General features: G+C 42.5%; 1 protein-coding gene across 2 annotated transcripts; it reads left to right on the top strand.

Moving 5' to 3' along the window:
* Positions 1-35040: 35040 nt before the first annotated feature.
* LOC126298600 (sodium channel protein Nach-like) lies at positions 35041-197631 on the top strand. Of its 2 annotated transcripts, none has more exons than XM_049990000.1 (11): positions 35041-35230; positions 64865-65035; positions 103689-103913; positions 119077-119230; positions 125065-125201; positions 147611-147701; positions 151652-151928; positions 155558-155611; positions 164148-164235; positions 188427-188521; positions 196931-197631. In XM_049990000.1, the coding sequence occupies exons 2-11, from the start codon at positions 64893-64895 to the stop codon at positions 197290-197292; spliced, it is 1626 nt and encodes a 541-aa protein (XP_049845957.1). In that variant the 5' UTR covers positions 35041-35230; positions 64865-64892; the 3' UTR covers positions 197293-197631. The 2 variants fall into 2 exon arrangements, with proteins under 2 accessions (XP_049845957.1, XP_049845956.1); XM_049989999.1 differs by lacking the exon at positions 35041-35230 and adding an exon at positions 60023-60072.
* The last annotated feature ends 90727 nt before the right edge of the window (positions 197632-288358 follow it).

Below are 288358 nucleotides of genomic sequence, written 5' to 3' on the forward strand. Positions count from 1 at the left end.
TGTTCCCTAACCGTTGCTTCAGGATGTATTCATTCTGAAATACACAGCAGCTGATTATCCAAGAAGACAGAGAGAAACACTACAGGTAACAAAAAGCAAAAAAACTGCCTCCATCAAGTATTTTGTAAAAGGAGCAGTGAGGCATGGGTCTCAAAGGATGGGGGTAGGTCTAGTCTAGAAACGGCATTTAGAAACTGGGCTACCATCAGTGGAGAAAACAGGTAATGTAAGCGAAGACCAGATTAATTGCCGCCAGTACTTGCAAAGTGATCTGAATATTACCATACTCTTGAGAATGTTCAATGAATAGGACGCACATGATCTTAAAGTAAACCAGGCTTATTTCCAACATTATTTTTGTACGAATTACAGTATATGATTTGGAAGTCCATTAACTGATGTTTGTTCCACCTGTTTGATGCTGAAAGAAAAAGTAAAATCTCTAAAAACCTAACAAAAATTAGAAGTGATGACTATTCTAAGAGTACATAAGTTACGAGCCCTAACTTTCTGTAATTTTTGGAAAAAGAAAAGATCGATAAACTCATTCTTAGTTATGACTCCTAATCAGGCAGCTTATTATTATCGGCAACGGTACTTACACAATTTCACTACTTGTGTCGGTTCATCTCATGATCCCCAAAATAAGGACAATATCACCATGTATGTTTGGCTAGAATCATGTCACCCTAACGTAACCAACGAAATCACGTCTGCACTTTATGACAGATAAACAAGCTTGATACCTCTGTCATAAAACATTTTAAGCTAATTGGACGGCTGCGCACGACAAAACAAAAACAACACAATTATTTTCATGTTTTCCTACCGGTGAGAAATGAAGCACCACAGAATATAGATAAAGTTCAGTTGGTCTTTCCAGTTTTTGGCTACTCTTTTATCCCGCCTGAACCGAGTATTCGGAAGAACTGGAAAGGACATAAAAAATGGATACAATTATCAAACCAGAAGAATATTACAATATATTCAACAACTATGGTTCCCAAAACAAATTAGGTGTGGACTTTCCAGTTTATGGCTGGAGCGGAAGCACACAAAGTGTTTTCAAGCCACCAAACACCTGGCATTTCAAAATGAAATTTTGCAAGAGAATTATTATAAAAAGGTCGAAAAATGTAGTTATAGTAAGACGTGTGCAGTACTATAGATGTGACCTGAATATATACAGAGGAATACTAAAACAGGGAAACACACTTTCTAACAAGGAAAAACGGAATTTTCCATAGATGCCTCCATCATCAAAAAAGAAAAACTGTGTGGTGTTGAGCGATTACTTTGAAAACATCTTGGATATAGCTGGAGAGAGATGCAATCCTTGGTTTATTACATGAATATAACAGATCGTGTTATGAAGAAGAGGAGCAAATTGTGCATCCAGATCCACACTGTGAACCACAGGAAGCTGAATATAATCTGAGGATATAAATACTGTGCAACTTGTTATTAACTAATGACCCTAACTGACGATACTAAGATACGCTTGTAAATATTTCTATGCCGATCAATTTGAATAAAATGAATATTCATAACTAAAATGGGACATATGGCTTTATGCTGAGTTCCAAAGCCCTACATTTTCGCTGTTGTTGGTCCAAAACAAGACATATTGTATAATAAGTTCCAAAACAAGACATCCCCATTTTTAAGGACCTTACAACTCATAAAATATGCACTTTATATTATTTTCACTTATGTAATTTATACTTAGAGTCATTTTTGATGACTATAGAACATTATTTACATTTATATGAACCCTGTTAACATTGGAACAAATTTTTTCCATTTTTGTAAAAATGATTTAGGAAGGAAATGTCGACTCTTAGAACTATGTACCTCAAATGAAAAAGTAATTAAGGAATTCAAGAAATTTGCTAAATACAGTCTGGAAAGATGTGAAGAATGTTGTAAACGAGAACTATGTACTCTTTAATTTAAGCATAGGGCACTTTGAACACTGTTTCCATTAAAAATTAACTGGCAGAAGCAGATTAAATTCATCTAAATCCTGGATTACTAATGGGCTCAGAATATGCCAAATTCTACATGTTATCAAGGGACACAGGTAATGATGGGTTTAAATCTCGTTACAAAGTGTACTGTAAAATTCTAAGCGAAGTCATCACAGCATCAAAATGTATGCACATTCAAGAAAAAATAAGCTCCTTCAGCAACACAACAAAAACTAATTGGAAAGTTAAAAAAATGTAATAGTACAACAGAAACTGATACCATTGGGAATATTTTGTGTCTTAACTAACGTTTTATGCCATCCTAATTCAAAAGTTAAAATACTAACGAAAAGTAGACACAGCAGGTTCATGGTTTTTATCTTGTCTAAATGATAGAACCCAATAGGTTTTGAGTTCATGTCAATTACATAGCGATAGGCGCTAAGAATTTGAAGTAGTCAGACAGAATCCACCCCAAAGTTCGATTTTGGGTTCTGTGTCTTTCTGATAATTTATTTCTTCTGCTTGAAGTTGCATAAGATGCTAATTTTATTATTTTTGCAGCTGGTACAAGTATAGCAATGAAAAAAGTATCAGTCCCCTTACTGAAAAGGTAAATAGTGGAATATTTGGAAATATCAACAGATGATTCGTGGAAAATCGCTTATCATTGAATTTTGACAAGACTGCACTGTAGTTCCTTTTCTAGATTGTCGCACAGATGACAAAATGGTAGATATCGAAATAGATGATCGAGGGATAGAAAAAAATTAAAATCACTCAAAGAAGAAAAGCCGCTGGACCTGATGGAATACCAGTTCGATTTTACACAGAGTACGTGAAGGAACTTGCCCCCCTTCTTGCAGCGGTGTACCGTAGCTCTCTAGAAGAGCGTAGCATTCCAAAAGATTGGGAAAAGGGCACAGGTCATCCCCGTTTTCAAGAAGGGACGTCGAAAAGATGTGCAGATCTATAGACCTATATCTCTAACGTCGATCAGTTGTAGAATTTTGGAACATTTATTATGTTCGAGTATAATGACTTTTCTGGAGACTAGAAATCTACTATGTAGGAACCAGCACGGGTTTCGAAAAAGACGATCGTGTGAAACCCAGCTCGTGCTATTCGTCCACGAAATTCAGAGAGCCATAGACACGGGTTCACAGGCAGATGCCATGTTTCATGAGGCCCGCAAGGCGTTTAATACAGTTCCCCACAGTCGTTTAATGAACAAAGTAAGATCATATGGACTATCACAAATGGAATGTGTCAATAAAGTTTCCCCTTCCTGGGACAATGAATTCACGGTGTTCTTATTTCAATTTCCAGGAGTGTATATCGATGATCAGTGTGTAGTACCAACCATCACGTGGCCCTTTGGTAGATACTGTTTCCTTCTAGGAGACCGGCCAAGCCATAAATTCTCATCTTAATGAGCAAAACGAATACCTATACGTGTATGTAAGTGTGTGTGTGTGTGTGTGTGTGTGTGTATGTGTGTGTGTGTGTGTGTGTGTGTGTGTGTGTGAGAGGCTTTTCCAGTTTTAATCCTTTTTTAATGGGATGGTGACGAACTGGTGTTCACTTGCGATAGGTCCATAGAATTGTATCATACATAATTTTCTAAACAGAATAGGTACATTTAAGCGAGCAATGTTTCGCTAAGTTGGGATTTAGTGAAGCTATTAAGACTTTGGTAAATACGTTGGACTTAAGATTTTTGTCCGTTTGAAGAAGCCCTGTAATAGCAGTGCACGCTGGCATGTAAATGATGAATTATTTCCTCCCATAGTTTTTGGTCACATGAGTGAACACGACTGTGTTATGAGACTCAGAGCTTATTATGCTTTCTGAAGTATCCATTTATCTCAAAGACCTCATACTGTTGTTAAATGTAAAGATGGTTTAATGAAACCCCGTTTCACCTTACCGGTAAGATGTGTCTATCTACTGACGGTGTGTGCTGCCCGAGGAAAAAAACCTTGGTGTTAATAAACGTCTGCTTCAAAAAATATGATTCACTTTTCCTCCTTCCTCCATACATATTGCGCCGATTTCCTATTTCTCATATGAAATCACTGACAGAAAGAGGATTGTTCTTGGAAAATGTGTAACAAACGTACACTGGTGTGCAAAACCTAAGGATGAAAGTAACTTCCTGCTAAGTAAATGTAAATGCCGTGTGTCTAGGGCCTCCTGTCGGGCAGACCGTTCGCCTGTTGCAAGTCTTTCGAGCTGACGCCACTTCGACGACTTGCGTGTCGATAGGGATGAAATGAGGATGATGAGGACAACCAGTCCCTGAGCGGAGAAAATCCCCGACCCAGCCGGGAATCGAACCCGGGCCGTTAGGTATGACATTCCGTCGCGCTGACCACTCAGCTACAAGGGGCGGACTGCTGCTAAGTAGCACAGCTCGATGAAACTTGGAACACACATAAAAAGAAAATCTACAGTATAGTACAGAAGGTAAGTGAAAGAATTACGCAATGAGACGAACAGAAATGAATTATTTATTCAAAGAAAATAATTGCACTTAAGTCCCTTCGATTCATGATGGTCTCTTGGACACTACAAAAGACGGGACATGGTTCTTGATAGTGTGTGCGACCTCCATGGACGGCAGCGCATGGTCTTCATCGTGCTCCAACGTACTTTGCGTTAACAAAACAAGACCGGTCACAGAACCCATTGGTGATAAATCGTCAGAACTTAGCGATTTTGCTAGTGGAGATATGCACGTCCGTAATATCTCGCTGTAGGTACATGAAATACACTTATCAGCGTCCTGATGATGATGTCCCCTCTGCACAGTACAAGTGCTGACTGTGGATTCGCTAGACTCAGTATGTGGATTAATGGCTGTGACATTGTAGAATGATGTGAAGTCTGACCGGAGTTAGTGGTCGAATTATAGCGCGCACATTTTTTTGAAGGGATGCAATTTTTTAATTCTAGCAATTTCCTTTAAGTTGGTTTACAAAACGTGTTTACACAATCACTTACCCATAATTTGTACCATATGCAGATTATAGCTGTGTTACACTCATGTACCTCGACAAAACAATGACAGTTACATTTAACGAACTCTAAATAGTGCCTCAGTGTGACTAATAAAGCATATTCTACGATGATCAGCGTGATCTACTCCCGACAAGCACCCAGCCACCTCCGCCGTCCCTTCCTGACTGCCTCTCTGTTACCTTCACTAGTGCTTCCTTGTGTTTTGCGCCTATCAGAGCCTTCCGTTTTGTTGCCTATGTAAATGTTGCCTTCTGGGGTGGACCAGTGGCCGTCTTCTCACATGGATGATGTTATGCCATGTCACAAGGGACGCTACGTAGCACGCTCTCTGTCCACCGCCGGCACAAGTGGCCGAACGGTTCTAGGCGCTTCAGTCTGGAACCGCGCGACCGCTACCGTCGCAGGTTCGAATCCTGCCTCAGGCATGGATGTGTGTGATGTCCTTAGGTTAGTTAGGTTTAAGTAGTTCTAACTTCTAGGGGACTGATGACCTCAGATGTTAAGTTCCATAGTGCTCAGAGCCATTTGAACCATTTCTCTGTCCACCAGTTTATTTACACTCTTTCCTCACACTCCAGCGGCAACATGTTGCCCAAAGTTGCGCAATCTTAGATACCACTCACTGAGTACCCTCTACTAAGATAATCATTATAGTTTGGCAGCTGCTGTAAGGGCGTTGGTGCATGAGGACGTCTTCAGATACATCTCCCCAATACATCTCACACGTCCTATATAGGATTTTAAGTTGAGGGAATGGGCATCCTCTCGTTCCAAAATCTCCTCCACCTGCGTTGTTCAATGCGGACGCGAGTTGTCATCCATAAAAAGGAAGTCAGAGCCGAAAGCAGCCCTGAAAATAAGCACGTGGGGAAGGAATACAGTTTCACAACAACGTTGGCCGGCGAGTGTTCCGAGTTCAAAGAGCTGGAGGTCAGCACGCATATGCAACATTATGCCTCTGTACACCCTAGCACCTGGGTCACCAAAACGATCATGTTCGACAATGTTCCAGGGTGCATTATGTGTTCTCACCTCTTGCCATATCAGGGTATGTCCAGCATTCTCAAATAATATCGTTTTGGTGATCAAATGTTATGCTGTTGGGAGGCATTATGCTGCATGGGTGTTGACCGCCAAAAATTTGAACATGGTACACTCATTTGTTAATGGTATTGTGGCACTGTACTCCTTCCCCATATGCCTCTTTTCAGGGGTGGGTTCTGCTCTGATTTAATTTTTAGGCTGAAAATGAGCGACGGCATCAAACAGCGCTGGAGGAGGAGGAGGTGATCAGTGTTTAACCACCCATCCACAACATGGTCATTAGAGACGAAGCAAAAGCTCGGATTAGGGAAGGATGGAGAAGGAAAGCGTCCATACACTTTCGAAAGAACTATCCTGGCATTTGCCTTAAGCGATTTAGGGAAATGATGTAAAACTTAAATCAAGATGGCTGGACATGGGTTTGAACCATCGAGTCCTTGCTCGATAACAGTGCAGCTGGAGAAAAACTAAGACTGGGATGATATTTGGGGAATGGACTGGCCTGCCCCATTCCCCTGACTTAAATCCTGTCGAGTATGTATGGAATGCGTTAGGGAGACGTAGTTCAACACGTCCATATACACCAAAGACCATCCAGAAGTTGTCAACGTCGCTGGTGGAAGAATAGAACGCTCTACGACATTAACGCCTTACTACCCATGTGGCCATCCGTTTGTAGTGATCACACACTGTCTGTCTGTTAAGAACCATTTTCTACATCTTTTGATGTCTAGGAAACCATCATGAATCTCAGTGGCTTCAGTGCAATTCGTGTCTTTGACTGTTGATTTCGTTGTATATTTCATTCAGTTACCATCTGTACTATACTGCAGCAATTCTTTCTATGAATGGTCCAAATCTCATACAGCTATGTTACTTGGCAATGACACATCATTCGAAAGTTACTTCGTATTTAAGTTCAGCACAGCAGTTAACAACGAAAACTGTTCTCTGTATCGCCATGTCACAACATGGGCCAATAAAATAAATTATAATTGGAACTTTTCATGAGAGCACGCAGTAGCACTGGGATATGGAAATGCCGTTTCCTCCATTTATAAGAGTCTGTGATATACGACGAAAGTGATGTCCCGAATAATGATATCCAAAATATGAATATTAATCGGAAGTAGGGGCAGCAATTTCACAAAGAAAAGGGACCGCATTTATATGGCGACGCTGCTATAGTATTAGACATCGCAGAACTTCTGTGTAGCTGGTAGATAAAGTCTGTGGTTAAATTTGTAATTTTGCATGCATGCAGGGGTCATGCAATTCAAACTTGCGTAGTAATTCACAGTGTTGAACCATAGCGTAGAACTACGGCGTTGATTGTTGTTGAAGATATTTTTTGTTATGTATACTGTTCTGGGATAAAATTTTGTGCGTCTAGAATCTTCTCAGTAACAGTGGGAAAACGAATTATTTTTGCATTTAAATTATTTTTTGTTGTTTAGCAAAATTAGGCAGATTTATTCAGCAAATTCAGTTAGGTAATTCATTTTTGTTTGGCATACGTATGACCACCCACTCAAAAGCTAAAAGTCTACCCAATAACAGACAGTTTCGAGAAAAATGTATGGAACTGGGTGCACTCACAGGCGTTTGGGGGGGGGGGATGTTTCTTCAGAATTACATAGTTTCACCGAACAGTCGACTTCGCATCTCCAGGAACAATGCGAAGCGACGTAAAAATCACTTTGCTTGCATTCGTTTTTAGCACTTTTGAAATGCTAGTTCTACAGCTGTTACAAGTACAGAGTGTGAACGTAGGAAATATAGAGAGAAAGACAGATCCGCAGAAAGTTAGAATAGATCACCAGATTGCGAGCATCAACGAGCAGAGTGCGTGTATTCAGGCGCAAAACACGAAGCTAGACGCATACAATGCAGAGAGTAAGGGCACCACGAGGGAAATTCAAAGAGAGGTGGCTGATGTTAGGTCTCGTCTGGAAACGATATACCAATGACGCGAAGAGGTGGCAAAAAGGGCTTGTGAAATGGCAGAAATAATTGGACGTAATGAAAACCTAGTCATGGCTCTACAAGGCGGTCTAGCATTGCGGAGTGATATCTGTATTGATTGCTGTTTTCACTTTACAATGACTAGGGTTCTGGTCACAACTGTCCCATCACAGTACGCGAGAGTGTGGAAGTTCAATCCTTACTACAATTCCAACAAAATTGGAGCGAAATTAATAGGTGAAACAGAGAAGTGCTGTTTGTGGTTCAACGGTTTTCGAGGCATAATACAATTACGACAAATAATGAAATGGGGAATGTGGCAATGGAAGTAAACGTATACACGCTGAGTCTGAGGAATTGCGTGACTTATAAGAATTGCTGCGCTGAGTGAACCTAGGTCCCATTAAAACTAGGCATGATGATAGAGACTTATAATAACTCAAACTACAGGAATCCAATTTTGTTCTGCAAGGAGATGATCAAAGAAAATCAGCACCTTGATGCACTCTGTGAGTGAATTAGTAAGAATTTATCTAACCGAGCGTCAACGCTGAATAACGCGAGAAATCGTTATAACGGGAAGAAATATAAAATGACACGAACACTGGCTAAAGTGTTTTATAAGAACTGTGCTGTGACCATTGTTGTCTCTGTCCCACCGCGGCAGTCACGGCGTGCAGTCAAATCCAATGGCCGTTTTCCTGTACTGGTATCTGCCCGCTGCTTGATGCTCGCTCGCCCTCCGAAACAAGACTCCAGCTCCGCTTCCTGTTCTCCGGAAGGTCCTCTCTGTGGTACAGGTGTTCCGATAGACGTGCCGTAGTGCTGCCACTGAGTTACTCGACCACCCATGCCGCACCAGTGGCGCGGATTTTAAAGGGCTGTGGTTGCGTGATGTCTTCTGAAAACTCTTTCTTCCCGCCCGAACTTCCAAGGACCAGGTGAGGTTGCATTTCTCTGTACAACTAGCACACACAATATTAAGAACACGTCCAACACCTTTGGTCACCTCTTTTACGCTTCTTTAACTTACGGAGTCCCACTTATTTCCGACCAACTAGACTTCCCAGAACAAAGCATAAAGGTGACTCTCTCATACATAAATACTAATTAATACCAAGGTAGAATTTAAACAATTAAGCAAACATCCCAGCCCCATACGGATTTTGTTTACGAATTGTAGACTCTGTAGGTACGTCTCTTTTCTGGGTCCCTCGCGATTAAGGTAACTGGAATGATGAACCTCACAATTTCAACTGGCTCCTTAAAGCTAGACAGCAACTTCTCCATAAATGTCTCGGCACCCTTGCTTACTACCACAAAGTTCTTCACAAATACTTGGTCCCCTGGCTTCAAGATGGTGAACCGTCTCTCCACATTATAGCGCTGATCGAATCTTTGGTGACTAACCTTTAAATTTTTCTTAGGCCATTTCCATTTCTCGCGAATTTGCGCAGCGTCAAGTATCTCCGGCAGTGTATCATTTAAGGCCAACAGTTCGGAGAGGGGTTGATTTGGTTTAAATGCAGACACGATTATGGCCGGAGTTTCTCTGTGCACATCGTGGAAAGCTGAACTAAAGGCATAACTCAGTCAACACAGTGATGTGTCCCACATACAGTGATCATCTTGATGGAAAGCGATGAGCGCTGCCCTCAGGTTCCTGTGAACTTTCTTAGCGAGTGATGGGTTTGGTCAGTAATGTGTAGTAGCGGTGTGTGCTATTCCCATCTCAGAACCAAAGCCTCTGAATGCCGCAGAGGTAAAGGCGGTCTATTTATCGGATAAAATAGTTACACGTGGGCCAACATTTCGTCGTCGTTGGCGCGTCGTTGGATTAACCAGAAAAAAACGCCTGCATGCGTCTACACACACCAGTGCGAACCGATTTCCCTCCTCGGATCTTGAAAAAGGATCAACATAAGCAATATAAATTTTACTCATTAGAGCCAACTACGTCCGAGGACGACAACCCGTAGCGGGAACTCACAGTCGGTTTACTAATAGCACAAGTCTTATATTCCTGAACTAATTCCTGAATCTGCTTATCCATGCCCTTCCTCATGAACCTCTCACGAATTTTCATCCTAGTCTTAAAGCTACCCAAATGTCCTCCGAAGTGTGTTTCATGGAAAAATTTAAATGCCCAATGGCAAAACGACCTTGTCGCCTTTGTGAGCTTGAGCGGCCTTTCATACGACAAGGCCTGATGGTCTCACCTTTCCTCAGACGCTCGTCGGCTGCGGTGGCCGAGCGGTTCCAGGCGCTTCAGTCCAGGACCGCACGACTGCTACGGTCGCAGGTTCGAATCCTGCCTCGGGCATGGATGTCCTTAGGTTAGTTAGGTTTGAGTAATTCTAAGTTCTAGGGGACTGATGACCGCAAATGTTAAGTGCCATAGTGCTCAGAGCCATTTGAACCATTTGAACCTCAGACGCTCCTTAATGAGTGTCAACTGGAGATCTTTAGCTTGGTGTTGGGCAATGTCGCGAAAAAGAAGGGGTAACCCGATCAAAATAGAGCATACAACTTCATCAGATTCATCACCAATGTCCTCCACTAACTCAGCAGCGCCCACGTCTCTCTTATTGTCGTCATCAAATATACGGCTTAGGCCGTCCGCAAATACATTCTCAGTTCCCCTGATATATTTAACCTTTAACTGAAAGACGGATATCCTTACCACCCACTGGGCGATATGCCCTGTGCCATGCGATCACGCAGCTGAGAGCCTGCCTATCGGTCTCTGAATGGAAGGTTCTGTGTTCCATATACAATTTAAATTTCTCTAAAACGAACAACAAAGAAAGCTTCGCATTAGCACGTCGAGTACTTAATTTCCGGTAGTGAAACACTTCGAGGGGCATAAACCATAGGCCTCCTTCCACCGGAATACTCTTGCAGCAAAGCGGCGGCCACCACAGATACCGATGGGTCCATCTGGATAATAAATTATTTTTCAAACTCGGGCATTGCCGATACTGGCGCACTTCCCAGTGCAGTCTTGAGACTTTCAAAAACTGCCTGTTGAGAGGCACCACACTCAAGTATTTTTCCCTTTTCACGCAACTCATTGAGAGGGGCCATCAGTTGTGCAAAATTAGGGATAAATTTTCTAAAAAACTATACATACCCACAAAATGGGCGACCCTTTTAACGTTATTAAGTGCAGAGCATGTTTAGACAGAATGTTCGCGTTTGATCAGTAGCAACACCCGATGCCGACTCAATGTGTCCGTAAAGGAAATTTTTAACTGTGAAAACTAGAACTTTGAGGGTTTTACAGTAAATCCTGCTTCACTTCATAGTTTTAATACTTTCCTAACATTTCCTACATGATCTTGAAAATTTTAACTAAAAATGACTAAATCATGTACGTAATGGTAGACACAATTGAACTACAAACCAGAAAAATACGTTATCCAAACTAAGCGACAGCACCTCCACCCGCGTGACCAAGGCAGATGGCACACAGCTGTACTTACACAAATTACAGTCGGTTACAAAAGCTGTAACTGGCTTGGATTCTCCGGCAAGAGGAAACTGGAAATATGCTTCGTTGACATCGGAAGTCGTATATACCGCGGTTTTCTGGAACCAGGCGAAAGAGGAATGCATTACAAAACAATTTTCTTATTAAGCACGTGGTAGTCAACCACTGATCTAACTCCGCCCTGTTGCTTTGGAACTAAGCAAATGGGTGAAGCATAGGGTGAGTGCGAAAATCTAATAACACCGTCTTTCAGCATTTCATCATCCATTCTCCTCAGTTGTTTCATGCGCCGTGGGGAGAGGCGATACAGCGACTGTCTCACTGAGATACTATCACTCAGTGCTATGTTGTATTCATCACACTTTACCAGACCTAATCTATCAGTAAGAACATCACAAAATTCTTGGAACAGCTAGACTCATTGCTCCCGTTGTTGCTTTATGATCAATTCAAAGCCCAGTTTAGTACCATCATCACTGCTGGCAATTGTCACCTGTATACTCATTTGCACCCAATTATTCCAAAATTCAAACGCCGAACTTGGCTGAGAATGAAATTTGTGGTGTCACCGCCAGACACAACACTTGCTAGGTGGTAGACTTTAAATCGGCCACGGTCCGGTAGTATACGTCGGACCCGCGTGTCGCCACTATCAATTGATTGCAGACCGAGCGCCGCCACACGGCAGGTCTAGAGACTTCCTAGCACTCGCCCCAGTTGTACAGCCGACTTAGCTAGCGATGGTTCACTGACTTCTACGCTCTCATTTGCCGAGACGATAGTTAGCATAGCCTTCAGCTACGTTATTTACTACGACCTAGCAAGGCGCCATGACCAGTTTCTATTGATATTGTAAATCATGTACCATCAAGAGCGAGTTTGTCATTAATGGATTAAAGTTAAGTATTCCACCAGCTACGTGCGTTTTTCTCAATTCTAATTCCCTTGTCATGTTCCAGACCTCACGCCAGCCTACGTGAGCTGAGACGCGTGCATTTCGGCCTCCTTCAGTAACACGGTGGGCTCTCCTGCCAACCACAACAAAATTAACACTTCTCATAACGCCAGTTCGGCACCAAGCCTATGTGACTAAGAAAATCCGCTCCCAGAAACCTATGAACATATAAATCGTCAGCTACCTTAACGTTAAAAGAGCCCTGTAAACCTTTGAATGCACGAACTTACACGCAAATCTCCCAATAACAACATTCCACTAAAATTAACTAGATTGTTCAGTTGCTTCTTCCCTGCCAATGGGCCAAATTTACAAATACCCTTATATGTGCCATAAAATTCCTTACTTATCGAGGTAGAAGAACTGCCCGTATCAAAAAGAGCACAGACAATTTCTCCATTAGTCTCGACGAACACAAAAGGCAATCGAGTTGTGGGTGCTGCAGTTATCTTATTACAGCGTCGTACTTCGCGCTGTGCCCCCTTCCTCTGGAGTCATCTATTAACTTCCCCTGCTCATTAGGACAGTTCCATGTCAAATGTCCCGAACGACTACAAGCATAACATTTCCTTTTCTCACTTTTATATGCGGCAGTCGAGATGTGTTTACCATTTTCTTATTCCACTCTTGTCTTGCTCCCTCCAGAATGTTTCGTATAACCTTCCCTGATCCCTGCAACCTGTGGTAAGAGTTGCTCCAACTGAGCGAAATTACTCAGACGTGTGCTGAACATAACTCGCATACTGTCCTCAGGACCCATGCCCCCTAAAATGTTGTCTGCAATCTGTATTTTGAGACAGAGGGAGACAAACATTGAGCACCTCTTTTTATTCTATACTCATAATCTCGCTGGACCGTTGTACTTTCAGGTACAGCTTACTCATTAACTCATGAAGCATTCTACTGGAAAGGAACCAGCTGCAGGTTAGTTGACTAAATTCAACAAACAGTAACTTTGTTTCCTCAGCTTCCCGTAAAACGTTGTCTGAACGCCCGAAACAATAGGCACCAACAACTGATAATGCTAAAAATCTTTTACACCTAGTGCATCCCTCTTGCAAAGCAAGCAGAAACTGTAAGGTATATTCAATGTCCTTACAACCCTTAAAGACAGAACGCCACGCCGGCCGGGATGGCCTCCTCACCATAATACCTTTCGTTACCACAGCCTTTTGTAATTATACCGCACTACGCTTGAACTCTATCTTGCAAACAATTTACTTGATCCCATAATGGAGCAATGGACTTATAAAACGCCGCTACTCCCTCGGCGCTACAGAAATCCTCGATCCTGTTCATATAAGGTAACACATCAGATTGAACTATAATAACCTGCAAACGAGACGGTTCCCTAACTTCAAATTTGCCTAACACCAAAGATAGCTCAGCTATAGCAGTCTGAATCGTGACGGCGGCCTCACTCACCTCTTCCAACCGCATGTGGAGTGAGGCCACAGATTTGTCTACAACCCCGCGAAGACGCTGCACCATACAAGCTGCACCAGTATCTACTTTTCTAATTAGCAGTTTTTACTGTAATTCAGCCTAGCGCAAATCCGTCACCTCGGTCACTTCTCTTGTAGCTTTTCCAAACAGATCTGTATATAAGTAGTATTTGCTGCAGCAAGACACCTACCCCGAAATACACACCTGGAAATGGAAAAAAAAAACACATTGACACCGGTGTGTCAGACCCACCATACTTACTCCGGGCACTGCGAGAGGACTGTACAAGCAATGACCACACGCACGGCACAGCGGACACACCAGGAACCGCGGTGTTGGCCGTCGAATGGCGCTAGCTGTGCAGCATTTGTGCACCGCCCCCGTCAGTGTCAGCCAGTTTGCCGTGGCATACGGAGCTCCATCGCAGTCTTTAACACTGGTAGCATGCCGCGACAGCGTGGACGTGAACCGTATGTGCAGTTGACGGACTTTGAGCGAGGGCGTATAGTGGGCATGCGGGAGGCCGGTTGGACGTACCGCCGAATTGCTCAACACGTGGGGCGTGAGGTCTCCACAGTACATCGATGTTGTCGCCAGTGGTCGGCGGAAGGTGCACGTGTCCGTCGACCTGGGACCGGACTGCAGCCACGCACGGATGCACGCCAAGACCGTAGGATCCTACGCAGTGCCGTAGGGGACTGCACCGCCACTTCCCAGCAAATTAGGGACACTGTTGCTCCTGGGGTATCGGCGAGGACCATTCGCAACCGTCTCCATGAAGCTGGGCTACGGTCCCGCACACCGTTAGGCCGTCTTCCGCTCACGCCCCAACATCGTGCAGCCCGCCTCCAGTGGTGTCGCGACAGGCGTGAATGGAGGGACGAATGGAGACGTGTCGTCTTCAGCGATGAGAGTCGCTTCTGCCTAGGTGCCAATGATGGTTGTATGCGTGTTTGGCGCCGTGCAGGTGATCGCCACAATCAGGACTGCATACGACCGAGGCACACAGGGCCAACACCCGGCATCATGGTGTGGGGAGCGATCTCCTACACTGGCCGTACACCTCTGGTGATAGTCGAGGGGACACTGAATAGTGCACGGTACAGCCAAACCGTCATCGAACCCATCGTTCTACCATTCCTAGACCGGCAAGGGAACTTGCTGTTCCAACAGGACAATGCACGTCCGCATGTATCCCGTGCCACCCAACGTGCTCTAGAAGGTGTAAGTCAACTACCCTGGCCAGCAAGATCTCCGGATCTGTCCCCCATTGAGCATGTTTGGGACTGGATGAAGCGTCGTCTCACGCGGTCTGCACGTCCAGCACGAACGCTGGTCCAACTAAGGCGCCAGGTGGAAATGGCATGGCAAGCCGTTCCACAGGACTACATCCAGCATCTCTACGATCGTCTCCATGGGAGAATAGCAGCCTGCATTGCTGCGAAAGGTGGATATACACTGTACTAGTGCCGACATTGTGCATGCTCTGTTGCCTGTGTCTATGTGCCTGTGGTTCTGTCAGTGTGATCATGTGATGTATCTGACCCCAGGAATGTGTCAATAAAGTTTCCCCTTCCTGGGACAATGAATTCACGGTGTTCTTATTTCAATTTCCAGGAGTGTATTACGAGGGGAAGTTGGAAAATAAGTTTCCCCTGTCGACTGTGGACACAGTTGTGTGATATGGGCCAAAGACGACACGGCAGTTGAACGCGCACGTGCAAGACACCGATACACCATTGGGCAGAGGTAACCGCGATCAAGCAGATGGCGCTGTCGCAGTGCCTGTGCAAAGCGGAGTCCAGCCGCTCAGTCTTTTCCCGGGGCTATGGAAAGAAGGTGCGTTTTGGAGTCGTGGTCAATGGCGGAAGTGAGAGCTATTATGCGCTATGAATGGGCGCGTGGAGTGCCAGGCACAGAAATTCATAACCGCCTTATTCAGGTGTATGGGTCAGGTTTGATGTCGAGGCAAATGATATGGAGATGGTTCCAGCAATTCAGTGATGGACGTCAGCACGTGCAGGCCACACCGAGACCTAGACGGACGCACACGGCCACTACAGAGGCAAATGTCAGGAAGGTGGATGACATGACTAAAGCCAACCGGCGTATCACCATCGATGGAGCAGCGGCAAAACTTGGAATCGGACATGATCATCCACGACATTCTTCGATACAGGAAGGTGTCAGCACGATGGGTGCCCCGACAGCTGACCCCGACACACATGGAACAACGTACGACGTTCAGCCTGGAATAGCTCGTGAGTTACCATGAATCTGGCAATGACATTCTGTTTCGGATTGTGACGGGGGATGAAACGTGGGTCCACCATTACACGCCCGAATCGAAGGCTGCATCCATGGAGTGGAAACATCCGTCATCACCTGTCCGAAAGAAGTTCTAAAACACTCCGTCTGCAGGTAAAGTGCTACTCACAGTTTTCTGGGATGCCAAAGGAGTTTTGCTGCTGGACTTTCTGGAGGATGAAACCATCAATGCTGCGCGGTACTGTTCCACTTTGTCGAAACTGAAAGAGGTGATTCGGAAAAAGCGGCCTGGCCTTCTCAGAGCTGACGTTATACTGTAGGATGACAATGCGAGACCACACACGGCGACTGCAACTCAAAACTGTATTGCAACTCTTGGTTGGGAGCGCCTACACCATCAGCCTTACAGTCCGGATCTCGAACCAAGTGACTTCCATCTGTTTCCTGCTTTGAAGAAGACCCCCTGCGGAAGGCGCTTTGGCAGCAATGCTGACGTGAAACAAGCTGTGCAACGCTTCTTCCGTATGCAACGCCCTGATTTTTTCCTGGAAGGCTTTTTGAATCTTATAAAGCGTTATGACAAAAGTCTCAATGTACTTGGAAATTATGTAGAAAATAAAGATATGTTATCTTTAATGTCCCATTCTATTTTTTTCCCTTCACACACAACTCTGACCACAGTCGACAGAGGAAACGTATTTTCCAATTCCCCACGTACAATGGTATCTAAACACTTAATTTTTACCAACTACAGCTCACCATACCCACAACCACACTCTGCTACCAATGTGTGCCGCTAGAGAAAGTGGTAGGACTGGATTCAGCTGTGAGTGGTTCTTGCCCTTTGCTAAAATTATTTTCATTTTATTTAAACCAGCTCTCAACATTTATTTTCTCATATATGCAGTACAAAGTAATGCCTCCAATCTTTTTGTGTGAAAACTGTTAAGGCTTATTAAATAAAATAAACTTTATTAACATTCTACCGGCCGTGGTGCCCGAGTGGTTCTAGACCCTTCAGTCTGGAACCGCGTGACTGCTAAGGTCGCAGGTTCGAATCCTGCCTCGGGCATGGATGTGTGTGATGCCCTTATGTTAGTTAGGTTTAAGTAGTTGTAAATTCTAGGGGACTGATGACCTCAGATGTTAAGTCCCATAGTGCTCAGAGCCATTTGAACCATTAACATTCTACAGCTTTATACTTCATGTTTACACATTTATTTTTCAACATAGTCACTCTGATGACGAACAAAAATACTCTAAAATGAGAGACCAGTTTGTTGATACCGTCAGTGTAGAATGTTTAACTTTCTTGCTGGAGCCCCAACTCTGCTATCACCGCATCGTCTCTATCAAAGTGAAATTCTCGAAGGTGTACCTAAAGTTGTGGAAACAGATGTAAATTGGATGGTGGCAATTCGGGTCTGTGTGGAGGATGACCGATGACGGTGAACCCAAGGCGACGGATTTCTGCAGCTGTCGCAGTTCTCGTGAGTCGTCTAACATTGTCATGCTGAAGTAGAGGGTGTTCCATGTGTGGACTAACTCTTCGACTCTGAAACTCGACTGCAGCGCGCTGTTTCTCACGCAACGAAATCTTGTAGTTACGCTACACACAGCCATGTCACACACTACATTTAGGATGTAAAATTTTAAAAATGTTTGTCTTACTTAAAAATCATGAAAAATTCGGAATCATTACTTCTCAGCTCGCCTCGTCATTAAATGGTAAATGAAAAACATGAAGATGATCTGAACTGTGGTTAGAAGGAAAGCTGATATTTACAAGATCTTGTCACCAGAGTGTCAACGAAGTTATGTAATGATTGAGTTGGGTTGGGTTGTTTGGGGGAATCGACCAAACAGCGAGAACATCGGTCTCATCGGATTAGAGAAGGACAAGGAAGGAAGTCGGCGGTGCCCTTTCAAAGGAACCATCCCGACATTTGCCTGGAGTGATTAAGGGAAATCACGGAAAACCTAAATCAGGACGGCCGGACGAGGGATTGAACCGTCGTCCTCCCGAATGCGAGTCCAGTGTGCTAACCACTGCGCCACCTCGCTGGGTATATGTGATGATTGTCTCTCAATACTATTTGAATACTGAAATGATCATTGTTTATGAGATAATGCATAACTTGATTTTATATGTTTACTGATTCCCTCAAATGAGGGATGGTGATACGCTGTTGTTGTATTCATTAGTTTTTTGATGTGAATTCTGTGTGTGTGTGTGTGTGTGTGTGTGTGTGTGTGAAATCTTATGGGACTTAACTGCTACGGTCATCAGTCCCTATGCTTACACACTACTTAACCTAAATTATCCTAAGGACAAACACACACACCCATGCCCGAGGGAGGACTTGAACCTCCGCCGGGACCAGCCGTACAGTCCATGACTGCAGCGCCTTAGACCGCTCGGCTAATCCGCGCGGCTGATGTGAATTGATTAGAGGTGGATTACATTTTCTTGTTTGCTTATAACTAGACCAAGGAATTTCCATGGTAAATTTTGGTTGTGGTTCTCTGGACAGAGTAGGGCTGTAGTCGGATAATATACGTGGTGCTCAAACTTTTTCTGAAGGTAATTTAACTTAATAAGTGAAGTTTGCAGAACTAACGGACTTCGAACGTGGACAGGTGATTCGATGTAACTTGTGTTATACGTCTGTACACGAGATTTCCACACTCGTGAACATCCTTAGGTCCGCTGTTTCCGATGTGATAGTAAAGAGGAAACGTGAAGGGGCACGTACAGCACATGAGTGTACAGGCCGACCTCGTCTGTAGACTGACGGAGACGGCCGACAGTTGAAGAGGGTCGTAATGTGTAATAGGCAGACATCTATCCAGACCATACACGGGGATTCTAAACTGCATCAGGATCCACTGCAAGTACTACGACAGTTAGGCGGGAGGTGAGAAAACGGATTTCATGGTCGAGCGGCTGCTCGTAAGCCACACATCATGCCGGTAAATGCCAAACGACACCTCGCTTGGTGTAAGGAGCATAATCATTGGACGATTGAACAGTGTAAAAGCATTGTGGGGAGTGACGAATCACGTTACACTGTAAGTAGGCTGTTTAGGTTTTTTTTATTGGTAACGTCACATAGCGCTCTGTATGGAAAATCAATGGCTGTGCTGTGTGCAGTCAGTGGCTGGTTGGCATTGTTGTAATACTCGCCATTGTAGTGTTGGGCAGCTGGATGTTAACAGCGCGTAGCGTTGCCCAGTTGGAGGTGAGCAACCAGCGGTGGTGGACGTGGGGAGAGAGATGGCGGAGTTTTGAAATGTGTAAGAATTGGTGTCATGAACTGATATATATATTATGACTATAAAGGTAAATACATTGTTTGTTCTCTATTAAAATCTTTCATTTGCTAACTGTGCCTATCAGTTGTTAGTGACTTCCGTAGTTTGAATCTTTTAGTTAGCTGGCAGTAGTGGCGCTCGCTGTATTGCAGTAGTTCGAGTAACGAAGATTTTTGTGAGGTAAGTGATTTGTGAAACATATAGGTTAATGTTAGTCAGGGCCATTCTCTTGTAGGGATTATTGAAAGTCATATTGCGTTGCGCTAAAAACTATTGTGTGTCAGTTTAAGCACAGTCGTGTATAATTTTTCTAAGGGGACGTTTCAACACAATGTGACGATCCGATGATAGGGTGTGGGTATGGCTTATACCCTGTGAACGTTATCTGCCAGCGTGTGTAGTGCCAACAGTAAAATTCGGAGGCAGTGATGTTGCAATGTGGTAGTGTTTTCCATGGAGGGGGCTTGCACCCATTGTTGTTTTGCGTGCACTAATACAGCACAGGCCTACATTGATGTTTGAAGCACCTTCTTCCTTCCCACTGTTGAAGAGCAATTCGGGGATGGCGATTGCATCTTTCAACACCACAGAGCACCTGTTCATAATGTACGGCCTGTGGCGGAGTGGTTACACGACAATAACATCCCTGTAATGGACTGGCTTGCACAGAGTCTTGACCTGAATCCTATAGAACACCTTTGGGATATTTTGAAACGCCGATTTCGTGCCAGTCCTCAATGACCGACATCGATACCTCTTCTCAGTGCAGCACTCCGTGAAGAATGGGCTGCCATTCCCCAAGAAACCTTCCAGCACCTGACTGAACGTATGCCTGCGAGTGTGGAAGCTCTCATCAGGGCTAAGGGTGGGATAACACCATACTGAATTCCAGCCTTACCGATGGAGGGCGCCAGGTGTCCGGATACTTTTGATCACATAGTGTATATCAAAGTTTGTGCAACATGATAACTACATCGCAACCTGTAATCGACTTAGTTGTTAAGATCACGATAAATAGGAATAGATATAAACTCTCTCCTCGTTCACAGCAGTCCTGTTAGCCACATTTATGATTATAGTATATATGTTTCACATTGTGTCAAGGACAGTTGGAAATGTGTTAATAGCTCAGTCACTGTTGTGGTGTTAAATGAACGATTGCGCTAGGAGATCAGTTGTCGTGCTTATGTTCCTTGCTACCTTTTATTGTGAAACGACTCAGTATCACTGTGTGACTTGCAAGATTGTAAAAATCGTCCGATGATGACAGGACAGATCTGTCGAAACCGGTAGTCAGTAAAAGGGTTTACAAGCGATCTTGGTGTATCTGATATTTCAGAATAATATTTGTGACTAGTTTAAACATCTACGTAAGACACGAAGGAAATAATATAAATATACAGGTAAGGATGAAAGATTCACTTAGTTTACAAGCATTGATCTTCCCTGTTTAGAGTTCAGGCTGTTCCCTCTGTTTCCACCCCAGATGCGGCCTCTCGGTCTGCAGAGTACGTTAACTGGTGCGATACAAGTGGCAGCTATTAATTGGGAACAGCGTGGTCTGGGCGCTAGACAGTAGACAGCCAGCGTCGCTGATGGCCGGAAACGGCGCCCTGTATGATGTTGCTTCTTCAAGGGCAACTCTGAACGCAGTCGTGCGTGTCTCCGCAAGGACTAACAATAGGCCAGTCGGCCCTCCTGAAACACGACTGATTCAAATATAGCGATCTCATCTGCACCTACGCGGCTCTGTACAAAAGGGACGTATGTTACTTACTGAAATTTGGCCTTTTTATTCCAAAAAACTATCTATTCATAATACCAAAAGGAAGACACTTTCCTGCTGTTTTGCAACCTTCATTTACGTAATCACAAATCGGTTTTCGGCTTGTTATGTCGTCGTCAGGTGAAATAGCAACCAAACATAAAACGCTGTGCGACTTACAGAGATATTAGCGAATCAGGAATAGAGATTTTTTACTATGATAAAGGAAATCGTTATATTGAAAAGAGACATGAGTAGTAAAGTTGATTTTATTTTTGTTGTCTAACATTCTCCTTACTGACAGGGGGAGAAGAAAATTGTGTTCTGTCAATGAAAAAAAAAATGGCCCTGAGCACTATGGGGATTAACATCTATGGTCATCAGTCCCCTAGAACTTAGAACTACTTAAACCTAACTAACCTAAGGACAACACACAACACCCAGCCATCACGAGACAGAGAAAATCCCTGACGGGAGCGGGAAGCGAGAACGCTACCGCACGACCACGAGATGCGGGCATCAATGAAAACTAAACCGACATTCTGTTTCATACATTTACTGATTTAAGTTGTGAGCTGCGACCCGCAGTGTTACCCACAGTTGAACAATTATTTGTAAAAACGACTGAGTATGTATCTATTTCAATCTTCTATTAGCTCATCTCCATCTTCCACCTCTCCGTATCCATCCCGTCCTTCTCCCTTCTCTGTCCATCTCCTCCACTCCTTCTATCTGTCCACCCCCACCCCCTCAATCTCTCTCTGTGCAATTCCTCTTCCTCCTCTCCCTGTGCATCTCCCCCTACCCCATTCTCTCTCCACGTTATCAACCCCCGCCCAATAGGAGGCAGGTTGTTGTTACTCCCGCAGTATTTCTTTCCAGATCGTAACTAATACGTGTACTATCTTTGACTGAAATCATTCCAGGGATTTAGAAGGAGCTTTTTATGGCTTTGCCCACGTACTCACATACCAAATATATTACTTATCATATTTGAGACATATTTGTACACATACTTCACCTATATTCTAACGAATTTCGTCCTGAGCTTTCATTTTCACTCAGCTCAACGTTTGTGACATCGTATCTCCCCAACTCTATGTAGTGCACTGATATAACATTGCAGGTACATCGAGTGATATATGTGGCTAGCGTTAGCTAAATGCGTTGGATGCACTGTAAAGCTATACGTATGGATCACGTATTGACGCAAACATAGTTGAAATCACTAGAAGTTTGTCGATAGAGGATAAAAGGGTCTCTGTGCACAACATCCACCTATATTCTAACGAATTTCGTCCTGAACTTTCATTTTCACTCAGCTCAATGTTTGTGACGTCGTATGTCCTCAACTATATGTAGTGCAGTGATGTAATATTGCAGGTACATCAAGCGATATATGTGGCTACCGTTAGCGAAATGCGCTGGATGCAGTGTAAAGCTATACATATACACTCCTGGAAATTGAAATAAGAACACCGTGAATTCATTGTCCCAGGAAGGGGAAACTTTATTGACACATTCCTGGGGTCAGATACATCACATGATCACACTGACAGACCCACAGGCACATAGACACAGGCAACAGAGCATGCACAATGTCGGCACTAGTACAGTGTATATCCACCTTTCGCAGCAATGCAGGCTGCTATTCTCCCATGGAGACGATCGTGGAGATGCTGGATGTAGTCCTGTGGAACGGCTTGCCATGCCATTTCCACCTGGCGCCTCAGTTGGACCAGCGTTCGTGCTGGACGTGCAGACCACGTGAGACGACGCTTCATCCAGTCCCAAACATGCTCAATGGGGGACAGATCCGGAGATCTTGCTGGGCAAGGTAGTTGACTTACACCTTCTAGAGCACGTTGGGTGGCACGGGATACATGCGGACGTGCATTGTCCTGTTGGAACATCAAGTTCCCTTGCCGGTCTAGGAATGGTAGAACGATGGGTTCGATGACGGTTTGGATGTACCGTGCACTATTCAGTGTCCCCTCGACGATCACTAGAGGTGTACGGCCAGTGTAGGAGATCGCTCCCCACACCATGATGCCGGGTGTTGGCCCTGTGTGCCTCGGTCGTATGCAGTCCTGATTGTGGCGCTCACCTGCACGGCGCCAAACACGCATACGACCATCATTGGCACCAAGGCAGAAGCGACTCTCATCGCTGAAGACGACACGTCTCCATTCGTCCCTCCATTCACGCCTGTCGCGACACCACTGGAGGCGGGCTGCACGATGTTGGGGCGTGAGCTGAAGACGGCCGAACGGTGTGCGGGACCGTAGCCCAGCTTCATGCAGACGGTTGCGAATGGTCCTCGCCGATACCCCAGGAGCAACAGTGTCCCTAATTTGCTGGGAAGTGGCGGTGCGGTCCCGTACGGCACTGCGTAGGATCCTACGGTTTTGGCGTGCATCCGTGCGTCGCTGCGGTCCGGTCCCAGGTCGACGGGCACGTGCACCTTCCGCCGACCACTGGCGACAACATCGATGTACTGTGGAGACTTCACGCCCCACGTGTTGAGCAATTCGGCGGTACGTCCACCCGGCCTCCCGCATGCTCACTATACGCCCTCGCTCAAAGTCCGTCAACTGCACATACGATTCACGTCCACGCTGTCGCGGCATGCTACCAGTGTTAAAGACTGCGATGGAGCTCCGTATGCCACGGCAAACTGGCTGACACTGACGGCGGCGGTGCACAAATGCTGCGCAGCTAGCGCCATTCGACGGCCAACACCGCGATTCCTGGTTTGTCCGCTGTGCCGTGCGTGTGATCATTGCTTGTACAGCCCTCTTGCAGTGTCCGGAGCAAGTATGGTGGGTCTGACACACCGGTGTCAATGTGTTCTTTTTTCCATTTCCAGGAATGTAGATCACGTATTGACGCAAATATAGATGAAATCACTAGAAGTTTGTCGATAGAGGATAAAAGGTTCTCTGTGCACAACACGCATAGCATTTTTTTGTCATCTACATGACTCATATTAACACCTAATACTACGGTTCGTCGTTTGTCTAGTTTTTAAACTGTTTATACTACATTTAACCATTCTTCTTTTTTTAGATTTTCTCTCCAACAGTGTCACTTGTCGGAAATTTACTGCTTTCGACATATATACAACTGAGTCTTTTGGAGGAGATTGAACGTACAGTGGAGAGAGAGAGATAGAGAGATAGTGCAATTTATAGTCAGTGCAGATACTGTTTCATATCTCATCACCAGTCTCGGAGCACTAGGTACGTCTCAGATGAGTCGTCTGGATCGTTTGATAGTTCCATTTATCATCCTGAGATCTCCTATCTCCATGTTCTCGCTAACATTTTCAGTCATACATTACTATTGTTATTGATAGTTAAATAAACACTTAATCCTTTGCTGGAAAGTGGTGTGGGTGTCGTTAAAGTAAATATCCACCACTGGTATCGTTTTGCGTAGTGTCACACATACAGAAAAAAAATGACATCCGCTTGCCCCTGGTCTTGGGGTATTCTTGTTACAGAACACACGTAGAAGAGTGTAAGTACATCCGTACTTAGAGGGTATGGCCAAAAGAGCTGTCTTCGTGAGTGCATGTTACTTGTTGTTGGTGAATCCATGTCCCGTCTATTGGTCCTGGGGTATCCGTGTCACAGCACACACACACACACACACACACACACACACACACACACACACACACACGAACACTGTATTTTGATTGCAAGTCCATTCACATTTACAAGTTATGACCAGCGGATCTCATTACTGGTAGAGTTGTCATGATCTTTATACATTTTTTTTTTCTACTAGGGTGAATAACCATCATTAGTAAAAAGCATTTTCTGTTGGTGCTCATACTGCCATGCTAAGATGCATTCCAGAGTCTGGCCTACACTTTCACGGATACAAAGGAAGACTGACATGGGGTCTAAACCGGCATCTTCTGGTGAATTAAACTATTGTTGACTTCCATGGCCATGCTTGCACTCCATCTAATCAGGACCGATAACTGGTTATAAATCTATGCTCTGTGTATCTATAGTTTTAATTATTCATTAATCAATTACTCTAACTCATGCTGCTGTGCTGCTATAAAATGATGTATTCTGAGACTTTTACTACTATTATAAAGAAAATATAAGCGCAGGACTGAGGACCTAAGTCTAGATTATGCTTATTATTTTATCAAAATACGAGGGCATTTCAAGCATGTGTGTCAATTTGTACCTCTCTATCTACATTATTCCGTGATTTATTTAGTTTTCAAATTTATACTGAGTTTTTGATCACCTGGCATTATGACGACATCCCATGAAAGGGTAGTGTTATCACATTCTTCCACATGGTTGTCAGGCTTGGGAGCGACATCTCAAATTTTTATAGGCATTTGGTGTGCAGATTAGCATCATGCATGTTGCATGACGTGGCTGGAACTACGCCCCTCCCTCACCCCCCACCCCCATTTCCCTGGGTATCCTTGTCGCAGCACAAACAAAGTATTATAATTGGATTGCATATGCAATCACATTTAGAAAGAATAACCAGAAGATCACGGGACTGGAAGTCTTGTCATCATGGCCTTTATCCGAAGGTTTTTGTTACCAGAGTGAGTGATCATCAGTAATAAAGTGAATTTTTTGTAGGTGGTCATATCGCTATGCTACGACACATTCCTGTGTTTATCATATACACTCCTGGAAATTGAAATAAGAACACCGTGAATTCATTTTCCCAGGAAGGGGAAACTTTATTGACACATTCCTGGGGTCAGATACATCACATGATCACACTGACAGAACCACAGGCACATTGACACAGGCAACAGAGCATGCACAATGTCGGCACTAGTACAGTGTATATCCACCTTTCGCAGCAATGCAGGCTGCTATTCTCCCATGGAGACGATCGTAGAGATGCTGGATGTAGTCCTGTGGAACGGCTTGCCATGCCATTTCCACCTGGCGCCTCAGTTGGACCAGCGTTCGTGCTGGACGTGCAGACTGCGTGAGACGACGCTTCATCCAGTCCCAAACATGCTCAATGGGGGACAGATCCGGAGATCTTGCTGGCCAGGGTAGTTGATTTACACCTTCTAGAGGACGTTGGGTGGCACGGGATACATGCGGACGTGCATTGTCCTGTTGGAACAGCAAGTTCCCTTGCCGGTCTAGGAATGGTAGAACGATGGGTTCGATGACGGTTTGGATGTACCGTGCACTATTCAGTGTCCCCTCGACGATCACCAGAGGTGTACGGCCAGTGTAGGAGATCGCTCCCCACACCATGATGCCGGGTGTTGGCCCTGTGTGCCTCGGTCGTATGCAGTCCTGATTGTGGCGCTCACCTGCACGGTGCCAAACACGCATACGACCATCATTGGCACCAAGGCAGAAGCGACTCTCATCGCTGAAGACGACACGTCTCCATTCGTCCCTCCATTCACGCCTGTCGCGACACCACTGGAGGCGGGCTGCACGATGTTGGGGCGTGAGCGGAAAATGGCCTAACGGTATGCGGGACCGTAGCCCAGCTTCATGGAGACGGTTGCGAATGGTCCTCGCCGATACCCCAGGAGCAACAGTGTCCCTAATTTGCTAGGAAGTGGCGGTGCGGTCCCTTACGGCACTGCGTAGTGTCCTACGGTCTTGGCGTGCATCCGTGCGGCGCTGCGGTCCGGTCCCAGGTCGACGGGCACGTGCACCTTCCGCCGACCACTGGCGACAACATCGATGTACTGTGGAGACCTCACGCCCCACGTGTTGAGCAATTCGGCGGTACGTCCACCCGGCCTCCCGCATGCCCACTATACGCCCTCGCTCAAAGTCCGTCAACTGCACATACGGTTCACGTCCACGCTGTCGCGGCATGCTACCAGTGTTAAAGACTGCGATGGAGCTTCGTATGCCGCGGCAAACTGGCTAACACTGACGACGGCGGTGCACAAATGCTGCGCAGCTAGCACCATTCGACGGCCAACACCGCGGTTCCTGGTGTGACCGCTGTGCAGTGTGTGTGATCATTGCTTGTACAGCCCTCTCGCAGTGTCCGGAGCAAGTATGGTGGGTCTGACACACCGGTGTCAATGTGTTCTTTTTTCCATTTCCAGGAGTGTACATTTACAATTACTAAGATAGACTGATGTGGGGTCCAACCCAGCATCTTCCTGAGCATTAAAATAAATACTGTTGACTTGCATGGATGTGCATAAATTCCATTTAACTGGGACCGATAAATTATACATATATAAATTCAAGTCGCCACCTGGTGTCCGTTGTATGTACAGGCTAATCTCAAAAACTCCTGTAGGGATTTTGCTCTGGTTTACACTAATAGATACACTGATTCGTGAGGAAGAATTTTGTATGTACTTTGTAAATATTTCTTACAAATTTTCTGAATTATGAATAGCATAGTCAAAATGTGAAAACGATGCCATTGTCACCTAGAGTACAGCCGCCATAACTCGAGAGAGCAGCAGTGCCTTGAGGCTGCAGAAGGCGTGATCAAATTCGCATCTGATGTGCTGGTCTAGTTGTCAGTCCTCCTTGAGCAGCGACAACAGTCGGATGTGTTTACTCCTTAGTTCCACTGTGGTGCTTCGAGTGCAGCAGTTAGCTCTTTCCCCCATGTGTTTTCATTTGTGAATGTACATGAGTCATAGAATCGACCTTGTCTGTCATTTTGTGGTGTCTTCATTTAGTGGCGGATTCGTATGTTTATTCGTGTCCATGATGTCCAGGATGATTATGTGTGAAGATACAGTCAGTTTTGAGTTTTATAAGTCTACTCCTGATGTGCAGCCAAGTTCCTTTAAACTTCATGATTGGTTAGCGGGAAATATTGGTGCTTCTGCATATCTCATTCAGAACACATATTTTGACACTCAGCTTTATGTCTCCTCTGTAAAATTCATAAACTCCATCCAAGTAGACGGGTTGTTACTTAAACACGACAGTCGGGTTTCTTTTCACCATAGCGATGGGTCAATTAGTGTTGTCCTCCTTGCTAATGTTGATGTTGAATTTATCAATGTATAGGTTTTCCGCTTACCATCACAAGTAGATCATCAGTATCTTAACGATATCTTCTTTGAATTTGGTTATGCTAAGGGCATTCGCTGGGAACGGTAGTCGAGTCAGCATCACCTTGCTACAGTGGTATACACTGAAATGACAAAGGTAATGGGATAGCGATATGCACATACAAAGATGGCGGTAGTATCACGTAACAAGGTACTGTATAAAATTGCAGTGGATTTCCGGAGCTGTCATCTGTACTCAGATGATTCATGTGATAAGGTTTCCGACGTGATTATGGCTGCACGACGGCAGTTGAGAGACAATGAACGCGGAGTGGTAGTTGGTGTTAGATTTAACGACCGAGAGCAGTGGCGTTTGCGTAGCGTTCCAGTGCTACCGAACAAGTGACACTGCGTGAAATAACCGCAGAAATGAACGTGGAACTTACGACGAACTTACCTGTGAGAACAAAGTGGCGAAATTTTGCGTTAATGGGCTATGACAGGAGACGACCAACTTGAGTGCCTTTCTAACAGTACGACATCGTCTGCAACGCCTGTCCTGAGCTCCTGACCATATCGATTGGACCCAAGACGATTGGAAGACAGTGGCCTGGTCAGATGAGCCCCGGTTTCAGTTGGTAAGAGCTGATGGTAGCGGTCAGGTCAAGAGCAAATCCCTCGAATCGATTGTCTCAAATTGTCAACAAGGCACTATACAGACTGCAAGCTGGTGGTCGCTCCATAATTGGTGCGGGCTATGTTTACATTGAATGGACTGGATCTTCTGGTCCCACTCAGTCGATAATGATCAATATGTTGAGCTACCTGGAGACCATTTGCACCCATTCACTAACTTCACGTTGCCAAACAGTGGTGTAATTTTCGTGAACGGCAATGCGCCATGTCACCAGGCCACAATTGTTCGCTAATGGTTTGAAGAATATTCTGGACAACTCGCGCGATTGATATGGCCATCCAAGTCGCCCGACATGGAACATAATCGAGAGGTCAGTTCGTGCACATAATCCTGCACCGGATACACTTTCGCAGTTATGCACGGTCGTAGAGGTAGCATGGCTGAATATTTCTGCAGGGGACTCTCAACGACTCGTGGAGTCCGTGCATTAGCTGGGCAAAAAGAATGTCCGACACAATATTAGAAGGCATCCCATGACTTTTATCACCTCAGTGTACTTTAAACAGGACATCCCGTCATCTTCAAATTAGTGGTTATCAAGTCCATGTTGTTTAAAGTGGTCAGGTGGGAACAAGCTTCTTATGTAATGAGACTGGTCACCAACGTCTCAATTGTCAGAAGCGGGTTTTTGTTGTCTTCTTTTGAACAGAGATAGGAATTGACGATCTCGTTCCGCCTGGTGCGAATTCTAGCAGAAATCGACAGTCGAATTTGAGTTCAGCCGCGGGCAAAGTTCCCCTGTTAAAATCGAACACAGATTCTGCATCTTCTCTCCAAGCTGATGCACAGGTGCAGCAACGAAACTGATGTCGTACCCAGGATGCAGATGTTTCACATGTGGAATTCCCCTTGTTATTTCCTCCTGCATGAAGTGTCTCTTTTGGTGATATAAACTGCGTAATAACCTCTAGTATTCCTGTGGAGGCTTTGGGGGCGGCAGATTTAGGCGTTCGTTTGGCCTTTAGTGTGAATCATACGGAGTCGTGTCAGGGATCGAATGTGTCTGACCTACCCCCTTCGAACCCCCTCCCTTCCGGAACCGATGTTTGTGATGTCCTTAGGTTAGTTGGGTTTAAGTAGTTCTAAGTCTAAGGGACTGATGACCTCAGATGTTAAGTCGCATAGTGCTTAGAGCCATTTGAACCATTTGAACCTCTCTCCACCCACCCCCCCCCCCCCCCCCCAGCCCCCTAGATATCGCAGTCTGGCGACCAGTGACGCCACCCCGTCACTGCGAAGGCCATCTTGTAGCGCAGGAGTTGCCTCAGGTTCTACTAGTTTTGTCGCCTGCTGAACCTTTTATCCTGTCGCTGTCTGTAATGACAGCGCAGCAGGTAACTTTACTTAGTCCAGTGCTGGCAGATTCAGGTCTTGCGCTTCATCCCCCTACTGCTGAGGCTCAGGGGATTTTGCCTGAGCGCTATCATACACAGCGTGACAAACCAGGTCGTGCTGTTCCTGCAAGAGCGCGGCATTAGTCCCCCTCGCGCTGACTCTTCTATCGACTGATGCTCGTAATATGGCACAGATGGATTCCACATACGTCCCACTTTCGTAGGTGACTCAGGCTTACACCCTTGTTACCTTGAATGTCAATAGCACTGAATCTACATCTACATGACTACTCTGCAATTCACATTTAAGTGCTAGGCAGGGGGTTCATCGAACCACAATCATACTGTCTCTCTACCATTCCACTCCCGAACACCGCGCGGGGAAAACGAACACCTAAACCTTTCTGTTCGAGCTCTGATTTCTCTTATTTTATTTTGATGATCATTCCTACCTATGTAGGTTGGGCTCAACAAAATATTTTCGCATTCGGAAGAGAAAGTTGGTGACTGAAATTTCGTAAAAAGGTCTCGCCGCGACGAAAAACGTCTATGCTGTAATGACTTCCATCCCAACTCGTGTATCATATCTGCCACACTCTCTCCCCTATAACGCGATAATACAAAACGAGCTGCCCTTTTTTGCACCCTTTCGATGTCCTCCGTTAATCCCACCTGGTAAGGATCCCACATCGCGCAGCAATATTCTAACAGAGGGCGAACGAGTGTAGTGTAAGCTGTCTCTTTAGTGGACTTGTTGCTACTTCTAAGTATCCTGCCAATGAAACGCAACCTTTGGCTCGCTTTCCCCACAATATTATGGTTCAAATGGCTCTGAGTACTATGGGACTCAACTGCCGTGGTCATCAGTCCCCTAGAACTTAGAACTACTTAAACCTAACTAACCTAAGGACATCACACACATCCATGCCCGAGGCAGGATTCGAACCTGCGACCGTAGCAGTCGCACGGTTCCGGACTGCGCGCCTAGAACCGCGAGACCACCGCGGCCGGCACACAATATTATCTATGTGGTCTTTCCAACTGAAGTTGTTCGTGATTTTAACACCCAGGTACTTAGTTGAATTTACAGCCTTGAGAATTATACTATTTATCGAGTAATCGAATTCCAACGGATTTCTTTTGGAACTCATGTGGATCACCTCACACTTTTCGTTATTTAGCGTCAACTGCCACCTGCCACACAATACAGCAATCTTTTCTAAATCGCTTTGCAACTGACACTGGTCTTTGGATGACCTTACTAGACGGTAAATGACAGCATCATCTGCGAACAACCCAAGAGAACTACTCAGATTGTCATCCAGGTCATTTACATAGATCAGGAACAGCAGAGGTCCAAGGACGCTTCTCTGGGGAACACCTGATATCACTTCAGTTTTACTCGATGATTTGCCGTCTATTACTACGAACTGCGACCTTTTCTTTCTATGTGTAGTTCACTCATATTCCGCTACACACACATGTAACAGAAGAAAGCATTTCTTATTTCGCATCCACACGGCCCGTCCGCATGTTTATTTAAAGTAGGAGTTAATTTTCTGGTAAACCTACTTTAGCATTTGCACGTATTTTGAGCCTGTACAATGTTTAAATCAGGTCTTGGCGATCCTAAACTTTTCAGTTACATCTTTTCTCAAAAGTGAGATACTGACTATCAAGAGTTAAAATAGTGTGTCACAATATACACCATTCATTCTAAACAGGAAAACAGCACTTCACTTAGACACTAGGTTATACTTGCAAAGAACCCGATGCGGCCGGCTGCTGCGGCCGAGCGGTTCTAGGCGCATCAGTATGGAACCGCGTGACCGCTACGGTGGAAGCTTCGAACCCTGCCTCGGGCATATATGTGTGTGATGTCCTTAGGTTGGTTAGGTTTAAGTAGTTCTAAGTTCTAGGGGACTGATGACCTCAGAAGTTAAGTCCCATTTGAATTTGAATCCGATGCGAAACAACACTATTGATGCTGTGCAAAAGAAATGCTTCACTTGTCCTCCCTACTCATGTACTTTGCCCGCTTCGCAGAGACGCCGTCCTAACCAACCCTAACACAACGCACTGCCCACACCCAACTACCAGGGCCCCCACTATTCCACACGTGTCCACTGCTTGCCTTTAAATTAGAGGGACGCTTCGCTGAGAGCCGACGGTCGACCCATTCTTAAAGCGCTTATACGAGCTGGTAGTATAGGAAAATCAAACCAGTCGATTTGTGATTCACGGTTCGCATATAATACAACTTCTCCCGTGACATACTCCTCAAAAAATAGGTGTGCACCACACACACAGTTGGCTACTTGGGTAACTTCCTCTGATGCGTAGTGCATACCTGACCTATTTAGGGGGACTCTACAACTCTCAATCCACTGGCGCCAATATAGGAAGTCACAGCCTAGCTTGTCACAGAACCCTCCGAGTCTCTGGTTAAAGCCTTCCACTCGACTAAGAACCAGGGGGCTACAATCTGTTCTGTGGACAATGCTGCAGAGTGTGATCTTGTTGAAACTCCGTGAGTAAGGCTCTTATTCTCAACCCTCTCTGCTAGTCGCTGGAATGACCGAAGTATGACCTCGGAGCCCAGACGGCAGGCATCGTTTTACGCAACGTGCGCCACAATCTGTAGTTGGACGCAACCTGTTCCCTCAGTGGGTGCCGAATAGCCTTTTGAACATGGAGAATGAGGCCTCCAGGCATATATATTGAGTATACCTAATATTCTTTACCATCTCTTGCTGCCTTTTTCCTGCTATTATTCGCCGTATGTTGGAGCTGCCGACGACCCCTATCCTTTTGTGTTTGCCTCCTCTTGACACAAGTCAAAGCAGGTTTCCCCAAAACAGATGAAGTGAGTTCCACTCACTCAGTTTCAGTTTCATTGAAATACAACGCCCGAATTTGTTTGTTAGAGGGATCGGTATAACGCTTTCAGTTCAATTTCGTCCTTGTCTACGCTGTTCAGAACGCCTAGACTCTCCATTGACACAATCAAGTGGACCACTAATGATGGGGCTTGTATTCCCTGTAGGACAGACAGTATCCACAGGAGAGGATAGTACTTAAGGTACTTTTGGTACCAGTAGGGGCCAACTCTTCGCGACCGTCCCACCACATCCTTTCGCTGCAGCTTCCAAATTGACCGTAGTCAGAGCACTTCCAGCTACTTACGAACAGCAACAAAACTCATCTCTAGCCTGAGAACAGCAAACACAGTGGGTCTGCATTATGACTGGCACAATATTTTACAGGGCAAGTAGAGAGTCGTGCTTCTGTGAGAGTATCTATATGCGAAGCATACAACAGCTACCACCTTAGCAAAAGATCTGGAGGAGAACCCGAGAAAATTCTGTTCGTATGTAGAATCGCTAAGCGGGCTTAAGGCTTCTATTCAGTCCCTTGTTGACTAATTTGTTGTGGCAGTTGAAGATAGCAAAGCAAAAGCTGAAGTTTTAAGTTTGACGTTCAAGAAATCGTTCACACAAGAGATTCGCACAAACATACCGGTATTTGACCATCGGACGGACTCCCGTATGGATGACATAGTAATAAGTATACCTGGCGTAGAAAAACAACTGGAGTATTTGAAAGCAAATAAATCACCAGATCCGGATGGAATCCCAGTTAGATTTTACATAGGGTACTCTATAGCATTGGCCCCTTACCTAGCTTGCATTTGACGTAAATCTCTCGCCCAGCGCAAAGTTCCAAGCGACTGGAAAAAGCGCACGTGACTCCAGTATACAAGAAAGGTAAAAGGACGGGTCCGCAAGATTACAGATGAATACCCCTAACTTCTGTTTGCTGTAGAATCCTTGAACATATTCTCAATTCGTATATAATAAACTTTCTTGAGACTGAGAAGATTATGTCCACGAATCAATATGGTTTTAGAAAGAATTGCTCTTGCGAAACTATTTTGTAGCTAAATGATAAGGGATCTATCTTTCTATGTATTCGCAGCACATTACACTTGTCTACATTGAGATTCAATTTCCATTCCATGCACCATGCGTCAATTCGCTGTAGATCCTCCTGCATTTCAGTACAATTTTCCATTGTTACAACCTCTCGATATACCACAGCATCATCCGCAAAAAGCCTCAGTGAACTTCCGATGTCATTCACAAGTTCATTTATGTATATTGTGAATCACAACGGTCCTACGACACGATATTTGACTGCTGGGGTCCCAGAGACACAAATCTTTTCGTCACATCATGTCAAGTACAAACATGCCACTTCTAGCTACTGGTGACCAGTGGAGGATACAGAAAAACCTCAAAGAGGGGCCGCTAAAGATATCTTGAGCTACCTTTACTTTTACCATAACAAAATAATAATCAATTCACATGCACATCGAGATCATTAGAATGGCCGCAACTTTTCTTGTAGGTATGTGTTAGCTATCTATGTGCCCGACAGAAACGTGTAAAATACGATGACGTGGACGCGCGTGCTACATAGGAAAGTACAACTACTCGATAACTCGATTCAGTCGAGTCGACTGACGAGAGAAACGAACGAATAGCGTGCTGGCTGACTGGCGGGGGCGGTGCGGGTGACAATGGGTGCGGCCCAGCAATGCGCAATTGGGGGGGGGGGGGGGGAGGGGGAGGTGAGGGGAGGCGCACGCCCTGCGCGCCCCCCATATGTAACCGCCACTGCTGGTGGCAGAGAATTTAACAGTTAGCGTTTCTTCGTGTGTAGTCAACGACGGTATGTGCTAGATTCGATTCCCAGTCATCGCTGTATTCTTCGTCTCGTCATTACTAGTTGAAACAGGCGTACCTCTCACTACCGGCGAAAGAAACGTATTGTTAATGTCTATTAGTGGCTAGAATAGAATGGCAACAGGTGCCGGCTTCGACTCTCGGAAAAGCAGAAATTATTGAATTGTCTCATCATTGCAGTTTCAGTCATCTCGCTACAGGTGAGAAATTCGATATTTGATTTTCTTACGTAATAATCGGATTAGGTGCAGTGTTCTAATCGCCGTTCAACACATACATAACGTCATTTCAAGTTTTTTATTTGAGAATGAAACCATATTTAACTTTCATGGTTAGTTAACAGGAGTCCCAGTCCAGTACAAAAATTTTCGTTGTGTATTTTCGAGTTAAGATTTACTAACTGATGCCGACTAAAAATGTGATATATCAAGTCTGTAAATCGTTACTCAGCTATGACGATAAGCGCTGTAATTTAGTCTCGCTCATACTGTGCTTACCTTAGTTAGTATTATGTTTTCGTTCATATCGAGGAAAAAAACTGTTCATCATGTCATTAAAAGTTCGAACATATACACAACTAGCTGCTCACTGATAACTTTCATCTTTAACCTCACTTTTTGTTAGATGTTGTTGTTGTTGTGTTCTTCAGTCCAGAGACTGGTTTGATGCAGCTCCCCATGCTACTCTATCCTCTGCAAGCATCTTCATCTCCCAGTACCTACTGCAACCTACATCCATCTGAATCTGCTTAGTGTATTCATCTCTTGGTCTCCCTCTACGATTTTTACCCTCCACGCTGCCCTCCAGTACTAAATTAGTGATCCCTTGATGCCTCAGAATGTGTCCTACCAACCGCTCCCTTCTTCTAGTCAAGTTGTGCCACAAATTTATCTTCTCCCCAATTCTATTCAATACCTCCTCATTAGTTTCGTGATCTACCCATCTAATCTTCAGCATTCTTCTGTAGCACCACATATGGAAAGCTTCTATTCTCTTCTTGTCTAAACTACACTCCTGGAAATTGAAATAAGAACACCGTGAATTCATTGTCCCAGGAAGGGGAAACTTTATTGACACATTCCTGGGGTCAGATACATCACATGATCACACTGACAGAACCACAGGCACATAGACACAGGCAACAGAGCATGCACAATATCGGCACTAGTACAGTGTATATCCACCTTTCGCAGCAATGCAGGCTGCTATTCTCCCATGGAGACGATCGTAGAGATGCTGGATGTAGTCCTGTGGAACGGCTTGCCATGCCATTTCCACCTGGCGCCTCAGTTGGACCAGCGTTCGTGCTGGACGTGCAGACCGCGTGAGACGACGCTTCATCCAGTCCCAAACATGCTCAATGGGGGACAGATCCGGAGATCTTGCTGGCCAGGGTAGTTGACTTACACCTTCTAGAGCACGTTGGGTGGCACGGGATACATGCGGACATGCATTGTCCTGTTGGAACAGCAAGTTCCCTTGCCGGTCTAGGAATGCTAGAACGATGGGTTCGATGACGGTTTGGATGTACCGTGCACTATTCAGTGTCCCCTCGACGATCACCAGAGGTGTACGGCCAGTGTAGGAGATCGCACCCCACACCATGATGCCGGGTGATGGCCCTGTGTGCCTCGGTCGTATGCAGTCCTGATTGTGGCGCTCACCTGCACGGGGCCAAACACGCATACGACCATCATTGGCACCAAGGCAGAAGCGACTCTCATCCCTAAAGACGACACGTCTCCATTCGTCCCTCCATTCACACCTGTCGCGACACCACTGGAGGCGGGCTGCACGATGTTGGGGCGTGAGCGGAAGACGGCCTAACGGTGTGCGGGACCGTAGCCCAGCTTCATGGAGACGGTTGCGAATGGTCCTCGCCGATACCCCAGGAGCAACAGTGTCCCTAATTTGCTGGGAAGTGGCGGTGCGGTCCCCTACGGCACTGCGTAGGATCCTACAGTCTTGGCGTGCATCCGTGCGTCGCTGCTGTCCGGTCCCAGGTCGACGGGCACGTGCACCTTCCGCCGACCACTGGCGACAACATCGATGTACTGTGGAGACCTCACGCCCCACGTGTTGAGCAATTCGGCGGTACGTCCACCCGGCCTCCCGCATGCCCACTATACGCCCTCGCTCAAAGTCCATCAACTGCACATACGGTTCACGTCCACGCTGTCGCGGCATGCTACCAGTGTTAAAGACTGCGATGGAGCTCCGTATGCCACGGCAAACTGGCTGACACTGCCGGCAGCGGTGCACAAATGCTGCGCAGCTAGCGCCATTCGACGGCCAACACCGCGGTTCCTGGTGTGTCCGCTGTGCCGTGCGTGTGATCATTGTTTGTACAGCCCTCTCGCATTGTCCGGAGCAAGTATGGTGGGTCTGACACACCGGTGTCAATGTGTCCTTTTTTCCATTTCCAGGAGTGTATTTATTACCCATGTTTCATTTCCACTCCACTCAAATACTTTCAGAAACGACTTCCTGACATTTAAATCTATATTCGATGATAACACATTTCTCGTCTTCGGAAACGCTTTCCTTGCCATTCCCAGTCTACATTTTATATCCTCTCTACTTCGACCATCATCAGTTATTTTGCTCCCCAAATAGCAAATCTCCTTTACTACTTTAAGTGGCTCATTTCCTAATCTAATCTCCTCAGCATCACCTGACTTAATTCGACAACATTGCATTATCCTCCTTTCGCCTTTGTTGATGTTCATCTTATATCCTCCTTTCAAGACACTGTCCATTCCGTTCAACTGCTCTTCCAGATCCTTTGCTATATCTGACAGAATTACAATGTCATTGGCGAACCTCAAAGTTTTTATTTCTTCTCCATGGATTTTAATACCTACTCCGAATTTTTCTTTTCTTTTGTTTCCTTTACTGCTTGCTCAATACACAGATTGAATAACGTCGAGGATAGGCTACAACCCTGTCTCACTCCCTTCCCAACCACTGCTTCCCTTTCGTAACCCTCGACTCATAAATGCCATCTGGATTCTGTACAAATTGTAAGTAGCCTTTCTCTACCTGTGTTTTACCCCTGCCATGCCGTCCGGAGTGGCCATGCGGTTCTAGGCGCTACAGTCTGGAGCCGCGTGACCGCTACGGTCGTAGGTTCGAATCCTACCTCAGGCATGGATGTGTGTGATGTCCTTAGGTTAGTTAGATTTAAGTAGTTCTAAGTCCTAGGGGACTGATGACCACAGCAGCTAAGTCCCATAACGCTCAGAGCCATTTTGAGCCCCTGCCACCTTCAGAATTTGAAAGAGAGCACTCCAGACAACATTGTCAAAAGCTATCTCTAAGTCTACAAATGCCAGAAATGTAGGTTTGCCTTTCCTTAATCTATCTTCTAAGATAAGTCGTAGCGTCAGTATTGCCTCACGTGTTCCAACATCTCTACGGAATCCAAACTGATCTTCCCCGAGGTCAGTTGATACCAGTTTCGTCTGTAAAGAATTCGTGTTGGTATTTTGCAGTCGTGACTTATTAAACTGATAGTTCGGTAATTTTAACATCTGTCAACACCTGCTTTCTTTGGGATTGGAATTATTATACTCTTCTTGAAGTCTGAGGGTATTTCGCCTGTCTCATACATGTTGTTCACCAGATGGTAGAGTTTTGTCAGTGCTGTCTCTCCGAAGGGCATCAGTAGTTCTAATGGAATGTTGTCTACTCTCGGGGCCTTGTTTCGATTTAGATCTTTCAGTGCTCTGTCATACTCTTCACACAGTATCATATCTCCTATTTCATCTTCATCTACAAGTTCTTCCATTTCCATAATATTGTTCTCAAGTACATTGTCCTTGTGTAGCCCTCTATATACTCCTTCCACCTTTCTGCTTTCCTTTCTTTGCTTACAACTGCATTTCCATCTGAGCTCTTGATATTCATGCAAGTGGTTCTCTTTCCTCCGAAGGTCTCTTTAACTTTCCTGTAGGCAGTATTTATCTTACCCGTAGTGGTATATGCTTCTACATCCTTACATTTGTCCTCTAGTCATCCCTGCTTAGCCATTTTCCACTTCCTGTCGATCTCATTTTTGAGACGTTCGTGTACCTTATTGCTTGCTTCATTTACGGCATATTTATATTTTCTCCTTTCATGAATTAAATTCAATATTTCTTCTGTTACCCAAGGAGTTCTACTAGCCCTCGTCTTGTTACCTACTTGGTCCTCTGCTGTCTTCGCTATTTCATCTCTCAAAGCTACCCATTATTCTTCTACTGTGTTTCTTTCCCCCATTCTTTTCAATCGTTCCCTAATGCTCTCCCTGAAACTCTCTACAACCTCTGGTTCTGTCAGTTTAACCAGGTCTCATCTCCTTAAATTCCCACATTTTTGCAGTTTCTTTAGTTTTAATCTACAGTTCATAACCAATAGATTGTGGTGAGAGTCCACATCTGCCTCTGGGAATGTCTTACAATTTAAAACTTGGTTCCTGAATCTCTGTCTTACCATTATATAATCTATCTGAAACCTTCCAGTATCTCCAGGCCTCTTCCATGTATACAACCTTCTTTCATGATTCTTGAACCAAGTGTTAGCTATGATTAAGTTATGCTGTGTGCAAAATTATACCAGGCGGCTTCCTCTTTCATTCCTTACCCCTATTCCATATTCACCTACTACGTTTCCTTCTCTTCCTTTTCCTACTATTAAATTCCAGTCGTCGGCCGCGATAGCCGAGCGGTTCTAGGCGCTCCAGTCCGGAACCGCGCTGCTGCTACGGTCGCAGGTTCGAATCCTGCCTCGGGCATGGATGTGTGTGATGTCCTTAGGTTTAAGTAGTTCTAAGTCTAGGGGACTGATGACATCAGATGTTGAGTCCCATAGTGCTCAGAACCATTTAAACCATTTCTGAAATTCCAGTCAGCCATGACTATTAAATTTTCGTCTCCCTTCATTATCTGAATAATTTCTTTTGTCTCATCATACATTTCATCAATGTCTTCGTCATCTGCGGTGCTATGTGGCATGTAAACTTGTACTATTGTGGTAGGCGTGGGCTTCGTGTCTATCTAGGCCACAATAATGCGTTCACTATGCTGTTTGTAGAAGCGTACCCTCGTTCCTATTTTGTGTGTGTGTGAGTGAAATCTTATGGGACTTAACTGCTAAGGTCATCAGTCCCTAAGCGTACACACGACTTAACCTAAATTATCCTAAGGACAAACACCCACACCGAGGGAGGACTCGAACCTTCGCCGGTATCAGCCGCACAGTCCATGAGTGTAGCGCCTGAGACCGCTCGGCTAATCCCGCGCGGCCCTCTTTTTTATTCGTTATTAAACCTACTCCTGCATCACCCCTATTTGATTTTGTATTTATAACCCTGTAGTTACTTGATGAGAAGTCTTGTTCCTCCTGCCACGGAACTTCAGTAATTCCCACTACATCTAACTTTAACCTATCCATTTCCCTTTTTAAATTTTCTAACCTACTTACCCGATTAAGGGATCAGACATTCCACGCTCCGATCCCTAGAACGCCAGTTTCCTTTCTCCTAATAACAACGTCCTCCTGAGTAGTCCCCGCCCGGAGATACGAACGCGGGACTATTTTACCTTTAGAAATTTTTTTCCAAGAGGACGCTATCATCATTTAACCATACGGTAAAGCTGCTTGCCCTTGGGAAAAATTATGGCTGTAGTTTCCCATTGCTTTCAGCCGTTCGCAGTGCCAGCACAGCAAGGCCGTTTTGGTTAGTGTTACAAGGCCAGATCAGCCAATCATCTATATCGTTGCCCCTGTAGCTACTGAAAAGGCTGCTGCCCCTCTTCAGGAACCACTGGTTTGTCTGGCCTCTCAATAGATACCCCTGCGTTGTGGTTGCACCTACGGTACGGCTATCTGTATCGCTGCGGCACGCAAGCCTCCATGGTTCATGGGGGAGTTGTGTTAGATAACAAGTACGATAGGTCGTTTTGGAATAGCTCGTAGAGTAACGTGCCATCATGATAAGTGAAATTACTAGTGCTACGTTGTTGATGGTGGGATTTCGACTGAGCTCTTGACGCTGTTAATAATGGTTCGTCTAAGAGGTTAGTTAGTTCATTAATCAGTTTATTCAAAACCACTTGCTTAGTGAATGACGTTTACTAGGTAGTTGGAAAACCTTTTAGACAGAAGTAATACTTCGAATTATCATAGGGATTTGAGAGACCAGATATTCTTGAAAATCTGTTGTTGTTTTGCGTCACTTATTGTAATAAATTTGAGTTTACAAGCGTTATGGACTGTCTCAGGTGTGCCTTGATATTTGTTGTATCGAGGTTTTAATTTACATCTGAAGTTACTGCCATTCAGAGCAGTGTTTTCTATTGGTCCCTCGCGCTTAGCATTTTGTATAGTGAAGCTACTGCACCGAAACCAGATTAGAGGACCTGCAAGATATGGTCTGCGTGTAAATCAGGCGCTACGTAATTCAGAACGTTTTGATACTTTCGAGCATCTACACACTTATGTTGAGAAAATGTGGGTGAATTCACCGATTCACAGCACACAGAAAGCTAATAAAGTTGCGAAGAAGGCGTTTAATTTCTGATGTATGAGAAGAAATGGTAAAGTGAATTCGAAAATATTTTCCTTCGGATCTGACCTCATGTGTTCGCCGTCATTCCTGCTTCGTCGTGAAGTAAGGACCAATACGATCTGCTGCTGCTTTCCGAACGTTACACACGCCATTCCTTTATAATTAATTCATTTCACGTGTCGTGCGCCGCTACCTTTCTGTTGTTACACACTTACTTTAACTTTTACAGTGTTGCTTACAAAAAAAAATTTGTGTTTACTATTCTTACAATGTTGTCCTTTATACCAGTGTTTCTGCAGAAACTGTAGTTTCTAAAACTTCAGCACGTCTCACACAAAAGTGACTGGTGTCACTGCATTATTATGATTTCGAAAAAAGTATTTTACCTACCGATTTTAAATCAAAGTGTCCTGAAACTCAAGTAAGAAACAGGGTGTCTTTGTGAAATGTTACCTACACTGAGTGAGACTTTGTTTCTCACACATACGCGCTCTTTTTTCGTTTATGTACTGTCTCCAGCTCACAGAGATGACTTATGCAGTATCTGTATCTGACATGCAAATATGGTGCTAGCTGGCTTCTCTTATAGTGGATTGCAACACCACTTCTGTATAATGTCAATAAAACACTTAATATTCGTATAATTTTCTAGTATTTTCAGAAATTGTTGTTGTTTGCATGATTTTACTCCGCTCTCCAGAAACTTGCGTACATAACCAGGAATATTAGTCCAGGTATACAGGTATGTAACTGACTGTAGTTGCAACGGTCGGAGGAAGTGTACGAGCAGCAGTGATGATTTTTGATGAGGTCTTACGGTTTCTTCTGTAGCTCTCTCTAAACTTCTCACAGAGAGATAGTGTAGAAGATAAGGTTAATTTCGGCAGGTTAATAGTCTTTGAGATCTTCGTGGCTACAACGTGCCATTTACAAATGAACGGAAAGCGCAGTTTACCTTAAGGTGCAAAGAAACATATCCTCTGTTACGCATTCGACAACATTATTGAGAGACGTCCAGGTGTTATTCGATTTATAAATGTAGAAGGTAGCGTTTATGTGTTTTGATCCGATGCTCGTTTCCTGCTGTACACTAGGATTCCTAATAATCAGTATTTGACTACTGGTACAGTTATTCATTGGTCGTTGGTGCACATTCTGACCTCCTAATATACAGCACGTTTGCTTTTTGGCACACCAGAATTTGTATTGACGATAAACACAGAGATATTTAGAATAGTGTTCGAAATGAACATGATTTCACGATATACCAGGCATATCTAAAAATTAAGATGAATTTTTTAATGTTGCGTTTATATTAGTCCCAGGTTTTCGCTGTTCTACTGGTAAACATGTCTCAAACGTATCTGTATAATGTTAGGCACAGTGAATATTTATTCTGCTGTTAGCTGCAAAAACGTTACATCTGTTCTGGTAGTATTGGTGATTACTTATTTTTATAAAATGAATCAGAGAATTTGTATTCAGATTTTCTTATAAGAATGTAATAAAGTGCAGCAAACATTTAGAAACGTTAGATGTCGCTTTTGGTGAGTCTGCTATGAGCAAAACATTGGTTTACGAGCTCTACAATGAGATGACAAAAGTCATGGGATACCTCCTAACCATCATCATGTCGGACTTCCTTTTGCTCGGCGTAGTGCAGCAAATCGACGTGACATGGACTCAACAAGTCGTTGAAAGTCCCCTGCAGGAATATCGAGCCATGCTACTACCTCTGTAGTCGTCCATAATTGTGAAAGAGTTGCCGCTGCAGAATTTGTGCACGAAATGGCCTCTCGATTACGTCTCATAAATTCGCGATAAGATTCGTGTCGGGCGACCTGGGTGGCAAAACCATTCGCTCAAATTGCTCAGAATGTTCTTCAAAACAGTCATGAACAACTGGGCACAGTGTCAGTCGCTCACAAAGATTCCATCGTTGTGTGGCAACATGAAGTCCATGAATGGTTGCAAATGGTCTCCAACTAGGCGAACTTAATTGTTTCCAGTCAATGATCTGTTCAATTGGACCAGAGGACCCAATCTATACTATGTAAACACAGCCCACACCATTATGGAGTCATCATCAGCCTGCAGAGCGCCTTGTTGACAACTTGGGTCCATGGCTTTGTGGGGTCTGCGCCACACTCCAATCTTACCATCTGCTCTTACCAACTGAAATCGAGACTCATTTGAACATGAGGCGGTTTTCGAGTCGTCTAGGGTCCAATCGATATGGTCACGAGGCCAAGAGGACGCTCCTATTAGCAAAGGCACTCGCGTCGGTCGTCTGCGGCCATAGTCCGTTAACGCCAAATTTTACCGCACTCTCCTAACGGATACGTTCATCGTACGTCCCACATTGATTTCTGTGGTTGTTTCATGTAGTGCTGCTTATCTGTTACTACTGAAAACTCTACGCAAACGCCGGTGCACTCGGTCGTTAAGAGAAAGCCATCGGTCACTAGGATAATCTTGGTGAGAGTAATGTCTGAAATTTGGTATTCTTGGCACACTCTTGGGACTGTGGATCTCGGAATATTGAATTCCATAACGATTTCCCACATGGAATGCCCCATGCGTCTACCTCCAACTACCATTCCGCGTTCAAAGACTATTACACTCCTGGAAATTGAAATAAGAACACCGTGAATTCATTGTCCCAGGAAGGGGAAACTTTATTGACACATTCCTGGGGTCAGATACATCACATGATCACACTGACAGAACCACAGGCACATAGACACAGGCAACAGAGCATGCACAATGTCGGTACTAGTACAGTGTATATCCACCTTTCGCAGCAATGCAGGCTGCTATTCTCCCATGGAGACGATCGTAGAGATGCTGGATATAGTCCTGTGGAACGGCTTGCCATGCCATTTCCACCTGGCGCCTCAGTTGGACCAGCGTTCGTGCTGGACGTGCAGACCGCGTGAGACGACGCTTCATCCAGTCCCAAACATGCTCAATGGGGGACAGATCCGGAGATCTTTCCGGCCAGGGTAGTTGACTTACACCTTCTAGAGCACGTTGGATGGCACGGGATACATGCGGACGTGCATTGTCCTGTTGGAACAGCAAGTTCCCTTGCCGGTCTAGGAATGCTAGAACGATGGGTTCGATGACGGTTTGGATGTACCATGCACTATGCAGTGTCCCTGCGACGATCACCAGAGGTGTACGGCCAGTGTAGGAAATCGCACCCCACACCATGATGCCGGGTGTTGGCCCTGTGTGCCTCGGTCGTATGCAGTCCTGATTGTGGCGCTCACCTGCACGGCGCCCAAAACGCATACGACCATCATTGGCACCAAGGCAGAAGCGCCTCTCATCACTGAAGACGACACGTCTCCATTCGTCCCTCCATTCACGCCTGTCGCGACACCACTGGAGGCAGGCTGCACGATGTTGGGGCGTGAGCGGAAGACGGCCTAACGGTGTGCGGGACCGTAGCCCAGCTTCATGCAGACGGTTGCGAATGGTCCTCGCCGATACCCCAGGAGCAACAGTGTCCCTAATTTGCTGGGAAGTGGCGGTGCGGTCCCCTACGGCACTGCGTAGGATCCTACGGTCTTGGCGTGCATCTGTGCGTCGCTGCGGTCCGGTCCCAGGTCGACGGGCACGTGCACCTTCCGCCGACCACTGGCGACAACATCGATATACTGTGGAGACCTCACGCCCCACGTGTTGAGCAATTCGGCTGTACGTCCACCTGGCCTCCCGCATGCCCACTATATGCCCTCGCTCAAAGTCCGTCAACTGCACATACGGTTCACGTCCACGCTGTCGCGGCATGCTACCAGTGTTAAAGACTGCGATGGAGCTCCGTATGCCACGGCAAACTGGCTGACACTGACGGCGGCGGTGCACAAATGCTGCGCAGCTAGCGCCATTCGACGGCCAACACCGCGGTTCCTGGTGTGTCCGCTGTGCTGTGCGTGTGATCATTGCTTGTACAGCCCTCTCGCAGTGTCCGGAGCAAGTATGGTGGGTCTGACACACCGGTGTCAATGTGTTCTTTTTTCCATTTCCAGGAATGTATTTCCCGTCATGGGGCCACAGTCACGCCAGGAACCATTTCACATGGACCAGTTGAGTATAAATGACAACTACACCAATACACTGCCCTTTTATACCTTGTGTACGCGAAACTACCGCCATGTGTTTATGTGAGTGATGCTAGCACACGACTTTTGTTACTTCAGTGCATAAGCATTTCTAAGAATGATGTGAAAACGGTGATAATGACAGGCGCTCCAACACATCATCAGCCGATGAAATACTGAAAAGAGTGAAAGAAAGAAATACGAAATATCGACGAGTCACAATGAGAGAAGTCGCTGATGAGGCTGACTCATACCATGAAATGATTTCTGATGTTTTAGGTACGAAACGTGTGACAGTAAAATTTGTTCCAAAATTTTGTATTTCGCACAAATTTTGCAGCAAATGCTAGTTGCTCAGGAGTCGCTAGATGAAGTCAGTGACGATATAGAACTACTGAAAAGTGTCATAACAGGTGATGAAACATGGTTTTACGGATATATCGTCGAAGCTAAGGTTCAGTCACACAAGTGAAGACATTCTGGATCGCCAAACCCTAAAAAAGACTTGACAAGTACGATCGAGTTGGAAGGTTATGCACATATTGTTCTTCGATTTTAAAGGCGTAGTGCACCTGAAATTCTTGCCACAATATCAAAAAATCATAAAGAGAATTATTTACAAGTTCAATGGCGTTTGCATGACACAATACGAGAAAAACCGCCCCGATTTGTGGCGAAACAGTTCATGTCTATCACACCACGATAATGCGTTTCACACAGACGCCTAGTCGAAGAACTGACCAACCAGCCTCCGTGGTTTCAGATTATTCGGCGTTGCCCTGTCAATTACAGTACAGGGATTAATGTAGGTTTTAAAAAATATCGTTTCTGCCGAAGCCCTGTGTATATCTTGCAATATAATTTATTATCTACACTGGCCTTCAATTATATGTTAATTACGAGGTAAGAATGATAAAGATAAGGAAATCATTTAACATAACGAAAAACAATTATATTTATTTAAAATAATTGTACAAATTTCAAGGCGGATGGTCGAAATAACCAAAGAAAAATTTAAAACTACAACTTTATGCATAAAAATATTTTCTTATGACCTCATTGTCATAAGTCACATCATATTATTCCGCTCATCGAGGAGACAAAACTGATATATCAGCATTATGTCAGCAATCTTTAGCTCAGTGCCTCATCATTATGCGTCACTTGGATTTCTAAGAACAGAAAATAAAAATCCAGAGTATAATAAAGCCCATGTGAGGAGAGTGGAACTGTATTAAATATCCTATGCATACTTTTTCAAGTTTTTACTATCGGCCGTTGTACATCTGAAAGTTTTTACGTATATTTACTCCATACGTATTTTGATTTTTATTTCCAGATGTGTAATCAGTGGTGATTATTTCTAAATTCCTACGCTTACACTACTGACATTTCGTGTATGATTTCTACTCTTTTGTAATACTGTCTGGTCGCTGTATCCTCCCAGAGCACAGTAGCAGAATTTCGGTACTACAGTGCACTGTCTAAACAGTGTAACACAAAATTGTGACATTCATATTTCCCTGTAAACTCACTCACTCACTGACACACATACACACACACACACACACACACACACACACACACACACACACACACAACACTAACTGCATGTTCACAACAGATGATGGAACTAACCCAGCGATTTATTGAGCACGTAACTGTTTAACCATCAACTGATTAACATATATAGAATTATGTTTCATTTATGCGCTACCACTCATAAACTTTGAATCAAATGTAAATCACAGCATACAACTAAAAAGCTATTTCTACACACTGTTACTTTAACAGCGAATCAAAGTTATTATTGTGTGGCAGAAGTTTATTTCAGTCACCTGCATCATCCTTGGTACTGTAAGTTTCAGAAATGTTGGGTAGCATTTCATCTTGTGATTGAAGCTCGCTTTTTGTCCATGGTTCCTTCCATACTTAATTATGGAAACAGGGTTCAGCACTGACCAATCACAATTTTCTTTCTTCTCGGAGATATGATACAACAACACAGCTAAATGAAAGGCTGTTTCTTTTGTGCCATATGCGTTTTCGATTATTTTTATTTATGAAATATATTCTGTGACCTGTAGTACGTGTTTGTTTTATGTATATGAGTGCACTGCATGGCTATTCCAGATGAGTTACTACTGTATATAAGAGTTTTCTGTTATTCTCTTATTATACAATAAGAAAAAATCTTTCTTGAGCGCAAGTTTAGTAAGGTTAAATAACTGTTTGGTTTTTGAGCTTATTATACCATATGTGTCGACCTGTAGTTGTACTTAGTTGGTTTCCGTACATGAAGACGACCGATTTTCGGCTTTTTCGAACACGTTTCAGTTGACCACCTCACTTTCAATAGGCACCGGATGTGTGTGTTTACTGTACACAGATCAAAAATATCTGGACACCAATACATAATGCAGACTTCGCCAGAAGATGTCACAACAGATTTCAATGAATTGGGGATTCTTTGATCTCTTGCGTAAAATGACATGCAGATTACTAATTATATTGCCCCACGTTGGGTGCCAAAAATGTTCTGAACTCTTCAAAATTCTCTGTGGTATCACACTGCATGCAAATTACTGACGGGATTACCCCATCTGGGAGCCAATAATTAAGCGACAGCAATAATTAAGTGAACTCAAACAGCAAAAGGTTATGCGAGGAAGGGATTGATGTAAGAATGGAAAAGATTGATAATATGGTTAAAACATGAAATGAGTGCATTTATTTAAGTACCTTTTACAAAAAAATACTAATCTCGGGGCCGATGTGACTGGGCGTGACTATGACTCAGTTATTAAGGGGAATGAGGGAGAAATGAATCAACTCACTGTTCTTCGTGGTCATTTGTCGTGTACTGATGTCGGCGGGGAACGCTGAGTTGATAAGGTACGTACGTCGCCTCGTAGCGGCAGCGGCGAATCGACAGCTGTCATCGGAAACCCGTGGCTTTACGGCGCGGCCCGGGTACGGTCTGTGCGTTGTCGCCGTATGTTGCCGTAGCCGAAGTAGCGAAGGAATTGCAATGCTCAGTCAAGTGTTTCGTTCCGAAGCACTGGACCACAAGGATTCGTCCAATGAACATGGAACAAGAAAAGAATCACAAAGTGACGATTAACGTGAGAACTGTAGTCAGGATCAGATTCAAAGTCAGTAGACTAAGTCGGCTCTCTCTTCACTTCTAATCACTCTGCTCAGCTCACTGACAGCTCGAATTTTTCGTCCCTTCAGCATTGTCATTGGCGGAATAAATTTGCAATATCACCCAATGACTGACCGCCGTTTCGTGACTACGCCTCTCAGTGCAGGATGGAGTTTTTCTATCTTGTGTAGACTCGTGTGTGACTCGAGAACTGACGTCTTTCTCATGTTTCCACTGACAATGTTGTTATAGCGTTGGTCGCTCATTGTTGCGATGGTTTCCGGCATTCCTTAGTTACTGTGAAAGCAGCCACTCAACACTTCTTTGTAACGACTATTTCTGTGCGAGGATAGACAGTCGCATGTTTGTGCTTCATCTAAGAATCTGCTAGCGTTTATGATTTACAAGCAATCTCCTTGCTGTCCATAAAAGAATTTTCCACAGTTCCTTAGTTTCAAATGCCTCCCTGTGCGAATTCTTCAGTGCGAATTCTTTCTCCCTACGCTCCATCCCAATGCTTGCAGGGGTCCATTAGTTCTCGGCAGGCGTTTCGCTTTTTAAGTCAGACGAAAACACGCTTCCAGGTGTGCAGTCCTGTCGCTTTTCTGTCTACGCTCTATCGTAGTGCCTGCAGAAGCCCACGGTCATTTGTACGCTTCTCATTGCTTGCCAGGCTCCTCGCAAAGTGTCCATTCTTAAGCGAGGCGAGGATATTCGCTACACTGTCTCTTACGTGGCTGCAGAAAGCTCCCATATCCACGTCTCTCCCGAACACTGAAAGGGATCCGACTTCCCCCTCGTCCTGGGTTGCAGGTGCTGGAGGCTGACGAAAGTGACAACTGGCGGAGGTATCACTAGGTGGATCCAGGCTGTCAGTAGAGAAGCAGTTTGGATCAGTCAGGCGAGCTCAGTGACTTCGAATGTGGGCTAGTCACTGGATGTCGCCTGAGTAACAAATACATCGGGGGCATTTCAACACTTCTAAAGCTGTCCATGTTGGTAATATGATTGTGATGAGGAAACGCGAACAAACAACCAAAGTTAAATCGAGAGCAGGCAGACCTCACACACTGCCGGACAGGGACTGTCGAGCATTATGGAGTGGGTGGTTGTAAAAGATCTTATGCAGTCAGTAGAAAAATCATTCGTGCATACCAACGTGTTACCAGCCATCCAGCTAGCACAATGTTTGTACGTAGCTAGTTAAAGAGAATAATGGCCGAGCAGTTCCACATAAGCCACTTGTCTCTATTGTTAATGCGAAGCGACGTTTGAGGTGGTGTAAATAGCGAAGCCACTGCGCAGTGGACGGCTGGAAAGGAGTGATATGGGCTAGTGAATTACTGGACACTCAGTAGCAATTTTATGGAAGTGTTTTGGTTTGGTGAATGCCTGGAGAATATTATCTGCCATCAGTTGTAGTGACAACAGTTAAGTGCGGTGGAAGGGACGTCAGGGTACTGGTATGTTTTTCGTGGTTATGGTGTGATTCGCTTCATGCGCTGAAGAAAACGTTTAATACGAAAGGATATGAAGACATTGTATTCTGCGTACAGTGGAGGCACATTTCGGAGACAATGGTTGTTTGTATCAATATCTACATCTACATACATACTCTGAAATCCACCATACGGTGCGTGGCGGAGGGTACCTCGTACCACAACTAGCATATTTTCTCCCTGTTCCACTCCCAAACAGAACGAGGGAAAAATGTCTGCCTACATGCCTCTGTAAGAGCCCTAATCTCTCTTATCTCATCTTTGTCGTCTTTCCGCGAAATATAAGTTGGCGGCAGTAAAATTGTACTGTAGTCAGCCTCAAATGCCGGTTCTCTAAATTTCCTCTCTAGCGATTCACGAAAAGAACGTCTCCTTTCCACCAGAGACACCCACCCGAGTTCTTGAAGCATTTCCGTAACATTCGCGTGATGTACCAGTAACAAATCTAGCAGCCCGCCTCTGAATTGCTTCTATGTCCTCCCTCAATCCGACCTAATAAGGATCCCAAACACTCGAGCAGTATTCAAGAATAGGTCGTATTAGTGTTTTATAAGCGGTCTCCTTTACAGATGAACCACATCTTCCCAAAATTCTACCAATGAACCGAAGACGACTATCCGCCTTCCCCACAACTGCCATTAGATGCTTGTCCCACTTCATATCGCTCTGCAATATTACGCCCAAATATTGGTTCAAATGGCTCTGAGCACTATGGGACTTAACATCTATGGTCATCAGTCCCCTAGAACTTAGAACTACGTAAACCTAACTAACCTAAGGACAACACACAACACCCAGCCATCACGAGGCAGAGAAAATCCCTGACCCCCGCCGGGAATCGAACCCGGGAACCTATGCGCGGGAAGCAGGAACGCTTCCGCACGACCACAAGATGCGGGCCCCAAACATTGAATCGACGTGACTGTGTCAAGCGCTACACTACTAATGGAGTATTCAAACATTACGGGATACTTTTTCATATTCATCTGCATTAATTTACATTTATCTATATTTAGAGTTAGCTACCATTCTTTACACCAATCACAAATCCTGTCCAAGTCATCTTGAATCCTCCTACAGTCACTCAACGACGACATCTTTCCGTACACCACAGCATCATCAGCAAACAGACGCACATTGCTATCCACCCTATCAAAAAGATCATTTATGTAGATAGAAAACAACAGCGGACGTACCACACTTCCTGGGGCACTCCAGATGATACCCTCACCTCCGATGGCAATGCTTCCTCTAATACAGCAATATCTGTTAAGCAATGGTGTTTTGACGACAATATTCTTGAAATGGATTGACCTGCCCTGAGCTCTGACCTGAGCCCAATGAAACATCTTTGGGATGAGTTAGAACACTGACTGCGCTTCAGACGGCAGCGACTTCCTTCATTGCCTTCTGTGCTTTCTGCCCTTGAGAAAGAGTGGGCTACAATTTCTCTACAGACATTCAGACACGTCATTGAATGTGTCCCGAGCAGAGTTGAAGCTATCATAAAGGCGAAGGTGGAAAAACCCCAAATCAATGACGACTAATAGGTGTCCGGATACTTTTGCTCATGTTATGCTCCTCAATACAGAGACTGGATTAATGTAGCTCTTCACATTAGTAAATCCTGTGTAAGTCTGTTCATCTCTGCATAACTACTGCAACCTACATCCATTCGAACTTGCTTACTGTATTCAACTTTTGGTCTCCCTCTGTAACTTTTATTCCTCACATTTCCCTCCAGTACCAAACAGCCGTTTCCTTGATGCTTCAGGAAGTGTCTTGTAGACCGATTCCTTTGGTTAGTCAAGTTGTGCCACAGATTTCATTTTTCCCCAATTTGATTCAACAAGTCCTCATAAGTCATTCGATATACTCACCTAATTTTCCGCATCCTTCTGTAACACCACATTTCGAAAACTTCTATTCTCTTCTTGTACGAACTGCTTACCGTCTGCGTTTCCTTTAGCGAAAACTTCCTAACATTATAATTTATATTCGACGTTAACAAAGCTCCCTTTCTCAGAAATTATTTTTTCGCTACTGCCAGTCTGTATTTTATATCCTTTCTACTTCGGTCATCGTCAGTTATTTTGCTGCCTAAACAGCAAAACTCATCGACTAGTTTTAGTGTCTCATTTCTTAATCTAATTCTCTTATCACTTGATAGAATTAACTTTGTTTTGCTTCTGTTGATTTTCATCTTATGACCTCTTTTCAAGACAATCTACTTCACTAAACTGCTGTTTCAAGTCCTTTACCGCCTGTGACAGAACTACACTGTGGTCGGCAAACGGCAAAGTTTGTATTTCTTCTCCCCGACCTTTGATTTCCTTTCCAAATCCTCCTTTGCTTCCTTTAATGCTTACGTAATGTGCAGATTGACTAACACTTGGAAGGGGCTACAGCCCTGCCTAACTCCCTTCAGAACTACTGTTTCCGTTTCGTACCATTTGACTCATAACTGCAATCTGATTTCTATATAAGTAGTAAGTAACTATTTCCTTCCTGTATTTTACCTCAGCTATCTTTAGAATTACAAAAAGTGTATTCCAGCAAGTACTGCGAAACATTTTATTAACGCCTAAACGTAGGATTGCCTTTCTTCGACTTGTCTTCTAAGACAGGTCTAGGGTCCGTATGGCCTCGTGGGTTCCTACATTTCACCAGAACCCAAACTGGTCTCCTCTGGGATTGTCTTGTATCAGTTTTCCATTCTTTTTTTATAAAATTCATCTCAGTATTTCACAACTATGACATATTAAACTGCTGGTTCAATGATATACACACCTGTCGAGTGCCTACCTTCTTTGGAGTATGAATCATTACATTATTCTTGATGTCTGAATGTGAATCATTACGTTATTCTTGATGTCTGAATGTATGGGACTGTCTCATATATTTTGCATAGAATGTGGAGTAGTTTTGTCATTACTGTCTCTCACAAGGATCTCAATAATTCTGAGGGAATGACATATACCGTAGGACACCTTTTTCGGGTTCAGTGCTTCAGGGCTTTGTTTGTCAAATTCTTCTCGTAGTTTCATATCTCCCAGTTCGTCTTCACCTACTTCCTCTTCTTTTTCTATAATATTATGTTCAGATTTGTTTCCTTAAATAGGTCTTCTACCTATTTCTTCAACCTCTCTTCTTTGCTTAATATTCTCTTGCCGCCTGAGTTCTTAATACACACCTGTTCAGAAAAAAAAAGAAAATAGAGCACCTTAAACGACCAGACATATGACGTCCATATTCCCAGGACATGTATATTATTATGCTCTGCATAAGTGATGAGAATTCCAGTCACCTTAGTTCAGCACGTGTCTCGCTGCGTAGTAGGCACAGGGTGCGCCTTGAGTCCTGGTAACTTGTTCCTTGCGTGATGGCATCGACACGTATAAGACGCGAATGGCGTCCTGTGATATAGCCATCGCTGCTGCATTCACCTGGTGCTAAAGTTCATCTGTGGTGGTTGGCGTTGGGCCACACAACTGCACCAGCTGCTTCACCACATCCAACACATTTTCGATTCGTGACAAGTCTGGTGAACTGGTGGGCCACTGTGTGCAGTCACTGCGATGCCACACACCCTGTCTGCGGATAACCAAAAGGTGACCATCATTTTCAAACAAACAGAACCTGGATTCGTCCGAAAACACTGTCTTATGCCATTCCTGAACCCAGTGACGCCGTTCCATATACCACTGCCGTCTAGTACGCTTCTGCACATTCGTCGAAGGTAGGCGGAGAAGTGGGCGACGCGCACGTAACGCATGCCGTAATAAACGGTTACAGACTGTCGCCCCTGATAGAGTACGATGTGTTACATTGTTCCACTATGTTCCAGAGCCGATTAGGGCGCAGATCTGTTCCGAAACGCCATTAGGATGAGGTGTCGATCTTCTCAGGGGGGTCGGCCAGAGTGGCGGAGCGGTTCTAGGCGCTACAGTCTGGAACAACGCGACCGCTACGGTCGCAGGTTCGAATCCTGCTTCGGGCATGGATGTGTGTGATGTCCTTAGGTTAGTTAGGTTTAAGTAGTTCTAAGTTATACGGGACTGATGACCTCAGTAGTTATGTCCCACAGTGCTCAGAGCAATTTGAACCATTTTTGCCAGGGGGTGGTGTCGATGGTACGACTTGACCCATGTCGTCCTGTTCTACGGCCTTCTGTGAGCAATTCTGCACACACCCGTTGCACTGCCGAAACACTTGTCCCATACGAGCAGCATTTTCTTGGATGGGTGCCTCTCGTTCTCTCATGACAACAATGCGCCCACTTTCAAATTCACCGATTTGACGGTAATGTTTGGGCATACGTCTCCAAGGCATCCTACACGTCTGGTCAAGTCACACTGATTCATTACCTTCGGTTTATACCGTCAATGGTAGCCTCAGGCATATTTTACCGGTAGGTGGTGTTGTGCTGCGATATCGATGTTGACCTTGAACCCGCGGGCCGACGTAATTCAAATGCTAATCATCTCTGCAGAACATAGTAATGTACTGTACATCTCCTGTGAATATGAACGTTCTATCTTTAGTCGTTCAGGTTGTTCGGTTATTTATGAACGTCAGTGTATTTATCCAGATGCTTCTCTTTTCTCTAAAGGTCTCTTTAATTTTCCTATACGTTCTATCTGTCTTTTCAATAGTCATTCTCGCTTCTAAATCCTTGCATTTCTGGCCTAGCCATACCTGTTCTGCCTCTTTCCACTTTCTGTCAATCTTGTTTTTTACACGTCTTATTCCTTTTGCCTGTTTCATTTGCTGCAGTTTTACATTTTCTTCTCTCACCAGTTAAGAGTCAATTTGTCGTGCATTATCCAAGGATTTCTACTCTGCCTTGTCTTTTCGCCTATTTGATGATCTGATGCCTACACTATTTCATCTCTCAAGACTATCCATTCGTCTCCTACTGTCTTTTTAACGCCGGCCAGTGTGGCCGAGAGGTTCTAGGCGCTTCAGTCTAGAACCGCGCGACCGCTACGGTCTCAAGTTCGAATCCTGCCTCGGGCATGGGTGTGTGTTGATGTCCTTAGGTTAGCTAGATTTAAGTAGTTCTACGTTCTAGGCACTGACGACCTCAGATGTTAAGTCCCATAGTGCTGAGAGCCTTTTTTTTGTCTTTTTAACCCCTGTTTAAGTCAGTCGTTGCCTAATGCTCCCTTTGAGGCTGTCCCACAGCAGCTGTCAACTTGTGTATGTCATATCTCCTTAATTTCCTGCCATTTCTTCAGTTCTAAGTTGTAGTTCATAACGAATAAATTACGGACGCGATCCACATGCGGCCCTGGAAACGTTCTGAAGTTTAAAATCTGGCTTAGAAATCTCTGTCTTACCCTTACGTAAACTATTTGAAATCTTCCGGTGTCTCCAGGTCTCTTCCATGTATACGACCTTCACCTTCTTTCATCGAGAATGAATTTTTGCCCTGATTTGAAACTTTGGTTCAAATGGCTCTGAGCACTATGGGACTCAACTGATGTCGTCATCAGTTCCCTAGAACTTAGAACTACTTAAACCTAACTAACCTAAGGACATCACGCACGTCCATGCCCGAGGGAGGATTCGAACCTGCGACCGTAGCAGTCGCACGGTTCCGGACTGCGCGCCTAGAACCGCGAGACCACCGCGGCCGGCTGATTTGAAACTTCCTGGAAGATTAAAACTGTGTGCTAGACCGCGCCTCGAACCCAGCACCTTTGCTTTTTTTAGGCAATTGCTCCATCTACATAGATATCGAAACACGACTCACGACCCACCCTCACAGCTCCACTTCCGCTAGTGCCTCCTTTCGTCCAGGGGTTCTAGTCCCACAGGGGCTGCAGAAGAATTTCTGTGAAGTTTGGAAGCCAGGAGATGAGGTACTGACGGAAGTACAGCTGTGGGTGCGGATCGCGGGGTCGTGCATTGATAGCTCAATCATTAGTTCTAATCTGACAGGGAGATTCAAGTTTCATGCTCGATTTTTAAACCAAGTTTTAATGATTAAATTGTTATCAGTGCAAAATTTTACTACACGACTACCTGTCTCATTCTTCTCTCCCAGTCCATGTTCTACGACTACTTTCCTTCTCGTCAGTTTCCTAATATCAAATTCCAGTCCCCAATCACAATTAAATGTTGGTCTCCCTTGACTAACTGAATAATTTATGTTCTCTCATCGTATATTCCCTCAGTCTCTTCGTCATCTGTGTAACTAGTAGGCATATAATCTTGTACTACTCTTTTGGCTGTTGGATTTGTGTCTGTCTTGCTTATTATGGTAGGATCAGTATTCTGTTCATTTCTGTTTTTGTATGCACTGTTAGACCTATTCCGGCGGCCGCTGTGGCCGAGCGGTTCTAGACGCTTCAGTCGGGAACCGCGCTGCTGCTGCGGTCGCAGGTTCGAATCCTGCCTCGGGCGTGGATGTGTGTAATGTCCTTAGGTTAGTTAGGTTTAAGTAGTTCTAAGTCTAAGGGATTGATGACCTCAGATGTTAGGTCCCATAGTGCTTAGAGCCATTTGAACCATTTGAACCTTCTGCTGCATCACCCCTGTTTCATTTTGAGTTGATAACCCCGTACTCACCTGACCAGGAGTCCCGTTCTTCCTGTCATCGCACTCCACTAATTCCCAGTGCATCTAACTTCAACCAGTCAACTCCCTTTCATAATTTTTCTAGCCTACGTCTGTGATTTTCGCCGTGATGATCTAGCGGCTCCCGCCTCGGAGATCCAGAGTTCAGTCCCGGACAGGTGGTGGTGGGTGAATATTTCTTTGTGCCAGTTCCATCAGTAGAGACCCTGGTCAACTCAGCCTGCTGTCAAATGAGTACTGGTGGCACCGTTCGCGGGGGTAAAAGGCGATCGGGGCGATGGATCCTCCACAATCCTCCTCCTGGTGTGCAACTGGGAAGAAAGGCTGCGCTCTACCTTTAGTCAGGCCAATAGTCCGGTCATGAGCTTGCGCCTCCGACTTTATTTACCTTTACCTACCCGCGAAAGGGATTAACATTCCACGCACAGACTCGTAGAAAGCGAGATTCGTGTCTCCTGATATTCTCCGGAGTAATTCACATCCAGAGATCTAAATGTGGTATACTTTATCTCCGGAATATTTTACCCACAAAGATGTAATCATCATTAAGCCATACAGTACAGCTTCATGAGCCTGGAAAAAATAAACCTATAGTTTCCTCTTGCTTTCAGTCGTTCGTAGTCCCAACATAGCAAGGAATTTGTCAGTTAATGTTACAAGGCCATGCCACCAAATCATCCGGACCATCGCCCCTGCAACTGGAAAGGCTGTTGCCCCTCTCCAGAAATCATATGTTTGTCTGGCCTCTCCGTACGTACCCTTCAGATGTGGTTGCACTACAGTACGGTTGTATGTATCGTAGAAGCGCGCAAAACACCGTATCATCAGAAGGTCCGTGGCTCATGGGGGTCATATCTGTTTAAAATCATCCACATTGTATTTGTTTTGCTTTCGGAGCGACTATAGAAAGCAAGTGGGTCCCCTGCTCTTGGGGTCGGTCTGGTTGCCTGCTTCTGTTGTAAGCGCATGCGAACAATAGTTGTGAATCTAATCTACATCTGAACGAGTAAAGTGTAACATTTTCGTATTGGAGAGGGATACTCTCGACAACTTGAATTAGCTTTTATGTAGTTTCCCAAAGTAGCCCTTTGAAAAGTGCATGACCAATAACCGTCCACATCTTTATCAAATCCCAAGGTCTGCTTTGGCTCTTATGAGTTCATAGGTGGCATCACACTTCCTTCACTGGTATTTGAACTGTCATATGTGGATAACTGACGGGAGTAAAGATAGTGTTATTAACCCCATGAGATCGTATTTAAATAACCTACAGGTTGCTGTGGAATCGTATGTAATACAGATCAACTTGTATGATTGCTGCGTATGGTAGAATTGAAAACAGTCTTCTAAACGAAGAGCAACATCACACTCTTTGCACTAACATGAACTTTCGCTTCTTTTTCCTCTTGAGTAGCACACAAAACAGGTTTTTGAGACTTTTTCCCATCTTAGTTAGGGGTATGTTCATAAACAAATGAGACAATGTTTTCGCTTGAAGACTCTTAGAGGTGATATCAGCTGATGACCGCATGTGCATGTTATTTTCTCTGTTTTGACTTACAGAGCCTCTAGTATCTACAAAGACGTTATAGACGTCATTATCTTCAGTTAAGAACTATGTTCAGTCTGGACTACTGTACGCGGTACTTCAGAATCTGAATCACCGAAAGGCAAATGACTTCTGTCATTATCACTGCTGAAAACACTGTCAACAAGCTTCTGTAAGCCCTCCTCATCATCACCACGAATAGCTGATTTCGCCATGTTGGTTGTTTATGAGATCGGCTACTACGTGACACACATGGCCTTTGCCTTGTTTTAGAATACATTTAAAAGCTATGTATTAGCTAGAAATTCAACTCCCATTGTCTATGTAACATTTGGGATCTGAACTCGTCATAGAATTTAATTGCCATATCAAATTCATGCGACTTCAGCTCGTCATTTGACGGTACTGGGCTATAATTTTTAACGAAATTAAGAGACATACAGGGTGAGTCAGGTGGAAAGGTACATGCTTTGAGGAGTAATAGTGCTGGTGATTCTAAACAAAAATCTTCAAATGAACATATTCCCTTTCTTTCGCCGAATCCGATATACAACTGTTTGAAAATCGCGTGCGTCAATCGCATATCCTTCTTCACCAGCGCTCACATGTAAATATATTTTACTCTATTAGATTACTGTTTGTGAGGTATGCTTAAGAGATAAGTATACAAGCACAGAGCATACACAAAGGAGGAATTTCTCGCTCGTATTTTACATGGTATGTTCAAGTAAAGGACAGTAGGAGTGAGCTCAGATCAGCAACACAGCAGCTGTCTACAAGAGCTGCGAAATGAGTTGCAGTTGACAGTGGGATTTTTGAACTTCTCTTGTGAGGAAACGTACACAATTCAACAAAACATTAGATCACAGTGTTTCATTTACTATCACCTGAAGTTGTCCTGCTCCGCGTTGTTCTCATTTCTTTACCAGGAAACTGTTGAGAGTAGTACATTTGTTCACTCACCCTGTATAACTGTAAACCCGAATTTCAGTACCGTCCGTTTACCTGTAGACCATAACAGAGGTCAAACACTTCACTATGCAGTCATAGTACGAGGCTTTCAGAAGAACAAGTAAACTGCAAAAAATTACTGCTTCACCAATAAATGGACCTTAAACTGAAATAAAGGGACAGAGAGTATGACCAATCTCCTATCATGAAACTCAGCTATTCCTCAGATGTCGGAGTTAATCCACATGCGAAGGAAAAGGACGTGTCAGTGAATAAAACAATTTGTATCGAACGTAATTTAATTTTAATGCTAGATTTATAAGAACAACAGGCTCATTAGAAAAAAATTGGACTATATTACAAAAACTTTTAAAGGAGAATTATATAGTGTACTGCAGTCAGAGAATACATGTGTTTCGACAAACATTGGCATCGCACGTGCAAATGAGCAGTTTTTGAAGCACGAATGGCGTGTCGTAAGGGACAAGCCTGCGTCTCCGGCCGGCCAGCACAATCATAATGTTTATGTTGCGTCACGGCAACTATCACGCAGCCATCGCAGGTATTGGCGCAGCACGCACACACGTGGCTACTCACCGCTGCGCCGTGCTTAGTCGCGTGCTGTGTAGCCGGCAGCGATTGCGGCTTCTGGTAAGTTCCGCTTCCGCACCTCTGCCGGAGCCCGCTATTTCTAGATTAGTAAAATGAAAAATTTGTGCAAACCTCGCCGTAAATCAGTCTCACACTTTTTTCAAGTCCTTACGAAGACAGTTTGAAATGTTTCCAGAACGGATCATGCTCCCTGCAACGGGTTGTGCGCTCTGTCCAAACTTCCTGACAAATTAAAAATGTGTGCCGCACCGGAATTGGAACACAGAACCCTGCCTTTCGCAGGTAATATCCTGGCCAACTCAGCTATCCAAGTACGACTCACAATGTAACCTTGCAGAGTAAAAGATTGGGGTCGAAACAATCCCCTAGGTGTATGAATGCAGAGTTTCGAAGCGATAACATTGAATAAAATTTTCTCGGGTTTCCAAACGCGTCAATTGCTTAAAACAACACAAGCTTTCGGCGAAGCACTCCTTGGCCATTGTCAAGTGGTATGACTGCCAGTGGGCTGTTGGTGTGCCCTTATATACGCTAGCTCCCGGCTGTGACGTCACTGGTGCCCCTGACATTGCCACATATGGGCATGTTTTGAGTCGGCGTTCGATGTGCCCTCTTCAATCTCGCGATCGCTGGATTCCATGCAGCGCTGAGCTGCAAGCCACCGTCTCTATTCAGGGTGTTTGCGGTAACTTTTATTTCAATAGCTTCTTTTATTAAACTGTACCAGAAGCTGTTAGTGCGAGTCACGACAGAGGTATAGTCAAATATAATGCGGTGACCGTTTTCTAACGCATACTCAGCTAACGCAGATTTCTCTGGATAGCGTAGGCGATAATACCTCTCAAGTTCTTTCCTGCGTTGTTCCATAGTGCGCACTGTTTGTCCGATGTACTTCTGGCCACAATCACGAGGTATTTCGTAGACTCCAGGTGTTCTGAGACCTACTGCGTCTTTAACTGGTCTCAGTAATTGACGGATTTTCGTTGGAGGCCTGAAGATTGATTTGATCTTATGTCTTATCAACAGGCGGCTTATGTTGCCCGACACAGAGCCACCAAATGGCAGAAAAGAAAGTTTCTTTTCCTGCTCTTCGTCGGTGGTCTTATTCTGATATTTCCCAGAAATCACTTCTTTCACTTGATGGGCGCTGTAGCCGTTATTCCTGAAATGCTTGGGTAGGTGGCTCAGTTCATGGGGCAGGTTATCGTCGTCTGGTATTACTCTTGCACGATGCACCAATGTTTGTAATACTGTGCGCTTCTGTGCTGGATGATGATGGCTGGTGGCATGCGGGTACAGGTCTTTGCTGGTGGGTTTTCTGTCGACGCTGTGGCCAAGGCATTGCCCTTGTCAGCAGGAAGTACCACCATGCTTTCATCATTACGTAGTGCTCGAAGGCGGTTGCGCTCAGCCCTGGTGATGTTGGATGCTGGTAACTTCACCTTTGTCAGAATACGGCTGGTTTCTCGCCGTATTTCGTCCGCTGTTTCATGTGGGAGCTTGTGGACTGCCTGTTCAACACCGCTTATTATTTCACAGACAGAATGTCCCGCGGTGAAGGTGCGAAATTAAGTCCTTTCTTAAGTGCCGACATTGCACCCGCGTCTATATCTCTCGCCGTCAAGTTGATGACGGTGCGTTCTGAATATCTGTGGTCCGCACCATGTTGTTGTTGTGAAAGGCGGCCGAGCTTTCCTTTCTGCTTCTCTGAAGTTCCTTTCTGTGCTGACGTCTCTTGAGAAACCTTAGCAGCGTCGACCGATTCCCAGTCCAAAGCTGTGAGTGTTCTTGATAACTGCAGGTCCAAGGCCATAAGATCACGTCCATTTGCATCCAGCTGTTGCCTTGTGTTGTGAATCCTTTCTCGTAATAATGCAAAGATGGCATTGCCCGCAAAAGGCAATGTACGTAGTTCGAGTCCCAGACCGGAACACGGTTTTAATCTGTCGAGAAGTTTCGGTCTGAAGTGTTCTTCGAGGAACAACGCCGACAACTTTGCCTCCTGAGAGGCGATTTCACCCGTTTCAAAAGCATCAAAATCACAACGTTTGACAATTCCCAGAGAACAGATGAACACCCAATCGGTTTCGAAGGTCAACTGAAACGAGGGAAACGATGTGGTTCTCATACAGTAGAAGATCCAATGGGTATTGTGCCCATTTGACCGGGCTACATTTGTGTGGCCATATTGTCATTAGCTGCTTTATAAGTATTGAAGATATTTTAAATCCGTTTCTGAAACTATAAAAAAATGTATACGTTTGTCACCAAATATGTTTCGTTTTATTGTAGTAAAACTTCGTCAGTGGCGATATTTTATGCCTGGTTGTCGTTCGCTTCGGGAAACGTCGTCTGTTTGCACGTTTTTAAGGTATTCCTTCGTTTGGCACTGTTAATTCTAGCCTAATGCGAAACTGCCTTGCAGCGCTACGTATTTCTTGGCTGAAATGCAACATAAAGCAGCACCACTACTCATGGTTTGGATCTTTCAAAAATGTAAAAGCGTTCAAAGATACAAACACAGAGTCTGCGATACAATGGATCAGATACTAAACATTGCATCATTTGAACATAATCTCCCTTTCTAGAACAACCGCACTATTTCCCTGGTCCACAGGTAAAATAACAATATTCAGCTCCATTTCAATTAGTTATTTTACGACTGGCGTTCAATAAGTAACAGGTTGGTTCTGTTCAGGATTCCAGTACTCCATACGTGTTATTCCCCACTCTTTTTGCTACAAACCCCTGTATAATCTCCGTTAAATGCGACGGCCTTACGCTACCTTACTGGGACGGCGTAAATGCCCGCAAGATACCATTCTGCTGGTCGACGTCAGAGCCAATGCTTTGTTCCATCAATAACATCTCCATCATCCACGTAGTGTTTCTCATAGAGTGAATGCTTCATTGGGCCAAACAGATGGGATTCGAAATGGGCTACATCCGGGCTGTAGGGTGGATGAGGGAGAACAGTCCAGTAAAGTTTTGTGAGCTCCTCTCGGGTGCGTAGACTTATTGTCATGAAGAAGACTTATTGTCAAGGAGAAGGAGAGGTTTCTTTGCATTTTTGTGACGACGAACATACTCAATCCTTTCTTCAGTTTAGCACAATACACTCCAGAGTTGATCATTACATCATGAGGGAGGACATCAAACAGAATAACACCTTCAGAGTTCCAGAAGACTGTCGCCGTGAATCACCGGCCGAGGGTGCGGCTTTGAACTTCTTCTTCAGAGGAGAGGTATTGTGGCGTCACCCCATAGATTGCCGTTTTGTTTCCAGTCCGAAGTGACGAACCCATATTTCATCGCTTGTGACGATGCTTGACAAAAATTTGTCGCTTTCAGCCTTGAACCGAATAAGCAATTCCGCACGGATGATCCAGCGCTGCTCTTTATGATCTTGTTATGGCGGCATAGAGCCCGGGGAGCACACATTTTGGATATACCAGCTGGTGGATAAGTGTGTCATCTCTACTAACAGAGATTTCCAGTTGTGCAGCGAAGTCTTTGATCAGTCAGTCACCTCGAGTGAGAGTGTCCGCACGTTCCAGCACTGCAGGAGTCACAACTGTGTGCGGACGGCCGCCACACGAGAGATCGGACAGGTTTGTGCGATTTTTTTCAGATGATGACAGATGCCTCCCCCAACGGCTGACTCACCGTGCTTTCGTTCACTGCCAGGTCTCCGCAGACATTCTGCAAGCTCCAATGACCGAGCGAGGTGGCGCAGTGGTTAGCAGACTGGAATCGCATTCGGGAGGGCGACGGTTCAATCCCGCGTCCGTCCATCCTGATTAGGTTTTCCGTGATTTCCCTAAATCGCTCCTGGCAAATGCCGGGATGGTTCCTTTGAAAATGCACGGCCGACTTCCTTCCCTTATCCTATGAAACCGATGACCTCCTCCCACAAAACAACCCAACAACCCAAGCTCCAATGAATATCTTTGATGCGGTGGTTTTCCGCCAAAAGAAACTCAATGACAGCTCTCTGCCTGCATCACGCTTCCGTTACTGACGCCATTTTGAAGGCAACGTATAGCTCCGCCACCTATTGGAACTTCATGAAACTACAGGAGGTGAAGCGGAAATATTCTATGATGTCCCATAACAAATTCTGCACGAACGCGACATGCAAACACGTACAATACTCGTACACGCAATAATGTTTACTCGCTTCATAGACAGACGAAGACTTGATTCTCCTCCCAAACGGTAACTGACGGCTGTATTGACGAGGAGGTCATCCAGACACAGAATAAAAACAAAAGTAGCTTAGAAGTATTGAGCCACTGCCTATGATTATCGACTATGCCACAGGGGGGGGGGGGGGGGGGGGACAAATACTAATGAAAAAGAAAGAAATTACAACTTATTACAAAATTTTACACAGCGAGCAAAAAATAAATAAATAAAAAGTTACATCTCTTCTGTGAAGACGCAAAGAATCAATGCACACAAGAAAACATACAAACAAATCTACACGCTTCACAATGTGAAAACCAAAAGAGAATTTAAGAACGTTCGGTTCTCGTTGTGTAAGTAAGAGTGTTCAGAACATCTTCCGTCGGATCCAGTGATGTTATAAAGTTCTCAGCTGACTTACAAACAGCATTTAAATATCCCTGAAATCTGCAGTGAATACAATTAGAAATAAGAAAACTGATGTTGCCAGATGTGTCACTACACTGGCTAAGGAAATGAACTTAACAGCAAGTTACTCTTCTCAGATTCCAACTCTCAGCTCCGTCATTTTTCGTTTTACAATAGTTTAATATGTGATTGCAGCATCTGTTCAGTATGTCAACATAGAACACTGTGTTTGTAGGCGCGGAGACGACACTCAGCATTTCATTATGGAAATAGCTACAAAGCCAAGAAGAAGTACCTACGATCTTCTCAAGACGAGCTGGACGTACCAAACACGACAGTTCTTCGATAAAAGCACTCTTCATGGGGTACGTTACATTAACGAAGAAGGACGACCTTTCTGTGAAAGGTAAGTACCTCACCCAATTTTCGCAGTTTCGCCTTCACTTCATGTCTATAAACATTGTACGCATGCTTTATCTATTTAAAATCGCTTCAGAAGTCATAAGACTGACTCTAACTTACTACACTAGCTCTTTTTCTCGAAAATGGTAGTCTTTTCTTTTTCAGATAAAATGTGTTTAAAGCAAACGATTATAGACGGAAAGAATTATGGCTCTGCAGCTGAGTGTGTACTAATATGAAACTTCCGAGCAGATTAAAACTCTACGCCAGACAGGGCCTCGAACTTGCAAAGTAGTCCCCAGACTGTGGTTAAGCCATATCCTTTCTTGCAGAAGTGATGGTTCAGCAAGTTTCGTAGGAAAATTTCTGTGAATTTTGGACGACAGGAGACGAGGGAATAGCAGAAGTAAAACTGTGAGAAAGGGCTGTGAGTCGTGTTCGGGTAGCTGAGTTGGTCTATCACTTGGTCGTGAAAGGCAAAGGTCCTGGGTTCGAGTCGTGGTCCGACACACAGTTTTAATCAGCCAGGACGTTTCATTATCACGGACTTAGCGGTGAACCTCTAATAGGATTGAATTTTCTGTAAACTGGGCTGCAGAGCGTCAGTTTCTGAAATTTAGAAAAGAAAATTGAACTAAATTCGTAAGGTTGAATACTTCTCTAAAAATAAAAACTTTTTGCCTAGAACGTTTTTGATATTTGACTCGATTCGATCATACAATCAAAACAATACTGAAACTTTGAATGAACGCAAGGAGCGAAACTGAAGTGTTGTTGCATAATGGACGTGCTTAAAAATTTCCTGTTTTCTGTTGAGGAAAGGACTTCCTGTTTCAAATAAATACTTTGACTTTTGCTGTCTACGCAGTTCAAATTAGTATCGAATACTAAAGATTTTCTGTAGGGAGCACATTGTGCTCACGTGGGAGCGATCTAGATGCTTGTAAAACAATAAACTGGTAGCCAAGATCGCAGGAATTCTTTTTATTCCATGATTACCGGTTTCGGCGAAACTAAAGCCGCCATCAACGAATCTTAGAACACATACAGGTTACACCATCAAGGTAAACAATGGTGATATTAATAGTTGCCTATAACACGCAGGCCTTACAAAATTGATGTAAGTAGCACATAGGTGTCCAAGAGAGATGAGATTATGAATGTTAAGTGTCTCCATCACATACAGGCGGACGAAGTAGTAGTACCTAGCTTGCACTTGTATGTGATGGAGACACTTAACATACATAATCTTCTGCAACAGAGCGGGACTGTACTTTGTAGGGACTTCCAATGTTAAGAAGAAGTAAGAGCCATTCAGGGAAATATGAGACAGATCGGCAAAGAACACCACATGTTTGCTGGAGGGCGTCGTACAAAATATGAAGGAGACTTCTGGCGACTACTGAAGGCCAGCTGCAAAACACCAAGCGATGGGGCGAAGTGATGGGACAGCGAACTCTTGATCGGTGTAACGGCAGTTCAGATACCAGTCTAGCCACCCAGATTTAGATTTCCCGGGGTTTCCTTAAAATCTTAACTGCAAATGCCGGGATAATTCCTGTGACAAGAACACGGCCAATTTCCTGCCCCATCCTTCTCCTACGAGATTGTGCTTCCTCTCTAACGGCCTCGATGTCTACGAAACGTTAAACCCTAATCTTTCCTTCTTCAGCAGAATGCAGGTCGTGAAGATGACTTCCTTCTCTTGTGACCACAGTCACGATTTGCAGCGCCGTACCCAAACACCGACAGCGGATTCTGGTTTAGAACTGAGTGAAAAACATTCATGAGAGGTTCCAACGCCACTCTGACGTTCTCAGACCTGCGTTATCGAGTGTACAATTACAGGGTCCCCTCTCAATAGAACAGTCACGCATGACATTCCAGAAGATGTATTACGGCAGCAGTGTACGTGTGACGTACACACGACGGGTTCGAGGTTAGAAAAAGCTGTTTGCAGGACCTATCATCGGTTAGGTGTAATATCCCCAAATACCAAGAACGGGTTACTTGTATGGGTCATACAAAACGCTCAGATTAAGGTTCAAGAATTACTGTCACATGTTAACAGTAGTACTCTGCGCTTACTAAGAGAAGTAGAGTGTTTGTTGAAACGTTGGAACTACATAGGCCCACCTTGGTTCAATAACTATGTTGAAAAGTTGCTGAAAATTCAGGGAGAACTGATTAGAACATTCAAAAGATATCGATTCTGACTTAAGAACAAACCAATCATAAGCACAACTGTGCGAGAAACATTCAATGAATTCGGAGATTAGGTCGTATCTTATTAGCTGTCAATAATGCTAAATTCTGTCTCCAAATTGCTTCGCCAAAGAAGTCCGCAATGCAGTTCCTACCTTCTGTCGTTGCACACATGCAGAAATGAGAAATATATAGACGAGTGACAGCGGAATTAAAAAGCAACTGACTGTTTTTATTAGAAGAAAGGCACTTGACCTTGTGATATACCTGTCAGATAAATTGTCAAACTTCCAGATCGTGGGTATCTTTTCGAAACAAGTCGACTCAAGGCCTTCGTCGTTAGCAATATCTTCTCCTTCTCCTTAACCTCTTCCCTTGTGCTATCCTATCGATCATCGAACGAATCTTTTAAAGTCCCTGCAGCCTGTCTCCTTCTACCTTGTAGAGCTACTACACTACTTTCCATTAAAATTGATACACCAAGAAGAAATGCAGATGATAAACGGGTATTCATTGGGCAAATATATTATATTAGAACTGATATGTGATTACATTTTCACGCAATTTGTGTGCATAGATCCTGAGAAATCAGTACCCAGAACAACCACCTCTGGCCGTAATAACGGCCTTGATACGCCTGGGCATTGAGTCAAACAGAGCTTGGATGGCGAAAACAGGTACAGCTTCAACACAATACCACAGTTCATCAAGAGTAGTGACTGGCGTATAGTGACGAGCCAGTTGCTCGGCTACCATTGACCAGACGCTTTCAATTGGTGAGAGATCTGGCCAGGGCAGCAGTCGAACATTTTCTGTATCCAGAAAGGCCCGTACAGGACCTGTAACATGCGGTCTTGCATTATCCTGCTGAAATGTAGGGTTTCGCAGGGATCGAATGAAGGGTAGAGCCACGGGTCGTAACACATCTGAAATGTAACGTCCACTGTTCAAAGTGCCATGCGGCGCTCCTGTCTGTGATGCAGCGTCAAGGGTAACTGCAGCCATGGTCTCCGAGCTGATAGTCCATGCTGCTGCAAACATCGTCGAACTGTTCGTGCAGACGGTTGTCGTCTTGCAAACGTCCCCATCTGTTGACACAGGGATCGAGACGTGGCTGCACGATCCGTTACAGCCATGCGGATAAGATGCCAGTCATCTCGACTGCTGGTGATACGAAGCCGTTGGGATCCAGCACGGCGTTCCGTATAGCAATGTCGCGATACGATAAACCGCAATCGCGATAGGCTACAATCCGACCTTTATCAAAGTCGGAAACGTGATGGTACGTATTTCTTCTCCTTGCAAGAGGCATCACAACAACGCTTCACCAGGCAACGCCGGTCAAGTGCTGTTTGTGTATGAGAAATCGGTTGGAAACTTTCCTCATGTCAGCACGTTGTAGGTGTCACTACCGGCGCCAACCTTGTGTGAATGTTCTGAAAAGCCAATCATTTTCATACCACAGCATCTTGTTCCTGTCGGTTAAATTTCGTGTCTGTAGCACGTCATCTTCCTGGTGTAGCAATTTTAATGGCCAGTAGTGTATTTCCTGTATCCACCATACTCTGTTTAAAGATCCACGTTTCTGTGAGGTAGCTTTTGGCAGTCGTGTGGGGCTCTACAAATGACGAAAGTTGTTGACGTGTGTGGCGCTAGAGTTTGAACTGTTGCCACGTTGTGTGCCCAGTCGATGTATCAGCACACCTTGGGAGACTGCGAAGCACCTTTCAGAGCTGCCTTCCATGTATGTTAAGGCTCGAGTTCTCCCGCATTACAATTTGCTTGTCGTCTGTATTTACGATAGTGCACAGTCACGTCCTTATGACGTCTTCTCCCAGATCACTCCAAAAGCAAGTGTGAAAATAGTAGATACTTTTTACTTTTTTGCACTAGACTCTTCGCTCTGCGGTAAAATTACGAAACTTCTTGTTTTATGTAATGTGTAACGTTCCTAGCAATTTAGTCACGTGTATAATATTAATTACAGAAATTCGCGAAGTAGGATAACTTTATCACGTTTTCATCATCAGTTAGTAGTCACACGCGGTGCAGAATTCACAGAAATTAATGTACATAAAATACTAAAATAGGAAAGGCAGGTCTGACTTTACCTTTACGTCGGAGTCATTAGAAGTGACAAAATAGCGTAAATCGAAACAACTGGATGTAAGAGTCCGCTGTGGCCTTTCCTAGTAATCATCTCGACGTCCACCTCAACCGAGTCGCAAAAAGTTATTCAGAATGACCTGACGGTAACCTGAACCCATCTCTTCTCGAATAAATCTCATGTGGTGTTCTCTGTTCAAATTGTAGTCACAGTGCACAGAGAAAAAATTGGAGGAGGAGGAGATTAGTTTTTAACGACCCGTCGACAACGAGGTCATTAGAGACAGAGCACAAGCTCTGATTAGGGAAGGATGGGGAAGGAAATCCCCGTGCCCTTTCAAAGGAACCATCCCGGCATTTGCCTGAAACGATTTAGGGAAATCACGGAAATCCTAAATCGGGATGGCCGGACACGGGTTTGAACCGTCGTCCTCCCGAATACGAGTCCAGAGAAATAATTGTTCACATTCTCTGTCACTTTCAGATTTTCCTCTTGCTCTGTTGTTGTGGATGGAGTTATATCATGTTTCATATAAGACTGTGTGTAATGTATGCGTATGTGGTTTATTTTCCGTAAGTGAAACTTAGTTTCCACAGAACAAGTAAATAATTTTAATGAATATTTCGATTATCGTTCCTACTCTTGTTAAATGTCAGGTGTACTCTCTTATGGACAGCAAAGAAAATTATTTGCCCTCTATAGCGTAGTCAACGAAGCCAAAAGAGGTCCATTTGGGGAAAAACGGCGTAGTCCCAAATTTTTGTACAGTGCTAGAAGCGAGTGTCAAAAACAACATACTAAAAATCTTGACCGACGGGGTGTGACCGTTGAGGCGGGAGTGAGTTTAAAGATCTGTTTCTTATATTTTTCTGGAATAATTCGAAAACCATGGCTTCTAGCGACAATGTTTCCCAGTTGGTTGGTTGGCTTAGGGCAGGGGGCCAAAGAGCGAGGTCATTGGTCCCATCGAAAGAGGTAAAGTTGGGAAAGGAAACCGGCCGTGCCCTTTCAAAGGAACCATCCTGGCATTTGCCTGGAGTGATTTAGGGAAAGCGCGGAAAACCTAAATCAGGAGGCCGGAAAGGGATTTGAAACGTCGTCCTCCCGAATTCGAGCCCAGTGTGCTAACCACTGCGACGCCTTGCTTGGTAATATTTCCGAGTATAAAACTAAAGCTGGCCGTTGTGACCGAGCGGTTCTGGGCGCTTCAGTCCGGAACCGCAAGACCATTACGGTCGCAGGTTCGAATCCTGCCTGGGGCATGGATGTGTGTGATGTCCTTAGGTCAGTTACGTTTAAGTGGTTCTAAGTTTTAGGGGACTGATGACCTCATTAGTTAAGTCCCATAGTAGTCAGAGCCATTTGAAACATAAAACTAAACTATAGATGTAAAAATTGCAGATAATTAAAAATAATATACTGACGGTATAAAATTAATGTCTATCTTTAAATGTAGTGGGTAAAAATGTAATATTAAACGTTTGTACCACATTGAAGTGCAGCACAGCTTTATTAAGGGATAAATTGTGCGTCGAGGCTGTAAAAGGGTGAAGGGGGATATGTGGGGTAGAAGCGCGAGGGAACGTAGGTCGCTGGATTGTGTTCATGCACTTGCCTCCTTCATAGGTCTGTATGTAATAGGTCAATCAGGTGATTCCACTCTCTATCTATCCCACTACGTTACAAGAAGTAACTACGGGGTGTTTCACTAAGATACCAGGGTGATCCACAGCACGCCTTCCGAACACAGGTGACGCAGTGCGCAGACAAGCCAGGGGAGTGTCTTTTTTTTTTTTTTTTTTTTTTTTGCACAAAATGCATTAACACAAAATGGAATGCAGAGATGACTTAATAACAACACTAACGCAATTTGTACATATGGATAGAATCAACGTAAATCTCTACACAATGTTCTACGCTGCTAGAGGAGAAATTGATTCATAGACACCCCTTAAGGCAGTTGTATTCTTTCGAGAACCGCAACTTTTCCCACCATGAGATTCTCGCTTTTTAGCTTACAGACAGACTGTATGCCTACCCAGTATTTCCTGTCAAATTTTCTTATCCGAATAAACAAAATGACTTCACTAAGATCGCGATTATAAAGGGAGTTATTTTCAGTTTATTATGTAAGTACTTATTTACAGTTGTTAAAGTGATCTCTTATGTAAAACACATTCCAGTAAAAAATGGTTGAAATGTGCTTAATTTGTATGTGTGATGTTGTCAGTGACCTATGTAGTGTAGGTGAGAAAGAGATTGGATTATTAAATGTGGCACCTGTCTATCGTTGACTGCATATGGGTTCAAATGGCTCTAAGCACTATGGGACTTAACATCTGAGGTCATCAGTCACCTAGACTTAGAACTGCTTAAACCTAACTAACCTAAGGACATCACACACATCCATGCCCGAGGAAGGATTCGAACCTGCGACCGTAGCAGCAGCGCGGTTCCGGACTGAAGTGCCTAGAACCGCTCGGCCACAGCGGCCGGCGACTGCGTATTGTAAAACCGTGTAATTGTCTAATTGGAACAGTACTACAGAAATGCTCACTAGGTCACTTAATAAAACGTCATCAGCTGGTGAAGGAATAACTTTAATAACCGTGATTGGGGATAACTCATCATCAGATAGCAGATATATCAAGCTGTAGCGATGTACTGAGCTTATTATACGTACATAACTTCAGTTCATCTCTATAACTCCATGTATCTGATATCTGATGATGGGTTATCCCGAAAAGCATAGTTATTCATACACCAGCTGGAGACGTTTTAAGTGACCTAGTCAGCATTTGTGCAGTACTGTTCCATGGTCGCATGCCGCGTACTTGTGTTTAGTCACTTTGTGGTGAATTAACGATTGACCTAAAAACTGCTGCACCTCTCTCACCATTAATAGTGTTACTGATAGTGTGCATTCTAATCAGGAATTCCTGACACTTGTAGAGTGTGTTGTACTGGGTGGAGCCACTTACCGCACATCCACAGTTATCTTCCAACATGATTGTGAGTATCTCTGACGGAACGGACTGATCATATTCAAGTCTTGAACAGTAATCTGCTGTAACACATTGTCTGAAATATCTGAAGTTCTACAAAATCTAGGTGACCTATATGTACTTCAGATTGAGACAATTTAAGTTTCTGGGCCTGTTTGGATTTTGGGAGAGGTGAGGCTAGAGCATGTGGTACTCCTTACGCTGTGAAAAGTGTTCAAATGGCTCTGAGCACTATAGGACTTAACTATTGAGGTCATCAGTCCCCTAGAACTTAGAACTACTTCACCTAACTAACCTAAGGACATCACACACATCCATGCCAGAGGGAGGATTCGAACCTGCGACGTAGTGTTGTCGCGCGGTTCCAGACTGTAGCGCCTAGAACCGCGAAAAGTGTTCCAGACAGTAATAGTGGAGACAATGAATTCGACATTGCCGATTACATACTGGCAGCATGTTACACATGGAAAAGACTCTTCATTTTCGTAGATGGTTGAGCTTTTTTTACGTAATAGCTCACTTAACAACTGCAAGAAAGTACACAATTAACCGTACATTGCTAAACCCTCATAAAATTTACCATTGTAGCACGATATAAAACAGGACACTTTGTACTTAATTTGGTATGTAACACGCCACTGGAGATCTAATAATTGTAATTAACTAATGGATAACCTATAAATTATGATTTCCTCTACATAATATTTGGAGTAGTAACCCACACGATTGTTTAGTAGCAATGTAACATTTCCCTCACTTTAGTATCTAGGGTTAATAAACTGCAAATAACTCTGTTATACAGGGTGAAAATTATTTAAACCGACAAACGCGGGTGGTTGACGGAACACAAAAACAAACATTTGTCTCTAATGTCATAGTTACCTGTGAGCATTTTTTAATTCCGTAGAGGGCGTAATCGCTCTCAGTACTTTTACAGTTACGCGTAACAGCACACTGGACTCTCATTCGGGAGGACGACAGTTCAAACCCGAGTCCGACCATTCTGATTTAGGTTTTCCGTGATTTCCCTAAATCGCTTCAGGCGAATGCCAGGATGGTTCCTCTGAAAAGGCTCGGCTGACGTCCTCCCACACCCTTCCTTAACCGATGGGACCGATGACCTCGCAGTTTGGTCCCCTTCCCCAAACCAACGCATAACATGGGGACGAATCAGACGAATGAAAGAAACTTCACACATGAGCAATTGTTATAATCCAATTGACTTACAGCGTGTGCACAACATAGAACCAGATGATTATCCACTGAGAGCACAGTTTTTACAATGGTACCTGGAACAGTGTCAAATGCATCCTACACTTCCGTGCCTTGTGCTGTTTACAGATGAAGCAACGTTCGGGTGTGATGGAGATCTTCAACACCCACAGTTCGCATGTTTTGAGTGAGTTTAATCCACATGCTACATTTATTCACGTTGATCATGTGCGGTTCAACGTCAATATAGGGACAGGTGTTGTTGGTGACTGATTGAGCCATATCTTCTACCTAGGCCAGAGCATTGCAGAGTTGCTGGGCGACCTGCCACTCGCTGCAAGACAGAGCATATGGTTCCAGCCTGATCTACATCTACATGGTTACTCTGCAATTCACACTTAATTGCCTGGCAGAGGGTTCATCGAACCATTTTCATACTATTATTTTTATCATTCCCCTCTCGAATGGCGGGTGGGAAAAAGGAACACCTAAATCTTTCCGTTCGAGCTCTGATTTCCCTTATTTTATTGCGATGATCATTTCTCCCTACGTAGGTGGGTGTCAACAAAATATTTTCGTATTCGGAAGAGAAAGTTTGTGATTGAAATTTCGTAACTAGATCTCGCCGCAAAGAAAACCGCCTTTGTTTCAGTGACTGCCACCCGAACTCGCGTATCATCAGTGACACACTCACGCAATGCGCAGACATGTCCGGGTAGTATCTATTTTGCCAAAATTCGTTAACACTAAATGAAATGCAGATGCGAGTTACTAATAACATAAACGCATGAATATGGAAAGAATATAGGTAAATCTCTGCACACAGTTCTACACTGCTTGAGGAAAAATTGATTCATACTTATTCGGTACTGCAGCTGTAGTATTCTTCCGTAGAGGGAAACCTCCCGCACCACGAGCGCTGCTCCCTTGTCAGTATACATACACTACTGGCCATTAAAATTGATGCACCACGAAGATGACGTGCTACAGACGCGAAATTTAATCGACAGGAAGAAGATGCTGTGATATGCAAATGATTAGCTTTTCAGAGCATTCACATTCATTTAGTGGCGACACCTAAAACGTGCTGACATGAGGATAGTTTCCAACCGATTTCTCATACACAAACAGCAGTTGACCGGCGTTGCCGGATGAACGTTGTTGTTATGCCTCGTGTAAGGAGGAGAAATGCGTACCATCACGTTTCCGACTTTGATAAAGGGCGGATTGTAGCCTATCGCGAATGCGGTTTATCGCATCGCGACATTGCTGTTCGCGTTGGCCGAGATCCAATGACTGTCAGCAGAATATGGAATCGGTGAGTTCAGGAGGCTAATACTGATCACCGTGCTGAATCCAAACAGCATCGTATCACTATCAGTCGAGATGACTGGCATCTAATCCGCATGGCTGCAACGGATCGTGCATCCACGTCTCGATCCTTAAATCAACAGATGGGACGTTTGCAAGAAAAGAACCATCTGCACGAACAGTTCGGCGACATTTGCAGCAGCATGGACTATCAGCTCGGAGACCATGGCTGTGGTTACCCTTGACGCTGAATCACAGACAGGAGCGCCTGCGATGGTGTACTCAACGACGAACCTGGGTGCATGAATGGCAAAACGTCACTTTTTCGGATGAATCCAGGTTTTGTTTACAGCATCATGATGGTCGCATCCGTGTTTGGCGACATCGCGGTGAACGCACATTGGAAGCATGTATTCGTCATCGCCATACTGGCCTATCACCCGGCGTGATGGTGTGGGGCGCCATTGGTTACACGTCTCGGTCACCTCTTGTTCCCATTGACGGCACTTTGAACAGTGGACGTTAAATTTCAGATACGTTACGACCCGTGGCTTTACCCTTCATTCGATCACTGCAACACCCTACAATTCAGTAGGATAATGCACGACCGCGTGTTGCAGGTCCTGTACGGACCTTACTGGAGACAGAAAATGTTCGACTGCTGCCCTGGCTAGCATATTCTCCAGATCTCTCACCAATTTAAAAGTCTGGTCAATGGGGCCGAGCAACTGGCTCGTTACAATATTCCAGTCACTACTCATGATGAACTGTGGTATCGTTTTGAAGCTGCATGGCCAGCTGTACCTGTACATGCCATCCAAGCTCTGTTTGACTCAATGCCCACGCGTATCAAGGCTGTTATTACGGCTAGAGGTGGTTATTCTGGGTACTGATTTTTCAGGATCGATGCACCTAAATTGAGTGGAAATGTAATCACATGTCAGTTCTAGTATAATACACTCCTGGAAATGGAAAAAAGAACACATTGACACCGGTGTGTCAGACCCACCATACTTGCTCCGGACACTGCGAGAGGGCTGTACAAGCAATGATCACACGCACGGCACCGCGGACACACCAGGAACCGCGGTGTTGGCCGTCGAATGGCGCTAGCTGCGCAGCATTTGTGCACCGCCGCCGTCAGTGTCAGCCAGTTTGCCGTGGCATACGGAGCTCCATCGTAGTCTGTAACACTGGTAGCATGCCGCGACAGCGTGGACGTGAACCGTATGTGCAGCTGACGGACTTTGAGCGAGGGCGTATAGTGGGCATGCGGGAGGCCGGGTGGACGTACCGCCGAATTGCTCAACACGTGGGGCGTGAGGTCTCCACAGTATATCGATGTTGTCGCCAGTGGTCGGCGGAAGGTGCACGTGCCCGTCGACCTGGGACCGGACCGCAGCGACGCACGGATGCACGCCAAGACCGTAGGATCCTACGCAGTGCCGTAGGGGACGGCACCGCCACTTCCCAGCAAATTAGGGACACTGTTGCTCCTGGGGTACGGCGAGGACCATTCGCAACCGTCTCCATGAAGCTGGACTACGGTCCCGCACACCGTTAGGCCGTCTTCCGCTCACCCCCCAACATCGTGCAGCCCGCCTCCAGTGGTGTCGCGACAGGCGTGAATGGAGGGACGAATGGAGATGTGTAGTCTTCAGCGATGAGAGTCGCTTCTGCCTTGGTGCCAATGATGGTAGTATGCGTGTTTGGCGCCGTGCAGGTGAGCGCCACAATCAGGACTGCATACGACCGAGGCACACAGGGCCAACAGCCGGCATCATGGTGTGGGGAGCGATCTCCTACACTGGCCGTACACCTCTGGTGATCGTCGAGGGGACACTGAATAGTGCACGGTACATCCAAACCGTCATCGAACCCATCGTTCTACCATTCCTAGACCGGCAAGGGAACTTGCTGTTCCAACAGGACAATGCACGTCCGCGTGTATCTCGTGCCACCCAACGTGCTCTAGAATGTGTAAGTCAACTACCCTGGCCAGCAAGATCTCCGGATCTGTCCCCCAATGAGCATGTTTGGGACTGGATGAAGCGTCGTCTCACGCGGTCTGCACGTCCAGCACGAACGCTGGTCCAACTGAGGCGCCAGGTGGAAGTGGCATGGCAAGCCGTTCCACAGGACTACGTCCAGCATCTCTACGATCGTCTCCATGGGAGAATAGCAGCCTGCATTGCTGCGAAATGTGGATATACACTGTACTAGTGCCGACATTGTGCATGCTCTGTTGCCTCTGTCTATGTGCCTGTGGTTCTGTCAGTGTGATCATGTGATGTATCTGACCCCAGGAATGTGTCAATAAAGTTTCCCCTTCCTGGGACAATGAATTCACGGTGTTCTTATTTCAATTTCCAGGAGTGTATAGTTGACCAATGAATACCCGTTTATCATCTGCATTTCTTCTTGGTGTAGCAATTTTAAGGTCCAGTAGTATACAATGTTGTGGCTGGCAGGAGAGCCAACTCGTATAACTAAAGGAGGCCGAAATGCACGCGTTTTAGCTCACGCAGGTTGGCGTGAGGTCTGGAACATGACAAGGGAATTAGAATTGAGAAAAAACGGACGTAGCTGGTGGAATACTTATCTTTAATCAATTAATGGAGAACGTCGCTCTTTATGGTACATTATTCACAATATCAATAGTACGGATACTGGCGCCTTGCTAGGTCGTAGCAAATAACGTAGCTGAAGTCTATGCTAACTATCGTCTCGGCAAATGAGAGCGTAGAAGTCAGTGAACCATCGCTAGCAAAGTCGGCTGTACAACTGGGGCGAGTGCTAGGAAGTCTCTCTAGACCTGACGTGTAGCGGAGCTCCGTCTGCAATCACTGATAGTGGCGACACGCGGCCGATTTAAAGGTTACCACCTAGCAAGTGTGGTGTCCGGCGGTGACACCACATACAATACCTCCCCCAGCATTTCCTGTCCAGTTCTCTTATGTGAGTAATCAAAATAACATCACTGAGCTGGTGTTTATGCAGGGCGAAAATTATTTAAACCGACAAACTCTGGGAAGTTGTACGGGACACAAAAACAAATATTTTTCTCGGATGTTATAATTTCCTATGAGGATTTTATAAACCAGTAGAGTGAGGTTTCTCTAGATGAAAATTAATTAAGCTAACAAACTCTGTGATGCTGCATGGGGCAATGAAAACACATTTTCTAATGTGTGACACAAACAAGTTTTAATTCTTTAATAACAAGAAACAACGACATTAACACAACATATCACTTCAGTTACAGTAGAGGTTCAAAAATGCCTCCACTGGCCTGTAAACAGAGGCTGCACCGGTGGGTCATGCTGTGTCTAACAAGGTCAAATGATGCAGGAACGTCCTTAATTCGTACTGCTGCTGCTACTTTCTGGGAAACCAGACCCTTTTCTAATTCAACATGGGTTTTATAAACAAAGATACACATCTGTTCATTTAATACTATTACCGATGGCTTTAGTGAGTGCTTTCTTGTGCACTTTATGGAAGGTGTAAATGGACACTAACGTGACGGTATGTCCAATGTGGTGTTCACGGGTACTACGCTCTGAGTAGCTGTTCATTTGATACTATTACCGATTACTTTAGTGAGTGCTTTCTTGTGCACTTTATGGAAGGTGTGAATGGGCACTAGCGTGACGGTATGTCCAATGTGGTGCTCACGGGTACTAAGCTCAGAGTAGCTGTTCATTTAATACTATTACCGATGGCTTTAGTGAGTGCATTCTTGTGCACTTTATCGAAGGTGTAAATGGGCACTAACGTGACGGTATGTCCAATGTGGTGCTCACGGGTACTACGTTCTGAATAGCTGTTCATTTAATACTATTAGAGATGTCTTTAGTGAGTGCTTTCTTGTGCACTTTATGGAAGGTGTAAATGGACACTAACGTGACGGTATGTCCAATGTGGTGCTCACGGGTACTACGCTCTGAGTAGCTGTTCATTTAATACTATTACCGATGGCTTTAGTGAGTGCTTTCTTGTGCACTTTATGGAAGGTGTAAATGGACACTAACGTGACGGTATGTCCAATGTGGTGCTCACAGGTACTACGCTCTGAGCAGCTGTTCATTTAATACTATTACCGATGGCTTTAGTGAGTGCTTTCTTGTGCACTTTATGGAAGGTGTAAATGGGCACTAATGTGATGGTATGTCCAATGTGGTGCTCACGGGTACTACGCTCTGAGTAGCTGTTCATTTAATACTATTACCAATGGCTTTAGTGAGTGCTTTCTTGTGCACTTTATGGAAGGTGTAAATGGGCACTAACGTGATGGTATGTTTAATGTGGTGCTCACGGGGACTACGCTCTGAGTAGCTGAAGTAGCTGTTTATTTAATAATATAACCGATGGCTTTAGTGAGTGCTTCCTTGTGCACTTCATGGAAGGTGTAAATGGGCACTAACGTGAAGGTATGTCAATGTGGTGCTCATGGCTACTATGCTCAGAGTAGGTGTTCATTTAATACTATTGCCGATGGCTTTAGTGAGTGCTTTCTTGTGCACTTTATGGAAGGTGTAAATGGGCACTAACGTGACGGTATGTCCAATGTGGTGCACACGGGTACTACGCTCTGAGTTGGTGTTCATTTAATACTATTACCGATGGATTTAGTGAGTGCTTTCTTGTGCACTTTATGGAAGGTGTAAATGGGCACTAACGTGACGGTATGTCCAATGTGGTGCTCACGGGTACTACGTTCTGAGTAGCTGTTAATTTAATACAATTACCGACGGCTTTAGTGAGTGCTTCCTTGTGCACTTTATGGAAGGTGTAAATGGGCACTAACGTGACGGTATGTCCAATGTGGTGCTCACGGGTACTACGCTCTGAGTAGCTGTTCATTTAATACTATTACCGATGGCTTTAGTGAGTGCTTTCTTGTGCACTTTATGGAAGGTGTAAATGGACACTAACGTGACGGTATGTCCAATGTGGTGTTCACGGGTACTACGCTCTGAGTAGCTGTTCATTTGATACTATTCCCGATGACTTTAGTGAGTGCTTTCTTGTGCACTTTATGGAAGGTGTAAATTGGCACTAGCGTGACGGTATGTCCAATGTGGTGCTCACGGGTACTAAGCTCTGAGTAGCTGTTCATTTAATACTATTACCGATGGCTTTAGTGAGTGCTTTCTTGTGCACTTTATCGAAGGTGTAAATGGGAACTAACGTTACGGTATGTCCAATGTAGTGCTCACGGGTACTACGTTCTGAATAGCTGCTCATTTAATACTATTAGAGATGGCTTTAGTGTGTGCTTTCTTGTGCACTTTATGGAAGGTGTAAATGGACACTAACGTGACGGTATGTCCAATGTGGTGCTCACGGGTACTACGCTCTGAGTAGCTGTTCATTTAATACTATTACCGATGGCTTTAGTGAGTGCTTTCTTGTGCACTTTATGGAAGGTGTAAATGGACACTAACGTGACGGTATGTCCGATGTGGTGCTCACGGGTACTATGCTCTGAGTAGCTGTTCATTTAATACTATTACCGATGGATTGAAAGTGTGCTTTCTTGTGCACTTTATGGAAGGTGTAAATTGGGCACTAACGTGACGGTATGTCCAATGTGGTGCTCACGGGTACTACGGTCCGAGTAGCTGTTCATTTAATACTATTACCGATGGCTTTAGTGAGTGCTTACTTGTGCACTTTATGGAATGTGTAAATGGGCACTAACGTGATGGTATGTAAAATGTGGTGCTCTCGGGTACTACGATCTGAGTAGCTGTTCATTTAATAATATTACCGATGGCTTTAGTGAGTGCTTTTTGTGCATTTTATGGAAGGTGTAAATGGACACTAACGTGACGGTATGTCCAATGTGGTGCTCACGGGTACTACACTCTGAGTAGCTGTTCGTTTAAAACTATTACCGATGGCTTTAGTGAGTGATTTCTTGTGCACTTCATGGAAGGTGTAAATGGGCACTAACGTGAAGGTATGTCAATGTGGTGCTCACAGCTTCTATGCTCAGAGCAGGTTTTCATTTAATACTATTGCCAATGGCTTTAGTGAGTGCTTTCTTGTGCACTTTATGGAAGGTGTAAATGGGCACTAACGTGACGGTATGTCCAATGTGGTGCTCACGGGTACTACGCTCTGAGTAGCTGTTCATTTAATACTATTACCGATGGCTTTAGTGAGTGCTTTCTTGTGCACTTTATGGAAGGTGTAAATGGGCACTAACGTTACGGTATGTCCAATGTGGTGCTCATTGGTACTACACTCTGAGTAGCTGTTCATTTAATACTATTACCGATGGCTTTAGTGAGTGCTTTCTTGTGCACTTTATGGAAGGTGTAAATGGGCACTAACGTGACGGTATGTCCAATGTGGTGCTCACGGGTACTACGCTCTGAGTAGCTGTTCATTTAATAATATTACCAATGGCTTTAGTGAGTGCTTTTTGTGCATTTTATGGAAGGTGTAAATGGGCACTAACATGACGGTATGTCCAATTTGGTTCTCATGGGTACTACGCTCTGAGTAGCTGTTCATTTAATACTATTACCGATGGCTTTAGAGAGTGCTTTCTTGTGCACTTTATGGAAGGTGTAAATGGGCACTAACGTGACGGTATGTCCAATGTGGTGCTCACGGGTACTACGCTCTGACTAGCTGTTCATTTAATACTATTACCGATGGCTTTAGTGAGTGCTTTCTTGTGCACTTTATGGAAGGTGTAAATGAGTACTAACGTGACGGTATGTCTAATGTGGTGCTTACGGGTACTACGCTCTGAATAGCTGTTCATTTAATACTATTATCAATGGCTTTAGTGAGTGCTTTCTTGTGCACTTTATGGAAGGTGTAAATTGGCACTAACGTGACGGTATGTCCAATGGGTGCTCACGGGTACTACGCTTTGTGTAGCTGTTCATTTAATACTATTACCGATGGCTTTAGTGAGTGCTTTCTTGTGCACTTTATGGAAGGTGTAAATGAGTACTAACGTGACGGTATGTCTAATGTGGTGCTTACGGGTACTACGCTCTGAGTAGCTGCTCATTTAATATTACTACCGATGGCTTTAGTTAGTGCTATCTTCTGCACTTTATGGAAGGTGTAAATTGGCACTAACGTGACGGTATGTCCAATGGGTGCTCACGGGTACTACGCTCTGAATAGCTGTTCATTTAATACTATTATCAATGGCTTTAGTGAGTGCTTTCTTGTGCACTTTATGGAAGGTGTAAATTGGCACTAACGTGACGGTATGTCCAATGGGTGCTCACGGGTACTACGCTTTGAGTAGCTGTTCATTTAATACTATTACCAATGGCTTTAGTGAGTGCTTTCTTGTGCACTTTATGGAAGGTGTAAATGGGCACTAACGTGACGGTATGTCCAATGTGGTGCTCACGGTTACTACGCTCTGAGTAGCTGTTCATTTAATACTATTACCGATGGCTTTAGTGAGTGCTTTCTTGTACACTTTATGAAGGGTTTAAATGGGCACTAACGTGATGGTATGTCCAATGTGGTGCTCACAGATACTACGCTCTGAGTAGCTGTTCATTTAATACTATTACCGATGGCTTTAGTGAGTGCTTCCTTGTGCACTTTATGGAAGGTGTAAATGGGCACTAACGTGACGGTATGTCCAATGTGGTGGTCACGGGTACTACACTCTGAGTAGCTGTTCATTTAACACTATTACCGATGGCTTTAGTGAGTGCTTTCTTGTGCACTTTATGGAAGGTGTAAATGGGCACTAACGTGACGGTATGTCCAATGTGGTGCTCACGGGCACTACACTCTGAGTAGCTGTTCATTTAGTACTATTACCTATGGCTTTAGTGAGTGCTTTCTTCTGCACTTTATAGAAGGTGTAAATGGGCACTACTGTGACAGTATGTCCAATGTGGTGCTCACGGGTAGTATGCTCTGAGTAGCTGTTCATTTAATATTATTACCGATAGCTTTAGTGAGTGCTTTCTTGTGCACTTTATGGAAGGTGTAAATGGGTACTAACGTGACGGTATGTCCAATGTGGTGCTAACTGGTACTACGCTCTGAGTAGCTGTTCATTTAATACTATTACCGATGGTTTTAGTGAGTACTATCTTGTGCACTTTATGGAAGGTGTAAATGGACACTAACGTGACGGTATGTCCAATATGGTGCTCACGGGTACTACGCTCTGAGTAGCTGTTCATTTAATACTATTACCGATGGCTTTAGTGAGTGCTTTCTTGTGCACTTTATGGAAGGTGTAAATGGACACTAACGTGACGGTATGTCCAATGTGGTGCTCACGGGTACTACGCTCTGAGTAGCTGTTCATTTAATACTATTACCGATGGCTTGAAAGTGTGCTTTCTTATGCACTTTATGGAAGGTGTAAATTGGGCACTAACGTGACGGTATGTCCAATGTGGTGCTCACGGGTACTACGATCTGAGTAGCTGTTCATTTAATAAAATTACCGATGGCTTTAGTGAGTGCTTTCTTGTGCACTTTATGGATGGTGCAAATGGGCACTAGCGTGACGGTATGTCCAATGTGGTGCTCACGGGTACTACACTCTGAGTAGCTGTTCGTTTAATACTATTACCGATGGCTTTAGTGAGTGATTTCTTGTGCACTTCATGGAAGGTGTAAATGGGCACTAACGTGAAGGTATGTCAATGTGGTGCTCACAGCTTCTATGCTCAGAGTAGGTTTTCATTTAATACTATTGCCGATGGCTTTAGTGAGTGCTTTCTTGTGCACTTTATGGAAGGTGTAAATGGGCACTAACGTGATGGTATATCCAATGTGGTGCTCACGGGTACTACGCTCTGAGTAGCTGTTCATTTAATACTATTACCGATGGCTTTAGTGAGTGCTTTCTTATTCACTTTATGGAAGGTGTAAATGGGCACTAACGTTACGGTATGTCCAATGTGGTGCTCATTGGTACTACACTCTGAGTAGCTGTTCATTTAATACTATTACCGATGGCTTTAGTGAGTGCTTTCTTGTGCACTTTATGGAAGGTGTAAATGGGCACTAACGTGACGGTATGTCCAATGTGGTGCTGACGGGTACTACGCTCTGAGTAGCTGTTCATTTAATACTATTACCGATGGCTTTAGTGAGTGCTTTCTTGTGCATTTTATGGCAGGTGTAAATGGGCACTAACGTGACGGTATGTCCAATGTGGTGCTCACGGGTACTACACTCTGAGTAGCTGTTCATTTAATACTATTACCAATGCCTTTAGTGAGTGCTTTCTTGTGCACTTTATGGAAGGTGTAAATGGGCACTAACGTGACGGTATGTCCAATGTGGTGCTCACGGGTACTACGCTCTGAGAAGCTGTTCATTAAATACTATTACCGATGGCTTTAGTGAGTGCTTTCTTGTGCACTTTATGGAAGGTGTAAATAGGCAATAACGTGACGGTATGTCCAATGTGGTGCTCACGGGTACTACGCTCTGAGTAACTGTTGATTTAATACTATTACCGATGGCTTTAGTGAGTGATTTCTTGTGCACTTTATGGAAGGTGTAAATGAGCACTAACATGACGGTATGTCCAATGTGGTGCTCACGGGGATACGCTCTGAGTAGCTGTTCATTTAATACTATTACCGATGGCTTTAGTGAGTGCTATCTTGTGCACTTTATGGAAGGTGTAAATTGGCACTAACGTGACGGTGTGTCCAATGTGGTGCTCACAGGTACTACGCTCTGCGTAGCTGTTCATTTAATGCTATTACCAATGGCTTTAGTGAGTGCTTTCTTGTACACTTTGTGGAAGGTGTAAATGGGTACTAACGTGACAGTATGTTCAATGTGGTGCTCACGGGTACTACACTCTGAGTAGCTGTTCATTTAATACTATTACCTATGGCTTTAGTGAGTGCTTTCTTCTGCACTTTATAGAAGGTGTAAATGGGCACTAATGTGACAGTATGTCCAATGTGGTGCTCACAGGTAGTATGCTCTGAGTAGCTGTTCATTTAATATTATTACCGATGGCTTTAGTGAGTGCTTTCTTGTGCACTTTATGGAAGGTGTAAATGGGTACTAACGTGACGGTATGTCCAATGTGGTGCTAACTGGTACTATGCTCTGAGTAGCTGTTCATTTAATACTATTACCGATGGTTTTAGTGAGTACTATCTTGTGCACTTTATGGAAGGTATAAATGGGCACTAACGTGACAGTATGTCCAATGTGGTGCTCACGGGTACTACACTCTGAGTAGCTGTTCATTTAATACTATTAACGATGGCTTTAGTGAGTGCTTTCTTGTGCATTTTATGGCAGGTGTAAATGGGCACTAACGTCACGGTATGTCCAATGTGGTGCGCACGGGTACTACACTCTGAGTAGCTGTTCATTTAATACTATTACCAATGCCTTTAGTGGGTGCTTTCTTGTGCACTTTATGGAAGGTGTAAATGGGCACTAACGTGACGGTATGTCCAATGTGGTGCTCACGGGTACTACGCTCTGAGTAGCTGTTCATTAAATACTATTACCGATGGCTTTAGTGAGTGCTTTCTTGTGCACTTTATGGAAGGTGTAAGTGGGCACTAACGTGACGGTATGTGCAATGTGGTGCTCGTGGGTACTACGCCCTGAATAGCTGTTCATTTAATATTATTACCGATAACTTTAGTGAGTGCTTTCTTGTGCACTTTATGGATGGTGTAAATGGGCATTAACGTGCCGGTATGTCCAATGTGGTGCTCACGGGGACTACGCTCAGAGTAGCTGTTCATTTAATACTATTACCAATGGCTTTAGTGAGAGCTTTCTTGTGCACTTGATGGAAGGTGTAAATGGGCACTAATGTAACGGTATGTCCAATGTGGTGCTCACGGGTACTACGCTCTGAGTAGCTGTTCATTTAATACTATTACCAATGGCTTTAGTGAGTGCTTTTTGTGCATTTTATGGAAGGTGTAAATGGGCACTAACATGACGGTATGTCCAATGTGGTTCTCACGAGTACTACGCTCTGAGTAGCTGTTCATGTAATACTATTTCCGATGGCTTTAGTGAGTGCTTTCTTGTGCACTTTATGGAAGGTGTAAATGGGCACTAACGTGAAGGTATGTCAATGTGGTGCTCACAGCTTCTATGCTCAGAGTAGGTTTTCATTTAATACTATTGCCGATGGCTTTAGTGAGTGCTTTCTTGTACACTTTATGGAAGGTGTAAATGGGCACTAACGTGACGGTATGTCCAATGTGGTGCTCACTGGTACTACGCTCTGAGTAGCTGTTCATTTAATACTATTACCGATGGCTTTAGTGAGTGCTTTCTTGTGCACTTTATGGAAGGTGTAAATGGGCACTAACGTTACGGTATGTCCAATGTGGTGCTCATTGGTACTACACTCTGAGTAGCTGTTCATTTAATACTATTGCCGATGGCTTTAGTGAGTGCTTACTTGTGCACTTTATGGAAGGTGTAAATGGGCACTAACGTGACGGTATGTCCAATGTGGTGCTCACGGGTACTACGCTCTGAGTAGCTGTTCATTTAATACTATTACCGATGGCTTTAGTGAGTGCTTTCTTGTGCATTTTATGGCAGGTGTAAATGGGTACTAACGTGGCGGTATGTCCAATGTGGTGCTCACGGGTACTACACTCTCAGTAGCTGTTCATTTAATACTATTACCAATGCCTTTAGTGAGTGCTTTCTTGTGCACTTTATGGAAGGTGTAAATGGGCACTAATGTGACGGTATGTCCAATGTGGTGCTCACGGGTACTACGCTCTGAGTAGCTGTTCACTAAATACTATTACCGATGGCTTTAGTGAGTGCTTTCTTGTGCACTTTATGGAAGGTGTAAATAGGCAATAACGTGACGGTATGTCCAATGTGGTGCTCACGGGTACTACGCTCTGAGTAACTGTTGATTTAATACTATTACCGATGGCTTTAGTGAGTGATTTCTTGTGCACTTTATGGAAGGTGTAAATGAGCACTAACATGACGGTATGTCCAATGCGGTGCTCACGGGGATACGCTCTGAGTAGCTGTTCATTTAATACTATTACCGATGGCTTTAGTGAGTGCTATCTTGTGCACTTTATGGAAGGTGTAAATTGGCACTAACGTGACGGTATGTCCAATGTGGTGCTCACAGGTACTACGCTCTGCGTAGCTGTTCATTTAATGCTATTACCGATGGCTTTAGTGAGTGCTTTCTTGTGCACTTTGTGGAAGGTGTAAATGGGTACTAACGTGACGGTATGTCCAATGTGGTGCTCATGGGTACTACACTCTGAGTAGCTGTTCATTTAATACTATTACCTATGGCTTTAGTGAGTGCTTTCTTCTGCACTTTATTGAAGGTGTAAATGGGCACTAATGTGACAGTATGTCCAATGTGGTGCTCACGGGTAGTATGCTCTGAGTAGCTGTTCATTTAATATTATTACCAATGGCTTTAGTGAGTGCTTCCTTGTGCACTTTATGGAAGGTGTAAATGGGTACTAACGTGACGGTATGTGCAATGTGGTGCTCGTGGGTACTACGCTCTGAATAGCTGTTCATTTAATATTATTACCGATGGCTTTAGTGAGTGCTTTCTTGTGCACTTTATGGATGGTGTAAATGGGCATTAACGTGCCGGTATGTCCAATGTGGTGCTCACGGGTCCTACGCTCAGAGTAGCTGTTCATTTAATACTATTACCAATGGCTTTAGTTAGAGCTTTCTTGTGCACTTGATGGAAGGTGTAAATGGGCACTAATGTAACGGTATGTCCAATGTGGTGCTCACGGGTACTACGCTCTGAGTAGCTGTTCATTTAATACTATTACTAATGGCTTTAGTGAGTGCTTTTGGTGCATTTTATGGAAGCTGTAAATGGGCACTAACATGACGGTATGTCCAAGGTGGTTCTCACGAGTACTACGCTCTGAGTAGCTGTTCATGTAATACTATTTCCGATGGCTTTAGTGAGTGCTTTTTTGTGCACTTTATGGAAGGTGTAAATGGGCACTAACGTGACGGTATGTCCAATGTGGTGCTCACGGGTACTACGCTCTGAGTAGCTGTTCATTTAATACTATTACCGATGGCTTTAGTGAGTGCTTTCTTGTGCACTTTACGAGAGGTGTAAATGGGCACTAACGTGAAAGTATGTCCAATGTGGTGCTCTTGGGTACTACGGTCTGAGTAGCTGTTCATTTGATACTATTACCGATGGCTTTAGTGAGTGCTTTCTTGTGCACTTTATGGAAGGTGTAACTGGGCACTAACGTGACGGTATGTCCAATGTGGTGCTCACGGGTACTACGCTCTGAGTAGCTGTTCATTTAATACTATTACCGATGGCTTTAGTGAGTGGTTTCTTGTGCACTTTATGGAAGGTGTAAATGGGCACTAACATGACGGTATGTCCAATGTGGTGCTCACGGGTACTACGCTCTGAGTAGCTGTTCATTTACTACTCTTACCGATGGCTTTAGTGAGTGCTTTCTTGTGCACCTTATGGAAGGTGTAAATGAGTACTAACGTGACGGTATGTCTAATGTGGTGCTTACGGGTACTATGCTCTGAATAGCTGTTCATTTAATACTATTACCGATGGCTTTAGTGAGTGCTTTCTTGTGCACTTTATGGAAGGTGTAACTGGGCACTAACGTGACGGTATGTCCAATGTGGTGCTCACGGGGACTACGCTCTGAGTAGCTGTTGATTTAATACTATTACCGATGGCTTTAGTGAGTGCTTTCTTGTGCACTTTATGGAAGGTGAAAATGGGCACTAACGTGACGGTATGTCCAATGTGGTGCTCACGGGTATTACGCTTTGAGCAGCTCTTCATTTAATACTATTACCGATGGCTTTAGTGAGTGCTTTATTGTGCACTTTATGGAAGGTGTAAATGGGCACTAACGTGACGGTATGTCCAATGTGGTGCTCACGGGTACTACGCTTTGAGTAGCTGTTCATTTAATACCTTTACCAATGGCTTTAGTGAGTGCTTTCTTGTGCACTTTATGGAAGGTGTAAATGGGTACTAACGTGACGGTATGTCCAATGTGGTGCTCACGGGTACTACGCTCTGAGTAGCTGTTCATTTAATACTATTACCGATGCCTTTAGTTAGTGCTATCTTGTGCACTTTATGGAAGGTGTAAATGGGCACTAACGTGACGGTATGTCTACTGTGGTTCTCACAGGTAGTACGCTCTAAGTAGCTGTTCATTTAATACTATTACCGTTGGCTTTAGTGAGTGCTTTCTTGTGCACTTTATGGAAGGAGTAAATGGGCACTAACGTGACGTTATGTCCAATGTGGTGCTCACGGGTACTACGCTCTGAGTAACTGTTCATTTAATACTATTACCGTTGGCTTTAGTGAGTGCTTTCTTGTGCACTTTATGGAAGGTGTAAATGGGCACTAACGTGACGGTATGTCCAATGTGGTGCTCACGGGGACTACGCTCTGAGTAGCTGTTCATTTAATACTATTACCGATGGCTTTAGTGAGTGCTTTCTTGTGCACTTTATGGAAGGTGTAAATGGGCACTAATGTAACGGTATGTCCAATGTGGTGCTCACAGGTACTACGCTCTGAGTAGCTGTTCATTTAATACTATTACCAATGGCTTTAGTGAGTGCTTTTTGTGCACTTTATGGAAGGTGTAAATAGGCAATAACGTGACGGTATGTCCAATGTGGTTCTCACGAGTACTACGCTCTGAGTGCCTGTTCATTTAATACTATTACCGATGGCTTCAGTGAGTGCTTTCTTGGGCACTTTATGGAAGGTGTAAATGGGCGCCAACGTGACGGTATGTCCAATGTGGTGCTCACGGGTACTACGCTCTGAGTAGCTCTTCATTTAATACTATTACCGTTGGCTTTAGTCAGTGATTTCTTGTGCACTTTATGGAAGGTGTAAATGGGCACTAACGTGACGGTATGTCCACTGTGGTTCTCACAGGTACTACGCTCTGAGTAGCTGCTCATTTAATACTATTACAGATGGCTTTAGTGAGTGCTTTCTTGTGCACTATATGGAAGGAGTAAATGGGCACTAACGTGACGGTATGTCCAATGTGGTGCTCACGGGTACTACGCTCTGAGTAGCTCTTCATTTAATACTATTACCGTTGGCTTTAGTCAGTGATTTCTTGTGCACTTTATGGAAGGTGTAAATGGGCACTAACGTGACGGTATGTCCAATGTGGTGCTCACGGGTACTACGCTCTTAGTAGCTGTTCATTTAATACTATTACCGATGGCTTTAGTGAGTGCTTTCTTGTGCACTTTATGGAAGGTGTAAATGGGCACTAAGGTGATGGTATGTGCAATGTGGCGCTCACGGGTACTACGCTCTGAGTAGCTGTTCATTTAATACTATTACCGAAGGCTTTAAAGTTTGCTTTCTTGTGCACCTTATGGAAGGTGTAAATGGGCACTAACGTGACGGTATGTCCACTGTGGTGCTCACGGGTACTACGGTCTGAGTAGCTGTTCATTTGATACTATTACCGATGGCTTTAGTGAGTGCTTTCTTGTGCACTTTATGGAAGGTGTAAATGGGCACTAACGTTACGGTATGTCCAATGTGGTGCTCACAGGTACTACGCTTTGAATAGCTGTTCATTTAATGCTATTACCGATGGCTTTAGTGAGTGCTTTCTTGTGCACTTTATGGAAGGTGTAAATGGGCACTAACATGACGTTATGTCCAATGTGGTGCTCACAGGTACTACGCACTGAGTAGCTGTTCATTTAATACTATTATCGATGGCTTTAGTGAGTGCTTTCTTGTGCACTTTATGGAAGGTGTAACTGGGCACTAACGTGACGGTATGTCCAATGTGGTGCTCACAGGGACTACGCTCTGAGTAGCTGTTCATTTAATACTATTACCGATGGCTTTAGTGAGTGCTTTCTTGTGCACTTTATTGCAGGTGTAAATGGGCACTAACGTGACGGTATGTCCAATGTGGTGCTCACGGGTACTACGCTTTGAGTAGCTGTTCATTTAATACTATTACCAATGGCTTTAGTGAGTGCTTTCTTGTGCACTTTATGGAAGGTGTAAATGGGTACTAACGTGACGGTATGTCCAATGTGGTGCTCACGGGTACTACGCTTTGAGTAGCTGTTCATTTAATACTATTACCGATGGCTTTAGTAAGTGCTTTCTTGTGCACTTTATGGAAGGTGTAAATGGGTACTAACGTGACGGTATGTCCAATGTGGTGCTCACGGGTACTACGCTCTGAATTGCTGTTCATTTAATACTATTACCGATGGCTTTAGTGAGTTCTTTCTTGTGCACTTGATGGAAGGAGTAAATGGGCACTAACGTGACGGTATGTCCAATGTGCTGCTCACGGGTACTACGCTCTGAGTAAGTGTTCATTTAATACTATTACCGTTGGCTTTAGTGAGTGCTTTCTTGTGCACTTTATGGAAGGTGTAAATGGGCACTAACGTGACGGTATGTCCAATGTGGTGCTCACGGGTACTACGCTCTGAGTAGCTGTTCATTTAATACTCTTACCGATGGCTTTAGTGAGTGCTTTCTTGTGCACTTTATGGAGGGTTTAAATGGGCACTAACGTGATGGTATGTCCAATGTGGTGCTCACAGATACTACGCTCTGAGTAGCTGTTAATTTAATACAATTACCGACGGCTTTAGTGAGTGCTTCCTTGTGCACTTTATGGAAGGTGTAAATGGGCACTAACGTGACGGTATGTCCAATGTGGTGCTCACGGGTACTACGCTCTGAGTAGCTGTTCATTTAATACTATTACCGATGGCTTTAGTGAGTGCTTTCTTGTGCACTTTATGGAAGGTGTAAATGGGCACTAACGTGACGGTATGTCTAATGTGGTGCTCACGGGTACTACGCTCAGAGTAGCTGTTCACTTAATACTACACTCCTGGAAATGGAAAAAAGAACTCATTGACACCTGTGTGTCAGACCCACCATACTTGCTCCGGACACTGCGAGAGGGCTGTACAAGCAATGATCACACGCACGGCACCGCGGACACACCAGGAACCGCGGTGTTGGCCGTCGAATGGCGCTAGCTGCGCAGCATTTGTGCACCGCCGCCGTCAGTGTCGGCCAGTTTGCCGTGGCATACGGAGCTCCATCGCATTCCTTAACTCTGGTAGCATGGCGCGACGGCGTGGATGTGAATCGTATGTGCAGTTGACGGACTTTGAGCGAGGGCGTATAGTGTGCATGTGGAAGGCCGGGTGGACGTACCGCCGAAATGCTCAACACGTGGGGCGTGAGGTCTCCACAGTACATCGATGTTGTCGCCAGTGGTCGGCGGAAGGTGCACGTGCCCGTCGACCTGGGACCGGACCGCAGCGACGCACGGATGCACGCCAAGACCGTAGGATCCTACGCAGTTCCGTAGGGGACGGCACCGCCACTTCCCAGCAAATTAGGGACACTGTTGCTCCTGGGGTATCGGCGAGGACCATTCGCAACCGTCTCCATGAAGCTGGACTACGGTCCCGCACACCGTTAGGCCGTCTTCCGCTCACGCCCCAACATCGTGCAGCCCGCCTCCAGTGGTGTCGCGACAGGCGTGAATGGAGGGACGAATGGAGACGTGTCGTCTTCAATGATGAGAGTCGCTTCTGCCTTGGTGCCAATGATGGTCGTATGCGTGTTTGGCGCCGTGCAGGTGAGCGCCACAATCAGGACTGCATACGACCGAGGCACACACGGCCAACAGCCGGCATCATGGTGTGGGGAGCGATCTCCTACACTGGCCTTACACCTCTGGTGATCGTCGAGGGGACACTGAATAGTGCACGGTACATCCAAACCGTCATCGAACCCATCGTTCTACCATTCCTAGACCGGCAAGGGAACTTGCTGTTCCAACAGGACAATGCAAGTCCGCATGTATCCCGTGCCACCCTACGTGCTCTAGAAGGTGTAAGTCAACTACCCTGGCCAGCAAGATCTCCGGATCTGTCCCCCATTGAGCATGTTTGGGACTGGATGAAGCGTCGTCTCACGCGGTCTGCACGTCCAGCACGAACGCTGGTCCAATTGAGGCGCCAGGTGGAAATGGCATGGCAAGCCGTTCCACAGGACTACATCCAGCATCTCTACGATCGTCTCCATGGGAGAATAGCAGCCTGCATTTCTGCGAAAGATGGATATACACTGTACTAGTGCCGACATTGTGCATGCTCTGTTGCCTGTGTCTATGTGCCTGTGGTTCTGTCAGTGTGATCATGTGCTGTATCTGACCCCAGGAATGTGTCAATAAAGTTTCCCCTTCCTGGGACAATGAATTCACGGTGTTCTTAATTCAATTTCCAGGAGTGTATTACCGATGCCTTTAGTGAGTGCTTTCTTGTGCACTTTATGGATGTGTAAATGGGCACTAATGTGACGGTATGTCCAATGTGGTGCTCACAGGTACTACGGTCTGAGTAGCTGTTCATTTGATACTATTCCCGATGGCTTTATTGAGTGCTTTCTTGTGCACTTTATGGAAGGTGTAAATGGGCACTAACGTTACGGTATGTCCAATGTGGTGCTCACAGGTACTACGCTTTGAATAGCTGTTCATTTAATACTATTACCGATGGCTTTAGTGAGTGCTTTCTTGTGCACTTTATGGAAGGTGTAAATGGGCACTAACATGACGTTATGTCCAATGTGGTGCTCACAGGTACTACGCACTGAGTAGCTGTTCATTTAATACTATTATCGATGGCTTTAGTGAGTGCTTTCTTGTGCACTTTATGGAAGGTGTAACTGGGCACTAACGTGACGGTATGTCCAATGTGGTGCTCACAGGGACTACGCTCTGAGTAGCTGTTCATTTAATACTATTACCGATGGCTTTAGTGAGTGCTTTCTTGTGCACTTTATTGCAGGTGTAAATGGGCACTAACGTGACGGTATGTCCAATGTGGTGCTCACGGGTACTACGCTTTGAGTAGCTGTTCATTTAATACTATTACCAATGGCTTTAGTGAGTGCTTTCTTGTGCACTTTATGGAAGGTGTAAATGGGTACTAACGTGACGGTATGTCCAATGTGGTGCTCACGGGTACTACGCTTTGAGTAGCTGTTCATTTAATACTATTACCGATGGCTTTAGTAAGTGCTTTCTTGTGCACTTTATGGAAGGTGTAAATGGGTACTAACGTGACGGTATGTCCAATGTGGTGCTCACGGGTACTACGCTCTGAATTGCTGTTCATTTAATACTATTACCGATGGCTTTAGTGAGTTCTTTCTTGTGCACTTTATGGAAGGAGTAAATGGGCACTAACGTGACGGTATGTCCAATGTGCTGCTCACGGGTACTACGCTCTGAGTAAGTGTTCATTTAATACTATTACCGTTGGCTTTAGTGAGTGCTTTCTTGTGCACTTTATGGAAGGTGTAAATGGGCACTAACGTGACGGTATGTCCAATGTGGTGCTCACGGGTACTACGCTCTGAGTAGCTGTTCATTTAATACTCTTACCGATGGCTTTATTGAGTGCTTTCTTGTGCACTTTATGGAGGGTTTAAATGGGCACTAACGTGATGGTATGTCCAATGTGGTGCTCACAGATACTACGCTCTGAGTTGCTGTTCATTTAATACTATTACCGATGGCTTTAGTGAGTTCTTTCTTGTGCACTTTATGGAAGGAGTAAATGGGCACTAACGTGACGGTATGTCCAATGTGCTGCTCACGGGTACTACGCTCTGAGTAAGTGTTCATTTAATACTATTACTGATGGCTTTAGTGAGTGCTTTCTTGTGCACTTTATGGAAGGTGTAAATGGGCACTAACGTGACAGTATGTCCAATGTGGTACTCATGGGTACTACGCTCTGAGTTGGTGTTCATTTAATACTATTACCGATGGATTTAGTGAGTGCTTTCTTGTGCACTTTATGGAAGGTGTAAATGGGCACTAACGTGACGGTATGTCCAATGTGGTGCTCACGGGTACTACGTTCTGAGTAGCTGTTAATTTAATACAATTACCGACGGCTTTAGTGAGTGCTTCCTTGTGCACTTTATGGAAGGTGTAAATGGGCACTAACGTGACGGTATGTCCAATGTGGTGCTCACGGGTACTACGCTCTGAGTAGCTGTTCATTTAATACTATTACCGATGGCTTTAGTGAGTGCTTTCTTGTGCACTTTATGGAAGGTGTAAATGGGCACTAACGTGACGGTATGTCTAATGTGGTGCTCACGGGTACTACGCTCAGAGTAGCTGTTCACTTAATACTACACTCCTGGAAATGGAAAAAAGAACTCATTGACACCTGTGTGTCAGACCCACCATACTTGCTCCGGACACTGCGAGAGGGCTGTACAAGCAATGATCACACGCACGGCACCGTGGACACACCAGGAACCGCGGTGTTGGCCGTCGAATGGCGCTAGCTGCGCAGCATTTGTGCACCGCCGCCGTCAGTGTCGGCCAGTTTGCCGTGGCATACGGAGCTCCATCGCATTCTTTAACTCTGGTAGCATGGCGCGACGGCGTGGATGTGAACCGTATGTGCAGTTGACGGACTTTGAGCGAGGGCGTATAGTGTGCATGCGGAAGGCCGGGTGGACGTACCGCCGAAATGCTCAACACGTGGGGCGTGAGGTCTCCACAGTACATCGATGTTGTCGCCAGTGGTCGGCGGAAGGTGCACGTGCCCGTCGACCTGGGACCGGACCGCAGCGACGCACGGATGCACGCCAAGACCGTAGGATCCTACGCAGTTCCGTAGGGGACCGCACCGCCACTTCCCAGCAAATTAGGGACACTGTTGCTCCTGGGGTATCGGCGAGGACCATTCGCAACCGTCTCCATGAAGCTGGACTACGGTCCCGCACACCGTTAGGCCGTCTTCCGCTCACGCCCCAACATCGTGCAGCCCGCCTCCAGTGGTGTCGCGACAGGCGTGAATGGAGGGCCGAATGGAGACGTGTCGTCTTCAGCGATGAGAGTCGCTTCTGCCTTGGTGCCAATGATGGTCGTATGCGTGTTTGGCGCCGTGCAGGTGAGCGCCACAATCAGGACTGCATACGACCGAGGCACACACGGCCAACAGCCGGCATCATGGTGTGGGGAGCGATCTCCTACACTGGCCGTACACCTCTGGTGATCGTCGAGGGGACACTGAATAGTGCACGGTACATCCAAACCGTCATCGAACCCATCGTTCTACCATTCCTAGACCGGCATGGGAACTTGCTGTTCCAACAGGACAATGCAAGTCCGCATGTATCCCATGCCACCCTACGTGCTCTAGAAGGTGTAAGTCAACTACCCTGGCCAGCAAGATCTCCGGATCTGTCCCCCATTGAGCATGTTTGGGACTGGATGAAGCGTCGTCTCACGCGGTCTGCACGTCCAGCACGAACGCTGGTCCAATTGAGGCGCCAGGTGGAAATGGCATGGCAAGCCGTTCCACAGGACTACATCCAGCATCTCTACGATCGTCTCCATGGGAGAATAGCAGCCTGCATTGCTGCGAAAGATGGATATACACTGTACTAGTGCCGACATTGTGCATGCTCTGTTGCCTGTGTCTATGTGCCTGTGGTTCTGTCAGTGTGATCATGTGCTGTATCTGACCCCAGGAATGTGTCAATAAAGTTTCCCCTTCCTGGGACAATGAATTCACGGTGTTCTTAATTCAATTTCCAGGAGTGTATTACCGATGCCTTTAGTGAGTGCTTTCTTGTGCACTTTATGGAAGGTGTAAATGGGCACTAATGTGACGGTATGTCCAATGTGGTGCTCACGGGTACTACGGTCTGAGTAGCTGTTCATTTGATACTATTCCCGATGGCTTTATTGAGTGCTTTCTTGTGCACTTTATGGAAGGTGTAAATGGGCACTAACGTTACGGTATGTCCAATGTGGTGCTCACGGGTACTACGCACTGAGTAGCTGTTCATTTAATACTATTACCGATGGCTTTAGTGAGTGCTTTCTTGTGCACTTTATGGAAGGTGTAACTGGGCACTAACGTGACGGTATGTCCAATGTGGTGCTCACAGGGACTACGCTCTGAGTATCTGTTCATTTAATACTATTACCGATGGCTTTAGTGAGTGCTTTCTTGTGCACTTTATGGAAGGTGTACATGGGCAATAACGTGACGGTATGTCCAATGTGGTGCTCACGGGTACTACGCCCTGAATTGCTGTTCATTTAATACTATTACCGATGGCTTTAGTGAGTGCTTTCTTGTGCACTTTATGGAAGGAGTAAATGGGCACTAACGTGACGGTATGTCCAATGTGGTGCTCACGGGTGCTACGCTCTGAGTAACTGTTCATTTAATACTATTACCGTTGGCTTTAGTGAGTGCTTTCTTGTGCACTTTGTGGAAGGTGTAAATGGGCACTAACGTGACGGTATGTCCAATGTGGTGCTCACGGGTACTACGCTCTGAGTAGCTGTTCATTTAATACTATTACCGATGGCTTTATTGAGTGCTTTCTTGTGCACTTTATGGAGGGTTTAAATGGGCACTAACGTGATGGTATGTCCAATGTGGTGCTCACAGATACTACGCTCTGAGTTGCTGTTCATTTAATACTATTACTGATGGCTTTAGTGAGTGCTTTCTTGTGCACTTTATGGAAGGTGTAAATGGGCACTAACGTGACGGTATGTCCAATGTGGTACTCACGGGTACTACGCTCTGAGTTGCTGTTCATTTAATACTATTACCGATGGCTTTAGTGAGTGCTTTCTTGTGCACTTTAAGGAAGGTGTAAATGGGCACTAACGTGACGGTATGTCCAATGTGGTGCTCACGGGTACTACGCTCTGAGTAGCTGTTCGTTTAATACTATTACCGACGGCTTTAGTGAGTGCTTCCTTGGGCACTAACGTGACGGTATGTCCAATGTGGTGCTCACGGGTACTACGCTCTGAGTAGCTGTTCATTTAATACTATTACCGATGGCTTTAGTGAGTGCTTTCTTGTGCACTTTATGGAAGGTGTAAATGGGCACTAACGTGACAGTATGTCTAATGTGGTGCTCACGGGTACTACGCTCAGAGTAGCTGTTCACTTAATACTACACTCCTGGAAATGGAAAAAAGAACTCATTGACACCTGTGTGTCAGACCCACCATACTTGCTCCGGACACTGCGAGAGGGCTGTACAAGCAATGATCACACGCACGGCACCGCGGACACACCAGGAACCGCGGTGTTGGCCGTCGAATGGCGCTAGCTGCGCAGCATTTGTGCACCGCCGCCGTCAGTGTCGGCCAGTTTGCCGTGGCATACGGAGCTCCATCGCATTCCTTAACTCTGGTAGCATGGCGCGACGGCGTGGATGTGAACCGTATGTGCAGTTGACGGACTTTGAGCGAGGGCGTATAGTGTGCATGTGGAAGGCCGGGTGGACGTACCGCCGAAATGCTCAACACGTGGGGCGTGAGGTCTCCACAGTACATCGATGTTGTCGCCAGTGGTCGGCGGAAGGTGCACGTGCCCGTCGACCTGGGACCGGACCGCAGCGACGCACGGATGCACGCCAAGACCGTAGGATCCTACGCAGTTCCGTAGGGGACCGCACCGCCACTTCCCAGCAAATTAGGGACACTGTTGCTCCTGGGGTATCGGCGAGGACCATTCGCAACCGTCTCCATGAAGCTGGACTACGGTCCCGCACACCGTTAGACCGTCTTCCGCTCACGCCCCAACATCGTGCAGCCCGCCTCCAGTGGTGTCGCGACAGGCGTGAATGGAGGGCCGAATGGAGACGTGTCGTCTTCAGCGATGAGAGTCGCTTCTGCCTTGGTGCCAATGATGGTCGTATGCGTGTTTGGCGCCGTGCAGGTGAGCGCCACAATCAGGACTGCATACGACCGAGGCACACACGGCCAACAGCCGGCATCATGGTGTGGGGAGCGATCTCCTACACTGGCCGTACACCTCTGGTGATCGTCGAGGGGACACTGAATAGTGCACGGTACATCCAAACCGTCATCGAACCCATCGTTCTACCATTCCTAGACCGGCAAGGGAACTTGCTGTTCCAACAGGACAATGCAAGTCCGCATGTATCCCGTGCCACCCTACGTGCTCTAGAAGGTGTAAGTCAACTACCCTGGCCAGCAAGATCTCCGGATATGTCCCCCATTGAGCATGTTTGGGACTGGATGAAGCGTCGTCTCACGCGGTCTGCACGTCCAGCACGAACGCTGGTCCAATTGAGACGCCAGGTGGAAATGGCATGGCAAGCCGTTCCACAGGACTACATCCAGCATCTCTACGATCGTCTCCATGGGAGAATAGCAGCCTGCATTGCTGCGAAAGATGGATATACACTGTACTAGTGCCGACATTGTGCATGCTCTGTTGCCTGTGTCTATGTGCCTGTGGTTCTGTCAGTGTGATCATGTGCTGTATCTGACCCCAGGAATGTGTCAATAAAGTTTCCCCTTCCTGGGACAATGAATTCACGGTGTTCTTATTTCAATTTCCAGGAGTGTATTACCGATGCCTTTAGTGAGTGCTTTCTTGTGCACTTTATGGAAGGTGTAAATGGGCACTAATGTGACGGTATGTCCAATGTGGTGCTCACGGGTACTACGCTCTGAGTAGCTGTTCATTTAATACTATTACCAGTGGCTTTAGTGAGTGCTTTCTTGTGCACTTTATGGAAGGTGTAAATGGGCACTAACGTAACGGTATGTCCAATGTGGTGCTCACGGGGACTACGCTCTGAGTAGCTGTTCATTTAATACTATTACCGATGGCTTTAGTGATTGCTTTCTTGTGCACTTTATGGAAGGTGTAAATGGGCACTAACGTGACGGTATGTCCAATGTGGTGCTCACGGGTACTACGCTCTGAGTAGCGGTTCGTTTAATACAGAGGCTGAGAGCATATCCCTTAAGGGGGTCCAGTGAACTTACAGCCTTGTGGGCTATTTCAAAAGATGATTACTGCGCTACTCGCTCCTCGCGACGTTCATCAACATAAACGGCTTTTCTGGTGCAAGAGGACTTCCTGCATGTCTCAGAAAACACAGTCACACCTCGTCTTAAAGCTTTTATATCTGTGAAACTGATAGTGACTTGTTCTGTGCAACAAGGGAAACGTCATAATTCGTCTTCTGTTACAAGAAGCCCATATATTTTGTAAGGATTCTTCTCACAAGTATCCACAATAACTTCCCATTGAACGTCTTTCTACAGTTTCCGCAGACATCATATACAAAGCTCCTTATAGGTTAACCTTTCTGGGGCAGTTCTTTCAAAGGATCGTCGTTTTCCTGTACTGCACTTGTGGCAATTACGAATGAGATCACAGAACTCAATTTCAGGTTAGTGCTTACAATTATGGTTCAAATGGCTTTGAGCTCTATGGGACTTAACATCTTAGGTCATCAGTCCCCTAGAACTTAGAACTACTTAAACCTAACTAACCTAAATACATCACACAACACCCAGCCATCACGAGGCAGAGAAAATCTCTGACCCCGCCGGGAATCGAACCCGGGAACCCGGGCGTGGGATGCGAGAACGCTTCCGCATGACCACGAGATGCAGGCTCTCACAATTATGATATGGCGAAGACCGTCCCTTGAATTTGAAAGTCTTAGATGGCCGGTCCAATGGTTTCTAGGTAGAGCTACTTTATCAACAACAAACATACACGGCTGCTTCATGTCAAGCAATTCAAAAGCAAAGGTGAACCAGTTTTCGTAGAACGTGGGTCCACAGTCGCGACAAATTCGTTATGTGATTCCATCACTCCTGCAACTGTTAGTTTTACTCATTTGCAGTATATTTTCATCATTAGGCCACTTTCAAGTATCCTGATAAAAAGAATCGATGAGAATTCAGAGCATAAGAAATCCGTTAAAATTTAAACTCAGTGATAAACCACAGTGCGATGCTATTTAGTAAATTAACATAATTTTAAATTTATGACTTGCACACATAAAATAATCAGCCAGAACATTACGACCACCTACCTAACGGCCAGTATGTCCACGTTTGGCACGGATAACAGCGGCGACGCGCTGTGACACTGAAGCAGCCAGGCCTTGGTACGTCACTGGAGTGAGTTGGCACTACATTTTCACGCACTAGTCATCTAACTCCCGTGAATTTCAGGGAGGGGGCGATGAGCCCTGACGCCACGTTCAATAACATCGCAGATGAGTTCGATCTGGTTCAGATCTCGCGAGTTGTGGGGCCAGCACATCAACTGGAACTCACCGCTACGTTCCTCGAACCACTCCATCACACTCCTGGCCTTGTGACATAGTGTATTACCTTGTTGAAAGTGCCACTGGCGTCGAGTAACATGCTCGTCATGAAGGGTGTACGTGATCTGCTACCAGAGTACGATACTTCTTGGTAGTCATGATGCCTTGCACTGGACCAACGGATGCCCACGTGACTGTTATCCAGAGCATAATGAAGTCGCTGCGAGCTTGTCTCCGTCCCGTAGTATGGGTGTCAAGGCTCTGTTGCCCTGGAGGACGACGGATTCTCGCCCTCCAGTCGGCATGATGAAGAAAACATCGAATTCATCAGACCATGCAACGCTCTGCCACTGCACCAACGTCCAGTGCTGATGGTCACGTGTCCATTTCAGTCGTGTTTCCCGATGTCATGGTGTTAACATTGGTACTGGCATAGCATCGGCTGCGGAGGCCCATCATTAGCAGTATTCGGTACACTGTGTGTTCAGACACACTTGTACTCTGCCCAGCATCAAAGTCTGATGTTAGTTCCGCCACAATTCACCACCTGTCCTATTTTACCAGTCTGCCCAGCCTACGACGTCCGACATCTGTACTCATGGGTGGCCGCCGAACCCCACGACATCTGGGCGTTGTTTCACTTTGGTTTCGCCACATGCTGAAGACACTCACCACAGCACTCCTCGAGCACCCGAAAAGTCGTTCAGTTTCCCCTAACGCTCGTACCAAGCCTCCAGACCATCACAATGTGCCCTAGGTCAAACTCAGATAGATCGCGTGCCTTCCCCATTCCACATACGAACAGCACGCTCACTAATACTACATGCACCCTGCGTGTGTCTGACCAGCAGTCATTCCTTGCCAGGTGACGCTGCAATCGCCTGTACGGGTTTATATCGATAGTAGGTCGGTGATCATAACATTCTGGCTGACCAGTGCATTAATGGTGCTAATGTTACAAGTTTTTGTTACTACTACGACATTTTCACTCACAAGAAGAGTGCCTGTGGACACCGCCTTGATACTAGACTAGTATAACATAGTGTGACATCGCAGATTTTTTAATAAATCTGTTGTCTATTAGTTTCCAGAAATTTCTTATGAATCTTACCATAGTTTATAAGTTGGTTTGTCACTGTGTTTAATGTGTAACTGATTTATGATGCAGTGAGTTCTTATCTGCTCTTTGATGGTGATGCTTGAAAATAATACAGAAACACAACAAATAAAGTAAAACTCGCAGTTGTAATCATTTAAATAATTCAGTAGAGCTGTAATTTTTGAAGCAGTTTCTTCCAAATCATAAGAAACCATTAATGTGACATTAAACATTGTTATTTCAAGAAAATTAAAACTATAACCACCATTAGTGAGAAATTTTATGACACATGAGAGGCAGAAACGACTGCTAGTAACAGTCATGTGGCATGAGAAATTTGTTACAGATACAGAGTTAACGGTATGCTCCTCACTTACCATTTATGTAGCTCTAGATGAAAACGGGAATCACTGGAAACGGAAAGAGTAAGACATGTAAACACTTCTACAAATATTATATAGGTACATAAGTTGGTAGCGTTTATTCATAAGTTTAATAAACACAACAGATACACATAACAGAGTTTAGTCGTCAATAACATACTCTCCTTTGAAATTTACAAGAGTCTGCCAACCTTCGAGTAACAATTTGACTGCACGACTGTAGAAATGACGTGATTTTGAGGTGAAGAACTCGTCCAGGCATGTTCGGAGCGCATTTTCCCCCGGATTCGTCGAAAGTTGTTCGATAGAGAGAGGAAAGAAAATCTGAGGGCACAGCGTCAGGTAAGCAAGGTGGTTGTGGAATAACTTCCCAACGTAACGCCTCTACGGTGCTTCTGGCTATCTAGCAAAATATGGGCAGGCGTACACACCCATGCCCGAGGGAGGACTCGAACCTCCGGCCGGAGAGGCCGCGCAATCCGTGGCATCGCGCCTCAAACAGTGCGGCCACTCCGCGCGGCCAACCGCTGATTTTTGCGTTTTTACCTTAGAGCATGCGGCACCCATACATCTACTCTTGAACATTCCCCACTGCATGCAAATGTCGCACGACGTTGGAATGATAACAGTTCATCACATCTGCCCATTCTCGAGTAAACTGACGAGGGTCATTGTGGATTAATGCGTTAAATGATCTTCGTCAGACCCCGTAGGTCTTCCTGAACGTAGAGAGTCACTAATGTCAAAACGACCCTCCTTAAAGCGAGAAAATAATTTTCTTGCCGTGCTCTGTTCAGTGACATTGTCCCCATACACTGCGAAAGTGTTTCTGGCTGCCTGCACTGCTGTCACTCTTCTACTAAACTCAAACAGAAGAATATATTAGAAATGTTCCGATTTCTCTACTAGGTACTCCATTTTCTAGCGCCCACAGCTCCACTAACTATATTCCGATGACAAAATGACAATACATAAATTCAAATAACAACATTGAACTAAAAGTAAAAAATGTGACAATCGGTAAACAAACCCAAAGCAATTGGAATACCAACATGCAAACAAAAACGCTATACCAACCCAATAATACAAAAGTTGTCCACAATTTCAGCTTATGTCTTAACTTTTTTTTATATCACAGGTTTATGTGGTTTTGCTTCACATCTATTGGAGCCATAGCAACGCTCATTATCATCGTGTCGTTGTGGGAGAAGTTCCAGACGAATCCAACCATCACAGGCTTGGACACTGATTTTCACAATTGGAAAGTGCCGTTTCCAGCAATATCTGTTTGTTCAGAAAACCCTGTTAACCGACAAGCCGTTGAGAAGTATGTAGCAAAAATTGGTCAGACGTTCACCAGCACGTGAGTAATCTTAGCTTAGCCCATCATTTATAGTTTCTTTTTGTATTAATAAGTACGCCAGATATTCCTCTCTGTTTTCCAACACATCACTACCTGAACGTGGGTTGAAGGGCACAGGACTTTCATGGTATTTATGTAGTCAATAACAGAGGAATATTAGGTGGTTAGATTCGCAGTTAACTTTTAACATTTGTATAGAACCACAAAATAAAACTTGATCAAATGTATTATATTATAGTCCCTGTAACTCCATGTATTCGAAGATGACACAATAAATTTAAAATATTCGCAAAGTCTTCCTTAGGGTGAAATTGGTTTTAACTATATAAAGTTACGTATCTCTTACCATCAAAATGTTCGTAGATGTACAGAAAGTAAATATCCTACGCTGAATTAACTATTCCAGTGTTCTCAACGTTCGTATAATTTGATAAGAGTAGGAACATTATATCAGCAGATAAATGTTACTTCTCTTGTTACAGCTGTCTCAGTGTCTAGGATTCTTGTTTATGCTTTCTAATTAATAGGTCGAAGGTTTCTTGTTACAGTAAAAGTCGCTCGAATATTATTGCTTTTGACATCATCAGTATTTATCCATAAATTCTTGCGCTTTCTACAACGCCACTCGTTAAGTAAGTACGTTATGTAATATTTCAACCAAACTCAAGGAACTTTGTGGTTACAATGACCAATCTCCACAACAATTGAAACTATTATGGCTCGTTTGGAACCTAAAATTTCTATAAGTATTACCAACATAGTTTCCAGATCCTTCTAGAACAAGATGTATTTCAAAATAATTAATACTGTCTTAATTGAAATTACTTTTCAGATATAATTTACATAATTATTTATATAAAGATTTATGCATCTAATAATTAATAATGATGGTTGCAAATTTTGACAGTATAAAAACTAACAGCTTTTTGTCTTTATATAACTGTCGGCTGGATTATTGATAGTGAAATTAGAAAAATTAAAAATGTAAATAGAAGTTATGTTTACATGAAATCTAAATCATAATAATATTAGCGTCACTGTAAAGTGGTTTTTGACTAATTTAAGTTCACAATCGTGAGTATTAGTTTTTGTAGTTCGAGATCGATATTGCTAAATGGATCCTTACAAAATAAAATTATATTATCAGAAAAATAGTGTTTTGGTGATCAAATATATGCAAAATTATCTTTAAATATGGAATATATAATTTAAGTATAAATAATTCAAGCCACGCTGAAATTTATATAGGATAGAACACTTCAATTTAAGTAAGAAAGTTCTGCAGAGGCAAGATTTATTACAGCTGATTACCATAGAGTAGAGTAATTCATGTGAGAAGCAGATGATTTTTTAAAAATAAATCATTTCACATCGCATTATGTAACATCATATTATTTGGATTTTTTCATGACAATGGAGACAGCACTTTAGTTAGTACCATACTGTTGGTCAGCAACAGGTCGTTTTTCAAAAGTTCACCCTAGAAATTAATGCTCCATTTCGTATCAATAGGCAAATAAATAAAATGTTATTTACTTTATAGTGAAGCCGATGAACTGACTATATATTTGCTGCGAACTATGCTTTTTAGTTTTTTAGTTTAAACCGACTTTATAATTCCAGACTCTGACTGTTAATTGTTCCTTGCTTACAGAGTTAGGTTACCACTGTTGAGAAGGTTTTGCACAGTATATCTTACCAGTCGAAGAGTGTGTTCCATACACATGCTGAACGATGCTTGGACCAGTCTTATCATCTGCGGCCTATTTCTAAACATTTCTAGATCTAAAATGAAAAATGCGGAGGCCACGTGCTGCAATGACACCCATCTTGCCACATTTTTTGTAATCTGAGTTTCTTACCGTGTTGCCAGCAATATCATAGTTTCAGTATATGTGATCAAGGGGGAGTTTGCTCATTTCGGCATCTAGTGCACTATCCTCTTGATGTACGCTCCAATGAAGATCTTTCGTATGCCACCAGTCTAGATTAGTACACTAAGAAAGATGACGCAGTCAGTAGGGCAAATGACTCGCGTTCACGAGTAGCGACTTTGGTTGCCCAGACTCGGCTTCCCTGAAGCAAAAGCTCAGACCCCTAAATTCAAAGCCACCCTTGTCCAGTTCTGTCTAACTCTCCGTTTCTAAATACCCGAATGCCAATGGAATCTTACATTTTAATTGTCTCTCCTTCTGTACTAGTAGAGCACTGCCATGGGGCAAGGATAAATAGAGTAATAAAGGTATTCAAGTCCTGATGAAGAGTCGCCTAAACAAACGAGCTCTTCATCTGAACAAACTGTGCTGAAAAACGACCTTTGATCATTTAGAATACGGAAGGTCACACACTTCCTGTGACAATGTTGTCAACTGGGACAATTGGAGCTGCACACAGGCCAATGGGCGTGGTACACCATGATAATTTTTCCGAGTGATAGTAAGCATGTGGCGTACACATTGGTAATCTGGCTTAATCATCACACTGAGAGAGTTGGCGCTGTGGTTAGACACTCGAATCGTATTTTGAAAGAAGTACTTCAAATCCTCTTCCCGCCGACCAGGTTTAGGTTTTCCCTGTGTAATGAGGCAATTTTTCGTTGAAACTGTCCAGTAACATATTTCAGAAGTTAATATGCAAATTCAACTAGTCGTTCAGAACACTGCTCTGTGATTTCTGATTTAGATTAAAACTGCCAGTGACTCTTTTTCGCTTCACTTCTTCATTTCTTATGTAACTGGTGGTGGTTCCGAAGACTGGAAAACTCACAAGATGGATGCACAAGATTAGAGAGTCTGTCAAGGCAATTTGCCTCAATAAAACTGGAGAGGGTTGGGTTGAGTTGTTTGGGGGAAGAGACCAAACTGCGAGGTCATCGGTCTCATCGGATTAGGGAAGGATGGGGAAGGAAGTCGGCCGTGCCCTTTCAAAGGAACCATCCCGGCATTTGCCTGGAGCGATTTAGGGAAATCACGGAAAACCTAAATCAGGATGGCCGGACGCGGGATTGAACCGTCGTCCTCCCGAATGCGAGTCCAGTGTGCTAACCACTGCGCCACCTCGCTCGGTAAAACTGGAGAATTTAAGGCAGTGGCCCGTCGGCTTGTAGCAAGCCTGGCGTTCTCATCCCCCCGGCACGCTCAGCACAAGCGATGAGGAACACACATCCCTTTGTCGAAGGAAACAATGAATTCCTCGCAGAAGCCTTTTTAGCTAGATAAGAGATCTTTAAGCAGACGTAGATTCTGGCAAGGCGTGCAAATGTTCATTACTATGCTTCGGAATAATGTCCAGTTTAATTCAGAATACCGTCTCTTAATTGCCTCACACTATCATTTTCGGGAGTACTCAGGGTTTTGTGCTCTGCTTACCTGCAGAGCTTTTTTTTTTTTTTTGTCTATCTCAGAATCACGTCATGGGGTGGGAGGAATTTCTTGGCTCTGGCTGCCTACCTCTGAGCTACTGGCTGAGGTATAATATGACTGAAAAGAGTAGGAGATTGTTTAACACTGTACAGGGAGTCCAGTTCCAGATTCCTACAGCCTTCAGGAGAGAGCCAGGAGGGTTGCAGTGGTGAGGACCTAGTGACGCTCGAGAGCGCCAAGAAAACACCATCAACAATAACACATTTATTACGCAGTAATATAGGAATGTCTTCTCAATTTCCACGCTACTTCCGGGTTGGCAGAACAATGCCTCATCAGCAGCGGAAGTTCGGCATGCACTCGATTTGGAGTACCTCCAGTACAGCAAAGAGTTGGGTGCTGGCTGTTGTGTCACAGGGTGGCCATCAACCAATGGACTCAGGTAGCCTGCAGCTCTCTCTCCAGAGTGCACTCGTTGACGTCGGAGATTTGCATTCAGGAGTCAAACTCCAGGTCCACCTGAAGTATTCGTTGCCTTGCAGGGGTCGGTTCTGAGTCCCCTTTAGGAAACAGTAGTCAGCGCATTGGTATCTCCCACAGGAATGGAATAAGCAGCTGCAGTCTGAAAGACGTCACTCATTCATATAACTGAGTCGCCTCAATGGACAATAAATCCATCACCTTCGGTGCGAATGGGCAGTCACTTTTGACCTGTGAGAATCTCAAAGTAGCGAGCATGGATGACATGGGCGGGGACTATGGATAGGTGGCGCTATATGGGAGTGTAAATCGTCTGGGGCGCGTGCCAAGATAGTCCCCACAACTGTGCTAAATGTTATGTCTGGGTGGTGCAATGGTTAACGCAACTGTCTAGTAAGCAGGAGATCCTGTCCGGCACACATTTTCATTTGGCATCACTGACTCCGCATAATGTGTTGAGTCTCAGAAAACCAGGGGGATTCGGTGGTGAGGACCTAGTTTCGCTCAAGAACGCCAAGAAAACATCATCAACAATAACACAGTTATTAGGCAGTAATACGAGGTGCATTCAAGTTCTAAGGCCTCCGATTTTTCTTCTCCAGACTGGAAAGAGATAGAAACATGCGCATTGTTTTAAAATGAGGCCGTGTTCATTGTCAATACGTCCCAGATATGACAGCACTGTACGGCAGATGGAATTTTACCGCCAGCGGCGAGAATGAGAACTGTTTTAAATGCTTAAAATGGCGACGTTTTCCTTACTTGAACAGCGTGCAATCATACGTTTTCTGAATTTGCATGGTGTGAAACCAATAGAAATTCATCGACAGTTGAAGGAGACATGCGGTGATGGAGTTATGGATGTGTCGAAAGTGCGTTCGTGGGTGCGACAGTTTAATGAAGGCAGAACATCGTGTGACAACAGACCGAAACAACCTCGAGCTCGCACAAGCCGATCTGACGACATGATCGAGAAAGTGAAGAGAACTGTTTTGGGGGATCGCCGGATGACTGTTGAACAGATCGCCTCCACAGTTGGTATTTCTGTGGGTTCTGTGCACACAATCCTGCATGACGACCTGAAAATGCGAAAAGTGTCATCCAGGTGGGTGCCACGAATGCTGACGGACGACCACATGGCTGTTCGTGTGGCATGTTGTCAAGCAATGTTGACGCGCAACGACAGCATGAATGGGACTTTCTTTTCGTCGGTTGTGACAATGGATGAGACGTGGATGCCATTTTTCAATCCAGAAACAAAGCGCCAGTCAGCTCAATGGAAGCACACAGATTCACTGCCACCAAAAAGATTTCGGGTAACCGCCAGTGCTGAAAAAATGATGGTGTCCATGTTCTGGGACAGCGAGGGCGTAATCCTTACCCATTGCGTTCCAAAGGGCACTGCGGTAACAGGTGCATCCTACGAAAATGTTTTGAAGAACAAATTCCTTTCTGCACTGCAACAAAAACGTCCGGGAAGGGCTGCGCGTGTGTTGTTTCACCAAGACAACTCACCCGCACATCGAGCTAACGTCACGCAACAGTTTCTTCGTGATAACAACTTTGAAGTGATTCCTCATGCTCCCTACTCACGTGACCTGGCTCCTAGTGACTTTTGGCTTTTTCCAACAATGAAAGACACTCTTCGTGGCCCCACATTCTCCAGCCGTGCTGCTATTGCCTCAGCGATTTTCCAGTGGTCAAAACAGACTCCTAAAGAAGCCTTCGCCGCTGCCATGGAATTATGGCGTCAGCGTTGTGAAAAATGTGTACGTCTGCAGGGCGATTACGTCGAGAAGTAACGTCAGTTTCATCGATTTCGGGTGAGTAGTTAATTAGAAAAAAAATCGGAGGCCTTAGAACTTGAATGCACCTCATACAGGACTGCCTTCCAAATTGCGGCGCCACCGTCAGGCTGTCATAGCAGTGCCTCGTCAGCAGCAAAAGGCTGACATGCGCTCGATTTGCAATACTTCCAGTGCACCAAAGCGTCAGGTGCAGCTGTACGTCACAGAGCAGCCGTCGAACCATGGGCTCCTGTGCCCTCCAGCTCCATATATTGATCTCCAAAGCGCATCCATTGACGTCGAAGATTTTCACTCAGGAGTCAGGCCCCATGACTAGCTGCAGTACTCGCTGGCTTGCAGGGGTCGGCTTTCTGGCTCCTTTAGGAGACAGGAACCCGCAGGATTGTTGTCTGCCACAGGAATGGCGTGATAACAGTGGCCTCTCTCTCAAAGGCAGATGACAGACAGCATCCATGCAGGTCAGGCATCCAGCAGAATGCAGGGTGATGGCAGCGTCTGCACTCCACCAGCTTTGCCCGTGAAGTTGACGGTGCAGCTGGAAGCATCAGCGTCCTTCCAGCAGGACTCGTAGTTCCACGTACGATGAAAGACAGCTATGCGTGCTGAGGGTCGACCTCCACAGCCTCCCATCACACTGGATAGGTGCACTGGCACAAGGGCTGAGACTACACACTGGGCAGTGTGTAGTCAGCTCTCAGCAATCCGACATTTGTCATGAAGTGGGGGCTATTTATGTTGGCGCCTCCCGAGCGCACTGTGGCGGTGAGGAAGGCTATGAAATCATGTGTTCCCTTGCTGTCAGCTCTCCTAGTGGCTTCAGACTTTCACAATTTCACCTTTCAGAGGCTGTTTTCTGCTGACTCGGCACCTGGATACTTATTGTTGCTCACGACACTCTGCTTTGTCACTAATATGACGGTATCTCTGGTTCTCAAGATGTCATTATGTTTCGCTTGCAGAGTTGGGCGCTCTGTCGTTCCCCCGTGCTGCGATAGCTTCCGTGTTTGCCGAAATTCGCTCAGCATTTACCTCTAGCTGGCAGTCTACTGGTCATCCACAAAGGCTCGGCTTCTGGGAGCTGTCAAGGTATAACTCGGACGAAATTTTAATTTCCAGTGGGGATGCTATCCTGGACGTTTTTATTCGTATCTCAGGATCTCCGCGCCCAATGGGGAGCGATTTCCAGTTCTAGTAGCAAGACAGACGAGTTTCACACGGCTCTTCGAGAAAACACTTCGCTTTAGGTCTTCGTTCAGTAGTGACTTTGCTTTAGGCTTTGGGCAAGAGAGACGAGCCTTGATACCGCTGCGAAGACGTCTGTATTTCAGCTCTAAGTACCCAAAGGAGGGCTGAAATCATATATTCTAGCCATTGTTGCCGCCAGCCTGTTTATGTACTCACGGACCTACTAGTAAGATGGCACATCATCGCGCCCGCCGAAACAGGTTAGAAACGAATCTAACTCGCTCTGTCCAGGAGAGAGGATCTTAAAGTCACGCATCCAGCTTGTTGCTCTCAGTGCGCATTTTTGGCAGTCTAATTTCGTTCGCTCTATATCTAATTAACAATTTACGCAATCACTGGCCGTGTCCGTGAAGTACTAAAGTAACTATGTTACATCCTCCCTACCCACCTGTGCCAAGTTCATACTTCGCGTTGCATCCCGTTAACCGATTATTAATGGTTTATTTTAAGATGTCAGTGGGTAACTTTCATGTTCAAAATCAATAAATCTATTTTTTATAGTCTCCATTTCTTTCTATTCATAGTGAGAAGATCTCTCCTCTCATTAATACGTCTACATGAGTGTGGTACCGATTTGTTTCATTCTTAACTGGACCATAACTCTTCATATTCATTTAAATAAGACGTTTTCTGTTGTGCGCCAGAATCCTTGTTTTCAAGTAATTTGCATGATCATTTCGGGTGGTTACTCATTCTGCTGGACACCAAATTTGTTTTGTGCATCCTAGGGCTATGCTCCGATCACAACCGATACCTCACACATGATTCCACTAAATCGCTTAAGACAAACGCCGGGAAAGTTTCTGTGAAATTGCACGGCCGACTGTCTTCCCCATACTGAACTTGTGCTCTGTTTATAACTATTTTATCGATGATGAGACGCTAAACTCTAATCTTCCTTCCTTAATTACGAGGTATGTCCACAAATGAAGTTCAGTTTGGTTATATAAAACAAACATGTACAGATAGAGAAAAAAATATTTATTGTACAAAAATCTACAACTGTTAAACTACTTTTCTACATAGTTTCCGAAATTTTGTAGGAACTTGTCATAGCGTAGCACAAGTTTTTGTTTGCCTTCTTCATAGAAGGTTTCCGCCTGTGTATTCAACCATGTGGTAACATGTTCTTTCAGCTCGTCATCATCGTTGAAGTGTTGACCACCAAGGACAGATTTTAGGTGTAAGAAGAGTTGAAAGTCGCTAGGAGCGAGGTCCCAGTGAATTTCCCGGGAGATTTGTTGGTCACATTCGCGCGTGTGAGGTCGGGCATTATCCTGGAGAAAAACAACACCTTTTGATAGTAATCCTCGGCGCTTGTTCTGTATTGCGCGGCGCAATTTCTTAATGGTCTCACGGTAACTATGTGCATTGATTCTTTCGCCTCGTGGTAAGAAATCAATCAGCAAAATGCCTTTTCTGTCCCAAAAAGCGGGGCACATGACTTTTCGAGGTGTCAAGATTTGCTTAGGCTTAACCTTCGTTGGGGATGAAGTGTACCTTTATTCCATTGTTTGCCGTTTTGTTTCAGGGGTGTCGTACGATACCCAAGAATCATTCCCCGTGACTATCCGAGAAAGAAAACCATCGTCTTCTTCACTGTATCGTGACAGAAACTGAAGTGCACTGCCCATCCGTTGTTTTTTGTGTTGTTCAGTAAGAATTTTTGGTACCCAACGTGAGCAAAGTTTTCGAAATTTCAGCTTTTCAGTAACAATTTCACGAATTAGTGATCGTGAGATTTGCGGAACTTCGATAGCAAGGGCACTAAGTGTAAACTTACGGTTGTACTTAATCTTCTCTTCAATTGTGTGAACCAGTTCATCAGTAACCACAGAGGGGCGCCCACTTCGTTCTTCATCGCGTACTTGATCACGTCCTTCATTGAACATTCTGACCCATCTTCTAACCATTGAATCACTCATAGCATTTTTTCCGTAAACCTCGCGGCGGCATTTTCAATTACAGCTGGCACTATAAAGATGCACTACAAGGTTCACGTCGGCAGCAGCTATCTCAAAATGGCGTACATGTCTTCTCCTTGGGTCAGAGTAACTGCCGCGCATGCTCCAGATTGCCATCGTAGTGCTGCCGCGGATAGAAATAGAAACGGAACGTACTTTGTGGATGCCCCTGTATCACTGCAGTTTAGGCACAGGGAGAGCATGTACTCCGCCTGTAGTCACGAGACGAAGAACGCTCACTAATAGCTGTACTGACTCTACTCATCACTAGACAGGTCTTACACGAAAATACCACCATTTTGTGCACCCAAAATACAAATGGTGCATTGCTGCACTAAAGTCTTCTTTAGATTCTTAATTAATTTCCGCCCATCTTCTTTCTTTTCTTTTCAGTCGCCCTCCACTCGGTTTTGTATCTGAATTATAGCAATGTTTCTTTTCTTTTTTCCATTTATTCAACCTAATTAGAAGAGGACTTTCAGGCTATCTCTTTCACTGGACCAGGGCTTTCACAAGCAATTATTTTTACATCATAGTTTATTTAAATAATTATAATAACCTTAGTAGGGGAAAGTGTTGTACTCTGAAACACTTTTCAGACTTTCGCGTCTAGCTGGCCTTTTAACAAATGTTTAATATATTTCCTGACTCCATTTTGAAATGATAGCATTCACTATATGTGTGCTACAGTATTTTTCTGAAATTGCAAGAAATACGTAAGTAAGGTCTTTCCAAATGTAAAAAAAAAAATTGTTCTAAGGTGCATGCTCATGTACCAAGGAACAAGCATTCTATTCAAATTTAAAAGCGTTGCAGTAGACAAAATATTGTTAATACCGTGTTTAATAGTCCATGAATTACATTACTTGGTTAGTTAGTTTCATGTACCATGGATCATTTTCACGATAAATCGTAATGAAGTGGAACGAGTCATTTTATATTCACATCAAAAATTATTTTGTAAATGTGCAATTTTTTTTAATGAAACTACGAATGAGAGTTACTAATTCCTACCCACGACCTTTCACACAGTGCAATGCTTGAAATTCTTCTATAGAATAGAAGGAGTTGTCCATGAAAAACCTCAATTTGTTTCAAAATCTTACCTTGCTAACTGTCAGAAGCCTCGCAGTAAATCACTGGGGAAGTGATCAAAAATTTTGAATGCAACATTGTGGACCCTTTTTTTGTGCAAAAACAACCTTAATGTCGGAAAAAATAAGCCGTTTTTTCAGTTGGTATTGTAATTATACACACCATTTTTCCTTCTGAACTGCAGTGGATTATTTACAACAAACTTCCTGGGGGAACAAATATACTGTGAAGCAGTGTCTATAGCATTCAACTCCTAAAACAGACGTCCACAAGACGATCGTGGGCGAGCACTACACATCATTCCCACAGCATGCTTCCAAGCAATGAAGACCTTCCTTCTCAAAGATGAGCTACTAGAGACCACTAACCCACAAGACACTATCGAATGAAAATAAGCGATATACGTCCATTTTACTGATTTCTCCCGCCTCAAGATCTACAAAGATTCTAAGTGCAAATGCGGCTGAACTAAGCTGTTTTAGGGGTTCCAACATGTTCTTTTTCCATTTCAGATACTCATCAATACAAATACCTAAGAATTTTTAACTTCATCTTTCTTTTTGTTCTTCCTTAGCAATTGTCCTGCCTGATGGCGGGGTCCAGTGACCGAATTCGCTATCTCCATGTTGTCTGATCGTGGGGCATGTCTGGATGAAGATTTACAGCCTTCAAGTCGTTGTGCAGAATGTCAGCCCTTTGTTGCCTTGGTCGTCCCTTTGGTCGCGTTCACATGACTTCCACTGCGCAGGCTTTCTTTCCTATAGTATCGTCCTCTGCGCACAGCACGTGTCTCAATCATTGCAGACGGCAGTCTCGCATTTCCTTCTGGATGATTGCGACCTTAAAACGTTTCCTGACAGTATCGTTCTAAACGTGATCCAGTAGAGTGATGGCACGTGTCCATGTAAGCACCTTTGCCTCCATAACCTCCAGTCGTCGTACTGCCTCTTTTGTAGCTACCCAGCAGAGCCGTAGAGAGCGGTGGGGCAAATGACAGTCCTCTAGATCTTTGACTTCAGATGATCCATCAACCGACGATCGCAGATGACTCCTATTGTCATTCACCACTTCATCTAGGTTACCTACATCCTTGCTTTGACCTCGTCTGTAAGTTTGTTATCGCTAGATACTGTAGAACAGAGATATTTAAATTCTGAAGTTTCCGCCCTGTTTATCATTTCCTCACCATGTGTTGTACTTATCATTGCTGTAGTGCCTCTAACTGTCCAGATACGTCCTTTTAAAATTCGCAGAAAACGAGCAGTCAATGGTATTTTTGAAGAACATTGTTTATCATTTCTTCTGCTGCTGTATGCATACGGGGACTGATTGCAATTCTAGCGCCATCCGCAAAAAAAAAAAAAAAACTAATTTTGCTTGTTGTATGTTATACAGAAGATCGTTTACGTATACACTGAAGAGCCAAAGAAAGTGGTACATGTGCCTAATATCGTGTAGGACCCCCGCGATCACGCAGAAGTACCGCAACACGACGTGGCATTTACTCGACTAATGTCTGAAGTAGTGCTGGAGGGAATTCAAACCATGAATCCTGCACGACTGTCCATAAATCCGTAAAATACGAGGGGGTGGAGATCTCTTCTGAACAGTACGTTGCAAGGCATCCCAGCTATGATCAATAATGTTCATATCTGGAGAGTTTGGTGACCATCGGAAGTGTTTAAACCCAGAAGAGTGACCCTGGAGCAGTGTGTAGCAGTTCTGGACGTGTGAGGTATCGCATTCTTCTGCTGGAATTGCGAAGTCTGCACAATAGATAAAAATGCACAATAGATAAAAATGCATGCAGGTGATCAGACAGCATGCTTACGTACGTGGCACCTGTCAGAGTCGTATCTAGACGTATCAGGGGTCCCATATCAATCAAGATATACACGTCCCACACCATTAAACAGCCTCCACTAGCTCGTACAGTCCCCTGCTGACATTCAGGGTCCATGGATTCATGAGGTTCTCTCCACAGCTGTGCACTACCATCCGCTGGATATAATTTGAAACTAGACTCGTCCGACCAGGCAATATTTTTCCTGTCACGAAAAGTCCAATGTCGCTGTTGTCGGGACCCAGGTGAGGCGTAAAGCTTTGTGTCGTGCAGTCATCAAGGTTACGAGAGCGGGCCTTCGGCTCCGAAAGCCCATATCGATGATGTTTCGTTGACTGGTTTGTATGCTGACACTTGTTGATGGCCCAGCATTGAAATCTGCAGCAATTTGCGGAAGGGTTTCACTTCTGTCACGTTGAATGATTCTCTTCAGTCGTCGTTGGTCCCGTTCTTGCAGCATGTTTTTCCGACCTACACTCGTGATATGGCCGTACGGGAAAATCCCAACATCATCGCTATCCCACCATCACGCTTTATGTACCCTACACTGCTAGTGCGCCACCTGGCGCTGTGAGTGCTTACTGCACGTTGACGTTGAAAGTAGGTGGCGGTCCCATTAATGTAGGTTGACTTTGTACTCGTATTTATTCAGCTGACTCTGGAATTTTGTTCCTCAATGTTAACTTTGAAGACGCTGCATTGATAGAGGACATGGAGAATAGCTAAAGAAGAGTGACTCGTTTCGTCATGGATACAGCCTCCACGTTCTCATTGCTGCTAGCATTGGACGTCATATAACAGTACCCTTTCCCAAAAACGACGAGTAACATCACAAAAAAACTGGAAGGCAACGTTCACCGCCTAGTGCCTGCTGCTAGGTACGTTGATGGGAAGGCTATCGTATCCTTACAACTGACATGTTTTGCGTACATCAGTTTACACCAGAAGTCCTTGATTAGTCTTTATGTTTGTCTGTGCTCAGATCCACCATATTTATTTCCGCTTACTTCCAGAAATAATAGCAAGCGCCGTCATGTCAAGTTCCGATCTAAACAGCCTGAAAAACGTTTTTCGGCGCTCTCATGACTTTTGTAGTACATCTCTTTCTCAATACCCTTTTGCTCTTTCGACCACAGGAAATCGCTGTGTATAGATAACTGCATAACGAAGATCAAAATAAAGCTAAATGGCAATCGCAGTTCAGTAGAGAGCACTGTGTCTTGCGTACGTTGTCCAGGCTGCCAATATGGCTAACAGGCCACTTCCACCTCGGAACATACTGTATCACATCCGGCTGTCGTACATTTTCCGTGGTTTCCCTGAATCACACTGAAGTGCCAAAGAAACTGGTTTAGGCATGCGTATTCAAATACAGAGCTATGTTAACAGGCAGAATACGGCGCTGCTATCGGCATCGCCTATATAAGACAACAAGTATCCGGCGCAGTTGTCAGATCGGTTACTACTGCTATAACGGCAGCTTATCAAGATGTAAGTGAGTTTGAACGTGGTGTTATAGTCGGCGCAACAGCGATGGGACACAGCATCTCAGAGGTAGCGATGAAGTGGGTATTTTCCCTTATGACCATTTCACGAGTGTACCGTGAATATCAGGAATCCAGTAAAACATCAAAGCTCCGAGATCGCTGCGGCCGGAGAAAAATTCTGCAAGAACGTGACTAACGACGACTGAAGAGAATCGTTCATCGTGACAGAAATGCAACCATTCCGCAAATTGCTGCAGATTTCAATGCTGGGACATCAACGAGTGTCAGCGTGCGAACCATTCAACGAAACATCATCGATGTGGGCTTTCGGAGCTGAAGGCCCACTCGTGTACCCTTGATGACTGCACGACAATAAGCTTTACGCCTCGCCTGGTCCCGTAAACACCGACATTGGACTGTTGATGACTAGAAATATGTTGCCCAGTCGGACGAGTCTCGTTTCAAATCGTATCGAGCGGATTGACGTGTACGGGTATGGAGAAAACCTCATGAATCCATGGAGCCTGCATGTCAGCAGGGGACTGAACAAGCTAGTTGAGGCTCTGTAATGGAGTGGGGCGTGTATATTTAGATTGATATGGGACCCCTAATACGTCTAGATACGACTCTGACAGGTGACACGTACGTAAGCATGCTGTCTGATCACCTGCATCCACTCATATCCATTGTGCATTCCGACAGACTTGGGCAATTGCAGGAGGACAATGCGACACCCCAAACGTCCATAATTGCTACAGACTGGCTCCAGGGTCACTCTTCTGAGTCTAAACACTTCCGCTAGTCACCAAACTCTCCAGATATGAACATTATTGATCATATCTGCGATGCCTTGCAACGTACTGTTCAGAAGAGATCTCCACCCCTTCGCACTCTTACGGATTTATGGACAGCCGTGCAGGATTCATGGTGAGAATTCCCTCCAGCACTACTTCAGACATCAGTCGAGTCCATGCTACGTCGTGTTACGGCACTTCTGCGTGCTCGCGGCAGGTGTGGCAAGTTCTTTTGCTCTTCAGTGTATGTCAGACTATCTTACGATTGTAGAGGGAAATTTGAAACCTGTGCAGTATCGGGCCATTTTCCTCAAATCTATTGTCAGCTCTGCAGTCAACATTTCAGCAATGACCTCGTCTTGAACGCGGCGTCGCACGAGCATACCGCGACCATCTCGCGAGCTCCTCCCACCAGGAAGCAGGAAACAAACTGAACGGGATGGCCAACAGTATGTTTTGACATGAGCCAGGTTGAGCATTGGTAGGACCATTTGCAACTAACACTGCATCGTCATAGGAACCGTCAAATGCCCCCAACCATCCAGATTTAGCTTTTTATGAGTATCCGAAAATTGTTAAAGCGAATGGCGGAATGGTTCCTTTAAAAGAACACGGTCGATTTCTTGCCCGTCCTTACTCAGATCAAGTTTGCATGCAGCCTCTAACGGCCTCGTCACCGACAGGAGATTAGAACCTAACCGTCCTCCTTTTCCTTTCTGTTGCCAAATCGTTCACCCCACAATATTTTTCCATATCTCGTGAAAGTTGGAAATGGAAACTTCAGTGCTAGTGGGTTTGTAAATAAACTTCAGCACCAAATACTTCATTTTATTTACCGTGTTTCATAATGTACTCGGTGGATGGAACACAAAAGTGCCTCATATTTACGTGTTATACAGTAAATTCTCTTTTAATAGAATGCAGTTTTCTTGAAGGAACTTCAGAAAATTTTTGTGAGTTATAATGTAATATGAAATCAAAATATAATGAAAAAAATCACACTACACACATCCAATATTAAGGTCGATATATTTACTCTTCTAACAAATTGCTCTTTTCCTTTTATTTGTGTTTCTTGTTTTCAGGTGTAACGAAGAAACTCAGAATTGTACACAAGTTCACACCGAATATTTCACACAGATAGCGAACTTATCGTACAATAATCTATATATTATAGATGAACTTCTCTCACAACAACGAATAAACCTATCAGAGTCCATAAAAGATACACAGAAACAGGTTAGAAAATTAATTGGCTTCTATTTTTAGTATACATTCTAGTGAATACTCAATCTCTTGTTATCAGCTACGGCTCAAAAGTTTTCTGTGATCTGTTTACATTCTATGTATTGTGTTAAGAATTAGCAGATAGAAAGAATTTAGTTTTGTTTCAGAAAATAGATTATTCAGCATTACATAAATTTTGTCCTTCAGAGCCTACGACTGAATTAGTCTTAACTCCATCACATTTTGTGTAAGAAGTCTCTTTCTGAGGCAAACCATCCTATTCTGACCGCAATAATACGCTTTATACAAGTTCAGTGTATGTGTCTGCTGTATTACTAGTTCACTAACGATGGGATCAGATGGTGTTCCATTCGTAAAAGCGCGGGGTAGCCGTGAGGTCTCAGGCGTCTTGCCACAGTTCGCGCGGCTCCCCCCATCAGAGGTTCGAGTCCTCCCTCGGGCATGGGTGGGTGTGTTGTCCTTAGCGTAAGTTCGTTTAAGTTAGATTAAGTAGTGCGTAAGCCTAGGGACCGATGACCTCAGCAATTTGGTTCCTTAGTCCTCACCACAAATTTCCAGATTTCCATTGGTAAAAGGGACGGTAACAACAACAAAATTACTAGTAACTGGAACTTTCTAGTTCCGGCATGTCTATGCTTAGTACTAAAAAAGATTCATCTACGTGTGGATTTCTTGAATCTGTATAATTTGTAGTGAATCTCTTTATCCAAAGCCCCTTAACATATTGTCAAAACTTGCAAACGTTCTACCAAATAGTTTAACTCCTACAGGGTCTTCTTCTGTAAGACTTGATTACGTTCTTCCTGTTTTGTATAATGCGTGATCTGTCCTTTGTTTCATCGAGAATTGTGGTGATCTCTTTAACGATCTTATTCTTCAGATGCTGATTATATTGTTAGTAATCCTGACATTCTGTAATGATAGTTCGATGTATTTTATGTCCTAGTGCCTGATTATGACGGTTCTGCGTGCAAACTACGAGATATGCAGAAAATAGATGCATATCAGTGGGTAAAGTATCTCTCCAAGTTCTTAACTCGAATTACAGGTGCTTAATACGTGCACCTTTTGTGATGTGGCAAACGTCAGTACAAGCGTGCAATGACACGAATTGGCCAGGAAGGCGTGACAGCATTCTGCTTTGGAAATCTGTTCTGTTATGTTACCTATCTGCCGGCACGAACTAATTTAATGTGTCAACACGGATAAGATGATTGTCTACGTCATGTTCAGTCACTGATGGCAAAACTTCACTGTGCACGCTTACCATCCAAGGCTCGGTCTGTCTTCTCGGCTCTGTTCGATCCTTCTCGGAACTCCTCGGTGCAGTGCAACATTTCATGTAGCAGTGCGATGTGAGACTGCTGCTTCCGGCATTTGGTGGGGCATTTTGTGGTTGTCACGAGTTTCTTCTATTCTATAGAATGGTGGTGTCAGAATTGTTTATCCTTCGCTATTTATCCTTGGTACAAGGGAAGTTCATAGGTCCAGCGGTTGTTTGCACTAAAAGAGAGAGTCTAGCGATCCACTGTTCCAAGCTTAAACAACGAACGGGAATCACAAAAGGGAAGGATGAGAATTCTCAATATCTATTATGCAGTCACATTATCGACAGGTACCGAAAATTTGCAATGGAACGGTATTTCAACACCATACAGAAAGAATTTAAAGATTTAGTTGATGAAAGATCGTACAGCTACAACGATCGACGAACGATTTGTATGGGATTCATTGTCGTGTACATCAAGAAGCACTTTGTGATAAATTAGCAGGCGTTTAGCACGATGAAATTGTTGACACGAACAGTAAATTTTCTGAAGTCTCAAGCATTATTGCGTCGGCAGTTGCAGCAAGTTTTGATGGAACTGATAGACGAGTATGGAGACGTTATATATTACTACAAAGAACGTTGATTAAGTCAAGAGATATGCCTGCAAATTATTTTTCGATTTAAGACAAGTTATTGTTGGCTTGGTGATGTAAAAAGGAAAGCAGTAACGAAAATTAGAACATCCTGAATGGATTGCAGATCTTTCTTTTTAAGTGGACTTCATTTCACACTACCCACAGTAAGACGCTGCAAGGTTAAAAACAACTTACTTCTGGTTTAGTGCAGATGCATTTAAAAACAAAATCGCTTTGTGGAAGAGACAACTTCTGAGCTCACAGAACTTAAAGAAAATCCTAATTTTGAAGAATTTATTGTGGCATTGAAAGAATTTCAGAAATAGTTTCCACATCTCCGTAATGAGGTTGCAAACGTGATAGAATGCTTCCATCAACATATGTGTGTGAAGGGCTTTTATCTGTTATGAACCTAAGTTAGGATAATGTGGCAATTGTTCCAGATATAAATTTATATCTTTAGTGCGCCAAAAGTAATTAAATATTGATTGTCTTCGTTTGTGATCTCTATCGCTATGAAATATGAAATCAGACCACATGCAAGGAGTTAATTATTCCTTGAGCAATTACATTGCCTCTAAATACAGAGAATTTGCAGTTCCTCTCTCTTTCCGTTCAGAGAGGATGAAATGTTAGTGTGGGAAGGGTGCAGCCAGGTGACAGAAGTTAGCACGCGAACGGTAGCACTGCACCCATGGAGATTTCGTAGCCGATCCTGGTCTACATGTTCTGACATGCCAGCCCGTTAGCGTAACTACTCCACGGCGTGTATTACGATTCTAGACTTCGAGAGATACTCTATCCACTTACACGTGTCATTTTCCTGTATGTCTCGTAGCTCTCGCACAGCCATCCTTTTAAACTCATACAGAACAACGCTGCAGAACTGAATGAATCCGCAGCGGTCCCCCACATTACTGCTGCCTACTCCGTTATTTTTCAGAGCACCAACATGTGCAGGACGAATCAGAGGTTTCCCAGAAACAATCATGAAGGATTCAGCATCGCATAGAGTTGTTTCTATACATGCTGGCACCTTGTTAGCTGAGTGTCCAATATGACTAAAGTAACCAGCATTTGTGCTCCATTGTTATAGGTATCAATGAAAGTGGACAGATTGTAGGTTGGCCGGGATATTCCACTTGATGAGAATAGGTTGGCTTTTGTCTCTGTTGAACTCCAGGAGCACTTCAACGACTGGTCAGAGCAGCTGGTTTTAAGTCTATAACACGTTGGTATTTTATCTGCGTGAACAGCAATGTGTTATGTACAGAGTGCCCATAATGAAAGCTCCATTTTTTCAAAGAGTTGTAGAAAGAGAACCACTGCTCAGAATGACGTCAAATTTGAACAGCATATTATTGATGCAGGCGAAAACCTAATGTAACAAGAAAAATCAACAAAAATTTTACCAATAGATGGAGCTGTAAGCGTCTTAACGTGGTTGACTACAAATGACAGATGAAACGCAATACGACAGCTATGGTTTGAGTTGCACATTGCACCATCCGTACTGTTCAATGTGCATGACTGCGGAAATTCGACAGTCAAGAGTTGTGGCACTGCTAGTTAGCTAAGCCCATCCACCACGGCAATGACGTACCATATCGAATGGAAAAATCACTTTTTAATTGACCTGAGGCCAAAAACCGCATAAAAAGCAAAATGACCTCGGTTTCTAATTTTCGTGAGACTCACACAAGACATGGTCAGTATTCTGTTCACCGTTTTCTGCCGAAAGTTGAAATCGAGTAACACCATGCTCCACATATGAGCGGATTGTCTTGGGGATAACGTTCAGAATGAGCTGCCCAATGCACCCCTACAATTGAGCTACGATCGTAACTGGAGCGCTGAACACAACACCTTTCAGATAACCCCACAGCCAAAAGTCACATGGATTAAGATCAAGTAAAATGTAAATGTCGTGTGACTAGGGCCTCCCGTCGGGTAGACCGTTCGCCGGGCGCAAGTCTTTCTATTTATCGCCACTTCGGTGACTTGCGTGTCAATGGGGATGAAATGATGATAATTAGGACAATACAACACTCAGGATTGACATTCTGTCGAGCTGACCACTCAGCTGCCGGGGGCGGACATTGGTATCAGATGATCTCGACTTCAAGTTGTAGGAGAGTGCTGATAGTTCTAGCACCCACACGTGCACGCTGTTATAGGGTTGGAATGACGTTGGTACGCAAAAGATTCTCATACTTAATAACTCTTTCATAGTGCGGGGCCACAGTCATAATATATTTTTTTAAGTCAGTACCGCCATTAGACTGTTGTTTATTTACAGCGTTACATTTACACTTACACAATCGTGATTTCGGTTTCTAAGTGCCATTATCAAGTGTTTTAAGTGTTATTCAGTGCCTAAGATGGCATACTGTCGTATTTAAAATACACTATTAGACACATTGTCTAATTGTCACGACAGTATGCCATCTTAGGCACTGTATAACACTTAAAACACTTGATAATGACACTTTGAAGCCGAAATCATGATTGTGTAAGTGTAAATGTAATACTGTAAATAAACAACACTCTAATGGCGGTACTAACTTTAAAGAGATTCTCATACTGTTTACCGGTTACGGCACAGGTAACAGGATCTGCAGGAGTCAACTCCTCGTAAAAATACGGCACTAGGATAAAAGATGCAGTCTACCCGCACTACACCTTTGCAGAACGAAGTGGTACCGGTTGATAAGTGTGCGGATTTTCCGTTGCCCATATTCTGCAATTCTGCATATTGACATGTTCTTGGAGACGAAAATGTGCTTCGACAGTCTACAGAATGTTCCATGGCCATTTATTGTCCACTTCCAAGGAAGCTAGGAATTCCGGAGCCAATGTTTGTCTTGCTGACAGGTCAACAGGAAGCAACTTCTGAATATGGGTATTTCTACAGGGATAGCAATGCAAAATGATTCTCAGGATTTTATGCACCGTGCACTGCATATCTGCACACCACGCCTCGACACCTCCTGCACGGCCGTGGCCACCCCATACCCCTGAGTGTTCAGAACTTCCGCAGGGCTACTGGCGCACAATCACCGATCTTGTAAAAGAGCTCTACCAGCAGTGCGCGATCATTCATGAAGACAGTCATGTGGGTCGTCTCGGACACAAACTGAGGAACAGCCTCGGCCCGCGCGTCTTCTGGTGTGCATATTCTGACGCTTACAGAACCACCTATTGGTCAAATTGTCTGTTTTCTTTCAAAAAATGGCTCTGAGCACTATGGGACTTAACATCTATGGTCATCAGTCCCCTAGAACTTAGAACTACTTAAACCTAACTAACCTAAGGACATCACACTACACCCAGCCATCACGAGGCAGAGAAAATCCCTGACCCCGCCGGGAATCGAACCCGGAAACCCGGGCGTGGGAAGCGAGAACGCTACCGCACGACCACGAGATACGAGCTGTTTTTTTTCATGACGTTGCCCTCTACATCAATAATATTCAGTTCCAATTTGACATCATTTTGAATAATGCTTCAAATGGTTCTGAGCACTATGGGACTTAACATCTGAGGTCATCAGTCCCCTAGACTTAGAACTACTTAAACCTAACTAACCTAAGGACAACACACACATCCATGCCCGAGGTAGGATTCGAACCTGCGGCCGTAGCAGCAGCGCGGTTCCAGACTGAAGTGCCTAGAACCGCTCAGCCACAACGGCCGGCCCTCATTTTGAGCAGTGGTTCTTTTTCTACAACGTTTTGGAATTGTAACTTTAATTAGGGGTTCCCTATAGTTGAGCGGTTCGATCCCTGATTTTGCGTGTTAAGAGCAGTACAATAAAACAGTCTATAGTTGTAACTTCCATAAGTAACTTTACTTCACTTCTAAATACACTTTGAAACTGATAAGAAAACTACTAAGTTATTTACTTCGTTTTTTTTCAGCTGGTGAAGAGATGTAAGGATCTACTGCAAAACTGTACATTCAAGTTGTCGCAGAAGTTCGACTGTTGCGAACGATTTTTTCCCCTCTACACTGAAGTTGGTTTCTGCTTTTCTTTCAACTCACGTCATGCAACACCGTAAGTAATATTGTTTCATTCAGTTACTGTAACATTTATGGAATATTTACCTTTGTATTATAATGATCGAATCATGTCAGACTGCCAGAAAAAAAAGAAAAGCTCATCCAAGTATGACTATCGCTATAAGTCTTGTAACTTAGGTAAAGGCGCACAATGGAAGCCGCTTTTTTCTGTCTATTAACAGGACATACGCACTAAGAAACCGCTGATCTGACACACACAGAATCGGAGGTAAAATGCGACGCAATCACGTTCAATTTGTAAGCCAACGCCATCAGACACCGTATATAGAGGCCCTCAAACGCCAAGCAAAGTAGAGTTCAAGAATTCGGCATAGTTCGAGAGTCCTGGTGAACGACGACACCTTCGGATGGACGAGCCTACAGCAAATACTATTCGTATGTCAGACTCAGTTAACCTCGCGCACAAAGAAGAAATTGAAAAAGCTTGCCTTTACGTACATCTGGGCTAGGGTTATTAGTTTCCATCGTACATTTGTCTACATGGAGCCTTGTCTTTATGTCCGTTCCTTAGCAACGAGTGCTAGAACCTAAAGATTCAATTAAAGCAACATACGATATCACAATTCCTGGTCTATAGTACCATACACTGCAGTATATACCCGAATCTTAAGAAAGTTATAAGCTGGGATGGTAATTTGCTCTGATAACTGACTGCAAAATCTAGTAAGCCTCATCTAAGATTTAAGAAACTGGCGGCTGTGCTCTTCTGCATGTTCATTGCTAACATGCGACGAAGCAAGAAAAGTAAGACAAGTAAGTAAACACAGAGCCTCACTTTTCCTATGTTCTCCATGCCTACCTCCTTTGCCTCTCATCCAAGTCATTCTGTACTATCTACAACCACAAAGACCTGAAAATTCTCAGCTTGACCCCGTCGCTGTTTCACTCATGCACACAGCCGGACGCGTACCGAGAAACGAATGACCAAAAATCCCGCTTCACGTGTGATCTGAGCGTGAGCTTTTGAAGTAAGTATGTCGCAACCCACGTCGGGCTACTATATATACAACTCATGCCAGGTGTGAGGTCCAGGTTTCGATTCCTGGCTGAGTACTTTCACTAAGAAATAAGGTGCCCCAGAGTACTTATGATAGAGTTTCCTCTTGCGAAAACTAGCAAGCTCCGTCTGAGGACGAATAGGCTTGAGCTTTAGAGGTATTTCAGCTATGGTGCAGAGGCAAAACAGTCCTTCATAGTGTACAGCACGAGCGAGGCAAGAAGAAGAACGCGTGAAGAAGTCCCGCCCCGTGACGAAGAATTCTGAGAGCGCAGCGAGCAGTTCGCAACAGTGAACAACAGGGTCCCCTTCGGTGCAGTTACGACAACGGAGGTCGGGGACACCGATACTTGAATCAGAGACACGTGTATGCTAATCGCACCGAATTCCTACCTTTTGCCTGCATGGGACGACAACAAAGCGCAACGCCTCACGGTGAGTGGATAACAACATAGTATGGAAACGGGGTCTACGCTGCGAAAAGGGACGAAAAACCATCTAATATAAAACTGGTAGTGACGTCCCCGTTGAACATGTAGATTTTTCTGACTCATTTAAGTTAATAGCGAGAGCTTTTGACGAAATGAAGAGTAACTTACAGAGTTCGTAAACAACTGTGACGCAGCATTCGAATTAACGCCCAGCCATAGTCATAATACACTATTAATATTTTCTAAAACTATGACTGTGGGCGCAGCTCAGAGCAGATTACTTGTACGCGGTTTGACAGCAACTTGGGCAGATGTGAAAGGAATTTTATTGGAGAACTATGAGACAATACGGACTTACACTCAGTCGTAAAAGTATTCGGACAGCACGTAACGGCGCATAATTTTGCAGTTTGTCGCATGAACAAATACAGAAATTGCACTTTGTAATGTATTTGGGACTCTGGGTGCGATGTCGCAACGTGAAACACGCGTCAAATACGAAGAATTGTTGTTGGATATGTGTCTGTTACGTAATATTTCCTGAAAACGGCATGGGAAGGTGCAACAAAAGTATTCGGACAAAGGCGGACAACGTGAGAGATTACTTCATTCCGAGACGCACAGAGGGTGAAGCGACTGCAGTACGTCCGACATTTCCGCGAGACGATAGCGATGATTAGTAAATACTTATCGAGAGTCTGTGCAGGTCGATGATGGGACGCAGAGGGAAGTGTTCTACGTTCGAGCAAAGGCACTTTGTCGTTTATAATCACGCGAAGGCGAAAACCTGCGAGGAAATTGCCGCAATAGTGAACATGAAGAAAAGTACAGTTCACGACATTATTAAACGCTTCGAGAAAGAAGACCGATTGGAATTCCGTTGCAGTACAGGACGGCCACGGACATTTTCACAGAGAGATGAACGTGTGATTGTGCGAAAGGTACAACAGAATCCGAAAATACCTGCCACACGAATTGCAAGTGAGGTTGGTATAAAAGTTCATCCTGAAACCGTGCGGATAATACTACGACGATCGCAGTACCATGGTCGAGTGGCACGGCGAAAGCCATTCATAAATGCAGTGAACCAGAAGAAAGTATGCAGTTTACGAGGGAATACGCCGAATACGATCAGGCTTGGTGGAATCGGGTGATATTTTGCGACGAATGTAAATTTACATTATGGCAAAGCGATGGAAAGGCAAACGTGTGGCGAAAGACCAATGAAGAGCTGAATCCCAGGAAGCTCAAACCAACAGTAAAGTTTGGAGGTGGGAGCATCATGGTGTGGGGATGCATGCCCGGCAGTGGTGTGGGTGATTTAGTGTTCATTGATGAACAAGGAAGCATATTTGAATATACTGCGAGGACATTTGAAGCAGAGTGCACGACATCTAGGTATTGCGAACAACTTTCATTTTTATCAGGATAATGATCCCAAGCATACCGCGCATATTCTACAAATGTGGTTGCTCTTCAATTGCCCGAAAGTATTGCACCCTCTCCCCAATCACCAGACCTTAACCCAATCGAACATTTGTGGGATAAATTGAAACGGACCCTCTGCACGGACAACATCTATACGGAGGAGACCTTGAAAGAGAAACTGCGCCAAGAATGGGCAAATATAGGCCCAGATTTCACGAAAAAACTTGTGGAAAGTATGCCTAGTAGATTGGAGGAGATATTGCAAATGAAAAGTGGACCCACAAGATATTGACATTTTCGTCGTACAACTTATGAACATTTATTGGACAGTGTCCGAATACTTTTGTAGCAGCAGGGTGTGCAGGATGTTTCATTTTTGTTGTTAATTTTTCTGTTATTTATGTTTTGGAAACGAAATAATACAATAAATCTTCTGTAATTAATGTTGTTACACATATATATTGCTAATAAATATGTTTGGGTGTCATAGTCAGTGTTTCTCGAGTACTCATTGTGAAACTTCCCACTGACCGAAAACTTTTGCGACTGAGTGTAGGTTACCTGCCGTACGTGGTTATTATTCTCTAGTAGGCAGAAAAGGGCCGAAAGTATGGCCAAGTGAGCGAATCGTATTGACCAGTTTCGAGAATGCGTCCAGGGAGTGATGTGGGAACGAGAAGCTCCGCGAAGCCATGCTGCATGTAATTGGGAAATTGGCGTGACCAGTGTTCATACATGTAATCGAAGATGAAGAGACTAGAACAGACGTGAGAGCACGAGGAGAGGATTTAACGCTAACACAAGCAGTAGATCTAGCAGTAACAGAAGAAGCACAGGGAATAGAATACCTTCGAGTTATCAGAGTCGATGTCGGCAACAAGAAGTTTCCACTACACCTTAGAGAGGAGAATGGATACAGGGCCCTCCGAATAACAGAAAAAGATGTGTTCCTGACCGACACATAAGAGTACTTAGCACAGTACTCCTAGTAGAGAGCCAAGCTGTCAATTTATACATGGTACTCTCACTACCCGTAAAGAGAAAGGAGGACAGGCACGTAAATTTGGCTTCATATATGGAGTATCTTTTAATAGACGATGCCGAACAACAGCCTGCTGCGTTATAACAGGATCAGCTAGATTGCAGAGCAATATTATAAGCCCAAACGATATGCAAACACACATTTACGATTAAAACAACACGAGAGCACAAGCCTTGTGAATCAAATCTGTTGGAGGAGCCGAAAGCGCTCCCAGATACTGTATCAAGTAAACAGTATCGGTCACCCATGGAATCGAATGAATGGACCTACATAGCGCTCAAAGACGAAAGGTTAACAGTGTTATGTGGTGGTCGCGAACCAATAGACTGTGGAAGAATTGGGTAAACTGATATTCTTAGGAAAGTGTATGGGGTATAGTGAGCAAAGTATACTACATACCCAGTAGACAATATGAACTGTGAGAGTCCTCTGCAACATGCTACCCCATGTTAACATATTTTCGAAGGAGGTCCCACCTGATACAAAAATACAGACAGAGAATTGCACTTCCTTGCTCTTACGCACATACGTCACTTGCAGGACTTAAAAGGGAAAAGACAGGAGATGCATTAATTAGAAAATAAGTCAGGGGAGGGAAGAGGAGTGGAGGTGAGGAGAGGGGAAGGGAGGGGGAGCGGAGGGGGGAGTAGAAGGGAATGGAGTGGAGTGCCGGGGAAGGGAGGGGAGAGGAATGGAGTGGAGGTGAGGGGAAGTGGAGGGAGGAGACGAGGAGGAAGGGAGAAGTGCAGATGGGAGAGGAAGGGAGGTGTTGGGAGAGGAGAGGATGGGTGGGGAGGGATGGGGAAGGGAGGATAGCGGTGGGGATTCAGGTGAGGAAGGGAGGGGAGGGAAGGGAACGGAAGGAAAGGGAAGGGGATCTCAGAAGGACAGATTATCCACAGGGGGTCATAAACCACTTAGCAGAACAATAGGTTAAGGACATTAATCAATCACAATTTAATTAATTTGCATATCAGTTTGATATCAAAGAGTATTGGAAATCCTGTTATGTCACTGCTCACGACGCCTGAACATGGTTTCACCTTGGTTTCTTTACATGTTGAAGGAACTCACCACAGCCTCCTCGAACATCTGGCTAGTCGTGCAGTTTCGGAAATGCTCGTGCTGAGGCTCCGGGCAATCAGAATCTCCCCTCAGTCAAAATCAGGTAGATCGCTCTCCTTCCCCATTTTACACACGTACAGCACGCTCATTGATACTACATGCAACGTGCGTGCGTCTGACTAGTCAGGTGACGCTGCTATCGCCTGGACGGGCTTATATCGATAGTAGGTCGGTGGCCATAATGTTCTGGCTGATAAATGTACATCTTAAAAGACAGTGATAGTGAAGAATTCATAGGGTACTTCTACACAAAGGAATTACAGGAAATTTCTGAACCGAACGTGTTCCTTGTAGAGCGTGTCATAGGACATGGATGGAACAGGATGGGTGGGGAGGGATGGGGAAGGGAGGATAGCGGTGGGGATTGGGGTGGGGAAGGAAGGGGAGGGAAGGGAACGGAAGGAAAGGAAAGGGAAGGGAAGGGAAGGGAAGGGAAGGGAAGGGAAGGGAAGGGAAGGGAAGGGAAGGGAAGGGAAGGGAAGGGAAGGGAAGGGAAGGGAAGGGAAGGGAAGGGAAGGGAAGGGAAGGGAAGGGAAGGGAAGGGAAGGGAAGGGGATCTCAGAAGGACAGATTATCCCAAGGGGGGTGAAATGACTTGGCTTCTCATTTAAGCACAACATTTGGGTGAATGCTAGCAGTTTTCTGTGTAATAGGAAACGCAAACCTCAAAACACGCAGTAGCGTGACATGAGTGCTAGGAAACGTGCCAACAGAGTTATGGCTGCATTCTCGAGAATCTACCATTCCAACTCCATATGCCAGGATTCCGTTTTTGTAGACCTAGAACGAAATTGAGAGAGCATCGAGACCATGGCAACAAGGGAATCAATTTACTAAACAACGCACTAAAAGTGCAAGACACTGCTTACGCTACACATAAAGATCGTCGCATTGCAGACCAAATATTAGCTGATAAGGCCAGACAGATATATCAACGAAAGGATATTGGTATCAGGTGATGTATTGTTGCATTCGTGGTTGACAAGGCAGTGCGTGCCAGTCTTAAATTGGGTGCTGGAATAATCTTCAAAAATAGCATCAATCAGCGCTGACAGCGGCGGAAGGTGCCTTGAGGCAGAAAAGTGGAAGGAAAAGACGCGTTAAAATTCCTAGCGTCCTGCCAGTATAGAAGATATATGGCGGAATAATTCCGTTTCTAATCCCTGGATTTGCAAGGCTATCAGCCATTGGTTCGTTAGCTGGGGGAACTGCTGCCATAACTCAAGTAGTAAAAATGCCCGAAACGCTGAGAAGCAATTAAAAGACGCTCAAAGGCAGAATATGGGCGAGGAGGCCATCGCTATCTTTAAAGTCCTATATTTAAAACCATACAAGAAAGGGCTTGGGTTGAAGTAACAAAAGTCCATAGCGATACTACCGGGCAGACCGATTACAAACACAGATCTCCTTAATTCGACAAATAACAAAATCTCGAGTTTCGCAGCGTGTTTATGCGGGATGCATTACCCGATGCAATGTGGAATCTAAAGAATGTGGGATCGTCAATTTAGATGCCGTGGGAGGATATTGAACTCACTGGCTTGTGTAAGTTGAAAAAACGGAATACCATATACTTATTTGACTCATTTCACGATTTTAGACCGCCTGAAGAAATGTGTCGTTACTTCACCGACGGGAGGCAGGTGTTGTACAATGATATTCATATCGTATCTCCAGCCGGAACATAACGTCATCTTGACACAATATATTGGAGGTACAGCTGGTTGCTATCTTCTCGTGATTAAGCCGTCTCACTAACTTGTTGGAACTGAAATCAATCCATTGCGGCGGCTCCTTCATACATCGCCTGTAGGACCACGGCGCGAACAGAACTGCCCTCTAACACAACGCACGACAGCGCACCGGAGGTGAAAACCCACTGAAGGATAAACCGATATCCAACAATGTTGACACCTTTTAATGATCTAAACAAGGAGCGTTGTTTTTTAATGTCAAACAAAACAGGTTTCCAACTTTTGCTTAAGAGTTACCGCTTATCTCTGATTTTCTTTGCCTCGTGATGACTGGGTGTTGTGTGATGTCCTCAGGTTAGTTAGGTTTACGTAGTTCTAAGTTCTAGGGTACTGATGACCACAGATGTTAAGTCCCATAGTGCTCAGAGCCATTTGAACCATTTTGAGCCCTTATCTCTGTTTATAATACTGTCAGATAGCCGGACTTCAATAGCTTCTTTCACTACATATTCCCAACAACGTGATGCAGGAGTAACCTCTTGTGTCTCATCATACAACATTTTATGTCCTTCAGTAAAACAGTATGCCGCAACCGCAGACTTTTTTGGCTGAAATAAAAGCGAGTGGCGATGATGCTCCACGCATCGAGCCTGAACCGTACATATCATTAGTCTCCGCAATGGCTGGGAATTTTGTAGACACCGGGCTTTACTCAAACCTGAATCATCCTTCACTGAGCCAAGCAGAGCTCACTTTAGCTGGCACACGGAATACACTTTTAATATCAAATCTCTCAAATTCTTCCTATTTTTGAAGATATGCTTACCCCGAAAGGTAGGACCGCAACCGGTTTGCTTGTATCTTCTGCCGGTTATCGCGAAGCTCCATTCTGTAGAGGGCGACGGATCTGATTGACAGTATTACCATTCTGCTTGAACACTGCCTTTAGATGATCCAGTTCTTCTGACAAACTATCTGCATCTGAGACCGCATAAGCTCTTTGTACCAATGTACGCAGGACTCTTTTGCGTCGGAACGATGGATGACAACTTGATGCATCAAGATATCGGTCCATATGCGTTGGCTTACGATAGACACTGTGTCCTAATGACCCATCATCCCTGCTGTAGACATCTAAAAACGAAAGTTTTCCATCCTTTTCAAATGCCATCGTGAGCGTAATATTGCGGTGCAAACAATTAAAATGATCTAGGAAACGATCTAGAACAACCGTCCCATGTGGCAATACCATAAATCTATCGTCGATGTATTTCCAAAAACAAGTTGGCTTTATGATTGCCGTATTAAGAGTCGTATTTTCAAAATCCATAAAGAAATTGGTGACTATGATCATTCGAATTCAAGATGCGATGCCGTACACTTTAACTCTAAAAGAACGTTCGTCTGAATTAAAAGAAAACTACTTTCCCCCAACAGATCTGATCAGGGGGAGCTGAGTATAGCACTGATCAGTTTTTAAACACACAACAACGTACTTAATGTCACTGAAGTAAATAATAAAGTGCATTTAGGGAGTGGGGAACCTATGGTAATATATCCTGCCTGCTATGACACTGGCGATTGAAATGCGTATATCAAATGATTAGTAAAAGAATTTGAGCTACTAGCAGCCAGCCGCTGTGGCCGAGTGGTTCTAGGCGCTTCAGTCTGGAACCGCGCGAGCGTTACGGTCGCAAGTTCGAATCCTGCCTCGGGAATGGATGTGTGAGATGTCCTTAGCTTAGTTAGGTTTAAGTACTTCTAAGTTCTAGGGGACTGATGACCTTAGATGTTAAGTCCCATAGTGCTCGGAGCCATTTTTTGAGCTACTAGCAAACGTTAATACGTTTAAAACAAAGACAAAAATATCAGAAGATACAGAGGGCTTTAGTCATAAAGGTTCAGTAAGATCGGTACTATATTTCTCGGGAGGACAAGTGCTGGAGCATAATACTGATAAAATTTATGAGTAGAACCAGCCAGTGGACGTACCAAAAGCCAGTACGATTCGTGTAAAGTGTAATATCACTACGAATTCGCACCTTAACGACAGACTAGTCCATACTATATACACAGTCTTTCCCAGTCGTCCCATATACACTATGTGATCAAAAGTATCCGGACACTTAAAAAACATACGTTTTTCATATTAGGTGCATTGTGCTGCCACCTATTGCCAGGTACTCCATATCAGCGACCTCTGTAGTCACTAGACATCATGAGAGAGCGGAATGGGGCCCTCCGCGGAACTCACGGATTTCAAACGTGGTCAGGTGATTGGGTGTTACTTGTGTCATACGTCTGTACGCGAGATTTCTACACACCTTAACATCCCTAGGTCCACTGTTTACGATGTGATAGTGAAGTGGAAACGTGAAGAGAAAGTACAGCCGAGTGGTTCTAGGCGCTTCAGTCTAGAACCGCGCGGCCGCTACGGTCGCAGGTTCGAATCCTGCCTTGGGCATGGATGTGTGTTATGTCCTTAGGTTAGTTAGGTTTAAGTAGTTCTAAGTTAAGTTCTATGTTAAGTTCCATAGTGCTCAGGGCCATTTGAACCATTTGAGAAAGTACAGCACAAAAACCTACAGGCCGTCCTCTTCTGTTGGCTGACTGAGACAGCAGACAGTTGAAGAGGGTCGTAATGTGTAATAGGCAGACATCTATTCAGACCATCACACAGGAATTCCGAAATGCATCAAGATCTACTGTAAGTACTATGACAGGCGGGAGGTGAGAAACATGGATTTCATGGTCGAGCGGCAGCTCATAAGCCACACATCACACCGGTAAATGCCAAACGACGCCTTGCATGATGTAAGGGGCGTAAACATTGGGCGATTGAACAGTAGCAAAACGTAGTGTGGAATGGAGAATCACGGTACACAATGTGGCGATCCGGTGGCAGGGCGTGGGTATGTCGAATGCCCGGTGAAACTCATCTGCAAGCGTGTGTAGTGCCAACAGTAAGATTCGGAGGCGGTGGTGTTATGGTGTGGTCGTGTTTTTCATGGAGGGCGTTTTAACCCCTTGTTGTTTTGCGTGGCACTATCACAGCACCGGCCTTCTTTGATGCTTTAAGCACCTTCTTGCTTCCCACTGTTGAAGAGCAATTCGGGGATGGCGATTGCATCTTTCAACACGATCGAGCACCTGTTCATGATGCACGGCCTGTTGCGGAGCTGTTGCCATGGCGACTGTGACTTAGGCAAACCTGAAAATGTCTGTGGTGGAGCGCATTGCTTCTCCACGCATGCGCGGCACTGTCACGTCATCTGTTCAATGTGAGCGTTTATGCCCTGCCAAGAACAGCGCCGTCGCGCTATTTTTTAGTGTGAACAATTCCCCAATGTCCTTGGTGGAGCAATCGCACCACATCCTTTTGCAACATTTTGGGAATAAGCACACGCCATTGTCCACTGTCATTTTGAACTAGAATCACACCTTGTTGTACCGAAAACGTGCCGACGTGCAAAATATCGGCGTACAGCTGAGTTCTGGATACTGTTCAATGAACAAGGCCAAAACTTGTGAAAGTAATGCAACAGAATCTTGAGATCTGGCTCTGCTTCCGAGGCCTGCACAATTTTTCTGTAATGCAAGGGTAAAGATTCTAGCAATTTAGAGTCCTACCCATCGATTTTGCAACAAGGTTTGGCAGATACACCAAATTCAGAGTCTGCGCCTATCACAAGGCGAGATGGGTGCCTGTATTACCATGCTTTGCGTAGGTCTGTACACAGTTTCATACTGGTACTGCGAAAGCAACATAGCCCAGCGTTGCAATTTTTGAGCAGTGCGTGTACGAACCGGCTTTGACGGATGAAGCAAGAACTACAAAGACTTGCGATCTGTCACTAAGTAAGTCCGCCCCCGGTAGCTGAGTGGTCAGCGCGACAGATTGTCAATCCCAAGGGCCCGGTTTCGATTCCCGGCTGGGTCGGAGATTTTCTCCGCTCAGGGACTGGGTGTTGTGTTGTCCTAATCATCATCATTTCATCCCCATCGACAGGCAAGTCGCCGAAGTGACGTCAAATCGAAAGACTTGCACCAGGCGAACGGTCTACCCGACGGGAGGCCCTCGCCACACGACATTTCATTTTCACTAAATAGAACTTGCGACCATACAAATAGTGATGGAACTTTGCCGCACCATACACAATAGCAAGAGCTTCTTTTTCAATTTGAGAATAATTGTACTGAGTTGGAATTAACAATTTTGAGGCAAAAGTAATAGGTCTGTCTCGTGCGCCTATTCTGTGCGAAAGCACGCCGCCGATTCCGTAGAAAGAAGCGTCGACTTGCAAAACTACTGGATTGGTATGATCAAAATGCACTAAACATCTGTCACTAAGCAAAGCATATTTGAGTTTCTGAAATGCTTCTTGACAATCTGCAGTGGAGCCGCGATCTTGGCTGCATTCGGTAATGTGGTAAACGAATGTGGCACGTCATTTTGCCTAACACTGACTGCAGTTCAGACACGTTGCGAGGAATATACGGGTCACGGATCGCAAGCAAATGAGACTGGAAAGGGTGCACACCCTGACTGTTTATCACATGGCCTAAGTACTGTAACTCAGTTTGAAATAGTCACCTTTCGAGACGACACTTGAGTCCTGCTTCTGACAACGCTCGAAAAAGAGTACGCAAATTATCAATATGTTCCTGTGGTGTATGACTTGAGACGACAATATCGTCTAGGTAGTTTGAACAAAATGGCACTTTTGCCGTCAGCTGTTCCAAGTAAGCTTGAAAAATGGCGGGTGCGGAAGCACTGCCGAAGGGCAAACGCAAATACCTGAACAGTAGTACGCGTGTTTTTACAACAAACACTTTCTGCGATTCTTCGTCAATGGAATTTGCAAGTAGGCATCACTCAAATCTGTCTTAGAAAAGTTATGTTCTGCACAAAGCCTGTCCATGAGTTCTTCTGGGCGAGGTAACGGTTAAGTGTCAACTATTGTTTGTGGGTTGACTGTAGACGTCAAGTCAACACAAATGCGTATGTGGCTAGAAGGCTTAGGCAACAAAACGAGAGGGCTTGCCCACTGGCTAGCTTGAATGGGAGCAATTACACCATTACCTTGCAATTCTTCCAGTTCACTGCTACTTTATCTCTTAAAGCAATTGGAACGGGGCGTGCCCAGAAAAACTTAGGCTGAGCATTTTCTTTGAGTGTAACATGCGCTGAAAAGTTGGCTGTTCCCATTCCTTCTGAAAAGACTTCAGGAAATTCTTTTTGCAAGCTAGCGACCCTGTCTTTTAGTGCAAAATCTGATATGGAAAGTACATTGTCTTGGATGCTAGGGCCAAACAGATCAAAGACATTTAAACCGAATATGCCCCACTGTCTCTGAATTTCAGTACAGTAAAATTCACTGTACTGGTGTGAGATTTGTAAGTGGCAGGCAAATTACACTGTCCAAGCACTGTAATTTCCTGTCCGTTGTAAGCAGTGAGGCGCTTGCTAGATTTAGAAAGGCGTGGCGAACCTGATTGTTCGTACTTGGCACGATTAAGCGAAGTTACTTAGGCACCTGTGTCTAACTGAAAGTTCACACGATGGCCAGCAATTCGTAATGAGACAAATAGTTTGTTAGCCGCGCGGGATTAGCCGAGCGGTCTATGGCGCTGCAGTCATGGACTCCCTTGGACATGGGTGTGTTTGTTCGTCCTTAGGACAATTTACGTTAAGTAGTATGTAAGCTTAAGGACTGATGACCTTAGCAGTTAAGTCCCATAAGATTTCACACACATTTAAAAAAATAGTTTGTTAGAACGTCGTTGCGCAGCACTAGGACGAGAATGAGGCACTACCTTAATCTTACTTTTGTCAGAACCTATTGTAGGTTTTGAAAACACAGCGTTCACTGCATATGCACAAGCCTGTTTTTTTTCTGGGAACGGGCAAAATTGGCGTTTTTGTGCCGCTGCAAACAAACTGCTTGGACATGGACTTTTTTCCCACACGTGTAACACGTTCTGTTAAGTAACGTGCAGTCCTATCTTTTAGGGCGAGCAAAACATCTAGGGCAAGAGTCCACTAACTAACCGGCCGGTGTGGCCGTGCGGTTCTAGGCGCTTCAGTCTGTACTTGCGTGACCGCTACGGTCGCAGGTTCGAATCCTGCCTCGGGCATGTATGTGTGTGATGTCCTTAGGTTAGTTAGGTTTAAGTAGTTCTAAGTTCTAGGGGACTGATGACCACAGATGTTAAGTCTCATAGTGCTCAGAGCCATTTGAACCATTTGAAGCCCACTACATTTGTAGGCCTGTTTACATGTCTAAGTGGCTGTCCGTGCGACTGTGTACGCGCTCGTTGTGGTTGCTTGGGGCGGTCGCGTTTTTTATGTGCAGCCGACGCAGCTTGTGCAGCCAGTATTTGTTGTATCGTCGTCAGCAAGGCAGCAATTTGTTGGTACTGAAACTGAATATCTTGTGTTAGATCCATCAAATTAGCAGTCTGCGGCTGATGAGCGGCTCAGGGGTAGAGGGGGTGGGGTAGCCATGGTTCACACAAATACGTTATACCAAAAGGCATGCAAATCCTCTGAAAAGAGAAATTTGATTAGTTATGTGGCTCGCCTCCTGGAATACATGCAAGAACATACAACAGATTAGCAAAATGGTCACTCCTGCAAGCTAAAACACAAGAGAAGTAAGCAAAATCATGGGCCAAGCTGATTAACTTTAATCTGCACTGAATTACGCTTGTCGCCACTTTGGTGTCGTCATTGCCAATGTAGAGTCTTGTACCAGGGGAAGCAAGGAAGAGGACATTATCTGGTGGCCAGTAGCCTCTTTCTACAACACAACTCTTCACATGTATTAACAGGGTGCGCCAGCCGCTGTGGCCGAGCGGTTCTAGCCGCTTCAGTCTGGAACAGCTACGGTTGCAGGTTCGAATCTTGCCTCGGGCATGGACGTGTGTGATATCCTTAGGTTAGTTAGGTTTAAGTAGTTATAAGTCCTAGGGGATTGATGATCTCAGATATTAAGGCCCATAGTGCTCAGAGCCATTTGAACCATTTTATTAACAGGGTTCTTTATTTACAAGAACAAGAAGCTACTTATGCTTAAGCTTTCATGTGTTGTGGTACAAGCTCTTCTGTAATAGTCCACGCTAGCCTCACTACTGGTGGAGTACACGTCCCACTATAAATACTACACTCTTGCAGCCAGTAATGTGAACTGACAGACACCAACTAGAACAGTGACTGAGACTCTGACTGTCTGACTGGGACTGCGACAGACGGCGACTGACTGGGCGATTCAGGTCCGCAGCGGCGATCTAAATACTTGCGGTCGAAAGAACTTTCAGAAGATCTCTACGTATTAAGCCTAACACCTACTATTTCATAAAGCTGTACCTAATATATATGCTGTGGATGGCAGGAGGGCCAACACCGTGTTACTAGAGGAGGCCGAAAGGCACGTGATTTAGCTCACGCAGGCTGGCGTGAGGTCTGGAACAGGACAAGGAAATTAGAATTTAGGAACAACGGACGTAGCTGGTGGAATACTTAACTTTAATCCATTAATGACGAACGTTGCTCGTGACGGTACATGATTCTCAATATCAATAGTAACTGATAATGTCGCTTTGCTAGGTCGTAGCAAATGACGTAACTGAATGCTATGCTAAATTATCCTTTCGGCAATTGAGAACGTAAGTATGCAGTGAACCATCGCTGGCAAAGTCGGCTGTACAACTGGGGCGAGTGCTAGGAAGTCTCTCTAGGCCTGCCGTGTGGCGGCGCTCGGTCTGCATCACTGATAGTGGCGACACGCGGGGCCGACGTATACTACCGGACCGCGGCCTATTTAAAGGCTACCACCTAGCAAGTGTGGTGTCTGGCGGTGACACCACAACATACAAACACACAATGAATGAAAAATTCTTCAAAACATTTACAACTGCTGCCTCAGTTTGCAGTTGTCATGAAATACACAACCTCTTCACCTTCGCTGCGCAGTGCCGCTAATTGAACGCAGTTTTCCGAAATTCCTTCACCAGGGAAGACGAATGGAATATCCCAGAATTTTAAACACGAGCAGCTGCTAGCATGAGTTTCTTAGAAGTTGATACCTTAAGGGTTGCGAAGCAACTCAAATCGCTTGATACGGGCAAGTCTTCAGGTCCAGATTGTATACCGATTAGATCATGGGCCAAGCTGATTAATTTTAATCTGCACTGAATTACTCTCGTCGCCACTTTGGTGTCGTCATTGCCACTGTAGAGTCTTGTACCAGGGGAAGCAAGGAAGAGGACATTATCTGGTGGCCAGTATCCTCTTTCCACAACACAACTGTTCACATGTATTAACGGGGTGCGCCGGCCGCTGTGGCCAAGCGGTTCTAGGCGCTTCAGTCTGGAACCGCGCGACCGCTACGGTCGCAGGTTCGAATCCTGCCTCGGGCATGGATGTGTGTGATGTCTTTAGGTTAGTTAGGTTTAAGTAGTTCTAAGTTCTAGGTGACTGATGACCTGAGATGTTAAGTCCCATAGTGCTTAGAGCTATTTTGAACCGATAGAACTGTACCTACAGATTTGAAAATTGCGCACGTCGCACCAGTGTTTAAGAAGGGTAGTAGCAGTAGTCCATCGAACTACAGACCTATATCATTGTCGTCGGTTTGCAGTAGGGTTTTGGAGCATATACTGTATTCAAACATTATGAATCACCTCGAAGGGAACGATCTATTGATACGTAATCAGCATGGTTTCAGAAAACACCGTTCTTGTGCAACGCAGCTAGCTCTTTATTCGCACGAAGTAATGGCCGCTATCGACAGGGGATCTCAAGTTGATTCCGTATTTCTAGATTTCCAGAAAGCTTTTGACACCGTTCCTCACAAGCGACTTCTAATCAAGCTGCGGGTCTATGGGGTATCGTACTTCCATCCGTTTTCTTTTTCCCCAGTATTCCTCAAAGAAAGTCTGTTTAAAGCTTTCCATGTTGCCATACTTGTCTACAGCTATATTTCCCCAAACACGAGCTTCTTCCATAAGATACCACAAATCCTATTTCATGTTTGTCATTTCATGACCTAGGCAACACATCCTCAAAATCCCTCCAAAACTCTTTGGGATGCACACTCTTACTGGGACCAAATCTCAAAAACTGTCTGTGGTTAACATAGGCAATTTCAGATGGTTCTGAAACACTATTTATTATTTCATGAGCACTACTGTTATGGTCTTGTAGGTTACCATTTACTGTTGTACTAAATTCTGACAAGTTATTTTCTAAAGCAGTTATTTGCTCACACTTGCCCTCCAAACAGTTTACATTTGTCACTTTCATCCTTAATTTTATTACCCAGAATTTTATGATCCTCATTACACTGTTTTTCAATATGATCTACTTTGGCCTGTACTTTAGTCAAATCAGGACTAGCTGTGTACTATCTTCATCAGCTTGCTTAATATGGGTAGTCAGTTCTCCTATTACTGTTCCAGTATTATTCTTACATTCTTGTTTCACGTGGCAAATTTGCCCTTTCACGCCTTCGTTAAGCTGTGGTATCTCATTTTTTACCGTATCATTTAAGCCTGAAATTCTGTGATCGATTGCCCTCTGAAAATGAACTGAAAAATTTTAAAGAGTTAATTCAAACTGTTCTGACTGTACTATTAACCCCTGAATAATTTCAGGAACTAATTTATTTTATTATCCTCATCAGACCAACGTTCATTTATTTTTGTATTCCTATTACTCATATCCATAACCAACTCACTTATTTTACCATTCATCTCATTCATAGTAATGCTAATACCTTCCATTTGCATCATAACCTTTAGGAACATGGTTGTAATGCTACATTTCTCCTCACCAGCCTCCAATGCTGTCTCTACTTTCGCTTCAGTGGCAGTAAATTGTACTAATTTAACATTAGGACCAGGTGTTTGTTCCCTTATTATTTCTTGAGTAGGAGTACTTATATTGTTTTCCTCAACTTCAGAACTTGACTCCCTTTTTATTTCCTTCACAAAATCTGGTGCGAACTTAACATCAGCTTCTACTATGTCTGGCCCATAAATTGACCCTTATGTTTCAGATACTGATTTTGGATAATTACTGTCATTAATTTAACACACATCAAAACTAAAATTTCCTCCCATATTATCATTTGCAAGTACTGAATCATCAAAATCTACACCTTCCTTCATTTCACTTATTACCGGCACATCACTTTTCTCCGTGTTGGCAAGTTTCTTTCCACGCTCATAAGCCAAATGAAGCAAAACACTACTTACCCTTTTCTCCACGTTGTGAGCAGGCCATGAAGCTACTGCGGATTCGTCCGCCAAAGGCTGCAAGCTCCGGTCCAATTCCTGGGACCCTACAGCACCGCCCAGGACTGCCAACTGCTCCTGCTGCCGATCTGTTACGGACGCTGCAGACAGCTGCTTCCGTCGGCGTTCCTGTATTTCGCTATCCTCTGTGTTTGCTGTATCCTGTCTCTCCGTTAGTATGGCTCACAGTATCTACACTGTGTTTAAGCCCATCCTCTATCGCTTCACTTCAAAAGTTTATCTGCACATGCGTGGGTCTTTCTACCGCGGGTTTTACACCGCTGCTTTTGAAAGTTCGTTCGACACTGAACTTTACTTTTCCCGGCCGCTAAATGCACCAAATGAGGCAGGGTGGCTTGCGCTCTCACTATCAATTAAACAATATGTCTATCTACCTGGATAGTTTTCAGGGTGTTCGCCCTTTCACTCTGCGATGGTAGATACTGGTTTACCCTACAAAAGCAGCCTTGACGAAAATTCGACGAAATACCTACCACGCAAAAGGCCCATAATTCCGTCTACCTAAAAGTTATTTAAACTTTCGAATGTTCGGGATTCTTGCATGAGTCGTTCGAAAAAAATGTCAAAAAGTTCCTTTTAGTTGGTTTATTGTCTTTAAAACAAGTAAACTAACTACCGAGTCCGTATCTCGTAACCCGAGATCAATTACGCAATGTCACTGACTGTCTCTGAAACACCCAATATCAGCCAGAAGATATTTAGTAAGACCTGATATTTTAAACGTCGTAAACAGCCACTGACCCACGACTATTTGCGAATTAACACGTTCAGTCGTTCAGGCTTCTTGCAAAGAAGTGCTCGCCATGTCTTGCAATCTGTACGAAACACGCCAAGCGGAGTTTATATACTAGAAGAAAGGTTCACACTCAAATATCTCATAAAATAAACCACTCATAATGCTCAAACGTCCACAAAATGCACAACACTGTAGTCGCTTTTCGGCAAGGACACGATAACCACTCAGACTCGTGAATTTCTTCATTTTCGTACAAATTTTATCAACGCGGTTTAACATAGGTGTTTACCACAAGACGGCTTCCGAGCGACTCTCTCAACTCATAGATTTAAGGCACAAAGCCCTAGCCAAATGCGCGGGAAAATATGAATTCCTATTGGCTAGTATGTTAAGCAGCCAATCAGATCATCTCGAGCACTTCTACACTCGCGGTATTTCTTATGTCAGCCAATCAGATCACCACAAGTAATTTAAACTATAAATCTCGAAATTATGAAATTAAATAAAGTATAATGAAAATAAAATACGATTCTTTTACACACAAAAATTACTAATAAATTTAATGCTGATCTCCCTTTCTGGTTGTCGTTTACAAAATCGAGCTCACTCGGACATCCGTCACAAATGCCCCTACTGCACAGCAACATTCTCATGCCTACATTTACATAGTTTTAATGTAATATCACATTCTCACTTTACATATGTCCTCCATCCACTCTCTCAGTCTCTCCAAAACACTCATACAACCAAAACAAGACGAAATAATAACTTTCAAAACTACTTTTAATTATGTCAAAAATCTGTAGTAATTAAACTAAAGAAAATTCCAGGAAATAGGATTATATCAACTTATAGTATCAATTGATACTATAGATGAAGAGATTACAGTACCTAACTCCGTTTCACAATGCCACCACGGTTATTACGTGTTTTAGGCAAAAATGTGTATCTCCGAAAGTACTGAAGTTATTGATTTGAAATTTTAGCAGTATGTTTGTGTTATCCATAGAAATTGGTACACTAAGTATGAAAAAGATCAATTAATATTTAATAGTACTTCTTCAGATTTATAGAGAGTATGTGTAACGTATTGCACGCTGCATTAAGCATGTATATGACTCGCGCTGCTCGGTAGCCAGCGTCAGCTGTGCCAGCGTGACAACCAAATGTGCTTTCCTGGCTGCACGGCAAGCTTCACTTCCAATGCAAGATGACAGCTCGTGATTTATTGTCCATCAAATGTACTCTCATTTCTTGATTATGCTTAGCTGGTGCACTGGTGCACATAGATGAATTTATTACAAGTAAGAAATGGTGCTATTAGGGCGTTTACACCACAAATTCAACTGTTGACATACCTCAGGACCAAGCTGTTCTATCCTTATCATTCGGCCTAAGTCACTGTCTGTTCTTCTTCAGCAAAGTGGCTTGGCTAAAAGTGCTAGAACGCACCATGCACTGCAGCAGTACATCTACATCTTCATCTACGTGATTACTCTGCTATTCACAATAAAGTGCCTCTCAGAGGGTTCAATGAACCACCTTCAAGCTGTCTCTCTACCGCTCCACTCTCGAACGGCACGCGGGAAAAACGAGCACTTAAATTTTTCTGTGAGAGCCCTGATTTCTCTTATTTTATCGTTATGACCATTTCTCCATATGTAGGTGGGTGCCAACAGAATGTTTTCGCAATCGGAGGAGAAAACTGGTGATTGAAATTTCATGAGAAGATCCCGTCGCAACTAAAAACGCCTTTGTTTTAATGACTGCCCCTCCAATTCACGTATCAAATCTATGACACTATCTCCACTATTTCGAGATAATACAAAACGAGCTGCCCTTCTCTGTGAATTTTCGATGTCATCCGTCAGTCCCACCTGATGCGGATCCCACATCGCACAGCAATACTCCAGAATAGGGCGGACAAGCGTGGTGTAAGCAGTCTCTTTAGTAGACCTGTTGCACCTTCTAAGTGTTCTCCCAATGAATGGCAGTCTTTGGTTTGCTCTACCCACAATACTATCTATGTGATCGTTCCAATTTAGGTTATTTGTAATTATAATTCCTAAGTATTTAGTTGAATTTACAGCCTTCACATTTGTGTGCCTTATCGCTTAATCGAAATTTACCTGATTTCTTTTAGTACTCTTGTTAATAACTTCACACTTTTCCTTATTCAGGGTCAGGTGCCACTTTTCGCACCATACAGATATCTAATCTAAATCATTTTGCAAGTCGTTTTGATTATCTAATGATGTTACAAGATGGTAAATAACAGCATCTTCTGCAAACAATCTTAGACGGCTACTCAGATTGTCTCCTATGACGTTAATATAGATCAGGAACAATAGAGGGCCTATAACACTTCCTTGGGGAACGCCGGATATTACTTTTGTATTACTCGATGACTTTCCGTCTATTACTACGAACTGTGCCCTTTCCGACAGGAAATCACGAATCCAGTCGCACAACTGAGGCGATACTCCGTAGGCATGCAGTTTGGTTAGAAGACGCTTGTGAGGAACGGTGTCGAAAGCCTTCTGGAAATCTAAAAATATGGAATCAATTTGACATCCCCTGTCGATAGCACTTCATGAGTATATATAGCTAGTTGTGATTCACAATAACGATATTTTCTGAAACCCTGCTGACTGTGTGCCGATAAATCGTTTTCTTCGAGATACTTCATAAAGTTCGAATTCAGTATATGTCCCAAAACCCTACTGCAAATCGACGTTAGTGATATAGGCCTGTAATTCTTCCCTTTTTTGGTATTGATGTGACTTGAGTAATTTTCCAGTCTTTAGGTGCGGATCTTCCTGTGAGCGAGTGGTTGTATATAACTGCTAAATATGGAGCTATTTTTTTTATCAGCATACTCTGAGAGGAAGCTGACGGGTATACAATCTGGACCGGAGGCCTTGCCATTATTAAGTGATTTAAGCTGATTCGTTGCTCCGAGAATATCTACTTCTATGTTTCTCATCTTGGCAGTTGTTCTTCATTGGAATTCAGGAATATGTTCTTCGTCTTCTTTGGTAAAGGAGTTTCGGGAAACCGTGTTTAATAACTCAGCTTTAGAGGTACTGTCATCAGTGACTTCACCGTTGTTATCGCGCAGTGGAGGTATTGATTGCGTCTTGCCACTGGTGTGCTTTATGTATTACCAGAATCTCTTTGGGTTTTCTGGGAGAATTTCGTTGTGGATATTATTAAAAGCGTCTGGCATCGAAGTACGCGCCATATTTCGAACTTCTGTAAAACATTGCCGATACTGAGGATTTTGCGTTCTTTTAAATTTGGCATGCTTTTTTTCGGTGCTTCTGCAACAACGACCTGATCCGTTTTGTGTACCATGGGGGATCAGTAACATCACTTATTAATTTATGTGGTATATATCTCTCAATTTCTGTCGATACTATCTCTTTGAAAACATTCCACAACTTTTCTACAGTACATGTGTGGAAACAGCTGATATAGCAGTCAGTAAGCAAAGAAAGGCACAAGCTTTCCACACCGGCAGTTTCTGCAGTGTCTAGAACGCATGCAACAAGACACAACAAAGCCCAAGCAAGAGCAGCAATTTTGTACTAAGGTCACTTGTGTTAGTATCGTATCTCTACTACCACCGTTCTGTGTCGCTTGGGGCACCATCCGGAACGCTGTTCGTGGACCACAGTTCAGTTCTGTGACAGGGCAGTCCGTCTTGAGACCACTGGAGTTAACGCCATGACCACATCGAGCCAGCAGGGTCTAAGATGCAGTTTGCTTTCCATCAACGCTGGGCAGTGGCTCACTGCCGTCTTGTGACCTGCTGGACAGCGCCGGCAGCTAGAGTCGTGCCGCCGAACTTGCAGCCGTAGTTGCCGGAGCCACCAAGACTAGAGTCGTCACTGCCAGAGGCGGTTGTGTCGTGTGCCGATACTGGGGTCAGTGTTACTGGATGAGGTCGGAGCCTCAGCACTGTTTCACAGTGGGGACCTGCAGTGAAGCAATCTGGAGATTTGCGGCTGTTTGCCTGGCTCTGCACAGCGTCCCCTCTGCACCCCAATTCGTCACCACTCTTCTTCATATCATACCACACTCCATGAGTATAAGCCTATCAAGATACAAAAGGAACGCCGCGCGGGATTAGCCGAGCGGTCTAAGGCGCTGCAGTCATGGACTGTGCAGCTGGTCCCGGCGGAGGCTGGAGTCGTCCCTCGGGCATGGGTGTGTGTGTTTGTCCTTAGGATAATTTAGGTTAAGTAGTAAGTAAGCTTAGGGACTGATGACCTTAGCAGTTAAGTCCCATAAGATTTCACACCCATTTCAACACCCATACAAAAGGAACTGTCATTCTAATCTCCATAGATTGATGAAGGAATAATGAAATCTGCGCATATTAATTATGAAAAAGAAACTTGAACCACAATTTTTACTCTGATTTGAATTACTTCGAAAGAAGTAGTCTGTGACACAAATAACACGTATGATGCTACTTATATTCTGCATATCGTTACGCTCTATTATCCTGTCTTTAAAATTCACTGTACCTTTTTTATCAGTACTGTATTTTAAGAAATATACTCATAACCTATATGCTTCATATTATTTGTTCCTCTTTGCAGAGGCAGTTTTGAAGTTGAAACTATCAGAGAAACAGATGAAAAATGGACCCTCGACTTTGCAATCAGCGCTGATGAAGGAGAATTAGTGAAGGTGAGCCATGTCTCCATTACTACGATTTCGTACCGTATCACGACGGTAACGACCAGATTAGCAGCGCTATTTCAGCTTGGTGTTGCTGGTGATTTCTTTGGTATATATGATGCTACTGATATCGAATAAGGAAATCCAAAAACAGATGAATTTACTTTTGGCCGCATCTCCTTAGGAATTGCAGTTCTCATCGCCAGCAGTTTCCTCAGTAAGAAGTGCTACCAAAAAAATTTTCAGTTACAATATTGCGGCCCTTGTAGAAACATTTTGCAATTAGATCTTTCATGACTCTGGAAGCCTGATTTACTTCGCTCTGTTTGCCGGGTTGTTTTCTCAGGTAAATCTGTCCATTCGATGAATTTCTAGAATCGCGAGCCTACAGTATTTAGCAGACTTGTTTTTCATGTTGTGTCGAAATGGACATTTCCTTCTAAACCTAAAAAGATGTTCATCAACAGTTACTTCAAAACATGGAATTCATGTGGAAGAATGCCTTGCAATGAACATTTCCCAAACTTCTCAAAATGCAACCAATTTATCATGAATCCTATGAGCTGCCCTTGTTTCCTTACTGTCAACTCCAAGAAAACGTGTGATAGCCTTATCTTATTCCTCGTTCCGCTGTTCACTCACGTCCTCCTTCCCTGATCTATTGGCTCCAGATGATATAAGCAAATCAATATAGACCTTTAATTCTTCCCCTGCTAGTTACTTCCACACCTTATGTATACTATTAGGACAATACTCATTCCACTGTACACACGCCTAGCCTCTCTGTTGGGTTCCCTTTCCACGACGGATATTATTTCTGGGGTACTTAAGAGCCTTTAGGCCTATTTTATTGAACTTCTGGGTGCCGCTTTTGAACCTGGTTCAAAAAATGGTTCAGATGGCTCTGAGCACTATGGGACTCAACTGCCGTGGTCATTAGTCCCCTAGAACTTAGGACTACTTAAACCTAACTGACCTAAGGACATCACACACATCCATGCCCGAGGCAGGATTCGAACCTGCGACCGTAGCAGTCGCACGGTTCCGGACTGCGCGCTTAGAACCGCGAGACCACCGCGGCAGGCCTTGAACCTGGTATATCCCGAATTATGAGATGGAGTTTGGCACTTAGTTGGAGGCTCTTCCTACCAAATCATTCCCTTTTTTCCGATGAAATAGTATTTCATAGTGTTCTCATTACTAACTATTACATCATGACTATGATCTTCCTCTTTCATTACTTCATTGCCTTTCTCCTCCTCGCTGTCTGTGGGCAAGTATTCATCATCATTCAGGTAAAAAATATTTCTGTTACCGACATGAGCGTCATGTCTTATCAGCCTCTTCAGGCCGAACAATCCTAAACAAAAAACTAATCCTATATTTAAACTCTAACCTAAGTTATTAGACAATAGTTTTCCCTGCGATTACAAAAATTTTCATAATTCACGACTTACTTAAATCATTTCTTTTTTTGTGTGAATAGTGTCACACATATATGAAAAACTGTACGGTCTGAAAACAAGTACTGAGCTTCCTATCATCTGCATTTCTCACATCACAATGCTGTCTAAAGCTCAGCAAATGAGAAACCTTCATTGTTAATAAATTCTGTCAACTTCAGCCATTTGCTGTCAACTTTGAGTCAGTTAAACCGGCTTATGTCCTTAAATACCCCAACTGCCCACTTTCGTTTATTCAGAAAGTGAGTCATCATAAATTAAAGAAATAGTTAATTAATGGCATTTTTTGCATAGTGGCCATTTAGATGATTGCTACAAAAGAGATATCAAGGACCATGAGCATTGCAGGATCAGTAGGTAATGAAATTCATAAAGTAGACGTGTTATCGGTCTCAAAAAACCCACGTGCCCAGTGGAGGATTTACCTGATCTATTATAATTCAAATATGTACATTCTTAAGACACTAATGTAGTTGTCTAATGTTTGCTTCAAATAAATTGCATATTGGTGTGTAAACCGAAAAAAAATGGTTCAAATGGCTCTGAGTACTATGGGACTTAACATCTGAGGTCATCAGAACCTAGAACTACTTAAACCTAACTAACCTAAGGACATCACACATGCCCTAAGCAGGATTCAAACCTGCGACCGTAGCGGTCGCTCGGTTCCGGACTGAAGCGCCTAGAACCGCTCAGTTACATCGGCCGGCCAGTAAAATGATTTCTGCTCTTTTGTCACAAGGTAAAATCCGTTCCCTTCTAACGCTGCTCATAGAAACCTATGCATCATAATCACCGCAGTTTTTCTCGCTAGAAAAGTCACTTGCTAAAGCACTCAGACCGAACCGAGTGGGGTAACGCAATAGTTACTCACTAGACTAGGCTTTGGAAGGGGCAGTGTTAAAATTCCGTCGACTATCCAGATTAAGTTTGTTATGGTTTCTATAAACTGCGTTAGGTTGACTGTTTCGTAAAAAGGCTGCGGCAGACCTTCTGCTCAGTTGAAGCTTTTCCTCCAATTCTGATGACTTTAACACACAGTCTACGTTAACGTTAATCTCTCTCTCTCTCTGTCTACTTCCGCGTTCATTTAGGAAAGTTCATCAATTTAGACAACATTGTCTATGGAGTGAGCAATCTGGTGCTATACTTAGGTTAAAACCAACAGTCAAGATCGCAGTAACATTTGTTTATTGACCGGTTTCGACTTACGGTTTAACATAAGCCGAGACCGATATTTCTGCACCCCCTGTATATAGATGGAGCTGTTGAAAGATTTGTCGAGTGATAGGCTCAGAAAATCTGCTTGGCAGTTAGAATAATTTGCTGTCTTTCAATGATAAAGTTTGACCGTCAGGTTAAACTTAAAACTTTACGAGAGGCTTTCAGCACCTGCGAAGACTTGGAAATATTTTTGCTGCTTTCAGTACCAGACTAGGGTGTAGTTTCAGTACATTAACATTTCGCGAGTAGGCTATAAGATACCGTTATGAAATTCTGAATTGTTGGACTTTAGTGAAGCTAAAGCGCTTCGAGACTGTTCATTTAAGCAATGTTTAGACAGACGGTTGTTTAAGGGGATCCGCTAGCATTTGTTGGCCTAAGAGCAAGATTTACTGCACTTGTATTATTTCGTACTTTGAGACAGCATTCCACTTGAATCCGATCTTTGGAACAAGGTTAGACCACTACTCATAATTTTTATACTATGAATGAAAATAAATAACTGCCTTTAATTTTACAGCTACATTTTTGTTAACTATCGATCATTAACCTTCCTGCATCAGAGTGATTTTATTATTATTTAATTTGCAAACTTCCGTGATGTAAAATGGATTCGACCGTATCATCACGAGTAAAACTTATATTTCCATAGAGAACAACGGTGAGGCACGAAGGTAAGAATGTGCCACCCACTCTTAAGACGAAGAATGAAGAGATACTGTAATTCTAAGTCACTCATCTGTCCAATCCGCCTCAGCTGATTGCTACATGCTGCTGTTGGCAAGAGTCATCCAGACAAGTGGCAAGTAGATTAATGGAGATTTCACAATGTCTGAGATGTGGCTGATCGACAACTTGTTGCTCAACACGCTCCAGCACCCACTGATGATACTTTGTGGGCTTGCATAGAGATCACGGGAAGTTGGATTCCCTAGGAATATTAGTAACATACCCAGGGCACTTTACATTGCTCGTCGAAAGTTTAGGTACTCAATTTGCAAGTGTTGGCCTCTCACACCAAACTGGACTGTCGAAGTCAGTGATCGTGTACAGTTCTGTAATTCTCATGATTTGTGTAATGGCATGGTACCTATCATGTGGAATGAAGTTCGATTCGGCCGTGTCTCGCCTTCTTGATGATGCAGTTTTGATAAATGTTAGTGTAGTAACAATATCTCACTTATAGATGTATGGAATGTACTAGCGTAGGTGTGTGCAGACATAAAATTTAAGTTTAACAAGGATTGTGTGGTATGGTGGTCTGTCCCACAGCTGTACATCCACAGCAACGACGAGATCCCGGTGCTGGACGTAAGCCCGCAGCACGAGTGGACGCATAAGATCAGCATGATAGCGTTCTCGGCCAAGGAGACGTACACGACAGAGGACGCGCGCCAGTTGTCCATCCGCCAGCGCCGCTGCGTCTTCGCCGACGAGATCAAGCTCGAGACGGACTCCATGTACACGTACAGCGCGTGCACCAGCCAGTGCCGCATGCGGCTCGCGTTCACCCTCTGCAACTGCGTACCCACCTTCTACCGGCCCAACAGTCAGTATGACAACCTTCTGTTGGTACACAACCTGCACAGCACTTCGTCCTACATCCTATTAAGGGGGTAGGACGTCAAACAGGCCGACTTGGAGAAGGAGAGCCATCACAGGGCATTTTAATTTCTAGTGTCTATACTTTTACAAATAAATTCATCAAACTTTGTCAGCATCATCAGGAAGGATTCAGGAATCACACCCATTGCAGTGGGAGTTCTAAAACATTACAAAATAATTTTTTTTACTTGCGAAGTTTCGTCATTTATTCACTTACTAATGGCTGCATTTGTTGCTATAGGTACACTTTTCTTCACTTCGATGAATTTTGCACAGCATACATTCCATACTCACAGGTGTATGAAACTCTAGAATTTATTTAATGTCTGAAAAAACGAATTAACCGTTATATTTTAAACTTCATGTTTAGAAAAAACACAAATTTTATAGTTAATTGCCTCAATTTTTACCACAGTTTTTAATAGATTTGGAAAATTCTAGAGTTTCATACACCTTCAAGTATGATTTGTATGCTGTGCAAAATTCATCAAACAATCTCTCTTACTTATGAAGAAAAGTGTACCCACAGCAACAAATGACGCCATTAGTAAGTGAAAAAAATGAAAAATTTCACATGTAAAAAAATAATTAATTCGTATGTTTTAGAACTTACACTGCTAAGAGTATGAATTCTGAATCCTTCCTGGTCATGCTGACAAAGTTTTATGAATTTATTTGTAAAAGTATAGACAGTGGAAATTAAAATGTTCAGTGGTGCCTCTCCTGCTCCAAATCGGCCCGTTTGACGTCCTACCCCCCATAAGTTCACCGGACAAAATATTAGTCGCTCCCTTAAAAGAGCACACTGGTCGATTTGAAGTGCTACAGTTGGTGCTGAACTGGTGCCAGGCGGCCATGTCACTCTTCCTCGCTAACATAAGCCATGACAGTGACGTGATATTTATGTCAGTGGTACGGTGGAATCAGCGTAGTGACGCGCTTGGAAGTGTCCATGAGCAAATGAAGTTGTCCGAATGTGCGGTATATCAGCTTGGTGTATCCAATGTATCTACAGCGGATGGTGTACCACTCGGAGTTACGTAACGCTGCGCAAGAACTATGTTCGTAAAAAGGTCCTTACTGACAGAGACCGGACGCGACTGTCACGCTTTGTCAAAGTCAATCGGTTCAAAACACAACTTAATTTGGATCTGTCAGTCGATGCTGGTCAGACTCAACCAGTTTCCGAGCGAGTGCTGCGAAGGAAACAGCGTGCCAGGTCATTTGGATTCCAGAATCTCACAAAAGACCATTTCTCACAGGGTCACATAAAGCTGCACGTCATCAGTGGATCGTACAATACAAAAACTGGAGCCATATAGCGTGGTCAGACGAGTCGCGATTTTGTCTCTTTTCAATCGATGCAAAGCGTCGAGTGCACCGACAGTCCTCGAGGCTTTTACGCTACTGGCCATTAAAATTGCTACACCAAGAAGAAATGCAGATGATGAACGGGTATTCATTGTCAAATATATTATACTAGAAATGACATGTGATTACATTTTCACGCAATTTGTGTGCATAGATCCTGAGAAATCAGTACCCAGAACAACCACCTCTGGCCGTAATAACGGCCTTGATACGCCTGGACATTGAGTCAAACAGAGCTTGGAAGGCGTGTACAGGCACAGCTGCCCATCCAGCTTCAACACGATACCACAGTTCACTGGTCTATTGTGACGAGCCAGTTGCTCGGCCACCATTGACCAGACGTTTTCAATTGGTGAGAGATCTGGAGAATGTGCTGGCCAGGGCAGCAGTCGAACATTTTCTGTATCCAGAAAGGCCCGTACAGGACCTGCAACATGCAGTCGTGCATTATTCTGCTGAAATGTAGGGTTTCGCAAGGATCGAATTAAGGGTACAGCAACGGCTGCACGATCCGTTACAGCCATGCGGATAACATGCCTGTCATCTCGACTGTTAGTGATACGAGGCCGTTGGGATCGAGCACGGCGTTCCGTATTACCCTCCTGAATCCACCGATTCCATATTCTGCTAGCAGTCATTGGATATCGATCAACGCGAGCAGCAATGTTGCGATACGATAAACCGGAATCGCGATAGGCTACAATCCGACCTTTATCAAAGTCGAAAACGTGATGGTACGCATTTCTCCTCCTTGCACGAGGCATCACAACAACGTTTCACCAGGCAACGCCGGTAAACCGCTGTTTGTGTTTGAGAAATCGGTTGGATCTTTCCTCATGTCAGCACGTTGTAGGTGTCACCACCGGCGCCAACCTTCTGTGAATGCTCTGAAAAAATAATCATTTGCCTACACAGCATCTTCTTCCTGTCGGTTAAATTTAGCGTCTGTTGCACGTCATCTTCATGGTGTAGCAATTGTAATGGCCAGTAGTGTAATTCGCAGTATGTGAAGGTTGTAATTCAGGCCCGAGGTGGTTATGTGGTGTTTTGACTTTCGCCCGCTCGCTCATGAAACCGAGAGCATGAAAGAAGAAAGAGCAACATTTGGTCAACAAGAATGCTGAAAAAAAAATTCTCGTTCATGTTAACAGTAACCTGAACGAGGATATTTACTTCAAGCAAGTGTTGCCCTTTCTTCTACATTTTCATGAGATACCGTGTGCACTTCCATCTTCCATGAAGTCAACAGCTGATTCACACGGCTGCACGGATGCGTCCCTGAATTTGCGAGTATTCAGGCACCCTATCACATCACGACTGATCAGCTGATCTTAATCGCATAAAAATGTCTAGGATTATTTGCAACAACGTGTGAAACATAGTACTTTACATCTCCGTAGCCTTCTACGACTTTATCGTCAATGATATGCTTCTTGTGGATATGGCATAACTGAATATACTTGTGCACTCTTCGTTGTCGCCGAAATGTGGCAATTTCCTGCCTATAGACGGTATTTGCAAGATGTCTCCTGGAGGGAGGAATGTTTTGTCCGATGTGCTTATCTTACGCAAGCTCTTTCATATGTTTCGAAACGGTTGACCAGCACACTACATACGCAAATGACTGGACGGCGGTTCAAATCCCAGTCCAGTCATCGAAATACGTTTCCGTAGTTTCCTCAAATCTCTTAAGGTAAATGTCGTTATAATTCCTCTGAAAAGGACACGTCCGATTTCATTGCCCTTCCATCCCCAGAAACTAAAATTTGCCTCATACTACCTGCGACAGAAGGTTAATATTTCAACTTCAGGCACTTTCGACACACGGCAACGGTGCTGTTGAGAACTGGTGGACTTTTTTTGGGTGGTGGTGTTCGGATGTGGGGGGGGGGGGGGGGGGGAGGGGGGCGATATATGTTACGGTACGACTGTCGTATAATCGTCTTTCTGGTACCATGGCTCATATAACTGGTCGCTGGCAACCAAATCTATACCAAGTGGATACATTTGTTTCAAGTGTCTGAAGATGAAACGTTGATCTTCCGAAACCGGCAGCCTTTAATCCAAGAATGTGTGACAGAGGCAAATTTTTTACTGGAATTAATCATCTCCACGGACCTGGCTTCTAATCTGTTATTATTTATATAACATTAACTTTCATTAGGCTTGTGAGTTTAGCTTTTAATAAACTTTCTGTTTCAGAGCCGTACAAACCCTGTGACGCGGACGGACTTAAATGTTTAGCTCGTCATTACAGTGAGTATGAAATATTGAACATATTAGACTCATATTTCGTTAAATAGCGAGGAAACGTCATTTAATAGCAGGAAGTTTGTTATAAATTTTTTACAAAGATACTTACAGAAATGATTTTCAGTTTATTCAGCTGACATATTCCTCTTGCTACGCCATTTATATGGTCCGCCTGTCTACAAGCTTAATTAAATGTCTTCCAGGAAAAATGAAAACTTTAATGTATCTCACAGGGAAGTGAAGTGTGTACTGGTTTGAAACTTTCTGGCAGAGAAAATTTTGTATAGGACCTAGAACTTTGTGTTTCACCAGCAATACTATTACCGGCTGAGCTGTCCTGGTATGACTTACAATCCGCCCACAATACCCCACTTTTGTTGGAAAGTAGGAGATAGGTACCGGCGCAAGGAAGTTTGTTAGGAGGTGTCGTGAGTCATGTGTGGGTAGCTCAGTCGTGAAGCTAATAGCCCCGGAATGCTGTATAGTTCAGTGTTCGCGTTCCGCGTTGGTACACTATTTTAATCTTCAGGGAAATTTCGAAAATGAATCTTAAGTGTCATCACAGCGCTCCTATGTCTTGATCCTCATATACCAGCTTCTGATCCGGCAGATTTTCTTTCAGAGGATGTGAATAATCAGGGCTGTATGTATGGGAGTCCATATAAATTTAACCAAGAGGAGGGAAAATGCCACTATTTTCGTTCAACGGTCGAACAGTACTTCCTTCTTATGATTAAATCCATAGTATTGGACGAGCTATTACAAAAAATTTGTTTGTTCATGAACCAGTAATGTTAGATTACCACCGAAAATTAAAAATAGCTAACAGAAAAAATCTTGAATGAAATTTTCACTCTGCAGCGGAGTGTGCGCTGATATGAAAGTTCCTGGCAGATTAAAACTGTGTGCCGGACCGAGACTCGAACTCGGGACCTTTTGCCTATCGCGGGCAAGTGTTCCACCGACTGAGGTACCCAAGCACGATTCACGCCCTGTTCTTACAGCTTTACTCCTACAGCTTTACTCCGTCCTTACAGCTTAGTGCTACCTTCCAAACTTTACAGAAGCTCTCCTGCGAACCTTGCAGAACTAGCACTCCTGAAAGAAAGGATATTGCGGAGACATGGCTTAGCCATTTTTGGTGGTAATGGACAAAAATAATCAGGGGAAAATATCAAATTATTACTCTCCAAAGCGTAGGAACGGAATTACGCTATAAAAATCACAATTGTGTTTTCCTAGTCCGGAACCGTGCGACTGCTACGGTCGCAGGTTTGAATCCTGCCTCGGGCATGGATGTGTGTGATGTCCTTAGGTTAGTTAGGTTTAAGTAGTTCTAAGTTCTAGGGGACTGATGACCACAGCAGTTGAGTCCCATAGTGCTCAGAGCCATTTGAACCATTTTTGTGTTTTCCTAAATTGTTGAAACAGAATTGAACTTTAAAAATAACATTAATTCCCATCGTACTCGGCAATACTAAACCTGCGATTTAGCAGAACTGCAGGCAAGCATTGTTAGAGATGTCTATACCCTCAGATTCCAGATGGGGGCAAGTGCTACCTCTCCTGCCCGCTCTCCCCCCCCCCCCCCCCCCTCCCAACCTTGCGGACGCCAATGGCTGTGTGTTGGATGTATCAACACGCTAGTTTCAGATCAAGTATTGTTACCTTTCTAGGGGCAGCCGAGTGAGGAAGAACGTGGACATGGGGCAGCAGTGTATGATTATAGAGAAGTTCCTAGTGTTGCACTTGCATGACAGAATGAATCAGTCACAGTTTGACACTTCTTGTGGAAGTGTGAAACGTTCAAAGCTGACTCGTTTCATGTAGATCATTTTCGACCACCGTCTAAGATTATTTCCGCAAACAGTTCGATGTAACATTCGGTTATAGCAGAAATAATTGTGATATAGCAAATAGATAGCACCCTCATCCCGCCCTTTTCTGTATAGTTTGATGTACAGCTTAATATGGTGATCTAGAAGCAATAATGATTTCACTAATGTAATAAAAGTTATGCCATGTAGCGACGATAGGGTCTGCATGCATTCCTTTGTCGATTACTTGCGAAGTCTCCTGGAGAGTGGAAGCCCTGGAGTGGACCTCCGGCTCAAACCACTCGAAGGCAGCGGCGCTGTGTCTCGCTTTTGTAAGCTACGTGCGAAAATTTCTGGACAAAAGCGTCTTTGTAAAGGGGTATCGCCTCCCACGCATTTAGAGGCGACTGTACGGTGTCCTACCTTGACATTACGTGTCTGAGGTACGCTCCCAGGCAATGGCTCTGCGACAAATTGGTGCCTTGCATAGGCGTTGCACATTTGCCTCGCCAGCTAGTTCAAATTTTCACTAGAGCGGGGGGTACTCGTTACCGTAGCCTCCGCTCGTTCTTCAGTGGAGCACTGGCCGTGGACTTTGATAAACCGATGACAGTTTGGGTGCGCTGTTTTCACAGGCACGCCACAATAGAATAGGGTTTGGAAACGGTAATTTTCTCCAATGTGATAGAATGACTATCAGTCGCGAGTTTTTATTGGACGATAACTGCTTTGTCGCTCTCCGCTTATTCCATAAGAACGCCAGAAATCGGAAGAAAGGATTTTTCTACTCACTCTTTTGCGAGCTGTTCAGGGAGACACTGCTGCAACGCTCTGTTCTGCGGACACTGCTGCGACACTCTGGGTTCAGACTTGAACCGGGACAGTACATGGATCTCTGGTTGCGACTCTGGCGCTGCATAGCTCGGCAAGTTCTGCTTCGCTCCGGTGTGTCTAGGATGGAGTCGGTCAAGTATTGGTTCTTTTTTACGATCGTCGGGCTAACGTTTTACTTCACTTAGTACCATTTTTCATTATGTTCTTATTCATTTACCGGATGTTTGTAAATTAGTTGTGCTCGAGTGTCTTCCATCTGAGTAATGGATGAGCCTGGTGTTTCAGATCGACAAGCATCGTGTGTCGATTGGCGACCAGCACCGAACTTGTTTTAATTATATATCCATATCAGAGTCGAGCTGAAAAGGGTAAATAGCTTACAGAATTGTTTGATACATTACTGAATGCAACATATATTCAAGGTTTTGTTCCACAATTTTGTGCTTCCACATTTTGTTCATTACAGCGCGAAGTGCCCGTTTTTAGGTTCTTGTATATCTGATTAGTACCCCTCCTTGTAGCGTGGATAAGGCGGTTATCTCTGTCATATCGGTGCAAGTTGGTCCCAGCGTAATCCCTGGAGGTAATACTTTTCCCTCCAATTTCCCTTATTCCTCTTGAACCATAAAGTATGAATTACATTGTTTACTGCTTTCACGTGTGTATTGACAGTTTTTTAGAACGTATCTTCCCTGGAGATGCGATTTGCCCTACTTGTGTACATATGATTGTAGAATAAACAGTGTAGTTGACTCAACTTCCTTTTGCTCGGAGCTACAGTCCGGAACCGCGCGACCATTACGGTCGCAGGTTGGAATCCTGCCTCGGGCATGGATGTGTGTGATGTCCTTAGGTTAGTTAGGTTTAAGTAGTTCTAAGTTCTAGGGGACTGATGACCTGAGATGTTAAGTCCCATAGTGCTCAGAGCCATTTGAACCAGTTGCTCGGCCACCATTCACTAGACGTTTTCAGTTGGTGAGAGATCTGGAGAATGTGCTGGCTAGGGCAGCAGTCGAACATTTTCTGTATCCAGAAAGGCCCGTACAGGACCTGCAACATGCGGTCGTGCATTATCCTATTGAAACGTAGGGTTTCGCAGGGATCGAATGACGGGTAAAGCCACGGGTCGTAACACATCTGAAATGTAACGTCCACTGTTCAAAGTGCTGTCAATGGGAACAAGAGGTGACCGAGACGTGTAACCAATGGCACCCCATACCATCACGCCAGGTGATACGCCAGTATCAGGGAGACAAATACACGCTTACAATGTGCATTCACCGCGATGTCACCAAACACGATGCGACCATCATGATGCTGTAAACAGAACCTGGATTCATCCGAAAAAACGACATTTTGCCATTCGTGCACCCAGGTTCGCCGTTTAGTACACCATCGCAGGCGCTCCTGTCTGTGATGCAGCGTCAAGGGTAACTGCAGCCATGGTCTCCGAGCAGATAGTCCATGCTGCTGCAAACGTCGTCGAACTGTTCGTGCAGATGGTTGTTGTCTTGAAAACGTCCCCATCTGTTAACACACGGATCGAGACGTGGCTGCACGATCCGTTACAGCCACGCGGATAAAATGCCTGTCCTCTCGACTGCTAGTGATACGAGGCCGTTGGGATCCAGCACGGCGTTCCGTATTACCCTCCTGAACCCACCGATTCCATATTCTGCTAACAGTCATTGGATCTCGACCAACGCGAGCAGCAATGTCGCGATACTATAAACCACAATCGTGATAGGCTACAATCCGACCTTTATCAAAGTCGGAAACGCGATGGTACGCATTTCTCCTCCTTACACGAGACATCACAACAACGTTTCACCAGGCAACGCCAGTCAACTGGTGTTTGTGTATGAGAAATCGGTTGTAAACTCTCCTCATGTCAGCACGTTTTAGGTGTTGCCACTGGGGCCAAGCTTGTGTGAATGCTCGGAAAAGCTAATCATTTGCATATCACAGCATCTTCTTCCTATCGGTTAAATTTCGCGTCAGTAGCACGTCATCTTCGTGGTGTTGCAATTTTAATGGCCAGTAGTGTACAACGAGTTTCGTGCTGGTCGCCATTCTACACACGATGCTGGTCGATCTGAAACACCAGGCTCAACCATTACTCAAATGGAAGACACTCGAGCACCTGGCCCATAGTTCTGATCTCTCCTGAGCTATTATCATGTCGTGGTCCCTTAAAAAACGCCTCGAAGAGTCGACGATTCCTTTTAGACGAGGATGTGCAGCAGGCAGCTACGGACTTCTTCATGTAGCAGGACACGGTGTTTTATAAACCCGGTATCTCCAACCTGGTGCGTTGATGGGTTGATTGCCTCGCTGCACACCATGATTTTGCCCGATTGCATACCTATTCTGGATTGTACAGCTGATGAACGGAAAGTTTTTATTTGCCCCTTATATTACACTGAAGCGTCAAGGAACTGGTATACGCATGATAATTCAAATACAGAGAAATGTAAACATGCAGGACACGGTACTGCGGTCGACAACACCTATATAAGATAACAACTGTGTGGCGCAGTTGTTAGGTCGGTCACTGCCGCTATAATGGCAGGTTATCAAAATTTAAGTGAATTTAAACGTGGTGTTATATTTGGCGCACGAGCAATGGGACAGCATATCCGAGGTAGCGATTAAGTGGGGAACTTCCCAGACGACCATTTCACGAGTGTGCCGTGACTATCAGGAATCCAGCAAAACATCATATCTCCGACATCGCTGCGGTCATAAAAAGATCCTGCAAGAACGTGACCAACGAGGTAGCAATTAAGTGGGGAATTTCCCAGACGACCATTTCACGAGTGTGCCGTCACTATCAGGAATCCAGTAAAACATCAAATCTCCGACATCGCTGCGGTCATAAAAAGATCCTGCAAGAACGTGACCAACGAGGACTGAAGAGAATCATTAAAGGTGACAGAAGTGCAGACCTTACGCAAATTTCTGCAGATTTCAATGTTGGGTCATCAACAAGTGTCAACGTGCGAACCATTCAACGTAACATCATTGATATGGGCTTTCTAAGCCGAAGGCAAACTCGTCTTCAATTGCTAACTGCACGACACAAAACTTTACCCCTCGCCTGGGTCCGTCAACACTGACATTGGACTGGTGATGATTGGAAACATGTTGCCTGCTTGGCCGAGTGTTGTTTCAAATTGTACCGCGTGGATGGGCGTGGATGGGTATGAGACAGCCTCATGAACACATGGACCCTGCATGTGAGCAGGGGACTGTTCAAGCTGGTGGAGGCTCTGTAATGGTGTGAGGCGCGTGCAGTTGGTGTGATACGGGACCCCTGATACGCTTTGACAGGTGACACGCACGTAAGCATCCTGTCTCATAAACTGCATCCATCCATATCCATTGTGCGTTCCGACGGACGTGGGCAATTACAACTGGGCAATGCGACAACCCGCACGTCCAGAATTGCTACAGAGTGGATCCAGGAACACTCTTCGGAGTTTAAACACTTCCTCTGACGAACAGACTCTCCAGAATGAACATTACTGAGAATACCTGGAGTGTCTTCGAACGTGCTGTTCAGAAGAGATCTCCAGCCCCTCGTACTCTCTCGTATGTATGCAAATCCCAGTAGGATTCATGGTGTCAATTTCCTCCAGAACTACTTCAGACATTAGTCGAATCCATGCCACGTCGTGTTGCGGCACTTCTGCGTGCTCGTCGGGGACCTACACGGTATTAGGCAGGTGTACTAGTTTCTTTGGCTCTTCAGTGTATTTCTCTAGCTAGGTAATGTCTCCCACTGTTGATTAGTGATTATGCCAGATGAATCAGCCATTGTTCATGTACGGGGATCATTCTTCTTCAGTTCCATTCCACGATTCTTAATTCACGTATGTCAACAGTGGAGAATGCCGTGATTTCCGAAAAGTCCAGCCAGCATCGGACGTTAACAGACAGTCATGCCGAAGCTCACGATCGACACCTCGCAATTGCAGCAGTATAGTACCACCTAACCCAACAGAAAAATAACATTTTCAGCCGGCCGGAGTGGCCGAGCGGTTGTAGGCGCTGCAGTCTGGAACCGCGCGACAGCTACGGTCGCAGGTTCGAATGCTGCCTGGGGCATGGATGTGTGTGATGTCCTTAGATTAGTTAGGTTGAAGTAGTTCTAAGTTCTAGGGGACTGATGACCTCAGAACTTAAGTCCCATAGGACTCAGAGGCAATTAACATTTTCCTAATTGACGCCTGCATCATGAATGTTTTCTCATCGGAGACTATGCGTTGTCGTTTATTCTCTGGTTGCTAAGGATTTACCCATCTCCCGTCACAGTTCGATGGAAAATAACCGTCAACTTCCCGCGCAAAACCGCTGAAGTGCTCCTGAAGTATTCTCTGTTGCGCACATAAGTGATCAACAGACGGCCATCTTCGTACCCTTCAGCGACAAAGTTTTCTATACCCAAGGGAATCGTAGATGATACTATGTGTAACCAGATCCTGTTGAATTCTACGGTAATTTGAACACCAGTGACGGATTATGCGGTGAGTATGTGTTTTCACTGTCTCAGTTGGCACACGATCAGGTGTTCTACGACGCTGTTCGTCGCATCAACTCTGTACCCCGTACGCCACCATACTGTGTGTCGAAATTTACTTAGGGTGCTACTATCATTTCCCCTCATTCCAGCGACTAGTGCACTATCCCCTTTCTTTAAATTTTTCTGAATACTGGATCTCCGTTCTATTAAAGATTATAGAGGGTCTCCATCTGACCACAAAAAGACACTGACACCTCATTCAGACACGATGTACATACATCGACGATGTAGCGGTCATATTGTTCAAACTCCACAAGTGCATACTTGTCGAACACAATACCCATAAGGGGAATTGTTAAGGAAATGCTACTGGTCGCATATTATAATATTCTGTCGTTTGAACCTCAGCATTAGTTAGGTTCAAAATCCAGGTAATGAACAATTCAGCATCATAATAAGCGTAATCAGGCAATGACAAAACTAGAGACTATCACTTTAAAGAATTACCTGGTGACAATAACATCCCTCCAAATCTCACAGGTCGTTGATTTTAAATAGTTAACATATATTTTAAATAACCGTATCAGATATGGACCGTCTTCTGATGTAGGCGTTTTCACTCTGAATTATTACACAGCTGTGCATGAAAGGCAGTCATGAAAACATCGTGTAGTGGAGATTAGGAAAGTTTCCTGTATTCATTCACCCAGTGATTTTGATGCTAAAGCAGAGAGACGGGATCACAGTTAGATGGACGATCACTTCAAGAAACACCGTGGTACATTCATGTAAGTTGCGTGAAGTACCATTCGCTGTAACAGGTATTTCATGACCTAACTAATTAGGAAATGAAACTTATTTAGTCGCAGTAATTTCGGTATTAAAAAGAACAGGACTAGTTAATTAGTTAAGGAATTGGTTACTGATTTCCGAGTTCCGTAGCTCAAATTTGCGGCAACTCGCTATGATGTGGAGCATGTCTGTAGGTTTTTTGATAAGATTTTTTTTTCTTTCTGAGATCTTACTATACGCTTTTCATTAAGGTAACAGTATTTTTGCTCTACTCTTAATCTTCATTAAAATTTGATAAATTTAACCGAACCACACCCAGAAATGATCTCTTCAGAAGATCATCTATGAATAAGGAACTATCAACTACAAATGATTTCAATCTAGTGTTAAGACCTTATTTTAAATAGTAAGCAGCTTTACCACCACTGAGAAAAAGGTGCTAATGTGAGTTCAAGTAATTAGTCTGTTGCAACGTACAGTGGTATCCGTTTTAAGTTGAATCTGCATGGTAAATATCAGTTCATTAACTCAGTCCAGAACAACATATAGTTTCAGTGTTCTTTAATTGCAGAAAAGTTCCTGGACAAGAATAGACACTGCCACTGCGAACTGGGCTGCATGAACACCGTCTATGAAGTAGAAAAACTTCAGGACCAAACGTAAGTATCGTACAAGTTGCCTTTATATTTCTCATTGTGACGTAGTTATACGAAGAAAACCAAAATATAAAATCAAGTTTTGTAATAACTCTTTACTGAACAAAGATAAATGAGAAATGGAACTAAAGTCTTTCTCCACACAAACACTTCTTCTGCGTTACCCATAATGTTTTAGTAGGTTCAGAAAAAATTTTATAATCACCTTCGCGCAGGAAACGTGTACCTTATCGCCATTTTCCTATCCTTCTTTAAGCTTCAGTGTTTCGTGAACGTAATGTGATTTTGATGATGAGATACCCACTGCTGTGTGCTCTCACTTCTCTATCTTTCTACCATGTTTTTACGAGGTCATCAACGGTGATGTGTTCGTTTCCTCGCCAATTGGGTCATCCGTTTTGCAGAGATAGTGTCTGTGCAGATTTTTAGCGTTTTGTTGAATTAGTTTGATTATACCTCCTGTTGTGGTTACTGACATGAATTATAATTCCTGTCACCCACTTCTTCAGAGGAACTGAATAGTAATGAGGAATAGAACTGCAGTGGCCCATAGGGAATTTTTAAATCATTGTCATAGATGTTTACTTACTGAACTACTAGTTCAGGGTTGAATCTTTCTCTATGAAAAACTCAGTTATCTTCAAGATTTTATTAAATTAGTTGCTCATGTGTTATCCCTACTTGTCATGGTGAAATAGTGGCAAACATACAGCTGACTGGACTCATAAACGCCGTGATACAGTTGTGCTGTCATGAACTGACTGAGTGTGGAACAGTTGTCTATATAACAGACAAACAGCCAAGATTTTGCAGTCAGTAATATCTTAATTTGTTTGCTTTATACTCAATTTATAGATGCGCTTATGTAATTAAATATTTTGTCATGTGCCCGGAATCGGCACGCAACTCATCTCACAAACGTATGCTCAACTCGCAGCTTTTCTTTACTGTAAGAACATATAACACTAGGAAGACAAAAGTGTTTAGTAAAATATGTTTAGTAACGACCATAATGAAAATACTTAGACGTTGAAATTTACATTTTCATTTTATAATCGAAAAATTGCTTTCTCACATTCAAAATATCAATCTGTATACATAAGCTTCTATCCATGGCCGATTTTACAGTACAATACAATAGAAAAGTTATTTATCACATGTAACCAAGGTCGGTCACATAGGAATGTCTGCACCCTAGCACAACTAAAAGAAAATAGAAACCACGTAAACTCGCTATGCGCTGTCGGGAGGACAAATCAGACGAGAGTCGCAAATAGTTTAAATCAGGCAGAGACAAGAAAACTGAGTCTGTATCTCTGTACTTGCGTCATATTACTCATTGTCTTTGGTTGCTACTATACATAGTTTATTCATATCAATGTTCGGGGAGAAGAGGATTGCCACATTTTTTATTTTTTTTGTAGACACGTTAAAAAATAATGTACACTATTTGCAAAATCTTCGCTGTTCGTCAGTTATATAGTCAACTGTTTCTCACTGAGTCAGTTCACGACAGCAAAACTGTATCACCGCGATTATGAGTTCAGTCAACTGTACGTTTCCCACTAATTCATCATGACAAGTAGGGGTAACACATGAGCAGCTAATTTAATAAAACCGTGAAGATAAGTGAGTTTTTCATAGAGAAATATTCAACCCTGAACTAGTAGTTCAGTCAGTAAACATCTAGACAATGATTTAAAAATTCCCTATGGGCCACTGCAGCAGAAGAAACGTTTAAAATAAATATATTCATTACAGCTTAGTTTCAAAATTTTTACGATAAATGTTACGAGAATTGTTAGTTCTGAAATGCTCTGAGATTTACACGGTGTTTAAAGCCAGTTCGCTGAGCCAACATTTATGTTCATTAGAGTTCGTTCATTTCCGTTTTTTCCGTCATAAGCGCTCTAGAATTAATTGCCTTTCAGATTAGAAGTGGTACAGGCACATCTCGGCATTCATCCGTTGTCTCGAAAAAAACATACTTAAACTTCGAGTGTGAGATTTTTCATTGGCTCATTGCTTGTTATGTTACACAGGGCGATTTTGTGGACCACAGGATGGATTGGTAAGCCAACGGATATTTGGTTTCAAAGACGCAGTCCGCATACAGCAGGCTGAGAGTAAGTGGAGTCTCCAAAATGAGGTAGACTCAAGGAAATGAAAGAGTTCAAAACCAGATGTTACGACAAGCACTAGCAAAAAAAGCACACTGCTTTTCCTGCAAGAGTATGTAATTAGTACAGATTTATAACTGAGGGCCTGGTATGGACAAAGGTACTGCGTGGAACAAAATATGCGAGAAGAGGTGACACAATTCAAACAAATACAACTGTGCCCTTGCGATTTTCAGTCGTGATTCTCGTGATAGTCCTGTAGTTCAAGCGTGAAATTTAATCACAAGAATTCACAGAGCTAGAAGTTGAGTCCAGTGCCCCTCAATCGATGAGTGTACACAGTTTTGAAATTGTATCATTATTCAGTTCATCCACCTATCAGTTCACAACAATTTCAATTTCACCTTGGGTGCAACTCTTGGAGGTGTGGTTGTGACTCTGCATCTTCGTTCGTTTGTCATAAAAGACCGATGAGAGCGTGGAAACAGTGGAGGCATCCAGTGGCAGTAACGCGAAGTCCACGCAGTCACATGAGACGTCACAAGATGACTGTCATCCCCATGTCACGGCTAAGTCATGGCAACATTATACCCAGCCAGCAGATGGGTCGGGTGACACCACTCATCCACTCGTCTCTTGATATCTACGTTATCCACCCCCGTCTCACGATATCAACAGAATTCACTAAGGGTGGCACCCTGAGACCAGCAGCGCCGCGTATCTGGCGGGTCGACTGACGTACAACTACCAGTCAACAATCTACTCACTCGATTTGCTACACAGTTAAGTGGTATAGTTCCGTTTTTAGGCTTTTTTCATCGTAGATCACACTTGCTCTGTGGACCAACGTGTTTAGCACTCCTGTCCCAGAGGCGTGAAGATAATGGTCGCTGTGCGGTTTCTTCCAATAGATGTGTCCCGGTGATCCATCCGGTTTTCTCCATACCAGAACATTCAAGAATGGCAGCTGACAGTTTGTTTCACCTTCACTTGAAGTGAATTTGGTGTGAATAGAGTTCGGTGTTGCAAGAAAACTTGAAGCTCATCTTTCCCCTGAGGTCAGGTGACAAATGTATTGTCATCATATCTGTAAAAGACTGTCAGTTTTAATGGTGCTGAGTCTAGTGCCTTATCCTCAAAGTCTTCCAGGTACATAGCGGCCACCACAGGGTCAGAGCACTAACCATAGGCACGCCATAAGTCTATTCACAGTAATGTCTGCCAAAAACAAAATATGTGGACATGACCTCGACACTCAAAAGTTTGATGAAGGAGGTCCCAAATTTCTTTTTCAATGAGTTCCAGCGACTCTTTGAGCAAGGGTCTTGATGTGGTGCTCACATTTGCCAACCTACGGAATCAAAACTAATGTAAAGTGTTATTGTTACACAACCTGGAACGTTGGCACTCATATTGTACTAACTATTGGTCTCAGAGGTGTGACGTCTTTCTGTACCTCTGGAAGCCCATAGAGGTTTGGTTGTGCAGCAACATATGGCTGAATTTATTTGCTGTCTCTTCTGTAAAAGCACGTCAGAGAAGTTAATTCGTCTTGTCTGCATTCGGTTGGTTGGATCCATCGTCATCATCTTAGAAGCTACATCATCTAAGGGTTTGTACATTTGTTCTTTGTATATTGTGACTGCTAGTTAGATGTCCTTACCTGTGAGGAGGACGACAACGTCTGGATCGTCATGCAGAGAACGCAGAGCGGCTCTTTCCAATCGGGAGACGTTATGCCTCGGTCTCGCAGACCTGGCGAGAATACAGCACGTTTCTTGCCGTATCTCCTTCGCCGTTTTGGGTGGTAGAGTGTAGGCAATATGCCACATTCCGCTTATGACTTCTGCTGCAGGTAGTGCTGCTGGTGTTGGGGCAATGTTAAGCATTTCTCAAGAACATACAACTCAGTATCATTAATGGTTTTCTCCTTAAGACTCATGACAATTCACCTAGTCTCTTTTTCTGGCTGTTCCGGCGCTAGTTGGTTGAATTTTGAAGAGTGGTTCATAGATGTATTTCATTGTGCCATGTCTGATTGCGCCCAGGTTCTACATCTACATCCATACTCCGCAAGCCACTTGACGGTGTGTTGCGGAGGGTACTTTGAGTAGCTCTATCGGTTCTCCCTTGAATTCCAGTCTCGTATTGTTCGTGGAAAGAAAGATTATCGGCATGTCTCTGTGTAGGCTCTAATCTCTCTGATTTCATCCTCATGGTCTCTTGGTGAGATATACATAGGAGGGAGCAGTATACTGCTTGACTACTCGGTGAAGGTATGTTCTTGATACTTCAACAAAAGCCCGTACCGTGCTACTGAGCGTCTCTCTTGCAGAGTCTTCCACTGGAGTTTATCTATCATCTCCGTAACGCTTTCGCAATTACTAAATGGTCCTGTAACGAAGCGCGCTGCTGTGTTACGAATCCCACACCGGTAAGCAGTATTCAAGCAGTGGGCGAACAAGTGTACTGTAACCTACTTCCTTTGTCTTCGGATTGCATTTTCTTAGGATTCTTCCAATGAATCTCAGTCTGGCATCTGCTTTACCGGCGATTAATTTTATATGGTCATTCCATTTTAAATCACTCCTAATGGCTACTCCCAGATAATTTATGGAATTAACTGCTTCCAGTTGCTGACCTACTATATTGTAGCTAAATGATAAAGGATCTTTCTTTCTATGTATTCGCTTCACTTTACACTTGTCTACATTGAGATTCAATTGCCATTCCCTGCACCTGCGTCAAATCGTTGCCCATACTCCTGCATTTCAGTACAATTTACTATTGTTACAACCTCTCGATATACTACAGCATCATTCTCAAAAAGCCTCAGTGAACTTCCGATGTCATCCACAAGGTCATTTATGTATATTTTGAATAGCAACGGTCCTACGACACTCCCCTGCGGCACACCTGAAATCGCTCTTACTTCGGAAGACTTCTCTCCATTGATAATGACATGCTGCGTTCCGTTATCTAGGAATTCTTCAATTTAATCACACAATTGGTCTGATAGTCCATATTCTCTTACTTTGTTCATTAAACGACTGTGGGGAACTGTATCAAACGCCTTGCGGAAGTCAAGACACACGGCATCTACCTGAGAACCCGTGTCTATGGCTCTCGGAATCTCGTGTACGAATAGCACGAGCTGGGTTTCACACGATCGTCTTTTCCGAAACCCATGCTGATTCCTACAGAGTAGATTTCTAGTCTCCAGAAAAGTCATTATACTCGAACATAATACGTGTTCCAAAATTCTGCAACTGATCGACGTTAGACATATAGGTTTATAGTTCTGCACATCTGTTCGACGTCCCGTTTTGAAAACGGGGGTGATCTGTGCTCTATTCCAATCTTTTGGAACGCTACGCTCTTCTAGAGACCTACGGTACACCGCTGCAAGAAGGGGGGAGGCACGTTCCTTCGCGTAATCTGTGTAAAATCGAACTGGTATCCCATCAGGTCCAGCGGCCTTTCCTCTTTCGAGTGATTTTAATTGTTTTCTATCGCTCTGTCATCTATTTCGATATCTACCATTTTGTCATCTGTGTGACAATCTAGAGAAGGAACTACAGTGCAGTCTTCCTCTGTGAAACAGCTTTGGAAAAAGAGATTTAGTATTTCGGCCTTTAGTCTGTCATTCTGTTTCAGTACGATTTTGGTCACAGAGTGTTTGGACATTTTGTTTTGAGCCACCTACCGCCTTGACATAAGACCAAAATTTCTTAGGATTTCCTGTCAAGTCAGTACATAGAACTTTACTTTCGAATTCATTGAACATTCAACCCATTCCCATTAAAGGGGTCGAACAATGACACTAATTCTGGATGCAGTTCAAATTTTCAACGTCCTATAGAGCCCAGCTAGCGGCGTGTGTCTCTGATGATGGCATGTTACACCATCAAAAATTTGTTCTACAACGATTAGTTAATACAGTTGCGTGCCCAAGAGGCTTTTGAGTAACACATTCGCCAGGAAAACCAAGAAAAACACGCAAGTACAGCTTGCGAAACTTTTTTTCTGCCAATACACTATTCAACTAGGGATCTTTGGTATTTGTTTTCTGTTACTCCAAGCATAAGTTTGCATGGTACACTATTATTAGATACATGACGCAGGCTATTCATAGCTTCCTCAAAATTGGACACATATGGAAATCACGAACTATGTCTACTATAACAATAAATTCCGATTAATCTTCTGCATTTACAAACGATCTGTGCAGCGCGATTTGTTTCTGGTTGGTATTTTGAAATTAGCACAGGACTAATGTCTTCTCTTTACGTACTTCCATTGCCTGGTAAAATGGATCTGTGTTTACTGACATTGGGTATAATATCATTCAATACACGTTTGATAATGATCTCCATTGTAGTTGAACGAGTACCATACATCCTTATGCATCATAAAGAAGTACTTAATACCTGTTATACTTTGCGGCAAAGATCGCAGACGTCAATGTAGTGCCTTGGTCAGTGTAATAGGGTGTAACTCTCCTGTCATGAAGATATTCTGCGCCTTAGTGTTCTGACACATGAGACACATGCACAAAGGCTTTTTTACTGTCATTCAGATCTTTGGAAAGTGATAACACTCTCCCGGTTTCTTTACACATTTTACCACACTGAACTGTCTGTAAGTGAGTTTATGAGATCAAAATTCTTCAACCATAGCTGGAATGCAGACACAATACGTACCTAATAAATACCGTGTGATTAGGGCCTCCCGTCGGGTAGACCGTTCGTCGGGTGCAAGTCTTTCGATTTGACGCCACTTCGGCGACTTGCGCGTCGATGGGGATGAAATGATGATGATTAGGACAACACAACACCCAGTCCCTGAGCGGAGAAAATCTCCGACCCAGCCGGGAATCGAACCTGGACCCTTAGAATAGACATTCTGTCGCGCTGACCTCTCAGCTACCGGCGGCGGACATCACGTACCTGATCCTGGGTGATTCTGATGTTGCAAGAATAATACGCCACTGTATCTGACAGAGTGCTGTCAGGGCTTCTATCGGCATTGTGTAGCAATGGTCCTTCATTCCCTGCCAATGTTCGTTAGCGTCTTGCATATCTGCTATATTCTAGCACAAGTTCAGGAAATACCGCTGGTTAATGTCGACTTTCATAAGGTATATATATACACTCCTGGAAATGGAAAAAAGAACACATTGACACCGGTGTGTCAGACCCACCATACTTGCTCCGGACACTGCAAGAGGGCTGTACAAGCAATGATCACACGCACGGCACAGCGGACACACCAGGAACCGAGCTGTTGGCCGTCGAATGGCGCTAGCTGCGCAGCATTTGTGCACCGCCGCCGTCAGTGTCAGCCAGTTTGTCGTGGCATACGGAGCTCCATCACAGTCTTTAACACTGGTAGCATGCCGCGACAGCGTGGACGTGAACCGTATGTGCAGTTGACGGACTTTGAGCGAGGGCGTATAGTGGGCATGCGGGAGGCCGGGTGGACGTACCGCCGAATTGCTCAACACGTGGGGCGTGAGGTCTCCACAGTACATCGATGTTGTCGCCAGGGGTCGGCGGAAGGTGCACGTGCCCGTCGACCTGGGACCGGACCGCAGCGACGCACGGATGCACGCCAAGACTGTAGGATCCTACGCAGTGCCGTAGGGGACCGCACCGCCACTTCCCAGCAAATTAGGGACACTGTTGCTCCTGGGGTATCGGCGAAGACCATTCGCAACCGTCTCCATGAAGCTGGGCTACGGTCCCGCACACCGTTAGGCCGTCTTCCGCTCACGCCCCAACATCGTGCAGCCCGCCTCCAGTGGTGTCGCGACAGGCGTGAATGGAGGGACGAATGGAGACGTGTCGTCTTCAGCGATGAGAGTCGCTTCTGCCTTGGTGCCAATGATGGTCGTATGCGTGTTTGGCGCCGTGCAGGTGAGCGCCACAATCAGGACTGCATACGACCGAGGCACACAGGGCCAACACACGGCATCATGGTGTGGGGAGCGATCTCCTACACTGGCCGTACACCTCTGGTGATCGTCGAGGGGACACTGAATAGTGCACGGTACATCCAAACCGTCATCGAACCCATCGTTCTACCATTCCTAGACCGGCAAGGGAACTTGCTGTTCAAACAGGACAATGCACGTCCGCATGTATCCCGTGCCACCCAACGTGCTCTAGAAGGTGTAAGTCAACTACCCTGGCCAGCGAGATCTCCGGATTTGTCCCCCATTGAGCATGTTTGGGACTGGATGAAGCGTCGTCTCACGCGGTCTGCACGTCCAGCACGAACGCTGGTCCAACTGAGGCGCTAGGTGGAAATGGCATGGCAAGCCGTTCCACAGGACTACATCCAGCATCTCTACGATCGTCTCCATGGGAGAATAGCAGCCTGCATTGCTGCGAAAGGTGGATATACACTGTACTAGTGCCAACATTGTGCATGCTCTGTTGCCTGTGTCTATGTGCCTGTGGTTCTGTCAGTGTGATCATGTGATGTATCTGACCCCAGGAATGTGTCAATAAAGTTTCCCCTTCCTGGGACAATGAATTCACGGTGTTCTTATTTCAATTTCCAGGAGCGTATATATATATAACTAGGACCTTGCCTGATATGTAAAAGATAGTGAAGTTGTATCCCTGTAACACAGATGACCAACGTTCTAAACATGCATAGAGTACTTTAGTGTTTAACAGTAGGATTAAGGCTTGGTGCTTACAGTATACAGTTGAATGATGCCCATACAGTTAACAGTGTAACCTCTTAAAGGTCCACACAATGGCAAGTACTTCAAACTCACAGACGTAATACGACCACTACCAGTTGGTTACTAAGCGACTGACGAAACCTATGATATGTATCACTGGTCTGCTTCAGTGTTACGAATCTGCGACAAAGACGCATCACAGCCAAGATCTGACACATCTGTCGACAGAAAGAAGTCTCTGTTCATGCCAGGATAACCAAAAGTGTTTCAGCTACACGAAGTTTGCTTTATGCAGTCAAAGTCATTCTGACAATCATTTCACCAGCACCATTGTGCATGCAAACTCGACAGAACTGCACTACTGAGTATATGATTCGGCAAAAATCTCCAACAGAAGGATACAAGACCGAAAAATGACTTAAAGTGTTTCATTGTGTTGCCAACAAGAATGCTCTTAACAGCAGTCAGTTTACCTTGGTCAGGTTGTATAACCTTCGGTGAAATAATATATTTCAAATAGTTGATGTTGCATGTAGCCAATTTTGGCTTCTGAAGATTGACTGTAATTCCAGAGTCGTTGAATCATAGTAAAACCTTACACAATAATGCGAGATGTTCCCATCACATAGCCATTGCAATAAGTATATCACCTATAAAGACTCTGATTTGATCTTGTAAGTCAGGGCGAATAACAGTGCTGTAAACACACTAATAATAACATTTAACCAAAACAGCAGCGCCTTGAATTGGTAAATGTGGTCAGCAAATAAGAAAGCAATATATTTGTGACTCCTTTTTCAAGGAAATCTGCCAGTATGATGATAGCACGTCAAGTCTGGTTAATAATTTGACACCATAGAAGCTCTCAATCTTTTCTTTGATGTTTCCTGGGTGGGTCCATACAGGAACAAGAAGTTTCTTTATTGCTGTGCCACAAGTCTGACAATTCCGCCAGGTTTCAAAACTATTTATACTGAACTAGAGTATGGGTTCTGTGAGAGATCCTAAACTTCCCAAGATAGCATCTTCTAGATCTTCTTAGTAACAGCCAGCCACTTGGTGCAGGGGACGCTATACAAAACCTGAAAATATACTTTTGGAGGACAGACATGCAGTTCAGATTCATATCTGCACAAGACTCCTCGTGGTTCTTCAAATACTACTTCATATTCTTCCAAAACATTTATGAACTCACTTCTCTGAGTGTCAGATTCATTAGCTTTCTACAAAATGGCTTGATTCATTGGCAAGTGGTTTCAATCCATTCATCAGTTTATCGTAAGTGAGCTTGCCAATGTATTGTAGTTCTACTGTTTGGCAAACAGGCCCATGGCTCACAACACTATGATTCAAATTGGTGATGATGTGGTCATAACCTACTCTCAAACTTAGGTGGCCAGCACAGAGGTCGACCCTAGAATCTTTCTGGTCTAATTCCTACGAAACATTTTTGCTGTCAAACTATGTAATACCAGGAACGAATGCTCTAACTTCAATTCCCGTTTCTCAATTTCTATCAGCGCCTGCGACTTCACTTGCTTACATCTGGGGCTGGCATCCATTCACCAGGAATGTTGATACGTTTGGTGTTCACAATTCGTCTAAGGAAACCCGCCAACAGGGCATTTAATTGAGTGTGTCCATGGCTGCAATTACAGGTATTCTTGCAACCATGGCATATACAGCAGATTGTACTTCAGATTCATAAATCTTTTTACAGTTGTTGTCTTGGACAAACAATTTATCATGCTGATCTGAACCATGATCATACTGTATTAAATTGACTATTGAGTCAGTCATGCCTCTGTCATTGTCTATGACCTGTCTGGAAAGGCTAGATCCACTAACAACTAGTTTTCGTATCTGGTATCGGTTCACAATGCAGTTCTACTATTCCCATGCCCTGATTCAGTCATTTGATCGATGTTAGTTCTCATTTACTTTTCTGATGATTTTGATAAGCAGGTGAGTAATGACTATTATATCTCTTTCTCCATGGATTATATGGTGATCTAGGAATACAGTTAACATCTTGCTGGTTGGCAACAGTGTTGTTGAAACGCAACTCACTGGTGTGGGCTACTAGAGAATGAACAGGAGCCTATGTTTTGAGAATTCCCCTCATGGCAGTGGTTATCTTTGGATAAGTTACAGTGCGCACGGTGCTGTAATGCAATTCGTTATGGTAACCAGAATTATGATTGAGCTGTGGGTGAACACTTGCCATGGTGTGTGTATCTTCCTAAATTAGATCAATATTAACGATGACAGACAAAAAGTTATCTGTATCATCTTCTAGTGCATCACAAAGTTTTCCTCCAATATGCATGGGAAGTTTAGCCTTGAGTATTCTTATGATATTTTTGTCAGATATTGCCTCATCACAGTATTTCCTTTGTATTTACTTTCCAAAATAGTTAGGCAACCTTGTCTCTCGCTATATGTCTCAGGATTGAAAATTTCTTTTCTTAGCCATTCTTAAATGCCTCACGACTAGTACTTCGCCAAGAAAGCTCATTCGAATTCGTCTAAGTAAGGCATTGTTATATAGCTTCTGTGCTCCATAACGCCACACTTGCCTGGATATGTCTGCTGACAAAAAAGATGAATTTTTTTGTCCATTCCAGGATCCTGAGAGTGTGTCACGAAAAGCGCTTACGAAAATAACAGGATGAACCAATTATTTGTCAGCTAGGAATGCATTAAATTGCCTACTCTACAGAATGTTCTCCACCAATAACTTACGTACTAGTAAGGTCTGTGTATCGAGAGTGTACGCCACATTATTGGTGGGGGCAAGAGCATTTTCTCTCCGTCTACTTGGTCTAGCCTGCAGTATTGTTGCTCAGCTTGGGCCATTAACTGATGCTGAATCAATTGATGATGTGTCATCACTGATTTTATGTACTTCCTGCTGAAGTGCGGTAATTTTTGTGCTGCCGAGCATGCCAAGTCTCTGTCTCTTTCTTTATGGGTTTCTGTAGTCAGATAATTTATGTTCTACGTGCTTAGTAAAGTCGTTATGTTATTTCATTTCAAAACTTGGATTTTGTTGTTCACCATCTCTCCAATAGATCTATCTATGTATCCTTGGAAAGAAGTGAATTTATCTTCTCTGTCTTGAGGATTTTAGATTCTTTTTCATAAGCTATCCACTACAGATTTTCGGTAAATGCGTTGTATTTTGCTGTTATTTGAGTGATGGGCTGTTGCTGTTGATCTGCTACGTGTTTAATTCTTTCAGACAGTTCCTTATGGGAAGCTGTTTCTCCTTTCGAAATCTGCTTTAAAGTAATTTGTGTTTCACACAGAGCTGCTGTAATAGACATAACTGAGGAATGCAATTTGGTACGACTGGCAGGAAGCTTTTCTTGAGCGGAAAACAATTTGGTCCTACTGGCAGAAATCTTTCCTTGATTTTTGACAACGTGTTAAACCATTGTTTTAGTTTTAGTATTGGAGTTTTCGATTTCTGTCATATTGAGCGTTAGATACTGCAATGTTTACAACAACAAATCTTTTTTATTAATCAGATTAGCAGCTGCTGTATTTTCAGAAGAACACGAAGTAGGTTGCTCTTTGATATTTCGTACTGTTCAGTTTCACTGTCAGAATTTCGATCACTGTTTGCGCTGACGTCATCAGCAAGCTGATAATTTTCAACTTCAGTGAGCTCTGTATCCACATCCATAGCATTTCTCTCTGCAGGAGAGCGAATATTAACTGGCATTTTTAAGGTAATAATGCCTTAATCCACACACTCAGAAAGATATCGTATAACGATATAACAATTTTGTGACAGTAAGTTAATGGTTATGTAAAGTCCAAGCAGTCTACAACAATGAGAATAAGATACACATAAGATAAACTCGCATCTACTGACGATATGTGTCATGTCAGTAAAGAAAGCAATAATAAATCTAGTTACTTTAATTATCCGCAAATTTGTTCGCGGAAGTGGCGAGAAAAAATTTTGAATGAAAAAGCATTTCTGTTTTCTTGACTGTAAAGAGTGCTCAAAATTGCATACGTATGAATTTGCACGAGGAACAGACTCTCTTTTCTGCTGAGGTCTCTCACCAGGAGTCACCTTAATCTTGGTTATTCGGCGTCTGGCTTGTGATTTCCTTGTGGTATTCCTCATTTTATTTGAGCGTACCAAACAGGAAAACAATAAATCATTATCTTGTGAAAATTACAATAATACAATATTTCTAGATATACAAGAACTATTTTCTAGAACAATTAAACAAGCTCTTTGGCTCGATTACCATTCTATTACATCTCTATGTACATCATCTTGACTACTCTGCAATTCATACTTAAGTGACTGATAGCTGCTTCATCTAACAACTTTCGTAATGTTTCTTAACCCGTCTCTTTTGTACTCAATTTATAGATACTTTTATGTTATGAAATACACTCCTGGAAATTCAAATAAGAACACCGTGAATTCATTGTCCCAGGAAGGGGAAACTTTATTGACACATTCCTGGGGTCAGATACATCACATGATCACACTGACAGAACCACAGGCACATAGACACAGGCAACAGAGCATGCACAATGTCGGCACTAGTACAGTGTATATCCACCTTTCGCAGCAATGCAGGCTGCTATTCTCCCATGGAGACGATCGTAGAGATGCTGGATGTAGTCCTGTGGAACGGCTTGCCATGCCATTTCCACATGGCGCCTCAGTTGGACCGGCGTTCGTGCTGGACGTGCAGACCGCGTGAGACGACGCTTCATCCAGTCCCAAACATGCTCATCGGGGGACAGATCCGGAGATCTTGCTGGCCAGGGTAGTTGACTTACACCTTCTAGAGCACGTTGGGTGGCACGGGATACATGCGGACGTGCATTGTCCTGTTGAAACAGCAAGTTCCCTTGCCGGTCTAGGAATGGTAGAACGATAGGTTCGATGACGGTTTGGATGTACCGTGCACTATTCAGTGTCCCCTCGACGATCACCAGAGATGTACGGCCAGTGTAGGAGATCGCTCCCCACACCATGATGCCGTGTGTTGGCCCTGTGTGCCTCGGTCGTATGCAGTCCTGATTGTGGCGCTCACCTGCACGGCGCCAAACACGCATACGACCATCATTGGCACCAAGGCAGAAGCGACTCTCATCGCTGAAGACGACACGTCTCCATTCGTCCCTCCATTCACGCCTGTCGCGACACCACTGGAGGCGGGCTGCACGATGTTGGGGCGTGAGCGGAAGACGGCCTAACGGTGTGCGGGACCGTAGCCCAGCTTCATGGAGACGGTTGCCAATGGTCCTGCCGATACCCCAGGAGCAACAGTGTCCCTAATTTGCTGGGAAGTGGCGGTGCGGTCCCCTACGGCACTGCGTAGGATCCTACGGTCTTGGCGTGCATCTGTGCGTCGCTGCGGTCCGGTCCCAGGTCGACGGGCACGTGCACCTTCCGCCGACCACTGGCGACAACATCGATGTACTGTGGAGACCTCACGCCCCACGTGTTGAGCAATTCGGCGGTACGTCCACCCGGCCTCCCGCATGCCCACTATACGCCCTCGCTTAAAGTCCGTCAACTGCACATACGGTTCACGTCCACGCTGTGCGATGGAGCTCCGTATGCCACGGCAAACTGGCTGACACTGACGGCGGTGGTGCACAAATGCTGCGCAGCTAGCGCCATTCGACGGCCAACACCGCGGTTCCTGGTGTGTCCACTGTGCGGTGCGTGTGATCATTGCTTGTACAGCCCTCTCGCAGTGTCCGGAGCAAGTATGGTGGGTCTGACACACCGGTGTCAATGTGTTCTTTTTTCCATTTCCAGGAGTGTATTTTACAGTGTGCCCGCAATTGGCAGAGACCCCATTTCACAAATGCAGGTGCACCTCATGGATTTTCCTAAATACAGGAAAATACTAAAACAAGGAATACAAAAGTGTTTAGTAAATCATGTTCAATAACGAGCATAATTCAAATACTTCAGGAAACAACTGACTAGTGTCTGTAAGAGACACTAGTTCTTATGTAAACACATGTTATAAGCTGAGATACAATCGACATGAAGAAAAATTGGTGCGCCAAACTCTTTTTTTATCGTTGCAAATTACGCTTTACACAGTGGACAGCAACAAACATTACAAAAAATTAAACTGCACGGTGTTACAAGTAATGCAAGTCATTTGATTATGACGTTTGTGCAGTCGTGACATTGGTTAATAACTGACTGAACACTAGTGACTTATGTTGTGCAACAAACGTGTTGCATATTGTAAGTTACAGTTTATGCAATACACAATATTAAAGACAGTACACGATTAAAATACACAATATTACAGTATTACAAATTACATTGTTATCATGTTTAAGTTTGTGAGGTAAGCACGGTAAGGAATGTGAAACTGTATTGTGTTTTTATTTTTGTGTAGCAGTATTTATCATTGTGACAGTTTGTGTGAATGTGACTGTTTGTGTGCATCATGTGAAACTTAAAAGTAGGGATGTGCTCAGCTGTATTTGGTCATTTAGAATCAGCCGGGAATTTTTAGCTGAATTTCTATTTATCTCAAGTTCTTCTAACAAGCTTAGTTTTCTTCCTTTGTTGAGTATATGTAGCACTTCTGTTTGGACTTGATATCTGTGTTCTTCATTCAACATATGTTTGTAAAAGGTGAATCTGACTTACGTAATTTCCATCTGTGTTTATATTCAATCAGTCTAGTTGTTACAGCCCTGCCCGTTTGACCAATATACAGTTAGTTGCCGTCATTTCAAGTTATTTTATATGCATCACTGTTACATAATAAATCTGTTTCGTCCTTTCTGTGGAATAAAATACGAGCAGTAGCCCCCCTTACATAAAATGAAATTTCATAACAGCAGGATTTGATAGTTTGGGGTTATTTGTCCGATAGATTTTCTAAACACAGGATAGTACACCAGTTTCTTTTATATATGAACGTTGCTGTATACATATAGTGCAAAATTGTTCTTCTTTGTTTCTTGTGTAGAATGTTCTAAGTTAAGTCAGGGATATAGCCATTGTTTGATGCAATACATTTAATGGTGTCTAATTCTGTCTGAAAATTCGGTATGACATTGGTACGGACGTAAGACGATGTACCTATGTAATCATGGAATGGAAGGCAGCATTTCTTTGTGTTATTGGGTGTTTTGAACTTGAGGGTATTACCACATCTGTTTTTCTGGGTTTTCTGTAAATTTTGAAACTATACAACAACAGATATGGTAATACCCTCATGTTCACAACATCCAGTAACACAACAACATGCTAGCTTCCGTTTCATGGTGCATCGTCTTACAATGTCAAAACAGATTTTTCAAACAGAATCGTACACCACAATACGTATTGCATCTAACAATGGATACATACCTGACTTATTTGACAACATGGTACACAAAGAACAAAGAAGGAAAATGTTGCCCTGCATGTATGCCCCATCTGCAGCAACAGTCATATCTATAACAGACTGGTGTACTATCCCATATTTAGGAAATCTGTACAACAAATTAGATAAAACTTTCAAATCCTGCAGTTATAAAATATCATGTTATGTTAGAGGGACTACAGCTCATATCTTATTCAACAGCAAGGACAAAATGGATTTATTAAGAACAGTGGTGCATATAAAATAACTTCAATGACTGTGACAAACTGTATATTGGCCAAACAGCCAGGGCTATAACAACTAAACTAACTGTAAATAAACATAGCTGGAGATTACATAAGTCAGACTCCGCCTTTGTCAGACATGTCTTCAAGAAAGGACACAAATAGTAAGTCAATACGGAAGTGCAATATATAGCCAATAAAGGACGAAACCTAAGATTGATAGAATGACTTGAGATAAACAAAAATTTAGCTAATAATCTCCAGCTGGCTATAAATGATCAATTACAGCTGAGAGCATCCCCACTTGTAAGTTTCACGTTATGCAGTCAACCAGCCACATACCCACAGCCTGTCACACTGACACATACTGCTACACAGGAATAAAAACACAATAGAATTTCATATTTCTTAGCTAGCTTACCTCACAAACTACAACAGGATAACAATATAGTTTGTAATACTGTAATATTGTGTATTTTAATCAAGTACTCTATTTAATATTGATCATTGTGTAAACTGTAATTTACGATGTAAAGCATATTTGTTGCACAACGTAAGTGAGTAGTGCTAAGTTAGACAGTTCTCAACTAAGGTCAGGACCTAAAAAATAACAGCATTTCCACCATATAACTGGAGATACTGTAATATTGTACATTTTAGCCATTTATTGTGTTCAGTACTGTCCATTGGGTTTAGCAAAATTTACAGTGCTAAAAACATTTTTGGTGCATAACATAAACGAATAGTGCTCAATTTGACAGTTTTGCAACCAATATCTCGACCTCACAAATTTTACCATAATAACCATATAGCATGCAATACTCTAATAATGTGCAGTTTAATTACTTATTGCGTTTATTACTCTCCATTGCGTAAAGTGTAATTTACAACCATAGAAAACAAGTTTGGTGCACATCATTTTTTGCAAGTGGATTGTATCTTTGCTTACAATATTTGCTCACCTAAGAACTATTGTTCCTTAAGGAAGCTAGTTAGTTGTTTCCTAAAGATGGCCCAATAAACCGAAAACTAGTTAGAAATAAACAAAAACAGTTCACTCATTACTGAGACTTATAGAATAGATTACTTAACACACATAACCAAGGTTGACTATGTAGGCATGTCAATACCCGAGCACAGCTCAAACAGGAGAGAGAAATCACATGAACTCACTGTACGCTGCCGAGAGAGATTAGACGAGAGTCGAAAAGAACTGAAATCAGACAGGGATAAGAAACTGAGCCTGTATCTTTCTACTTGCGTCATATTACTTATTGGCTTTGGGTGCTACTACATATAGCTTATTCAAATCTATTATTAGGGCGAAGAGCGTACTACGGTAGGTATCAATACACCAGTTATTTCAATAAAAATAACTTTTTTCATAAACATAAACCGCTTTTTTATAAGCATTTTAACATCTAATAATAACTGTGAACCGGTGTATGCAATTAAATACTAAAAGAACACAGGACATGTTCAAATATCGGAGATATAGGTATAGGTGAAGAGTTAAAGCGAAACCACCTATAAGGAAATATAGGGCAAGTCCAACTAACGGCATAAACAACTGTAAAGTACATATCGTATACCTCTCGTTACAATAGCATAAAAAATCTTTTAAAGAGTATAAGGAACAATTCTGAAAAGAACTGAAATTCATATGAACTGCACACACATTTTTAGAGATATATATGTATAAAATCAGGTAGTTACTTAATTTTATTAAATGGGTACGTGATGGTATTTACACTGGCGAGGTACGATATGAGAAAGACCCATCACAAACAGCTGTGCTAACGAACAAATCCAAATGTGGTTTATATTAATTATTGAAGTGTGGGAATGGGCCTCGTCAGTATAAACATGAGCACGTCCTAAGGAACCTTCTACTAATAAATTGTTTCTGCGTTTCCTCCCAGTAGATTCATTTATGGTAATTTATTTTGGTTTAAAGGTATGACAAGCATGCCAAACGTCACATGACATAACTCATTTCAAAGAGGTATCTTTTTAGTTAAGAGCAGTAATCCTCGATTCTGTATTTAACAAAAACTGCCTGAACGCTTACTAGTTCGTAATTCTAGAGAGATAACCTGCAACCTGCAAGACAAATGACACCTCTCTTACAAATGAAAACTGGTATACAGCCTAATTATGCCATATTAATCGTTCATGTGACAGCATTGCGACTGGCTTCATTTCTCGTCTAGTATCTGCTTTCTTCACTATAATTCCTGTATTCCTTTAACTGTTGATCGATATTAAAAGATGTTTTAAGGGTTTTGCATCTCTTCCATCGAGTATAATTTGCTTATTGTTGTCATCGGGTAATTAAAATGATAATTGTTATGTTTCAAAGTTTTGATACTTTGCCCACAGTATTTCGTAATCTTATATCTAACAAAGAAGATGTAGCAGTTGACGTCATGACCTAAACACCATTTGTCACGTTAGATTTATTGATGATCTGCTTTCCCCTAAAACAAGGCGTTTACAAAATCATGACTAGCATGTTCCGTAATCTTATTGACCACTGAGGTATAGAAAACAAATTTGTTTTTCAAAACAAATTAAGCTTTTTTGCCACGAGCACATCAAAGTAAATAAAATATCTATTGTTTATATATGATTAAAATTATGCCATAAAACTGCATTTACTGTTAAGTTTTCTTTTTTTGCGTCTATCCCTTTCTCGACGATAAAATAGCTATAGGAGTTACTTGAAAAGTTGTGAACTGCTCTTCACAAGATTTGATGAAGTGCAGTGGGGCTTGTGTGTACGTAGATCATGTCGGTTTGTAGATAATGCAGTATATTGTTCGGTTGTTAGTACAAGATATTTCATTCCTGAATAATTATTAATCCGTATATCATTCAGTTTTACAACAATTTTACCCAACGAAGGATTTGTTTACAAGGTACTAAATCATGTATATGTAAACTGAACATACCGTGAACTGTAGAACTAGATGAAACATGGTCTTAAAGAAAATGCTGTCATTTTCCCCCCAGCTGCGTCAATACTGTCAAAAAGTTTCGACGTACTGCAAATTTTGCCCCCTTAAAAACGAGTACAAAGTTCTCAGCCTTCAACGTCCGGGCAATCGCAGAGGGTGGGCTTACTGGTAGTTGGGAGCTCCAATGTTAGGCGCGTAATGGGGCCCCTTAGGGATACGGCGGCTAAGGAGGGGAAGAAATCCAGTGTGCACTCCGTGTGCATTCCGGGAGGAGTCATTCCTGATGTGGAAAGGGTCCTTCCGGATGCCATGAAGAGCACAGGGTGCAGCCAGCTGCAGGTGGTGGCACATGTCGGCACTAATGACGTGTGTCGCTTTGGATCTGAGGAAATTCTCTCTGGATTCCAGCGGCTATCAGATTTGGTGAAGGCTGCCGGTCTTGCTTACGAGATGAAGGCAGAGCTCACCTTCTGCAGCATCGTTGACAGAACCGACTGCGGACCTTTGGTGCAGAGCCGGGTGGAGGGTCTGAATCAGAGGCTCAGACGGTTTTGCGACCGTATTGGCTGCAGATTCCTTGACTTGCGCCATAGGGTGGTGGGGTTTCGGGTTCCGCTGAATAGGTCAGGAGTTCACTACACTCAGCTGGCGACTACACGGGTAGCGGAGGCTGTGTGGCGTGGACTGGGCGGTTTGTTAGGTTAGAAGGCCTCGGGAAAGTGCGGGATGGGCTGCAATGTCAAAGGGTGCTTGGCAATTACAGGACGTGCTTGGATCAAGGAACAGTCGGAATTTTAGTTGTAAATTGTTGTAGTTGCGCTGGAAAAGTCCCTGAGCTTCAAGCGCTAATAGAAAGCACAGAAGCTGATTTCGTTATAGGTACAGAAAGCTGGCTAAAGCCTGAAATAAGTTCTGCAGAAATTTTTACGAAGTCTCAGACGGTGTTCAGGAAAGATAGATTAGGCAGAATTGGTGGTGGAGTGTTTGTATCTGTCAGTAGTGGTTTATCTTGTAGTGAAGTCGAAGTAGATACTCCGTGCGAATTGGTGTGGGTGGAGGTTATACTTAACAGCCGAATTAAGTTAATAATTGGCTCCTTCTACCGACCCCCAGACTCCGATGATACAGTTGCGGAACAGTTCAGAGAAAGTTTGAGTCTCATAACAAATAAATACCCCACTCATACGGTTATAGTTGGTGGGGACTTCAACTTACCCTCGGTATGTTGGCAAAAATACTCGTTCAAAACCGGTGGTAGGCAGAAAACGTTTTCCGAGATTGTCCTAAATGCATTCTCCGAAAATTATTTCGAGCAGTTAGTCCACGAACCCACGCGAATTGTAAATGGTTGCGAAAACACACTTGACCTCTTGGCCACAAACAATCCAGAGCTGATAGAGAGCATCATGACTGATACAGGGATTAGTGATCACAAGGTCATTGTAGCTAGGCTCAATACCATTTCTTCCAAATCCATCAGAAACAAACGCAAAATAATTTTATTTAAAAAAGCGGATAAAGTGCCACTAGAAGCCTTCCTAAAAGACAATTTCCATTCCTTCCGAACTGACTATGCGAATGTAGACGAGATGTGGCTCAAATTCAAAGATATAGTAGCAACAGCAATTGAGATATTCATACCTCATAAATTGGTAAGAGATGGAACGGATCCCCCGTGGTACACAAAAAAGGTCCGAACGCTGTTGCAGAGGCAACGGAAAAAGCATGCGAAGTTCAGAAGAACGCGAAATCCTGAAGATGGGCTAAAATTTACAGAAGCGCGAAATTTGGCACGTACTTCGATGCGAGATGCTTTTAATAGGTTCCACAACGAAACATTGTCTCGAAATTTGGTAGAAAATCCGAAGAAATTCTGGTCGTATGTAAAGTACACAAGCGGCAAGACGCAGTCAATACCTTCGCTACGCAGTGCCGATGGTACTGTTATCGACGACTGTGCCGCTAAAGCGGAGTTATTGAACGCAGTTTACCGAAATTCCTTCACCAGGGAAGACGAATGGAATATTCCAGAATTTGAAACACGAACATCTGCTAGCATGAGTTTCTTAGAAGTAGATACCTAAGGGGTTGCGAAGCAACTCTAATCGCTTGATACGGGCAAGTCTTCAGGTCCAGATTGTATACCGATTAGGTTCCTTTCAGATTACGCTGATACTATAGCTCCCTACTTAGCACTCATATACAACCGCTCGCTCACCGATAGATCTGTACCTACAGATTGGAAAATTGCGCAGGTCGCACCAGTGTTCAAGAAGGGTAGTAGGAGTAATCCATTTAACTGCAGACCTATATCATTGACGTCGGTTTGCAGTAGGGTTTTGGAGCATATACTGTATTCAAACATTATGAATCACCTCGAAGGGAACGATCTATTGACACGTAATCAGCATGGCTTCAGAAAACATCGCTCTTGTGCAACGCAGCTAGCTCTTTATTCGCACGAAGTAATGGCCGCTATCGACAGGGGATCTCAAGTTGATTCCGTATTTCTGGATTTCCGGAAAGCTTTTGACACCGTTCCTCACAAGCGACTTCTAATCAAGCTGCGGAGCTATGGGGTATCGTCTCAGTTGTGCGACTGGATTCGTGATTTCCTGTCAGGAAGGTCGCAGTTCGTAGTAATAGACGGCAAATCATCGAGTAAAACTGAAGTGATATCAGGTGTTCCCCAGGGAAGCGTCCTGGGACCTCTACTGTTCCTGATCTATATAAATGACCTGGGTGACAATCTGAGCAGTTCTCTTAGACTGTTCGCGGATGATGCTGTAATTTACCGTCTAGTAAGGTCATCCGAAGACCAGTATCAGCTGCAAAGCGATTTAGAAAAGATTGCTGTATGGTGTGTCAGGTGGCAGTTGACGCTAAATAACGAAAAGTGTGAGATGATCCACATGAGTTCCAAAAGAAATCCGTTCGAATTCGATTACTCAATAAATGGTACAATTCTCAAGGCTGTCAATTCAACTAAGTACCTGGGTGTTAAAATTACGAACAACTTCAGTTGGAAGGACCACATAGATAATATTGTCGGGAAGGCGAGCCAAAGGTTGCGTTTCATTGGCAGGATACTTAGAAGATGCAAGAAGTCCACTAAAGAGACAGCTTACACTACACTCGTTCGTCCTTTGTTAGAATATTGCTGCGCGGTGTGGGATCCTTACCAGGTGGGATTGACGAGGGACATCGAGAGGGTGCAAAGAGGGGCAGCTCGTTTTGTATTATCGCGTTATAGGGGAGAGAGTGTGGCAGATATGATACACGAGTTGGGATGGAAGTCATTACAGCATAGACGTTTTTCGTCGCGGCGAGACCTTTTTACGAAATTTCAGTCACCAACTTTCTCTTCCGAATGCGAAAATATTTTGTTGAGCCCAACCTACATAGGTAGGAATGATCATCAAAATAAAATAAGAGATATCAGAGCTCGAACAGAAAGGTTTAGGTGTTCGTTTTTCCCGCTCGCTGTTCGGAAGTGGAATAGTAGAGAGATAGTATGATTGTGGTTCGATGAACCCTCTGCCAAGCACTTAAATGTGAATTGCAGAGTAGTCATGTAGATGTAGATGTAGATGTATAATTCCAATGACGTAGCAGAAGTAACTATTCTTGCCACACAATCCTCACCGCAGTTCTCTTTAAATCAAAGTGACTTACTCCTTCCCCACCCTAAGCAGACCTGTTGTACCAACACACTGAATTATTCAGAATGTCAAACCAAAACTCATTAAGAATTTCCTCCTTCAGTTAAGCATTTCATAGTGGAGAGTGGCATTAGTTTACACGTCGCTAGAATAATTTCTTAAATCTAAATTTTAAATGCATATTTTCTCCATAATTTCATCTCAAACCTCCAGACTATTGCATTTTTGTCATTCAGAACTGCTAATCAGAAGCCAAGAGACAACTGAGTTTGAAAAACTATGATGTCTTTGGTCTAACTTAATTTCATCCATGAGTTGTCATGTTGCTTCCTTGACTGTATAACTTTCTTAAAATAAAAAAACAAACAACCTTTCTTTACAAATTGTGATCTTTATTTCAATCACGAAGCAGTTTCGAGCCCTGGGTGATCATCTTCAGTTGCTTCATCAGTCAACATCTTGTTTCAGTTTTAGCTTAATTCTGGTCCTGTTATGATTACGTAAATATGTTACAAAGTGGTACATTGTGAAATCAAGTTCTATGATACTACAACATTGAAAAAATGGTTGCTATTTCCAGTAGTGGTTACATGTAAGTAACCAATACCAGTACAGCATTAGTAATATATGTCTACAAATAATTCAACTTATCTTGTGCTTCAAAACTGCGTAACCACTACTGGGACCAGTGAGTAATTTTTCAATGTCGTCTTAGTTTCGTAAAACACGTATTCATGGTGTGCCACTTTGTAACATACTTATTTTATCTTAAGAAGCCCGGTATTAACCTAAAATTGGAAACTGATGCAGAATGATCAAGCACCTGGAGATGAACCCACAGGCCTCGAAATGCGTCCTGTACAGAAAAAAACAACGATTTGTGACTGAAGTCTGTTTTTCTTTATTTGTGAGTAATGATACAATATTTATGAAACCTTTGAGATAATTTGCGTAAATGAAAACAAATTCCCACCAGAGGTAAGAGGTCAAAATGATTTTAAGGTATACTGTATAAGTATGATATAACCTTGAAGTTGCGTTTCACCATCTAACATCACTAATTATACAGCAGGACTAACATGTCAGATGGGTCAACCACAGTAATTATATAATTACGAACTTTTGTTTTCATTTTTGCAGTGGAGCTGCACCAGGGCATATAGACATAGGATTTGTGTCGTGGCCAATGGTGAGATATAAGAGGGAAGTGCTCTTCGGGTGGGTGGATCTTCTAGGTAAGTTTCTATGGTAGCAACATGTGAGATTATCTTAGTTGTGAACAGATATTGTTCTCCCACTATTATGTTTTTGAAATTTATGTAAAATAGTACTATGTATTCATTCTCTCATACTTCATATACTTAACACAGTTTCTTCTTCTTTTTATTATTGTTCACCCCGCCCTGCCATTCCCGGGATCATTTCGTACAGGTGCCGTGACGCACATTTAGACCAGCTGCTAACTAAATTTCTTTTGAACTGTTTCAGTGCCAGAATGACAATACTTCTGCACCTAATGTTTACTCTTCTCTCTTTTTTATCAGAAGAATTATGGCATTGTTAATACCTTCTTGCACATGGTTACTTTTCCTCGAGACGTTTGGAAATATTTTCAACAGTAGACAGCACAAATCATGTTGTTTGCGTTCTAAGTTTATTTTGTACATTAATACAGGGAGGCTAGGAGAGGCCATTCGAAATATGTCCATAACAAGTACGTATATCGAGATTCGGTTTCGCTAAGTTTCAATGCACAAAATGGAGAATTTCCTAAGGTAACCTAGCTATTTTCAGCGGTCATAGTTGCCGGATTATGACATCGACTTTTTTAAATTTAAAACGATCTTTTCTTCGTACTTGGAAACAGCCTTCGAAGATTATTGAGTACGTAACATATGTGGAACTTGATCAAACAATCAACAAGATAACAGGGCCAAAAAACAAATGTCCTGCCTTCAAATGAAGTGACCGCATAAACGCCTGCCCTACTGCACAAAATGTGAGCAAATAGGTAACTCAGGTACGGTCCTGTTTTTATAAATATGATTGTCATATCAAGTTCTCAAAAGTGGATCGTACTGACCTTGAGTCCCACCAATAAAACACCACAATTGCGAGTCTTGAAAAGTCCTCACCGCATCACTTCACGGTTTTTTTAAAGTTGAGTCAGATAAGTATATTCGATTCCTGAAATTCATGGGCCGGCCGCGGTGGTCTCGCGGTTAGGCGCTCAGTCCGGGACCGCGCGACTGCTACGGTCGCAGGTTCAAATCCTGCCTCGGGCGTGGATGTGTCTGATATCCTTAGGTTAGTTAGGTTTAAGTAGTTCTAAGTTCTAGGGGACTGATGACCACAGAGCCATTTGAACCATTTGAAAGTCATGGCTGTCGATGGACTGAAATCTGGGAAAGATGAAATATGTTGAAATTTAATAGTCGCCGATCACTCCTTTGACGAATTCGACTCGTAAATCCTAGCTGACTTCAAGGGGCATGTGGGTTCTGTGTTACCGTTACTAAAAATGTTAGCTGCGTTTCTCTAACCAGTTTCCGTTCCTTTCCCTTGCGTGTTTTATTCTTCACAAGTCCAGTTTTTTTTTTATTTTGAGATGTTTGTAAATAGAGGTTACAAGGGTTTGATATGGTCAGGATACCTTCCAGCATGCAATCTTACTGCTACACTAACAGTACAGCGATATTGTAGACAGAATAAAACAATTTTCACTTTTGGGCTGTCGTATACGTTGTGCAAGCCTAAATAGCTTCACAAACAGGTTTCCCTATCACTACAACAGCAGAGCAATGATTGAGAGTCTACAAGCGTACTGATAAACACACCAACTGTACACTTCATGCAAACAGAGGAAGTCACACGCATGCGCAGGACGGGAAATGCACGGAAGGTGAAGAGGTATTGCAGTGCAGTGTATGATCAAAGAGGATAGAGGCGGCACTGTTGACGGCTTTATTTTACAAGCATACCAATGTAAAATATTCTTTTTGGTCATAAATAATAGCTTCACTGTTAAGAAGACGTTCAAGATCTTGAGAATAATAGCAGACACAACTGCATATTACAAGTAATACAGTTCATCGCTTGACATGATACTACGGATCTTTCACGATCACAATTTCCATGCACAAAACACGTGTAGATAAAGCTCCACCTTACGATTCGTTTTCAGTGCCTGCATATGTTTCATTTCAAGTGGCAATGTCAGCTGATTCACTTTCATCTTCACTTGCGGGATTAGTATTTCTTCCGTCATTATGACTATCACTTTACGAGTCTCTACCACTTCCCAAAAAATGGCTCTGAGCACTATGGGTCTCAACTGCTGTGGTCATTAGTCCCCTACAACTTATAACTACTTAAACCTAACTAACCTAAGGACATCACACACATCCATGCCCGAGGCAGGATTCGAACCTGCGACCGTAGCAGTCGCACGGTTCCGGACTGCGCGCCTAGAACCGCGAGACCACCGCGGCCTACCACTTCCCATTTTCTTGGTCATCTCCAGCGCTTGGCCCAGTAAACCTTCACTTGAAATATACTACCATTTTATTTACGAGCTGACAGTATTTCTGTTGTGGTTGGCAGGAGAGCCAACCCGTATAACTAAAGGAGGCCCAAATGCACGCGTTTTAGCTCACGCAGGTTGACGTGAGGTCTGGAACATGGGAATTGGAATTGAGAAAAACGGACGTAGCTGGTGGAATACTGAACTTTAATCCATTAATGACGAACGTCGCTCTTGACACTACATGATTTACAATATCAATAGGAACTGATCATGGCGCCTTGCTAGGTCGTAGCAAATGACGTAGCTGAAGCCTATGCTAACTATCGTCTCGGCAAATGAGAGCGTAGAAGTCAGTGAACCATCGCTAGCAAAATCGGCTGTGCAACTGGGACGAGTGCTAGGAAGTCTCTCTAGACCTGCCGTGTGGCGGCACTCTGTCTGCAATCACTGATAGTGGCGACACGCGGTTCCGGCGTATACTACCGGACCGCGGCCGATTTAAAGGCTACTACCTAGCAAGTGTGGTGTCTGGCTGTGACACCACAATTTCTTCTGGTCTTCTTTTGCTATGAGGAAGAAACTTGTTTATCTATAAGTGTTAGTAAAGTATCCATTCTGAACGTCATAATTACGTTCAGAAACGTTCTTCTTGGCTCTTGCCCATATCAGCTCTATATGATTCAGTTCTGGGTGGTATGGAGGAAGTCTTGACACAGTATGCCCATTCTCGGCTAAAATACCGTCTATTTTATATGTGATGTAGCCTGGTTTATTCATTTTGATGAGTGAATACTACTGGGGCCTCAGCATATTCTTGTGGAAAGGAGTTTTCATTGATGTAACCACGAGATCACTTCTCCCCTTGTGGAGTTGGATTTTGGAGCACGAGGTAGTTGCTAATTGTGGTAAGCGGCGTTATTTGTAACGAGGACAGCATAAGGTAATAGATTAGGTATTAATCTTTCCCTGAGCCGCTTTTCACAATTTGAGAAGACCATGTTGTGATAAACCCCACTTTTCTGGCCATATTAAAACCTTTCGTAAGCATTCGGCACAAAACCGTCCTCCTCGTCAGCATGAGTGGTGATAATTCTGCTTCATTTCGAAACAGGTTCCAACATATCTTTCCGTGAATTGTCACGTCATCCATACCCTGGTGTGTGACAAGTCTTAATATGTGTTTCATCCATATAGACAACTGGGCGGCATTCGCGTATGTACTGTAAGATACTTTTAAGTAGGCAATTCCTTTTGCCCTGATATTAATTTGTTCCTGGAGAACTTATTGGTCATCTTCTTCCACCACAATCCTAGAGTGCGAAGTATTTTACGAAGTGTGTTCGCATGTCACTTAAAATTTGTTAAACTCTGTAACTTTTTATGAATTTCCTCTAAATTGTGTCTTCTTTTATATGTAACGTGACTTGCTCATTAAAATCGTCTAAACTGGCCTTCCAAGATATTCTGTGCCTTTCCTTATGAGGTGTTGAAAATACAGAGGATTCACGTGACTGCAGTCTTTCCAGTTCTCTCTTAATACGCCGAACGAAAGTAAACGATACACCAGTTACTTCGGCCACTCATTTCACCGTAGCAGAGTTTCAGTGGAACACCTACTACAGCTTCTTTCTGCGTAAAGTGGTAGACATTTGCAGCCACGTCACGTGAGTGACTGTGAAGAACTTTGCCCATTAACTTGCTTTGTTCTGGTCGTATCTTCAGCTTTGAAAGTGTTCTTCCTCTACTCGTTAGTGGAGCGTCCCGCCTGACTCTATGACAACACGTCCGGCACTGCCGATCGACTGAACGGGGCTACTGCGCATCTTGTTTGCGGTGTTCACGACTGTTTGGATCAACTGTACTTGACTTGGATATTTACGCATATTAGGCAGCGAGCGAGGTGGCACAGTCGTTAACTCAATGGACTCTCACACGGGAGTACGACGGTTCAAATCCGCGTCCGGTCATGCTGATTTAGATTTCCCGTGACTTTTCTAAATCGCTTCAGAAAATTCCGGAATTATTCCTTTTAAAGGGCACGACCGACTACCTTCCTCATCCTTCCTTTATCCGATGGGACCGATGACCTCACTCTTTGGTTCTAGGCGCTACAGTCTGAAACCGCGCGACCGCTACGGTCACAGGTTCGAATCCTGCCTCGGGCATAGGTGTGTGTGATGTCCTTAGGTTATTTAGGTTTAAGTAGTTCTACGTTCTAGGGGACTGATGACCTCAGATGTTTAGTCCCATAGTGCTCAGAGTTATTTTGAACCAACCAACCAATCTTACTTTCGGTACAACAGGGCAGACATTTGCCGGACTTCTTCTCGTGACGGTGATACTGTGGTTTACGACACTGTTGTGGTCGTCAGTCCGAGGACTGATCAGATACAGCTCTCCACACTATGCTGTTTCACGCAAGCCTTTTCATCTGCGCATAATTCACCCACTTGAATCAGCTTACTGCACTTAACCCTTGGTCACCCTCCACTGTTTTTACTTCCTACACTCATTCCTATTACCAAAGTCACGATTCTTTGAACCTCAGCATGTGTACTGTCAACCACTCATGCCTTTTAGTCAAGTTGTGCCACAAACTTTTTCTCATCCTGTTTTGATTCAGCACTTCCTTATTAGTTATTCCATCTACGCACCAAATCATCATCATTATTGTGTAGCATCACATTTCAAAATATTCTGTTCCCTACTGAGTGAAATGTTAGTAGTCCACTTTTCGCTTTCGTACAAGGCTACCTTCCAGATTAACACCTTTGGAAAGGTCTTAGTAACACTAACATTTTTATTGGACGTTAACATATTTCCATTATATTCACACCTGTCAGCAACTGCCTTCTTTGGAATAGGAATTATTACATTCTTCATTATGTCTGAGGTTATTTTTCCTGTTTCATGTATCTTGCAGGAGGATTAGTTTTTGTCATGGTTGGCCTTCACAAGGGTCTCACTCATTCTGAAAGAATGTCATTGACTCCAGGAGCCTTTTCTTCACATAGGCTTTTCACTGTTCTGTCAGAGTCATCAGGAAGTATGTCTCCCATATCATCGTCGTCTACCTACGCTTCTTTCTATTTAACATAGTAATTATCTTGAAGTTCTTTTCCCTTCCACAAACCTTCTATATATTCCTTCCACCCTTCAACCTCGCCTTCTTTTCTTACTGCTGACTGGCCACCTTAGTTCTTAATATTTATCTGGCTGTTCCTCTGTTCTCCAGATGTATCATCCTCAGCACACATACGTCACTAGATGCGGATATGGAGAGGTATATGGTCAGCACACCACTCTCCTGGCCGTTTTGTCAGTTTACGATTCCGGAGCCGCTACTTGGTAATCAAGTGGCTCCTCAGTTTGCGTCACAAGGGCTGAGTATACGGTGCTTGCCATCAGCGCTCGGCAGACCGGATAGTTACCCATCCTAGTACTAGCCCAGCCCTACAGCGCTGAACTTTGGTGATCTGACGGGGACAGGTGTTCCCACTGCGGCAAGGCCGTTGGCTCTAGTCATTCCTCCGTCACCATTTTGCACTCTCTCTCGATCGCATGTTTTAGACATCTGTATGACCTTTTATCTTTTTATGAATTTATATATTTGCTCCTTTTCTTAGTTAATTTAAATTCTCGTGTTATCCAACCGGGCTTTGTCTCTATGCCTGCTTCATAGTTTGCTGACTTCATATTTTCGTCTCTCACACCCATTCACTTTCTATTATATTCCTTCCCACAGCTTCAGTTGCTCATTGTCTAATGTTCCATTCAAAACCCTCATCCATTCCAGGTTCTTTCAATTTATTCAGATCACATTTCCTTAAACTCCTATCTTTCTTGCAATTTGTTCATTTCCAACCTGTAGTTCATAACGAAGAAATATGCTTAGTGTTCGTAAATGTGCCTTTTGTTCTAATGGCTCTGAGCACTATGAGACTTAACGTCTGAGGTCATCAGTCCCTAGAACTTGGAAACACTTATACCTAACTAAACTAAGGACATCACTCACATCCATCCCTGAGGCAGGATTCGAACCTGCACCCGCAGTAGCAGCACGGTTACGGACTGAAGCGCCTAGAACCGCTCGGTCACAACGGCCGGCGTGCCTTTTGTATCTATCTTGGCTAAAACAATATAGAGAATGGACAAAAATGTGGAAACAACAGAACACTAGACATTACGTAGCCTAATAAGGTGTAGGAAAAACGCCGTCATGCAAAAGAGTTTCCAGCCGTCTCGGACCGGATAAACACAGGTCCTGTATGGTTTTCATACTATGCTTCCTGAAAAATAGTGCAAAGTTCAGGTAAAAAATACTCCACAAAAACGCAATAATATTAAGATCTACCGACTATGGTTGCTTGTGGAGATGCGACACTTCATCGTCGTGCACATAAAACCAGTCCTGGACAATGCGAGCTGTGTGAACAGGGGTCCTATCATTTTGTAAGATACCATGAGCTTTGGGGAACAAACACTGTACCATGAGATAGACCTGATCAGCCAAAATGGTCACATAATCCTTGGCAGTAAAGCAACATTTCAGAGTAATTATTGGGCCCATGGAATACTACAGTACAGCTGCCCAAATCATCAATGCCATATTTCACATTTTGGAACCTAAAGTCGACCAGAAGGTGGAAACAGTGTGAAGCAAGACTCATCCTACCAAATGACGTTCTTCCATTGCCCCATAGTCCAGGTTTTATGGGATCGGCACCACGTTTTCATCTTACTGTCAATTGCATCACTGATGAGCAGACTTCGAATTCTAGTTCGCCCTGCAGTTCCCTGCTTATGGAGCTCCCTTGGTGTTTTTTTAGTACTTACAGGGTTCGCGAGTGCGACATTCAGTTCTACAGAGACTTTTGAAACTGTCGTCCCCAGTATTTTTTATCACAATCCTCCGTCACAATCACTCAACACGCACATTCGTCTCCGTTGTGGTTCAGTGAATTATGTTTTCTCGCTTGCCCTGCATCTGGTACACATCTTCGACACGGCGCCTCTTGAAACACCAAATACTTGGGCTACGTGACGTTGTCTGCTAAAAAGTGAAATCCGCACCTCAATATATTAACTCGTTGTTGATGTATTTGTCGTGCGTTGTCTTAACTGCCTCATCCTTTATGTCCATACACATACAGTATTGTATATAAACAAAATGAACAAAAACTGCAGTCAAATAAACCAATAATAACGAAAGAAATCATTGTGTTTTGGCTGCTAACCATCAATACAACTGAACAAATCTACAGCAAAGTACAGTCCAGAAAATGTGTGTTTCATTCTGAGACTACTTTCAACACTTCAGAAAGAAACGCGATTGAACAGAAATAACGCCAAATGCCCTTTCCTCTAGCATAATCAGGAAATACCTAAATTTTTCGTATACATTTCAGTACTAATATCAGTTTTGACACCGAGTGAGATGGCGCACTGCTAAGACATTCGGGAGAAAAGCGGTTCAAATCCCCTTCCGGCCATCCAGATTGAAATTTTCCGCTATTCCGCAGATAAATTAAGGAAACTGACCTTATGGCTCTGTCTAAAAGCGTACAACCCATTTCATTTCTAACCCGCTCCTATCTAAACTTATACTCCTTTTACTTAGACGCGACGACTAACGCTGATTTCCCTATCATATCAATTTTAATTGCTCCTCCAGGTGTTAAATTAAATTATATAATGAAAATCTAAGTAGTCTTGTCTTTTTTCCGTGTAGGAAAAACTCGGATAAAAAGTACAGAAAGTAAAGTTTAATTGGGAACTATATTAACTTGTCTCTATTTCTTAAGTTAATCTCTAATGTTAGAAATAGTTTGGCTCAAAACTGAATTTATGTTGTAAGTATCGCCTTTGCCACTGCTAGATCATACGCTCGAAGTCTAATCGTGATGTCTGATTTAGGCTTTTAGGTCCAGTAGTTGAAAATATGGGATAAACACTTTTCTTACCTGTAACACGAATGCATTATTCTAATAACAAAATCAGTTGCATAATGCCATATTTGTCACTAATTTTATTTTTTTATTGAGCTGTTTGCCACTAGTAAATAAGAAGTGGCACTTAATTCAATTATAAAAATTATGTAATGTTTCTCCAATTACAGTGTCGTTCGGAGGTATTGCCGGTCTGTTTCTGGGATTCAGTCTGCTTTCTGGAGTGGAGATGATCTACTATTTCACCATGAGAGCCTGCTGCATGGTACTACGGAATGAGAGTGAACTCTTGGAACTCCAGCGAGAGTATGAAAAGGAGAAGCACGCGGCGGTTGACCTCAGTCTTACGCCTTATTTCATGAAGACGAATCAAAATGGAACCAGCGGTATCACAAAAATATCTCCGGCGAACCAGACGTCTCAAACTGGAAGCACTGGCATCACAAAAGTTCCTCTGGCCAACCGCAGCTATCCGGACAAGGGAGCTCACGCTGTTCTGCAGAGGATTTATGTCATAGAATTCCTCCCTTAAACAGCATTTCTCACTCTATATAAAGTTATTTCATTTAGTTGTTTCGATGTAACAAGCGTTAAGCGTGAAGTCCTCTTCACAGGGATACATTTTGTATGAAAGTTTTAGTGCAGCTGAAATAGCAGGTCACTCATGGAGACATGATTTTAAGTTACCAAGTCTTTCCTCTGTATGTTACACTGCGGGTTGCAACAACAGTACTGATTTTCATAACACATTCTGCTGTGATAGAACGTCTGTGAAACTCTACTGCTCTTCAGGATATGACAAATATGCAGTCGACAGTTAATGGAATGAAAGAAAAAGTGTTCAGTAAGTAAATGAATATTTCCAGTTTAACACTTCATGTCCATTGGACGTTACGCTTCTTACTCTACTGAAAAGCCCATTTCTCAAAGTTGCCCACTTCATGGGTGAGAATCAGTGAGCCAGGTCTCTTTTTGTACATTGGAGAGCACTAGTTTTTCTTGAGGCAGAATCTTTGTCAATGATGTTCCGAATGAGTAAGAAATATTAATTACTCTTGACAGTTACGTGTCAGTTTTAAAATTTTTGTGTATTATCCAGTTCCAAAATTTGTTTAATTTTCAGCTGTAGAAGACCTAGAAGAGACAACGCTGTAATTTTTCTCACCTTCTGAAACGTAATGTTCAGTTGTTATTTCCGTAGACACTTCCTCACTTTCGTTGACTCGCATGTAATTAGCTGCAAAACTCATTGTGGCTTGTCCTCGGGTGTCTATCCTCCTTTTGCTAAATGTCACGTTCTTAGAGCTTTGCCTTCTGCTGATTATGATTATCCGAAAACAGATTTTCAGATAACTTGTTCGTCAATTCATTCATTAGTTTTCATTGATTTCTATGGACATTATTGTAACTATTGAAACTAAAGCATTGCATTACGTAAACCACTACCATAATATCATCAGAAAACATCAGATTAATTCCTAATGTTTATCGCAACAACTGAGCCCTTGTTGGACGATAATTGCATCTCTTGGACTTAAAGAGTTCCGACACTAACTTCATACTACTTACGTTCAACACAGTCAGCAACGTAGAACATACCACAGTGTCCAATTATACATAAGTCGGGCAGCACCCTCCTGACTGAGCATTCAACAACACGAATAAAACACTAGAGTTTTGATTAGGTAAGTAGGACTGTATCTACGTATGTAGATAAAAGAATTGTAAGATGAAGTAAATTGTCCCTCATAATAAAATACTCCAACATAAAATGTAAAATATTTGCACTGATGTACGCCGAGAATGTAAATATTGAGATCGGTATGACCAACAGAAGGGCCAACATTATAGTCTGCATAATGTAAAAACATTATAAATGCTTAAATTTGTCGATGAAAACTGTAATAGGGTTATACATAATAAAACAAGTCTGCAACGCCACAGAAAAAATGTAGTTACTGTGATCGCATTTCAATTTACAGATTTAAAAAATTATTTCTGTTTCACCAATTACCTATACTCGCAAATCTGAGACAGAATACAGGCAGTTCTTAGAACCCCATGAATGAGCGTGAAACATATACTTCACTCTTCGAGAAATCAAGTGTATGCACTGGTTTCTGATAATGTAGGATTACATTGATGCTAAGGTCATCAAAAAGACAAAATAGTGAAAGAAATTAGTAGTTTTGTATCCTATTCAACTTTATTTCAAGTCTGACATCTTAGCTGGAGGACGTAGACGCGCTGTAGAATTCCCACAACCCGAACGGAGCAAGCTCCTAAACTGTCATTTTATTCAACTCGTTCATAATCCAGTGAGCAGAGATGGAACTGGTGTCAGTGCGTTCGTAGAGACTTTTACACTTAGACTTTAATGTTATGTATTGAAACAAAGTTCATCCAGCTACATGAAAGGTTTACGAAAATGGATTGGAAAATTTTGGAAATTTGTGGTAAGTCCCCACGGGACCAAACTGCTGAGATCACCGGATCCTAGGCTTACACACTACTTAATCTAACTTAAACTCCCGCTAAGGACAACACACACACCCGTACCCGAGGGAGGACTCGAACCTCCGACGGGGATAGCTTCGCGAACCGTGGTAAGGCGCCACAGACAGCGCTTCTACCCTGCGCGGCTGAAAATGGATTGCCTATTGAAATTACCGAATTTCAGTATACTAGAAACATTACAGTTTGTTTTTGTGTAAACACAATATGCAAATTTAATCTTAAGAATAAGCCATTTTCAACCCACAATTTCATCAGATATTTATAATACAAAATAATTAGTTACGTGTTAACTCATTCACGTACTACTGTGTACTCTAATATTTTCCAGAACTTCTCTAGGACTAGCTGGTTGCCAGTATTTTGTTGCTCTTCTAGCACCATCCAGGAGCCATGTACAGGGTAATGCATTTTATACTGTCTAGAGGCAAAGTGCTATATAGAAACTTCTGCAAGTCGCCCAAGGCTAAAAATTGGCAATCTAATCCCTGAAATGTTCAGTAACCAATGTTTCCAAGTACTAATAGGTAACAAGATGAGTTCACAGATTGAGCTAAAGAATCTATCCAGGGTCCTCTGGGGCTCGGTTTGTACAATCGGTGACAGAATTCGCGAGACACCTAGCCTTATAGTCATTGTGAACTGCACGGCTCTACTGTCTACTACACAGAATAACATGCAAGGTGACAAAGTGCTACGAATACATTGTCTACAGACGTGAAGTCGAAAAACTATCGGAGCATTGTCAGACTATTTCAGATAATAAGTGGGACTACATTATTGCTGATCGATTTATCTGTTATGTTGATCCGTTTTGTTCAATAAACTAAGGAAAAACGCTACCTCTTGTGCAGTGTACTATTAAAAATGAATTACAACTTATCAAGATAACATGAAAAATTCTTTCATAATGAAATAAAGTATCCCAAACTGTCACGAATTAGCAGGATAATACACACTTCCGGCTTCAGAACGGTCTGTGTCTATATTGGGCACAAAGTCATATTACGGGAAGGACTCCAATGAAAGTATTCAAATGTGGCAGTAGGAGTAGATACATAATGAAATCCAGTTAACAAACCATCCAGTGCACGATTAAGTCTATACAACTGGACAGAAGCAGAAAAGCAGGCCTTAACAAGTGTGCAATTCTGCAGATTTTTACCTTCAGATCTGCAGAAGGAAGGGAGCTAGAAAACTGACGGAGGACAAGTTGATTTAATATTTCTTTACTGATCGACGATCTGTCTACTAGTGACTCTTCCACAGAAGAGGTAAAAATCTTGTCTCCAGCGAGATTAGAACCGAAAACTAACATCGACTTCTCCTTGAAGTTCGAACGCTCCATCGCTGAGCCTAGCATACAACTATAGCAGACAGTGATCACTTGTTGTCACAGTGATCGCTACGACCGAGAATTTGCAACGTAACTGACGAAGTAAGCAGTAGTTTTTGTTGGAGAGAGCTTTCTGAATTCAAAACCATGCATTTACTTCCTCTGTGTCATCTCTTATACACTCCTGGAAATTGAAATAAGAACACCGTGAATTCATTGTCCCAGGAAGGGGAAACTTTATGCTGGATGTAGTCCTGTGGAACGGCTTGCCGTGCCATTTCCACCTGGCACCTCAGTTGGACCAGCGTTCGTGCTGGACGTGCAGACCGCGTGAGACGACGCTTCATCCAGTCCCAAACATGCTCCATGGGGGACAGATCCGGAGATCTTGCTGGCCAGGGTAGTTGACTTACACCTTCTAGAGCACGTTGGGTGGCACGGGATACATGCGGACGTGCATTGTCCTGTTGGAACAGCAAGTTCCCTTGCCGGTCTAGGAATGGTAGAACGATGGGTTCGATGACGGTTTGGATGTACCGTGCACTATTCAGTGTCCCCTCGACGATCACCAGAGGTGTACGGCCAGTGTAGAAGATCGCTCCCCACACCATGATGCCGGGTGTTGGCCCTGTGTGCCTCGGTCGTATGCAGTCCTGATTGTGGCGCTCACCTGCACGGCGCCAAACACGCATACGACCATCATTGGCACCAAGGCAGAAGCGACTCTCATCGCTGAAGACGACACGTCTCCATTCGTCCCTCCATTCACGCCTGTCGCGACACCACTGGAGGCGGGCTGCACGATGTTGGGGCGTGAGCGGAAGACGGCCTAACGGTGTGCGGGACCGTAGCCCAGCTTCATGGAGACGGTTGCCAATGGTCCTCGCCGATACCCCAGGAGCAACAGTGTCCCTAATTTGCTGGGAAGTGGCGGTGCGGTCCCCTACGGCACTGCGTAGGATCCTACGGTCTTGGCGTGCATCCGTGCGTCGCTGCGGTCCGGTCCCAGGTCGACGGGCACGTGCACCTTCCGCCGACCCCTGGCGACAACATCGATGTACCATGGATACCTCACGCCCCACGTGTTGAGCAATTCGGCGGTACGTCCACCCGGCCTCCCGCATGCCCACTATACGCCCTCGCTCAAAGTCCGTCAACTGCACATACGGTTCACGTCCACGCTGTCGCGGCATGCTACCAGTGTTAAAGACTGCGATGGAGCTCCGTATGCCACGGCAAACTGGCTGACACTGACGGCGGCGGTGCACAAATGCTGCGCAGCTAGCGCCATTCGACGGCCAACACCGCGATTCCTGGTGTGTCCACTGTGCGGTGCGTGTGATCATGGCTTGTACAGCCCTCTCGCAGTGTCCGGAGCAAGTATGATGTATCTGACCACAGGAATGTGTCAATAGAGTTTCCCCTTCCTGGGACAATGAATTCACGGTGTTCTTATTTCAATTTCCAGGAGTGTACATACACCGTCACCAATTCAGTAATCATTAATGAAGAGCATGGGAAATTATTTGGGCGACTCTCCTCTTCCGTAGTTGCTTAGATATTTCTGCTTTTGGCTGGCCAGTGTGGCCACGCGGTTATAGGCGCTTCAGTCTGGAACCGCGCGACCACTACGGTCGCAGGTTCGAATCCTGCCTCGGGCATGGATGTGTGTGATGTCCTTAGGTTAGTTAGGTTTAAGTAGTTTTAAGTTCTAGGGGACTGATGACCTCAGATGTTAAGTCCCATAGTGCTCAGAGCCATTTTAGCCATTTCTGCTTTTCTCCTTTAAACGAAAAAAAACCTCATTCACTGGAAGTGGTTCAAATGGTTCAAATGGCTCAGAGCACTATGGGACTTAACTGCTGAGGTCATCAGTCCTCTAGAACTTAGAACTACTTAAACCTAACTAAACTAAGGACATCACACATATCCATGCTCGAGGCAGGATTCGAACCTGCGACCGTAGCGGTCGCGCGTTTCCGGACTGTAGCGCCTAGAACCCCTCGGCCACTCCTGCCGGCAGAAGTGGTTCACTTCCACTGAATAACATTACAGTAAGTAACATTCATTTTAATATTACACACTTAAAAGAGCTTCCTTTGTGAATGTTTTCATTTGCACCTCCTCCACCGTATAATAACAACGAAGGGGGTCGTCTTAAATGAAATGTTCTGATTACATGGTAGAGCTTGTGTGGTCATGCTGCTTGTACTGCAGCAAGCAAAGCATAAATGTTCTATCATTTAATCTGGCCAGTGATGTGAAGGATAACAAACGTATCCTAGATTACAATTATCGTACCTAACCAGTAAAGCTGTAAGACAAGTTAAGGCTATTATAATAGTAATTCGGTCTGCAGTTGTGGATAAAAAAACGCTTGAGAGACATTCACAACATCACTTTAGTCAGTTCTAGCATTCCTATATTTACTTCTGGAGGAGGTCGAGTGGATATTTCAACACACAAAAAATATTAGATCACTTTATTGAACTTTGATCAGTGTAAAATATTTAACTTGGAAATAATCCGTGTCCACAAGGAGGTCTGTATATTTGTTACTGTCGCTGTACTCCATAACTTATCACTTGGCACAGTACTGAATGTCAGTTTCATCTTGTAATGTACAGTTGACTATAAATTTTGATACAGTTGTGAATACACAACTCTCACTGCCGGTTCTGAAGTAAGACGAAGCTGAAGTGCTGTGCTCTGACGGAAGTAATCTGCCAGCAGTGGTGCCATATGGAACCTCTTGAGGATACCTGTTCTTATGTTTCTCAATCGCTGCAGCATCAAGCAGCGACTGTCGTTACTTGTGGTCTCATTGTCCGGTACCAACATTCTTGGGACAACACGACATACGACAACTCCCCACTCATTTTCACGTAGTGTTACGTCGCGTGAAGATGGCAAGGCGGAGGCCCGAATGCCAGACGTAGATGAGGATACAGGGAGGGTAATGGAGGTTGTTGGAGCTCCTGTCCGCACCCTGGAATCCACATTCCGAGTGACTGGGAGCACCAGCCGCAAACCCAGCCATAGGATACACGTCCTCATCGCAGACTCTGTGGTCAGCTGAAGAACTCCGGCGGTATCGTGATGGCTGCCCCTGGGGCGTCGCCTCCACAGACATAGGCTCAGACTGTAGAGCTGTCGACTGTGTCGCCACCACTCTGCGATGGGCGGACAGGTGGAGATGACCGCTGCTGAGGACACCAGTAGGGTGTTGAATCTGGGCAAAAATTCTGTGCCAGAGTCACTGACATAAGAGCGCCGCCCCTGGTTCTGGTAACGTCGGTGCAACCCAGAGGAACGTTCAAGCATGTAAGACGAACAACCCAAGACTTGTGTCATGACACAGTGCTCCAACGCCGTTTCTTGCCAAAAACTTTAAAGGAAACTATATCCTACGTCTGAAACGTTATCGGAGCCGACGGAACGAACTATATGCTAGACGGCCGCAGAACATGCAACGGGATGCGGCTACGACGACCGTGTAATAATTCTGCAAGCGATTTCCCGTCACAGGACAAGGAGTTATTGGATGACAGAAAAATGTTAATGGTATGTTCCCGTGTGTGGGAGGAACAGAGTTTCTCCATGTGACTTTTAAGAGTATGAACGAATCGTTCAGCTTCACTGTTTGACTGAGGGTGAGAAGGAGCGGTAGTTACGGTGTATGTCGTTGTCGGCACGAATCTGTTGAAAATCGGCTGACATGAAAAGCTGTTCATTGTGCCAGACTGGAGTGGCTGTGCGGTTCTAGGCGCTACAGTCTGGAACCGCGAGACCGCTACGGTCGCAGGTTCGAATCCTGCCTCGGGTATGGGTGTGTGTGCTGTCCTTAGATTAGTTAGGTTTAAGTAGTTCTAGGGGACTGATTACCTCAGAAGTTGAGTCCCATAGTTCTCAGAGCCATTTGAACCATTTTGTGGCAGACAAAGACCGCACTAAGACCTTCAGAACAAAAAGTAGAAAATAAAACAGATACAGTGCTGCCAGTAGTGGCGGATTTCATGGCGGCCGCAAAAGGAAATCTACTTTATGCGTCAATCACCAACAACCGTCACGTGCTCCAGAACGAACCTGCGAAATCAGTGTGTTTAGACGGCCACGGGCTTGACGGACATGGCCACTGAAAAAAGCGTTGTGGCAGAGCGGATTGATGCTCCGCTCAAACATCGTAATGAGACTTCATTTGCTGAATCTGGGCGTCCATGACCTGCCAAGTACAGTGACGTCAGGTAAGTTGCTTTGTGGGAACTACGCCCCATTGAATTTCATGCAACAAAGACATAACTTTAGCATTCTCAACATTTCGCGGCCCTGTCAGCAACTCTATAAATATCAATTTTAAATCAACAACAACCTCAGTTGCAATGTTTACATAGATATACCTAGGTTTCAGTTGGGATAGCCCAACCTTCTTCTGAATAAAAGGAACTAAGATTTGTCCATAATGGCCAACGTCAAAAACTAAAAACTATAATATAGTAATACATCGTCATATTGCAATAACTTATCTTGGTATCGTGCATTGCATTGCGAAGTGTAGGGTGCGAGGTTGGATATTTTGGAAGAAATGCAAATTTTTAAACACGTACTATATGACAAAAATAACCGTCTTAACGACCAGCTGCAGCTGCAAAACAAAAACTTTCTTGAAGGTTTTCTACCTTTATTCCATCCGACATAATTTTAGGGAGTACTCATTATACCCTTACCAATACGTTTTTAGCACTCCCGTTTGCTGAATAGCTGGGATTATCTGATTTTCAAACCCGTATTTATCCTCATGCGGTGAAGTTCGATGATTAGTCTGAACATTCTAGGTTGGCTTAAAACAGTAAACGCATCGCTTCCTTCACTTTTGACATCCAACAAATTATTACAAATTTTAGGACAGTCGATATATCTTTGTTCCTTACAGGATAACGTATACGCCAATTCCGTTAGCCGCACCAGGTTATTCATAAAATTTTAAGTTTAGGAGTACATGTAGGTACCAGTGTTAACAAGTACACATGACACACTAGCGCGCATGCGCTACGAGGCTATAGCCAGTTCCAGTAAAACATCCGTTGCTGCCGTACTGCGATCGCGATGTGGGGCCGAGGCTGTTTCCCAGATAAGTTACTGCAATATGAAGATGTATTACTATGTTACAGTTTTTAGTTTTTATTTGTCCATTATGGACAAATCGTAGTTACTTTTTTCTGAAGAAGGTTGGGTCATCCCAACTGAAACCTAGGTATATCTAGGTAAACATTGCAACATTTTAAATTAAAGACATAACTTCCCACTGAAAGGAATGAGGAAGCACAACACGTGTATCGTCAATCTCTGTACGCAGCAACAGAGCACCTGACAACAAATATGGCGCGTGACAATGTGAAAAATAATGACGCGCCACTGGGTGGCTAATTCCTTTCAAACTACCTGGCCACTCATGGCGCATGTATTGCAAAATTACCTGAAGAGGTAGGTCAAAGTGGTTACTCCAGCTATACGCCAAAAGTCAAGAGGAAACGGTTGATGATTTTCAAAATCCTGAGTATGGATTTGTTACCATGATTCCTCAGACGAAGCAAATACTCTGTCGGTACCAGCCGTAACCGAGACAAGCCAGTATTCGAATATTGTGCAGTGGGCCTGTAGCACAACTAGTAGGTTGATTGGTTGATCTGGGGGAGGGGCCCAAACAGCGAGGTCATTGGTCCCATCGGATTAGGGAAAGATGGGGAAGAAAGTCGGCCGTGTTCTTTGAAAGGAACCATTTGTCATTTGCCTGAAGTGATTTGGGGAAATCACAGAAAACCTAAATGAGGATTACAGGACGCGGGTTCGAACCATCGTCCTCCTGAATGCGAATCCAGTGTGCTAACCACTTCGCCATCTCGCTCGGTCAGTACAACTACACTGAAACGCCAAAGAAACTGCCAACTGGTATAGGTATGGGTATTCAAATACAGAGGTATGTTAACAGGCAGAATACGGCGCTACCATCGGCAACACCTATATAAGACAAGTGTCTGGCGCAGTTGTTGGATCAGTTACTGCTGCTACAATGGCAGGTTATCAAGATTTAAACGAGTTTGAACGTAGTGTTATAGACGGCGCACGAGCGATGGAACACAGCGTCTCCGAGGTAGCGATGAAGTGGGGATTTTCCCGTAAGACCATTTCACGATAGAACTGTGAATATCAGAAATCGGGTAAAACATCAGATCTCCGACTTCGCTGCGGCCGAACAAAGATCCTGCAAGAACGGATCAGCGATGACTTAAGAGAATAGTTCAACGTGACAGAAGTGCAAACCTTCCGTAAATTGCTGCTCATTTTAACGCTGGGTCATCAATAAGTGTCAGCGTGCGAACCATTCACGGAAACATCACCGATATGGGATTTCGGATCCAAAGGCCCACTCTTATACCGTTGATGACTTCACGACACAAAGCCTTACGCCTCGCCCTGGGAACATGTTGCATGGTCGGAAGAGTCTCGTTTCAAATTATATTGAGCGGATGGACGTGTGCGGTTATGGAGACAACCTCATGAACCCATGGACCCTGCATGTCAACAGGGGACTGTTCAAGCTAGTGGAGGCCCTGTAATGGTGTGGGGCGTTTGCAGCTGGAGTGATATTGGACCCCTGATAATTCTAGGTACGACTCTGACAGGAGATACGTACGTAAGCATCCTACGGACTTGGGCAATTCCAGCAGGACAATGCGACGTCCCACACATCGTAATTTGCTACAGAGAGTTTAAACACTTCCTCTGGCCAGTAAACTCCCCAGACAAGAACATTATTGAACATATTTGGGATGCGTTGCAACGTGCTTTTCAGAAGAACCTTCAACATTGCAGCGCGTCAGCAATCGTTCGTTAATATATTAAAAAACTAGAAACTCGCCTCGACTGCGAAAAAAGCACCTAGTATTTACCTAGGTTTCGGCGTTGATAACTGCAACTTCTTCAGAACAATAAAACCCACAAGTGCCTAAGAAGACCTTTGTCAATGATTAAAAGAAAACCATTGCTGTACGTTTATAAACGAAAAAAGGGAAACATAAACAGTGCATATGTACAAAGTCTAAAACGTTACTTAACTTAGTGGTGTAACCTCCACCTCACACCAGCCAATGTTCAATGTTTATGGCGGGTCATTCGCTCCAGCACTACATCAGACATTAGTCGAGTCCACGCCATGTCGTGTTGCGGCACTGCTGCGTGATCGCTTGGGCCCTAGACGATATTAGGCAGGTGTTCCAGTTTCTTTGGCTCTTCAGTGTAGTATTGATAATTAGACTACAAAAAGAGCCCAACGTTGCAATTTTTGCGCTGTCTATGGTGGGACAGGCTACGAAGGATTGAACAAGGCTGTTAAAGGCCAATGATCCGTAATCAAATAGCGTACAAATACTGGTGGATCTTAGTAACACCATAGATAAAAGCGAGCGCCTCTTTTTCTAGTAGACTATCGCACTGCGCATTGGTTAAAGTTTTCGATGTAAATGCGATGAGCCTATCAGGAAAAAACCAATTCTATGGGAGACCACAGCTTCATCCCTGTAAGAAACTGCATCCTCAGCTAACATAACACCCTTAGGTGGATCAAAATGAATCAGACAATAACGACTTCGCAATAAGTCTTACAACTGCTGAAAGGCGTCCAAACATTCGTGAAACCGCACAAAGGGAATACCATTCCAGTGCAGCCTGTGTAATGTAACAGCGTTTGCAATAAACGTATTGTAATATGTGAGCTTGCCCGTTACGGCCTGCAGTTCCTCGACGACACGGAGAGCCAGCAGATCTGTAATTACCGACAACTGCGAATAAGCAGGATGAATACACGGGACGTTCATGACGTCCTAAATATTCGAGTTCTTCGTGGAAGAACGAGTACTTGTTAAACTTTAAGCCAGTCACAACAAGAACTTTAAACAAATATTCTAAATTATTCAAATGTTCAGCAGGGGTATGACCCGCAACAAAAATATTGCACAGATAGTACATGAAGGGACTTTGGCTGTTAATTGCTCCAAGAAGCGTTAAAAAATAACAGGGGCTGAAGCACATCTGAACGGTAGTCTTTGCTACTGGAACAAACTCAGGTGAGTGTTAATCACAAAGTATTGCTTGGGTTACTAGTCTTGCGGTAATAGTTTGTATGACTCATGTAAATCAATCTTGGAAGAGAACCTGCCATGTGCCACTCTGTTCATTTATTACTCCGGCCGTGTGAGAGAAAATAATACATGACAGTTTGTGGGTCAACTGTTGCTTTGAAATCAACACAGAGACATAAACCCCCTAAAACCTTTTTAATATGACCAAGAGTGATGCCTACTGATTTACAGAAATGGGTTGCACACCCCATTGTTTTTCCATTGTTGCAGTTCCTAAGCAGCCTGCTCTTGTGTTACATGGGAGACAGACCGAGCACGATAAAATCGTGGTTCGGCATTGTCTTTTAACAGTAATGTGAGTCTAAAAATCTCTAATCTTTCTTAATCCTGATTCAAAGGTTCAATGTACTTATTGCATAATTTTTGTATGCAAAGGCTGCAAAATTCAAACAAGTATAAATCAAAGATGTTTGTACTGTTTCTAGAACTGTGTACATGAAATGAAACACTGTTTATAATGTCACGAAAAGTTACGGGCAATCTGCACCTTCCAAGCACTGGAATTTAATGTCCGTTATACGCAAACAAAACAAAAGTATGCTTTTGTAACCGTAGACTACAGATCATTTCTTAGGTGTCCTTATTGATAAGGGAAAAATATGCACCTGTGTCTGACTGAAATGTAATTTTCTGTTGAGCCACTCTTAATTAGACAAGAAGTTTGTTCTTCTGTCTGCGAGCTACAGAAGAAGATTTCCACGAAGCAGAAAAGCGAGCTTTCGGTGGTGCAGCCTCTAATGTTTGTGTCAACACGATATTCATTCCCTGAAAGTTATGCTGTAGCCGCACTCGCGAGTTGTGGCTGCCCTAGCTACTTTGTAAGAAGGATGTCTGGATATGACCTTGTTTACCATACTGGAAACGCTTTGCATCACGAAAGGACAAGCTTTTCTATCATGATTTTAAAAATACCGAGCACAAGACTTCTTCACCTTATTTTGAAATACATCTCATGTACCACATGACTGAAAGATCTTGTCTTTAAGTTTATTGTTAATCTGAGTCCTGTTTTTATTCACTGTAACATTATCATGAACTGGAGACTAAGTGTCTTCTGCACTATGAACGAGAGAAACAGACGTAGCCACAAATTCAACTTCAGTTGCGTCCACCATACTTTGAGATTCTACAACTGACGAAACTGTTTTCAGATGCAGGTCAGGCAATTTTAGAACAACAGCAAGAATGCACGTGTCTGACACATTTTGCGTGATTCCATCATGTAACATAACATCACTATAACTTTGTCCATAACAAAATTTGAAATCAAAATGTCTAGTTAGCCCTCTAAGTTCAGCAGTCTACTGTTTTAATGACTGTTCAAGCTGGTGCTTTAGAAAAAGAGTTAAATCTCGCCAGAGCGACATGAAACTGTGATTTATAACGTTCGCTGTGATTGCAAACGAGTTCCTTATATGTAGGCAGACCAGTCTGGGCGACAGTCAGGACACAGTTTAAGAGTCTGTAAACGTCGACTCCGACAGTTGACAAAACATATCAATGTGTGCCATACCTGTAATGTTGTATACAGTGATCGGAAGTTGGGAGCAGCAACAGGTTGGGAAGTTGCATGCTGCAACAGCAGAGTTGTCATAAGTTACACGCAGAGCAGCAGTCGATCAACCTGCTGCTCCTGAAACCGAACAGCTTCGTTCAGAGACATTTCCCGTGCTGGTTGAAAGATACTTACACTCATTATAGTAGACATAAAAATATAGTAATATGAATTTGGCTTTTGTGACTAGCGAAATTTAAAATATTCACAGGACGGACCAGAGAAAATTCAATACTCTGGAATACGGCTGCAACCATCCTTGTCACCACTATAAAGTCGGACGGGAAAACACTTGAGACATTCGTGATTGCACGGTGGGTTCCAGCAAGCCTTGATTTACTTCTGGAGGAAGTCGAGTGGGTACTACAAAACACGCAAAATATTGGCTCACTTCATCAAACTTTGAACAACGTAAACTACACCAATATCTATGTATTTTATACTGTGGCTGTACTCCATAACTTATCACTTGATACAATACTGAATGATAGTATCATCTCTTAATGTAGAACGGACTATAGACTTCGATACAGTTGTAACTCTTAATACAACTCTCGCATCTGGATCTGAAGTAAGACGATGCAGCGACGCTGTGCTCTGACGTAAGTAACCTACCAGCAGCGGTGCCGTATGGAACGTCTTAAGCGTGTGTCTATGGCAACGTTTCTCACTCGTTGCTGCATCAGGCAGCGACTGTCCGCCCCTGGTAGCTGAGTGGTGAGCGCGACGGAATGTCATACCTAACTGCCCGGATCCGATTCCCGGCTGGGTCGGAGGTTTTCTCCGCCCAGGGACTGGGTATTGTGTTGTCCTTATCATCATCATTTCATCCCCATCGACACGCAAGTCGCCAAAGTGGCGTCAACTCGAAAGAGTTGCACCAGGCGAACGGTCTACCCGACGGGAGGTCCTAGCCACACGGCATTTCCATTTCCATCAGGCAGCGACTGTTCTAGCTTGCAGATCCGTCGTGAGGTACCACCTTCGACGTGGGACCTCGTTCTTCGGAAGACATGACAAGATCCGCTTTTGACAAAATTTTTGTTTATTCTAAAGAGTAATAAGCTATTTGCCTTTAACCGAATTTTTAATTTGTTTCTTTAAATGAAACATGAGTACATCACAAGAAATTAACTTTTAGCAGAAACTTATATGTGCAACGATGATCGCAACAGAGGTAAACAATGAAATGAAGCCAATTCAATTTTGAATTAGGTTAACACATTGGTTGAGATTAAGGCTGTGAGAGGAACACTGTGGAAGGAAGACTGCTTGGGAGCTATATGACAAAGATAATCTTATCTGTGCAGCTGGTTGATACAAGATTAAAGAACCTAAATTCAAGATAGAGTTAACTCAGCAACGTGGGTTGCACATCCAAAATATATGAGAAGACAGTTGCTCAGACTGCGGAACGCGCTACCGTTAATTTCAAAAACCTATCTCTATTCCAAGTCAACAGAGTGGTGCAAAACAGCCACAGATGGCCAGTCGCTCTCACCTCTGGCGATCAGCGCCCACGTCACTTGACAGTGTTTTCACGACTCTGCTGACAAATTCCTTCCTCCTGCCCAACTTCTAACGTCTCAAAAATCACAGGTGGAGTTGTATCTCTATGCTACTGCCAACATGGCAGATGATAAATACCACAAAATTGTCGAGAAATCGGGGAAAAGACAACAAACTTCGGCATCTTTGCGTATACGAAGCATATTTAACCTTCATGAAGTTGGTACTGGATTTAAACCAAATTATTGTCGATTGGCCGGTTCGTCGCTGTCTAATGCTAGTGAACTGAAGACAAGTCTTTGGCTCAATTAAGACTTCGGAGTGGTCCTCAAAATGCATGCACATAGAAACGTGATTACTGAAGTCACTAATCTCCAGGGAGAGGCGGGGCAGACAACGGCCGCTGCCCCTTGGGGCCGCTCGGCAACACACAAGAAGGCGATGGTGCGAGACTTTCAGACTGATGCCAAGCTTCTGCCACATACCATGAGAGCGTGGTTCACGCAGTGAGATTTAACGACTGCTCTCTGTTGCTACAATAGGACCCTCAGCCGAATTCGAAGCTTTTCTTCCAACATTCAGTCCACAAACCAATAATGACAAAGGAGAAATATCCTGGCCCTGAAACGAATACGTATTGCATAGAAATGTGTGACAGTATCATCATGGCACAAATGAAAAGACAACATAACACTGATTACAAATTGCGAACATACACAAAGAAATTTCATAAGCTATAAATAACACAGTTTGATATCGGAAAAGCAAACTGTGATAGGAAACCTTTCGTAATGAGCGAAAAATGAGAAACAAAAACTGAGAATAAAATTAACTAGTGAATGACTGTAGTGTAAGTTCGATTCCAGCTCTGATTACGTGAAAGGAGAAGCACTTGTGATGAGAAAGTGAAACTAGCAGGAAGAAGAGCCGACAGTAACGCCTCGAATAAATCATTCTTAAGCAAGAATGTCATTCGTTTTATAAAAATCAAAGGGACGGAAAGTATGGTTACTTGTAACTATCGCAATATACACTCATCAGCCAGAACATTATGACCACAGACCTACTATCGACATGAATCTATCCAAGGGATAACAGCGTCACCTAGGGAGGAATGACTGCTTGTCAGACGCACGCACGGTGCATGTACGAGTAGTATCTGTGAGCGGGCTGTCCGTATGTAGAATGGGGAAGGCTTGCGATGTATCTCAGTCTGACCAGTGGAAGCCCAGTTCGGCACAATCATTTCGGAAACTGCACGACTTGTCGGGTGTTCGATGAGTGCTAGGTGAGTGTCTTCAACACGTGACGAAACTAAGGTGAAACCACGTCGAGACGTCGTGGGCATTACAAATGTTAGACATCGTAGGCTGGGCAGACTAGTAAAACTGGACAGGCGGCAAACTGTGGTGGAACTGACATCAGACTTCAATGGTGGGCAGAGTTCAAGTGTGTCTCAACACACAGATCACCAAACACTCCTAACAACGGGCCTCCTCAGCCGTCGATTCATGCATGTGTCAGTGTTAACACTACGACATCGGCAACTACGCCTGAATTGGGCAGACGCTGTCGCAGTGGCAGAGCGTTGCACGGTCTGATTAATCGCGATACCTTCTTCATCATGCCTATGGGAAGGCGCAAATCTTCCTCTTCCGGGGGAACATCTCCTTGACACCTATACTACGAGATGGTTCCATTATGCTCTGGGTAACATTCACGTGAGCGTCGATGGGTCCAGTGGAGCTCCTGCAAGGCACCATGACGGCCAAGGAGTATAGTACACTGGTTGCAGGCCACGTACATCCCTTCATGTCTCCCGACGGCAGTGGCATTTTTTAACAACATAATGGGCCATATCACAAGGCCAGGAGGCCAGGAGTGTGATGAAGAGATTCGAGGAACACAGTGACGAGTTCCAATTTATGTGCTGGCCACCCAACCCGACAGACCTGAACGCAATCGAATACATCTGAGATGTGACTGAACGTGGCGTCAGAGCTCATCGCCTCTTCCCACCTCCAGAATTTATGGGAATTAGGTGACCTGTGTGTGCAGATGTGGTGCCAACTCCCTCCAACGACCTACCAAGGCTTCACTGCTTCCATGCCACGACGCATCGCCACTGTTATCCGTGCTAAAGGTGGATATACCGGCCATTAGGCAGGTGGTCATAATGTTCTGGCTGATCAGTGTATCTGATTGTGATACTTTCCCAATAAAAGCGAAAAGCTCCTGATAAATCAGCTTTCTAATTTTCAGACAACTTAAGACGGAGAGAAACCAAAGAAATAACAAGACGTTCCCTTAGATGAGAGGGCTTGGAATTTTTATGCAGTACTTCTCAGCTGGCGCATTTTGCTCGCAGTTTACTAACCTGTTCTTTCACACTAATAACTTCCCTAAGCTACCGCAACATCCATAAGAGAATTATCGAAGTATAATTCTTAAAACAGGGTTCTATGTTAAATTTTACGGTGCTTGTGGCTACCTGTAATTTCGTTTCTTCTGCTAGACTCTTAGAAAGTCTTAGTAATGCTTTAAAGATAGATCCTGTGCTCGTCGACTTGACTTCTGATACAACTGATCATCGGCTCGCTCTTGCATACATAAAAAGATGAGGCTCGCCATAACTAGGGCAAAACCAGAAGGACAGATACACATGGAGACTAGACATCTCACTCTTTACATAACAATGGAAAAATTTGAAAAATTTGTAGCGGTGGTAAGAAGATGAACGTAGATGAATTGAGATTAATTAAATAAATTAAACATTTTGTGATGAAACCTAAATCAGTTCTTCCTTAAATATTACCATTTGTACTACACAGCTAACAATCGCCAGATACAAGTCACTGATGTTGCCTTCAAGGAATTTTAAACACTTTGATAAATCAAAGTAAGGAGTGCGCATCCCCTGATACTATAGGCATACAGTCCTGGTGCAATGCAAACCCTAACTGGAATCTGCAATTTAGTCAGAAAGATCAGCAATGACATAGTTTCTGGAACAGAGTAAAAGTAGAGATTTAAAAAAAACATGCAGCTCCCAAGAGATGAAACATGATAGCTCCCAAGGTGTCAATACAGCTTAATCCTACTTTAAAAAGCCTCATATAATCTTAGTAGTCACGAGTGGTGGAGAACGTGGTGATTAATTTCGATAGTGTGCTAATTTGTCGGTGGCCACTCTGACCGAGCAGTTCTACCTGCTTCAATATGGAACTGCGCGACTACTACGGTCGCAGGTTCGAATACTGCCTGGGGCATGGATGTGTGTAATGTCCTTAGGTTAGTTAGATTTTAGTACTTCTAAGTTCTACGGGGACTGATGACCTCAGATGTTAAGTCCCATAGTGCTCAGAGCCATTTCAACCATTTGAACTAATTTGTCAAGAGATATAAACCATAGGGATTGGCCGATGTTTCTGGTGTGGAAATGCTGCAAGTAAGTAAATTAATTAAAATGTGTTAGTAAACAAAGTACATCATTTTAAAAACATCACATTGTGAATGCAGGTAATTAGTTAAAATGTATTAGTTAACAAAGTACATTATTTTAAAAAATCACATTGTGAAGATAAGTAAATTATTTTAAAATGTATTAGCTAACAAAAGAAAATTATATTAAAATTTTCAGTTTTTCTTTTTCCTGTCCTTAACCCTTTCCACCATGAACACCTTTTTTTGAAAAGGGTGAATAAAAGTTGACTTCTCTGTACACTTGGGCATAGTAGACACTGGGAAAAATAATAAAAAACTCTTCCATAAAAAAATGTTGCGGGAAAACAACTAGCACAATCGTGAGGGTCAGGTTTTATTTCACCAAAATTATTCTCTGACTTCCTGCCTCTTGTTTGATATTGTAAGTTACCTGAGGAACAGTTATGAATAAAAAAATATTCTTCCATTACTTTTATTTGTTAGTTATTATAAAAAGTGTTACATAGATTGCAAATCATGTTCTGTGGCAAAAAAATTAATAATAATTTTTTATTTATTTTCTAACACAATGTCATGGTTCAGACTGCTTTACTTTTAGTGAAATAATTTGAGACAATCCTTTACTTTTGCAAGACATAAGTACTGATTCCATTTTATGCACTATGTCTTTGTTCTGGAACTGCAGCGCTCATACTGACATGTTCATGGTGACAAAATATCTTCCACTGTCAGCCAGTGATCATACTCATCATATCGTTTGTCCAAACCTGCTTTCGGATGGGGTTTCTAAGCTTTTGCCTTTGTGGAGGTACTTAACGTATCAGCTAATGGTGTTTCAAACTCTTCAGCTCTCCTCTTTCCATCTGGATATGACAGAACAACCTCAGCTAAAAACATTCTAAATTTCAACAGATCCATAATGTTCTTTTTGCAGTCTGCTTTCTGGTTTCTGTGACAATGCGTGAACTCCTGCGCTCTTCAGGAACTTCAGGAACTTCTTCAGCACTCAAATCATCATCAGAAGAGTCGTCTGCCTGCTGAATATTTGAAGGAGAAGGAAAAAACTCGTCGTCTTCATCTGACCAAATGCCACTCAAATCCGAATCCTCTAATAGAGGACGGATTTGATTGTCTGATAAACCTGCATTCAATAACGTGAATGTGCATAAAAACTTTCCCATTCAAAACTGTATGAGAATCAGTAATATAGGGAGGCCAATGACACAATCAACAACACCCATTCGAGGATGAAGTTACACAGTCAACACCTAACCCGCACAATTGTACTAGTACAAATTTAACGCACAATTACTGTCCAAAGACATGAAGTTACTAATAATTATCAATATCACAACGTTGTACACACTATTACAAATAACCAGATCCAGCAAATCGCCGAAACAATTCAGTTTAACTTAATTATGAGCTACTAATCAGGCGCCGGCATAATGTTCACTTCTCGATCAAATTAAACAATATGTCCAGCAATCTGTTGGCGCCGAATGACAACATAAACATGAGAAACGCGTAGGGCACAACCTGAACGATCGTTGCAGATCTGTTGGAAGCAAGGCAAGAGATTCAGTTTGCCATAAAAAAAAACTTAACCCGCGCGTTTGTGTGGGTTCGGGTTGAAATGGTTAAAATGTTTCAGATATTTATATAAGCATGAAGTTAACATTTTTTACGTTTTTCATTCATTTATATAGAAGCAACCATTAATAATTAATAATTAATAACAAAACTTTTCAGTGAGTAGTCTATGTTGTGCATCATATGTGAGATTCTTTTTACCATACATAATTATATAAGCAAGTGTATCATTTGGAATTTTATCATTAAAATTTGCACCAAGTTTCATATATGTTTTTTGTGTAGTTATAACATTCTTTCTATGTGTCATATTGATTATATAAATTGGATAACCAGTTATAAAACAAAATGGATTAATATCAATATCTGATTTCTGTAAAGTAATACTTTTAAAATCTAGAAATGCATCATATGATTTTAGAAAATTATTTGGTGGATTAATATTCCACATTTCATGAGGAAAAATTCATTTTTACTATTTTTTAAATATATTCTGTAGTTTAACATGATCAAATAATGATGCATCAACTAATTTATTATTTTTTACAATTTGTCTGAAATAAGACAAGAACAATATATGGCATATCAAATTCTGTAGAGTTATAGTAATTTGTTATATCTGGTTCAAAATTGTTTTTACCAGATAATCCAGCAACTTCTTCTGTTTGAAGTTCATAGAAAGAAATAGGAATTTTAGGGTTTTTAAAATATATTCATGTTGTTCTAGTTCATAATCTGGTTCATTTAACAACTGGTACATGTATTTCTATAGATTCTATAACTACTTTACCTTATTTAGGAAGTGGATCTTTTATATCAACACCAACATGATTTTTATCAAACCAACAGAAAATTGCATCTCCACAAAATGAACTACAAGTAAAAACTACAGTTAAGTTTACTTCAAACATAATTTCATTACAATCTTTAAACAATCCACCAAGCATTGACAATGGATAAAGTACTTCATCTTTTTTACTATTAATTTTTCCTGTATTAAGAATATGTCCTTCTAAACTCATTTTGTCAGTAACAGATGAAGTTAGATGTAGTAAAACTGTTGATGAAATAAAAGGATGTTCAATTCTAGATAATACGAGAGCTATCCACAAAGTATATTACATTTTGAAATTAAAAATAAATAAAGGCGCAGGCGGCCGAATTTTACGACGAAGGAATTTACAAGCTAGTCCATCGCTACGATAAGTGCCTTAATTTAAACGGCAACTATGTAGAAAAGTAGTATTTAAGTGTGGCTTTCATCAGTATATATTTTAAAAAAATTCCAATACTTTATTTATTTTTAATTCCAAAACGTAATGTACTTTGTGGATAGCCCTTGTATATTATTTCATTTTTTATTTTCATAAATTCAAAAAATTTAGTTACATAATTATCAATTGATTTTTCATCATAAATTGGATAATCTGTATTACCATTTCCAATAATACTAAAATTAATGTATAATTGTGCATGATTTGGATGAATCCAACCATCACCAATATTTATATCAATTTCTGTATCTTTGTTAGGAACATTTAAATTATTTTTTGTTTTTTCATTTAGAGGAAATGAACAAAACTGATAACTTAGAATTTTATTCATGATGCAGTCTAAGAAAGTTTTGCTGTCACTGCATGTTTCAGCAATAACTTATTTATTATGGAAAAATGTATTATGATATCAGGAAATAGATGGTTTAGATGTAGAGACGATGTGTGATGCATCAGCAACTGATTTTATGAAGTATTTGTTGTGTATTTTTAGATTTGTACCTCCCAAGTTACGTAACAGATACCAGGGTTTTCTACTCGAATGTCTGAAGTCACGTTTTTCAACAGTGTCCGTCCATTTATAGCAACATGTGACGTGAAGAGCACGCAGTAGTTCGTCTGCTATTTCTTGTTCTCCAGTTGAGAGGAAGTCTTTATACACTTTCTTGATGATCTCATATTATTCAGCCATGCACTCCGATCGATAACCTCTGGGAATAAAATTTCTTTCTGTGCTTAATACTGTACCCACAAATCTTCCATAGTTGCTGCTCATGGAAGAAATCCATCCAGCGATCTTGTCACGGTTTTTCATTCTGGCAGTTCCAGAGTGGCCGGGGAATAGAATCCTGCGGGATCTGCAAGCCTGCTTCCAGTATTAATGGGTGATGCTGATTGTGTAGAAAGGCAGACAGAACTATTCATGTGACTCCTATTGACTGGAGGCTACTGTCTGAAGATATCAAACTTTGATCAGGACTGTATTCCTGCTGCATGCATATAATCTAAATGTATATCAGTCCTTAGCATTAAAAATTAGATGGAGATTGTTTTGTTCTGCCTATAAAATTAAAGCTTCTCCATTGGACTCACTGGAGTTATACTTTCATTTCTTTTGGTGGCTGTTGAAGTCACCGATGTAAATATTTAGATGGGGGTGCATGTTCGGTCGCAACACTCGGCCGAGTCATTGGGGAGTGCTGCCCTGTTTCGATTTATTTGCACCTGAGGGGTACTGGCCTGGACGCTATCCCACCAAGGGCGAGAGGGAGAGACAGTTGTACATGGCCACTCGACCGGGCGGCTGTCTTAGTTCGGGGCCCGCGCGCCTCGTATACTAAAAGGCGAATATGTATATTTCCCTTGTGTGTGATTGTTGTCAATAATAAATGCTTTTCTACATGTGTTGTCATCCATTGCAATCTGAATGGATCCGAACCATTACATAGTCCTTTAAATTCCTGGTCCTCTGGTATAACTGACGATTCAAATTTACGTCTGTGGACGCTAACATTTTGCTTCGTCCGAGCCGGATTGTGATGGATTCGACGAAGAAGCGTGCAGCGGCAGCCATCCATGGATGCAACGCTAGCAGCAAGCTTCAACGGAGCAGCACAGGGACGCAGTCCATGGTATCGACACAGCGCATCTAGAAGCTAAGTTCCTGGTCTGGTTATCCTGCTTCCTTTAAATTTTCCACTCATCTTAACAGCTGCTTCTGCTCTTGCATGCCACTGGTAATCTTTCATTATGGATGAAATGTTAAGAAAAAAACTTCTTACTACACACTTGGTGGAGAAATCAGGCCTCGTGCAGTCGTTAACGTTTGCAAAAAAAATTTGACGTAACAGAGAAATCGGACACTTTGGATATTTCTGTGAGACTAGAACAGTTGCCTAAGTATGAAGACGCCCAGTCACAGCTCGAATTGTTTTAATTGTTTCTTAATTGGAAATCTATTTGTTGTTGTCCTTGACGAAAACGACACCACAAGCTAATACAAGCAGAAATACAACACACACAAGCAAAATGGCAAACATTTGTCAAGCACATCGAGTTATCTCTCATTGGCAGTCAGTCCTGACAACTGAGTGCCGCTTACGACAGAGAGAATAAGGTAATAAGATAGCAGTGGCAAAAGGAATCTTGTCATGCTCTCTTGGATTCTGGGTCAAAGACATGTTTTATATCGGCAGCATGATCGCAACGCCTCAAACTTCGAAGATGGCACAGCAGACTACCAATTCAAGGAGTAGGCGCATCCTTCTCAGGAACAAAACACTGTGTCTCTATTCAAGTCGGCTCCTGTATAAACAACTTCATGTTGTCTGCCAAAGATAACTGATTTCCTGCCGGAACAAACAACTGATCCCAGTACATGGCACTTGTGAAGTAGCCAACTCGCTAATTTAGAATTTCGGTCAGTAGTAGTAGGCGGATCCAAGATGTGGCAACGTCGCAGTGACTTCATGGCGGAAAGTCCAAATTTTGGCGAGAAAATAGGTAAACTGGGCTACCTCCACTAATCTAGCCCCACCGCCTTTCCTCCCCTCCCGCCTCCCCTTCCCGCCCCTCACCCATCTGGAAATTGGTGGGAAAAGGCCTCAATCTGTGCTGGGCTGCTGGAGAGGATGGATGTAAGTCTTTACTATTATGCATTGTTTATTTACATAATTTGAGTTGTCATAGACAGTAGCTCCATCCAGTGTGTTCACCTTGAGACCTTCGCCGTTGAACATGAACTGCTTTAGGAGTTATTAAATCTGGTGTTTAAGCAATATGCGGAATATTGTCACATAAATAACTTTAAGATGTCACAGGAACAAAATGTACCACTGAACAAAGAGAGAGAGTGAGAGAGAGCTTTTCAGATGACACAAGAACATTTAAACAATTTTCGATGTAATTACACATTTTATTCCGAGGAATACCACCACCACACTTGAACACGGACTATAAAAGAAGATCGCGACACACTTGTGAAACCATCCCTGAGTCGCTTCGCGCGCTTTTGTGAGAAATACCCTTGTCTTTGAGCACAAGATGTTTCAGAAGTTACTAAATCCAGTTGAATATGTCTCTAAATACACTTTCAAAAAGATCACTGCACAATAGTTTGCTTCAATTTTGCAATGTATACCACCTCACTTGAACACTGATTCTAACAAAAAGATTGCGGCACTTTTGTGGAACCTCTCAATCTTCCTCCACTAATCTGGAATATTTATGTGCATAAAAAAACTTTGCTAAACTATATAATGCCTCAATACGTTTCCAAATATTGCTCTAAACAATTTGTTCCAAATACACTCGCACCCACAACACTGCACTGTCTTCCTAGGTGCACGTGGAACAGAAATACATTACGCCAAATACACTCGAAAATACATCGCATGGGAATATTGTTTACACATTGAAACTACAGTAAGTGAGCGCAGATACACCACGCCGAAACTCTGAAGACGATCCTATACCACGTATAAAAATATTGCTAAATACACTATCTCAGTAATTTGCTACACGAGGCACGCTTTAACTCGGGACCCGCAAAGCGGCAGCGCGTCCGTCAGCGGCCCCAACTCACCACAGAGTGAAGCAGAGACCGAAAGGAGAGTTTTCTTGCCGGATCCACGAGCGCGTGGGGTAGAATGCTGCACTACTACTGGCTCCTGTAACTTTAGTATCCCTCACAGCACTTGTTTAGGTCATAGTCGGTAGATGCATACCTAAGTACTACCAAGCTTTTAAACGGCTCGTTATTGTAATTTCTAGTGTGTGTGACGAATTTATTTATTCCGTAGGTGGTATTTCAGTCCTTTTTTTCTTGTCATAGTAGCCTCCATTCCTGAGAAGTTGGCTGATCTGCATCGTCAACTGGAGGGTGAAAGACTACAGCAGCAACAGCCTCCAGCAATAATAACAGAGTCGGAGCAGCAAGAACGTAAGTGCATTTATTTTTATTATTTTTATATGGCTCTCAGAGAAAATATTTGTTTTGTTCACGTAATGTGTTGTGGTTCTAATTATGAGGACTGGGGAATGTATATACATTTATTTTTGGTAACGTGATGCATTCAGTTGTCTCAGACAAAAGTAAATGACTCCGAGCAGTGTGGGACTTAACTTCCAAGGTCATCAGTTCCCTAGAGCTTAGAACTACTTAAACCTAACTAACCTAAGGACATCACACACATCCATGCCCGAGGCAGGATTCGAACTTACGACTGTAGCGGTCACGCGGTTCCAGACTGCAGCGCCTAGAACCGCTTGACCAAACCGGCCAGCTGTCTCAGACATATTCTTTGCTCTTTTGTAGGTGTTCTATGGATGAGTAAGGAGACGTAGGGACATGTGTTGAAGCCGAGAGCCAGGAGTAATCGATTCAGTCGTGTAAGTAGCAGATAATGATTTTAAAATTCAGTGTGTTTCGTATATAAGTAATTTCAGTGAACTAAAGAATACGATTTTCTGTTTATATTTCAATGAGTTAATCAAAGCGATTTTAAGTACAATTTTCTGTGTGTATGTCTCTAAAATTTGCAAGAAATTATTACATTCAATATCTTATTGTTATAGGTAGCGTCTGTAAGCAAGATAAACGGCAGCAAGGCGGCAGTGAAACACCAGAGTGGGTACATGAGATGGCGGCTGCAGAGGAAGCTGAAAGGCACCATCTCGTCCTTTTGGGGAAGGATGAGGAAATACTGGGTTGGATTGGAGAGCGACTGGAAAACCCAACTGAAAAGCTCAATCCCTGGACCCAGAGTGGAAAAGGTGATCATAATGCAACCGTCGTCGTTACAGCATATATTTATTACTATTCTGAAATGTTGTTTGTTTACAGCATTTTTTTAAATCTTGAGCTTTGTACTTAATTTTTTTCGTTATTCATATGTTATAGGGGCACCACAGTCACCACCAGCATCACAACAGCTAGCTGTGGCAACAGTGGAAAGAGCAATGGTTATTGTGGCAGGAATGAAACATGCACCTGAACGGCATGCACCACTGGTGGTTGTATGAGAGGCGGCAGCAACAGCTGTAGCCAGTGCAGTGCCTGCCAACATCGCATAGCCCCTGGCGACCATGGGTGGTTCATTCAGAAGAAGAATAGCAACGATCTCGCACTCCCCGGGCTGCTGGTGATGAAGGCTCCAGCATGCAGAAACAGCAGCATCGCTGGACACTGTTGCTGCAACCAGGATGTTCCCAATGGCCCTCAGTGGCGCCACCTCATCATACTCCACCTCTGTCTGGCCACCCTTGTCGTCAACAGAAGGTAAGTATGCCTCAATGCACACCCCTTTGTACTCCATCATCGATAGGATGGACATCATGATCCTGTAGTAGTAGTATTACTAGTAATAGAGGTGATCCTGTGGCTAGCAGCAGTTACCTCTCCCGTCCTTTCAGTGAAGGACATAGGGTGAGTGACACCATACTGCACGTAGAATACTCGGTGATTACAGACGCCTTTGAGGAGCGAATATCGTTTACAAGGATCGAGAATCCAGCAGGAAGGAACCGCGACCCTGTTCTGTTCCTAATGGCGTGCCTTCCTGTCATGAAAACGCAGCTCCTCAAAGTAGTCAGTGATCGACGGTTTCCCGCCATTAAATGCCGTGCGGTGCTCTGCGTTGAACTATTGCACCCTCCCCAAATTTGCTTCTGGGATTGAAACGAGAAGTCTTCATTATCTTTGGGGGGGGGGGGGGGGGGGAACTGTCTTGATAACATGGAGCATGTCAACCGCCGAGTAATTTCGTAAACCCACCTTGAATGCTATACTGGCCTGTTTTTCCAAGATGGAAGTGAGTGTCAGCTACAGCACTCAGCTGAATACTACATTTGGTCATCCACACACATGTCTGTAACCCAGTAAAGGGAGGATATAGCTATACTTTATGTGTGTGTGTGTGTGTGTGTGTGTGTGTGTGTGTGTGTGTGTGTGAAAGGATCAGGTTTGTTTTGCATGGTCAATAACATTGATGGTCCCGAGTTCCCCGTCAAGATCCAGGATATACCTAAATTTGAGGCGCAGAATACCAGAATATTGATTCATGTTTATGGCTTGAAGAAGAAAAGCAAGTCAGATGAGCAGGACAAGCATATAGTCTTTGGTTCCCCCCCCCTCCCCCACCATTTCTCAAAATTTGTCAGTGAGTGTGAGATGCATGTAATAATGCTACCCTTTCCTGAAGGTGATAATTATCGTTATGTTTGGATCAAAGACATGTCTCGATACTCTTCTCCAACTGAATAACTACACGTGTAAAAAGCATATTTGTATAAGGTGCGTGAATTGTTTTTACTTGGACAAGTTATTAGCAGAGCATCTAGTAGATTGTGCCTCCAAGAACCCAGTATGTATTATTATGCCTATTGAGGAAGACAAATTCATAAAGATTAAAAACGCTCACCACCAAGAGCGACGCCCCTTTGTAGTGTATGCCCCCTTTGAATGCCTCCTCGCTCCTGTGACCTGTTGTGAAGGTGACCCCACGACCTTACATACGACCTTCACAGGAAAACATGTACCATACGTGGCATCATACCAATCTGCATCATCCTATGATTCGAATCTTAACTCATACAACTCTTCTGATGGAGATAATCCTGCTGTTTGGCTACTCACTGATCTCGACAAACGTTCGTGGTAGGTTGATAAGCTTTACAGCAACAATGTTCATACGAGCAAATCGAAGGAGAATGAACATGTGTACACTTGACTGTCATATTTGTGGCCTGCCATTAGATAGAAAAGCGGAAACTCTTTGTAGGTACAGCTGCCATCTTATGTGGAAGTCCTGTGACACAGCTCACAATACATGCAATTTGAAATACCAGCTACCAAGGCACATCCCATTTCCTTCCATAATTTAAGTGGATATGTCGCTCACTTTCTAGTTAAGCACTTGACTGATTTCTAGTGGGAGAATCACATTGTAAATGTAAGTAAATAAATAAAATAAATTAGTTAACAAAGTTAAATTATTTTAAAATTTTCAGTTTTTTCTGTCTTTCTTAAAATGTTTCAGAAATATATATAAGCATGAAGTCAACAATTTTAAAATGTTTTTAAGTTTTTCATTCATTTATATAGAAGCAAACAGTAATCATTAAAAATTTTCAGTAAGTAATCTATGTTGTGCATAATATGTAAGATTCTTTTTACCATACATAATTATATAAGCAAGTGTATCATTTGGAATTTCATCATTAAAAGTTGCTCAAAGTTTTATATTTGTTTTTTGTGTAGTTATAACATTTTTTCTATGTGTCATATTGATTACATAAGTTGGATAATTAGTTATAAAACTAAATTGATTAATATCAATATCTGATTTTACTAAAGTAATTCTTTTAATTTCTAGAAATGCATCTTATCCTGTTAGAAAATTATTTATGGATTAATATTACACATTTCTTGAGAAAAAAATTCAACTACAGTATGTATTCTGTAGTCTAGCATGATCAAATAATGATGAATCAACTAATTGATTATTTTTTCAATTTGTCTGAAATACAATAAAAATAAAATATCTCATTCCAAATTCTGTAGATACAGAAATTTGTTATATCTAGTTCATAACTATTTTTACTAGACAAACCAGCAAATTCGTCTTTTCATAAAAAGAAATAGGAATTTCAGGATTTTTAAAAATATTTTCACATAGTTCAAGTTTATAATTTGGTTCAAATGTAACAACTGGTACACGAATTTCCATAGATTCCTTAATAATTTTATCTTCTTTAGGATGAGTATCTTTTATTTCAACAACAGCATCATTACAATCTGTCCAACAAAGAACTGCATCTACAGATGATGAACTACATGTAAAAACTACAGTTAAGTTTCCTTCTAACATAATTTCTTTATAATCTTTAAAAAATCCACAAAGCATTTACAAAGGATAGAATACCTCATTTTTTCCATTTATTTTAACAGTATTAAGAATATGTTCTTCTAAACTTATTTGTCAGTAACAGATGAAGATAAATGTGGTAAAACCGTTGATGAAATAAATGGATGTTCAATTCTAGATAATATAATATTTCCTTTTTATTGTTATAAAGTCAAACAATTTAGTTACATAATTATCAATTAATTTTTTATTTGATTTTCCATCATAAGTTGGATAATCTGTACCATCATTTCTAATAATACTAAAATTCATGAATAATGATGCATGATTTGGATGTAGAAAATCATCAGCAATATTTATTTCAATTTCTCTTTCTTTGTTAGGAAAATTTAAATTATTTTTAGTATTTCCATTAACAGGAAATGAACAAAACTGAAAACTTCCAATTTCATTTATGATTTATTAAGGACAACATTTATTAAGATATTTTTAAAATAATTGTTACAGTAGTACCATTGAAGTCAATTAAATTATCGTTTTCATCAGTTATAGTAACTTCTACATCTTGAAATGTATTAAAAATAAGAACATATACAGAATAATTTGGTTCATAAATTATTGGCACACCAAATTCTGCATTATATTTAAATGAATCAATAATATTGGTTTCTGTATGAAAATGATCATTATGTTTTACATACATTCCATCAGCAAGATTTATATTTATTAATTCAAGAGAAATTATTTTAGGAACACCTTTAGCTACAGATTTTTCATTAGCTCTAACAAATTGATTATTAAAACCAAGTAAACTTCCAATACTATTTTCTATATCCATATACAATTTTACATAACTTTCAATAACAATTCTGTTTAAAATTTTATCTGTTTTAATGTGTATATTGGGTTTCTTCAAATATAGAAATCTTTTTTAATTGTTTAATCTATATAATCTATGTAGTTAGAAAAAATTTAAATATTTTAAAATATTTTTGTAGAAGATGATACAAATTTCAATCGTCTTTTTCTCGAATTTGTTGGTGGAGCTTTAAAGTTTAGTAATTTTAAACAAATGTGTAGTAAATGTTAGAATGCAGAATTTGGTTTCTTAACAAGAGATATGTATAGAAAATCAAGTGAAGGTAATTTTAGTAATAAAATACAACATTTCCTAACAACATAAACATTAAACAAAAACATTAAACATTAACATTAAGTTTTAACATTAACATTACTTTCATATTAAAGATTAACATAAACACAAACAATAACATAAATATTAACAGAAAACATAAACATCATTATTGTTTTTTTTCATTCAAAAATCTTTGCAAAGTATGATGAAAACATTGATAAAGAAACTGAACAAAATATAAATAAAGTTGAAGAACTAAAAGAAAAATTTAAACTTTGGGAAAAGCAACGAAGAACAGAATATGAGATATATAAAAAGGAAGATCAACTTGTTATTGATGCTATTGAAAAAGTAGAACAAGGTATTGAAGGTTTAGGTGATCATTTCTTAAAAGCAATTGAACAAAATATAGAAGTTGAAAAACAAATGATTCCATATCATCATATTATAGAAGATTTTGAAGATTTGTCACCAATTAAAAAATTAATAGATTGGTCTGAGGGTGTTCCTGAAAAATGGAATTATACATCTAGTGAATCAGAAATTAAAGATCTATTTAGGAAGAATGTATAACAAAAACAATGAAGTATACATAAAAATAAAAAAAATAAAAGAAACTAAAAAGTTAAAGCTTAAAGTATATTAATCATAGTGAAGATAAAGTACTCGTTTCAAAACCTGTTGGTATTTTTAAATATTTTGCTAATTTACCTGTAGAATTTAATGGTGATTAATTAAAAATTGGTGAAAAATTATATGAAGGTATAGATAAATTACTTAGACTTTTAACTGAAAAACTAATTACTATAGATGATTTACATGAAAACTTTTATAGTGAAGATTTATCAAATTGTGCAGATATATTATTAAAGTCAGGAGCATTATATTCTGATAATAATCCAAATAAAATAAGATCAAGTAAAACTAATAAACATTAAATTTAATAAAACCAGTTGTTGATGATTATTTTCCAACATTAAGAAGACAAAATAAAGATGATTCTTGAGATATTAGTTCTCCCGAAAAATAAATATAGGTGAAGGCTTAGATAAAATATATTCAGATAAATCAATTGAATTGGTTAAATGATGTTACACAATTAAGTGATACATTAACAGTTATTTATGGTGAAGAACTAGCTGGAAATAAAAATTATCATATTGAAAAATTTTGTATTGCACAAATGTTAACAAATAAATTTAGTGATTTTATAGTTGATAATAATAAAGGAATTAAATATTGAATTAGATTTTTAAATAATCTTCCACATACGTTTTGTAAAAGTGATAAATAAGGAAAACCATTAATAAATACTTTAATTAACAAATTACGATCTGAAATGCATATTCCAGGTTATAATTATTGTGGTCCTGGTAAAAAATTAGAAGGAAGATTAGCTAAAAGTGATGAAGGTATAAATCCATTAGATCAGGGGCGGACAAACATTGTTCGTAGCTCATGAGCACACAGCGCTGCATGTGTGCTGCTCACGTGCAACCGTCGAATGGGGCAGTGGCGACAGCCGGCAGGTTGCGGCAGTGTAGTGCCAGGCTAAGCTGCAGACGTTGATGCGAAGCGACCACTACATAGTGAACGTAGTATTTCAAGAACCGGAAAATGCAGAGTGAATCAAGGAAATGGAAAAGTGGAGATTTGCTGTCTTTTAAAAAGGAATGGGAGAATCATTTTTTCTTTGTGCAAAAGTATGAAAATTCGAACTGTTTAATATGTGGCTGTATTCTTGCTGGTCAGCGGAAGTTTATTATTGAACGCCATTATAATAAATTTTATAAGTACGAGTACAATTAATTGTCGGATTCTGAGCGGATGGGGAAACTGCCTGAGCTTAAGAAGAGCGATCTCACGATACTAGATGAATCTGACGTAAGTTGCTGTTGTCACGAGAGATCTGTGACTTTCTTTCGTCATGTCTCTCATCCAGCTGATTTAACATATTATGGAGCACTGTTTTCAATTATTCAAGACGACAGCAATGATAGCCCAATGGTACGTGCAAGTTATAAGATTGTGCTTAATGTATCGAGAGCTGGAAAACCATTTGCTGAAGGTGAGTTTATAAAGGAGTGCATCAATTACGCAAGTGATTTATTTGCCCACTGAATGCAAATCAGTTTCGAGATATCTCTCTTTCTCGGCGGACTGGAAGTCGTCGTATAAGTGCCATGGCAGATGACGTTTACCGTCAATTAAGGAGTGCAGTGCAGGAGGATTTTATTGCATTTTCCATCGCACATGATGATTCCACATATATTTCAGATACTGCGCAATTAGTCATTTATGTTCGTGGAACATAACAGAGGATTTATTTCGATATGATATCTTTAAGAAGCACGACCAGTAGCGCGGACATCCTAAAAGCCGTTGGTGAAGCTGTGGAATCAGCAGGCTTAGACTGGGAACGTTTGGTGCCAATGACAACAGACGGAGCACCTGCAATGAAAGGTGAACAAATGGGGTTTGTTGGATTACTAAGAAAAAAGCTACAGCATACAGAAGAATCAATGTACAGCATCCACTGCATTTTGCACCAAGAAGTACTCTGTCTAAAAGCAGCAAAACTGGGGGACATCATACAAATAATTATTCGAACAGTTAATTATTTCAGATCGCATGGGCTTACTCATAAACAGTTTCACACATATTTAACTGAAATTTCGGAATAATGCGGTGACGTAACATACCACAGTCAAGGCCGCTGGCTTAGCAGCGGTAATGTACTCAAAAGATTTTTTGAGCTGAGAATACCAATAAATCAGTTTTAAAGGACAAAGGAAGGTACGATCCCAAGTTAGAAGATCCAGAGTTGGTTGCCGACCTCGCATTTTTAGTGGACATCACAGGACACATGAATGCATGGAACACAAGTTTGCAAGGAGAAAGCAGCTAATTTGTGAAATGGTGAAAAGATGCAAGTTTTCACTAGCAAGCTTGAGCTGTGGGAACGACAGCTATCGTCAGGGAACGCAGTGCATTTCCCTACTCGGTCTACTGTGTGAGAATTGCAAAGAATATGTTTCTGTACTTAGTGCAATAAAAGACGAATTTCTCAAGCGATTTAGGGATATATCATATCCATCCCAACCTTTTGAATGGTTCTTGAGATCATTTACGGTTTCTGTAGATGATATTCATCCCAATTTGCAAATGGAATTAATGGATCTGCAGTGTATTTATCGTCTGATAGATAAGTTCCTTCTGGCAAGACATGTAATACTTTTATCACAACTTTCCACAGCAATACTTTCCTCATCTCCATCGCGAATCCCTGAAGATAATGTCAACGTTTGACTCGACATAGGTTTGTGAAAAAATTTTCTGTTATGAAAATTAATTAGTCTCAGTTAAGAACAAACATCAGTGATGAAAATAAACGTAACTATTTGCGTTTGTGTTTAGAAATTTTGTTCCAGACATTAAACTATTGTAAACTCCACCTGTGATAAAAATAAGACATATCGTAGGTAATAGGTACTCTTTCATACCATGATTTCTTTCAAGCACTCCTACTAACCTTATTCCTTCATTCAATAAAGCAAGTTAGGAAACAAAACGAATTACAGAGAAAGGAGTGGAGAGAGGGTATGGTGGGGAGGGGAGAGAAGCGGGTGGCCAGTTTGACCCTGTGTGCACGCAGAACACCTGTTAACTGCACGCGTGCAAGTGCACCGCAAATGTGCAAGTGCACCGCACAAGTGCTGGATTCCTGCCCGCCCCTGCATTAGATGAACCTTGTAAAAAACATGATATTGCTTATGGAGTTAATAAAGATGTATAAAAAAGACATATAGCAGTTAAAGAACTTCAGTCAGCTGCAAAACAAGAATGTAACCAACTGATGCTTCATTTTTAGAAAAAGTTGCAGCAATAGCTGTTAGAGGAATAATGTATGGAAAACGAATATTAGGTACTGGAATTAATAGTGATGTTGATGAAAATGGTAGGGGATTGAAAAAATTGGGTAGCACCATTACATTGGTACTAAAAATATTAATTTTTATTAAACTTTTTAATGAATATAAATGAACAATTTTACTATTGCTTATACTTGGCTACCTAGTGGCAAAACTAAAGAAAAATCAATTAAACTAAAGTTGAATAATGAACAATTAAAAGGAATTGAACCATTTTTAACAGATGTTCAAAAGAGAAACAAAGAAAAGAAAATTGATGGAAATTTACTTGTTACATTAGTTATTCCTGATGTGAGAAAATAATTGAATATTTAACAAAAAAGAAAGATGGTAAAGGACTAACTCAACATGAAGGTGTGTTTTTACCATTATTATTAGCTGCATTACCATAATTAACAAAAATTGGTTCATTAGTTGGAGGATCTGCAGCAATCGCAAATGCTGTATTAAACAAAAAGATAAATGATAAGGAATTAGAAATACAAGAAAGACATAACTTTGAAATGTAAAAAAAGTTGGAAATGGAATAAAAATAACAATAACAATTTCAAAAAGTAATTCATAAATATCCTAATGCATTAAGTAATTTTGATATAGAAAAACTAACCAAACAATTAAATTTAAAAACTTTTGTTGTATAATCATGATTGATGAACTAATAAGTAAACCATTAAAATTGAATGTGGTAGAGTAAATTTAGTTACATCTGATGATCCTGATACTCATTGGATTTGTTACTACAAAAATAAGGATAAAAAATTGTTTCTGATGCATTTGGTGGTAACATAGCAAAGGAATTAGTTAAATATTTACGAAAAAATGAACTATACTACAATACAGAAAGAATACAAAATTATGATGAAGTAATATGCGGTAATTTGTGTCTATTTGTTATAAAATAGGTATGTGAGAATTATAATTTTAATTATATTTAAGATTTAATAAATTGACATTTTGGAAATAACATACTGCTAACTGAACAAAGTGAACAAATACTTAATACACCTATAATCAATTTAGAAAAAATTGCAAATATTATTAAACAACTTCAATCACAATTGATCCAAAGATAACTAATGCAATCAAACAATTTCAAAAAGATTTTAATACCATTTTTAAAGTAACTTAAGGTTATATTGGTTTTAAAGGTAGACTTGCTAATGTAAATGATCCAATTGAAGCAAACGGTGCTGTTACCAATTAATATTTAGAAATGAATATGTTACAAAACTTGAATACAAAATCATTCTAACACAATTGAATAACTATGTCACCAACACAGACTTTAATAAAAAAAATTTCAAATTCGTCAAGATAATAACAACACTATAAAACATTTCTTTACAATTAAGGAAGTAGAAAAAGTTTCTGAAGATTATTTTTAAAATGAGATTTAATGCCATAACTAAGTCAAATAAGTGATGTCCAGAAAAGAATGGCTGACAAACATAGAGTGAAATTTGACTTTAATACTGGTACAGAAATATTTAAGTACACATTTGAGTATGATGTAAAAATCAAGAGAAATATTTTATTTGGAGCCTATGTGAATTGTGATTTGTCATATACTGATTTTAAAAAAAGATAAAAAAGATTTAACGTTGATGAACCGCAAATTCTATTTCCAACACAGTTCAATAATCCATCACTTGAAATGAAAATGTAAGATTAAATACTTATATCTCTAAATGAATTTGTTAAGAATGTCCCTGTTTCAGGTGAATTAATCATGTTTGGTGAACTACCTTTAGAATATTAAGTGATGACAGTGGCAGCTAAAATTATATTATTATATTTTTAATCTATTTAAATTTATTATATATGTAAATGGAAAATCATAGTTCACACTTAGTTCTTAAAGATGATCACTTTTATAGTTTAAAGTGTAAAAATTTACTGAAACACATAATCCACATAGAGTAACAACTAAAAATGGAACACAAAGAATTGAAGGTATTTGTAGAATTTGTAAACCTAAAAAAAATTGTTAAAAAAATTTGTAGATGAAGGCAGTTCTACGACTACTGAAGCAGTCGCTCGTGAAAGTTTAAATAATATTCTTGAAAATATAATTAATGAATTACATAAATCGATTAGATAGGATTTTAAGAATTTTCATGTGGTATAGATGATTTATGGCAAGCTCACCCTTTAGAAATGGATTCTTGTAATTTTAAAAGAAATTACAAAAATAAATAAAGGTTATAAGTATTTACTAACAATAACTGATGTTTTTGCAAAATTCGAATTTGGTGTTCCTGTTAACGATAAAACAGCTAAATATATAGTTGATGCTTTTCAAAAATGTTAATTATTAGAGAGCCAAGTAATTTACAAACAGATAATGGTAAAGAATTCTATAACAAAGAATTTGAAGAATTAATGAAGAAATATAAGGCATCTGTTGATCGATTTAACAGAACACTTAAAGAAAAAACGTGGAAAAATTTGCTTAACAAGGAAATTATAAATGGTTAAATTTAGTTAAAGTTCTAATTGATGAATACAATAACACAAAACACTCTACAAAAAGAATGTAACCAATAGAAGTTACTGAAAATAATGAAAAAATAAGTAACAGTGTATCTAATGAAAAAGCTAAATTTAATAAAGGTGATAAGTGAGAACTGGTAAACTTAAGGGTCTTTTTGAAAAAGGATATACAGCTAATTGGTCAACAGAAATATTTGAAATTGAAGATGTCACTCATTCTATTCCAATTACATATAATGTGAAAGATGTAAAAGGAAATTTTTATGAACAAGAGCTACAGATAACGAAATATCCAGATTTATACTTAGTGGAAAAAGTTTTATGGAAGATAGAAGATAATTTTTATGTTAAATGGTTAGATTTTGATTGTTCACACAATAGTTGGGTAAAAAGAGACAATGTCATTTTATATTAGTTCAGTCTGACGACACAGATTTATTGAATTAGAATTATAATTCAATGTTAACATTTCTTCACTATTTGGAAGTCTATCTTCCATTTTATATAGATGTATCTGTAAATTTTTTCATTGTGTCCTAATGACAGAAGTCATATTCACATTCATCATCAAATAATTTTAAAACAATGAATGTTGGTCTTAATTTTTCATTAATTGTTTGTAAACTAAATGTGGTAATAAATGATTTATTTCTTCATTTCTTTTATTCTATTATTTCTGAAGCAGCATTAACTGTTTCTCTCAAAAACTGTATATGATCACCTATCATATTAATTCTATCATCTATTATTTGAATTATTTTTGTGTTAAATTTATTCAATTCTTGTAGTTAATGTATACAATAGTCTTTGTGTTTTATTTATTCTTTGTAAAAGGTTTTAATTTTATATTCTCCATGTTTTCTAATTGATGGAAAAACATCATCAGTAACATATCTCTGAAATAGATTAGCTTCTTCTTTTTTTCTTTTAAAATTAAGGAATATAATCAACATGCAGTGATGAAAATAGTTTGTTTATCAATTACTGATGAGGGCTAACAGAACTCGACCCCAAAAAAAATTTAAAAAATTTGCTTTATATTTTCAATAACCATCTTCAATTTTTGTTTTTGTATTCTAAAATCTCAGTGTTATTTTTTGCTTTAAACCATGGATTATTTTCTTCATCAAAAATCATTAAATCTTGCTTATTATTGTAAGTAAGCTGTTGTTGATAAGATCTATAATTGGCTCCATTTAAGAGACAATTTTGTTTGTTTGCAAAAATAAACAGTAGCTGAAATTTTTAGTGTCTATTTCTTTATGGTAATGATAAAATTAAATTGTAAATGAAAATAACTTTATAGATTATATTATTTTAATTCTATTTAAATGAAGATACGTCTATTATTAATGTTTGTGAAAATAGCAGTAGCTGCACAATGCACGACAAAAGAACAAGGTAGCTAAATATTTAATTGATTTTGGTTACTTAGATACTTCATCAAAAACTGAAATAACGCCAGTTAGTGATGCATTATTGAGAGAATCATTAATGTATCTTCAAATAACACTCAATTTTCAGATTACTGGTGAATTAAAATAAGAAACATTTATGAGCAAACCTAGATGTGGTGTAAAAGATTCATTAGATTGTTATAGAAGTAGTATGTATAAGTGGAATGAAAAGAATATAACATGTTATTATAAAGGAGAAATTAAAAGAGTATTGGAATTAACAGATGCAGCTTTTAGTTTATGGCACAAATATAGTGGTATTCAGTTTATTCATAACACAATGATTCCAATATTCTAATTACTGGTAAAAGATGAATACATTTAAATGAATTTAATGGTAAACGATGTCCAAAGGAGTTAGATGGAAAAGGAAATGTTAGGTCATACTTATTTTCCAAATAGATAAAGGTCCATTAGAAATACATATGGATATAGATGAAACCTGGTACTCGGAAATTGATAAAAATACACCAAAATATCAAACAATCTATTTGAAGTTTTAGTACATGAAATTGGTCATGCATTAGGTCTAGAACATTCAGATGCATCCATTCTATATGGATAATATTTAGAATTATCTCAAGATGACATTGGTGCTATTTAAGTTTATATGGAACACAAACAACAACTATGACCAGTACTACTGCTACTACTACTACTGCTACTACTACTACTACTACTACCAAGTCATGTACATCAACTGAACCAATTGCACCATTATAAGAATGTAAGAAATTTGATCACCTTCTATCTGCAAATGGAATTTGGTATATTTTTCATAATAAGTGGCGATTCGTTAAATGAAAATAAACCACAATTAATAACTAATTGGTTTACATTCATACCATAAGATTTACAAAAAATAGATGGAATATTTCAAAGACAAAGTGGTGAAATTGTAGTATTTGTTGACAATATGTTTTATATGGGAAGTTTAAGCACATCACAATTAATTTTGGGATATCCAAAATCAATAACAACTGTAGGATTAATAAAAAAATTATTGAATGTATAGTAAACACTTATTCAGGTAGAACCTTTTTATTCGTTAACAAATATTTCTATATAGAATTAGATCCATGCAACATAACATACAAATCATGAGGAACTATAACCAGAGAATTTCCAGGATTACTTCCAAAAATGAATTTTTGGTTTAATTACACTGTTCGTTTGTAGTTTTTTCTACGAATATAGTGAATTTACAAAAAAAAGTAGTTACAGCTGTGATAACTGATATATCACTATTTAGTATTGATTCTCATAAAAAATCTAGACTAGTATTAAATTTTTTTCTGTATAAAAGGAGAGCATACAGCAATATTCGGATGACATCAAATCTAAGTTATGTAAATATTGTAATAGAGAGAAATCAATTGATAATTTTACCCAACAGAAATACACAAACGATGGTTATAGATCTATGTGTAGAATATGTATAAATAAATATCATGTAAAAAACTACAATAAAAATGTAATTCCTTGTGTATGTGGAAAAAGTGTTGCTAAATATTAGTTCAAGGAACATGTACGAGGAAATCCAAGTGAAGAACATTCAAATATGTTATTATCGATGAATAATAATGAAGAACCCATTGATTCATCTGCAAAGAAATGTTAAAGTTGTCAAGAGATTAAAGATTTAAATTGTTTTACATAAATCCTTCACATAAAGATAAACATAATATCGTACATTCGATTATATTAAGAATAAAAAACTTATATAAGAGTAAGTATCTTGAATTTTATGATTTATTATCTATAAATAAAAATCCTTTTTTATTAATTAACTCTTAAATAATTATCCTCATTCATCTATTAAATAATTATTCTTATTCATCTATCAAATAATTATCATTTTGTTACAATATATTTAATTTAAATCTAACGAATTGTTTTTGGAATAAATAGAAGAGCAAAATGGAAAGATATATTGCTGTTCAACTAGAGCAATTCACTGTTGATATACCTCATGAAATTTGAAAAATAAATAATTTTCAAGGATATTAAGATTTACATAAAGCAGATTTAATGATATTTATTATTAGAAATAATAAAACTATTGTTAGAAATTCTACACCTGCAGTAAGTGACAATATTTGGAACAGTTACAATGTTATAATGATGACGATGTTTTCCTAACTACAGGAGATAAACCATTTTCTACAGATATATTTACAAAAGCAAAAACTAGAACGATTAAAAATTATTATTTCCTTTTTATAATGATTTATTTGAGAAACCAAAAACTAGGACCATTAATGAAGAATTAGTCCTTTTTACAATGACTTATTTGAGAAACTAAGAGATAGAAATACAATTAAACATTACTCAGTTGCAAAAGCATTTGGAGGCAGATTACAAGCTATAGATTTAGAAAATAATACTGATACACTTGATCCCGATCATTTCGTAACCACAGTAAAGCAGAAAATTTGGAAAATTGTGAAAGGTCTATTTGAAAGTACATCATGGTTTAAAGATAAATTTTAATTTATTTTATGAATATGAACTAGAAATAAATGACAGGAACATTCAAGAATTTGGACAACAACCACAAAACTATACTATTTTGAAAGAAAAATATTTTAGTAAAATATTTCAACACAGTAAAAGATATATTTTAACCAAAAATCTATCTTTCATGCACAAGAATCAAGACGAACATTAAATAGAATTATTGGTTTACAGCTAGCAATTAACAAATAAGTTATTTTAAGAGGATCGTCTTAAACTGAACTACCAAATAAAATTAAAAATATGAAAGCGTTAGCTAATGTGAAAAATAATGATCAAAAGTGTTTTCTGTGGTGTATAAAATCAGCTTTGTATCCTGCAGATAAAAATTCTGAAAGAGTAACAAAATGGAAAGATGTTGGTCTTGATCTTGCTAAAAAAACTTCAAAATATTGAATTTCCAGTATTAGTTGATCATATTCCAAAAATAGAAAATATAATTAATGTATCTATTAATCATTATTTATTTGATGATGGAAAATATCAAGTGTATCCATTAAAAATTACATAATCTAAAAAGGAATTACATGTAAAAGTACTCCATTTCAAAAAAAAATAATAATTCACCTTATTGTCATAATAACTTTATCTAGACTTATATCAAGTCTCATGACCAAACATAGGTAACTAAAATTTACTTGTGATTGGTGTTAACGCATTTCAATAGGAAAGAAAAATTAGATAATCATACAACAAACTGTTTAACTAAAAAAACCATTAAAAGTTGAAATTCCAAGTGAAGGAAAAACTGTATAACATACAAATTATCAATATACACAAAAAGTTCCATTTGTTATTTATGTTGATTCTCAAACTTTACTTTTAAATATGGACAATTGTGAACAAAATCCAGAATCACCATTTATAACAAAATATCAAAAACATGAACCAAGTGGATTTTGCTAGTACATCAGACACGTAAATGGCCATTACAATGATACTGTTTTCTATATAGGATCAAATTGCTATAAAAATTTATATAATGCATGAAGCAAGAAGTTGAGGAAATTAGAGCAATTTATTCTGAAATGGAAGAATCGAGACCACTTACACCTGAAGAATACAGAATATGTAATAAATCTAAAGTTTGTACACTATGTACATATCATTACACAAAAAGTAATAAAAACGTTTGTCATCATGATCATCTAACAGGAAATTATATTTCTCCATTCTGCAATAATTATAACTTAAAACTACAACAGCCTGATTTTGTACCTATTTATTTACATTATTTATCTGGTTATGATTCTCATCTTTTTGGAAAATAACTTGGTTATGATAATAAAGAAATAGAACTAATACCAAAAAATGAAAACAAATACATCAGTTTCACTAAATTTACAAAAAAATGTAAATTGAGAATTATTGATCAATTTAGATTCATGGCTTCGTAACTTGACTAACTTTCATTAAATTTGAAGGAATACCAATTAAATAATATTAAGAAGTTTTTCAAGACAGAATTATTCGATCTAATAATTAGGAAAGGAGTTTGTCCATATGATTACATGGATTCTTGTAAGAAATTTGAAGAAACACAATTACCAACAACGGCAAAGTTTTACAATAAATTGAATGATTGTGACATAAGTGATAAATTTATGAACATGCAAAATTAGTTTGTGAAATATTCAATATTAAAAATCTTGGTGAATATCATGATTTCTATCTTAAAACTGATGTATATTTCATATGTGATGTTTCCGAAAATTTTAGAAAAACTTGTATACAAAAATATAATATAGAACATTCTTGGTACTATGCAGCTCCAGGTTTCTCTTGGGATGCAATGTTAAAAATTACTGAACAATAGCTTGAATTATTGTATGAGTATGGTATGCTTTTAATGGTTGAAAGCGGAACAAGAGAGCAATTTCACAATGTTGTAAAATTTCTGTAAAGGCAAATAATAAATATTTAGAAGATTTTAACAACCAAATTGCATCCAAGACACTTTTTAGCCAATACAGATCTTGGTAATAAAGAAATATCAAATTATATAACATATTTAGATGCAAATCATTTATATGGTTATGCTATGAATCCAATATTTACTATATGGTGGATTTCAATGGGATGAAAAAAATAATTTTAATTGTACAATAATAAATGAAATTTCAAACAATTGTAAAAATGGTTATATATTTGAAGTAGATTTGGAAAATCCAAAAGAATTAGATTATTTACACAAAGATTTACCACTAGCTCCTAAATATAGAAAGTGAAATTATGTAGTACATTATAGAAATCTTAAACAATATCTAACTCTTGGATTGATACTCAAAAAATACTTAAAGTTTTAAAATTTAAACAATATGTTTTGTTAAATAAGTACTTAGATCTAAACACACAGTTAAAACTGAATCTAGAAATGATTCTGAAAAACATTTCTATAAATTAATGAATAATTCTGACTTTGGTAGAGACAATGGAGAATATAAGAAACAGACAAGATGTAAGATTAGATACAGATGCTAAAATGTGTGATAAAATTGTAGCTAAAACAAACTTTAAGTCTAGAGTTTTATTTAATGATATTTTTGCTGCAATCCATATGAATAAAACTAAAATTACATTTAATAAACCTTTTTATGTTGGTATGAATATACTTGATATATCTAAAGACTTAATATATGATTTGCACTATAGAGTTATGAAACCTAAATATGGAGAAAATATTGAATTATGTTATCAAGATACAGATAATTTACAATATTAAAACTGTAGTTTCCTATGAAGATATGAAGTCGATGATTATTTGGTGCAAGTGAGTATTCAACAGATAACATTTATGGTATTTCACAAGTAAACAAGAAAATTGTTGGAAAAGTGAAAGATAAATGAAATTGAAAAATAATGGTCGAATTTTGCGGTTTAAGGGCAAAAATGTATGCTTATAAAGTTGGTGACAAGACAGAGAAAAAAGCTAAAGGAGTTAAGAAATGTGTTGCTAAAAACAGAAAAAGTTCAGAAAATTACAAAGATTGTTTGTTTAACAATATAGAAAAATTAATTTAATTAGAAGTAAAAACATGAAATCTATACAATTCAGGTAAACAAAAAAGCACTAATTTCATATGATAATGACAGGTATGTCTTAGAAAATTAATTCGTTGTGACAATGACAAGTATGTCTTAAAAATAGTATAGATACATTAACATATGGTCATTACTCATTATTAAAAATCTAATAAAAATTATATATATATATATATATATATATATATATATATCTAATAAAGTTTTTCTATATAAATGGACACTCTAATCAAGAAGCTCAATGATGTTAGTGTTTCATACTAGGTTAAAAAATATCTGAGTTAGAGATTAATGTTACACTCCTGGAAATTCAAATAAGAACACCGTGAATTCATTGTCCCAGGAAGGGGAAACTTTATTGACATATTCCTGGGGTCAGATACATCACATGATCACACTGACAGAACCACAGGCACATAGACACAGGCAACAGAGCATGCACAATGTCGGCACTAGTACAGTGTATATCCACCTTTCGCAGCAATGCAGGCTGCTATTCTCCCTTGGAGACGATCGTAGAGATACTGGATGTAGTCCTGTGGAACGGCTTGCCATGCCATTTCCACCTGGCTCCTCAGTTGGACCAGCGTTTGTGCTGGACGTGCAGACCGCGTGAGACGACGTTTCATCCAGTCCCAAACATGCTCAATGGGGGACAGATCCGGAGATCTTGCTGGCCAGGGTAGTTGACTTACACCTTCTAGAGCACGTTGGGTGGCACGGGATACATGCGGACGTGCATTGTCCTGTTGGAACAGCAAGTTCCCTTGCCGGTCTAGGAATGGTAGAACGATGGGTTCGATGACGGTTTGGATGTACCGTGCACTATTCAGTGTCCCCTCGACGATCACCAGAGGTGTACGGCCAGTGTAGGAATCGCTCCCCACACCATCATGCCGGGTGTTGGCCCTGTGTGCCTCGGTTGTATGCAGTCCTGATTGTGGCGCTCACCTGCACGGCGCCAAACACGCATACGACCATCATTGGCACCAAGGCAGAAGCGACTCTCATCGCTGAAGACGACACGTCTCCATTCGTCCCTCCATTCACGCCTGTCGCGACACCACTGGAGGCGGGCTGCACGATGTTGGGGCGTGAGCGGAAGACGGCCTAATGGTGTGCGGGACCGTAGCCCAGCTTCATGGAGACGGTTGCGAATGGTCCTCCCCGATACCCCAGGAGCAACAGTGTCCCTAATTTGCTGGGAAGTGGTGGTGCAGTCCCCTACGGCACTGCGTTGGATCCTACGGTCTTGACGTACATCCGTGGCTCGCTGCGGTCCGGTCCCAGGTCGACGGGCACGTGCACCTTTCGCCGACCACTGGTGACAACATCGATGTACTGTGGAGACCTCACGCCCCACGTGTTGAGCAATTCGGCGGTATGTCCACCCGGCCTCCCGCATGCCCACTATACGCCCTCGCTCAAAGTCCGTCAACTGCACATACGGTTCACGTCCACGCTGTCGCGGCATGCTACCAGTGTTAAAGACTGCGATGGAGCTCCGTATGCCACGGCAAACTGGCTGACACTGACGGCGGCGGTGCACAAATGCTGCGCAGCTAGCGCCATTCGACGGCCAACACCGCGGTTCCTGGTGTGTCCGCTGTGCCGTGCGTGTGATCATTGCTTGTACAGCCCTCTCGCAGTGTCCGGAGCAAGTATGGTGGGTCTGACACACTGGTGTCAATGTGTTCTTTTTTCCATTTCCAGGAGTGTATATATAATGTTACAGACTGTGAATATTCAAATACTGGATTTAGAGAAAAAACTTGTATGAAGCTTAATAACGATTTTACAGTTATTTTAACAGATGGATATTACAAATTGATTGCTCATTGAGATTTTGAAATTACTAGAAAAGGGCAAATAAAAGTGAAATATAAAGGAATAAAGAAACTTAAAAATAGAAATAATGAATTTCATGACTTAGAATTCACTATACGAAATTCTTTTAAAAATATACTTTTCTCATTAATTTTACATTCTTTAAATGGACTGCAGTAAGCCACAGTTAAGACAGTGTAGTGAATGTATGATTAAAAAAACTACTGAGGAATTTCATAAAGATAAATATCGAACAGGTGGACATCGATATGAATGTAAAGAATGCTCCAAAGTTTATCAGAAAATTTAAGTTATTTGTGAATGAAGTAGAACTGTGGATAAGTCTTGTCTCAAAAAACATTTACAAACAAAAAATAATAATAATCTAAAGGCTTCTGAAACAGAAAGTAAATAATTTTACACATTCGCTTTATAATTTCTTACACTCACTTAAGTTAATGAGTTATTAACATTTTAATTTATTTTATACACTTAATTTGTTATATATTATGTGACAATAATTATAATAATCTTATATATTATACATATTTCTTATATATGTTTTATACACTTAGGTTATTACAGTCACTTATGGGAAATGTATGTAAAATTAGTGATTTTTTAGTACTTTAATAAAGTTATTCTACTTATTAAAGTACTTGGTAAAGGTTCTACTTAGTAAATAAAGTAGAATGGCTAATTAGATTAATTTTATAGAAAATAACAAAAAATTGTGAGTGTTCATGTGCAATTTTTTTATTTTCTATAAAATTGAGCTAGTGAGCCAGAACATACACAATTATTCTAACTTTGTTAATGTGTCCATAGGTATGTGAAGGCAAATAATCCACTGGGTGACCAGTTCAACCCATCTCTTGATTTGAGTTACTTGGATGTAAATAACTTATACGGGCATGCCATGCTACAATCACAGCCAGTTGGTGACTTTCGATGAGTGTACAAATATGAATGCATGGTATTAGGTAGAAAAATCATGTGGAATATGGCAACTGACTCTGATGTGGGGTATATGGTGGAGGCAGAACTCACATACCTTATTTGTTTTCATATCACACACGCCGATTTGCCACTGTGTCCAGAGCAACTGTTTCCATGAGGAGGCTCCACCCCAAAACTGATGACAATGCTGAGAAATAAGTGGAGATACTGTAAGTAGGCTGTTTATGTTTTTATGTTGGTAACGCTACGTAGCGCTCTGTATGAAAATCACTGACTGGGCTGTGTAAAGTCTGTGGCTGGTTTGCATTGTTGGAATATTTATTATTGTAGTGGTGGACAGTTGGATGTGAACAGTGCGTAGCATTGCACAGTTGGAGGTGAGCCGTGGTGGATGTGGGAAGAGAGATGACAGAATCTTGAGAGCAGACGATCTGGACGTGTGTCCATCAGAAAGGGTAAATTTGTAATATTGGGTATAATGAACTGATATATACATGGTGACTTTGGAACATTATTAACGTAAATACATTGTTTGTTCTCTATTAAAATCTTTCATTTACTGACTATGCCTATCAGTAGTTAGTGCCTTCAGTAGTTAGAACCTCTTATTTAGTTGGCAGTAGTGACGCTCGCTGAATTGCAGTAGTTGGAGTAACGACGATTTGTGAGGTAAGTGATTCATGAAAGGTATAGGTTATTGTTAGTCAAGGCCATTCTTTTGTAGGGATTTTGGAAAGTCAGATTGCGTTGCGCTAAAAATACTGTGTGTCAGTTTAGTGTTGATCAAAATAGATAAAGAGCGAAACGTCTGAGTACGTTCAGTTCTGCTCAGCTGTTTGAAAATCAAATAATGTAAGAGGTTTATCAGCACAGTCATTCATAAATTTTTCTAAGGGGACATTTCATATGTCGACCCTTAGCAGAGGATACCTCACTGGAATCTTCTGATTTTTTCTTGTAGTTTGTGTAATTAGTGTAGCTATTGTTTACTGCTAGCGTGTAATTATAGGGAGAATTTCCTTTGTAGTTCTAGTTTTTCATTGTTGTACAGTAAAACAGTTGTGGCATGCATGTAGATTTGCACCAAGTACTTCGCAGCTGCGCTTGCAATTAACGAGATACTATTTTCAGTGCTATCTTAATGTGTTTTCTTATTTTTGCTCTTCAAATTGTGCTTCTCTTGTTATCGTGTCAAATACGTGATAATTGTGACGTATGAAAAACGTAACACTAGGCTCCAAAGTAAATTGAGAAATGATAGTGATGACGAGCGTAGCTTATCAGCACCACCATGTAATAAATTAACGGACATTCAAAGTAGTAATTTGGTAATTGTGCATACAGAAATGGAGCGGGCGGCAAATAATTGTGTAGACAGTGAAACAGTTAGTGAACAAGGAAGCATTATCGATCGATCGGTCGGCAACAGCTAGCCTCAGAAATCCGAAATGACAGGACACAATCTTGTAAAAACTGTAGATTCAGGTTTTGCGTTCTCACCGTTTTCTCAAATAAGTCAAGACACAATTTCTGCTTTTCAAAATGCGAATATTGCCAGTTCAAATGCACTGCAAAATAGCACTGAGGAACATGTTTCAGACACCAGTGCTTTGTTATTACAATTAATGCAACAAATGGGACAAAAGCTTCAAACATTAGACACGATGGAACAAAATTAGAGACCAACACAGCAACAGCTTGAAAAGTTACACTCAATGGAACAAATGCTTGAACAAACACTCGAAGGTTTAACTGTTGAGTTACTTAAAATGGAATCGAATCGAAATGTCAGAAAGTCTGTAATGATGTAAAAACATAAACTTGTGAGCATTTTCAACCTATTTTTTCGCGTCATGAAAATGCTTTACAGAATCACGAAGCAGTCATAAAAGAACTGCAAACTACAGTTCATGAAAATCACGACACCTTGCAAGCTAAAATTGACATTCACGATTGTGACAGTGAAGGAGAATTTATTGTTCTCAAGCTACTCAAGGCCAAGTAAAACATAGTATCATAATGATGAAACATTTCGAACAGTCTGAATTTTCCAGTCTTGTCAAATATTTCGAGCACATGTGACATAAGAATCAACATCTTTCAAACCCATACAGTCCCTCATTTGCTTAATCAAATTGCCTGAACATTTATGACATATTATTTTAGCAGGACGTTGCAAAGACGACATTGAAGCATTTCAGGGACTGTTACAAGAATTGAAAATTGACACTGACAATCGCGGTACGCGAAAACAAAAACACAACAATTACAGGTCACATCCGTCACTATTCCACGATGAAAGAAGTAATAACTGGACACGACAAGGCTAGTCTTACAACGCAAATCGTGACCAAAACAGACACCACCCGTATGACAACCGTAGGCAGAAAGATAGTTACAGAGAAAGATCGCATTTCCGTAGTAATGAATATGACAGAGACAACGAGAGAAACAGACAATATGGGAGCCAAATTAATTATTATCAAGAGAGACAGAATAACGTCAGACGCAACAGTTCAGCGCGCAGTTACGATTGAGGGCGAAATTCTCCACCACATGACCGACAAGAAAGTAACTATGGAATCTACCGACATGACGACAGACGATGTAATCTAACGACAGACCTGACTTTCATCAGAACTGGCGAGATTCAAACAGGGCAGGGCCCTCTCGACAGGATGAATATGTAGAAGTTAGATCTCCAAATCCCAATAACGACGCGCGTCAACAAAGAGACAGACAATGACTCGTACTGCAGGCAGCCACGTGCTCCGGCTAGCTCAGAGAAAAATAACATAGACGCTAACCTTGAGAAAAATTTTAGCATTTCTTACCGATGAAACTCTGCGTACTAGGAAGAGTATCGGATTGCACCACATTTTACACGTAAAACCGTTAATTGAGTGATAATCTGTTTTTTAACTTTGTCTTTGCCATAAAGCTTTTCACTTCACGTTACTAGTATGCTTTGCCACACTTAGAAACTGTTAGCATGCAACTATGTTTTAATGTTAACTATCCAGTCAAGAACCTAGGGCACTTATTTAGACAAGTAATTACAAATGCATTGTCATAGTGAAGAGAGGACACAGTGTTATTGTGTGTGTACATTCTTGTTTGTTACTTGCACGCTTACGTAACGACTGTAAGGCTTACATACTTATAAAATATACTGCTAATGAGATTTTAATGAAACATTTTGGTTTACGTGAAAAGACATTCTTTATTTGAAGTACTTTCTGTGAAATTAAAGATGACTTAGTATTTGGTTTCTTTGACAGCTACACGATTATATTACGACGCTACTAATGTGTGACACAGTTTACATTGTTGCTTTTGTGACAGCACAGAGTTTCTGAAATCCTCTGGAAAGCAAAATATTTTTTATTAGTAACTTTTGTGGTATAGCTACAATGAGACAGCCTTTTCCGCAGCACAACAATACATTACAGTACAGTACATACTTCATCACGATATCTATATGCATAGCATTTAATTTTTGTTTATGATGAGGTAAGTACATTGACTTCTGAAGAACTTAGCTTACGGAGGACGATAACTACGACACTTGCACAGAATTATCTTACAGCAAGGTGCACATTTAGCGCTAAAGGGCAAGTATTTGAGTGATTAATTTTGTACTTAAAACATTTATTTTTAAAAAATTTTTAATTACAAAGATACAAAGGTTTTCTGTGATACATTTGATTCCATTGCTGAGGGTATAATTACATTAATCCTCAGGGGGTACACTCCTACTTTGTGTACTAAGCGTGTAGCGAGTGCTAGGAGCCCTAGCTAATATGGTATTTGCTTATACAACTTTACACATCGGTACCATATTTCTCTAACACAGAATTACACAGCTATTTGATCATTTAACTGAGAGAGACAAACATTTTTTTACTATGTCAGTGACACATGTTTACGCAATTGCACAGTTGGATAACTTCAAACTTATGAAATTGTATTTTGTCTGTACTTTGTGAACTGTTCATATTTTTTTAGAACCATTGTGATACTATGAGAGCTTTGAATGATGTATTTGGTATGGGATCATGAGTTTTAAAGTGTGATTGAGGTAGATGACACTATTGAAATGAGCAGAGAACTTTTTTTAGATTTTGAAATTATTGCAGAAAGCTACGACGTTTTTGAGATTTGGCTGAGGTGTTATGATATTATTATTCTGACGACGATGTGTATTATGCTGTTGAGGTGTGTTTATGATCAATAAGCTGATGCTATATGAGGAATTAGATAATGCTACGTATTTATTATGATGAAATATTGAAGCAGTGTCGACGAATATGTATAAGTGTAATAAAGTAAAGAATAATCAGTAATGGTTAGCGGCTTTTATTTGTGAAAAAGGATGTTGGAAACCAAGAATCGTAATTTAAGAGTTATGAAATGTGTGTACATGCATGAATGTATCACAATGCCAGTAAAAAATTTTTGGACACTGTTACATTTATAGGATTTTGTATCTGCACATTTGTAACGCAAATTCTCGACCTATGAAATTTTTGTATGAGACTGTCACTGTAGCGCAAACTGCTTTGTAAATATTTCGGTAAGAAAGCTAAGTGACCTTGTGGGCGCCCAGCCTTGCCACCTGCCTTGAGAAAAAGCCATTAGGTGGAGACAAAATAGGTCATTAACCTCACTATTGACATTCCTTTGTAGAAAGCATCGCAAATATGACATACTATTACTTGGAAACGTATGATGATACTGTGGAGCTCGTACTTTCTGATATTTACTGAAATGCCTAATGGAATGATGAGGAATATTTTATGTCTATACACCTGATTATGACTACTGTCTTTCTATTTGAGAGATTTTTTTACTGCCTTACGAAATGCCATATGGCTAGTGAATGATGTTTCATACCTTGCTTTATGTATATATTTGCCTATTTTGTTTGATATCTGGTTTCCAGGTGTGTTGCAGCATTGGTTTCATAAAATAAATCTAAATGCATTTGCTAATGTGAACACTTTCTGTCAACAGATCTATTAAGTAATAATTTTATGATCCACATTCTTCGAAAAAGGAGCACTAGGGAAAGAAAGAACAATAAGAAGGGACTAATAACAGTAACTGAATGCATAATTTTCTTTTCAACTACTTGGTATTTTTTTTGGTAGAATAAGTTCTTGTGGTGCACCACTGTAATGACACAGATGTTAAGACGTGAATAGACATTTCCCTTATCAGCATTGTTTGCTTTAGTGTACTATTTTTTCTGCTTGAGCATTGTCATGTTTAGGTATAAGTTATAGTATTTGCTGTTGCTGTTTGCCAGGCATAGTGCTACTGAATTTCACTTTGTATTACTCTGTTAAGGCAGTTTTAATACGAATTTATTTTTCCTGTTTGCTGCACATTGCCTTGTGTTAGTTGTAATATTGCATTTGCTTTGCTAATTTAGATATACTGTTGCTTGCTTTGCCACTTTCCATTTATTGTCATTGGTGTTTATGTTAATTTGTTATGTGCTGTTGCAGTGCCTCGTCCCTTAGTTTATGCATCTGAGCTCAGTAGATTTAAGTTACCTTAAGATTGGGTAGGCTATATAAGAGAACGAGTTGTGATGAATTGGAAGAAATGCATTGAGAAGCTATAAGAAAATGGTTTGGCCAAAAAAGTAGTGTACAGTGGAGAATACCTATTTTGAAAGAGGATATGAATAAAATACAGAAAGCATGCTTGGATAGGATTTTTTTGGTGGAAACAAATGTTGAAATAAGAGGAAAGATCTGGGTTGGACAGCAATACCAAATGTTACAATGAAAACAAACCCTGTCCTTTCCTTTTGTGTTATTCCGCTATGTGTTTGTGTACTCTTGTGTATTTGTGTTTTTCCTGTCTTTATGTGTTTAGCTAATAAGATTTATGTTGTAGAATTTTTCTAATACTAAGCTACATTCACTGTAATGAGGCATACTGTTATCCTCAAATATAATTTGCATTAATAATATGTTTTTTTCTTTGTAAAGATGTTTGGACATTATTTATTCTGTTCTGTTTTAATGCTCATGAGTGAAATTAATGTTCCGAAAACTGTTCTCATTATTTTATTTATTTACTTATGTCATAATTCCTGTAACACTGATGCATGTGTCTATTTCTATTCTTCTGTAAAGCCTGTATTACTACAAATTTTATCTGTATTATAATGTTTTAATGATGTTTTCTGTATCTTTGTAATTGTATTCTCATGTTTAAAATTGTAATGGACACCAGTTCATCACATTAAGTAACTTGCAAGCATTCATTTCACTGCACACATTTCTGGTGGTCATAGGATAGGCACAATATGTGAGAAGTTGGGACTGTTAGTGTTTGGCACATGTGTTAAGAATTCAGCAAGGGACTGGTTAACAGCATTGCTGGTTCTGAGGACAATTCCAAAAACTTTGTAAGTGCACAAGTGGTGGTTTATGGACTTGCTATATTATCCGCAAGACTCTTCGATGGTGATTGTTCACCTGCATAGTCGCAACAGATGACTGCTGGCCATCTCTACAAGAACTACAGTGGGTCTGCATCTTTGATGGCCTACCAATACCATTATTTCTACAAGGACAGCAGTAGGTCTGCACCTCTGGTGGCCCATCAATACCATAATCTCTACCAGGACTACAGTGGGTCTGCTCTGTGATGATCTACCTATCAATATTCTTTAACTTCGACTGACTCTGCTCTGGGTTTGCTCTGTTGTGGACCATTACTTGTCTGCATGTGAAGAGTCAGCACTGTCTTTCCATTGGAAGGACAGCACTACTACTTCAAGACTGCATGGAAATCCAGTATGTCCATGTGCATTTTCTTTTACTAATGAGACTTTGTAAAAAAACTGTAATTAATACTGTGATGAATTATGAGGACTGTCTTTATGTACTGTGAGAAAATCTTTGCTTTTGACCAAAAGTGCATCAATAAGTGTGTGCATTTGATACCTTTGTTATTGTAATTATGAAAAATTTTATCAAATCATATTAGCCACTGCCCAAACATTTGTAAAAAATTTTGTGGGGAGCATGTAGGCAATGTAAGTAGGCTGCTTAGGTTTTTATGTTGGTAACGCCACATAGCGCTCTGTATGAAAATCAGTGACTGTGCTCTGTAAAGTCTGCGGCTGGTTTGCATTGTTGGAATATATACTATTGTAGTGGTGGGCAGTTGGATGTGAATAGCATGTAGCGTTGCGCAGTTGGAGGTGAGCCGCCAGCAGTGGTGAATGTGGGAAGAGAGATGGCAGAATCTTGAGAGCAGACGATCTGGACGTTTGTCCATCAGAAAGAGTAAATTTGTAATATTGGGTATCATGAACTGATATATATATATGATGACTTTGGAACATTATTAACGTAAATACATTGTTTGTTCTCTATCAAAATCTTTCATTTGTTGACTATGCCTATCAGTAGTTAGTGCCTTCAATAGTTATAATCTCTTATTTAGCTGGCAGTAGTGGCGCTCGATGTACTGCAGGTGTTGGAGTAACGAAGATTTTTGTGAGATCAGTGATCCATGAAAGGTATACGCTATTGTTAGTCAGATCCATTCGTTTGTAGGGATTTTTGAGAGTCAGCTTGCGTTGCACTAAAAATGTTGTGTGTCTGTTTAGTGTTGATCAGAACAGGTAAAGAGCGAAATGTCTGAGTACGTTCAGTTCTGCTCAGCTGTTTGAAAATCAAATAATGTAAGAGGTTTATCAGCAAAGTCATTCATTAATTTTTCTGAGGGGACGTTTCAATACGTTATTGATTACAGTAATTTCCAGCAGTGTCTCAGCTTGGCATGGAGTTAGACTGTTTGAAGGAGATAGCCTGGATTGGCTATCTCCTTCAAACAGTCCCATTGGTTGAAGGAGTATCTTGATTTGAATATGAGACAGAGAACTTCCACATTATGTGGCTTTGAGAAAGATTTTTATAAATCAATGAATAATTCAGTTTAAGGGAAAACAAAGAAGAATTTGAGGAACGACTTGAAATTCTTATTAGAACCGAATGGGATGGGCCTTATGGCGTGCGAAAATACATTGCCAGACCAAATTTTAAGCAGATCAGCATTTTCAAAAAGAACTTTGTTGCTGTGGAGATGGCGAAGATTGCAGTAGAGTTTACGAAACCTATTTATGTGAGGCGGTCCATATTAGACCTATCCAAACTCCACATGTACTGCTTTCATTATGAGTTCGCGAAAACTCGTAGCACAGATCCTAAATTACTTTATATAGATACAGATAGATTCATCTATTGGGTGAAGACTTGCGATCCATATGAAGTACCACAGTAATGAATTCGACACGTCCTCATAAATGGCCAATAATCCGGATGGTATTGTTCCACAGAACAAGAAGGTTATCGGCTTTTTGAAAGGAGAGGTGAATGAATTGCAGATTATAGAGTTTTTAGGCCTGTGATGAAGAATGTATGCGTAACACACCCAGAGGCGGGCTAAGGATGTGTGTCATTTTGTATCGAGAGCCCTCTCTTTCAAAGACTGTTTGTGATGCCCGTACAGCGGTGTTCCTGGTTCTGCATCACAGCCGCCTCATATGGTACAGCTAACTAGTACTCGATCGAGAGTACACGAGGTGTGCACTGTTCTGCAGTCTAAAATCGGCCTGTCGCCTCACTACGATAAACGTGTCATTTGGGATGAAGGAAATGAAACTCTCCAGTACTCCTACCACTCACTTGTAGCTAGATAAGGGATGGGGCTCTGACTGAGTGACACGGAGAGAATGAGTAAGAGAGGGAGAGAGAGAGTGAGAAAGGGAGAGGGAGCGTCTGCAGAGTGGTAGTATGACCCTTTTATACTAGTGTAAGTAATTGTGTATGTGGTGTAAATATTTATTTACTTATTTATATGTTCAAAAAATGTTCAAATGTGTGTAAAATGTTATGGGACTTAGCTGCTAAGGTCATCAGTCCCTAAGCTTACACAGCACTTGACCTAAATTATCCTAAGGACAAACACACACACCCATGCCCGACGGAGGACATGAACCTCTGCTGGGACCAACCGCATAGTCCATGACTGCAGCGCCTTAGACCGCTTGGCTAATTCCTTGCGGCTATTTATATATACTATGTACAGGTTTACACACACACACACACACACACACACACACACACACACACCATGTGTGCGGAAATAGGTGACAAAGTTAAAAAAAGCGTAAACAAACAAAAAATATATTTATATGTATTAAAAAAACATAAACAGAAAAAATGTTTGTATACTTATTTATTCATACGTTATATATATATATATATATATATATATATATATATATATATATATCGTGGTAGTTCATTGATAATGACTGGGCCACATATCTCAAAATAAGCATCAAACGAAAAAACTACAAAGAGCGAAACTTGTCTAGCTTAAAGAGGGAAACCAGATGGCGCGCCGGCCGGAGTGGCTGTGCGGTTCTGGGCGCTACAGTCTGGAACCGAGCGACCGCTACGGTCGCAGGTTCGAATCCTGCCTCGGGCATGGATGTGTGTGATGTCTTTAGGTTAGTTAGGTTTAATTAGTTCTAAGTTCTAGGCGACTGATGACCTCAGAAGTGAGGTCGCATAGTGCTCAGAGTCATTTGAACCAGATGGCGCAATGGTTGGCCCGCTACATGGCGCTGCCATAGGTCAAACGGATATCAACAGCGTTTTTTTTTAATCGACACCACCTTTTTTATTACATATTCGTGTAGTATGTAAAGAAATATGAATATTTTAGTTGGACCAATTTTTCGCTTTGTGATAGATGACGCTGTAATAGTCACAAACGTATAAGTACGTGGTATCAAGTAACATTCCACCAGTGCGGATGGTATTTGATTCGTGAAACATATTTTAGGAGGAAAGGTCAATATTTTAAACAGTGATAGTATAAGTAATTCTGAACAAAAAATGTTATATGAACAGAGGTCCGCAATGCTTTGTTATGGAGTAGGGAGGTATGGGTTCTGAAAGGAACTTTAATTCTGCATAACTCATGTGCACAACGTTACTGTATACGCAATACAACTGGACTGTAACGTGATTTTCTTGCAAACAATGCACAGGTACATGCACGTTAACGGTATGCAACCTACCACGTATTATGGTCATGTGACGTTTGTAGTATGATCACCCGTTGTTTGCGCAGTGGTGCCGTGTAAGCTGCATTGTGTAGTGTACCGGCGACAGTTCGATTAAATGTGTAGTGCATGGTGTTAACTGTGTTCGTACAAGCGCTGCTAACAATGCCACACGTCTACAGTAATGAGGAATATGCAGATATGGTGTATCTTTTTGGCTTCTGCGGCGGTAGTGCTACCGCTGGAAGAGGAGAATACCACAGGCGCTTGCCAACTCGACGATTACCTGATCGCAGGGTGTTTACAAAACTGTTTATCACTTTGCATGCAGTAGGCACTCTTCCAAGCAGACGTTTTTCGGCCGAGCGTGCACGTCAACAAACTTTGTAAAAACAGGAAGAAATTGTCGCAAGTGTTGAGTGATGTCACGGTACGAGCATATGAAGAATGTCTCTGCATATGAATGTCCCACAGACACGTGTATGGGAAACATTACATGTGGAACACCTGTATCATTTCACATATACCGTGTCCAAAATCTCCACGTTGACGACAATGCCCAAGACTTCAATTCTGTCACTGTGTAACTGAGAATAGTCATTTGCCTCCATACATACTATTAACCGACGAAGCCCAGTTTTCACGACATGGAATAAACAACACACACAATGATCATCGATGATTAAGGCAAAATACACATGCTTCAGTTGATAGCAATTTCCAATTTCGTTTTGCCATAAATGGTGTGGCATGATCAGTAACCTTTTGAGAGGTTCATTTATTATCAGTCAGCGATTGATGGGAGAGAGGTACCTGCATTTTTTGGAAAATGCATTTGTGTAACTATTGGAAGACGTTCCTGTAGCCAAGCAAACTGGAATGTACTTTCAACATGACGGTGCCCCTCCACATGTTACCTTATGTGTGAGGGACAATCTCAACCGCACCTACCATAATCTATGGATTGGCTATGGCGGTGTTATTAACTGGCCTCCAAGATCACATGACCTTACACCTTTAGTTTTCTGTTTATGGCGTTGGAGGAAATCAGAGGTGCACAAAGTGAAGGTAAATACACGAGATGAACAGCTTCATCGCAATATGGACACTGCTGAAGTGATTAGGAACGAACCACAAGCAACTGAGGAAGCAGCACAACATGTTATCGCTAGAGCGCAAAAGTGCATTGACGTTCATGGTGGAATATTCTAACCTGTTCTGTGAACTGTACAACAAGGTACGTCTTTTTCAACTGAATAGATGTAACGTGCATGATTTAATGCATTATGCACTAAATGCAAAGTAAATAATCGTTATGTAAAAATTTGCAACATAACTGTACTTATCTGTAACATTGTTTTCAAGAAAATCACGTTACGGTACAGTTGTATTACTTATACATTCATGTTGTGCACCTGTCGCTAGCCATCTAAGTCAGATTATTTTTATTTGTATGTATCTGTATACATCACAGTCCATCACAATTATTATTGTAAAAACCTTTGGTACTGAGGCTGTGGAAATTAGTTTCTACGTGCACACAGTCCATCACAATTATTGTAAAAACTATGCTATTGGGCCTGTGGAATTTAGTTGTAGTGGTAGAAAAAGTATCTCTGCATTAGTTTTTAGGGTGGATTTATACCTCTCAAAAAATTGTAAACGTTCTCTTGCATTGCTGCATCATCTGTGTACTTTATGAATGCAATATCTTTAAATATGTACTGTCTATGCTCATCATCATAGAATCCCTGAGGATCTGGAATGGTGTTTACACCTTGAGATGCCATTGTGGAATGATGTGGGTATGGCACAGCACCTGTTCATTCATACAGCTCATCGCACAACACCAGTGAGTGGGCAGTAATTAATCACATGGTCATGCAGAACTAGAGCATACACTACAGTGTGTTCCCGGAAACTCTGGCATTAGTTAATTTGCAGTTGTCGAATACAGTGGAATTATTTGCTATATTCCCTCTTCTATCAGTCTCAAAAGCAAGTATGATGAATCTAGCCAGCTCTAGCTGCAACGAGGTTTTAATAGCCCATGTTTGACAGCCTGCAGTTGGTGGTACTGAGTACTCGAAAACCTCCCAAGAGCGGAATGTTAGTGATAGATATGTAGCGGAATTCAAAACTTTTAAAAGCTTCAAACGCGCCTCATCTGATACGCTGATGTGAGACATTTTCCGTACTATCCTGCTAATTGTGATCGTATTTACCTCTTGAGCTCTTTTAAATATGCAGTACTCTTAAACTCTCCAAATAACGTACAGCACATTCCACAGACCTGCTCGCAAAACAGTGCAACAGACGCACCCAAACACCCTCGCCCAATACCCTGCCCCCAGCTACCAAACCGACTAAAAGTCTCTGCTCGGCCTCCCCCAAACATGACCTCGTCACAGTCGCATTCGCGCCTAGCTCCGGAGGTATTCATATCACCTATGCGTTGAAGATTACGCTCCGAGGCAGGCTGCGTGCGCGTGCGGTCGGCGGGAGGGGGGGACCAGAGACTCCAGCCAAGTTCAGCTTCTGTGCGCTCGTGACAGCCGACCAGAAAGGATACTCTCCTCTGACACATGTGAAAGTTGCATTGTTCTTCTCATGTATACCGCGGGCGATTCAGGTCTGGACTGGCCTTCATGTCTATTGTCAGAGTAGCCCATAGCTCGCTGACACACACGATTAACGCCGCAGCGAAAACAGTTATTACTCGCCGGCTCACTAAAAAAGCAGCCAAATCCACGTCTTGGAAATTGTGTAGTCTACCACAAATAGGTAACGCTCTCTTTCTACATGTCTCATCTTCTGCGTGCATGGAAATTCACCACATAACATAAGCTCTTTACCAACATAACCCCTCGTCCCAACCCCCCCTTAACGTTTCAGCTTTCATGCTCTCAACATATGCAGATGACCCCTCCCATATCCCACCACACTAGAGGACAAAGGGTTATTTTTAGGAAATATGGTGCGAAATTGTGATTTAGTGTGTTTCAGTGCACGATGCGCCAGCCTCAGGGCAGACGGTGGACGAAGGCTGGCCGGTGCGTTATGCAGGTGACACAGTATTGCAACGAGCGTCGGTATGTGTGTGCACGGCAGCCATCAACAGCCAGAACGCAGCATTAGCAGAATTACGAAGGCGCGGTCAGCGTGTGGCACAGTTGCATTAGCCAACTCATCGAGAACATTCAAATAAAAAGGGGGCCGCGAAACCGGCGGACTCAGCAATGGTCTGCACTACTTAAGGGCATCAGAGGTGGGCGTCGGTATCGGTTGGACCGATTCGGCGTTGTGTTGCTGTTACGTTGTCGCCATCAGCGACACTGTCCCAGCGGAGGGCATTGCCCGCTGGTGCACCGGCGACTCCCGGAGTCACCATGATCCGCAGCATCTACAGGAGGTGCGCTAGGCCAGGCCTTATGCTGCTAACCTACTACCGCCTGCATAACCCCTGACCGAGCATGGCGTCGCGTTCCCCAGGCTGCACACCTCAGCACATCTCCACCACAACACAAGCGGTGGGGCTGAGCTACCAGAAAATGTATTGGAAGAACCAGCAATAAAGATGAAGATTGCTAAAAACAGCCACCTTCTTCTACCCAGCCATGACCTACAACCCCGACCACATCACCCGCTCCAGTCATCCTGTTACAAGTGTTGCCAGTCGGGCAACCTGCGCATCACACACTCCTGTTACAATTGGAGACAGTAGTGGTCTTCTCCCTTGATTTGGAGGAAATTGTGGCTAGCAATCGACGAGGATATGTGGCACCTGAGAAGGGCAACAATGGATCAGCAACTCCTGCAACATGACGAGTAAGTGCCAATTTTCCGTTTGGTGGTTTGTCTGAACCTGCAGCATAGTCCGTCTTCCCTTCCTGTTCTTCTTTCTGGGCTTACTGTAGTCTTGATTCGATAGCTGGTAGTGATGGAGCAGTCTGTGTCAGCCGAGGTGGTTATTCAGCAACTACTTGAGCGAGTGTTGGGATTAGAGATAGAGCTTACTCCTCTAAAGAAGCGAGCAAGTAACTGTTTCCTGTTAATGCAGTAATTCTTGACCCTAACTCTGCGCCTTTGGTCACCTCTTTCTCGGGAAAAGCTGGGGAGGATGTTATGATTTTTTTGAGAACCTTAGCACGGCCGCTAAATTGGGAAATTGGGGTGCAGACACACTTCTGCATGTGGCTAATTTGAAAATAACTGGGGATGCCAGAGCGTACATTACATGCCACGAAGAAATAAGGGATGCTCGGACATTTGATGTATTCAAAAAAGGGTTGCTGGAAAGGTATCGGAGGAAAAATACGCCTGGATATTATCGGGAACAATTGAATAGAATGTATCAAAGGAATGGGAAATCAATAGAAGCTTTTGTAGGTAGAATTCGAAAATTTAATGTTAATACCTATGAGCTAACAGATTCCGATAGGGTTAATGAAGCCATTCTGCAGGAAGCTGAACAGAGGGCACTAGACGCATTTTTGTGGGGAATACAACCCGAAACCTCCCGCAAGATTAGAATGGAGTTGCCTAAGGCTCTCAGTGAGGCAGTCAGAATCACTGTGGCATTAGAGGAAGTTGAAACAGTAACAAAGACGCGGGACAGCAAAGCAGTGTTTAATGCAGACAAAAATGTTTCAGATGTGGTCAAAAAAATGGTTCAAATGGCTCTGAGCACTATGGGACTCAACTGCTGTGGTCATTAGTCCCCTAGAACTTAGAACTACTTAAACCTAACTAACCTAAGGACATCACACACATCCATGCCCGAGGCAGGATTCGAACCTGCGACCGTAGCAGCCGCACGGTTCCGGACTGCGCGCCTAGAACCGCGAGACCACCGCGGCCGGCTCAGATGTGGTCAGATGGGACACATTAGACGCGGTTGCAAGGAAGTGCAGTGCAGGAAATACAGACGTTAGGGTCATCGGGAGCGTAATTGCAATGGGTCCTGGCAGAAACATTATAGTGTAGAGGACAAGGGGTTATTCTTAGGAAATATGGTGCGAAATTGTGATTTAGTGTGTTTCAGTGTGTGATGCGCCAGCCTCACAGCAGACGGCGAACGAAGGCTGGCCGGCGCATTATGCAAGTGACACAGTTTTGCAACGAGCGTCGGTATGTGTGTACGTGCGCCGCAGCCATCAGAACGCAGCATTAGCAGAATTACGCAGGCGCGGGCCGCGTGTGGCGCGGTTGCGTTAGCCAACTCATCGAGAACCTTCTAATAAACACGCCGCCGCGTAACCAGCGGATTCAGCAGCAGTCTGCACTATTTAAGGGCATCAGAGGTGGGCATCGGCATTAGGTTCGAACGATTGGGCGTTCGGTCGCTGTCATGTCGTCGTCATCAATGACACTGTCCCCAAGGACAGGCCGGCGAAGGGCGTTGCCCGCTGCTGCACCGGCGACTCCCGGCGTCGTCACGAGCTGCCGCATCTGTAGGGGGCGAACTGGGCCGGGCGTCGTGCCGCTAACCTCCTACCGCCTGCGTAGCCACTGACCCGAGCCCCGAGTCATGTTCCCCAGACTGCGTGCATCAGCACGTCTCCTCCACGACACGTGCTGTGGGGCGGAACTACCTGAAAATGTATTGGGAGAACCAACATTGAAGAGGAATTATGTAAGTCTGCAGGTTTTTGTGGCCGTTGTCACTAAAAGTTAAAATCTTCTGGGTTATTAGGCAGCGCTATGTTTCTTCTAAAATGTTTGATGTTTCGATCCCTCTGCTGGGATCTTCCTCAGGATCTTTTGGTGTCCACTACTGCTAGAACACTGTCAGAGACGAGTGCCGCGTCCACTTATGAAGGGGGAATTTTCTGGTGTTCGTGCTGGAGAAGTGATAGTATCGGTTAAAATACATGTGGCTACCATTCATGGGCCATAGTCATGGGCCATACAGAAGAAGGGGCGTTGGTAGCTCATCTCCTGTGGATACCATTGGCGGCCATCGTCATTGGATAGAAAGGTACTGTTCCACACTAATGCTGGAGAAGGGTTATTGGTTGTAATGCCTGCTACCGCTATTGGTTGTTCGTCATCAGTGGCTAGATTCGAAACGGACAGAGCAAGAGAGGGGGGAATGTTTACCCAAAATATTATTGTCCACCGAGGTGACTTGCAGCACGTTGTTTATGCCGCTCACAGACCACGGCTGCGTATTTACTTCCTTGATGGCGGGGAGCCACTATGCCGGATGCATATAGCCGTCCTCTCTATTGAAATTAGACGATTTCTTAGAAATTTCAACCGTTTCTCTGACCTTTCTTCTATAAATGTTTATTTCTTTAGCCAGTACATGTCCATTATTAAAATCGATGTCAGAGCCACAGTTCTCATGATGTTCTGCTACTGTCGATTTTGCACTTTGATTTAACCACATGTGCTGTTCGTGTTCCTTAATGCGTTCTTTAACAGTTCTCCCCATTTCGCCTATATACACTTTGCCGCAACCCCATCACACTTGATAGATGCCTGCATTGTGGAGGCAATCAGGTGCACCCGTTTTCCTTCGGAAAAAGTCTTTTATTTTGTTTTGACTAAAGAAAGATGTCTGAATACCACTTTTCTTTAAAATTCTGCTTATGCGATCAGTGACCCCAGAAACGAACGGTAACCCGACGGAGTGAGAAGGCGGTTCCTCATCATTCTTATTAGCGGTATAAATATTCCGCCTAAAAGTCCTGTCGATTGAATAACTACCACAACTATTTGCCTTCAATGTGCTCTTCAAAAAATTCAACTCCGATTCTAAGTTGTCGTCATCGTTGATATGGAAGACACATGAAAACAGAGTGTTGAGTACTGCTTGCTTCTGGGCTGGGTGGTGGTGCGAAGTGACATCTAAATACCTGTTTGTATTAGTTGGCTTTCTGTACACTCTGTGGCCTAGAGCGTTATCAGATCTTCTGTATACCAACACATCTAGGAACAAGAGACCGACCTCACTCTCAACCTCCAAGGTGAATTTTATTTTGGGGTGAATACCATTTAAGAAATTGTGGAACGCATGAAGTTCTTCTTCGCCGTGTGGCTATATAACAAATGTATCGTCCACGTAGCGGAGCCAGCAAGAAGGCTTCAAAGGAGCACTGCTTAATGCCTGTTGCTCAAAATGTTCCATAAAAACGTCAGCTGCAACTGGCGAAATGGGTGAACCCATAGCAAGGCCGTCGGCCTGTTCATAGAATTCACATTGTACTTAAAATAGCTGGGGTGAAGACATAATTCAGTTAAGTCACAAACATCTGGATCTGCATTCTCTCTTGTGATCTCCATTGTATCTGATACTGGGACGTTAGTAAATGACGATGTCACATCGAAGCTAACAAGAATGTCACCCGCAGATATCCTCAGTGGGCGTATAATTTCTAAAAAATATTTCGAATCTTTTATAAAAGTATTTGTTTTACCAACGACATGTCTCAGTTTGCCATATAAATGACGTGCTAAAAAATAAGTTAACTTCAATTAAGAGGAAGATTTCTAAAAACAACCACCATCTTCTACCCAGCCACGCCCTACAACCGCGACCACATCACCCTCTCCGGTCATCCTATTACAATAGGAAACCGCAAGGTGGCAGGGGGTGGTGTGTCCACTGTGCAACACCCCTGGTAAGGATTAATGCTAGTTCGGAATCAGTGGCAGACTTTTTTCTGACTGGGTTCGTGAGGGGCAGACTGCAAATTTTTATTGGATACCGAGTCTCAGGTATCCGTGGCGAGTAGACATGTACTCGGTAAAGTAGAATTAAAACCACCAAGCTGGACGTTAAGTGGCGTGAGTGGGGAACAGGTGAAGTCACTCACATCAGCGGTGTTAAACTTCCGAGAGGAAACGAGGAACTTCCAGGTGAAGACAGAAGTTCTTCTAGTTGTTGGCAGCAGCTATGATGTCATACTCGGATTGGATTTCCTGGTTGCGCAACACGCAAAAGTTAACCTGGAACGGCGTACAGTAGAACTGGACGGAATACATTTTCGCCTAGGTTCCGCGGCCGAAAAACCACCCAGACGTCGGGTGGGCCACCTAAACTGCGTACAAGGTCCCTTAGGATTAGCTCGCGGGATACTATACCGAAGGGTACAGGGAAAATAATCTGGGCAGATGTTGGAGCTAGCGCGCCGGTAAATTCGCTGCGGGTCATTGAACCTTTGTCTGAGAATGAGCCGCTGAATAAAATGAAGTGTTTTACGCGCCATAGCGTGTTCTATGTGCGGGAGATAGAAGGAAAAAGGTTGCACCTGTCAGTATTGATAATTTTGGCCATGGAGAGGTGCAATTGGCACAGGGCACCGTAATAGCGAATCTGGAGATAATAGGAGAAGATGAACTGGATAAAGATTTCGCAGCAGATTACACAATGCCGGGAGAGTTTGTCAGCTGGTCCACACTGAGGGGTAAAGTAGCACATTTAGAAGGGCAAGGCAGAGAAGTCATGGAGAACCCTTTGACGGAATAGAAAGAGTTATTTAATTCTCATGGTCCACTGCCCGCCACACCGTTAGTTCAGCATTACATCCCCACTGCGAATGAAGCACTGGCGTATAAACGTCCATATCGTGTTCCAAAGCCTGTCATGGAAGAATTTATTAATCAACAGCTTAGGGATGGGATAATAGAAACCAGTAGTAGTCCCTGTTCCGCTCCTGTCGTAACAGTAGGTAAAAAATCACCTGATGGGGGCAAGGCATATAGTTTTTGTTGTGATTATCGTTTCCTGTATCAAAAAACTGTATCAGATACATACACAATGCCTAATATCACTGAAACTCTGGATAATGTGGGTCAGTGTCTGTACTTCACGACCTTGGATCTTCGAAGCGGGTACCACCAGTTGGAGGTTGCCCCAGAAGACTGACAGAAGACAGCTTTTTCAACACCTACAGGTCATTTTCAGTATCAGCAAATACCTTTCGGACTCAAAAATGCTCCGGCAACCTTCCTACGTTTACTAGATAGCGTGTTGCGAGGACTGAAACCTAATCAGTGAATGGTATATTTGAACGACGTAATTGTTTTCTCAAAGGACGTACAAAAACATGTGCGCCGTTTGTTATTTAGGTCATATTATAGGACAAGACGGTGTCTGCATGGATCCAAAACTTGTAGAGAAGGTAATGAATTTTCCGACACCTACAAAAGTAAAAGAGTTGCACTCTTATTTAGGTCTTGCCAATTTTTACAGGAGGTATATTCCAAAATTTGCAGGAATTGCAAGGCCCCTCACACAGTTGTTCAAGAAGGGAGCAAAATTTCACTGGTCAGCAGAATGCAAAGAGGCTTTTCAAAAGTTAAAAAATTTGTTAACACCTAGTCTTGGTTTGGCTTTTCCAGATTTTATTAAACAGTTTACATTATCTTGTGACTCTAGCAATTTTGCTTTAGGTATTGTATTACCCCAGGAAATACACTCCTGGAAATTGAAATAAGAACACCGTGAATTCATTGTCCCAGGAAGGGGAAACTTTATTGACACATTCCTGTCACACTGACAGAACCACAGGCACATAGACACAGGCAACAGAGCATGCACAATGTCGGCACTAGTACAGTGTATATCCACCTTTCGCAGCAATGCAGGCTGCTATTCTCCCATGGAGACGATCGTAGAGATGCCGGATGTAGTCCTGTGGAACGGCTTGCCATGCCATTTCCACCTGGCGCCTCAGTTGGACCAGCGTTCGTGCTGGACGTGCACACCGCGTGAGACGACGCTTCATCCAGTCCCAAACATGCTCCATGGGGGACAGATCCGGAGATCTTGCTGGCCAGGGTAGTTGACTTACACCTTCTAGAGCACGTTGGGCGGCACGGGATACATGCGGACGTGCATTGTCCTGTTGGAACAGCAAGTTCCCTTGCCGGTCTAGGAATGGTAGAACGATGGGTTCGATGACGGTTTGGATGTACCGTGCACTATTCAATGTCCCCTCGACGATCACCAGAGGTGTACGGCCAGTGTAGGAGATCGCTCCCCACACCATGATGCCGGCTGTTGGCCCTGTGTGCCTTGGTCGTATGCAGTCCTGATTGTGGCGCTCACCTGCACGGCGCCAAACACGCATACGACCATCATTGGCACCAACGCAGAAGCGACTCTCATCGCTGAAGACGACACGTCTCCATTCGTCCCTCCATTCACGCCTGTCGCGACACCACTGGAGGCGGGCTGCACGATGTTGGGGCGTGAGCGGAAGACGGCCTAACGGTGTGCGGGACCGTAGCCCAGCTTCATGGAGACGGTTGCGAATGGTCCTCGCCGATACCCCAGAAGCAACAGTGTTCCTAACTTGCTGGGAAGTGGCGGTGCGGTCCCCTACGGCACTGCGTAGGATCCTACGGTCTTGGCGTGCATCCGTGCGTCGCTGCGGTCCGGTCCCAGGTCGACGGGCACGTGCACCTTCCGCCGACCACTGGCGACAACATCGATGTACTGTGGAGACCTCACGCCCCACGTGTTGAGCAATTCGGCGGTATGTCCACCCGGCCTCCCGCATGCCCACTATACGCCCTCGCTCAAAGTCCGTCAACTGCACATACGGTTCACGTCCAAGCTGTCGCGGCATGCTACCAGTGTTAAAGACTGCGGTGGAGCTCCGTATGCCACGGCAAACTGGCTGACACTGACGGCGGCGGTGCACAAATGCTGCGCAGCTAGCGCTATTCGACGACCAACACCGCGGTTCCTGGTGTGTCCGCTGTGCCGTGCGTGTGATCATTGCTTGTACAGCCCTCTCGCAGTGTCCGGAGCAAGTACGGTGGGTCTGACACACCGCTGTCAATGCATTCTTTTTTCCATTTCCAGGAGTGTTTCCAATCTATTTCAAGGTGATTACTGACTATGCAGCACTTAAGTGGTTGTTAGGGCTTGAAGACCCAATGACTAGATTAAGTAAGTGGGCTTTCTATCTTAGTGAGTACGATTTTGAAGTGATTCATCGACCGGGGAAATCGCACGGAAACGCGGATGGTTTGAGTCATAAACTATGCGCCATGGAATGCACAGGAATAAGTGAGAACGAATAGGAGGAGGCACAAACCGCCGACACCGATTGTCAACGATTTACTTCGCAGCGACAGTTCCTCGTGGAAGAAGGAATACTGTATTGTAAAACTAGGAACGTTTCATGCATGGTCGTACCAGAAAAATTGTGAATCGAAATTTTAAGGCAAGTACACGATTCAATGTTTTCTGGTCATTCGTGTCGAACAGCAATGGAAAGGAGGGTAGCATAGAGTTATTGGCGGTCAAGTGTAGGCAAGATGTCGATCAGTACATAAAGAATTGCATTTCGTGTGCTCAACAGGCAGAATTCAGTCATCAGAAAATTGTGTTGCAACGACTACTGGAAGTGGATAGATCTCTCCAGTTACTTGGCTTAGATGTCTTGGGACCGTTTGTGCAAGCACCAGTGGGTAATCGCTATGTTTTAACAATACTATATCATTTCTCGCGCCACTCCGGATGAGCTAGCCGAAACAATGGCTCATGCCATGGTACATCAATGGATACTGAAATTCGGAACACCTGAAACTATAATTACATATCAAGGGACAAACTTTATGTCCGATCTGATGAAACAGTTATGCAAGTCCTTGCATATAAAGAAATTGAGAACGAGAGCATTACGCCCCCAGGCTAATGGCCAGACCGAGAGAGTTCATCATACAATAGCTAAGATGTTAAGTTATAATGAAAATTCACAGCACAACAAGTGGGATACCCTGTTGGCGTTTGTAACCACGGCGTATAACTAATAAGTGCGTGAAAGTACAGGATTGTCTCCATATGAAGTACTGTTCGGTTGGAAGATGCCACCTCCATTTGAATTGCTCAAGACTCCACCAGGACCCGATATTTCGGCTGTTATGGATTTATCTACAAAGTTGAAAACAATCTGGCGGCAGGTGAAAAAAATTAACACTAATGTGTTAGAGAGACAGGACAAATTTCACAATAGAAAGGCGCCTTACCCAAATGTGCCACCCTATTACAACACAGTCAATCAAGTATTCTTAATTTCTCTTATCTAATTTAACCACTGAATTAGTGATCACTCCTATATCGAAGTACTATCCAGCTTGTTCTTTTCTTTCTGGCACTCTCTGTTGTTATTTTACAGAGATCACTAAATTGCACCCACAGTCCTCTCAATCTATACCTGCCTCACGATACAACACACACAGTTATCACCTCTACTCATCCCATAACATAAGCAGTATTAACTTTAAAATGCCATAATATACAAAGGCAACCCATTGTAGCCCATATTAAATTTACAATGCAATATATACACATTTGACAGAAATAATTGCACTTATCGTGTATATCTCTACAGCACCCGAAAAAATTAACCTATTCCTACACTGTTTGTATGCCCCAGTGCTCTCCATTCCTAGGGAAGCACCATCAACTTGCTCTTTCTCTCTACAGACTCGACACTTAGCGCTAATATCCCATTTTACATCAGCGGACCAAACACACTCTCAAAACTGTTCCACAAAATTGGGGATCGCTTCCCCCTCAGCACAAACGCGTTACTGTGTCTCCTTCCTTGTGTGCCTTGTGTGTTCACTTTTCTACAAACATCCTCACACTTATAGACTGCAAGAACACACGTAGTTTCTCCATAATGTTACATCATTTAGCTGTACTTCTCAATATCAGCCATTCCCAAGATATGTACTTCAAATTAATTCCCTACAAACACTGAACTTTATCCATGTGCAGCATGCTGTAAACCACTCACTAACTATAAACAAACATACGAAAAATGATATTTCCACTCTCCAATACTGTTGTCAGTCATGTGACATATTCCAGATTTTCGCTAAATTTACAGGTCAACTAACGTCCTTCCCAGGTCTAGAGAACAGACAAGCGTGTCTCCAACATACCACAATCGATCTTCACTCAACTAAATAAAGGCAGAAAATGTGCAGAAGGAGTCAACCGAACAATATACATCCCACTGATTAACACTCCAACCCAAATCGATCATCTTCTCAAATTCTGACTTGATCACCAAAGTCATGCCATCTCCATACATACTAACTATTACTTCGTTATTCGGTCGTCTAGAGGAATGCAAAGTCAACTCTTACAGATAGCTACACTCCAACAGGTCTCTGCAGTCGGAGAGCTGCTCCAGTTATTTATTATCATTTATTATTTATTATTATTTATATCATGCACGTGTGTTCGCCATGAGGTCTGGTGTCCAACTGGGGTAGTCCACATCGCCACCAGCAGAGGGTGTCATTCAAGATGTCCGATTTTGGTGGGGAGTTTGAATTCTGGTGGAAGATCATACAATTCATTTACCTAACAAAAATGGCTCCAAGTTCAACTGTGTTTAGCTCCTATCACAGCCACTAGAGCACTCTTTCATCGCGTCATTTGGTTACGCGAAACATGTCATAGTTACTGCATGCTACAGTAACATTCCAACTTTGCTTTAGCCACACCCTACACATCGTTCAGCTAATCCCATTTCCAGATCTCTGCGCATCTGATCTCTGCAATTTAAGTCAGAGAAAGACATATCCATTACCTTCTGCAGCCTGTCTAGAAACAGAACGATCTCACTTACTGCAACAGGACCTTGTCTTGGCGATTCGCCGGAAATGCGAGCAATGTTGTATGTCCGAAACTAGACACATGTACAACAGATCCTGAAAATCCTACCACCTTTATTCTCTACCATCAAACAGTAAAAAAAAATTACCTACTGATCCTATTTACAAGTCACGGAGGCACCAATGCGATCCACCTCCAGTACAGACAAATGGAATTCACAATATTCTCACCAAATAACTCAGAGTGCAGCCAACCAAGAATTCCTAACAGCTCACCAAGTCTAACATCTCAAATTGCAGCTGCCTATGTGTACAAGACTATATTAAATATACAGGCGCTGCAGAGACCCCTTTAAAGTTTGATCACCCATACTCTAAGCGAATGAGAAGCTGCCTCTGGCCCTGGTTGAAACAGTGTTTTCTAAACACGCTTTTACACACTGCCAACCATTAAGTCTTTCTGCTGTGGCTTCAAAGTCCATGTCTGATTCTAAACATACATTAACACGGACTGATGCACGGCCTCTCACAGGAAACTGTACCTTGCACCTTGTAAGTCATATTCTTACACTCGATAGCATAACACCGAATGATTTTAAACAAAGGACAGCTACAACACAAGGAAATTAGAAGAGTCTGGTGGCGTTGTCGCGACTTTCTAAACTGCCCCCCGAAAGTGATTGACGGCGTGTACATTTAAACTCATATGTCGTAGTGACCGAATAGTTGATAACTCTGTGTTCCATTTCTAGGGATTGCTCATTTTGCACACAAGTACCAGATCACCGCTTTCGGTGCTAGCAACCCCAGAAGTTGTGGTCCATCAACGAAAATTTATAACCCAACTCAAACAAGCATTGTCACTCAATCACTATGTGGTACCCAATGCACGGATTGGATGGAGAAGACACCACCGATCTACTATAATATTATCCATCATAGCTGATATAGCAAACAATTTTACAGTTAAGTCCAACACTGGTCAATCATGTGACAGCATGTTTTTCCTAATTTCAGTATCATAACTCAACCCCACGTGTTGAGCAATTCGGCGGTACGCCCACCCAGCCTCCCGCATGACCACTATACGCCCTCGCTCAAAGTCCGTCAACTGCACATACGGTTCACGTCCACCCTGTCGCTGCATGCTACCAGTGTTAAAGACTGCGATGGAGCTCCGTATGCCACGGCAAACTGGCTGACACGGACGGCGGCGGTGCACAAATGCTGCGCAGCTAGCGCTATTCGACGGCCAACACCGCGGTTCCTGGTGTGTCCGCTGTGCCGTGCGTGTGATCATTGCTTGTACAGCCCTCTCACAGTGTCCGGAGCAAGTACAGTGGGTCTGACACACCGGTGTCAATGCGTTCTTTTTTCCATTTCCAGGAGTGTATTTTCCCACCAAAAGCCGCGATCTTGGATGACGTCAGCGCCGCCATCTTTAATAGTTTGGCAACGATGGAGAGTGGGGCAGAACGATGGTTGCTCTACTACTCGTGTTATCATTTGCCGGTTCGGCAACGAAGTGACATGCTGTGGATTGTGTGCATTGGTTTTGTACCATATGTCCATGCTGCCTTAGATATAACTGTACAATGATTTCCACACCATGAAATGCAACAAGATGATTATTATGGTGCACAATATGCAACTCCAAATAGTCCAATGTCTAAACTGTCACTGGAAGGTATATTGCATTGGTGGGAGTCTCAATAGTCTTATGCCCTGTTGCAACTGAGGGGAAGACTCCATAAATAGTATGAATCCGAAATAGGAGTTCGTTGCAATATTTCACTCGACTCGGATTGTGCTGACAGACAGTATTTCCACAATTTGGTCGGTCTTTTAAAATTTACTAAGATTCTTCTTCAAAACCTGTCCCTTTGTAGAACCCAGTAGGTGTACCTTTCCAGTTAAAATCAATCGTTGCATTCACAGTCCTTATTTCAGATTTAAGTGTATTGATGTTTGCCAGTAGCTCAATACCTTTTCCAGGCTGTTTTAAGACTTCGTTTAAATCGTCAATATCGTATGCACCAGGTTCTACTTCCATGTCTTTTGCACCATGCATATCCAGATGCAGTTTGTTGTTAGCCTTGGTGATATTTGGGATGCTGTTGTATGTCTCCAGTCCACTCACCAATGGTTAAATCAATTGCCGGGAAGTAATTTGTACCTAATACAGACACTCGTTCTTTTAAAGTCATAGTGTACGACATTGCATCTGAACCTCAACTGATGAAGGAATGTTTAAAGATCTTCCTTCTACATTCTTCTTCTTCTCTGTAAACGTCAAGAGAAACACGATACACAGATGTCCGCAGAGCTGTGTATTAAAGTCCTGATAGTGCAGAAAATTGTAGAAGACACGTCTTCTGCGAGTGAAGTACCGTAACAATTCTTCTGGCGGTTGCAGGTCACCAAATGACTCGAAATAGTAGAAGATATTTGCTTTTTCCATAAAATATGACATCCAGTGGGTGCCGGGACCTCCAGCAACATCTAAATTCATAATACCACACTCACAGATTTCCACATAGTCTTCGTTAATGTATCCTGCGTAAAAGCACCACAGAATCTTGGGACGTTGAATTTTTCCTAATAAACTTACGATCTGTGACCGATCTGGCAGGACTCCAATGGGCTTTTTTTTTATAAATAAACCAAGCCCTTTACTGTACGGTTTCAAGTATAGTCCTTTTCTGATGGCTGCAGCTTCCATCATACAGTTATGTCTTGTTTCATCTTCTAACTGTGCTTGGGAGTTTAGCGCGTTCTTTACTGTTCGAGCAGTACTTGCAGCACCACCAGCGAGGGACCCTACCGCCGAGAGAGCGGAGAGTGGTGGGATGAGTAATGGAAGAAAACCACCAGACGTCTTGAGTACTGGTAGAACTCGAGGTGTTTTAACCGATCCTCTTTTTCTTCCCCCCGCACCCTTCTGCTACAGATCGTTTTTAGCTGCATACATCGCTGTCAAGATACAATTCATCGAACACCTTTGCTTCCCACCCTTCTTCTTCTTCTTCTTCTTCTTTGGTGCACAACGTTAGCATTTATAAGTCGCTTGAAATTCATCACTCCTAAACCCAACATAATTCTTCCGCCCATGGTTTTATGAACTGCAAATGCTGCAGTGCGTTTACTTATGCCAATATCCTTTCTTCTGCGTACCGCCTTAGCCTTATCCGCCAAAATCCCGTCTGCAATATGGCGACTTCGGAGATCTTTCTTTGCAGTGTATGCAATGTTGTGTTCCATACACGCTTCGTCGAGCAGATTAATCCCCATATCACCTTGGGCCAAACGTTTTTGAAGCTTTGTTCTGGGTCCACATAGCTGTATCCCAGAATGTGTAATTCTACTGGCAGTTTGTCTAGAATACCACTATCTCCTCTGATGCGTCTCCTAGCATGCATGTTATGCTACTGCGGTGGTTGTGGAGTGCAAACCCCATTATATAGCAAATCGTTGGCATCAAAAGAACTGTTTTGTGCTGCAAGAAACCAAATCATTTGACTAGCGCTATATTTCCCCGGCGTCTTATGACTCACTCCACGAGAAACACATCTGGTTCTGAGCTTTTCTCAAACCCCTCGATGTTGAAACAATCCTCAATTTCCTCACTTTTACTATCCTTCAAATATAAGTTCTACGATTCGTTCACTGCACTTTTGAAACCGTAAATATCTCTGTTGACCAGTTTCGTCGGTACGATTTCTCGAATGCTGTCTTGTGTTTTGCGATATGTGCCCACTCACCTATGTTAAATTTCTGTTTGCGTGGATCGAGCATTTTAATGCGATGGTATCCATGAATCCATTATCACGAACATCGATTGGCTCGTTTTTATTGAGCTATCTTTGGTTCGATTATACTGAACAATTACCTCTGGGAGGATATCTGTCCATTTGTAAGAGCTGCGAAGATTAAAATGCTTCCACATTTAACCATTCATTGTTCTGATCAGACGTTCCACGATACTCGCCTTCAGTTGGGTGAACGTTTATTAGTATTCCATACCTCTGCATCACGGTCTTGAAATACCTCTCCACCTGTCTGGGTATCGATTCGTTCCTGTCTGCAGAAAACGCTCAAACCCATCAGCAACATTTCTCCCCATTTTTGTTTTAACAGGTAATAATAAATGCGTAGAGTACGAGGGGGGTGGAGATCTCTTCTGAACAGCACGTTGCAAAGCATCCCACATATGCTCAATAATGTTCATGTCTGGCTAGGGGAACTGTTCAAACTCAGAAGAGTGTTCCTGGGGCCACTCTGTAGCTATTCTGGATGTGTGGGATATCACATTGTCCTGCTGGAATTGCCCACGTCCGTCGCAATGCACAATGGACATGGATGGATGTAGGTGATCAGACAAGATGCTTACGTACATGTCACCTGACAGAGTCGTATCTCCAGCCGCACGGAGTGCCCGGTTGGTTTGAGGCATCACGTCACGGACTGCGCGGCCCCTCCTGCTAGAGGTTCGAGTCCTCCCTCAAGCATGGGTGTGTGTGTTGTTCTTAGCATAAGTTAGTTTAAGTAGTGTGTAAGTTTAGGGACCGCTGATCTAGGCAGTTTGGTCCCTTAGGAATTCACACACAACATTAGAGTCGTATCTAAACGTATCAGGGGCCCCATATCACTCCAACTTCACATGCCTCACACCATTATAGATCCTCCACCAGCTTGAACAGCCCCCTACTGACATGCAGGGTCCATGGACTCATAAGGTTGTCTCCATACCCTTACCCAACCATCCGCTCGATACAATTTGAAACGAGACTCGTCCGACCAGGCAACATGTTTCTAGTCATCAAGAGTCCAATGTCGGTATTGATGGACCCAGGCGAGACGTAAAGCTTTGTGTCATGCTGTCCTCAAGGGTACACGAGTGAGCCTTCGGCTCCGAAAGCCCATATCGATGATGTTTCGTTGAATGGTTCGCACGCTGACACTTGCTGATGACCCAGCACTGAAAACTGCAGCAATTTACGGATGGGTTGCACTTCTGTCACGTTAAACCGATTTGCTCCAATCGTCGTTGGTCCCATTCTTGCAGGATATTTTTCAGGGCGCAGTGATGTCGGAGATTTGATGTTTTTCCACATTCCTGATATTCGCAGTACACTTGTGAAATGTTCGTGCGGGAAAATCTCCACTTTATCGCTAGCTCGAAGATGCTATGTCCCATGGCTCGTGATCTGACTACGACACCACGTTCAAACTCACTTATATCTTGATAACCTGCCATTGTAGCAGCAGTAACCGATCTAACAGCTGCGCCAGACACATGTTGTTTTATATACGCACTGCTGACTGCAGTGCCGTATTCTGCCTCGTTGCATATGTCTGTATGTGAATATGCGTGCCTATACCAGTTTCTGCTCCGCATCAGTGTATATACTGCGGGATTTGATTGTTCACTGCGTTATGCTGAATGTCAATACCATCACCGCTGCTGCTATTGTTGTTTTCATCATTACGTATTGATTTTGTAATGATTTCATATTTCTTGTTGCTCTGGTTTTTTGAGATCTTATATACAACAGTCAAATGCAGTATTTCACGGTACATTTCCCCATCGTTAATTGAATAATTTATGGGTTTTTTCGTGGGTCTTAGGAAAATAATATTTATTAAGCCAGGTGTTCTCTCAAACCGCCTATCACCAATCTGTATTGTGTCATCTGTTACAATTATAGGCTGTGTATCCAGAATGTACGTTCTTCCCCTGCTGACGGCGAATGCCCTGTCTGCCTGACCAGGGACGTGATGGATAATGATTTCGTCAGTGGCAACACCATCGTTATCGTGTGGTTTTGTTTTTTCTGAGAGCTGCTTGAATGTTTTAGTAACCAGCTTAGAGGTCTCTCTTAGTATTTTCCCTAACCTTAGCAACCGTAATTTCTCTCTAACGGCTTTCTGCACCTGAATGGCTTTCTGCTTCATTGACATTTTGATGCATACTAATCAGACGTCTCTGCACCGTTAGGCTTTATATATCTGCTCTTCTTCCTCTTATTATGTACCTGCTCCCCCTTCTCAACAACAAGGGCCTCTACATCTATTTTCTCCTCAATAGCCTCAATTTTTCAGTTAAGTCGGTTTCCTTCTTACCGATTTCATTAATTAACACACTTAATGCGTTGATCATTCTCAGAAGAGTTTGGTAATACGTCTACAGCTCCCTTCACATACCCTCAACTTTATGACGCTAGCCTGAATTTTTGCATCCATGTGCAAGTGAATGTTCTCTCGCGTTGAGAGGTAGACATGACCTCGAATTTCTCCATGGTGCGGTGTATACTGATGTATAGACCTCTCTTACTTGGCTATATATACAGGGTGGTTCACTGATAGTGACTGGGCCAAATATCTCAAGAAATAAGCACCGCACGAAAAAACTACAAAGAGCGAAAATCGTCTAGCTTCAAGGGGGAAACCAGATAGCGCTATGGTTGGCCCGCTAGATGACGCTGCCATAGGTCAAACGGATATCAACTGCGTTTTCTCTAATAGGAACCCCCCATTTTTATTACACATTCGTGTATTACGTAAAGAAATATGAATATTTCAGTTGGGCCACTTTTTTCGCTTTGTGATAGATGGCGCTGTAATACTCACAAACGTATAAGTACGTGGTATCACGTAACATTCCGCCAGTGCGGACGGTATTTGCTTCGTGATACATTACCCATGTTAAAATGGACCGTTTACCAATTGCAGAAAAGGTCGATATCGTGTTGATGTATGGCTATTGTGATTAAAATGCCCAACGGGCATGTGCTATGTATGCTGCTCGGTATCCTGGACATATCATCCAAGTGTCCGGACCGTTCGCCGGATAATTACATTATATAAGGAAACAGGAAGCGTTCAACCACATGTGAAACGTCAACCACGACCTGCAACAAATGATGATGGCCTAGTAGGTGTTTAGCTGCTGTCACGGCTAATCCGCACATCAGTAACAGACAAACTGCGCGAGAATCGGGAATCTCAAAAACGTCGGTGTGGAGAAGTTTAAATCAACATAGATTGCACCCGTACCATATTTCTATGCTCCAGGAATTGCACGGCGCCGTCTTTGAACGTCGTGTACAGTTCTGCCACTCGGCACAAGAGAAATTACGAGACGAAGACAGATGTTTTGCACTCGTTCTATTTAGCGACGAAGCGTCATTCACCAACCGCGGTAACGTAAACCGGCATAATATGCACTATTGGGCAACGGAAAATCCACGGTGGCTGCGACAAGTGGAACATCAGCGACTTTGGCGGATTAATGCATGGTAGGGCATTATGGGAGGAAGGATAACTGGCCCCCATTTTATCGATGGCAATTTAAATGGTGCAATGTATGCTGATTTTCTACTTAATGTTCTACCGATGTTACTACAAGATGTTTCACTGCATGACAGAATAGCGATATACTTCCAATATGATAGATGTCCAGCACATAGCTCGCGTGTGGTTGAAGCGGTATTGAATAGCATATTTCATGACAGGTGGATTGGTCGTCGAAACACCATACCATGGCCCGCACGTTCACCAGATCTGACGTCCCCGGATTTGTTTCTTTGGGGAAAGTTGAAGGATATTTTCTACCTTGATCCACCGACAACGCCTGACAACAGCCCGCATCTCGTGGTCGTGCGGTAGCGTTCTCGCTTCCCGCGGCCGGGTTCCCGGGTTCGATTCCCGGCGGGGTCAGGGATTTTCTCTGCCTCGTGATGGCTGGGTGTTGTGCGTTGTCCTTAGGTTAGTTAGGTTTAAGTAGTTCTAAGTTCTAGGGGACTGATGACCATAGATGTTAAGTCCCATAGTGCTCAGAGCCATTTGAACCATTTTGAGCCCGACAACATTAGTCAGCGTATTGTCAGTACATGTGAGAACATTATGGAAGGCGCACTACTCGCTGGTGAGAGGAATGTCGTTACACGTATTGACAAATGCATTGAGGTTGACGGAGATCATTTTGAGCATTTATTGCATTAATGTGGTATTTACAGGTAATCACGCTGTAACAGCATGCGTTCTCAGAAATGATAAGTTCACAAAGGTACACGTATCACATTGGAACAACCGAAATAAAATGTTCAAACGTACCTACATTCCGTATTTTAATTCAGAAACCCTACCTGTTTCCAACTGTTTGTCTAAAATTGTGAGCCATATGTTTGTGACTATTACAGCGCCATCTATAACAAAGCCAAAAAAGTGGTCCAACTAAAACATTCATACTTCTTTACGTACTACACGAATATGTAATAAAAATTGGGGCTCCTATTTTAAAAAACGCAGTTGATATCCGTTTGAGCTATGGCTGCGCTATCTATCGGGCCAACCATAGCGCCATCTGGTTTCCCCCTTCAAGCTAGACAAGTTACGTTCTTTGTAGTTTTTTCGTTTGACGCTTATTTCGTGAGATATTTGGACCGGTCACGATCAATGGACCACCCTGTATATACAGAAACGCTTGGAAGTTTGGCCTCTACCTACCATCATCCAGTTTTCTTGTTTTATCAGTAACATGAAACTCATACTTTGAATGATCAAAGCAATCGGCACATATCCTCACAAAATCATTGAATTACGTGTCAGTTCATACATGTGCTTGGTAAATGTTTTAAATTCAGATTGTCTTGTTTGAATGATGTAATGATCTTAGCATTATCCGTAATAAACTGTTTCGGGATTCTGGAGTATGTTTGGCTTAGATAAAATACATCAGCAAGTATGTGACGACCGAAACAGAAATATTTTCGAATTTGGTCTTGGTTTCCCACAGCAACATCGTCAAATATGAACACAGTGTTCGACGTTCAATTGGGGGTATATCACCACTTTTAGTGACCATCGTGTATATAACGCCTTTCACACCGTACAGTATCTACTGTAATAGCTGATATTTGGGTTGAAACAGTGTTTTTGAAAACACACAAACATATTCAAATCGGACTCCATCTACGTCTTTTAGCAGCCTCATGAGGACATTAGTCTTGCTGCAGTTGGATGGACCTACAATAATTGCTTGTATATTATCAGGAAGGAGTATTCCATTCTTCATCTTCTTCCATCCTCACAGGACCAATCACCAACAACAAAGTCCTGATGTTGAGGATACCAACTACGCCAGGTACAGAAAAGTAATGTGAATATATAGAAAGGTACATTTGTAGGAATAGTAATAGTATGTGTAGCCACTGTACCACCATGAATTAACCAACTGAACTATATTGGTTATACAGAGAATTACCTTCTTCGCACCTGTACAGTATTTCCCAAATAAAGTTTTCTGATATGCAATAAATTCTGTGCGTATCTCCTTCAGACTGATGGGCACCCCACAATACTCTGGTTTTTCACACACACATTTAACCTGTTCCTCTTTTGGCTCTCAGTTCATGTGCAAACAAAGGTACTGCTCCAAATGAACAATGTGTACACTATGCACATATAGAATGTTTACATCAACATTGTATGTGGAGTTTATACTTGGCGGCCAACACCTCAGTCTCTCCAAAGCAAGGCAAAGCACAGTATCCACATTGCATAAGTTCATGGCTGAGGCATGCCATAGCTAAACACTCTTGTCACCCAATTTCACACAAAGTGCAGAGTCATCATATACTGTTGTAGTAGATAGTATCACACCAGTAAGGCAAATGTACAGGGGGAGGGGGTGCAAGTTCGATAATACTCTGTGGTCATCTGTTGATTGATGTAGCGCTCTGAACAACGTGTTTCATCCTAGTCTCACTCAGAAATGGACACTTGAACACTATTTGATGCATTTTAAATTTCTATCCTCACATGCAATCCCCCCCCCCCCCCCATGAACCATGGACCTTACCGTTGGTGGGGAGGCTTGGGTGCCTCAGCGTTGCAGATAGCTGTACTGTAGGTACAACCACAACAGAGGGGTATCTGTTGAGAGGCCAGACAAACGTGTGGTTCCTGAAGAGGGGCAGCAGCCTTTTGAGTAGTTGCAAGGGCAACAGTCTGGATGATTTACTGATCTGGCCTTGTAACAATAACCAAAACGGCCTTGCTGTGCTGGTACTGCGGACAGCTGAAAGCAAGGGGAAACTACGGCCTTAATTTTTCCGAAGGGCATACAGCTTTACTGTATGATTAAATGATGATGGCGTCCTCTTGGTTAAAATATTCCAGAGGTAAAATAGTCCCCCATTCGGATCTCCAGGCGGGGACTACTAAAGAGAATGTCGTTATCAGGAGAAACAAAACTGGCGTTCTACGGATCGGAGCGTGGAATGTCAGATCACTTAATCGGGCAGGTAGGTTAGAAAATTTAAAAAGGGAAATGGATAGGTTAAAGTTAGATATAGTGGGAATTAGTGAAGTTCGGTGGCAGGAGGAACAAGACTTCTGGTCAGGTGACTACAGGGTTATAAACACAAAATCAAATAGGGGAAATGCAGGTGTAGGTTTAATAATGAATAGAAAAATAGGAATGCGGGTAAGCTACTACAAGCAGCATAGTGAACGCATTATTGTGGCCAAGATAGATACGAAGCCCACACCTACTACAGTAGTACAAGTTTATATGCCAACTAGCTCTGCAGATGACGAAGAAATTGAAGAAATGTATGATCAAATAAAAGAAATTATTCAGATAGTGAAGGGAGACGAAAATTTAATACTCATGGGTGACTGGAATTCGAGTGTAGGAAAATGAAGAGAAGGAAACGTAGTATGTGAATATGGATTGGGGCTAAGAAATGAAAGAGGAAGCCGCCTGGTAGAATTTTTCACAGAGCACAACTTAATCATAGCTAATACTTGGTTTAAGAATCATGAGAGAAGGTTGTATACATGGAAGACCCCTGCCGATTCTAAAAGCTATCAGATAATTATATAATGGTAAGACAGAGATTTAGCAACCAGGTTTTAAATTGTAAGACATTTCCAGAGGCAGATGTGGACTCTGACCACAATCTATTGGTTATGACCTGTAGATTAGAACTGAAGAAACTGCAAAAAGTTGGGAATTTAAGGAGATGGGACCTGGATAAACTGAAAGAACCAGAGGTCGTACAGAGTTTCAGGAAGAGCATAAGGGAACAATTGACAGCAATGGGGGAAAGAAATACAGTAGAAGAAGAATGGGTAGCTTTGAGGGATGAAGTAGTGAAGGCAGCAGAGGATCAAGTAGGTAAAAAGACGAGGGCTAGTAGAAATCCTTGGGTAACAGAAGAAATATTAAATTTAATTGATGAAAGGAGAAAATATAAAAATGCAGTAAATGAAGCAAGCACAAAGGAATACAAACGTCTCAAAAATGAGGTCGACAGGAAGTGCAAAATGGCTAAGCAGGGATGGCTAGAGGACAAATGTAAGGATGTAGAGGTTTATCTCACTAGGGGTAAGATAGATACTGCCTACAGGAAAATTAAAGAGACCTTTGGAGATAAGAGGACCACTTGTATGAACATCAAGAGCTTAGATGGAAACCCAGTTCTAAGCAAAGAAGGGAAAGCAGAAAGGTGGAAGGAGTATATAGAGAGTCTCTACAAGGGCTATGTACTTGAGGACAATATTATGGAAATGGAAAAGGAAGTGTTTGACAGAGCACTGAAAGACCTGAGTCAAAACAAGGCCCCCGGAGTAGACAACATTCCATTAGAACTACTGACGGCCTTGGGAGAGCCAATCCTGACAAAACTCTACCATCTGGTGAGCAACATGTATGAGACAGGCGAAATACCCTCAGACTTCAAAAAGAATATAATAATTCCAATCCCAAACAGAGTAGGTGATGACAGATGCGAAAATTACCGAACAATCAGTTTAATAAGCCACAGCTGCAAAATACTAACACGAATTCTTTACAGACGAATGCAAAAACTAGTAGAAGCTGACCTCGGGGAAGATCAGTTTGGATTCCGTAGAAACACTGGAACACGTGAGGCAATACTGGCCTTATAACTTATCTTAGAAGAAAGGTTAAGGAAAGGCAAAACTACAATTCTAGCATTTGTAGACTTAGAGAAAGCTTTTGACAACGTTGACTGGAATACTCTCTTTCAAATTCTGACGGTGGCAGGGGTAAAATACAGGGAGAGAAAGGCTATTTACAATTTGTACAGAAACCAGATGGCAGTTATAAGAGGGGCATGAAAGGGAAGCAGTGGTTGGGAAGGGAGTGAGACAGGGTTGTAGCGTATCCCCGATGCTATTCAATCTGTATACTGAGCAAGCAGTAAAGGAAACAAAAGAAAATTTCAGAGTAGGTTTAAAATCCATGGAGAAGAAATAAAAACTTTGAGGTTCGCCGATGACATTGTAATTCTGTCAGAGAGAGCAAAGGACTTGGAAGAGCAGTTGAACGGAATGGACCGTGTCTTGAAAGGAGGATACAAGATGAACATCAACAAAAGCAAAACGAGGATAATGGAATGTAGTCGAATTAAGTAGGGTGATGCTGAGGGAATTAGATTAGGAAATGAGACACTTAAAGTAGTAAAGGAGTTTTGCTATTTGAGGAGCAAAATAACTGATGATGGTCGAAGTAGAGAGGATATAAAATGTAGACTGACAATGGCAAGGAAAGAGTTTCTGAAGAAGAGAAATTTGTTAACATCTAGTATAGATTTAAGTGTCAAGAAGTCCTTCCTGAAAGTATTTATATGGAGTGTAGTCATGTATGGAAGTGAAACATGGACGATAAATAGTTTGGACAAGAAGAGAATAGAAGGTTTCGAAATGTGGTGCTCAGGAGAATGCTGAAGATTAGATGGGTAGATCACATAACTAATGAGGATGTATTGAATAGGATTGGGGAGAAGAGAAGTTTGTGGCACAACTTGACCAGAAGAAGGGATCGGTTGGTAGGACATGTTCTGAGGCATCAAGGGATCACCAATTTAGTATTGTTGGAGGGCAGTGTGGAGAGTAAAAATCGTAGAGGGAGACCAAGAGATGAATACACTAAGCAGATTCAGAAGGATGTAGGTTGCAGTAGGTACTGGGAGATGAAGAAGCTTGCGCAGGATAGAGTAGCATGGAGAGATGCATTAAACCAGTCTCAGGACTGAAGACCACAACAACATCATGCAATCCCAAGTCAGGATGTGCTTCTATAACAACATTTACATGTTTAATTCTGCTAGGAGTTAAATTGTATGTAGAACTAAAAAGCATGGGCTCACTTAATACCTTCTTAGGCACAACACCTACACACTGTCGCTGCACTAATACAGAGATGTTCTGATATGATGGCTCACGTGTCAGTGACCAGTACTGGCCTCCATCTTACTGTTGTTTAGCACCGCCAGCAGCATTTGGAACATTAGAAACAGACTGGGTGTCCTCATCGCCCAAAACGATGGGTGGGAAAGACAATAACAGCTTTTTGTCCTACTCCAGTAAGTGGGCAATGTGCACTACAGGATCCCACATGGTCGCTACAGGTTCAGACATGCTGGAGGTTGTTGCTGCCTCAGGTCCAAAGGTTGGTGCAGGTCTTGACAGGATGGTGGCTGAGGTTGCTGCAGGTCCGGACGCAGCAGAGGCCGACGTGTTTGTGTTCGCCCCTGCAGGCCTTGACATGTCGAAGACTACTGCTGAACAAAGAGGAGGAGGAAGTGTTACATACAGTCCAAGACACAAAAACTACAAATAATAATAATAATGGTAACTACAGACAAAGATGTGATATGGAATACTTACTATTCCGTTTCTCCCCCTCTGCAGTGCTGTGCTAGATTTAGACTGCTTCTGCTGATTCTTCATAGATCTTCTTCTGTTGCTGCTGCTGCCTCACTGACTGAATGAGACAGATGCTGCAGAGCTGCTGAACCTGTCCTATATCCCCTCTGACGATGTCACCAGATACTGCCATCCTATTGGACGAAGCCCATCATGTAACTGGATTCAGGGTACCTATTGGTTCCCACCCTTTTTTTCTGGATGGCAGTCTTGGATTACATCACAGGAGGGGAGTGGGTGAGGGCCGATAGGGCACTCTGTTAGCAGTGTTGCGAACTAGGCCAGTTGGTCTCTAAGCTTCTAGGTAAACACCTATGGTTCATTGTGGAATAGGGAAAGTTGGTGTGGGGTGTTAGGCAATTTCAAGAAAGGTAGGCAGTTCCAGCACAAGCATCTATCTGCGTGGGTACTGAAATGCATCTTCACGCCATCCCACTGCACTGCCATTATTTGTTGGACAGTATTCACCACACACTCATCCACTATCTTTTCTTTCCACTGACTGTGTAGGAGGCTATGGATACAGTCATCAGCTGTATGCTTGCAAGTAGATCACTTATTAAATTCGTCCCTGCTCATCACCAGCATTTCCTCCATTGTACATACTGATGCTTGTACTGGAGTGGGTGAACATCTTGCATCTTGCACTTCAGAAGACTGACTAGACTGTTATCAAACGATCTACTGTTACAGTACATGTATTTATCAGCAAGAGTTGCGAAGTGTAACTTAGCCCCATCCTGCTGTATCTTCATTATTTGATGAAGCATATGCGTCTTCTTTATACATTCATCAAATATCATTGCTTTCCAAACTCTGCGCAGGGTGGCTATTGACACAGCTGACAACTGCATGATTACAGCTGATATGCCTGTTAAACTCCTCCTTCTTCAGCACAGACATCTCATCCATTGAACACACAGTATACAGAGTAAACAATTACGTCCGTCCTCCCAGTGCAAGAGCTAGGCACAGACGGAGCGAATTTCCCACCATTTTCCCCAGACCACCATCTTGGATTATGTCATGGAAAGGGAGGGGGAAGCGCCCTCTGGTAGTGCTACTGTGAACTACATCTACATCCATACTCCGAAAGCCACTTGACGGTGTGTGGCGGAGGGTACTTTAAGTACCAGTTGGACTCCAGACCTCAAGGTAAACACACTGGATAGAGCTACCGTCTATGACAACTCAAATTATTTAAATAAACAATGCATAAAAAGTAAAGGCTTATGTCCATCCTATCCAACAACTCAGCACAGACTGAGTTCTTTTCCCACCAGTTTTTTGATGAGGGAAGGGGGCAGGGTTATGTAGCCCAGTTCACCTGTTTTCCCACCAAAATCTGAACTTCCCGCCCTGATGTCACTGAATGTTGCCACATCTATGGCCGCCATCTTGGATCCGCCATCCTGAATAAATTTGGCAACCATGGAGAGTGGGGTGGCAACCCTGTTGGGCTACTACTTTGGTCACTTGGCAAGATAGACATGTTGATGGGACCAGAAGTTTGCCCATACATTCATAAGGCAAGGACTTCATAGAAACTGATCATCCTGTGTTCAAGAGACAGAACAGGTTGGGTTATGTCATGGCAGTATCAAATGGTAGAGTACAACATCTAGTCAAGGCGACCGGTCGTGTCGTACTTTGTAAAAATCTACACTAATGTTCGAATATTCTTGAAGAAATTTTTGGAGATAGAAAATAAAATCGAGTAGTAATGACGAAAGAAGAGTAGCAAGGCGAAACACACTTTGTGGAACGCACAACTAAAGATTCCACAGGGAGATTCATTGTTTGTCTCCCACTTTGCAAAGAGCTGAGTCAATTAGGCAATTCTTTCCACATTGCAGCAAAACTCTTCTCTCAGATTGAATATGAACTAGCGAGAGAACTGAAGCTTAAGGAAAGCTACACAGAGTTTATCAGGGAGTACAAAGACTTAGGACATATGGAACCAACAGTCATGACAGCTGACATTTCATGTAACATGCCACATTTTGCCCATTCTTGAGGAAGCCAGCTCGACTACTAAAATGTGAGTAGTGTTTGTTCCGCCGAAACAAATACGAATTTGTCACTAAACGGTTTGCTAATGATAGGTCCAAGCATTCAACAGGATTTGAGCTCCATAATATTACGCTTCCTCATGCTTTGCATTCCCTTCACAGTACAAATAGAAAAGATGTATGGACAAGTCCTGGTAGCGGATGAAGATCGTGCTTGCCAACGAATATTATGGAGGAGTGATAGATCTGCGCCACTGCAATAATACCAATTAAAGACAGTCACGTATGGAATGGTTTTTGCACACTGTCATGCAGTACGGTGTCTGTCAGAATAATCTCGTGAAGAGGATGAGTAGAGCAAGGCAGCAAACATTCTTGTTAATGATTTCTATCTGGACGATTGTATCTCACGCTGCGATATGGTATAGACTGCAGTCAAGTCCAGCAATATCTCACGAAACTATTGAAGAAAAGTAGGTTATCATTATGGAATGGTGCCGCAACAATGTGGAACTACTAGAACATATTTCCTCAGAGTTGCCAGAAACAATTACCTTTATGGCTAGATACCGACAAGGATGTCAAAACTTTAGGTTTACTTTGGCATCCAGCAGCTGATCAGTTTCAAATTATGGACAATGTCAAACAAGCGCATAATGTCTACAGCTTCACAAAACGCACTGTACTGTCTGTTACATCATCCATTTTTGACCTGCTGGGATTAATTAGCCCTACTGTGGTCACATTCAATATATTTTTGCAACATCTATGGCAGCATACGTTAACGTGGGACGAGCCCTTGCCTCCAGAATTGCAGGCACTATACAGCGAAATTCGCATGATAAACAACATTTGTGTTGATTGTAGAGTCATTGGAGGAGGCACATCCATCAGCATACAACTGCATGGATTCTGCGATGCTCCGAAAAAGGTCTATGCCTGTTGTATCTGTTGTAACTGCGAAAAGGATTGTCACGGGGTAGCAATGACGGAAAGCGGGGCGGGACCCGCGGGGGGGCCCGCGAACAACAACACAATGGGAGAGGATGGACACGAACAACGAAGGGCAGAACGAATACAACAAGATCGAACAACAGAGTCACCAGGAAACAAACACATCCACTCGTACACAGAACAAGGAAGCAAGCTGTCTAGCGCGAAGCGATGTGTAAACCGACGTACGCGAGATTAGACTGCCTGGGTGAAAGCGAGGCGCTATTTGAGGCGCCGCTATTGGCCTCTGGGACCACGTGTTCCACTGTGGCGCCCTCACATTAAAAGCGGGCCAGGAGGCGCGGGCCCCCATAGCTTACAGCATGATAGTGCAGAGACCTCTATGGGTATTCGACATCCATGACATCTGGCGCGGATTCAAATTCCGCAGCGCGCGGTACCAGAGTCTCTATATGTATGATCAACTAATCAGCATGGAGTCACATGTGTCAAACTATTGAGCTCCAAAACACGAGGAATTTCACCGAAAAGACAATTGTTGTCTCGCTTGGAGCTCTGAGGGGCTCTCTTCCTTTCAAGACTACTGCAGCATGCTACATCTACATCTACATGGTTACACTGTAATTCACACTTAAAGGCCTGGCAGAGGGTTCATCGAACCATTTTCATACTACATGCATACATACATACATACATACATTCGTGAATGGTGGATGGGAAAAAGGAACACCTAAATCTTTCCAATCGAACTCTGATTTCTCTTATTTTATTATAATGATCATTTCTCCCTACATACGTGGGTGTCAACAAAATATTTACGCATTCGGAAGAGAAAGTTGGTGATTGAAAATTCGTAAATAGATCTCATCTCAAGGAAAACCACCTTTGTTTCAGTGACTGCCAGCCCTACTCGCGTATCATATCAGTTACACTCTCGCCTCTATTGCCCGATAACACGAAGCAAGCTCCTGTTATTCACCCTCTGGGTATAAACATCAAGCGAACGTACTTGTGGACTCATTCATCACTCGCAGCTCCACCCACGCGGTCAAAGACGTCCGTGGGAAACTGTGTTTATGAGATACAGGTCACAACAGAAGCTGCGGTATGGAGCCACATATCTATAACGGAAAACCCAGCTGATCTGACTTCACGAGGAAGTGTCTCTTGCAGACCTGCAAGAAAACAAAAAATGGCTCTGAGCACTATGGGACTTAACTTCTGAGGTCATCAGTCCCTTAGAACTTAGAACTACTTAAACCTAACTAACCTAAGGGCACCACACACATCCATGCCTGAGGCAGGATTCGAACCTGAGACTGTAGCACCTAGAATCGCTCGGGCAATCTGGCCTGCCAAAAGAAAACAGCCTATGGTAGGAAGGACCAGTCTGGATTAAGGAAGACGTCACTTCACGACCATTATTAGATGCCTGTAGCACCTCAGAAGTTGCCAGAAAGAAAAGCCAAAGCCCTCTGTCACATCGACAAAGTAATTCACAGTGATCTCATTTGTCGATTCTCGAACTTGTCACGATTACAGCAGATAATGTCATAGTGTATCAGATTTATTAATTACTGCACAACTGCAAGGGAAACAAGAGTAACCGCTGACTTGTTTCGCAATTAACTCACGATGCCTTGCTATGGAAGTCAGAGTACCACAAAAAGCTCCAAATGCAACAGGGATCTACCAATTGGGGATTAATAAGCTAGTAGAACAGAATAGCCAGCTCGAATCATTGCATCCTATCCTCGATGACACAAGATTACTACGGGTTTGTGGCAGGCTACGAAATACTGATCTGTCATATGAGGCAAAGCATCAACTTACAACTCAACCTCATCGTCATCTCACAAGACTAATAGTGGAAAGTGAAAATCGTCATCTTTCCCATGCTGGATGTCACCTGTTGCTTACATCTGTCAGGAAGCAATATTGGATACCTAATGGACGAAATGCAATCTGGTGTATTCTCCATAAGAGCTTGACTTGTCAGTGATAGTCTTCAGCTGGGGACGTAGACATCAACAAATTCTTTTATCAAAACTTTATATTTTTTGCTTCTATCTGATTTCATTTTCTTTCGAATAAAATCAGAATAGGATGCTCCTGAATGGTAGACTATATCCACATAAGTCGATAAATCAACAGCATCAAACTTTGAACCCATATCATTCACAGATATCTACATTTTACTTAAAAGATTCATCGCCCATTTGTAACTACATATTCCTTTGTCGCCAATAGTTAATTTATCACTATTAAATTAACTGGCAAAGAACTAACAAATTTAAATGTACCAACAGGTTTTAATCCAAAAACTTTATCATTGCTATGGTTAATACACATTAACATTCTGTCACTCTTATTTATTTTTTTTCACATCACTCTCTCCGTACTCTTCATTCTGAATTTTTTTTTACTTTTTCTCTTCTTCATAGTTACTCAGTGCAGCCTGTACTTCTAATTCACTTATTGTCATGTAATTATCTGACATCTTAATAATTTTAACATTTTACACACATCATCATTTACACATAAATACATAAACTTCATACTAATCAGAAGATTTCAGTAATAATCATTATATAGTTTACATTCAAGAATTAATTACAGAGTTTTACACATTTAGTTAATTATAGTTACAGTAGTTCATTGTTTATATATTCCTTCCAAATTACTTCCAAGGTATTCTCCAACTGAGTCACAGGATTTATTTTTAAGCCCTGTGTCTAATACCTCCTTTAATTCAAAGAGAGTGAGCGTTTTGACTGATTGTGGCAGTTCATTATATAACTTTCTACTTACATGTTTGTGACTGTTGTGTGTCACTGATAGCCTAGACTGTGGTATATCAAGTATGCATTTATTACTAGTGGTGTGCAAATGTAAATTCATTCTCTGTGTATATTGTTGTATATTTTCTTGTGCTTATATTAAGCAGTTATACATGTAGAGACTTGGGAGGGTCATTTTGTTTAATAAGCTGAAGTGCTCCTAAGAGGATTCTCCTGGACACAATCCTTGTATACATATAATTGCTTTTTTGTTATTTGAATACACAGTTTGTGCCTGTTGAACTGCCCCATAACAGAATCCCATATTGTTGCTGTGACTGAAAGAATGCATAGTAGCAAAGCATCAGTAAACTTTTACTGACAGAATATCTTACTTTATACAGCACAATATCACCCTTGGACATTCGCCTGTCAGGTATCTTACATGGTTATCCCATGAGAGCCTTTGGTCTGTTTTTAGTCCCAGTAGTGTGACACTGTGATTATCTTCTTTCTTTGCCTTCAGATTATAATATATTTCCATTGTTTTTGTGTTGTTTATACATAACTGGTTAGCAATGCACCACAACCTACATTTTTCAAAAAGTTCATTATTTTTGTTTACCATCTCTGTCATACTCTCACTTGTAGACATCATGATCATATCATCACCATATATCACTTTTGCAGGCTATAAAGTTTGAGAAGTCATTAACATAGATAATAAAGCGGAAGGATCCAAGAACAGAACCCTGTGGAATTTCTCTCTTAATCTTCATTGGTTCCGACTTTTCAATGCTGACATACACTATCTGTTGCCTGTTATTTAGGTATTATTTAATCAATATAAGTGGTTTGTCTACAATACCATAATATCATAATTTATTAACTATTATCTCATGCAATGCTGAATCAAATGCTTTGCTTTAGTCTATGAGTGTTACACAGGCGGTCAGTTTCCTTTCAAAAACATTGTGGATTCCAATTACCAGGCTTTCAATAGCTTTTATGGTTGACTGATTAGTTCTAAATCCAAACTGGCTGTCATTAAGTAATTTATTGCTCTCAAAATGCATGTAACTCTGGGTGTGGAAATAGCTCTCTATGATTTTGGCCAGTATAGGGACAACTGATATTGGTCTATAGTCATCTGGTATTTTTCTGTCGCCCTTTTTGTATATGGAGAATGTATCTGTAATTTTAAGGTAATCAGGCAAAATGCCATCATCAAGGGTTTTATTTGCAAGGTAGATTAGAGTAGTTCTAATTCCCTTAATTATAAACTTTATTACAAAGTTACTGAATCCAGAGCTGTTCAGCTTGTTTGCAAAGTTATTTATATCTGTAGCAGTTATTCTACTCCAGTTCAATATTTTATCCATTTTATTCTATGATTACAAAAGAGAAGCTTCTGCATTAATTAAATCACCACTTTTTGGTGAATAGGCATTTAAAGAATTTATGCAGTGTTCGTTGAGAGTGTTACAATTAATTGGCTTACTGATTTTTCCCATTCCTATGTTTATCTGCACTTTTAACTATGTTCCGGGCAGCTTTACATTTTTTTTAGAATTTAAAATATATTCTTCATTTGCTTTCATTTTTGCTGTTTAATTTCAGATTTGTATATTTTTCTTAAGTTTATGTATATGTTCTTGTTTTCTTGAATGTCTTTAATTTTGTTCTTCAGCATGAGTAAAAGACGTCTAATTTTATTGAGGTGTGGGGTGTACTACTTTTTTAATAATAAGTTTATTGCA

The sequence above is a fragment of the Schistocerca gregaria genome, chromosome X, assembly GCF_023897955.1.
Source record: "Schistocerca gregaria isolate iqSchGreg1 chromosome X, iqSchGreg1.2, whole genome shotgun sequence".
NCBI lineage: Eukaryota > Metazoa > Arthropoda > Insecta > Orthoptera > Acrididae > Schistocerca > Schistocerca gregaria.

Excerpts from the sequence above, each read along its gene's own strand:
- LOC126298600 (XM_049990000.1), top strand. The coding sequence starts at position 64,893 with ATGGAAATAGCTACAAAGCCAAGAAGAAGTACCTACGATCTTCTCAAG. Across the intron at positions 103,914-119,076 it reads GGTCAGACGTTCACCAGCAC|GTGTAACGAAGAAACTCAGA; the intron begins GTGAGTAATCTT and ends TCTTGTTTTCAG. Across the intron at positions 155,612-164,147 it reads ATGTTTAGCTCGTCATTACA|AAAAGTTCCTGGACAAGAAT; the intron begins GTGAGTATGAAA and ends CTTTAATTGCAG.